This window comes from Mus musculus, chromosome 3 (assembly GCF_000001635.26).
Source record: "Mus musculus strain C57BL/6J chromosome 3, GRCm38.p6 C57BL/6J".
Classification (NCBI taxonomy): Eukaryota; Metazoa; Chordata; class Mammalia; order Rodentia; family Muridae; genus Mus; species Mus musculus.
The window spans coordinates 45,246,584-45,534,941 of NC_000069.6; the positions used below are offsets into that span (position 1 = coordinate 45,246,584).

At 36.8% G+C, this 288,358-nt stretch overlaps 1 protein-coding gene and 2 long non-coding RNA genes across 6 annotated transcripts; 1 reads left to right on the forward strand and 2 right to left on the reverse strand.

Moving 5' to 3' along the window:
- Positions 1-33,855: 33,855 nt before the first annotated feature.
- On the reverse strand, positions 33,856-131,677 carry 2610316D01Rik (RIKEN cDNA 2610316D01 gene). Its single transcript, NR_045172.1, has 9 exons — positions 131,559-131,677; positions 119,722-119,765; positions 118,047-118,168; positions 117,117-117,204; positions 81,188-81,275; positions 80,483-80,579; positions 35,412-35,581; positions 34,727-34,825; positions 33,856-33,950 (listed from the first exon to the last, which is right to left on the reverse strand). It is a non-coding gene; the product is annotated as an RIKEN cDNA 2610316D01 gene (long non-coding RNA).
- A 137-nt stretch (positions 131,678-131,814) lies between these two features.
- Positions 131,815-187,996, forward strand: Pcdh10 (protocadherin 10). Of its 4 annotated transcripts, none has more exons than NM_001098170.1 (5): positions 131,815-135,300; positions 136,948-137,006; positions 137,517-137,623; positions 145,986-146,291; positions 185,891-187,996. In NM_001098170.1, exons 1-5 carry the CDS (start codon positions 132,670-132,672, stop codon positions 185,959-185,961), a joined length of 3,174 nt encoding a protein of 1,057 aa, NP_001091640.1. In that variant the 5' UTR covers positions 131,815-132,669; the 3' UTR covers positions 185,962-187,996. The 4 variants fall into 4 exon arrangements, with proteins under 4 accessions (NP_001091640.1, NP_001091641.1, NP_001091642.1 ...); NM_001098171.1 differs by lacking the exon at positions 185,891-187,996 and adding an exon at positions 172,824-177,128; NM_001098172.1 differs by lacking the exon at positions 185,891-187,996 and adding an exon at positions 152,740-153,015.
- Positions 170,001-192,726, reverse strand: 1700027H10Rik (RIKEN cDNA 1700027H10 gene). Its single transcript, NR_040594.1, has 4 exons — positions 192,672-192,726; positions 184,252-184,425; positions 172,861-173,014; positions 170,001-170,200 (listed from the first exon to the last, which is right to left on the reverse strand). It is a non-coding gene; the product is annotated as an RIKEN cDNA 1700027H10 gene (long non-coding RNA).
- Positions 192,727-288,358: the final 95,632 nt, after the last annotated feature.

Here is a 288,358-nt window from a genome sequence, read left to right on the forward strand (position 1 = left end):
GACAATTATCTGACCAAAAAGAAGGAAGGTTAAAACCATGGCTTGAAGTTTGAGTGTAAAGCCCATCAGGACAAGAAGGCATTGTGATGACAGTAGCTTTACCTGCATTTGTTGGAACATGAGGCAGTAGTGCGTGTCACATTTGTAGTCAGGAAGCAGAGTGAGGTAGGTGGATGTGGGTTTTGTTTACTTTATTCCTTTTTTTTTCTGGCATTCACTATGTGACCCCACCCAAAGGGATGGCAGTGCTGGAATTCAAGATGAGTTTTCTTTTCTCATTTAAACTTCTATAGAAAGCCCCAGAGACACACCCAGAATGTGTCCCTTTATAGAGACCTAAATAATAGAGATCCTAAATCTATTCAAGTCACCAGGCAAGGTCAACTTCCATATATGGGTGAAGTAAAAGCAAACACTGTTATACCATCATCCAGACTAAATAACTGAGACATACATCTTCTGAAACTAATATTTCTTGCTCCTTTTTTTTCCCCAAACTAAGCTCTGAGCATCCTAAAGCTGAAGCAAACCAAAGACTGAGCATCTATTGAGAAAGTGCCATATCCGGGGATCCATAGGATCTATCCATAATCGGCTTCCAAACGCTGACACCATTGCACACACTAGCAAGATTTTGCTGAAAGGACTCAGATATAGCTGTCTCTTGTGAGACTATGCTGGGGCCTAGCAAACACAGAAGTGGATGCTCACAGTCAGCTATTGGATGGATCACAGGGCCCCCAATGGAGGAGCTAGAGAAAGTAACCAAGGAGCTGAAGGGAACTGCAACCCTATAGGTGGAACAACAATATAAACTAACCAGTACCCCCCCAGAGATCGTGTCTCTAGCTGCATATGTATCAGAAGATGGCCTAGTTGGCCATCAGTGGAAAGAGAGGCCCATTGGTCGTGCAAACTATATGCCTCAGTACAGGGGAACGCCAGGGCCAAGAAGTGGGAGTGGGTGGGTGGGGGAGTGGGTGGGAGGAGCGTGTGGAGGACTTTTGGAATAGCATTTGAAATGTAAATGAAATAAATACCTAATTTTAAAAAAAGACAAAATAAAAGAAAATATGCTAATTATCCAATTGAAAATCCTTGGTGCTGGAGAAACAACATGGACTAAGTATGCAGTCTTCATTTTTCTGGCATTTAATACACATAGCACCAAGCATTTTTACGTGGCAAGTTCTCAGCAAATAATTATGTCATATATAATTAATAATAGGATACAGGGAACTCATATCAAATAAAATGCAGTACACAAGTTCTCAGCCTGGAAATCACCCTAAGTCATTTCATGGGCATGAGAACTCAGAAGACACAAGGAGTAAAAGAGTCAAAAAACAAGAAAAGAAAGAAGACGTCTCTTGATGTCTCTGCTTAAGAGGTTAGATACTTGCTCTCATCATTTTGTTGGGTGTTTCATTCTTACAGAGAACTAAAAGATAGAAAGATATTGCTTCTATAGCTAGAAGCTCTAGAGGAAAGTAGATCAGCCAATGTCTTTCAGGGAACATAAACCACTTCTGAGTAACCAAGGATCTTCTATCATTTAAAGAAAAAAATAAACTGATTTTTTTTCTTTCAGAACAATGTTGTTTTAAGTTTGGGATACGAAAACATCTAAATGGATAAACTCCCTGATTTTAAGAAACATGAAGATTGAACATAGAAAAGGAATAAAACTATAGTTGTAATTCCATAAAAATTTTGAATATAATAAAGATGTAAGTCTTTTCATCACCTGGAGGTTAATAAAAGTGATGTGGATGAAAATGTAGGGACTGGACTAAGACAAGGATGGGATAGGTAAGGGCATCCAAACACAATTAAAGGTCCATGCAAATGTCATGAATCAAAAGGATGAAAAGCACATGGACCAGAGTGCCATTGTCCATGAACCTAAATGAAGCGCATGGGATATGATCACTCTAATAAAGATTATCCTGGCAATCTCATTCACTCTGTTTCAACAGATGCTGAACTAAAGAACTAAAGGCGGGCATGAAGATGAAAATGCATGCAGAATAAAAGGCATGATTCAATGCATATGCACAGGCTAGAAAAGCAATGTTAACAGAAATGAGTGAGTGGCTGAGCAATGATTTCAGTGGCCACCCATGAGGAAGAACCCACTTAAAGAAATATCCATGAAAATCACTAAACAGAAAATTGAGCTTTATGTAATGAGGGGCCATGAGGTTTCCTAAGGGGTAAACACAAGGAATAATTATAATGTGAAAGAGAGATCGAAAAGGAGATACAAATATACTACAAGTTAGATGAGGAGAAGTTACAAGAGATGACAGCAGAAGATAGCAGGGCTGTGTGTGTGCTATAACAGGAGAAATTGAGAAAGAATAACAGAGAGAAATGTTATCTTTGGGGCCAGAATCCCTCATGGGCAGAAAAGAAGACAAGATTCAAAAAGGGAAATGTACATTGTGCAAAAATTGAGACTCAAAGAAAGTCTAGTAAAATGTAGACAAGTTTGAAAGTCATGGTGACAAAATGTAACAAGGAACATTAATTTTATTTTAAGTAAGACTGATTTATAAATATCATTGATAACAAAATTCATTTTAAGCCTGATGATAGTTTCTTGTTCCTATTAAAATATCAAATGATGATTTGTAAATTCAATATACAAGAAAAATTTAAAACATAATTAGTTTTCACTGAACATAGTTTATCCTCTCTTCTTATATTGGATGTATCTCATGAGATGGGGGTGGATTTCAGCAGAGAATTTAACAACAGGAATTATATACACAGTTAACTCTTGGATTGGAGTGTATATCAAGACAGTGGGATTTCCATACATTTAACAGTTGGAAGAAACATCTGTCAAACAATTTGACTAAGAAGTAGTATGTACAGATTATTGGGACCCTAGAAAGGCCACATATAGTTGCTTTCCAGTCCCCTGTGTAGAAGTTTTACAAGCCAGTATCACAACATGAAGGTAAGTGACAAAAAGTAACAAAGACTGTAATGAATAACAACTGTTAAAATGAAGAACAGTTAGTTGCTGGATGACCTGACAGAAATATAATTGTAGTAGTATTAAGAAAACCTGTTTATACCTTCTTTTTAAAAGGTGGTTTAAGTTTGGGGGTTTGGGCCAGGATTTCTCTGTGTAGCTCTGGTTATCCTGGAACTCCCTCCATAAATCAGGATGGCCTTGAATTCAGACATCTACATGATTCTCTCTCTCCAGAGTGATAGTAGGACTCTGCCCATGTCCTGTGCACATATGTTATGACTGTTAGCTTGGTGATTTTGTGGGAATTCTAGCGATGTGATTGGGTACATCCCTGACTCTTTTACCTGTTGCATCTCATCTCTTCCTATTGGGTTGCTGTGTCCAGCCTTGCTAGGAGGGCTTTGATCTTGTCACATTGTATCTTCTTTTGTCCTGATTCGCTGTCATCTCTTGGTGCTCTCCCCTTTCTAAAGAGGACATTGAGAAGGGATGGGTTTGGGGGAGAGTAGAGATTTGGGGAGAGCTAGGAGGAGTAGAAGGAAGAGAAACTATATGTGGGATGTATGATAGAAGAATATATTTTCAATAAAATTAAAAATGGTTTCATAACATACAAAATATGCATGAGTGGCCCCTTCAGGACCCATATTTCCCACTGTTAGGAATTTCAGCTCGAGTTTCCCTCTTAGATCATCTGTAGTTTCCCCCTATCCCAGGTTGCTCGCATGTCCTAGAGATTACCCCCCAGCCCCAGCACATCTCCCATCACTCTTCTCCGCTCTCTCTACATTTGGTCCCCACCTTGCCTGCTCCCCTCCATATTCCCTCTTCTACCCAGTTCTGTCCTGATATTTATTTTGTTTTCCCTTCTAAGAAACATTCAATTATCATCCCTGTGCTTGTTATTTGGCTTCTTTGGGTCTGTTGATTATAGCATGGTTATCCTGTACTTTATGGATAATATCCACTTATAAGTGAGTACATACCATGTATACCTTTTTGGGTCTGGGTTACTTTACTCAGGACAATTTTTATTTCCACCTATTAACCTGAAAAATTCTTGATGTCCTTATTTTTAATTAGGTTATTTCAATTATCAGTGTCTAACATCTTGAGTTCTTTACTTATTTTAATATTAGCCCTCTGGCAGATGGATGGCTAGTGAAGATCTTTTCCCCAATCCATAGGCTAGTTCCAATCTGTCAGTTAGTCCTAATGATAGTGTCTGTTGACTTACAGAAGCTTTTCTCTTTCATATGGTCCCATTTATTCTTGACCTTAATGCCTGAGATATTGGTGTTCTGTTTAGTAAGTTGTCTTTAGTAAATGGCTTCTCCTCCTCCTCCTCCTCCTCCTCCTCCACCACCACCTTCTTTTTCCTTGTGGTCCCTTTTAAACATAAAGCCCAGGAAACCTAAGTCCCACCTATCTCTCTTCTGCCCACCTATTGGCTGTTGGCATCTCTACTTGTTTCCCTATCAGAAATAACTTGGGGTCAAGTTTTTTGAAGCTACTCTTGTGTCTGGGACAACTAGGTCTTAGGGGCCTGTACTTAGCATTACAACAGATAGTAAAAGACCAAACCACAACAAACACCCAGAGAGAGACTTCCCTTCTAAGGGAAATGGGGAGAGAGAGGATTTATATGAAGGGAGTACTTGAGGAAAGGAAAGGCTGATACTGGGTTGTAACGTGAATAAATAAATAAATTTAATAAAAATATACATGAGCCGATCATAGTGGCACACGTCTTTAATCCCAGAACTCGGGAGGCAGAGGCGTGCGGATTTCTAAGTTCGAGGCCAGCCTGGTCTACAAAGTGAGTTCCAGGACAGCCAGGGCTATACAGAGAAACCCTGTCTCGAAAAACTAAATATTTATGTATGTATATATATGAGTGAATTTCTGTGTAATATATTGTAAAAATAACAAAGCACTATTAAATAACAAATACAATGCACTCAAGAAGTCTGTATTTCAAATGCTATGCTTGATTGAATCCTATATTTCAACACCATTGACATATGAGAGTTATCTACCTTTATTGTCAAAAGACAGAATTTCCAGGTCAAAGAAATTCAATTTTTCATTAAGCATGAATAAATAATAAAAGTTACATTAATGGCAATTATTTCTTAACAAGAATTACAATATGTATTCATTTACCCTGAAATAATTGGAAAATTGAGTTTTTTGGTTAATTGAACATCTTTGCTAATTGACATTTGTCAAATATATTATACATGGATTAGCAACATTCAAAGAACTAGAATAAAATTGCATGCACTTGACAAGTTAATTATAACCTAAGTATCATCCTACGTAGATGACCTGATTCACCAATTTTTACAAATGTTCAGATATTACACAATATCATTGATTCAAATGAATCAATAGTAATTATGCTTGTATGATATGTAGGAGCAAAAGGTAAAAGTAATAAAGCAAAATTATTATTGACTCTTGGACATAGCCTGAACTATAATTTAAGTAAAATTAAGGCAAGTTGTAGAATTTTTGATAGTGATGATGGTGTCTGGGATTAATGGTGAGTTCTCCTATTGCTAATGAGTAAAATAATGTGTACCTATGTAGCATAATTCATTTCTAAGACAATTATTACCTCCTCTAATCACCACTGTATTTGTATTTCTTTTTTACATTTTAGTTATTTGTTAATAATCAGGGTTAAATAATGAAAAACAGAAATGTTTCATTTGTGTTCAGGAAAATGTATAACAGCAAACTGACCCAAAGGAGATCTCACTTTTATTTATTTTTATTAATTGTTATCAACTTGTCCACAGAGTTTGAGCACTCTTTAGTACAGGGTGAGCATATATTTTTTAAAAATATTAAACTTGTATACTGGCTGAAAATTATAGGGTCTCGATGTTGAAAATGTCAGAATATGGCTTCTCCCAAAAGCATTTACCTTCTTTGGTCTCAGTTTGCTGTGGTTAAATGTGATCCAATATTTACTCAGTTGAAAATTTTAGGAAAAAAGAAAAACACGAGTGTTGGGCCCTGTTGAAGTCCTCCTTTGTCCGGAGGACTTCCTTTGCCAGCAGGCCTTCTCCTTTTCTAAATTTTGTCTGGGGAACCCAAAACCCCACCCTCTACCTGCAGAATCTTGCGTTCATGAGATTATAAATTCAACTTTCTCTTTTCCTCTTTCTCCCCTTCCTCTCTCCCTTGATGAAAACCTGCTTGCCCAACAAGTACCTAGGATTTCTAAAATGCCTCTCCATGCAAAAGAGTTATTCATAGAACATTAAAATTCTAGCCAATGATTTCCATTTAAGCTGAAAACTCCTCACTCTCCGAAGTCTATATATACCCTTGGTTCACCCCAAGTAAAGGTATGTGTACAAGTTATGATCATCTTAGGGAGCTGTTTCATTGAAGATCCTCAGAGTGGGCCTTCTCCCAAACCCTACCCTCTCAACCCCAGCATTCACTCCAGTAGGATGGGGATACTGCAGGACTCTACCCATTCAGGACTCCCCTTCATCCTTCTTCCAGCTTAGTGTGCACCAAAGTCTGGATATTCTGAGAGGGAAGAAACAGGGAACAAGGAACCAACAACAGAATCCCAAAATGCATACCTCACATAAGTTTAAAATTGAACATTATGTAGAGTGATGAAATCACATTATCCCATCTGAATAACAGATAATACTTTTATTTTTAATTTGAAATTTGTTTTTATTTGAGTGTGTGTGTGTGTGTATGTGCGTGTAGTTTTTATGTCAGGTGTGTATGGTTACTAGAAAAGGCTAAAAGAAGCACTGGAGCCTCTGCAGCTAGAGTTACAGACTACTCTGAGAAAATGGATATGGGTACTGGAAACCAAATTCTGGTCCTCTGACAAATACTCCTAACTGCTGAGCTACTCCTACAGTCAATAAAACCTTTGCACTTCCCAGTATCCATGCAGTATACTGTGTCCATGCCTCCTTCCAGAACCCTGGGGAAGACAGTGAACATTTTTCACATTTTGTGAACATTTTTTTCCTCACACACAAGCGCAAATTGTATCAAATACATTGTTACATTTATTCTGTGTTGTTATTGGTAGTTTTAAATCTCTTTGACTAATTTACAACTTAAACTGTATTTATAAAGAGTAAGTGCACAGTATCTTGTAGTATGCCTAGGGTAAAGTTCTATTTAACATGAATTATCTACTAATTCTTGTAATGCCTCACTTATGGAGATTAGGTTCAAATAGTCCTATAGAGATGGAGAAAATTCAAATTCATTGTTATGGCATGGACCCATTTTTTTTTCACTTTACAAATGAAATTTCTTGAGAAATCACTACTACTGATGAATGAAAATGTCTCACCTTTTAGTATCATTAGAAAAGACAGGCCACTAACAGCAAACTGTCACACACCATAGTCTCCTAAGCAAAGGCAGGCGACAGAAAGGAGAATATCGTCCCTATAAAGTGTTCATACTTGTTATTAGCTAAGGAAACATTCCACTAATAAGGTTCAAACTAGTATGGATGATGCTGGCTACTTCCCGAGTAAATTCTAGACTTTTACATAATGGTAACCATATTATATTATTATTATTTTTAGGGCTTTCACTTAGCAAATTTACTTGGAGATTACCACACATCAACTACCATTAAACCTGAGAAAATGTAATTTAGTTATATTGATCAGCGACAGTTTGCTACAGGACCTTAGGACAAGTCTTTTTATTTGCTAGTTTATTGACCGAGGTAAGGAAAACTAATGTTAACCATGCTTAATAGTGTAGGATGGATTTCACTGTATTATACTTTTCCTACATTTCCTTGACAACTAAGAGCTCTTGAACTATTTACATATGTTATCAATATTTTTATTTCATATTTTGAATTTTTCTGTCCAAGTTTTTCCCCAAGTTGGAAACTGATTGGCTAACTGATTTTTTTTTTTTAATTCTTCATATATTGTGCTTACTTGTTAAACAAGTTCTATCCACTTTTTAGGTTGTCTCTTTGTTCTCAGGGGTGTCCCTTTCCTGAACACAGTTTTCCAAAGTTATGTTCTCTCATTTTACAAATCTTAGGATCATTTCCTGGTAGTCTCTCAGGGAAGCCTTATCCATGCCTGTATCTTGAAGGGCTTGCCCTGGAATGTTCCTCTGGCTGCTTCAGAACTTCAGATATTGGGTAAATTTGATCTATTGGAAAGGTTTTTATGCAAAGTGAGAAACAAGAACCCAGATTTTCTCCATTTATTAATACCTGGAATTCCTAACATTGTTATTAAAGATACTGCCTTTTTGTCAACAAGGATATTGACAGTTTTATGAAAAATCAGGTGACCATGACAACACAGTTTCTAGTTCCTCTATTTTATTTGTCTGTACTTTTTCCAATTACATCTCTGTGGTTTTGTGATGTGGCTCTGTCATATGTTAAATCCATAGTAGATATGACTCCAGCATTGTTCTTTACAACTCTGATGACATACACAACCATGTGTTTAATGGGAGATTCCATTCTGTCTGTGTGCTGGTCCTGATAGCATGTTGTTGATACTATCATGTGTTTTTTTAAAGGAGTCTGTGTATTTAATTTGTTTCGTTAATTATTTTGAACATATCAAACCTTTTTTTTAATCCATTGAGTGAAATGAAACTAAGCACATTGTTTGATCTTTTTAAATGAAATTGTAGCTTCTGATTCCCAGCACCATTGGTGGTCAATGACGTTGGGTTCCAGAGGTTTGGCCACCTCTGACCTTGGGCTCTGTGTTATCAGAAGCCACAGTCATTCTTAGAGGAGAGGAATCCCTGACAGATTCTAAGTGCATTTTGCTTCTTTCTTATCAGTCTCCAAGCTAATTCCATATTGAACAATTATTTCCCTTATAATGCGATGAAACACCTTAGGTGCAGGCAAATTAGACCAGTCCTCCTCCTGACTACTTCCTCCCATCAAACCGGAAGAATCATCACTTTTCCAAGATCTCCAGCTGAACTTTAGAGGCAGAAGAAAGGTGTTTGTGCTTGTGAGTTGGACTATCAACCTCTTTACAGCACAAAAACCTACTTCCCTTCTGGACTGAGCCTCAGCGTCTTCCCCCAGTCTGATGCTGTGGCTGAAGTTGTGTGATGCTCTCTCCCATTTGCTGCATCACACTTCTGCTGGTCCTCATTTTCCATCTGTCCGTTCAGTAACTTCTGATGTTCTTCACTCTCCAACTTCTCAGAGGGGAAGAGTTTCTATTTCTCGTTATTCTGACTCTCTGTAGGTCATGAGATACCCAGAGGCTTCTAATCCATCGTTTTATCCATGCCATCATGAACTGCTGATTAAAAATGCTAATTCAAACTTTTCTGTGCATATTACTAAATTTTGAAGAGACTAGAGACAACATTTACCTTACTAGGTTATCATTAAACCTGATATTTAATCCCAAACTGCTGAAATAGTTCAGAGGTAGTTGAACCACATCTTTCTTCCCATTATGGATTCAAATACTGGATTGTACATGGCATTTACTGACATAACATCTTCATTCCTGATAGGCATAAGATGATACCTGCAGCTCAAACTGTTGCTAGTTCTCCAACTAATCCCTCCACAATACATTCATCACTATACTCCTAGAAGACCCTTGCACTCAATGGAAGTTTGCTATAGCACTTTCCTTTTCTATTAAAGAAGCTTCATGGCCATCAAAAATTAAAACTACAAAGTCAGATCAAAATTTTTAATGCCTTTAGTGGTACCTACGTTTAACATCCCAAGCACTGTTAGAATAGCACAAAAATGTAATCATTTATTTATTCTCCAGTAATCAGAATACTTCAGAGGCAGAGCTTAGGCATTTTAACACAAAGCATGCAGGGGTTTGTGTTTCATAGCTGCCTCATGCATGCGATTGCAGTGCAAAGTAAAATACCCAGGAGTCCGCCCTTATGGATCCAGAGCTCACACAAGCCCTGCTTTGATCCTTTCCACTCTTGGGATAACTTCTGGCAGAGCATCCCTGTCCTGCCCCAGCTCTAATCCTTTCTCCCACCACCACCAACGCAATCTTATTTAAAAAATTAATTGTGTCTTTTATCTTTTCTGCTTAAAATTCTTCAAAAGGCTCATATGGTACATGGATAAAACTTAAACTGAACTTGCGACAAAATTTAAATTCTTTTCCAGGCTCTACAATGTCTCTGAGTAATCTTCTCCTTCAACACTATCTGCCTGTTCCTTTGCAATCGTCAGGCTGGTCCTCGTTTCCTAAGATGCATTTGCCTCTTTCTTTGTTCCTACAATTCCCTCCTATTAAAATACTCATCTCTGTATTTCAGCTTAGCTTCACTTCAGCTTTGTGGCTATCATTAAAATTAGGCTTTTCCCTACCCTGTTCTTTTTATCTGAACATTAATTTTCTTCAGAGCCCATATCCTTTGGGTAGAATTATTTTTTATATAAATTTCAAATTTTTATTCTATGAAACAACTATAATATAAAAACTAAATTGTTATCATCATCATCATCATCATCATCATCATCATCATCATCATCATATTGCTATTGTCTAAGCACTGTATATTCAGGTGGGGAAAACTATTCCATCAAGAAGTAGAGCAGCATCTATAAATGCCCATTACCTCAGCTAGAGGACCTAAAGTCAGCTCCTAATGCCCATGTTGTAATGTCAGCTCCAGGGGATCTGACGTCCTATTCTGCCCTCTATGGGCACTGGCACACATAAGATATTCACTCAAATAGACAGTAAATGAACATGCGGGTAAATAAATATAAATAAACTCTTTTAAAGACATGTCTACCAAATGCAGGCATTTATTAAATATTTTCTAAACATAGTACCCAATTATTTTGATAAATTAAAACATACAGTGTAGAAAACATGTTCATAATTATGTTCCCTAATATAAAATCAATTCCATTTCCAGAATTCATTCCTTGGCGTATAGTTGTAAATACACAGTTGAGAAGTCTATATAATTGTTTTGCAATCATATACAACATTTCCAAATCAGTGGTTTACATGTTATTATTTTTTTTATTGATTTAAGGTTTACCATTAATTTTATTTTTAAATTTATTTTATTATTTATTTATGTGTGTGCTCATTCAGTAGACTATGTATTCCCCAAAGCAGAAGAGAGCCATGAAAATCCTGAAGCTAAGCTTAAAGGCAGGTATCAACTACCTGAGATAGGGCCCAGGAGCAGGTCTCTGGTTTTCAAGAAAATCATTTCCTCTTACCCACAGAGCCATCTCTCCAACCCCTACATTTAATTTCATTATTTTTTCTAATATATCAACACACCCGATGGACATTCTGCTCCAAATATGCCACTCAGAAGGACATTAACTACTTTTTCTTTATCAGAACTGAGCCAGCGCTCTCAACCCAACTAAAGACTGACACTGAAAATTTTCACATTGGTACTCTTCAGAGCCTTGTAGGTTTAGGGTATAATGCATCCTGATGTAGTAGTAGGATGCATGTTCAATGTTTTAGGTCATGTTTAGTTTCAAATAGTCCTTGTGACTAAATTATTTCTCATCCAGACCATGAGGTATGCTAATCAGATGTTAGTTATCACTCTGCTAGGAAGTCATCATTTTTTTCCACGCTGCAATGTAATGAATGATAAAAAATAAATCTTGAGTTGAAATTATTTTTACCCGTAGGTATTAGCTATTGGTTAACACTTTATATGGTTTGTTTACATGAATGTCATAAACAATACACTATTAAAAATGTATTATAACTCTTATACAAGGAATATTATGCATATTTATTCTTAATCAGTTTAAGATTCTTCTTAATTACAAGTATTTTTCTTATTTTTCCTCTCTTTTAATTTTTTTTAAATCCCAACCATAGTTTCCCCTCCCACCTCTCCTATTCCCTCCCCAGATCTTTAGCCCCTTGCTCCTCTGTTTTCCTTCAGAAAAGGGCAAGCCTCCCATGGCTATCAACCAAACAAGGCAAATCAAGTTGCAGGAAGACTAGGCACCTCCCTTCACATTAAGGCTGGACAAAGCTACCTAGTATGAGCAAAAGGGTCCCAAAAGCAGGTAAAAGTGTCAGAGACAGTTCCTGATCTCAGTGTTAAATGTTCCACAAGAAATCCAGGATACACAACTATAAAATATATGCAGAGGGCATAAGTCAGTCCCATGCAGGCTCCTTGGTTGTCATTTAAATCTCTATGGGCCTCTATATGCCAAGGTTAGTTGATTTGGTGGTTTTTGTTTGTTTGTTTATTTGTTTGTTCTTTCTGGTATTCTTTGACCTTTCTTTTTCTTTTGTTCTCTTATTCTTTTCCTTTTTTTTTTAAAAGTTGTGTTTGTTTTTTTACATTTATTTTTTTACACTCCATATTTTATCCCCCCCCCTCCTGTTTACACTCCCACTGCTCCACATTCCATACCTCCTCCCCATCCCCCTGTCTCCACGTGGATCCCCCCACCCCACCTGACCTCTAAACTCCCTGGGGCCTCCAGTCTCTTGATAGTTAGGTGCATCATCTCTAAATGAATACAGACCTGGCAGTCCTCTACTCTATGTGTGTTGGGGGCCTCATATTAGGTGGTGTATGCTGTCTATTTGGTGGTCCAATGTTTGAGAGATCTTGCGGGTCCAGATGAATTGAGACTGCTGGTCCTCCTATAGGGTACCCCTTCTCCTCAATCTTGTTTCAGCCTCCCCTAATTCAACAACAGGGGTCAGCTGCTTCTGTCCATTGGTTGGGTGCAAATATCTGTATCTGACTCTTTCAGTTGCTTGTTGAGTCTTCCCGAGTGCGGTCATGCTAGGTCCCTTTTTGTGAGCGCTCCATAGCCTCAGTAATAGTGTCAGACCTTGGGACCTCCCCTTGAGCTGTATCCCACTTTGGGCCTGTTACTGGACCTTCTTTTCCTCAGGCTCCTCCCCATTTCCATCCCTGTAATTCTTTTAGACTGGAATAATTATGGGTCAGTGTTGTGACTGTGGGATGGCAACGCCATTCCTCACTTGATATTCTGTATTCCTGCTGAAAGTGGGCTCTATAAGTTCCCTCTCCCTACTGTAGGGCATTTCATCTAAGGTCCCTCCCATTGAGTACTGGGAGTCTCTCACCTCTCATGTCTCTGGTGCATTCTGGTGCCCCGCCCCCCCCCCGGCCTCCCCCCCCCCCCAACCTCCTATCTCCTGAGAATGCCTGTTTCCATTCTTTCTGCTGGCCCTCAGGGCTTCAGTCCTTTTTCCCTTACGCAATACCAAATCAGGTTCCCCTCCCCCCCATTCTCTCCACCCTGTCCACTTGTCCTCCCAGGTCCCTCCCTCCCTCCCCACTTGTGATTACTTTCTTCTCTCTCCCAAGTGGAACTGAGGCATCCTCACTTGGGCACATCAGCTTTGTGTCTCTGGACTATTTTGCCTCTGGGTGCTGACCATGTAGACATTGTCATGTCCTGTGGCATGAGTCTCAAGCTAGTTCAGTCATTGGTTGACAACTCTCACAATTTCTCCAGTACCTTTACCACAGTACATCTTGTAGACAGGACTAATTGTAAGGTTTGTGATTGGGTTGATGTCCCAATACCACCACTGGAAGTCTTGCCTGCTTAAAGGACATAGACAATTGAGGCTCTTATCCCCTGCTGCTAGGAGTCCTAGCTAGGGTCACCCTCATAGATCACCTAGAAGTTTCCATTGTACTAGGATTTTACCTTCCCACAGAGATGCTGCTCTGTTAATTTGTCTTTCTGAATACTCTCTTCCTCCATCCTTCTGCCACCTGATCCCTCCTGTTCCCATCTCTCTGACCAGGGCTATTCTGCTTTCTGTTGTAGGAGGACTCCTGTGTCTCCCCTTGAGTCTTCCTTGTTACTTAGCTTCTCTGTGTGTGTGTATCATAGCATGATTATCCTTTACTTTGCAGCTAATATCCACTTATAATTGAGGATATGCAATGTTTTCTAGGTTACCTCACTCAGGATGAATTTTTTTCTATCATACTCATTTGCCAGTGAATTTTATGATATTCCTTTTTTAAATAGCTGAGTAATAACTTCATTGTGTAAATGAAGTATTTTTTTTTATCCATTCTTCAATTGAGGGACATCTCGGTCGTTTCCAGTTTTGGCCTATTACTATGAAGTTGCTATGAACATATTTGAGCAACTGTTCTCATGGTATGATGGAGTATCCTTTCAATACATGTGCTATGGTATCTGCTTAGATTCAGCATAATTCAAACACCAGGTCAATGTAGATGACAAATTTTGACTATAATCAAGCCACTATTGATAGATCAGGGCTGTGAACAAACTTTGGAGCTAAACTGCAGCCCCAAAGGGACTTTGTACAGCAAATTTAAAGCATACAGTCATAAACAAGGGGGAGCTGTACCACTGTCCAATCATAGTTTGAAATAAGCTATTGAGCAATAGATTTTTCAACAATCGGGATAGGAGCTGGCTCCTGGGCCTGGGAACTAAACTTGGTTTGACCCTGCCAGCAAGATGAAGAAGTTGTCCTTGAGCTGGACTCAGACAACTGTCTCCTTACAACATAAGATGGTCAGCTTTTGGGAAGCCCACAGCTCTTCCAAAGCCTGGGATCCTAAACTCTGTTTCTCCTTCTGGTTAAATTTAAACAAAATGGCAGTATTTAAAACAGGTTTCTTTTACTGCATGGAACTTATATAGCTGCACTACTTCTTGCCTTTTCTATACTTTGATTGTTACACACACACACACACACACAATCTACTGAGCCCATTTAGTGTTGCTTAAATTTAAATGTGTTTAGTGTTGACCAATTAAGATTGAACACCTTATAAATCAAATTATACCTATATAAAATCGATTCCCGCTTGGTCCGGGACCCGCCGAACTTAGGAAATTAGTCTGAACAGGTGAGAGGGTGCGCCAGAGAACCTGACAGCCTCTGGAACAGGCAGAAGCACAGAGGGGCTGAGGCAGCACCCTGTGTGGGCCGGGGACAGCCGGCCACCTTCCGGACCAGAGGACAGGTGCCCACCCGGCTGGGGAGGCGGCCTAAGCCACAGCAGCAGCGGTCGCCATCTTGGTCCGGGACCCGCCGAACTTAGGAAATTAGTCTGAACAGGTGAGAGGGTGCGCCAGAGAACCTGACAGCTTCTGGAACAGGCAGAAGCACAGAGGCGCTGAGGTAGCACCCTGTGTGGGCCGGGGACAGCCTGCCACCTTCCGGACCGGAGGACAGGTGCCCGCCCGGCTGGGGAGGCGACCTAAGCCACAGCAGCAGCGGTCGCCATCTTGGTCCGGGACCCGCCGAACTTAGGGAATTAGTCTGAACAGGTGAGAGGGTGCGCCAGAGAACCTGACAGCTTCTGGAACAGGCGGAAGCACAGAGGCGCTGAGGCAGCACCCTTTGTGGGCCGGGGACAGCCAGCCACCGTCCGGACCGGAGGACAGGTGCCCGTCCGGCTGGGGAGGCGGCCTAAGCCACAGCAGCAGCGGTCGCCATCTTGGTCCGAGACCCGCCGAACTTAGGAAATTAGTCTGAACAGGTGAGAGGGTGCGCCAGAGAACCTGACAGCTTCTGGAACAGGCAGAAGCACAGAGGCGCTGAGGCAGCACCCTGTGTGGGCCGGGGACAGCCGGCCACCTTCCGGACCGGAGGACAGGTGCCCACCCGGCAGGGGAGGCGGCCTAAGCCACAGCAGCAGCGGTCGCCATCTTGGTCCCGGGACTCCAAGGAACTTAGGAATTTAGTCTGCTTAGGTGAGAGTCTGTACCACCTGGGAACTGCCAAAGCAACACAGTGTCTGAGAAAGGTCCTGTTTTGGGCCTTCTTCTTCGGCCAGGAGGAGGTCCAAATACAAGATATCTGCGCACCTTCCCTGTAAGAGAGCTTGCCAGCAGAGAGTGCTCTGAGCACTGAAACTCAGAGGAGAGAATCTGTCTCCCAGGTCTGCTGATAGACGGTAACAGAATCACCAGAAGAACAATCTCTAAACAGAGTCAACTATAACTACTAACTCCAGAGATTACCAGATGGCGAAAGGTAAACGGAGGAATCTTACTAACAGGAACCAAGACCACTCACCATCACCAGAACCCAGCACACCCATTTCGCCCAGTCCAGGGAACCCCAACACACCTGAGAACCTAGACCTAGATTTAAAAGCATATCTCATGATGATGGTAGAGGACATCAAGAAGGACTTTAATAAATCACTTAAAGAAATACAGGAGAACACTGCTAAAGAGTTACAAGTCCTTAAAGAAAAACAGGAAAACACAATCAAACAGGTAGAAGTCCTTACAGAAAAAGAGGAAAAAACATACAAACAGGTGATGGAAATGAACAAAACCATACTAGACCTAAAAAGGGAAGTAGACACAATAAAGAAAACTCAAAGCGAGGCAACACTAGAGATAGAAACCCTAGGAAAGAAATCTGGAACCATAGATTTGAGCATCAGCAACAGAATACAAGAGATGGAAGAGAGAATCTCAGGTGCAGAAGATTCCATAGAGAACATCGGCACAACAATCAAAGAAAATGGAAAATGCAAAAAGATCCTAACTCAAAATATCCAGGAAATCCAGGACACAATAAGAAGACCAAACGTACGGATAATAGGAGTGGATGAGAATGAAGATTTTCAACTCAAAGGTCCAGCAAACATCTTCAACAAAATTATTGAAGAAAACTTCCCAAATCTAAAGAATGAGATGCATATGAACATACAAGAAGCCTACAGAACTCCAAATAGACTGGACCAGAAAAGAAATTCCTCCCGACACATAATAATCAGAACATCAAATGCACTAAATAAAGATAGAATACTAAAAGCAGTAAGGGAAAAAGGTCAAGTAACATATAAAGGCAAGCCTATCAGAATTACACCAGATTTTTCACCAGAGACTATGAAAGCCAGAAGAGCCTGGACAGATGTTATACAGACACTAAGAGAACACAAACTGCAGCCCAGGCTACTATACCCAGCCAAACTCTCAATTATCATAGAGGGAGAAACCAAAGTATTCCACGACAAAACCAAATTCACGCATTATCTCTCCACGAATCCAGCCCTTCAAAGGATAATAACAGAAAAAAACCAATACAAGAACGGGAACAACGCCCTAGAAAAAACAAGAAGGTAATCCCTCAACAAACCTAAAAGAAGACAGCCACAAGAACAGAATGCCACCTTTAACAACTAAAATAACAGGAAGCAACAATTACTTTTCCTTAATATCTCTTAACATCAATGGTCTCAACTCGCCAATAAAAAGACATAGACTAACAAACTGGCTACACAAACAAGACCCAACATTTTGCTGCTTACAGGAAACTCATCTCAGAGAAAAAGATAGACACTACCTCAGAATGAAAGGCTGGAAAACAATTTTCCAAGCAAATGGTATGAAGAAACAAGCAGGAGTAGCCATCCTAATATCTGATAAGATTGACTTCCAACCCAAAGTCATCAAAAAAGACAAGGAGGGACACTTCATTCTCATCAAAGGTAAAATCCTCCAAGAGGAACTCTCAATTCTGAATATCTATGCTCCAAATACAAGAGCAGCCACATTCACTAAAGAAACTTTAGTAAAGCTCAAAGCACACATTGCACCTCACACAATAATAGTGGGAGACTTCAACACACCACTTTCACCAATGGACAGATCATGGAAACAGAAACTAAACAGGGACACACTGAAACTAACAGAAGTGATGAAACAAATGGATCTGACAGATATCTACAGAACATTTTACCCTAAAACAAAAGGATATACCTTCTTCTCAGCACCTCATGGTACCTTCTCCAAAATTGACCACATAATAGGTCACAAATCAGGCCTCAACAGATTCAAAAATATTGAAATTGTCCCATGTATCCTATCAGATCACCATGCACTAAGGCTGATCTTCAATAACAAAATAAATAACAGAAAGCCAACATTCACATGGAAACTGAACAACACTCTTCTCAATGATACCTTGGTCAAGGAAGGAATAAAGAAAGAAATTAAAGACTTTTTAGAGTTTAATGAAAATGAAGCCACAACGTACCCAAACCTTTGGGACACAATGAAAGCATTTCTAAGAGGGAAACTCATAGCTATGAGTGCCTTCAAGAAAAAACGGGAGAGAGCACATACTAGCAGCTTGACAACACATCTAAAAGCTCTAGAAAAAAAGGAAGCAAATTCACCCAAGAGGAGTAGACGGCAGGAAATAATCAAACTCAGGGGTGAAATCAACCAAGTGGAAACAAGAAGAACTATTCAAAGAATTAACCAAACGAGGAGTTGGTTCTTTGAGAAAATCAACAAGATAGATAAACCCTTAGCTAGACTCACTAAAGGGCACAGGGACAAAATCCTAATTAACAAAATCAGAAATGAAAAGGGAGACATAACAACAGATCCTGAAGAAATCCAAAACACCATCAGATCCTTCTACAAAAGGCTATACTCAACAAAACTGGAAAACCTGGACGAAATGGACAAATTTCTGGACAGATACCAGGTACCAAAGTTGAATCAGGATCAAGTTGACCTTCTAAACAGTCCCATATCCCCTAAAGAAATAGAAGCAGTTATTAATAGTCTCCCAGCCAAAAAAAGCCCAGGACCAGACGGGTTTAGTGCAGAGTTCTATCAGACCTTCAAAGAAGATCTAACTCCAGTTCTGCACAAACTTTTTCACAAGATAGAAGTAGAAGGTATTCTACCCAACTCATTTTATGAAGCCACTATTACTCTGATACCTAAACCACAGAAAGATCCAACAAAGATAGAGAACTTCAGACCAATTTCTCTTATGAACATCGATGCAAAAATCCTTAATAAAATTCTCGCTAACCGAATCCAAGAACACATTAAAGCAATCATCCATCCTGACCAAGTAGGTTTTATTCCAGGGATGCAGGGATGGTTTAATATACGAAAATCCATCAATGTAATCCATTATATAAACAAACTCAAAGACAAAAACCACATGATCATCTCGTTAGATGCAGAAAAAGCATTTGACAAGATCCAACACCCATTCATGATAAAAGTTCTGGAAAGATCAGGAATTCAAGGCCAATACCTAAACATGATAAAAGCAATCTACAGCAAACCAGTAGCCAACATCAAAGTAAATGGAGAGAAGCTGGAAGCAATCCCACTAAAATCAGGGACTAGACAAGGCTGCCCACTTTCTCCCTACCTTTTCAACATAGTACTTGAAGTATTAGCCAGAGCAATTCGACAACAAAAGGAGATCAAGGGGATACAAATTGGAAAAGAGGAAGTCAAAATATCACTTTTTGCAGATGATATGATAGTATATATAAGTGACCCTAAAAATTCCAACAGAGAACTCCTAAACCTGATAAACAGCTTCGGTGAAGTAGCTGGATATAAAATTAACTCAAACAAGTCAATGGCCTTTCTCTACACAAAGAATAAACAGGCTGAGAAAGAAATTAGGGAAACAACACCCTTCTCAATAGCCACAAATAATATAAAATATCTCGGCGTGACTCTAACGAAGGAAGTGAAAGATCTGTATGATAAAAACTTCAAGTCCCTGAAGAAAGAAATTAAAGAAGATCTCAGAAGATGGAAAGATCTCCCATGCTCATGGATTGGCAGGACCAACATTGTAAAAATGGCTATCTTGCCAAAAGCAATCTACAGATTCAATGCAATCCCCATTAAAATTCCAACTCAATTCTTCAACGAATTAGAAGGAGCAATTTGCAAATTCATCTGGAATAACAAAAAACCGAGGATAGCAAAAACTCTTCTCATTGATAAAAGAACCTCTGGTGGAATCACCATGCCTGACCTAAAGCTTTACTACAGAGCAATTGTGATAAAAACTGCATGGTACTGGTATAGAGACAGACAAGTGGACCAATGGAATAGAATTGAAGACCCAGAAATGAACCCACACACCTATGGTCACTTGATCTTCGACAAGGGAGCCAAAACCATCCAGTGGAAGAAAGACAGCATTTTCAACAATTGGTGCTGGCACAACTGGTTGTTATCATGTAGAAGAATGCGAATCGATCCATACTTATCTCCTTGTACTAAGGTCAAATCTAAGTGGATCAAGGAACTTCACATAAAACCAGAGACACTGAAACTTATAGAGGAGAAAGTGGGGAAAAGCCTTGAAGATATGGGCACAGGGGAAAAATTCCTGAACAGAACAGCAATGGCTTGTGCTGTAAGATCGAGAATTGACAAATGGGACCTAATGAAACTCCAAAGTTTCTGCAAGGCAAAAGACACTGTCTATAAGACAAAAAGACCACCAACAGACTGGGAAAGGATCTTTACCTATCCTAAATCAGATAGGGGACTAATATCCAACATATATAAAGAACTCAAGAAGGTGGACCTCAGAAAATCAAATAACCCCCTTAAAAAATGGGGCTCAGAACTGAACAAAGAATTCTCACCTGAGGAATACCGAATGGCAGAGAAGCACCTGAAAAAATGTTCAACATCCTTAATCATCAGGGAAATGCAAATCAAAACAACCCTGAGATTCCACCTCACACCAGTCAGAATGGCTAAGATCAAAAATTCAGGTGACAGCAGATGCTGGCGAGGATGTGGAGAAAGAGGAACACTCCTCCATTGTTGGTGGGATTGCAGGCTTGTACAACCACTCTGGAAATCAGTCTGGCGGTTCCTCAGAAAATTGGACATAGTACTACCGGAGGATCCAGCAATACCTCTCCTGGGCATATATCCAGAAGAAGCCCCAACTGGTAAGAAGGACACATGCTCCACTATGTTCATAGCAGCCTTATTTATAATAGCCAGAAACTGGAAAGAACCCAGATGCCCCTCAACAGAGGAATGGATACAGAAAATGTGGTACATCTACACAATGGAGTACTACTCAGCTATTAAAAAGAATGAATTTATGAAATTCCTAGCCAAATGGATGGACCTGGAGAGCATCATCCTGAGTGAGGTAACACAATCACAAAGGAACTCACACAATATGTACTCACTGATAAGTGGATACTAGCCCAAAACCTAGGATACCCATGATATAAGATACAATTTCCTAAACACATGAAACTCAAGGAAAATGAAGACTGAAGTGTGGACACTATGCCCCTCCTTAGAAGTGGGAACAAAACACCCATGGAAGGAGTTACAGAAACAAAGTTTGGAGCTGAGATGAAAGGATGGACCATGTAGAGACTGCAATATCCAGGGATCCACCCCATAATCAGCATCCAAACGCTGACACCATTGCATATACTAGCAAGATTTTATCGAAAGGACCCAGATGTAGCTGTCTCTTGTGAGACTATGCCGGGGCCTAGCAAACACAGAAGTGGATGCTCACAGTCAGCTAATGGATGGATCACAGGGCTCCCAATGGAGGAGCTAGAGAAAGTACCCAAGGAGCTAAAGGGATCTTCAACCCTATAGGTGGAACAACATTATGAACTAACCAGTACCCCTGAGCTCTTGACTCTAGCTGCATATGTATCAAAAGATGGCCTAGTCGGCCATCACTGGAAAGAGAGGCCCATTGGACACGCAGACTTTGTGTGCCCCGGTACAGGGGAACGCCAGGGCCAAAGGGGGGGAGTGGGTGGGTAGGGGAGTGGGGGTGGGTGGGTAAGGGGGACTTTTGGTATAGCATTGGAAATGTAAATGAGCTAAATACCTAATAAAAAATGGAAAAAAAAAAATCGATTCCCTCTCTCAGAAGTCATTGACTGTCTCATGTTCTTCATTTACTGATGTGTCCTTATGAAATTGTGCACATTAACATTGGAATGTCAACTGGTTTGGCCACATGCAGGCACAATATTATTGAAATTTTATATGTGCAGCATCTACTTCATGTCTTGAAGACATTATTTTACAATATGCATCCCAGTCATATAGTCATATTGTTCTCTTCATATTTATTTCTTGACCACATCTTCTGAGACAGTCCCTGACTCTTAGGGATCTTTTAAGACAATTCACTTTCTCTTAATATTATAGTATATTATAATATTAGACTGTACATTCTTTTTTTTTGAAGGCATGTTTGGAAAGTAATGAAGATGAGAGCCCAGGCCTTTGCAGGCTTTAGCAGTAGGCTATAACCCTCAGCTACCAGCAATACAATTCAGCTACCAATGAACAACTCTATTTCTATTTCTTAAGTATATCAAAAGAATGCAAGACAGATAAAGAAAAAAACCAAATACAAGAATCAGACAAAAACACAAAGGGGGAATCGTATAATAACTAGAAAGCAGTTATTATCAGATTAAAAATAAGATATTTCTACTACCTGTAGCAAAATATCTAACATAAATTTAAATAAAGAAGTTTATCAGTGGGATAGTAGTTATAACTTGGGAAAAGGGACTCTTTATATATAGAGAATATAAATTAGCAAATTATATTCTAAATATAAAATAAATAATTATAATATACCAGGGTTAAAATGTACTAATATATAAATATCAATTGTCTTATAAATTAATTATTAATTATAATATAAAATTAATAATATATTAATTTAAAAGTTATATAACTTTTATATTCCATAAATTATATATATATCAGGATGTGTTCTTGGAAAGCCCTTCCCTGGTTGTGTCCTTGCATCCTACCTCTCAGGGTTATCGCTTTAGGCAGCACTATACAAAACAAGAATAATGTGTTTAGTTTTTCGTTATTGAGGCAGGAATTTGCAGGAAAAGGTCAGGCTTCATTTATTTTGGAAACTACAGCTGAAACAGCTGGACAGGCTAGCCACATTTTACTTTTCTTGGTGTAGAATAGGTTTCTGCCTTTCTACCACATACTATGTGAATTATAAAGAGAATTATGGTACTAGGGCAAAGTGTAACTTCTGTACATACAACTATGCTAACACTTTCTCTTATACATAATCTTTTGTTTGTTTCTTACATTGAATGAGATTTTTGAGTCACAAAGTGTTGTTTTAAAGTAACAAACCCCCAAATGTTTGATTTACCAAATGAAGACTCAGGAGCTAGACAGTGTGTTAAAACCTGATTGCTCTGAGAGACAGAGAAAGAACCCAGCTGCCCTTGCTACTCCATTAACATTCCAGAAAGAAGGAACTCCTTCTCCTTCTCTTTGGTATCATAAATGTCCTTCATCTCTACTTATGTCCCTCCTTTCTGCCTATGTTCACTCCCTGACAATTGGTTGGTTACTCTGCCTCTTGATTTATCATTGACTTTACTTATCTCTTGTTTATAGAAAGCTCTTTTCTTATGTGTGTATTAGGGCTGAACACATACCACAAATACTTATTTATAGTAAACAGAAAGCTCTGGGGTTAAAGGGCTTTGCTATCGCTGAACCACAGGACAACAAAATTTTTCCAGTTCACAATCTTGTGGTTCCTATTGTGATCAAAAAAATCCTACAAATTGAGTTCTTCCAATTTTTAATGCAATAGAAAACACACTATGCACATAATTACAGAGGAAAATTTACAGAAACTTATTAACAAAATTTGAAGTTTAGGTATCACGGATAAGTATTACTTATGAACTGTATATTATTATTAAAATAAGTTACAAGTGGCACAACTTGTCAAAATGCAGATAACACTTGATGGTAGGATGGTCTGCATCATCGGTACATTTGCATACAACATGACCCCTCTGCATAAGGCTCTGATTCATAGGATTTGGAAAATAGAAATGAGGTCGAGTATTACAGCACATTCATTTTTATTCTGAGGGAAATTCTTATCCTATCCCTTGGGGAAGAAAATACTCAAGACGTAGCAGACTGCAAATGAAGACAGATTCAGCTAATACCAGTGGTTCTCAATCTCCTTATTGCTGTGACCCTTTAGTTCCTCGTGTCCTGGTGACCTCTAACCATAAAATTCTTCATTGCTTTTTCATAACTTAAGTATTGCTACTTTAATGAGTCATAATGTAAATATCTATGTTTTCTGATGTTCTTAGGTGACAACTGTGAAAGGGTCATTCAACCCCAAAGAAGTTGCAACTACAAGGTGAGAGCTACTGCCTTCTAGGTTGAATGAAACATTCCTAAGATAGTTGATCTCATATGTAACAAAGTTTAAAAGTAACAGGAAAAAATAACCTGAAATGCAAAATGTATCAGATTTATAGATGGAGAAAAATAAGAGTAGAACTAATATCCAAATGATACTTTTAAGACATTACTGATGAATCACAGAAAAAATATCCACCATTATATTCAAATATCATAAAGTGTAAACTCTATCTGAGATTTACCCCTGTAGTGTGTGAGCCTCTGTACAACACCAATGGGATTTTGCAGAGTCCTGAAGCAGGTTTACTCTACTTTTTAGGAGAAAGAGCCATATCACACCAGAGGCTCTAAAAGAGCCTCTTAATCAAACATTCGTCAATATTTTATTCTACTATGTTTACAGTTACTGTGTCGTTATTCCTTCCATGAAAATATTGACAACAGTCGTGATCACGGCAGTTTTTGCTTAAAATAAAATGTTAGGTGGAAATCTGACACACTTGGGTAAAGCACAAGGCTGGGGGTGCTTCATTTAAATCCCCAAACCCATGTAAAGCTAGGTACTGCACACTGCTCTAATCCTCAATGGTTCTCTGTGACAGATGAATTCCAGGAGCTAGTGAGTTAGCTAAATTGGTGTGTGCAGGCAAGATAACAGAAAAAACTTGCAGAAAGTGATGACCAACACCTTAGGTTGCCCCAACCTCCTCATATTTGCCAAGTCTCCACTTTGACCACTACTCCTAGTTCACTTTCCACCCTAGACCCTGTCTTTCTCTCTCCCCCACAGTTCTTATGAAGGTTGGATAAGGCAATTCAACAGGAGGAAAGCGTCCCAAGGGCAGGCAAAAAGTCAGAAACATACCTCCTCCTTCTTACAGGAGATCCACAAAATCCCCGGATAAATAGCTACAATGCATGCAGAGGCTAGCCCAGACCAATGCAGACTCCCTGATTTCTGCATGACTCTCTGTGAGCTGCTATGAGCTTTGCTTAGTTGATTATACAGGCCCTGCTGTCCTGGTATCCTCCATTCTTCTAGCTTCTAAAATCCCTTCCTTCCCTCTTCTGTGGGGTTCCTGGATATCTGCAGGAAAAAGCTGATGGAAACCTCCACCTTAGCCTCTTTCTCAGCATAATGTTCGGGTGTGGGTTTCCGATCTGCTGCTGGAAGGAGCCACTTTGATTATGACTGAGCACTGATCAGTCATAACGGAGGAATATCATTAGAAATAATTTCGTTGCCTTTTTTTTTTTTTTTTTTTTTTGCAGTTGTGATTGGTTCGATGCTATGTCTCCAAGCTATCCAGTTTACAGTTCCTGGTCATCCATCCAGTGTAAGTCATGTGTCTTGTGGAGTGGTCCTCAAGCTAGACCAGTCATTGGTTGGCCACTATACACACCCTGAGCCACCCTTTCCCCAGCACATCTTGCAGGTAGGACTGTTTGTAGGTTAAAGGTTTGGGTCTGGGTTGGTGTCCCAGTCCCACCACTGGAAGTCTTGCCAGGATGCAGAAGATGGCCTTTTCAGGTTCCATACCCCTAATACTAGCAGTTCTTGCTAAGGTCACTTTTATAGGTTCCAGAAAGTTTCCACTATATTAAGTTTCTCTAAGTACCTCCAATTCCAGTCATCTCTCTCCATTCTCTCCCCCTCCATCCTGCCATCCCTGACCTGATCCTTACTGTTAACATCCCCACCTGTCCCTAGACTAGATGCAATATCTATTCTATTTCCCCTTCCCAGGAATCCTTCCCAGGGATCACTCCTAGAGTCCTTCTTGGTAATGATTTTGATAGAGAATATTGACAAGTGCTAAAATGTCCTTACCTTCATGGACATATAAGTCCACATGCCAAGAAAAATGTCTCATTTATTTAAAAAAGATGTTTAATTTTAAGAATTTTTTATACGTATTACAATTTTTAAAGCATTGTCAAGAAAAAGCCAGGATATATTATGGATAAATTTGTGATATTAAAATAGTATTTCCATTTATGAGCTTTAAACCACTGGACACAACTGTGGTTGTCCCTTAGTGATACAGCGCTTGCCAAGCAAATCCTTGGATTAATATCAATAACCACATGTCACTGAAATCACACAATTGCTATCACTCGGTTACATACCTAGTTATATATTGGTATGATTGAGGTCATTATGGAAGGATCCCTTCCTTATAACCAGGAGCTTTTAAAATTAATTACTGAAACCACAGAATTTTGATTATGGGTGGAAAGAAAAATATGCAATGTATGCTCCTGGGTGGAGAAATGGCATTTTGCAGTGCTGGAAGGTCATTAACAGACAGCTAATCACTATAAGATGAATGTCTAGCTGAAGTCTCTCTGATATCAAACAAGGGCATACTATTGTCCCTCCATAAGAAATCTAATGGACATGTTCATAAAAATGCTTTTTTGTAAAGAGCTATCTGCTCCTAGGGCATTAGAATTGTAGTAGTCTAAAGTATGGATTGGCACAATGAAAACCCATCGACTGTTGTCTGTGTTCACCCTTGAGAATGTTTTCTGCTCTCCTCTGCTCTCCTCTGCTCTTCTCTGCTCTCCCCTCCCCTCCCCTCACCTCCCCTCCCCTCCCCTCCCCTCCCCTTCTCTCCTTTCCCCTCCTCTCCTCTGCTGGTCCTCACTTTGTGTGGAGTCTAACTTCTCTCCTCAGAGTTCTTGAAGACTGAAGAGCAAGTGAATTCCAGAAAAGATCTTGATTACAACTCAAAGCATCTGTGTCACATATCTGGGGACTTATGTGTCATCTAAAAGTTCACTTGTTGATATTATTGTTAAATTCAATGGCAAAATTTCAGCTCGAGGGTTAGACCATTTTCAACTCTTTATTTAACTTTAATATTTTTGATGCTGAAGAGCTTGCTATGTTGCAGTACATGCCACACACTTTCTCAGCTATGAACTACAGATGCAGCCCAATTTTCACTTATGTAAAATCTAAAAGCTCTGATTTATTACTAACTCTATTAGCTGTATTCGTAAAGTTTTACATGATGAATTTAATTATTTTGATAAACATACTGAATTGGCATATGTTGGTCTATTTATTTAAGAGGTTAATCATTCCCATTTTTAGTTTCTTACCCCAAGTTTTGCTTTAACAAGTGCAAACATTATAAAAAATATAAACATTAATAAGTGCAAATATTATAAATATATTCTATACTGTGATTCTATAATCTAAATACATGTAACATAATTTATTTATTGCCAGCAAAAAGTTCTTTTATTTAAAATAAATGTAATAGTCAGTGCCATACCCAAATATTTTCCAAATTATTTAACATCTATTTGCATATATATTAATATATCTGTCTTCCTGTAAAATAAATAATCCTGTTAGGGAAAATGCATATTAATTATAAACTAGAAACTAAAATGAATTTCATAATCTATGGTCTAGTCTTCTTCATGCAGAACATATATGCACACATTGCATAGCTATTTGATATAAAATATGTGATTTATGAAAAGAAAAAGGAATAAAATGTGTTGTAATTTTTTTTACTGATTATTTAAACTTTCAAAATAAAAAAGGCAGCTATGCTTCACATCCTGTATTTTTCTTATAAAAAGAAAAATCAGGATGCAATCTCCTTTTTAACTTAATATTATACCAATTTATGAAAATTTGGTGATATATGTATATTACGACTTCAACACCTTCCAGGAAAAAAAAACAAAAAACAAAACAAAACAAAACAAAAACAAAAAGAGTGACCCACTAGAAAACAGGTTTAAAGCAAAGGCCAGGATCAAGGGGTGAGAGTTTGGGGAGCTAAGGTAAAAATTGAGGGATAGTTTGGTTAAGATTCTACCTTCATGAGTAATTCTCTGATTTTAGTCCACCCACCAAGAACACCATTAGCACACACTGAACATATCTGTGTAATGGAGAGACCATCTATCATTTTAATGACAGGTAGGAGAAATGCATTTTCTGCTAAAACAAGAACCATGGTCTACATTACTCAGATTTGATTCAGAAGAGCAGCAATCTCTATTTGTGTAGAAAGTTGGCCTGAGCATTTGGAAACTTTTCAGCACAGTTGGCTGTGAGTAACAGATAACTCAAAATAATAGTGCATTAGCCAAGATTGGAGTCTATTGCTTTCGCACATAAACATTTTAGGGAAGAAAAGTCAGGTCCATAATGGAGGGTTTGCTCTGCATAATCCTTGGAAGCTGAGAGTTCTTCTCCACTGCTGCTTATGCACTTCCAAAGTCCATCCTGAGGATGATGTCATCGTGAAAGATGGCTTTGTAGGTTGCAGATACTGGCTTAACAGTCACGATAGAAGATAAGAGATGGATGAGAATGAACAGGAGCTATTTCATTTTCAAGAAGGTTTGCAAAAACTAGACATTTTCTGATGCCATATCCATCCCATAGGTGATCCTTGTCTGGAAAAGCTGTTTTAAGGATAACAATATGTTAATTTGTCTATTCTACCAATGAAAGGGGGAGAAGGAACATAGGGAAAAAGAACATTTGCATGCACACAATATTATAAAATATTCTGGCATACAGACCAAAACCACACATATCAAAATTATATTGAAATAATATTTAATACCAGAAGGTATCCTGTAATAAATAAGGAATTAAGAAAACAATGTTGAGACAGCATAAAATTGTCTTATACAGATATAAATGGCTGAAATGTTTTGATACTGTACAGTATATTTTTAAATCTTTTTGGAAGTGTGTTATGAAACCACAGAAGCTCAACAAAAAGTCACTAAGAACTCTGTTCTATGGCAGAGTCAACTGGACCCAACAGTCATTACCTGTGTCTCTTTAGGAAATTACTTTAACTTCTCTATGTTCCTGTCATCTGATGTGCAAGAGTAACGTTGCATTGTTAGTAGAATTAGATGACTTAACATACATAAAGACCTTAAAATTATTAGGCCTTATGTTGGAAGTTAATCACATATTTATTTTTAAATGTTAAGTTATCATTGGCTATCATGTTAGCATATTATTTCCAGTATGTTAATAAATGCATAGGAACCTTACTCTGAACTGTAGAACATATCATAGGAAAGAAGCCGAAAGGGCTGGGACTGTAGCTTAGTTGGAAGAACACTTTTATGTAACTACAAAGCATAACAAAAAGCATATCATCTTATTCAGTTAGGTTATTCCTAAGCAGAATCAATTTGGAAGCTGACTTGTGAATGACTATAAGTGGCTATGGAAAGATGATACCCAGAAAATAATCAGTCGTCACATAACAAAAAAATGTTTGCATACAAGACCAGCATGTTTAGGATTCTGTTTAATAAGAATTCAATTCCATTTAAGAGAGAGTGGGACTAAGCAATGATGTCCTCTATTATGAACAATAAAAGGCCTGAAGAATTGCAGAATATAAAAATGAGGCTCTATAAAGGTAAGAGTCACTGCTTCAATTCCACATCACATATCCACTTAATTTTTCTACATTAGCAATCAAAAGAAAAATTACAATAATCCTGAAGACTTATATAATTAGTCACAATATTCTAATGATACTGAAAACTGAACAAATGAACTCAATGTGGTCTTTGTTCAAGTTATAACTACCTATCAAGACTATTTTCCCTCCGTTGTGGCTCAGTTAGAGTAACATTATGTCTTTAAAATCACATTCTGACCTCAGACCTATTACAAGGTGAAATAGAGGATTTTAACTGAAATGCACACAGCTGCAAATAAACTTGGAGGACTGCCAGTGAGTTGCTAGGAAAAAGTGCCTACCAGTATATGTAAAGAAAAAATGAGGAACAGACCTAGCCACATCTCTCCATAACCAGGGAAATACATTATAAGATAAATTTTCATTCTGTGTCTCTTTAGGAAATTCAGAAAAGCTCAGTTCTTTAGGGTGGTTACAGATTGTCTTTCAAAGGAATTCAAGAACACAACCATCGGACCATTGTAGAACTAACTACCTTGCACTGACAGCCCTGAGGCAGCCCCGAATGCATGTGGCTTTACTAGCTGAGTAAAATCCTCTCACGTTTCTGGATAGACATTTCTTTCTTGATGCATAAATGAGAAAAACACCCTAATTTACCTACTTAAAATACAATAAAAGCTTTTCATGAACTAGTTGCCTCAAGCTAGAAAGCTGTGAAATTTTGAAGATCTAATGCCAAGGTAGCTGCTATAGTCTCAGTTACTGGGTGGTACTGGTATTTTGAGCAAATAATTGGATAACACTTTATTTCCTTCTTTAAAAAAAGGGGGGGTGAAGATTTTGCAGTGACATTCCCAGTGTCAGCAGTGACTTCAACAACAGTTACGTAAAACGTTAAGATGCCGTCAGGAAGCCCCATTTCACAGTTCCGAAAACTGTTAGTGGATGTGTGGGTGTGTGGGTGTGGAAAATAGTCTGTTTATTGTCACAGAGTTTGTAATAGAATGTGAAAGAGAAGCAGTCCCAGAATATCATTCTGTAGGCAGTGGGCAACCTAGTGATTTCGTGAAAACACCCTTGAGAAAGGCTTCTTTGTGCCTCTATTTTAGGGAAAAAAAAAACTTCTAATGTATATATATATATACATATATATACACGTGTGTGTGTGTGTGTGTGTGCTTTTATATCAACTGCTGTCTTCCTGTGCCTAGCAAATAAAGATATTAGCACACAGTATTTAGCTCAACTGGCTTGAACATGTGCACTATTCTACCATGGGTTTATGGCAAACCACACTAGGAAAAAGAAAAAAACAGAGTGAGTGGCCTAATATGTTCTAGAATTAAAAATCAATATGTTAAATTGTCTGTGCTTATTGTTTTTTATATTTCGATTCATCTTCTCCTAAAATGTTTATGGAAAATGATGTTGTGTTACTTTATTAGTATTAAAGCAAAGACACATTGTACATAAAATGTTTCCATAACAGATTTCCATTGTATTTACAGAGAGAGAATTCTGAGAACAGTTCTATACAAATTTGTTGGATGTTGTTTTCCATTTTCAACTAATTATACAGATTCTGTCACAAGTTAACAAATAGTTTGAATAATTATCTTTTTTAAGAATATCATACTGTAAATAGAGCCATACATAGAAAATGAATGCCTTGAAGAGACATACTTCGGTAAGATTAAGAAGAGTTTTAAGCTCCAAAACTAGACTTTCTAACCCAAAGCAACCCCTCTGTAACTTGTTCTTCAACTCCTACAGACCCAGGAAATGGGTGCCATGTTGAAGAAAAGTTTACTCTGAGACCAGCTAGATATCTGTTAATGTGGTTTAAAAAAGGAATGATGGTGTTGATATGCTCCTTCCAAGTGTCCCCTGCATGAGTGCCAATAAAAACTGAACAATGTTTTTGAAATCTCATTAAGTAATGGAGAATTTAGAAGAACTTAGCATCCACAAAGCTCAAAAGGAAAACAGAAAGAAAACAAAAACCGTGAATAAAACCAAGTTCTTCCCTGAAGCCACGAAGTGGTAGGAAGAACTGAGGTGCAGTCTTGGACATTTACAGAGGCTGAGTAGGGCACACACCCACAAGGAGTGAGTCTGAGCACAGAGAATAGACCTGGAGGAAAATATAGTTGAGAACATGATGCAAGATCAATGAAATGGATCTAAAATTAAATGTGAAAGTTAAAAATATAACTATTCCAGAAAAGAGGTTATCAGAACATGTCAATAAATAAAGCCATTATACCATTCTGAGGGAAGCTGGAAGTTCAAAGCATACCTCTCAGCTCAGCACTGGATGGATAGAGGCAAGAAGATTTCATGAGTATGAAAATGCCTGGCCTGCATAATATGAGTGTGTTATAAAAATAATGAAGAAGAGAAATATATAGCTATAGTATAAATAATTTAAAATCAGATTTATGAACTTTTTTTTTTCTGTCCACAAATGTTATACACTAAGGCTTAACCGATATCTGTAAACAATTCCCAGGCTATATCTGTAACGAAAGGTTGTATACAATGAAAAAGAAATTATTAGTAAAAGAAAAGTAATTACAATTTAAAAACCTCGATCAAATACTTCAGAGAAAAGTGACTCTTTGGAAAAGAAATTGAAAGATCCTTGAAGTTTGCACATACGAGAGAAGGCATTGGAAGCCACCATGAAATTCTGGATCACATCCCCTACTCAACCTGAAGTAAACACATTCCACAAGGAATACCTGCACCACAACATACTCCTCTGAGCTGTGGAAAACACTGGAAGGCCTCTGTTAGTTGTAAGTAAAAGTATAGTCCTTGCATATTAATCAGTCGGCATTTGTGACTTTTTTCAAATGAACTGAAAATGTCTAGGTATAAATTATGTACACAATTGCTGATTCATCTTTATTCATTTAACAAAAAATGAAAAGAAGAGGAGAGGAGAGGAGAGGAGAGGAGAGGAGAGGAGAGGAGAGGAGAGGAGAGGAGAGGAGAGGAGAGGAGAGGAGGAAGGGGAAGGGGAAGGGGAAGGGGAAGGGGAAGGGGAAGGGGAAGGGGAAGGGGAAGGGGAAGGGGAAGGGGAAGGGGAAGGGGAAGGGGAAGAAGGGGAAGGGGAAGGGGAAGGGGAAGGGAAAGGGAAAGGGAAAGGGAAAGGGAAAGGGAAAGGAAAAGAAAGGGAAAGGGAAAGGGAAAAGGAAAAGGAAAAGGAAAAGGAAAAGGAAAAGGAAAAGGAAAAGGAAAAGGAAAAGGAAAGGGAAGAAAAGAAAATCTGGGAAAATGTACCTAAACAAAGGAGTAGATAAATAGACTCTATTACGCTATTTTTTCTGAAAAAATATTATCAAAATGAACAGGATTAATTCAGAAACCAAACAAATCAATGTAAAAATGTATGTGAAATAGCAATAAGCAAGCACAAAAGAAAACTAGACTTTTATGTTTTCTTTTGTTTAATGCCATGCATGACGATGGAGACTTGAATTCAGGACAGTGGCTGACTCTCTGAACTTGCTGCAGAAGGAACTTGACAGTAGAAAGCAGTGGTTCTCTAGGATGACTTAAAAACTTTTACAACATGATTTTGGAGTTTGTCCCATGATAAATTTTGTTTTCACTAGAAGTCAATCATAGGACAAAAACCCTAAAGCTGAATGGAACTCATCATATGACCAAGAAATATCATTCACTGGCATTTGCCTAAGTGAATTAGAAACAACTGAAAGCATACCATAGCTTATTCCTCTTCCATTAAAACCTGGAACTGAACCAATAACTTTTAGGATGTAAGCTGTGTAACATCAGAGTAATTGAACACTACTAAGTGATCCATAAAAATAGTCTATTGATTCATACTGTAGGGTGGATAAATCTTAAATGCTCTGTTAAGGGAAAGAAGTCAGCTCCCAAAGGCTGTATAAGGTGTGAGTTCATTTACATGCTATTTTGGAACTAACTAAATAACATAAATTAGTGGTTCTCTAGGACGGGGTTGGGAGACCTGCAGACAAGAAACACCTGGAGGGAGAAAGGTTGGCCCTGTGCAACACATGCCCTGGTGAAGCATTGCCAAACCTACAACCTTACTGAAATACAAATTTAAAGATAAAAACAAAGCAAACAAAACCCAAAACCACAATGTTGGGAGAATGAGATTCAGAATATATAACATTAAATTATATTTATTTTATAATGAAGCTATAGTAAGAGAGTAAAGTTGCTTTCCTACCTAAACAATTTTGGCCAAGTGTTTTCAAGACAAAAATAAAATGATCCATACAAATACTACTGAATGCTACTTAGAAAATGAGATCATTCACATAGAAAGAGATTAACAAATATAGCATTTTATGGATAAATGTATTAAATTCTTTTCAGTTGCTGTAATAAAACACCATGACTAATATAATTTATAAAAGAAAACATTTAATTGAGTATGTAGTTTCAGAAGTTTAGAATCCATAATGACAGAACAAAAGCAGGGAAATCTCTGAGCTCACATATTGACCTAGAAGAAAAAGAGGGAGAGAGGCACATTAGGAATGGCACCAGTCTTTTAAAACCTCAAAGCTGGCCACCAGTGACTTACCTCTTCCAACAAGGCCTCACCTCCTAATCCTTCCCAAAGAGTTCTAATGGAGCATCAAGTATTCAAATATATAAGTCAATGTGAGGAGCATTCTTTCTCAAGCCACCACAGTGCATATATGTATCTTCACCATCTTTTTGTTTGCGTGGAAATAGAAGTAATGAAATCCAAGGGTGTACCAATATTATGTTAATACTTTCTAAGAACCAACTTTCAAAAGAAGGGACAAGGGCTCCTTGGAGATACAACTGATAGTTGATCCCAAGCCTGGTACATATACAGAATACGATAAGCCTGAAGCTCATGGGAGTTTAAAATATGCTAACAACAGAAAACAAACACATGGGAACATTTCAAAATTAAACAGGAGAAAATCAGCCTTAGCTCTGACCTAGTGAAAATCAGCTAAATAATGATGGTATTAGTTTAACATTGTAGATCAATTCCATGGTAATTTGAACAAACAACAAACGGATGCATGGGTAAGAATAAATCCTCTTTTAGAAAAATGTGAAATTAGTACAGAAAGTAGTAACTGTCCTTACACTAACACAGTATGCCAGCAAACTTTAAACTTGGTTGATAAAGTTTAGGTAAGATAGAATATTTGTAGTATCTCCGTGTAGATTCCCTTATTTATTAAACACCAAGGAAAAGAGCAGTCTTATCAGGGGACGACTGTGAGGTCAACATACCCAAGAGGCAAAGGTGAACATCATCAGTTGAAATCCATGCTGTCATCAGACTGTGGTATGAAACAAAAACCTCATGTATTCTCCCGCAGATCATATTAACTGTTAAGAGAGAACATATCAAATAACCAAAACTGCAGGACAGACAACCAAATCCTGGGCGGAACTCTTCTGCTTCCAATTAAAACAAACAAACAAACAAAACAAACAAAGAAAAAAAAACAGGACTGAGTACGCCTTGTTGTTGAATGTATCAGAAAAATGAAGAGTAATATGAGTCCCTGACCTGAAGCTTTGAATGTATCAAGAAGATATTCTTGGAAAATGAAGCTTGAAATCCAAATTAAACGTATAGCATTGTTCAGAACAATGTATCAGTATTTTTTCCTCAATATTGATTAATGTGCCATGACTAAAGAAAATGTTATAGTGAAGATTCAACAAAAAATATACAGAAATTATCTGCACTATTTTTGCAGTTTGAAAAAATCATCAAACAAAACAAACAAAATTAAAATTTTAAAAATTAATTTAAAACACGAATCATTCTACAGGCTTAGACATGAGAAAAGTTCATGAGAGTATGTGGATTTTAAAGGTGTCACAAGCCATATTTCAGCTCATTTGCAAGCCTGAAACTCTTTGTATTTCTGACCATGAAAATTTTGACTTCTTGGGCATTACTTACGTTTCTTAAGCATTCTGATTTTTATTCCAGGTGTGTCTTTAGACCCCAGTGTGACTCGAAAGGTTGGCACAGACATCCAGGACAACAAATGCTGTTGGCTGATGGTTCAGTGTCTACTATGAGCCACTCCTCAACAGCTCCAAATCTTAGAGAATTATGGGCAGATGAACCTAGAAATCGTGATACAGGTGAAAGCACAGTATGAGGCACTGGACTGTCTGCTTCAAATATGAGGAAGACAGTTACAACACCCTCAAGAGTCTCATAGAGCAATGCTCTGTGTCCTTTCCCCCATCCATCTTCTTGCAACTAGCAAACAAGATCCACAAGCAGAGAAAGTGACTTCGAAATTATAGAGGCTGGGAGGGAGGGAATCTCAATAAATTATTGTTCAACAACAAAAGAATTAGTAAAGATTAATTGAAAGCAGTTTGCTCTTCTGAGGTTTTACATTTGGGGAATGAGAAGTCTGGTCTGTGAAGACAAGTTTTGAATACTGTAGAAAAGTATGCTGTTTTCTCTATTTGATGACCATGGACCCTAAAGAGCAGATACTACTCCTGATCCTGTGTGAGACTCTGACATTGGCACATTTTCCCTTCCCCAAATGTTCTTCTCTGGTTTATGCTAGTTTCCTCACCTGGCATGTTCTGTTTTCTGTTTTAATACACCAAAGATAACCTCTAAAATCACATCTTCACAGGTTAGTCCTCTGTTGATTTGACAAACATTGTTCTACAACAGCACTGGCCTCTGACTTCCAGCCATTCAACTTATGATTTCCAGCATATAAGCTTAATCTTCCTTCCATGTGAAAGTCCAAAATTTGTCCCTAGGATGTAAGATTAGGAAACATCCACTGCCATGGCCACTATTTGCACCCATATGCTCTGTTGTATATGTAGACTCAATGTTTATTTATGTAGTAATAGGTAGTAAGTCCCAATAGTAACACTTTTTCTGTCTTCTTGTGTTTTTTCTTCTTGCCTATAATGTTCAGGTCCTCTGGTCTTTTGTTTTGTGGCTCAAACATCACAACATCTTAGTGCACAGTATCCTAATTTAGATATATTCTCTCATGGCCTGACTTTATTAAGACTTCTTTCACTTAACTTACAAGACATTATTTACATTGATAAAGATTTGAAGGTGATGTCAGTAATAGGTAGGGGCCTTTGTTTTACTACTATGGCCATAAACCTTAATATAAATTAGGTGCTAAGTACATGTCATCAAATTATATCCTGTTCCATTTACAGGTACTTGTACTGTGTTTCTAATTGTTAAATATTTTATTTCAGACATCATTAGTGGGCAAATAAAACTATCATGTTTGTTGTAATTCAAGAGGCCTATGAAATAACATGATTATCTTTTTTAATTAAAAGGCAATGGTGTGTGCATTTAATTATTTTGGTTAATCAAAAAAAATTCTTAGAAATGTGGATGTGTTCAACAGTTCAGTGCCTTTACTGTTTCAAACTTCATTATGAGATGAAGTCACTGACTTCTAAATGTAGTTGGAGTGATTATTTTATTTATCTATAATTGCTTTATACTGTAATTATATGTTCTCCCTCAGTGATCAAGAATGTTACATGTGAATTTATACTCAAACAAATATATTTTGGTGCAATATCTCATTATCATCACCATCATAAGTGGACAATTACAGCTACTAAAGCTACTAATTATTTGGCAATTGATGTATCATAAGCACTCTGCTAAGTACTTTTACATATTGTCTCAAATGTCTATTTTTCAAACTGCAAACTGATGTATTAGACTTTATTCCTTCCTTTTATTAATAAATAAACAGATTCTAAAGGGAAAGTTTAGGGTCAACTGTGGTCTAACTATGTTCCACAGAATATTAAGCTTTAAATTTTAACAGGAACAATGTCTGTCTTCATTAACAAACAACCATGTCTACAATGTCTAACAGAAGCAGAACTTTGGAAATTTTAAGTTGTGCCATATAGTAAATTAGATTTCATGCAATCACATTCGTTTCATCGTCATTGACAATTTTCAACATATTTTGACAATGTTCCCTCATCATAAGACCATCACCACTATACACTTAGGAAAACACAAACTCAGAAGCAAAGCTTCAGGTTGCAAATCATGTCTTATCCCATTAGGAGACAGTGATGTATCTTCTACTATCTTCTTGCTGCTTCTGCTGCTTCTGCTTCTGCTTCTGCTTCTGCTTCTGCTTCTGCTTCTGCTTCTGCTTCTGCTTCTGCTTCTGCTTCTGCTTCTGCTTCTGCTTCTGCTTCTGCTTCTGCTTCTTCTTCTTCTTCTTCTTCTTCTTCTTCTTCTTCTTCTTCTTCTTCTTCTTCTCCTTCTCCTTCTCCTCCTCCTCCTCCTCCTCCTCCATCCTCCTCCTCCTTCTTCATTCACCCTCTTCCTCCTCCTTCTTCTTGCCCTTCTCCTCCTCTTCCTCCTTCTCCTCTTTTTCCTCCTCCCCCTCCTTCCTCCTTTTTTCTTCTTAGATTCCTTTATTTATTTTACATATATGAGTGCTCTATCTGCATGTACACCTGAATGCCACAGGAGGACTTTTGATCACATTATAGGTGGTTGTGAGCCACCAAGTAGTTGCTGGGAATTGAAACTCAGGACCTCTGTGATAGCAGCCAGTGCTCCTAACGGCTGAGCCATCTCTCCAGCCTCATCTTGCTTCTTTAAAAAACAAATGCACTTCAACCAATTCGCATATATATGTATTTTCATCTTCCAGAAAATTCTCTATTTTAATGCAATTTTTTTCTAAAAACAGAAATGGCTTTGTTCATGTAATTTCTCTAATGAATACAATATCAGTTTGCCACACCTGTGATCTTTTCTCCTGAGTCTTTTCAGCTACCTTCTTCATAAAAATTTTCTTAATGTATGCATTAGGCTTTCTATAGAATGTTACACCTATCTCTAATGACATCAGATATTGACTTTGTATAAATTATAGGTTATAGAATTGTACTTCACAATATAAATCTATTTACAAAAATCATAAATTCTTTTCATAATTTATAGACTGCTTTGAGTTATAAATGAAAGAATGACATATCTGTCTTTTCTTTTATATTATGGTTTTACATACAAATCATTTATTTAATGTTATAAATTTGTAATTCAAAGATGATTCCCTGAGTTAGGCAAGATGGGGAACAGTTGGCTATTGCTATCATGAAGAAATTTTGTTATCATGAAAAAGTCTGTGGAGATTGCTCAGCCAGTAAGGTACCTTCCATGTATACAGAAGAACCTTAGGTTTGATCCCTAATACCCACACAAAAGAGTCTTTTATTTCCAGGCAGCTTTAATATTTTATTTATTTTATTAAATGTTAATTTTTATAAGATATTTTCTTCATTTACATTTCAAATGTTATCCCCTTTCCCAGTTTCCTCTCTGAAAGTCCCCTATACCCCCCACACACACCCTGCTCCCCAACCTACTCACTTCTGCTTCCTGGCCCTAGCATTCCCCTGTACTGGGGCATATAACCTTTGTAAGATCAAGGGCCTCTCTTCCCATTGATGGCCAACTAGGCCATCCTCTGCTCCATATGCAACTAGAGACACAAGCTCTGGGGGGTACTGTTTAGTTCATATTGTTGTTCCTCCAATAGGGTTGTAAAAGAGTCTTAACACACATAAAAGAGCCTCTAACCCAAAGACAAAGGCAGAGGGAGCAGGAGGGAGATCTTATCTCCTTGGCCAGCATGTCCAGACAAGCAGCTAGCACTAGGAACAGGGAGGATTCCTTTCTCAAAACATAAGGTAGAAAGTGCTAGAATATGATATCCAATGTCAACTGGTTCTTTATTTGTATTCACAAACAGGTGCAGGTACACATGCACAGATGTGTACATAAACACATATACACAAACACACGAACAAATGCTACTATATATTTTAATAGTATAATCTTTAAACTTCAAACTTTGAATTTTTTAAGGTCTAATAATATTTTGAAATGCATTGAAATATAAATATGTAAACCTTGAAATTAAATCATAATACTAACATGGATCTAAGTATAATTTGGTATTTAATCAACATTTTATGAGCAATTTGTTTTTTATGTATTTTATCTGAATTCTTTTTTATTGAAAATAGGTCACTTTCATCAATATACTCTGATGATGGTTCCTCTCTCTCATCCTCTCTTAGTGTCTCTTCACTTCCCCTTTCCTCCAGATTCATACTCTTTCAATCTCTCCTTAGGAAAAAAGTTTATCTAAGGAATAATGATAAATAAAGTAAAATAAAACCATTAATAATAGAAATAATAAACAGAAGAAAATGAACCATAGGAAAGTTATGAGAAACACATATAGATGTAGAGGCACATACATTAATACACTAAAGAACACAAAACTAGATCCCTTAATATTTGTACAAAAGACCTTAAAGATGAAGAAGAGGAGGAGGAGAAGGAGGAGGAGAAGTAAGAAGAGGAGGAGGAGGAGAAGTAAGAAGAAGAAGAAGAATGGATTGATGAAGAAGGAGGAGGAGGAGAAGGAGAAGAAAAGAAGAAGAAGGAGGAGGACGACGACGACGAGAGCGAGGAGGACAAGGAGGACAAGAATGAGGAGGAAGAGGACAAGGAGGAGGAAGAGCTACTCTGATAGGACATTACACCATTATAAGATGAATAATTTCAAGATATTGGTGAATAAATTTTGTGTCAGGCATCACTGAAAAAGTAGATATATTAGTCCAAGAAAATGTTAAATTCCTTTACTTATTCATTTATTTGAATTTTTAAGCATTCTAACTAAGTGAATTTAGGCATGAATTCATTTTCCATGATAATGCCTTTTGTGGACATGTTTCCATGTTGATCTTTTTCAACCCCATCCTCTCCTTTATTCCACACCCTCCCCCATCTTACTATTCATCTTCATCTCTTCAATCTCTCCACTATCATACCACACACAGGATGTGTTCTGTACTCCCATAATACGAAGGATCCATAAATGATAGCAAATATTCAATACTGTTTTTTTTTTCTTGAGGCTGACATGTAGCTTTCTATAATTATCTCTAGTTCTATTTATTCCCTTGTACTGGCTAGTTTTGTGTCAACTTGACACAGCTGGAGTTATCACAGAGAAAGGAGCTTCAGTTGAGGAAATGCCTACATGAGATCCAGCTGTAAGCATTTTCTCAATTAGTGATCAAGGGGGAAAGGCCCCTTGTGGGTGGGGCCATCCCTGGGCTGGTAATCTTGGGTTCTATAAGAGAGCAAGATGAGCAAGCCAGGGGAAGCAAGCCAGTAAAAAACATCCCTCCATGGCCTCTGCATCAGCTCCTGCTTTCTTACCTGCTTGAGTTCCAGTCCTGACTTCCTTGGTGATGAACAGCAGTATGAAAGTGCAAGCTGAATAAACTCTTTCCTCTCCAACTTGCTTCTTGGTCATGATGTTTGTGCAGGAATAGAAACGCTAAGTCAAAAGTGATTCAAATTTATGGCTGCATGAACATACATTGTTTATACGTTTTCTTTCTCAATCCATTGGTAAAGGTACACAATACCTGTTCCACACATGCAGAGGTGAATAGTGTCACAATAAACAGATGTGAAAGCATTTCTATGATATTTTGACTACAGCATCGCAGATTCCTATCCAGGTTAAGCTGGATCTATGGTGGTTATTTATTTTAGAATTCTAAGAAAATTCAGTGCTAATTTCCACAGAACCTGGACTTATTTACATTTTCTGCAATAGAAAGGTGGTTTTTGTTTGTTTGTTTGTTTTTGTTTTCTTTTTCTTTCTGTAAAGGATCCTCACAGATATTGTTTGTTACTTGATTTCTTAGTGGTAGTCTCTGTGGTTTGCATGGAACAGAATCTCGCAATGCTTCTGTTCCTTGATAGTTATGGATTTGAACATTTTTCAGGGTGAGTGATCATTTTTCCTTTATCTTTTGAGAACTGTCTACTAGTTTGACTATCTTGTGGTTATCTTGATTGCATCAACTGATATGTGAAAAAACCTATTTTAATTCTGCACAGGACCATTTCCTTGAGGGCATCATTTTGTATAAAAACTTGAAAAATCAAGCCAAGATCATGCTTGCATTCACTGCCTCTCTGCTTCCAGAGTTAGGAAAGCAATGCAACCAAGCCTTGAGGCTTCTGCCACCTTGATTTTTAGAGCATGTTAATTATCCCCTTGAGATATGAGCTAGAATAAATCCATTTTCTCCTCACATACCATTTTCTGATCACTATATCATAGCAACAAAAATTAGCGAAAACAGCCATATTATGAGTAATTTTGCTGATTTCATTTTATTCTTTTTGTACTAGTCTATAGGGACTTGTTCATCTTAGTTTAAGTTATTGGTTATAATGTTTTGTTTTGTTTTTTCTGTGCATCTTGTTGGTACTAGCTTTTCTAAATATACTTCAGTGTCAGAGTCCCTAACGTGGTCATTCCAACACTATCTGCTGTTATATATGTATTTTTATTATCACAAAGAGGCTCCACCTGCTCCAGAGGTTTGCTGTGGAGTAGTACTTTCTTTGTTTTCAGGATTGGTTTTGTTTTGTAAACTGTGATGCCTACTCTTGGTTATCAGTTTAACAAGAGTGCTTTTCTTTCAAGAAAGCAAGAAGTCTGCACACAGGGCTCAGCCACTTACACAAATGACAATGACTCCAGACAAAGATGTGCAAGCATTTTATAGGGAACTAGGGGTATTTTAGTTAGGGCTAGGTAATCTAAAACATAATTGGTGGGTTCTGGGGATATTTCATGGATTGATTTCTGACCAGCTTGGGTCCCTGTGGTCAGTGGACTGCATTCCTGTGTCATAAATGTTTAATCCCTGGATGAGCTATCCAAACCATATAAGACTGTTCAGCACAGATGGCCCATCCTGAGATAAGATATTTTCCCACCTTGTGGTTATATCTAGGATGTTCTTTGGATGGGAGGTTTTATGGCCTTATTCCTAGAATTTTTGGTCTGCTCCTAGACCTGGAGACTTATGGCCTAGTTCCTGGGACTGATGACTTGAGGGAGGTTTATGATGGGTACATGGAATGGATGCCTTTCCTTTTGAAGTCAGGCCCGGACCTAAAATGGAGTTTATGTCATCCTGTTAGTGATCATATCAAATACATTTACCTAGTTATGAAGCCAAATCACGTCTTATTAGGTGTTTGCTATTAATAACATGATCTTTCAATTCTAATTAGATAGGTTCTAAAATGGCAAAGGTATAGGAGGTTGTATCTTAGTGACCTGCCAAGGTTTTCCATAAATAATTAAACCATGAGACAGACCTAGTATGAACAAGCTTTATTGGTGGGAGAGAAAAGTGACCTGGAAAAGGGGTAGAGAAAGGGGGACAAAGAAGGACAGAAATAGAGAGGAGAGAGAAATAGGGGAATAGGGGAAGAGACAGGTGGTGAACCCATGGGGAAGAGTGAGCATGAATAGCAGATGGGGAGATGGAGAGAGAGATGGAGAAAGAGATAGACATAGATGGAGAAAGAGAGAAAAAGAGAAACAAAGAGAGACAGACAGACAGAGACCGAAAGAGAGAGAGCTGAGTGACCAAATAATTTCTTCTTATACACCAGCTTGGATCACAGCTGGCAGGTGTAGACCTAAGCATTTACTAGGTAACTGTTGGGAGGAGCCTAGAGGAATTGGCAATAGGTTCAAAATCTATATCTATTATATTTAATCTTTTGAATTTTAACATACTTTTCAGATCACTGCCTTCAGATCAAATAGCCATAGAAACCTTTGTGCTGAAGTAATTGGGAATATTAGGAAGATTATGTGAGAGGTGTTTGGGACATAGCCTGGTACATAATTAGTCATCAAAGTGCAATAGTCTTTACTGTGATGCTCTTTTTTTCTGTTCATACCTGTCTTGGCTACAAAAAAATTGCTCATAATCTTAAAACAGAAGTTTGTGACAACAGAAACCCAGAGATCTCTCAGTGTAGAAAAGTAAAAGATTGATTTATATGAATTAGAAACACTCAGAGTTCTGTCTGGTGGCTCAAGGAAGCAACTCCTCCTACCAGTGATGAGAAAAATTTGATTTTTTTGTGCCACACAACTAGTATGTCTGGGCTTTATCCAAGTGTACATTTTATCCAATCAACTAGAACTATCATAAGAGCTCTTCCAGGAAAAAGAGAAGCCACTCTCACCTGTTTCTCATAGGAAAGATACTCTAGGAGACATTATAATGCTGGGTATGCAATCAGTCAAATCTTTCCGGAATGTGCATGTCCAAACTGAAGAACAGGGGCAGGAGACATAGTTTATTCAATAAGAATGAAGACATGTATTTAACCCTCAAGAACCCATGTAATTAAAAGTGACAGATTCTTCTGCTTCAAATGCTGAGGAGACAGAGAATAGTGGCTCTCTGGAATTAGTGAGGCAGCTAGTCTACTCTAACTTGTAAGGTCTAGGACAATGAAGACGCTTGTCTTAAAATTCAAGGTACATTGTACCTGAGGAATAACAGTAAGGTTGTGCTCTGCTCTACACACACACACACACACACACACACACACACACACACACACACACTCACACAGACACACACATTTACACAGACACACATATATTCACACAGACATGCATACATTCACACAGACACACATACATGAACTTACACTCACACAGACACACACACACATGCAAACACATACAGATAAACACATGGTGATGCACAATGCACTTATACACATATAAACATGCACGCACCTGCATAAAAATCATCCAGAATCAGATCCCATTTGTGGTGGGATGAATAGAAATGAGCTTCATAGGCTCACAGATTTGTAGTACTATTAGGAAGTGTGGTCTTGTTGGAGGAAGTGTATCACTGGGGGTGGGCTTTGATATTTCAAAAGTTCATGCCAGGCTCAGTGTCTCTTTCTTTCCATTGCCTGCCAACCCAGATGTAGAATGCTCAGCTCCTTCTCCAGCCCCATCTGCCTGCGTGTACCTCTGAACCTGAAATCCTGCTCCAATAAAATATTTTTCTTTATAAGAGTTGCCTTGGTCTTCACATCAATGGAAAACCTAAGACACCATTATTATTAGTTTTATCTTGTTACTGAAAGAAAGAATCATAACTTACTTTATATGTACCAAGTTCTACAGTGCTGTTCCCTGCAAACATTTCTATTTATCATTTTTAACGTTACAACTACTCAATTTTTATTTTACGAGTAATTTGTGTCCATATTTCAGGACATAATTCCATAATCTATCCTCTTTTTCAATTCTAGACATTAAAATATAGTCAAATTAACATTGATGACATAATTTATACTAGACTAACCATAATCTCTTTGCAGAAACTAAGTTTTAATTAGTTTGATCAATTAAGCACTAGTACTAAAGTAAAAAGATTATGTAGAATAGAGGTATAATTATTAAGAAAAAACATGCAGACCAGGCCTTGAATATTGTTGAGTATATAAAACCAGCTAGACATTTTTCAGACTTGATCTTGCTCAACAGAGCAAGTATGAATGAAACTTAAATTTGGTCATTTCTAGTAAATTCCCAAAGTTAAACAAACTTAAACTTTTATCTACTTACAAGCAACCAAGTAATGTTGTTAAGGCATAGAACAAGGTAAAATGAAATTGGAAAGATTGTAACCATGACCAAAGAATTTGTATTTCTTTCCTGTTCTCTCTAAAAATGCTTGCCTCTAACACTGAATCATCAGAGCATTACTGACCTTATTGTGCAGTGTTCCCCATTACATGGGTGGCTATAGTTGTTCTTTTAATTGTTATATTAAAACAAAATCTGATCCTGCCGAGTAAGAACATGAATTTCAACCCTTACCTGAGAGGAAATATGGAGTCAGGATTGTAGCTGATGGAAAAATTAGTTTATCTGATGCTATTTCATCCTGTGTCTACTCTCTGGGTATGTTGGATGCTTGTGTTCTACATATCAATGCTGGGAGATCTTTGAACACATGAAAACACAAACATAGGTCTTAAGTGGGCTGATGAGGATACATCCTTTCACCTAGTCTGGGGCAAGAAACCCTCTTCTCAAAACAAGTGTCTGTGACTCTGTGCTATTTCATGTTCCCTGTAAGAAATCCCAATTTAAAAATGTTCTATGGAATAAAACTTCAGTGTTTTGGCAAGACCATTGACTTCTAAACTGATATCATATTGCTAAAAATATAGGATATGAGTCTCCATATTTATAAGTGTATTATTACTATCTATAGAAAAAGAACATTTAATACAGAGTGAGACTGGACTATCAGTTCACTGGTTGAGAGTTTGTATAGCTCCTGCAGAGGGCCTGAATTCAATTGCCAGGAACAGCCATCTTGGGAAACTCATGGGCCTCAGTAACTCCAGCAGGAAATCCAATGTCCTCTTCTGGCCTACATGGATGACATTTTAATCCACATTCATGTGTTCCTACCCAAACACAGACACACACATAAAAGTAATTAAAAATAAAATGAAATTATATATTTCTAGAGTACATTTAATAAAATTAAAAAGATTTTTTTGGTTTTATGGCTTCTAATATTTATGGCTTCATAGCTTATGAAGAATGATGACTATAAAATTCAAAAGGATTGAGAGCATTAATAATATATTTTAACTAAGCTAATCAAAAATATAAAATTAAATTTATATCAGAGTATGTAGAAAAATTTGGCTTGAAATGGTGCTTCTTATTTTATAGCCTATATTAATGATGACATTCTAATTTTAAACTAAAATATTAGCTTAGATAAAATGTTCACAGTCAACCTTAAAGTAATAAAATTCTTTCTTAAAGAACAAAATGTACCTAATTTAATTTCATATTTAAGATAGGAAGCCTTCAAGTCATAAAACTAATTTTATGAGGAACTTCCTCAGTGCACATATGTAACTCACACTGGTAAGTAGAGTGCAAGGTAGGTTTTAGAAATGTTTACCTTATAGATTAACATACTATAAGAAGCCAAAATGACTATTAGGATCAAATTTAACAACAACAACAGCAGCAGCAGCAAAATGATTATAAAAAGAGAGTTTTCAGCCTTCAAAAATGCATTAATCAAGAACTAGTCAGAGCAGAAAGTCTTGTCTTTGTTTTTGTTGTTTTGTTTTGGTTTGGTTTTTTGTTTGTTTTATTTTGTTTTGCTCTAAGATATGCCATTTATTGAACTCTATTTCATGGAGACTTGAATTTGGTAGCTGAATGGCATGCATATCTTTACAGTAGTATGCCTTTTCTAAAGAGTAATCATGTTTTAAAAGATACTTTCACACTTATTTATCATGCACCCCGATCACTCTCACCTCACCCGACTCCCTTTCACCATGAATTTCCCTCTCACCTTCATGTACACCATTTTGGTTTGAGACACACTGAGTTCAGGCAGACCGACTGTGTGCCTATGGGTTTGGATCTATTATTAGATCCAGTAATATTGGTAGGATCAGCAGCCCCTAAGGAACTAAAGGTGATGATTATCCCTCTCCAAACCTATTAGTAGCCCATTGATCAGAGGCAAAAGGATAAGGCATCATAAGCCTCTCTCCTTTTCTTGACTAATTTTTGACGGGCCCAGGATAGGCGACTAGAATTGAAGTGACAAAATAGTACAATTGATGCAATGAGTATAGACAATGACATTTAATGACAAGGCCATGGCTCATGAACATTTCTCATCTTCTCAGATGGAAGGGTAATAATGTTTTGTTTAGGGTGGGGCCAACAACCATCACCTGTTCTCTGGATCTGAAGCACATTTCAGACTCTTCCCTCCACACATACACACCCCACGCACCCACACCATCAGTTATAACAATGACTTCTATGTAAGAAAGGCTTCTATGATTCATTCAGGAAACAGCCTTTATATGTCAGTATAAGAATAGAATTTTATCAAAACTCTAGGATTATTTCCTATTTTCCTATAGGCCAGCTCCTTCTTTTTTCTCCCAGATTTCTTCTTCAGTATGTTAGCTTGCAAAACTCAGACTAGGAAGGAAAAAGAATGGCTTCCTCTGTGCACTGAATACAAAACTCCAGGTTTATTTTTCTTCACCTAAAAGGCTGTCTGTATATTGCCATTCTGAAGGTCCAGTGTTGTTCAGATATGCAGAAGCCAATGCAGATTTAACAAAAGATGTTTAAAGTATGCCAGTCGTGGTATGACCCACAGTTCATCATTGCTCAGATTTCATAGTTTAAGAAATCACTGAACATGAAATCCATAAGAAGTAAACTGCTCATTATTAAGAAAAATATTTACTTCTTATTGACTCTGTGAATTTCATGTCATACACTCATCCCCCTCCCTCCATCTCTCTTTCCCTTCATATTTGCCCTCTGCCCCAAAAGAAAACAAAAAAATATGATAAATAATGAATGTTAACTAATTAGAATAACAACAACAATGACATCGATGATGAAAACAACAGAAATCTCTCCATGGAGGCTGTGGTTTGTCACAGAGTATCGCACAGTATACTGTTTTTTAAAAAAAAAAAAATTGTTGTTTTATTTATTTACATTTCAAATGTTCTCTCCATTCCTGGTTTCCCCTCTGCAAACCCCCTATCCCATCCCCTTCCCCACTGCTTCTGTGAGGGTGCATACTCACATACCCACCCATTCTTGCCTCACCGCCCTAGCATTTCCCTACACTGGGGCATTGAGCCTCCATAGGACCAAGGGTCTCCCCTCCCATTGATGCCACATAAGGCCATCCTCTGCTACATATATACCCTTTTGTCCAAACAGCTTTACTTGCAAATGATTGCTGCAATGTGTCATTGTCTGGTTTGAGGTCTCTGGCTTGAATGCTTTTGTTTGTTTAGGGTTTGTTGTTGTTTGGTTTTTTGTTTGTTTTCACTGCACAACATCAGTTATCCAAAGTACAACATACAATTTCTAAAAGACATTGAAGTAGTAGTGTTTCACCAAGGTGATCAGCAGCAATGATGCACCTATGAGCCTCTTCTGTGACTTTTAGTTGTTCATGGATCAAAAGCAGTTGCAAACTGTAGCAGTGGGGCTAGTTGTCAGGATCCCCATCATACAGCCAGTATAAGTATCATTACACTTTCACTTAGATGAGGACTCAAGAGGCCTCTTCTTGTTACAGTTTTGGTGCCACATCATATACTGTTCCCAGCACAAATCCCTTCTTCTCAGAAAACCAACCTTTCAATTTGTTTTTTGTTTTATTTTGTTTTGTTTTGTTTTGTTTTGGCACCAGATCTTTCCAGAGAGCAGGAGACTGAAAATAAGAGTTACAGAACGAGTGAGGGGAAAAGAAAGAGTGTAGGAGAAAGAGATGACTTGACTTCTGAAGCAAGTCCCGACTTAAAGGTAGATGTCTCACATTTGTTCTTAATAGTCCTACAATGAAGTAAAGCATGATAGACAACTGGGTGAATGACCTGTGCTTTGGCCCATATAATCTTGAGTTATAAATGACTGAGTGGTGAACACTTGTTCTATATTATCCATGTTCTGTGTTTAATAGTCAGCACCATAAAAATAACCAACTTGTAACTTAAGTTAGATAATGTATATAAAATATATCTGAAATATAACAGGCTAACAAGCTAGCTAAGTTAATTAAATGTTTTTTTTAATTTTTCCAGATCCAGCTATGTACAAAGTCTGCATAAATTATTGCTTCCATAAATATAAGCAAATCCCTTTGAACTAAATTATAGCATTGATGCTACAAATCCATTTGATTTCTTAGAGTCATAAATATAAAGTCATGTTTTCCACCACCTAAGTAATAATTTTCTTACTTTGTAATTACCATGGGTGGAGTTTTCTTTTTTGTTAGGATAAAACCACATCAATACAATGTATAAGGAAAATTTTCCTCTAAACAACTGTGTTGGTATTAATTACTTTTGACAGTAATAGTACAACATTTTTGCTAAAACATGAAATCAGACTTAGCTTAAAGTAACTCTGAAATTACTTTCATTAGTTTCATATTACATATCCATAATTTAATATCATTTTCAGAAATTCCCTTGCCTTTTATATATTTCTGAATATATTCTAATAAATAATTATTTAAGTTTAAGAATAGAGAGAGAAAATACATATTTCCTATTAACCATTTTCTTCTATTTTATTAAATATTCTCTTTACTTACATTTCAAATGTTATCCCCTTTCCTGGTTTCCCCTCAGAAACCCCCTATCCCCTCACCCTGCTTCCCAACCCACCCAATCCTGCTTCCTGGCCCTGGCATTCCTCTATACTGGGGCATAGAAACTTCAAAGGGCCGAGGGCCTCTCCTCCCATTGATGATCAACTAGGTCATCCTCTGCTACATATGCAGCTGGAGCTATGAGTCCCAACATGTACTCTTTGGTTGGTGGTTTGGTCCCTAGGAGCGTACTGGATAGTTCAAATTGTTCTTCCTCCTATGGGGCTGTTAACCTCATCAGCTCCTTGGGTCCTTTCTCTAGCTCCTTTATTGGGCACCTTGTGCTCAGTCCAATGGTAGGCTGTGAGCATCCACCTTAATATTTGTTAGGTATTGATAAAGCCTCTCAGGAGACAGCTATAACAGGCTCCAGTCAGCAATCACTTTTGGCATCCACAAAAGTGTCTGGGTTTGGTGATTGTTTATGGGATGGATCCCCAGGTGGGACAGTCTCTGGACTGTCATTCTTTCAGTCTCTGCTCCACACTTTGTTTCTGTTAACTCCTTCCATGGTTATTTTTTCCCCGCCCCCCCCCCCTTTTTTTTTTTTTTTTGCTTTTTTGAGACAGGATTTCTTTGTGTAGCCTTGGCTGTCCTGGAACTCACTCTGTAGAGCAGGCTGGCATCTATCTCAGAAACCAGCCTGCCTCTGCCTTCCAAGTGCTGAGATTAAAGGCGTGGGCTACCATGCCCGGCTTTGTTCCCCCTTCTAAGAGGGATCAAAGTATCCACACTTTGGTCTCCCTTCTATATGTTTCTGAATATATTCTAATAAATAATTATTTAAGTTTAGGAATAGAGAGAGGAAATACATATTTCATGTTAACCATTTTCTTGCTTTCAAAAAAGTTCAGCATGAAAAGCAAACCTCGAAAATATTAAAATATCTAAGAATTTTATTCATTAGTTAATGCTTCAAAATTAATAGATAACTGCCAAAAGTTCTCAATTAAAACAATGAATTGTATAATCACTGACATTTATAATACTTATTTCCATTTTTATTATTCCAGCACATTTTAAAAGAATGCTCATTAGTTTTATGAGTGTTTTGGTTTCTTTTCTGTCACTGTGATAAGACACTAACCAAAGAAATTCATAAAAGAAAGCACTTTGATCAAGGTGAAGGTCTTATGTAAATCAAAACACTTCCTCTGAGTTTTAACCAAGAAGTCATTTCAGAGTGTTGATCACTCAGTCTGACACTCCCTGCTAAGTCACATGGACAGATGATTATAGCTGTTCAGTCAACGCACAAATCACATCACTGCCAAACTTCCCACCTCCAGACACGGAGCACTGACCTTCGGGCAGCTGCTGGTGCAAGGGCAGAGCCACGCATGTGTCTGTGTCTCAACTCCTCAATGGTAATTCTAATTGACGGCAGTGATGCCCGCTGGTGACAGTTGAAGAAACCTGACAGCTGCAGGCCCTGTTGTTGCGGGCAAAAAGCCACCGTTGAAGAGATCTTAGATGAGTCTATTAAGTCGTTTTACTAGCTCAGCTGGTCAAGTTCCTTTAGCTCACTTGGCACGAGCACGGGCCTGAGAACACTAAATCAGCTTTAAAAGAACTTTCCTGTCATTCGAATTGTCTATGTGTACTGCACTAAAACTAAGTCTCTTTTATAAACGGAACTATACCCTCTGGGCTGCAATAGTTGAGTCACAAGAGTATTTTTTTTCTCTGTGTGTGCTTGTTAATTTTTCTTTTCTATTACTTAGCCCCATTTGCCCTCCTATACAGAGTACACAAAAATCTTAATAACTCAAGATTAGCTAACATAAATTATATAGATGAACAATCTAATATAATGTGTACTTAGCTTTTCAGTGCTGTCAAAGACAAAACTGTAAATTATTCATGGATGGGTTGGAGAGATGCTTCCATGATTAACAGCATGAATTGCTCTTGCAGGGACCATGGGTTTGCTTCCCAGCATACACATTGTGACTCACAACTACCTTCAGGAAATCTGATTCCTCCTCCTGCTCCTCCATAGGTACTTATGCACATGTGGGACACATACAGACATATGCATATATATCTTGAAATCTGTCCAAGTGTAAATATACATGCATAAAAATAAATGTAACTTAAAGATACAGATCCAGCCACATGGAGAGGCTAGGACAGGATGATTACTCTAAATCTGAGGCTATCCTGGGCTACACATGGAGGAAAAGGAGCAGGAGAGAGAAAGAGGGAGTAAGGGAAGGGAGAGTAAGGGGAGGGCTAACATCACAACCCCCAGGCAATCCAATGAGGGCCTTTTAGTGCTGCATCTTGTCAAACTATTCTATCAATATGTGAAGCAGCTCATGCAACTGGGTCTCAGACAATTAGTAGAATACGAAAAGTTCATCACTATCAAATTAACCTAACATTCAGAGTCAACTACTCAAAGTGATTATGACCTTCACGCTGTTGTGGGCTGGACTTCACCTATGTATACATTTCTTCATCTAGTGATACTCAATGCTCCTTCAAAGGCAGGCACAAAAACAAATCTAAACTGAAGTCCCTAAGTCCTTATTTTAATACAAACAGTTGACAGGGGCACAAAATATCAAGTTCTATAACAAAGCAAATGTGCAATTAAAGCAAGTTAATCGACTTTTTCTCCTACTTTGAATACTTGTCAGAATAGGTTGTATGTTAACTGCCTTTTATACATTCAGGTCCTTAAATGTAGGACAGCCTAAGTGTTGGGTCACTAATAATTCATTGCTAAATGAAGAAATGGAGACCAAATGACATTTAATTGTGGCAAACCATTCTTACCATTTCTGAACTTAATTGGAAAGGAAAATTGACAAAATTAAATTTGGATGGTGCATTGAGACCAACAGAAATAAAATAGCTTATCTAGCTTCACAAGGCTGCCCTTATAAGTGAATTTAATTGCTTGTTGTATCTAATTAGAAAGCCTCTAAATAGCATAAAGATTATTAAATTTTCTTCATTCATCATACTTTAATATTGTCAAAGTGTTATAAACCACAAGTACTTTTCCAACATACTCCTATTTAAGTGATACTTTTTCATTAAAATATTCCTTGTTAATTTTTACCAATGGTATGAATTCCTTTTTCATATCAAATTTGTTATCTAGCGAATCTTGAAAGTAAGGCACTGGTAAGAGTTCTTTTCCACGGGGAAAGCAGAGAAGCCACTGAAGACATTGATAGAGCTTGATAAAATGATAACTCAAATCCCTTTAAGGTCTATAACTTCATAGGATAGCATCCTAATGAATCAAATTGTCCTTCCCTGTGTCTTTTTCGTTTGTTTGTTCTAGACAATAATTCCAAAGATGTCTGCATGACTCTTTATTTTGGATACTTTTGTTGTTGCTGTGACTAAATATCTGATAGGAAACAAACTTAGAGAGTACAGATTATTTGGCTTACAGTTCAGAGGAATTCGGTTCAAACTGGGCAGGAAACATAAATGCCGGAAAAAAACTTGTCTGGTGCTCAGGAAGAAAACATAGAAGAGTGAAAGGCTCACTCTCTCTGCTTCATCCCCACTTTTGTCAATCCAAGGTCCCAGCTTATGTGGTAATATGATGACGTTAATAGTATGTCATGCTCCCTCATGTAAGCCTCTTGGGAAACACTGTCTTTAAAGCACCCAAAGGTATACCAAACCAGTGTCCTAGGTGTTTCTTATTTCGTCAAGTACATTTCCTCAAGCACTCTGTAGATGCCAGGGAGTGTAAGTGATGTGAGTATGGCAGTGATGTCAAATGGAAAGTTGTTATAAAGTACGGGGAGCTTAGACTGTGTTTAGAGGCACCAATTCTCTCCCAAACACTGTGTCAGCTCCACAAACCTGGTGTATTTGTGATGGAGATCAACAAGCAGAAGATGCTAGCAGATCATGACATGAGTTTCAAGACCATTTTGTTTGTGACTCTAACTGCTAAACTGCCTAATTACTAAAATTTGAACGTTCAAAATAATTTTTAATTATATTTGGTTTAAAGGAGCAATTAAGATCCAGAAAGGAATACAGGCAATAAATAAAATAAAATGCCAAAATTATATGTGCAGAGAATTCCCACGTGTATTTGGATCATGGCTATGGCTTGAACCTCATATGCCTATAGTTTGCTTAGTATTATAATTGACTGCAGTGGATCTCAATAGAAAAACCTCAACAAACATTTTATGCTTATTTTTCCCTGTCCCATGTTCTCAGTTAGAGGTTTGTGTTGCCCATACAGACTGAAATTCATAAATCCTGTGATTCAGCTTCCCATGTTACTTCAACTACAAGTTTTTTCCAATCTACCCTGATAGCATTTTACTCTAAATAACAAAAGTATATAAATAAATATAGTAAGACAGCAAATTATTTATTTAGTGTAAATGGCAAGAGTTAGCAATTATAAAGAAATTTAGTTGTAATACTATAGTCCACACTCACACCAAAACAAAAGGTCAGCATTTAGAATGATCTCACCTTTCTGTGAGTTCACAGTGACATCCAGAACTCAAGGACACTAGCCATTTACTGGAACACATTTTTAAAAATAGAACTTCAGAAAGGTCTGTTGTCTTAGTTATTCTTTTGCTGTGAAGAGACACCATGGCCAAGACAACATTTAATTGGGACTTCCTTACAGCTTCAGAGGGTTATTGTCTTGGCATCTGCTACCAGAATTTACTGTATGGATAAAATTGATGGTTAGCATGGCTGCATGCACTCTGTTACTGTTGCTGCAGCCATGCTCCCTGACATCAGAGCCCAGCCTCTCCCTCCTCCAACACACAAGAACCCAATCTTCTACAACTATCAAATGTGTAAATACCAGATTGTTACTGCCAAGACATCTAGAATCCTGGACTGAACAACTACCATTTTCTCATACAACCATTATTGAACTACCCAGCTTGGATTGTGTAAACCAATTTAATAAGTCTTATTGACATGTGGATTAATTGACACATGCAAATTACCTACTCTATTTACTTTCTAATACCCTAATCTATGCAACTCTGCTCTAAAATACTCTAATTACAGCAAGAATGTTGAGTTTCATGGTAATGCACTGTTGGTAAATAAGTAATAATTCTGTAGTTTATCTTAAATTGGGCATTCATTTGCCCATTGAGAAACTTGAGTTTTTACATTAGGAAACTATTAAGTGATACATGTAAAAAAGGCCATTTCAGAGACACAGAAAACAAGTTACCCAAGATGAACAGATCAAACAAGATTGCCCTTAAAACTACCTCATAAGTGTTCAGCACATTAACTGATACACAAAAGATGATCATTTTTCCATTTCTTTTCTGGGATGGAGTATGGAGTTGTACCCAAAATTTCTTCTCCTTTCCTTTTGTCTAAAAGTATATATATATATATATATATAAAAGACTGTTATAATCTGATTTAACATGTAAATTTTATAGTTTAACATAAAATTTCTTTTAATTTTCTACTAGTAAGAAAGTGAACTAGTCTATGAACTATTTTATTTGATGTAGTTTTAACATTAATACATAATGATTATGTCTGCTTACAAATGTAAGAAACAGAGTAACCCTCTGAGAAACTACACTGAATAAGTATTCTAAGAAAATAGTTAAATGAAAATTCTAATTATGAAGAACCAGCTCCTGCAAAAAAAAAAAAATAATAAAAGGGTCAGCATGAACACATCCACCTGTATGTCTATGATGGCTATTATTGGTTGCCAACTTGACTACATTTAGAATGAACTATAATGGAAAAATAGAAGGGACCACTGAGGTAGGAAGACACATTTTAATCTGGGCCACACCATCTCTGGAGTTTAAAAAAAGACAAGGAAGAAAAGAAGCATTTTTCTCTTAGCCTTCTTACTCGTGCCTTGTTAACAAGTCCATTCCTTTGCTGGCATTAGTGACTACTGTTGTGGGTTTCTTTCATCTACTGAAGACCAACTGAAACATCCAGCTTCCTGGACCATGACACTTCTGGATTCTTGGATGTTCTATTCATCGCAACCGATGCTAGATTAGTTGGACAATAGCCTGTAAGTTACTGGAATAAATCTCTTTTCTATATTGCTATATCTATCTGTATATATGAATTTATATGCTCTCTCTCTATGTATGTATGTATATGTATATATGTATGTATATATATATATATGTATATGTATATATGTATGTATATATCAGACAATTAGCCAACGCTGCTTTTTATTTTCAGTGAGGGCTGGCAAGGACTATCAGGAAGCATGGTGGCTGGTGTTCCCTAAGCAACGCATTCTGAATCGAATTAACATAAAGAAATTGGACTTTATAACGTTCTTATAGCAAATGATTTTAAAATTGGTCATTAAAAAGTTGATAATTGAGATTAATTGATGTTTAATACTTTTAACTTATCATTTTAGCAATATAATATTATTTAATTTTTCTAACTTTGCACTTGAGGGAGAATGGTCACATGTTTAAACATAATTAAGAGACTCAGCTATGAAATGTAAACATTGGTTAATTAAGCATCTTCATTATCATTGACAGATGTATCTCAATAGTAATGATAAAAAAGGAAAGAGTTATTTGGCTTTGATTCATGAAAGTTGAGCTGGAATGAAATAATTATTTTCCAGGTGTGACAGCAGGCTGAGCTATCCACACTGAAGTTTAATTCTTTATTGAAGTGCTGTGTATGTCAACCTATAAATGAGTCCAACTTAGAAAATGCTCAAGTCACTAAATGAACAATAACTGAACAGTATGTATGATGAACATATACAGCAAAACAAACTTTGAGAGATGAATCCAGAAGTAGCTTTCTGGGCGTCAGTGTGTCAGGAGGCATCCTACATTGACAAGTCTTTTCAAGACACTTAAATGCCAGAATCAGATTCCATCCATTTCAAAAAACCACAAAGACTGCTGAGAAAGGAGTCTATGTTTCTAACAGGGAACAGCATTGAAAACTAGAGATGATATTTTTTTCAGCTCCTTGCAAGAATAGCCAAATACAGAAAGGAGAGTTGATGAGTCAAAGAGCACACACAGCCTGAAAAAACCTCAAGATAGGGGAGAAGAATTGTCACATGCAGTGCATGGACGCATCATGTAGCAAGGAGTTCCCACTATAAAAAGTATGATCTAACTTAAAGACTATATACAAAGCCATAGGGTTGGGGGAAGGACTCATATCAGGAAGCAATACCTCACAGGTACTATCAGTATCTTTTTTACTTAATGTCAAAATAACTTAAAGTACACTTTAAAGAATACACTTGTGAAGGAAGGAAGGTAATTTTTTTTTGGTATGGTAAGTAATGTTGAGCCTAGAACTTGGATGGAAATGTTTAAATGGAGAGACAATAGAGGACAGAATGTCTGGTAGTTGAAGAATCAATCAAACTGGATGAGGAATGCATATACACTAAGGATGATCAAAGATGCAACTAACAAGATGGTTCATTTAGGAAAAGGAAGAGAAAAAACTGCAAAGAATAGAACTTCAGTGCCAGGCAAATACAGAAGTGGATGCTCACAGTCATCCACTGGATGGAGCACAGAGTCCCCAATGAAGGAGCTAGAGAAAGTACCCAAGGAGCTGAAGGGGTTTGCAGCCCCATAGGAGGAACAGCAATATGAAGTAACCAGTTCCCCCAGAGCTCCTTGGGACTAAACCACCAATCAAAGAAAACACATGTTGGGACTTGTGGCTCCAACTGCATATGTAGCAGAGGATGGCCTAGTCAGTCATCAATGGGAGGAGAAATCCTAGGTCCTGTGAAGGTTCTATGCCCCAGTATAGGGGAATGCCTGTGCCAGGAATGGGATTGGGTGAGTTGGGGAGCAGGGGGATGGGATAGGGGATTTTTGAGGGGAAATTGGGAAAGGGGATAACATTTGAAATGCAATTAAAAATATCTAATTAAAAAAAACTGTTAAAAAAAGAAAAAAAAGAAATTTATAAGACCATGTTTGCTGACTTTGGCCATAATCAAATAAGTTTTGGTCAAAGAGATATAAGCTGAGATGGTTTTACATTAATCTCACAGAGGGAAAAATTTAAATGCCACTAGCTTTTTTAAACACTGCTGTGTTCCGTCCTCTAGCAGAATCATGTACTATTCTTCAACCTATATTGCAGAAATCAAATTTATCTGGAATTCAAGCCAGTTTAGTAGAAACGTACCCCACCTACAACCTCGAGGTAACATAAACAAGAAATGTGAGCCAAAAGCGTCTGTCCATTGGTTGGGTGCAAATATCTGCATCTGACTCTTGCAGTTGCTTGTTGGGTCTTTCAGAGCACAGTCATGCTAGGTCCCTTTTTGTGAGCCCTCCATAGACTCAGGAATAGTCTCAGGCCTTGGGACCTCCCCTTGATCTGGATCCCACTTTGGGCCTTTCCCTTGACCTTTTTATCCTCAGGTTTCCCTCCATTTCCATCCCTGCAGTTCTTTCAGACAGGAACATTTATAGATCAGAGTTTTGACTGAGGGGTGCCCCCACCACCACTTGATGCCCTGACTTCCTGCTGGAGGTGGGCTCTTTAAGTTCCCTCTCCCTACTGTAGGGCATATCATCCAAGGTGGCTCCCTTTGAGTCCTGAGAGTCTCTCACCTCCTAGGTCTCTCTTACATTCTGGAGGGCACCCCCACCCCAACTTTCTGCCTCCTGAGGTTGCCTATTTCCATTCTTTCTGCTGGTCCTCAGGGCTTCAGTCCTTCTCCCTCACCCAATATCAGATTAGGTTTCCCTTTCCCCACCCCAGTCCACTTCCCCTCTCAAGTCCCTCCTTCCCTCTTCCCTGTGATTGTTTTCTTCTCCCTCCCAAGTGGGACTGAGGCGTCCCCACTTGGGCCTTTCAGCTTGTTGACCGTTCTGAGTTCTCTGGACTGTATCTTGGGTATTCTGTACTTTTGGGAGGGACTAATATCCACTTATTACTGAGTATATACTTTGCATTTCTTTTTGGGTCTGAGTTACCTCATTCAGGATGGTATTTTCTAGCTCCATCCATTTGCCTGCAAAACTCAAGATGACATGCTCTACGTTTTCCCTCCTCCTTCACCTTCTAGAGCTGCCCACCCCAAGCCATTCTTCTCTCTTCAGAAAAGAGAGGCCTCCTATGGATAGCAGCCAGCCTTGGCATATCAAGTTACAGTAAAACTAAGCATATCTCCTCATATTTAGGCTAGGCAGTAGTGGGAAAGGATATCAAAGGCTGGAAACAGAGTCAGAGACACCCTGCTCCTGCCACTAGGAGTCCCACAACTGGTTATGTATGTGCAGAGGGCCTAGATCAGTCCCACTGGCAGTTGGCAGTTCAGTCTCTGCGAGCCCCTACAGACCCAGGTGAGCTGATTCTGTAGGTTTTCTTGTGGAGTCTTTGACTCCACTAACTCCTTCGATCCTTCCCCTCTTCTGCAGGATTCCCCAAGCTCTACTTGAAAGTAAGATTATTTTTGATTTTAAACCAAGAATAGTCAGGGATCAGTGTAGCTACAGCACTTCAGAGCACCTGGCTTGCCTTCCATGAATTATGTCTGTCAAATGATGCCGTTTGCCAATCTTACTTTATTGCACCGTTCTTATCATCTTTGGAGAATATTGGCATCTTCGCATTGCTTTGTTAATTTGGAAAAAAGTGAACTAAAACACCTGTTAGGAATGTGTTTGCTTCCACTGTGTTACGGACATAGAGTGTTAAGTTTTTCAGTCTTTATGACATACCAGTTGTCCTTTTACTTTAGTCAATTGCAGACTTCAGAATGCAGTGAATAATTTCCTGTGTGAGTTCACAGAAACTGTTCCTAAACAGTTCCTTTGTGTCTCCTTTTTAAGTATGTTAACCTCGTCTTTTACATGAATTAGTTTCATCTTTTTTCAAGTTTCTGAACCTCTGAGATTAATGAAGCAGTCAAAGAATGAAGGACTCATGAGAAGATAATCTTGTCAAAAATATCTTCCATAGGATTTACAGAGGCAAAGCTTGGAGCTGAGACAAAAGGATGGACCATCTAGAGACTGCCATATCCAGGGATCCATCCCATAATCAGCCTCCAAACGTTGACACCATTGCATACACTAGCAAGGTTTTGCTGAAAGGACGCTGATATAGCTGTCTCTTGTGAGACTATGCCGGGGCCTAACAAACACAGAAGTGGATGCTCACAGTCAGTTATTGGATGGATCACAGGGCCCCCAATGGAGGCACTAGAGAAAGTACCCAAGGAGCTAAAGGGATCTGCAAACCTATAGGTGGAACAACATTATGAACTAACCAGTACACCTGAGCTCTTGACTCTAGCTGCATATGTATCAAAAGATGGCCTAGTCAGCCATCACTGGAAAGAGAGGCCCATTGGACTTGCAAACTTTATATGCCCCAGTACAGAATGCCAGGGCCAAAAAGTGGGAGTGGGTGGGTAGGGGCGTGGTGGGGGGAGGGTATGGGAGACTTCTGGGATAGCATTGGAAATGTAATATTGTAAATACCCTGGTTAACAGAATTTTTGACATTGTCTATGCTTTGTTTTTGCTCTGAAAGTTAGAAATATATGTGAATGTATATTTATACCAAAAACAATGAATCAAGCATGGCAAAACAAAGACAGAATTCAACAGTCATTAACTTATCAAGCAGAAAACAATAATTTTGATTTCTGTGGTTTGTGTTTATCTAGTACAGCCAACATAATAATCATTAAATAAAAGGTTAGATGGCATTTCTCTACCACGCCAGTGCAATGGTGTTTGTATAGGGTATAGGAAGCTATTGACAATACAAGACAAAGATCAGAAAATTATTTTTCAGAAAGTCAAGAGATGACTTTTCTTACACAACATGAGCTACATTTAGGTTTCAGAAATAAGAAATAGAAAATAAATCACCTGGAAGACTGTCCAATTCTTCAGCTTGTCATTGGTTTGAATAACCAATCAGTGTTTGAGCACAGAGACAGAAAATAACAAAGCATCAAAATTACAGAAGCAGGAAAGACAAGTAATGAAGGTTCAGGCATCATCTGCTCTCATGGTTCCTCTGATTAGTTGGTCAGATACATTAGCCTCTTAGAGCAGGGAAATCCAGCAGATACTAATGGTCACAGTAGGGTTGCAAATTCTCCAGGAATAATTCATCGTCATGGGGAATCACCTTAAGGGTATTTTCTCTTATAATTCCATCTATAGCCCCTTATGAGGAATTTAAATGCTTTGTGGTTTCAAATATTTTAGTATTTATTAATGAGTAATTATTATCATTTCAAATGAGTAATAGTACATAACTATAATTTTAGAGACAAGCTTCATACTTGTCTCAGAGAGGTAACAAAATGGAAATAGAAACAAATTAATGAAGTCCAGATACATATACATGAATGTAGCTTTCTTCATTTTGAGAGGAAGGGACAAACTGTATTTCTTCACCTTGAAGATGATGACTGTCTCATTTCTGTTAATAGAAAAAGTAGAAGGTGGCAGAGCTATAATAAACAACTCAGTTGAAAGATGAAATCTGAAATTCTAACAATTGTATGTTCTGGAACACTCAAAGTTATGAATCCTGACCCATAAAGAAATAAAATTAATTCAGTGCTTACTAATCATTGTATCATACATATTGTTTTATCTAATCTCTTTGAAAATTCTTTTAAAGGATACAGAATTTTCAGCTAGTGAAACTAAGGATTCAGATGTCTATAGAAATTATGCAAAATTGTACACCATGCCAAAGAACTTTCTTTTTTTTAATCCTACGTTTATTTTTACGCTTACACATCTTATGGAGAAGGTCAACAACTCTTCTGAGTAAATATTTCTCCAATAATATTTGGCATTTCATATGTCTGTGTATTCTCTAAAGCAAATCATGTGCCCTTTTTAAGTCCCATCCCCCCCTACAAGATGTAGATATTTCTAATATTCTACATCCAAAGTTAAACAATAAACATGGAAATATTTTATGAATCTTAAATTCATATAAATAATAAATGTGGATATAAAGAAAATTGGCTGCATAGTTGTATTTATTTCTTTTTCTGAGATAGGGTTTCTTTGTGTAGACTTGCCTATAGTGGAACTAGCTCTGTAGACCAGATTTTATATTAGCATGAGTAAATATTTATAGTTTAAGTGGAATAGCTAAAACTCCGTTTAAATAACCTGCAAAACAGTTCTCCATAGAAATGGGTAAAAGTCAGGGACAAAGTTAAAAACAACACTATATATGATTTCATGGATATATAACAAGCAGAGGACCAAGAAAACTGCTGTGAGATTGTGTCTTCTGGGCATTGCAGGGATCCTGTACCGTGAACTCCCAATAGCTAACTTCAAAAAGGAACATCTTAGGGAGCTTCTCATGTTTTAATGGTCAGCTGTAAATCCATATTCATCCAGGCACCACTAACAAGACACAGTGAGTTGTGTATATATATATATATATATATATATATATATATATATATATATATATATATATATATATATATATATGTATCTAATAAAAGAGGCCATAAATCTGAGAGGTGGAATGTAGATGATATGACACATGGAGCAGAAGGATATTGATATCAATGAATACAATCAAAATGCATTATATTCATATAAAAATTAAATTTGTAAAAGATTCTATAAATATATGTTTGGCTCTTTAAGTGAAATTTTCAGTAATGTATACAATATACTTCAAATTTACATATATTATAGCATACTATTATAAGAAAATAATTAAATTTATGCATTACCAAAATTAACAGTGTTTGCTATTAACTATATTTAATGACCTCATTCAAATAAATTTCATATTTATAGTTAAGATATCAAATTAAAGTTTTATTGCTCTATTTGAGATACAGTTTGTCTAATGGAGCCAACATTGTAAAGCCTCCTTTCAGAGTAACAAAAACTCATAATGGTTGTTATGGAGAGAATGGGTGAAGTTGAGGGCAGCAAACATTTATAGTGAATGAATCCACACATTAATAATTTAGATTGACAGTAAGGAATTAGTCTTTGTTTTGCTATTTATACAGACTAGAATTCTTAAAGAATTTATTTTATACCATAAGCAATTAATTATATATTAATGAATACTTGCTAAGAAATGAAAGTATCATAAACCACAGAGAATTCAAAATATCATTATCAGACATTCAGAAAATATTAGAAATTTTTATTTTAATGATAGCCGATTTGAAAAGTATTTCTATACAAAACAGAAAGTTCTGGATAAAATGATTTTATATGTGTTTCTGAAAAAAATAGCAGTGGTCAAGAAAGATAATGGAGTGTGGGTAAATAAATGTTATATAAAAGTAATGAGGTTTGGAGATACCATCTGGAATCATAAAACCTGAGTGCTAAAGCTGTTTCATGGGAAGGTTTGGGGTTGTTATAAATGGTACTTCATAGGACCATAGATAAACAAACACAATGCTAATCTGAGACTGAGTTAATACCTGGGAATAAGTATAAAAACAATACAATTTCAGCACAGAAAAGCAGACTATAACAGAATATCCTAAGGCTACCTTCATGGATGCTTAAGTGATAAAGAATATCTTAAGACCAAATTGAAGGCTGTACTTACAGTACTGTAAGAAGAAATTTAATTTTAGAGGAACTAATCTTGTAGCAGTCTTGAGAGCCTAACAACATGGAGGACAATTCCTCAAAAAAAAAAAAAAAAAAAAAAAAAAAAAAAGAATAACTAGTTATCCAGTTTAAATGGTCCACCTTGATCCTTTGGCCTTAGGAGGAGGAATCCGATATACAAATGTATCATCAAGGCTCCCTGTGCTGGGGTCCATGCACATACTGGCAGCACTAGGTATTTTATTAAAACAGTAAAATGAAGAGCATATAAAATTGGGAGGGAATCGTGAGGTAGAGGATGGGAGTGGATATGGAGCAGAAAGAATGGAAGATGAGAGCAGATTTAGTACTTAACTTTTTTAAACGTATAAATTAAATTAGAGAGTTGTTCAGTTTCCATGTGTAGATGGGTTTTCTGTTGTTTTGCTGCCTTAGTCTGTGGTGATCTGATAGGATGCAAGAGATTATTTCAATCTTCTTGTATGTGTTGAGTCTTGTTTTTTGTCCAGTTTTATGGTCAATTTTGGAGAAGGTACCATGAGGTGAATTATAGTGTTTTAGGGTGAAATGTTCTATAGATATTTGTTAAATCCATTTTGTCCATAACTTCTGTTAATTTCACTGTGTCTCTGTTACTTTCTGTTTCCATGATCTGGGCACTGGTAAGAGTGGAGTGTTGAAGTCTCCCACTATTATTGTGTGAGGTTCAATGTGTGCTTTGAGCTTTAGTAATGTTTCTTTTACAAATGTAGGTTTCCTTTCATTTGGGGCATAGACGTTCAAAATTGAGAGTTAATCTTGATAGATTTTTCCTTTAACGAGTATGAAGTGTTCATTGTTATAATTGTAGCAAAGATAAACTCACAAATAAAATGACAAGAGCATATAGAAAAATCTACTACTTGAGTTAGATGGCTTGATTAATTAGATAACTTTTTGTACGTGTATTGCAAATGCAAATACACTCTAAATCAACGCAAGTTAATTGTATTTCTGTGGCTACATATATAAGGAAAAGTAAAAATGAAAAGCAATAACCTATGTTAAGAAGAAAGTGTCCTTAAAATTCAGCCAAATGGGAATTTTGGAAAGTCTACATACAAGCACACAATTTTCAAAATGATGATAGTGTTAGATTACAAAGAAATGAAACAATGCTGTGGCAAACCCACACTGGAGACTATGGGAGACATTGAAATGTGAGAAAAACTCAAAGTCTACATGAGGAATTCTGTGAATAACTTTCTGTGAATGAATAGGATAGGTTAGTCAAAGCCAGCACCAAGATTCAATGTGGCCTTGGCATTCAGGTGTTGGATATTAATCATCAATGAAGAATTGTTGAAATGTAATTTACTTTATATATATTAAGTATGCATGATAAAATAGTAATGATAAACAGTTACTTCTTTATTACAAAATGTCTATTTTCTTTCTTACAGGGTACCATTTATATTGATAGAGCCACACTGATGGTATATATGGCTTTAGAAACAATAGTGAGAAAAATGTATTTCATAAAAAGAAACTGGGTAAGGTGCATGCAGTGATTTATTAACTGTGAACCCTGAAATCTTCAGGGTGTAAGTAAGTTATAGAAGCTAATTAACAAGACTGAAATTTCTGACTGTTTTTTAAAGCACTTGATGGAAAACTTCTATGAAATATAATCAGCACAAACATGTGGATGGGGCGGTGGGTGGATGGATGGATGGAGACCTGAGTGGGAATGATTCTGAATCTTACATTGGTGATAACTGGAGGATTTACTATAAATTATGTGAGTGATTGTCACATGAACATACACATTTAAAATAAATAATTTACCTAATATTGTTACTACCTAATATTTTGATTCCATTCATTTTCTCCACCACTGAAGGAATCACAGGTACAACACATAGCCAAGGTTTATTGTAAGCAAGACAGCATAGCAACAACAACAACAATTGAAACTCAAACAGGACATGATCTGAAAACCAGAGTCCATTTGAATTCCTGGAGAGTCGAGGTTTTATGTTTGGAGTGTAAGAAAACTCTCTTTCTTTTCTCTGGATTAGTTGTTGTGGCTGTCTTGGTGGATTGGTTGATTCAGACAAATGCAGAGTTTACTAAGTCCTGCCAAGATTAGAACAGCAGGAACACTGAAAAATCCAAGCAGCATTTTCTCATAGGCTAAGGAAGACCTGATAAGTCTTTGTCTCAGGAAAAAAGAACCCAGAAGTCAACCATCTAATTGTGACTTGGAAAGCAGCTTTGTCTACCTATGACATCTTTTCTCATCAATCATCCTGTTAACTCACTAATTGATTCTCTATCATCAATACCAGCTAGGCAGCAACAGAGCATTAAACTTTTGATTCTTAAATAGTAGGTTATTCTAGATATAGCTTTGCTTTCCAAAAAATCACTACACAAACACACACACACACACACACACACACACACACACACACACGCATGCCTATGAAGATATGGAGAAAAACACAAGTGAGTTATATGAAGGACAGAATTATGAAATTAAGGTTCATATTATTACATATATAGCAACCCCAGAAGTATATTACATGATACAAAAAGCACAAGTTCACAGAACATGAAATTTTACTGTTATATATCTAGGAATTGGGGTTGAATCAGTATTAAATGATAAATCAAAATAAATATAAGCAGCTCCCAAAATATAAAAGTATGACAAACTAATCTAATTGTAACATAAGATGCAATATTTGTAGATCATGAATTTGTAATTTATGTAAGATTTTAAGGAAGCAGTTGCCATATCTTATCAAATACACACTAGAAGGCTGTCTATGTCTGAGGTTTTTGTATTCAATTTGAACAAATATGTATACTGTAACACTTGAGAAAATCAATTTTGTCTTGCATAAAGTAAATTTCAATGACTCAATATTATACTAAATATACTTCATAAACATAGTGCAACTATTTAGTAAGCAGAAATTTAATGACACAAACACTTTTAAATTCCTCATCTACAATCCAAAGAAATACTTAAGAATTCTAATTAAATGGATCAATACTTTGAAAAATGCATGTAAATTTAGATACAGAAAGAAACTTATATGATGTGCTTATATTAATTTATGAAAGCTAGGCATGGTGGTGGATGCCTTTAATGGTAGTAGTCAATAGGCAGAGACAGATGGATCTCTGTAAGTTTGAGGTCCACCTGGGCTACATAGCAAGTTCTAGGTAAACAACAACTACACAGTGTGCCCTCTCTCAAAATAGAAAAATGAATGAATGAATAAATAAATAAGTAAAAACAACATCTTAAAAGTTTAAAGATAGAAAATCAAGAACTTAAAAACACATGTAATATAACTAAAACAATTAATAAGAATAAACATGAGAATGTTATTTGATAAAATTTAAAATAATAATAGACTAAATAATAAGTAGACTAAAATAATAATATGTAGACTATTTTAGAAATTAAAAATGATACAGTGAAAAGATTCAAAAATACAAAGTTTAATTTCACTCAAAACTGACAATTTCCAACAAATTTAATCAAAAACTTAAAAAAATTATATTTTATTTCCAATTAAAATACAAATAGACCTATGGGTATAACCAATATTCAGATATTCAATAGTGTAAAAATTATTGAAGAAATTGTATTAAAAAAACAGAAAATTCTTTGAGTAAGCATAAGACTTATGAATGAATGAAGGCTAGGCAGTAGTGGCAGAAACAAATGTCCATTTGTGAGATGGTGTATCTTTATCTTTGTATGCAGAGGCTAAAAGTCAAAGACATACAGATATAGAGCAGACTGTTGGTTAGCTGAAGCTGGGGCCAGTCTGAAAGGATGCTAGTTAAAATATACTTAATTACCACTAAACAGAATACATGCACTCAGTAAGTCTGTTCAACAGTCTGAGGTTTAGCATGGTCATATCGGTTAAATGAAAACATGTTCTTGAAAATTTCAGAAAGAGGATCTTAAAAAATCATACCACAGCAAAAATGACATATATAGTAATGCATTCATTAATTAGCTATGTCTGCACCAAACACAATGTAGATGTTCATAATAAGCAATATCCCCACATTTACCCATCAATATCAAAAGAGACAATGTAACAGTGTTTAAATTGACTCTTCAAAGCATGTACAAAATTCAAACACCAAAACAATTCATCCCTGACAAAGAGAAACTATTAATAGAAAATTGTACATAGAATGCTCTCTTAAAAAAACAAGCAAACAAAAAAAGTATGCTGTGGTTTGAAAATATGTATAAGTAGAAATTTTACCTTCTTAACATATGCAACAAAAGTCAATAGTCTTGCAGGCTGTGTAAGTAACTTTACAAAAAAATGAAATATGTGGGATTATGTAGGTCCATACCTAATGTGTGTGCATATGTGAAAAAAATTTAATGAGAATTTTCTTTATTTCAGAATCAATGATAATTTTCTAGTACATGATAAAATACATTATTTAATTATGTTCCTTTTACTGTAAATAACATATTGAAGACCTGCACTTTCTACACTACTGCTTAAAGCTATAAGAATAATTTTCTCCTTTCATTATTTAAATATTCATTAATACTGCCTGTAGAATAAGTAGATATAAAACATGACAGTGACAATTAAATTTATCCTGTACATTATAACAATCATTGCCAACAGTGAAATCATGCTACATAAAAGTGCAATGTCAAAGCATTTAATAGAGAAAAATTACTGGATTTAAAACAGTTGGCATGTGAAAATGCTGTTTAACACTTTTCTTCTGAGGAAAATGAATCGTTTCTATTTCAGGTGATGAAAAGGCAGGGACACTTGTCTTCTGATTAAAATTTAATAACCCCGTTTAGATTTAAAACTTCTCTTTCTAAATAGACTTAAAAGAAATAAGTGGTTTATAGCAACTAACACTATGACTAGGAAATTTATGCTTACATTACAGTGTGTAATTTAAAGGATAAAATGTACATATGGATACATGTATATACACATGTACATATGCACAGATTTAATGAAGAAAAAAAGGTACTGGTCAAACTTTTAACTTCTCTCTAATTTTAACTTTAATATTCTACTATAGCAATAATCACCACCACAACAAAAACAGCTTCAGTTAATGGCACTATTAACTCAAGAACCTAAAACAGCAGCTACATTAATTATATTCATTATACTTAATTGAACATAATCATCAAACCTAACAATTCTTTGTACACTAATTAATAAAACAGCATGCATTCTGTTATATATATATATATATATATATATATATATTCCTTTTGGCAAATCTTCATGAACTGCAATTTAGTATGGAAGGAAGATATTAAGTTAAATTTTAATATATTAAATTCAACTAGCCTTGGTGTCATATTTTTTGTGTTGCTAACTTGAGAATATGGTAATAGGCTTTCTCAGATGACTTTGAAGGTCTTTAGTTTTCTATCACGACTTAGAGGGTCCCCAATGAAGGAGCTAGAGAAAGGACCCAAGGAGCTGAAGGGGTTTTCAGCCCTATAGGAGGAAAAACAATATGAACTAACCAGTATCCCCAGAGCTCCCTGGGACTAAACCACCAATCAAAGAAAACACATGGTGGGATTCTTGTCTCTAGCTGCATATGTAGCAGAGGATGGCCTAGTCAGTCATCAATAGGAGGAGAGGCCCTTGGCCTTGAGAAGGTTCTATGCCCCAGTGTAGGAGAATGGCAGGGCCACGGAGCAGGAGTGGGTGGGTTGGAGAGCAGGGCAAGGGGAAAGAGGATAGGGGATTTTCAGATTGGAAACTAGGAAAGGGGATACTGAGAAGTCACAATTTGATGCATAAACAAGAAGTAGAAATAATTAATTAAGCTTGTTATGGACTTTTGAAACCCCAACACCCACCCCCAGTAATACACTTCCTCTAATAATGCCATACAACCTATCCTTCCCAATCAATTCCACCAACTGCGGACCAAGAATTAAAACACAGGAGTCTGTGGAGGACATTCTCATTATGACCACTGTCCATATATAAAAATTCATCCACTTTTATTGTCTAATTGCTCTGGCTCCAGGTCTGTCTGCCTGTTGCTATGAACTTCATTATGATTGTCATGGATTTACCTTCTGAACTGTAAGATACAATAAACTGTTTTGTTTTGTTTTGTTTTGTTTTACTTTGATTCAGTTCTGGTGTCTTATCGTAGAACAAAAATGTAATAAGACATGTATCATTATTGCTGCTTCAGTAAGCTAGAAATGCTAGTACATGGTACCTTCCCATGGTGCAAAATTAACACCAGTACATAAATTTCACCTCTATTAGAAAGAGCCTGATATAGCTGTCTCCTGAGAGGTTTTACAGTGCCTGACAAATACAGAGGTGGATGTCCACACTCTACCATTGGACTGAACACAGGGTCCCCAATGAGGGAGCTAGAGAAAGGACCCAAGGATCTGAAGGGGTTTGCAACCCAATAGAAGGAACAACAATATGAACTAACTCTACCCCCAGAGATCCCAGGGACTAAACCACTAATCAAAGAGTACACATGGTGGGACTCATGGCTCCAGCTGCATATGTAGCAGAGGATGACCTTGTCAGTCAACATTGGGAGGAAAGGCACTTGGTCCTGTGAAGTCTCTATACCCCAGTCAGTATAAGGAATGCCAGGACCAGAAAGTGGGAATGGGTACGTAGGTAAGCAGGGGGAAGGGGCAGGGAATGGAAAGGGGATAACATTTGGAATGTAAATAAAGTATCTAATAAAATATATATAAATAAACAAATATATAAAACTATATCATATAGAAATGAAGAAAGTTAACTACAATAATGTATTGAGAGAGATTTTGGGTTAGGCTCATTGACTGTGTAATTTGTAAAGTAAGTTTCAGAAATGCTTGTGTTTAGAGAAGGATTTAGAATTAGAGAATTTAGATAGAAAAAATGATAAAATATCATTTCTATGTAAGTTTTAGGGTTTTTTTTTTTTTGTTTATATAAGGCGTTTCTAGGTCTTAAATACAGGGTAAGAAAAGGTGCAGTTGTGATCACATTAAGATCTGAGTTGAGGTTTTATAGTATGGAAACTAGAATCACAAACACCTTCAATTTTATGAGTTCAACTTTTTTTCTGTATAGCAGAGGGTTATAGTCAACTTATTTGGTTGACTAGAGAATTATATTAACTCTTCTCTATGGTTTGCAGTTGGCAACTTCTGTATTGTGAGCAATGTGATATTTTACTTGTATACTGAGACATAAACCATGGGTTCTTTGGAGCAAAGGTTTGTAAAAAAAATGATGATAGTCTGTTCCAAGTGTGAAAAAGTGAATTAAGCTGATAAGCCTTAAGTATTTAATTGGAAGAAATACTGAGTTCCAGCAGAGCATGGGAACAGTAATAAATTTGGTGGTTTGATTGACCCTCAAAGGTTCATATATTTGAATACTTGGTTCTGGTTTGGAGTAACAATTTGGGAAGATCAGAGCAACTTTAAAAGGTGGAGCAACAAACACTTCAGGAAGCCTTTGAGAATATGTAGTATTGTACATCAACTCCAGTTGGCTTCCTTGACTTGTGGGTGAAGATGTGAAGCTTTTTGCCCCAGTTGCCTGCTTTGCTCACCTGCTGTCATAGCCTTCCTGTCATGGTCTCTCTCTCTCCTCTCTCTCCTCTCTCTCCTCTCTCTCCTCTCTCCTCTCTCCTCTCTCTCCTCTCTCCTCTCTCTCCTCTCTCCTCTCTCTTCTCTCTCTCTCCTCTCTCTCTCCTCTCTCTCTCCTCTTCTCTCTCTCTCTCTCTCTCTCTCTCTCTCTCTCTCTCTCTCCCCTCCCCCCTTTTTTTTCTCCATGTCTCTTTCAAGTTCAGCCTAAATAAACTATTTCTTTGTTTAGTTAGCCATTTTCTTGGAGTTTTATGATAGCAAAAAATTTCATAAATAAGTGATGCATAGAAAAGAGATCTCAAAAAGGAGATGCTGAGTTAAGAAAATAGGAAAGAGGGATAGTTTAGAGAGAGAGAGAGAGAGAGAGAGAGAGAGAGAGAGAGAGAGAGAGATATTGAGAAGGAAACCCACAAATAGTTGGACAAGAAAGGAATCGACCATGTCAGGAATATTTAAGGATCTTGGCAGTCACTATTGACCTTCCAGGAATGGTTACATTGGCAAAGAGATCTTGGAGGTGGGACATAGGGAGCCAAGACTTTGGATTGTAGAGACATGGCTGAAGAAAATGCTTTCTTAACTCTAAGACAAATCTGAGTACCTAGAAGGTTGAATGTTGGTGATAGTTATGTGTTTGTCAAATGAGGTGGCTATGGAATCACTGTAGAAGTAGCAACTTCTTTTTTATTTTTTAGATATTTTCTTTATTTACATTTCAAATATTATCCCCTTCTTGGCTAACATCCACTTATCAGTGAGTGCATACCATGTATGTTCTTTTGTGGTTGGGTTACCTCACTGAAGATAATATTTTATAGTTCTATTCATTTGCCTAAGAATTTCATGAATTCATTGTTTTAAATAGCTGAGTACTACTTTGTGAATCCATTCCTCTGTTGAAGGACATCTGGTTTTGTTTTGTTTTTTTGTTTTGTTTTTGTTTGTTTGTTTTTTTCCAGCTTCTGGCTATTATAAATAAGGCTGCAATGAACATAGTGGAGCATGTGCCCTTATTACATGTTGGAGAATCTTCTGGGTATATGCCCAGGAGAGGGTTTTCTGGGTGCTATGTACAATTTTCTGAGGAAGTGGGTGTGGGTGGGTTGGTGAGCAGGGGGAAGGTGGGGGGGAGGGTATTTTCGGAGGGGTAACCAGAAAAGGGGACAACATTTGAAATGTAAATAAAGTAAATATCTAAAAAAAACCAAACAAAACAAAAAACAAACAAACAAAAAACAAAGGAAAAAGAAAAGGAATGCATCCACCAAGTGCTGTGGAATTCAGATCGGAATTTATTGTATCTGGAGGCTATATATTGAAGGGGCTAAAAACGTTGGCTTCCCTTTCTTTTCATACCCACCCCTACATGATATAGTGCAGAGTTGATTGTTCCAGTCCCATTGGAGCAAGAGAATTAAGAGAAACAACTTCACTCTCAGCCTGCTTCCATGGAGCACATCACCAAGCTATTCTACTTTTCTAAACTACTGCTAACTCTGTAAATTCCAGGTCCAGGTGTGCTCCTAGAGACCCAGGCCCAAGCTTTTCCCCAAATAAGATCAGTGCACATTGATCAGGCTCTAGGTCCACTGTCTGGACTCAAAGATCAGATCTTCATGCCAAACCCAGGTACAAAACTCATTTAATGCTGAGCCTTGTACCATGAAAGCCTGGCTGAGAATACCTGATCAAGAATCCTCATGAGTCCTACAAGTGGGATTGTTCAGAATCTCTAGATGAGATGTTTACATTTGTTGAGAAACCAGTTCATAATCACATGTAAACAAAATAAAATTTTCAACAAATAAAGAAGAAAACCTTGGAACATTCAGCAAGAAAATGTATTAAATCCTGTCAATGTCAGGAACCTCAATGGTACTGGAGAATATTTTACTGGGTTAAAAGAACTAGAAACAGAAAGAAAAATATGGCATGTTCTCATTTTGAGGTAAAGATTTAAAATGAGCCCATACCGGTTCAATAGTGACCCCTGGAGGCAAGTAAGGGTATTGAGGACAGTGGAAAGATGTTGAAGAACGGATGCTTGGTGGTAGGACCACCAAGTTCTAGGCTGCTAGAGCTTAGTACAGTAATAATAATTTACAACACTGTTAACAACAAAAATAATAGGAAGCAACAATTACTTTTCTTTAATATCTCTTAATATCAATGGACTGAACTCCCCAATAAAAAGACATAGATTAACAGACTGGCTACACAAACAGGACCCAACATTTTGCTGCTTACAGAAACCCATCTCAGGGAAAAAGACAGACACTACCTCAGAATGAAAGGCTGGAAAACAATTTTCCAAGCAAATGGTAGGAAGAAACAAGCTGGAGTAGCCATTCTAATATCTAATAAAATCGACTTCCAACCCAAAGTTATCAAAAAAGGAAAGGAGGGGAACTTCATAATCATCAAAGGTAAAATCTTCCAAGAGGAACTCTCAATTCTGAATATCTATGCTCCAAATACAAGGGCAGCCACATTCATTAAAGAAACTTTAGTAAAGCTCAAAGCACACATTGCACCTCACACAGTAATAGTGGGAGACTTCAAAACACCACTTTCACCAATGGACAGATCATGGAAACAGAAACTAAACAGGGACACAGTAAAACTAACAGAAGTTATGAAACAAATGGATCTGACAGATATCTACAGAACATTTTATCCTAAAACAAAAGGATATACCTTCTTCTCAGCACCTCATGGTACCTTCTCCAAAATTGACGACATAATTGGTCACAAAACAAGCCTCAACAGATACAAAAATATTGAAATTGTCCCATGCATCCTATCAGACCACCATGGATTAAGGCTGATCTTCAATAACAAAATAAATAATAGAAAGCCAACATTCACATGGAAACTGAACAACACTCTTCTCAATGATACCTTGGTCAAGGAAGGAATAAAGAAAGAAATTAAGGACTTTTTAGAGTTGAATGAAAATGAAGCCACAACATACCCAAACTTATGGGACAGAATGAAAGCATTTCTAAGAGGAATACACATGGCTCTGAGTGCATCCAAAGAGAAACTAGAGAGAGGACACACTAGCAGCTTGACAACACACCTAAAAGCTCTAGAACAAAAGGAAGAAAATTCACCCAAGAGCAGTAGACAGCTGGAAATAATCAAACTCAGGGGTGAAATCAACCAAATGGAAACAAGAACTATTCAAAGAATCAACCAAACGAGGAGCTGGTTCTTTGAGAAAATCAACAAGATAGATAAAACCTTAGCCAGACTTACTGGAGGGCACAGGGACAGCATCCTAATTAACAAAATCAGAAATGAAAAGGGAGACATAACAACAGATCCTGAAGAAATCCAAAACACAATCAGATCCTTCTACAAAAGGCTATACTCAACCAAACTGGAGAACCTGGATGAAATGGACAAGTTTCTAGACAGATACCAGGTACCAATGTTAAATCAAGATCAGGTTAATGATCTAAACAGTCCCATATCCCCTAAAGAAATAGAAGCAGTCATTAATAGTCTCCCAACCAATAAAAGCCCAGGACCAGATCGGTTTAGTACAGAGTTCTATCAGACTGGGATTAGATCTTTCAAAGAAGATCAAATCCCAGTTCTTCACAAACTATTCCACAAAATAGAAGCAGAAGGTACTCTACCCAACTCATCTATGAAGCCACAATTACTCTGATACCTAAACCACAAAAAGACCCACAAAAGATAGAGAACTTCAGACCAATTTCCCTTATGAATATCGATGCAAAAACCCTGAAAAAAGTTCTCGCTAACCGAATCCAAGAACACATCAAAAAATTCATCCATCCTGACCAAGTAGATTTCATCCCAGGGATGCAGGGATGGTTCGATATAAGGAAATCCATCAACGTAATCCAGTATATAAACAAACTCAAAAACAAAAACCACATGATCATCTCGTTAGATGCGGAGAAAGCATTTGACGAAATCCAACACCCATTCATTATAAAAGTCTTGGAAAGATCAGGAATTCAAGTCCCATACTTAAACATGATAAATGCAATCTACAGCAAACCAGTAACCAACATCAAAGTAGATGGTGGGAAGCTGGAAGCAATCCCACTAAAATCAGGGGCTAGACAAGGCTACCCATTTTCTCCCTACATATTCAACATTGTACTTGAAGTCCTAGCCAGAGCAATTTGACAACAAAAGGAGATCAAGGAGATACAAATTGGAAAGGAAATAGTGAAAATATCACTTTTTGCAGATGATATGATAGTATATATAAGGGAGCCTAAAAATTCCACCAGGGAACTCCTAAGCCTGATAAACAGCCTCAATGAAGCAGCTGGATATAAAATTAACTCAAACAAGTCAATGGCCTTTCTGTACACAAAGGGTAAACAGGCTGAGAAAGAAATTAGGGAAATAACACCCATTTCAATAGTCACAAATAATATAAAATTCTTTGGTGTGACTCTAACTAAGGAAGTGAAAGATCTGTATGATAAGAATTTCAAGTCTCTGAAGAAAGAAATTAAAGAACAAATCAGAAGAAGGAAAGATCTCCCATGCTCATGGATTGGCAGGATCAATATAGTAAAAATGGCTATCATGCCAAAAGCAATCTACAGATTCAATATAATCCCCATCAAAATTCCAATTCAATTCTTTAACGAATTAGAAAGGGCAATCTAATCATCTGCAAATTCATCTGGAATAACAAAAAACCTAGGATAGCAAAAACTCTTCTCAAGGATAAAAGAACCTCTGGTGGAATCACCTTGCTTGACCTAAAGCTGTACTACAGACCAATTGTGATAAAAAGCTGCATGGTACTGGTATAGAGACAGACAAGTAGACCAACGGAATAGAATTGAAGATCCAGAAATGAACCCACACACCTATGGTCACTTAATCTTTGACAAGGGAGCAAAAACTATCCAGTGGAAAACAGACAGCATTTTCAACAAATGGTGCTGGCACACTGGCATTTATCATGTAGAAGAATGCGAATCGATCCATTCCTATCTCCTTGTACTAAGGTCAAATCTAAGTTGATTAAGGAACTCCACATAAAACCAGAGACACTGAAACTTATAGAGGAGAAAGTAGGGAAAAGCCTCCAAGATATGGGTACAGGGGAAAAATTCCTGAATAGAACAGCAATGGCTTGTGCTGTAAGATTGAGAATCGATAAATGGGACCTCATGAAACTGCAAAGCTTCTGTAAGGCAAAAGATACCATCAATAAGACAAAAAGGCCACCAACAGATTGGGAAAGAATCTTTACCAATCCTAAATCAGATAGGGGACTAATATCCAATATATATAAAGAACACAAGAAGGTGGACTCTAGAAAATCAAATAAACCCATTAAAAATGGGGCTAAGAGCTAAACAAAGAATTCTCACCTGAGGAATACTGAATGGCTGAGAAGCACCTGAAAAAATGTTCAACATCCTTAATCATCAGGGAAATGTAAATCAAAACAACCCTGAGATTCCACCCCACACCAGTCAGAATGGCTAAGATCAAAAATTCAGGTGACAGCAGATGCTGGCGAGGATGTGGAGAAAGAGGAACACTCCTGCATTTTTGGTGGGATTGCAAGCTTATACAATCACTCTGAAAATCAGTCTGGTGGTTCCTCAGAAAATTGAACAGAGTACTACAGGAGGATCCCGCAATACCTCTCCTGGGCATATATCCAGAAGATGTTCCAACTGGTAAGAAGGACACATGCTCCACTATGTTCATAGCAGCCTTATTTATAATAGCCAGAAGCTGGAAAGAACCCAGAAGCCTCTCAACAGAGGAATGGATACAGAAAATGTGGTTCATTTACACAATGGAGTACTACTCAGCTATTAAAAAGAATGAATTTATGAAATTCCTAGGCAAATGGATGGACCTGGAGGGCATCATCCTGAGTGAGGTAACACATTCACAAAGGAACTCACACAATATGTACTCACTGATAAGTGGATATTAGCCCAGAAACCTAGAATACCCAAGATATAAGATACAATTTGCTAAACGCATAAAACTCAAGAAGAACGAAGACTAAAATGTGGACACTTTGCCCCTTCTTAGAATTGGGAACAAAACACCCATGGAAGGAGTTACAGAGACACAGTTTGGAGCTGAAACAAAAGGACGAACCATCTAGAGAATGCCATATCCGGGGATCCATCCTATAATCAGCCTCCCAATGGAGGCCCTGTGAAAGTAACCAAGGAGCTAAAGGGATCTACAACCCTATGGGTAGAACAACAATATGAACTACCCAGCCCCCCCGCCCCCCCCCCCCCCGAGCTCGTGTCTCTAGCTGCATATGTATCCGAAGATGGCCTAGGCGACCATCAGTGGAAAGAGAGGCCCATTGGTCATGCAAACTTTATCTGCCTCTGTACAGGGGAACACCAGGACCAAGAAGTGGGAGTGGGTGGGTGGGAGAGCAGGTGGGGGACTTTTGGGATAGCATTTGAAATGTAAATGAAATAAATACCTAATAAAAATTAAATAAAATAATTTACAACACTTGGTAAATTTGAACTCTCCATACATAAAAGATAAATTTTCAAGGCTATGTAGTCAATAGGATTTGGTAATGCAAAGTACACATGTAAATCAGTACATATTTTATTTTTCAATTGCTGTCTACATTTCTTTTGTATGAAACACGCTTAGAGATTTCCAAGAGCAATGCTAACTGAACAGTGAGAGCCAGATCTACTGGCTATACTTTTTCATCACTGGAATTACAGTTATAAACTACAATATAATAAATATTGTATTGTAGTACAAAAAATACAATATATGTAGCTTTGCTTTTTTTTTTTTTTTTTTTTTTTTTTTTTTTTTTTTTTTTTTTTTGCTTAAGTTCTGAGGATGGAACTCTGGTCCTCATGGTTATGCAGCAAACACTTCACCAGCTGAGCATCCCCAGCCCAAGGCTTGTCCGGGGAATTCATGATTAAGTATAGAATTTCAGCACTTGATATATTCTAGGTACTTTGACTGGAAAGCGTGCAGCATCATAGGAAGTTCTCAAATCATTTAAAACTGGAAAAGACCCTGAGAAGGGGCCATGTGAGACACAATCTGAAACCTGAGTATCATTTAAGGTGCAGAAAAAATGGCAGCAACAGACAGAATATCTGTAATGAAGACAATAGTTTTCTTGTTCTAGGAACTACAGGGATAATTTAGAGGGACAGTTTAGAATTATTAAAGAGGAAAACAAAGGAGACAATGATCTCAGGCCAAATGATTTAGGACTCCTTAGGCCATCTTAATGATCTGGAGTTTTATGATGCAAAGTCTTTGAATCATTTTGATTCAAGAGGAATGAAAAGATCAGTTTGCACTTCTCAAAGATCACTTGAGTTGGACCCCATAAATTGTTTGGAAATTATGTATGGATTTGAGATGCCTAGTTATTAAGTTACTGCAATGGTCAAGATAAGTTATGTATGTTGGCATTGATGATACAAAAATTGGAATGTGTTCAGAGACATCCTTGAAGGAGCACAAAATATATTTGGTGGTCAGTTGGAAGAAAGTTTGACACAGGCAAAATAAAAAGCAATTAAGAAGTTATTTTCCCTTGTAAATCGTGATGGACATCATACAGGATGAAGGTTTTTGTGCAGTAACTTTAAAGAGATGGATCACAGGGGCCCCAATAGAGGAGCTAGAGAAACTACCCAAGGAGCTAAAGGGATCTTCAACCCTATAGGTGGAACAACATTATAAACTAACCAGTACCCCGGAGCTCTTGACTCTAGCTGCATATGTATCAAAAGATGGCCTAGTCAGCCATCACTGGAAAGAGAGGCCCATTGGACTTGCAAACTTTATATGCCCCAGTACAGAATGCCAGGGCCAAAAAGTGGGAGTGGGTGGGTAGGGGCGTGGTGGGGGGAGGGTATGGGAGACTTCTGGGATAGCATTGGAAATGTAATATTGTAAATACCCTGGTTAACAGAATTTTTGACATTGTCTATGCTTTGTTTTTGCTCTGAAAGTTAGAAATATATGTGAATGTATATTTATACCAAAAACAATGAATCAAGCATGGCAAAACAAAGACAGAATTCAACAGTCATTAACTTATCTGTTGCTTCTCTTTGTTTTGGTCTCTTGGAAGCCAAGGTCAGTAAAGAAACAGTGAAGACAAATTTTAGTTTTTTAAAAAATTTACCTCCATTTTCACATGATATATATGGGGAATGTGTGGACTCAGAGGAATAAGCCACTGTCATTTTCCTTGTCTGGATTTTTCGGCTTCTAAGGCTGAGGATAAGATATCTAGTCAATTTGTTATCCGTAGTTTTAACTATTGTAAGGCATCTCCAAACTTTCTAGAGTAATAGCTGAATTTAAACAATTAATATAATTTTGTGTCACATAGCTTTGGGGGACAGAAACCGGATTCACACAATCAACTGTGACGTTGGAGGTTACAGCCCATTCAAACAGCCAGATATAACTACTAGAGAATTTCAGTAAAATTAACTAAGAGCACCACTGCTTCCAAGAGATTCTGTGGCCATTTGAAAGAATCAAGTCCAGGCTTCCATATAATGTATGAATCTCTTTGAAAATGTAACCTAAATGTGATCATATTAGATTGAAGTCTTTAGTCAAAATGCTTAAATAGAGCATCCCTTCTAAATCAGCCTCTCTGCCATGGGGTCTTTATTTGATATCCACATTGCCAATCACTTTATAATTGAAAATATCTGCAAGGGGATTCAGCACACTTGGCAGTGTTTGAGCAGAAGATGCTTACTATATGTGCTGATGGCAGTGTATCTTAGAAGAATAAACGCTATATGTACACATGCCTATATTATCAGGTGCTGTATTAGAACAATAGCCTGGTCATTCTCCATGACTTGGTCACATTGTGTAGGTTCTAAATATTTACAGTTAGTACTTTAGGATTTTTTTTCCCAGTGATGAAGGTTGTTCTGAAGTTCTAACTTGGAATTCACCATCTGTTGAAGTTAAAAGGCCATTTCATATGATTTCACAGAAACCCATACAAAGTACATAGAATTTCTCCCTAGATGTTATATGTTACTCCCAAATGACTAGAAATACAGTGTAATCATAAAGTAGCTTAGACACTGTATTAGATAAGAAATAGTGACATAGAAGAAAGTCTTGTATGTTTAGTACAAATACAAACTTTTTCCTAAATATTTTATCTATATTTTGCTGAATATGCAAATATAGGGAAAAAGACACATGGGTCAATTCTCCTTCTAGGTTAAATCACACCTAAAATATTGTAGGACTGGAAAAACTCATACCGATAAGCCTCTGGATCCAATATTGATATCTGAAATCGTGGAAATTTTTTACCCTGCTCTGATCTCAAAAACCACCAGAGAAGGGGGTGCTCCAAACTGAGAAAACAGACAACTTTTATTTAAAACAACTCTCTTTTTGACCCTCAAACCTTCATTGTTAAATTCTATATAGAGAAAACAACGATGATTTTATACAATATAGTATTCATATACAACTACAATATACCCACAATAGAAAGAGAATTGAGTGGAAGCTAAAACGCACTGAGAATTGTGGCTAGCTCCACGTATAGAACCATAGGTAAAAGCTACTCACCTGAACCAAAGTGCTGGATCCACAAGCGATAAGAGACTTCATGCTATCTTATCAAAATGATGAGGATTGTGTGTGGACTAGCGTGAGAAGGACAATCCTGTGAGACATAAATATTTGCTGAAATGATTTCCAAGAACACTTTCATTCCCAAATTCTCACAGTTGATACTAAAGAGAAGATGATATTCTAGGTAGAGATGCAAGTCCTTAGACATAATACAAGAGAATGCTTTATAACAATGCCTACATTTCTTATCAGAGCTGTGGTATAAATGGAAGAAATGCACTTTCCAATCGGCATCCTCTAAGTACGCTGTGTCACTTAAAGAAAACAAACCAAACCAAACCTGAGATTAATTAAAATATCAGGAAATAATCCCCTCTCCCATGTTTTTTTTTTTTTTTAACAAAAACACATGTCTGTATATTACTGGGATATGCTATTCAAGGTATATGAAACACAATCTATTTTAAAAGAAGCTCTCCAGGAAGCCTCAAAGGGTGCTTTGAGCCACAAGGGGTCAAAAGCAATCATGAAATAGAGACAAAAAGAAGCAAAAGTCAGTAGAGAAACTTAACATTTCTTTATCATACAACTTATATCACAGTTTCAAATGATATTTACTAATGATGAATAATATGAATTCCACATACAAATCATTTGAGAACAAAGGGAATTGTATTTATTTTTCCATCTGTATCTTACCATTTCGTTGTCTTGTTGCTCTAGGTAAACCTTCCAGTATACTCTTAGGTAGAAGCTTGGAAGGAAGAGGTACTTTCTTCTTTCTGGTCTTAAGGAACAAAATACAGGGATTTATTAAATTTGATGAATGCTCTAAGATTTGTTTTTAATGTTTCTGATCCAGGTATGGATATAGCCTCTATCCCAAGTTTCTTGAGAGATTCTGTAGTGAATATATGTTGAATTTGTCTATAATTTTTGTCTTGTATGAACATAAGTACTTAAACGTTCTTAAATCTTGAGTGATGAAGTAGTATTGATTTTCTGAAATTATTCCTACTTGATTATGGCATAAAATTTTCTTTGTATATAGACACATTTTCAGTATTTTAAAAAGGCTATCATTAAATAATAATGATTATGGTATAAATAAATAAAGACCTACTACCATTACTTTTACATATACTGAATAATTATTCATACATATTTATAGCCATTACATATGACATTTTGGAAATATACAATTAATCAAGTTTATAGTCAACATAAAAGTATGGTTTTCTTCTCATTAACATAATAAGTCAGATTTCTTCTGTAGCAAATTTTAATTCCAATCCAGGGTTTCTATTCCACCTTTGATCATTCTTTCCCATCCTAAAGACACATAACATTTATTGTTTACAATAAGCCTTAAAAACACAAGAGCTGGGCGTATGCTATTAGAATCTACTTTCCTATCAATGACTCCAAGTAATTATTTATTATGTTTCCTTTGGGCTGTTCTTAACTCCAATTGGATAGCCTGCAGGGCCCTGTTTTCTTGAATCCTAACCCATGGTGTCTTTCTCTTCTCTTCACCCTTTTCTCCCTTTGTGGTTTATCTAGGACCCTACACCCCACCTATGTCTCTTATGACCAGATATTGGCTGCCAGCATCTTTGTTTACCAATCAGAAATAACTTGTGGGGGGCAAGGTCACATAAAGTTGCTTGGGTCTACCTGAGGACTCTCCTGTCTCGGGGCCAACCAGGTCTTGAAAGTTAGCACCTAGCATCGTAAAACATATCAACAGACCAAACCTCAACAGACTTCTATTTTCTTGGTCTTAAAATAAAGGCTGAATGAAAATTCCACTCTTAAAGGATTGAAAATATGAAAAAGAAAACTATAGGAAGAAATTGTTTAACATCAATAATATCCTAACATAAGAAAATATTACTTAAAAAATAAGACTATGCCCAGGCGTGGTGGTACACACCTTTAATCCCAGCACTCGGGAGGCAGAGGCAGGCGGATTTCTGAGTTTGAAGCCAGCCTGATCTACAAAGTGAGTTTAGCCAGGGTCTAACATACAGAGAAACCCTGTCTCAGGAAAAAAAAAAGACTATCATTATAAAAAATGATTTTAAATATCTTCATTTATCTAGTATCTCAGGATATCATTAAATATAAATTTTAGAGCTACCATTTAAATACATAGTGTTACATACCTTCCTTTTTGTGATTTTTAAAGTATATACAAATCTAGAATTTAATAGCACTGAGCAGATCTAGATGGAATTTGATTTCATGACATTAAAATATAAGGAACAAGTCAATTTTTCCTTAAAAGCAACAATTATGTAGTATCGTAATACATTAATGAAACGGTAAGTTAAAAATGGCTACAATATTTTGGGCCATTTGTCCTCAAAATACATGATCTATTTCCCTTTCTGTTGAGTCTAGTCTCAGTGTACAACTTTTCTTACCAATATAATACACAGTTTGATACTAACAATGAATGAATAAAGAAGAGTCGTAAAAGATTTGCATTTCTTGCTGGCTTGTGTTAAGGATGTTTCCACTAGACATATATAAGAACATCTGCAACCCTATAGGCGGAACAACATTATGAACTAACCAGTACCCCGGAGCTCTTGACTCTAGCTGCATATGTATCAAAAGATGGCCTAGTCGGCCATCACTGGAAAGAGAGGCCCATTGGACACGCAAACTTTATATGCCCCAGTACAGGGGAACGCCAGGGCCAAAAAGGGGGAGTGGGTGGGTAGGGGATTGGGGGTGGGTGGGTATGGGGGACTTTTGGTATAGCATTGGAAATGTAAATGAGCTAAATACCTAATAAAATGGAAAAAAATAAAAAATAAAAAAATAAAATAAAATCAAGCAGGGATGCTATCTGGAGGATGCCTCAATTGCTTGTGTTGGCAGTGCCATCTATGAATCGAGTCAACAAAAGCTAGCCAATAACTACTACCCATGTTGAAAGAGCCACTTTAGGTGTCTCTGTCTAGTTAAGCAACTTTATATGCCCCAGTACAGGAGAATGCCAGGGCCAAAAAGGGGGAGTGGGTGGGTAGGGGAGTGGGGGTGGGTGGGTATGGGGGACTTTTGGGATAGCATTAGAAATGAAAATGAGGAAAATAACTAATAAAAAATTAAAAAAAAAAAGAAAAAAGAAGAAGCTTCCCAACCGTGGTCCCCATTGGTACCACATGAAGAAGCTCAAACCTGCTTCGTCTAGTTAATACTCTAAACACATTCAGACTCAGAGAGGAAATAGATATGTTGCTGTTTAAAACTCCTTAAGTTCAGGGCTGGTTTTCAATAAAGAAGGAAAAGTAGAAACAGAGGGGGAAACTTCATTTTGATTGTAAGTGGATAGTGACTCTGGACTACTACTGCTTTTGATCCTTTGTCTGATAGAAGGTCCATGACCTTTAACAATTTACAATTCACCCTTTGTCCCAGAGTCTTGGTTTCTATAGAAATGACTTCATGGAGTGGTTGTGGGAATTGAACAGTGCTTGCTATGCTTTTTCTTGGAAACTGGAGCTGAGGAAAAGTTCAATGAATGGAGCTGTTGTAGTATTGGTGCTCTTGAGAGAGTTGTTAAATTGCTCTGTGTTTATATTTCATGAAGCTTTAGTCTGCAGAGGGCTTGGGGTGTTGAACAGTAAATGGAGGTGAATAAACCGCTTAAGGCCAGAGCTAGCCCTGTGAATACATTTTAAAGGATAGACTAGAGCTAGCCCAAGAGCAATAAATACATTTTAAAGAATAGTATCTATGTAATAGTAATTTTTTTGGAAAATAAAGTAGTTTTTAACAGAGTAACATTTGAACAATTTTTTTTACAAATTATTTTTTTGTACAAAATATTTAACATCTGCCTATCTTTCAGAAAGGTTTAAAGTAATATGTTTATCATTATGTTCTTATGCAGCTAGAATACCTAAAATTAGTTACCTGTTCTTGAAAACAGTGCAATTGCAATTAATATTGCTGTTTGCCTAGTAAAAATTATTGATTAACCCATTTACCATAAAACTGAAGTAACTTCATCCAAGAAACACTACATCAATCACAGAAGTCATAGATGTGTCTCAATCATATTTCATTATATGCCTCGTTTTGGTCTTCATTACTGAACTTAGAGTTTAGCTTCTGATAAGAACTCTCATTTGTACCAGACAGCCTTAAAGATGCTTCCCCACTTAATTATATGTTACAAATTTCCTGATGGTATTCTCAAGCCAGCTCGCAATTTGACTTCTTATTCTGAATGGCTTTTCAATGCCCTTAAGGGAAAATTAACTCTGGATTGATAGTGATAGTCAGTATCTATTTATGTTATCCTAACAATAAGTATTTTTATCTTTATGTTGGACCAATTACATCTCCTAAACTACCAATTTCACTTGCCAGAAGTCAAAGTCTTAATTTCCTCAGCATTGACTCTTCCTAACTCAGCAGGATATGTCTCCTCTCGCAAGCCTCTGTCATAGACTGATTTTGTTTAAGAGAGAACCGCAGTCATTCTGACATGCAGCCCGATGTCTGCTATTCCTGCCACTGCTTCTTATTAATGGGTACATAACATCAAGTGGGCATATTGCTTGATCGTATCCCTGCAGATGAGAGGTCTCTTATTCTTGACTAGTTTTTTTTTTATTTTTTTTTTTTTTAGGATTTGTGACATCAATATAAGGCAAACATTCCCAACTTAATGGAAAAGAACCAAAATGAAATTAATTAGGAAAAAAATGCATACCTGAAAAGAAATAAATATGTTGAAATTACAGACCGTTTCCTAGAGTTAATATTTCATTCATTATATAAAGTATATTGGATATGTAGCAATTTTTTTAAGTTCCGTAAGTTTACTAAAACATAAAAACACACAACCAAACAACCAAACAAAAACCAACCCAAACCAAAGCAACCAACCATCCAAACAAACAAACACAAAAATGTCAAGGGAAGTGGCTGCTGGGCCTGAGCACGGGGATCCCTGTTCATGGCACCAGACATGGCTACAAGGTCTGCCAGGATTGTTGTTGCTACAAGGTTGGGGGACGGTGATTGTCCTGTTGGAGAAGGCACGGTCATCTGAGTCAGGCCCCTTACTTCTGGATTATGCTCAGTTTTGATATGTTCTGGATCTTGTCTAACAGGCCAGAGATAAAGGCCATGGTGGGTTTTTAACAGTCAGCTAATAGCTCTTTGACTCTAGCAAGCCAGGTATTCTTACTTTTCTTGCCCAAGTGTTCATTCTCCTCTCTCTCAAGCTCTGGGATTTCCTCTTCCTGGCAGAAGACACTCCCACCAGAGTGTTCTGAGATCTCATCCTCCAGGTTTAGGTGCTTCCTGAGTGCCTAGCTATCTTGCCTGTCCGCAGTCACCCTCTCCAGTGGTGTTTCTTTGTAAAATTTAGTTTAGCAAGGACCTTAACTGCCTCTAAAACATCATATCTGAGCACTTAGGATTCTGATTTGTTCATTCTTTCTCCACCACTCCTTAGTGACAGCAATCCACCACTCCTACCTCCATCAAAAATAAAACAAAACAGAACAAACAAACAAATAAAAAATATGCTAGACAGGTTTACACAGACCTCTCCAGGCCTTCAGTCTTTCTTTCTTTCTTTCTTTCTTTCTTTCTTTCTTTCTTTCTTTCTTTCTTTCTTTCTTTCTTTCTTCCTTTCTTCCTTTCTTTCTTCCTTTCTTTCTTTCTTTCTTTCTTTCTTTCTTTCTTTCTTTCTTTCTTTCTTTCCTTCTTTCTGGTTTTTTTTTGGGGGGGTGGGGGCGTTGGTTTTGGATTTTTTAAATTTATTTATTTATTTATTTATTTATTTTGAGACAGGGTTTCTCTATTTTTTTAAATTTTATTTATTTATTTATTTATTTATTTATTTATTTATTTATTTATTTTGAGACAGGGTTTCTCTGTATAGCCCTGGCTATCCTTGCGTGTACATTGCAACAATCTTATCAGCTCATGAGGTAGGAAATAGAATGAGCAAATAGGAAAGGATCTGCTCTCAAAATCTCACTTCATAGCATGTCACAGAAGACCAAGAACCCTCAGTTATCTCCTACCACCAGAAGTTTGTACTACCTTGACCTTTGGGGACAAGACTCATGAGTCATAAGGAATACTCAAACCTACATAGTTCATTTCCCGATGCTGTGATAAAATACCATCCAGAAGCCAGTAGGGAAGTGATAGGTTTATTTAGCTCATGATTCCAGGTTACAGGGTAGGCAAGGTGGCAGCAACTCAAAAGAATCTAGTCTTGTCACCCACACCACAAAAAGCGGAGAGCAGTCATTCCAGCAGCTAGCTAGATTTCTTGTTTTTATTCACTCCAGAACTCTAAGAACAAATCAGAACTAAACAAAACAAGCAGAGACACAGGCATGAGCAAAGAAATCCCATAAGAACACATACATGGACATCACAATATATAAGCAAAAGGAACGGTAAGGTTAAAAATGAAACAAACAGACAAAGCATTATGAGACAAAAACAAAGCTGTAACTCCAAACATACCATTGATTTTTCTTGTATTGGCCATATCTTTAAAAGTAATTCAGTGTGGAAATATTATTATTATGTGATTAGGGCCATTCCTGTACTGTCTAAAGAATTGCTAACTAGTCAGTATCTGATTGAGAAATACATTTTTAAGGGGCAATATAAATATTTTTCAGAACATTATTGCAGTGAAAAGACAATGGGTATTCAAACTTAATTCAGAGTACTTTAATTAGTTCTAAAATGAGAACAAGTTTATAATTACTAACATGGCATGACTGTGAAGCAATCATCAGCCAATAAGATATATTATAAAAATGCATAATTGAAAAGCAATAACACATCATATTTAATCACATTTAGTAATATATCAGCTATGATTACTGCTTTTGTTTATTCATATCTGGCTGCAATACATAAATCCAATTAAGGTCAAGAAGGTCCCTTTCTTCTTTTGATCTTTTGTATGAATTTTATAGAGCCATGGGCATGGAGCCGTTTGTCCATCTTCTGATGTTTCCTTCAATTTCTATCTTAAGTGTCTTAAAGTTTTTGTTTTACAAGACTTTCACTGACTTGGCTAGAGTTCTTTCAAGTTTGTTGTTGGTAGTGGTGGGTTGGTTGGTTGGTTGGTTGGTTTTTTTAGGCTATTCTAAAAAATTCTCTTTCTCTGACTTAAGGAAACTGTTAGACCATCCTATGTTAATCTTGAATCCTGCTACTTTGTTGAAAGTGTATGTTATCATTACAAGGTTTTTCAACCTTGGAGTGTGTGTGTGTGTGTGTGTGTGTGTGTGTATCAAATGAAGATACTTTCTTTGATTTCTTCCTTTCTAATTATCACTCCCTTGAACCCTTTCACATTGTCTTACTTCTCTAGCTAAGATGGAAATTATTATACTAAATAATGTAAAGGCTCTCCACCAATAGTCTGAGTTACTTTTTCATTGTTTTTAATATTGTGATGACCAGCATTTCTTCTTTATCCTAACTTAGAACATGCTACTGCATGTATGATTGAATATATAATTTAGAACTCAAGGGAACCACTTAACTTTTAAATCATTACAGACATGTTGAACAATCCATAGATCCTATCCAGTAACTGAGTTTTTGTTTTTTGTTTTTGTTTTTGTTTTTGTTTTTTGTCCATCCAATGTGTGTGCATGCCTGTGCATGTGCACACACACACCCAAAGGGCTTGAATTTTAATAACAAGAGCACTACTTGTCAATGAGCTACTTACAAATTACCCTGAAAGGAAGTAAATGACTCCGAGGACTAGTAGTCACTACAAATGTAAATAAAACTCAAAATGAAGCTTTTGTAATCTGAATGTCTCTATAAAGTTAATCATGACCATTTTCCTCTTTACAACTCTATCCCCATATTTAATCAAAATAATGTAGCTGATAGATGTCCTCCATAGAAGTAAAACAAGGTGATGAACCACAATCAAGTTGTTCCTAACAAACCTAATAAATGAAGAATTAGGAGAGTTAGAAAGATACAGACAGAATAGTATTATTGCAGAGAGACTAAGTCTTGGGGTATTGCCTGTTTGTTTTTACAAGTTTGAATATTGTTAAAATTTCAGAATTATTTCAAACTGTTTGATACACAAATACACAACCTAATGTATTGGTCCTTCCAAGCACAATAATGCAACTTACAAACTCTGTTGGATCTGAATTTAATTACTAATTTTATCCAATTCAGAATCTAAATTGAAACAAGCCCTGACTCTGATTACATACTGATGCAAATTAGCTTGCCACAATTATGAGAAAATATATGCTAATCTATAGGCACAGACTGATGTACTGAACATACTACTTTAATGAGTTTTGTATGAAATAATAAATAGTTAATATTATGACCAGAAAAATTTCTGGTATGTTTCCTCAAATTTCTACAAAAGTATCCATGAAAATTGAGAGACATCAAATGAAAATTTCCTTTTCAAATAACAGCATTGCTGCTGTATGATTATATTAACTATAATACCTAATATTAAAAAAATTATTTTAAAAGATTGATGCTGGTTAATTCCAATTTTATCAGTAGCTCTCTTCTTGAAGTTGGAAGCCAGTGGTTGTTATCACTCTTGACATTTGCATTGCCAACAAACTACAAATTTTTTTAAATAGAAATAACAACAACAATAACTAAAAAAGGTATGCCAAACTTGAAGAGGAATTGAGGGTTTTTAAAACACATCACTATCTTCACACTACTGAAATATATCAAGATAGTTAAATATAGATTAGGAAAAAATCCCCAGTTTTATAAAATAGGTGGATAGTTTAATGAACACTACTCTACATCTTCTGAATATAATATTTATGTACTGAAAAACTCTGTTAACCAGCAGATTGGTTTTCCCTCTGATGGGTTGAGTGGTATTTCTTCAAACCATAGTAAATGTATTTGTGTATTTAAGGATGTCAGAAAACAGCTACTTGACAATATTAATAGAGTAGAAAATTCTTGACACAGAAGCTTCCCTGTCAAGGACCTAGGATGCCAACATTCTAATTTGCTTGTTATCCATGGCCAGTGACACAAGTTAAGCATAGGCACAGAAGTAGAGAAGTCTCAAACGTTCAGTAATATTCAACAGCATAACAAATCTTGGAATGTAAGCACTCATGCTAAGGAGAGGGGATACAGCCCTTCACCATGGCTATGGCCACCTAAAAATGAAAAGCATATTTACGTCAAGTCAAGAGAAAAAATATTGCTAAAACATCCCCAAGTTAACCACGTGTACTAATACAAATAGTGCTAATTATAATCTGAAAAATAACTGTTCTTAAAAAAGATACAAAATAATGAATTCAGAGACAGTAGAGAAATGGAATTTGTTTTTGGAAATTTTAACTTATTTCCTGAACTGAAATGTTAATTCTGAATTTCTGAGACTAGAAAATGAATAAGGAGAATTCCATGATACAATCCATATATTATATATTGGAACAAGTAGGAACTTCTCTTCCTTCAAGCTATACAATAATTAACTCTGTGTTTTGAATTCTGTATATAGAAATATAAAGAAAAATAACTAGTTCTAGGGTACTGAGTCAAACTTAGTACCTATGACATACTGTATATATACAGTAGCAGTTAATACTAAAGAAGCTGCAGTTGATTCAAATACATTAGTGTGCATATACTGGACTTTGGATTGCATGGGTTTTTTTTTTCAGCACTAAGAAATGAAACTTTTTATGAACAATTCTAGGTTTAAAGTAGAGTTATTATTCCTCTCAGTGCCTTACTAAAGAACATGCATTGATATTCAGTGAACATTCCTAGTTTATTAAAATCTTGTTTAGTATATTAAAATCCTTAGAGAAGGGCATCAATATTTTATCTATGGTCTTCAGTCCTTGAGTTCTATAACTCAAATCATAAAGAACAGGAAAGCTCATACTCTTTTAAAAAAAATAGAATTAAGACACAGTAAGTGTAATGCTACTTAAAATACTTTAACCATACTTCTTAGCCTCCTAGATGAAACATTTATAGAGGTCAGACATACTCTATGATGATCACTATTCTTGGTACTTGAACCTCATTACATTAAGGTTTTGCTATTTAGAATTGAGGAAAGGAGTGAATCCCCGTAGGTATGCATCTGGACTTGTGAATGGGGTTCTGTAGAGAGCAAAGAAAGCTCTGAGTACTGAAGGTCTGAGTGAATGTGCATTGTTGGCATAGGCTTGGCCATGTCAAGGACTCTAATGCCTCAGTCCTAAGGGAGTGGCAGTCTTACCAGGGTAAGAGAAATAGAGAGAAATAGAAAAGCTTTTCCTTGAGAGTGCCAATATGTATGCTTATGAATAATGATTAGTGGATACAAAAGACTGCAAGCACAGTGTCCTCCTTCAGGATCTTTACCGTTTAAGACTGCTTACCTGCAGACACCTTCTACCCAGAGTAGCTAATCTGTAGAAGTATCTTTAATTGTCATGAGTAACTGTCATCTCCCAGGCTTACTGTCTCTGTTTGCTAATCTAGGCCTAGTTCTAGAAGCTTTTAGCCTCTATACAATCTTACCTAACCTAGCCCTAGAATGTTTTGACTTATTGCTGAATAAGTTCACCCTTTATTCTCCTTTCTTGCCTCTGGCTGGCCTATTCAACTCAGCTGTTCTGGCTCAAACTCCTCTCCAAGCTGACTTATTCAAGTCTAGCTTTTCTCTTAGCCTTGGAATTGCTGTGCTTGGCCTCAAATTAACTCAAGCACTCCTTAATACTCTTCTGGCTCCTTATTCTCTTGCTCATTCTGTCTTTACATGTGTCAATTTGTTCTCTCTACCATCCTTTTCTTTAAATTCTCCCAGGTCAAACAGTGTCCTTCTCCCTCTGCTGTTCCCCTCTTCCTCTCAACTCTACTGTCCTGCTCGCCACAAACTTTACTGTATTCCTTCTGTAGTCTTTGCCCTGTACAGTCTAAAACTCCCATAAGTGGTTTCCCTTTCTTCTCTCTTCTCCTGAGAGTTGGGTATAATCTTTTTTTGTTCAAATTTTTCTCTGATTCGTAATTTTTCTGCCACTGAGTTAGAGATCACTTTCCAATATGGGTGTTTTCTTCTACGAACTAACTTTTCCTTCACTGTTTGGGATGAAAGGTGAATACTAAGGCTATGTCTGTATTTCAGCCAGGGGGATTAAAGGCGTGTGCTAACAACTGAGCCACATCCTAATGAGAAACAAGTTCACATATCCTATAATAGTAACCCTTGCTCCTGTGCACTGTATATAAATATACTGAGGTTCTGTCTTGCCTATGTAACCAACTGCAACTGAGCCTGGCTTTAACGTGTGTCTGAATGTCTATCCTGTCAATATCTAGCCAGGGTTCCAAGACCCAAGCCATTCATTATGAGGAAGAGTTAAAATGCAACACAAAGTAAAACATGTGTGGCCAGTGCATATATGACTGGATATTTTAGTACAACTCAGTGTTATGGTTTTTCTTTTTCTCTCAGATCTGTACTTTCTACTGCATTTCCAAGAAGACAGAAATATTTCCTACACTCCAAGAACTCAGAATAGTACTAATGCAAGAAATAAATTGAAAAAAAAAAAGCTTACCAGTAATTTGAATTTTGTAAATCTTACTTTTCAGGAAAATGGCTTTTGCAGTAAAATTACTTGGAAATTTGGAAAGCAGGAAACATGTTGAAAAATGCTCTTAAATCAGTTTTCCCCACATAGATAGAGGAGGCCTAAATCTATTAACACAATCAGTGACAGGAGAAAGGTCTTCTAAAACTGACTGTGGACAGGTATATTACTATGTCCAGTAATAATTACTATGTCCCTAGCACTCAAGTTGGTATAAGAGCAGGTGACAAACGCCCAACAAGTACAGCAGCAGACATTAGAAATATCAGGAAGAACATCAGCAGACAAGAGCACTCATCAGAAAGTCATACCCCATTGCTAGAGCAATAAGAATTCTCCCAAACTCTGGAAAGAAATCAGCATCAGGGAAGAATGCCTAATAAGGTAGACATGTGTTTTCCAGTGAATTTGAATATCTAAAGCTTACAGTAAAAATAACTTTCGTTCAAAGAGAATAGAGTACTATTTTGTAGACATCTTGCCTTGCAGGTCGTAATTAATATCTGTTTGGCTGTGAAAAAAACAAAATTATGTGTGAAGCACATCAGAGGGAAAATAAACGAGTGACTAATGTGTCACAGGGAAGGTGACATTTGAGTCAATGTTTAAAGATAAATAACAGCAAACACGGCAGCAGGAGGAACATTGCAAAGCTGGAGGTAACACTAATATAATTATTTGGCCTGAATTTTATCAGCAGTTCACCAGTGTAGTGCAGAAATATGGAAATTCCCAGGCAACTGTAGATGCAAAGCTGAGAAGTACATGCAAAAACATTGGAGCGGAAGGTCAATGGTACCCAACTGCCAAGGGACCAAAAGCATGGTCAAAATAGTTCTATGGTTTTTGTTTTCTGTCAGAAAGACCATGATATTAAAGTCTTATTGATTTTTTTAGAATACATGTTTCTTTGCCTATTTTTAGTTTTTCTATCAAAAGAACTTAACAGAATGTTTCAGAGCTACATTATAGAATCCCTCCTTCTCTCGAGTCAACTGTACAACATTGTCTGAAATCGAAAACAGCATCAGTTGTGAGACTTTCCAATTGTGAAATTGGTATGACTTTTCATGATATTCATGCAAACCTTCCGTAAATAAAGGTTGAAGATGTTTATTTTGATTTCTATTTTGTTAGATTCTGTAAGAAAAAGAGACACAAAACAGAAACATCTTAAGGATGTTCTCAGTCAGATTTGGTAATTTGAAGTAGTTTGAGAGCTAAAGGGTGAGAACTCACACTGGATTTAATAAGGTCTAAGTGTACAGGCTCCATGTTTTGTAATCCTTAAATAAGTCCCATGAAAAAGTACAGAACATGAACAACTAATCATAACCCACAAGAGTTAAGAGGGGCTTCATAGAGAGTTGAAATAGATTTGAAATAAGAGGCTGTGGCTAATCGTATGTTTTGTTAGCATTTGTGAATCTCTGAGTTTGATTACAAGTATCACACAAAACTTGGGATGTACATGCAGGAATATCAGGATAAAGTCATACTTGGTTACGTATTAAACTGGAAGGCAATCCACACTAGCAATCTTGTCTCAATAAGTAACAATAAATAAAAAATATATAAATATAAATGTAAAATGGAGCCTATATGGCATAAGCAATATTATTTCTAAGACCTATAAAATAATAAAGTGATTAGGAGCATTAGCAGTTTATCACAGTATTATTATATTTTGTTTTAATTTGTTTTAGTTTACTTTTCGACTTACTGCTAGTAACCTTGTTGAATAAGAAGTCAACATGCAAGTACTACTTTATGGGTAAATGTTAGGTTGGGTGTCATAAGGCATTCATATAAGCAACAAAGCATCTAGTATTTAGTGTCCAGAAATGTAATTGCGTCAAATTAAGATGAGCAAAAACAAACAAACAAACAAACACATTAGCATAATTACCCTATTCTCAACAATTTGGGAAAATCAAATATAAAGACAAATGATGTTTATATGTTTCATATCATTATAATATTCATATAATTGCTCAGTCAACTGAAAATTTTACAATGAATAACACTAAATTTGGAGATGATAGTAACTGCTGATAATGTTTATTACATAAGGGATTGGTTACTTTTCTCAAGGATGAAACCAAATATCAGGTAACAATTTACATTGGGAAGATGTAACCTGTATATAATGGATAACAAGTCATGGTACTAGAGCAGTTCTTGGCAGTGGCAGCAAGAGCTATGGACCAAGAAGCAGAGATGTAAGTGTGGATAAGTCAGACTATAAACCATAAGTACCTTATGTCTAGTGATACATGTTCAATTAGATCCTACCTCTTAAAGATTTCTTAATCCCCTCAAATAATTCCCTTTTGGAGACCAAGTACTCAAATACATGAACCTGAGGAGCACGGATTACATTTTGCATTCAAATCCTAACACTGTAGCCTTAGCCCTATAGTTTCATGGACATCTCTTAAAGCAAAAATCCATACAATTTAACAGTTTCAACACATTTTAATCTATGAAGTCTCTTCTAATATTCAAGACAATATGTTATGTGTGGTCTTCCATAAAATCAAAACAACAAGCTTACATACAATAGCATGAGGCATTTATTCGCTTTCCTAAAGGGACAAATGTAGTGAAGCTATAGAGCAGAAAAATCATATATGAACAATATTTAACCCCAGAAGGATGCAGACTAAACCTTGAAACCCCGTGTCCAACATACAGAGTTGCTGGTGACATCTTCTGGGCTCTAAAAGACTTGTGTGGCCCTACCTCTCCAATACTGACACTTCTAACACATTTGACCTCTCACTTGAATTAGTTGAATATGCCATAGAAAACACTGTCTTTCCAAAAAGACGTGCATGTGCATTAAAATCAAAGTAAACCTCTGCATTCACAGGTTACAAAGGGAATAATATGACACATTTATTGCCAGTTGAACCTAACGTGTGCCTGTGCCATTTATTATCATTCTAACAGAGTTTCAATTAGAATGAATTTTACAACATACCATAGGGAGAAATTTTCTTTAGCTACTGTTCATAAAATACAAAGAAGCATAGAAAATATGGAGTTTCCCTTTTAAAACTTATTTTAATTTCAGCATGTTTCTTATTTGCTTTGTATTTGTCTGTATTCAGTGACATGCTTCTCTCCATATAAGAACTTAATAATAATGTATCCCTAAAGTTCAATATCAGAAAACATAAAAGTTTGCAACAATCATCTAACAATCTCTCAGTTCTTTTAATGTCTATGAAAGACTCTTCGGTTGACAGGAGACAGTTTTGAGTATTAAAGAACCTTGTAGAGCCATCTCGGGAATAGAGACTCCCTGCAGATGAAAGGCAGGTATGGGCATGAAAGCCATGAATACATATTCAATTTAAAGCAAATTAGGTATATAAAATATACTACACAACGTAACATGATATTATGATTTTCTAAGGCATGTAGGCAGTGGGAATTTTCTTCTTTGTAACTGTGAATCACTACCTTTTTTATAAATATATCATATCACAAACCTTGAATGACACAGAAAATTCTGAAAACTGTTACAAAATTCTGTTCTAAGGAGTTATTACATGTTTCTTTTCTGACACATACACTGACTTTAAACTGTGATTGGCAGGCAGCCTAGAAGAGACTGTAAGTTATCAACTACAAATAATTTCTTTTCTGCCATAATAGAAGTGCCATTTGTAACAAAGTCTCCTTACACTGTAGACTCTCTTACCACTAGACAAGAGAAATAGGTAACTATTTAACTTAGTGTACATCTGAATTAGTTGAAGTGTTTGAAGCAAAAGGAGGGTGTGTCACTCCAAACCTGTACTTTTGTGTTCACAATCTCTTATCTTCCTGGGATATTGTTCACTTGGTATTTCTAGCTTAGATTTTGGGAAAATGTATATATGCGTGTGTGTAAACTACTTTTAATACTTGTATGTGTGGGCTTCTTGCTATAGCCACTATCAAAATCTAATCCATTTGAGAGAAACAGTTTCTCATCCTTACATTAGTTTCTCTCAAAACAACTAAGCAGAGTTAAGACATATTTCTTTCAAAGTACCACGCACCGATTCTCAAGTGATTATGGAATTAAGAATTGGATTTGAAAACAAAAAATTGCTCCTAAGATCTCAAGTCACACACATCAATAAATTATTGCCAGAATAGAAACCTTAAGGCAGCATAGGCACTGCTAGTAGCTAATACTGTGCTAAACACAGGATTGTGATTTACCATAGATCAATTTGCACAATAATTAACTAAATCTAAATCTAGTTCTAGCTTCCTCTCCTCTTCCCACAGCTCTCCCTTTACTTTCAACATTAGATAGTATTGGCTTTATGCATGTTCTGTCTGCCTCTAACCCCCTTCTTTAATTGCTGGCCAAGTTGGTAAATATTCATATGTCCATGGCAAAGTCATCAAGAAATAAAATCCCTCATTTTCTTAAGCAAATCATAGCCATCCTAAGTGCCTTTAATGGCTGGGGATATAAAGACAACCTTTTAACATACATTGAATGGAATGGAGGATTATCTGGTATGGGAGACTTGTTTTGATATTATTTCATTCTAAAAAGAAGTAACTAATCTAGAGATATCAAAAATTGATAGGCAGTTGATAATCATGATAGGCTTTTGAATTAAAAAAAAACCTATACTACGACTGTATAATGAGCAATACTTATTACATTTTTAAAATCTAAATTCCTTGACTGTTAATTCAGTCACTTCACCTAGAGTCATAGCAATCATCGTTATAATTTATAAAAATCTTGGCACAGTGAAGCCTTTCGGAATAGTGACAAAGTCATCACAAGAAAAACATCAGTGGAATGTTACATACAAGCTTAGCTCACTTACGAGCAAAGGTGCAAAACACATGCTTAGAATGTTTACAAATCTGGGGATGTAAAAATAAAAAGGATAATATCCAATGACTACGTTAGATTTGTACCAGAAAGTACAAGCTGTCTTAACATTAGCCATCCAATCTTCATATTTTCATCTGAAGATTGTAAGAGGGAAAATACCACATAGACATGCTTATGCGGATAGATAAAATCTGTTAAAAAATGAAAATTAATTACAAAAATGTTAGAAAGTGCTAGGGAAATTCTTAAAAAATAAAGTACCTATGTAGCTATATTATAAACACTATGCCTAATTTGAAAGTGTTCCCTCTGAGACCCAGAGCGAGGAATGGTGTCTAGAATTGCTTCTAATGGACAATGATATAATAGGTCATCCATATAACAAGGGTATATAGTATGACTCTATAGGTTCTAATAAAAGCAACAAGAACATAGTCAAAGGAAATACCTAAGAGTTTGCTGTTAAAATATTTGTATTGGCAAAAATTTAACAATGTTGTAAGACATAGAAAAAAATCAGTTGAATTTCATATATCTCTAATAAGTCACCAAAATTATTTTGAGTATCATTAAAAATACTGTCATATTTTTACTAGTATATCACAAACTATGACAAATTGGGCAGGATTTTATTGAGTGGTCTCACAGAACCACACAAATGTTATGTGGAGTAAATATGGAGTAGAAAAAACAATACTGTAGAGATCAAATATGTAAGCTCATTTCATTTAGTCATAAGCTAAACATTTAGCACTGTGGTACCATGTGACCATTTAACCCACACTTTTATATGGATATCAATGTGTGATTTTTTTAAAATATTCATGCACATAGATATTAGAATATTAGGTTTCAATAATTAAGATAGCCTGACCCTGAGACAAGGACAGACAGTGCCCCAAGAATCAGAGAGCTATGCATATGTGGATATGTTAAATGAAAATTTGAGTGAAGATTCATATTGAAATAATTACAGGAATGATCAAATTTCTCAAGAAGTAGAAAAAAGTAAGTAGAAAAGTTTTGTGTAGGTACATGTAAAACTAAATTATTATGTAACAATCACACTATATAAAAAGGAACACGGGAGGATATTAGACATACATAGTAAAACCCTGATGGGAGTAAGTCGTATGAGAGTAACATACAATGAAATTTCCCTGGAACAATGGCTATGTAGTCCAGGCTAGCCTCAAATCTGCAATAATCTTGTTATTAAAGCAATCCCCCAAAGCTCTGAGTTTAATTTTTAATGGACTTCCACAATAGAAGAATATGTTAGTACTTTGAGAAAAAGAGAAAAATCTAAATATAATAGAAAAATCACTAAAACATAAATGAGTCTTTTGGTCTTTAATCGTTAAAGGCAATACAGACAAAATAAGCCATTATCACAGGATATAGAAGAAAGATAATGCCAACATGTGATACTGGAAAGGAATCTGGCCATGCACACACAACACGGACAGAAAAAGACAAGGAAAATAGACTCGAATAGGCACTTGATGAAAGACAGAATACAAGTGGCTAGAACACAAGATCAATCTTACTGGCAAACAAGGGTCTCCAGAATGGAATCTTAGTGTCAGGTTATAGCCACCAATATTTCAGCAAAAGGAGGAGCTAGAAATACAAGCTTGTTCTGTTTGTGTTGGCCCCCAGGGATGCTGTAACTGCTGTGTAATGTGCATAGATCTTTAAAGGTCTTCAGATGTATGTAGTTGTCCCCAAATTCCACTGGCGCACACATACAATGGTAAAATATCAGTGAGAGTATTAAAAAAAAAAAGGTGTGTAGAGAAAACTGTATTGTGGTATTACTGCTGCTATCAAACTACTTTGTTTTCCAAAGCCAACCAAACAAATTGTTGTGATATCACTGTACAAGAAAGTAAAATACAGCATCAAAAAGGAAAAGAAAAAAACCAAACCTAAAGCCTTACTCAAAGTACTAACACACAAGACCATTCAGACCACAAATTCTATGAGTCCAAACAGATCAAACTGAACTAATTGAAGGTTATGTACTAATTCATTTTTCTGTGTAAGAAAATTCTTACTAACAAATCTAAATTTAAATAAAGTCTTCTCATGTTGGAGAATATTTAAAAATTCTGGCACTGGTAAACTCAGAAGCAGAGCCAAGCAGGTACTGCTCATCATAGGCGCCTTCTGGCTCCTTTGATCTCTGATTGTCAGCACCAGATCCAAGGCCCATAGTCTTGAATTTGGAATCTCCATACTTGGAGCACTTCCCTTCCTTAATCTATTGTCCACCTCTGGGAAGGGACACCTACCCCACACCACTGGGAACTGTAGCAACATACAGATAGGTTTTGTTGTTTTTGAATCTCAAAGAAATTGCTATTTAAAAATAAAACAAAAGTTACTCTGGAAATCGCCTTCAGGGCACTTCAAACCTTTCTTTCAACTGAGAAGAAAAAGGTTTCCTAAAGTAGATTTTCTTTTTCTTGTCTTGTTTCAATGAGATCTTACACAAAATAAACATGGAAAGAGAAAAAATATTAAAAGCTATGTTTTACTTTTGTTAGCTTAAAAAATATCAAACACAACTGGGCTCTCTCTCTCTCTCTCTCTCTCTCTCTCTCTCTCTCTCTCTCTCTCTCTCTCTCTCTCCTTCTCTCTCCTCTCTGGTTTCTCCTGTCAATTTTTCTCTAAAAATGTTTCCAAAAAAGTGTACATAAAGTTATTCTGCTTCTGAACATTGAAAAGTGAAATACTTATATTTTATGTGGTACTTTGACAATTACATAGTCCATATGATTTCCTTGATAGTTAAGGAAAATAAATATATCCTAATCCATACTCAGAGGTGAAGAAGATTATAGTAGCATAAAATTGAATTTATTTGATTTTACATAGTGTGCTTGTGGCTCAGTAAGCAGGAGTCTCACCAATTAGAGGATGCAGGCTTTGCTCCTACAACAAAGCATATACACACAGTCTTGAATTATTTTATCTTTTGCTCTTCAACACAATTAGATGCTGTATTTGGACATCTAAGTTTTCTTATTTTTCCTATAGCTTTATTTGTTGTCTTCCAAACCCCTCACTCTTTTTTTCATTTTTATCTTTATTTCTCACAAAAAGTATCTGGAAGAAAAAAAAAAAGCACATTGCAACAAAACATAGATTAAAGCATCCATTTTCTCTTTTGTAAGTAAAATTACTATTCTTTTGAAGAAAAATTACTTTAGTACATATGATTTTTATCTCCTAACATAATCCAGGTCTTGCCTATAAAATTTATGATAGGAGAATTTGTTCTAAAACGTATGCTTAATTTTGGCATTCTGTTAGTAAATTCTTTTTTGAGTATATCATCTTTCCCCTCTTTCTTTTATGTCACCGCAGCCCCTTGTGGTAATATGATTGAACCCAGATCTCCCATATGCTAGGCAAGCAATTTATCTCTGGCACATATCCCTAATCCAGTTTTGTTTTACTTTTGTTTTGTTTTTTTTTTTCCTTTGGGGGATGAATAGACCCTAATACTTGGCAGAAAACAAGTTACTAGGCTGAGAGTAGTGGATGCTTTTAACTGTAGGTAAGAGTAACCCTGGGTTGTTTTCCTGAAATAAGAAGCACTGTGTGGTTTCTTAATGAAAGACTGCTTTACTAGGTGGGTGTACTAGCCTTTGCACTCACACATTGTTTTCAGTAAATATTGAACAATGCATTATGCTGTATCTACACCTATAATAAATAGTTTACAGGCAGTTTTGGAAATATTTGCTACAATTTAGCCCCAAAGATTAAGCAAATTAAATACTGTTCATAAACAAAAACTTACTGGTAACCACAGCATGTCTTAAACGCTGTGGAAATCAGTTTGCTCGTTCCAAAAGAAATGTAGTGTAATATTCATGTGAAACGAGGGGCTCCTTATAGACAGGATGAGTAACAGGAAGTTCTATTATCTTATAACAATAAGAAAATTGTCTAAAAAATTATATAACATAGCATATAATTTTAGATACTTTTGAAGTGATTGCAGTTGAAGTGTTCCATTTATGTTTTCAAAACTATTAAACAATGATGTGCTTTCTGACTTTTCTGTGGGTTGACAATACAGCAACTGCAAAACAGTCACCCCATTACACTGTAATTCGTGTATAATATCCCATGAACTTGCACCTACAAAGAACAAAGTGTGAGGTCCTATTGGGTATAAGTCTTAAAATGCTTTTAGAAATTACACTAAGTCACCTACGTTATTACCGAAATTTTCCTGAAATTTCTATAAAGAAACAAATTTGTGGGGTATCCATGACTTTATGTCAATCAAGACCATGCACAAGAGGTAAACGCCTGCGCTTCCTGTGACATGCACATATACTGTGTGTTTGGCTACTAATGATAAAGATGTACAATGTTTGGAAAGTCAAGTGAAAGTGCCACTCTATACACATGTGGGAATCTTTGCAGACTCATGTTCCCTGCAAGTGTTCCCTAGAAGGGGAGTACTAAACACCACCACCACCATTTCAAGGATGCCAAAATAAAAAAGAAAATTAAAAGTTATAAAACTCCTAAAAGAGACAAGACTCTTCTATATCTATGTCAGGTATCAGGAAAAGGCTCTATAAAAGAGAGTAGCGACAGCAGCAGCGGTCGCCATCTTGGTCCGGGACCCGCCGAACTTAGGAAATTAGTCTGAACAGGTGAGAGGGTGCGCCAGAGAACCTGACAGCTTCTGGAACAGGCAGAAGCACAGAGGCGCTGAGGCAGCACCCTGTGTGGGCCGGGGACAGCCGGCCACCTTCCGGACCGGAGGACAGGTGCCCACCCGGCTGGGGAGGCGGCCTAAGCCACAGCAGCAGCGGTCGCCATCTTGGTCCCGGGACTCCAAGGAACTTAGGAATTTAGTCTGCTTAGGTGAGAGTCTGTACCACCTGGGAACTGCCAAAGCAACACACTGTCTGAGAAAGGTCCTGTTTTGGGCCTTCTTCTTCGGCCAGGAGGAGGTCCAAATACAAGATATCTGCGCACCTTCCCTGTAAGAGAGCTTGCCAGCAGAGAGTGCTCTGAGCACTGAAACTCAGAGGAGAGAATCTGTCTCCCAGGTCTGCTGATAGACGGTAACAGAATCACCAGAAGAACAATCTCTAAACAGAGTCAACTATAACTACTAACTCCAGAGATTACCAGATGGCGAAAGGTAAACGGAGGAATCTTACTAACAGGAACCAAGACCACTCACCATCACCAGAACCCAGCACACCCACTTCGCCCAGTCCAGGGAACCCCAACACACCTGAGAACCTAGACCTAGATTTAAAAGCATATCTCATGATGATGGTAGAGGACATCAAGAAGGACTTTAATAAATCACTTAAAGAAATACAGGAGAACACTGCTAAAGAGTTACAAGTCCTTAAAGAAAAACAGGAAAACACAATCAAACAGGTAGAAGTCCTTACAGAAAAAGAGGAAAAAACATACAAACAGGTGATGGAAATGAACAAAACCATACTAGACCTAAAAAGGGAAGTAGACACAATAAAGAAAACTCAAAGCGAGGCAACACTAGAGATAGAAACCCTAGGAAAGAAATCTGGAACCATAGATTTGAGCATCAGCAACAGAATACAAGAGATGGAAGAGAGAATCTCAGGTGCAGAAGATTCCATAGAGAACATCGGCACAACAATCAAAGAAAATGGAAAATGCAAAAAGATCCTAACTCAAAATATCCAGGAAATCCAGGACACAATAAGAAGACCAAACGTACGGATAATAGGAGTGGATGAGAATGAAGATTTTCAACTCAAAGGTCCAGCAAACATCTTCAACAAAATTATTGAAGAAAACTTCCCAAATCTAAAGAATGAGATGCATATGAACATACAAGAAGCCTACAGAACTCCAAATAGACTGGACCAGAAAAGAAATTCCTCCCGACACATAATAATCAGAACATCAAATGCACTAAATAAAGATAGAATACTAAAAGCAGTAAGGGAAAAAGGTCAAGTAACATATAAAGGCAAGCCTATCAGAATTACACCAGATTTTTCACCAGAGACTATGAAAGCCAGAAGAGCCTGGACAGATGTTATACAGACACTAAGAGAACACAAACTGCAGCCCAGGCTACTATACCCAGCCAAACTCTCAATTATCATAGAGGGAGAAACCAAAGTATTCCACGACAAAACCAAATTCACGCATTATCTCTCCACGAATCCAGCCCTTCAAAGGATAATAACAGAAAAAAACCAATACAAGAACGGGAACAACGCCCTAGAAAAAACAAGAAGGTAATCCCTCAACAAACCTAAAAGAAGACAGCCACAAGAACAGAATGCCACCTTTAACAACTAAAATAACAGGAAGCAACAATTACTTTTCCTTAATATCTCTTAACATCAATGGTCTCAACTCGCCAATAAAAAGACATAGACTAACAAACTGGCTACACAAACAAGACCCAACATTTTGCTGCTTACAGGAAACTCATCTCAGAGAAAAAGATAGACACTACCTCAGAATGAAAGGCTGGAAAACAATTTTCCAAGCAAATGGTATGAAGAAACAAGCAGGAGTAGCCATCCTAATATCTGATAAGATTGACTTCCAACCCAAAGTCATCAAAAAAGACAAGGAGGGACACTTCATTCTCATCAAAGGTAAAATCCTCCAAGAGGAACTCTCAATTCTGAATATCTATGCTCCAAATACAAGAGCAGCCACATTCACTAAAGAAACTTTAGTAAAGCTCAAAGCACACATTGCGCCTCACACAATAATAGTGGGAGACTTCAACACACCACTTTCACCAATGGACAGATCATGGAAACAGAAACTAAACAGGGACACACTGAAACTAACAGAAGTGATGAAACAAATGGATCTGACAGATATCTACAGAACATTTTATCCTAAAACAAAAGGATATACCTTCTTCTCAGCACCTCATGGTACCTTCTCCAAAATTGACCACATAATAGGTCACAAATCAGGCCTCAACAGATTCAAAAATATTGAAATTGTCCCATGTATCCTATCAGATCACCATGCACTAAGGCTGATCTTCAATAACAAAATAAATAACAGAAAGCCAACATTCACATGGAAACTGAACAACACTCTTCTCAATGATACCTTGGTCAAGGAAGGAATAAAGAAAGAAATTAAAGACTTTTTAGAGTTTAATGAAAATGAAGCCACAACGTACCCAAACCTTTGGGACACAATGAAAGCATTTCTAAGAGGGAAACTCATAGCTATGAGTGCCTTCAAGAAAAAACGGGAGAGAGCACATACTAGCAGCTTGACAACACATCTAAAAGCTCTAGAAAAAAAGGAAGCAAATTCACCCAAGAGGAGTAGACGGCAGGAAATAATCAAACTCAGGGGTGAAATCAACCAAGTGGAAACAAGAAGAACTATTCAAAGAATTAACCAAACGAGGAGTTGGTTCTTTGAGAAAATCAACAAGATAGATAAACCCTTAGCTAGACTCACTAAAGGGCACAGGGACAAAATCCTAATTAACAAAATCAGAAATGAAAAGGGAGACATAACAACAGATCCTGAAGAAATCCAAAACACAATCAGATCCTTCTACAAAAGGCTATACTCAACAAAACTGGAAAACCTGGACGAAATGGACAAATTTCTGGACAGATACCAGGTACCAAAGTTGAATCAGGATCAAGTTGACCTTCTAAACAGTCCCATATCCCCTAAAGAAATAGAAGCAGTTATTAATAGTCTCCCAGCCAAAAAAAGCCCAGGACCAGACGGGTTTAGTGCAGAGTTCTATCAGACCTTCAAAGATCTAACTCCAGTTCTGCACAAACTTTTTCACAAGATAGAAGTAGAAGGTATTCTACCCAACTCATTTTATGAAGCCACTATTACTCTGATACCTAAACCACAGAAAGATCCAACAAAGATAGAGAACTTCAGACCAATTTCTCTTATGAACATCGATGCAAAAATTCTTAATAAAATTCTCGCTAACCGAATCCAAGAACACATTAAAGCAATCATCCATCCTGACCAAGTAGGTTTTATTCCAGGGATGCAGGGATGGTTTAATATACGAAAATCCATCAATGTAATCCATTATATAAACAAACTCAAAGACAAAAACCACATGATCGTCTCGTTAGATGCAGAAAAAGCATTTGACAAGATCCAACACCCATTCATGATAAAAGTTCTGGAAAGATCAGGAATTCAAGGCCAATACCTAAACATGATAAAAGCAATCTACAGCAAACCAGTAGCCAACATCAAAGTAAATGGAGAGAAGCTGGAAGCAATCCCACTAAAATCAGGGACTAGACAAGGCTGCCCACTTTCTCCCTACCTTTTCAACATAGTACTTGAAGTATTAGCCAGAGCAATTCGACAACAAAAGGAGATCAAGGGGATACAAATTGGAAAAGAGGAAGTCAAAATATCACTTTTTGCAGATGATATGATAGTATATATAAGTGACCCTAAAAATTCCAACAGAGAACTCCTAAACCTGATAAACAGCTTCGGTGAAGTAGCTGGATATAAAATTAACTCAAACAAGTCAATGGCCTTTCTCTACACAAAGAATAAACAGGCTGAGAAAGAAATTAGGGAAACAACACCCTTCTCAATAGCCACAAATAATATAAAATATCTCGGCGTGACTCTAACGAAGGAAGTGAAAGATCTGTATGATAAAAACTTCAAGTCCCTGAAGAAAGAAATTAAAGAAGATCTCAGAAGATGGAAAGATCTCCCATGCTCATGGATTGGCAGGACCAACATTGTAAAAATGGCTATCTTGCCAAAAGCAATCTACAGATTCAATGCAATCCCCATTAAAATTCCAACTCAATTCTTCAACGAATTAGAAGGAGCAATTTGCAAATTCATCTGGAATAACAAAAAACCGAGGATAGCAAAAACTCTTCTCAAGGATAAAAGAACCTCTGGTGGAATCACCATGCCTGACCTAAAGCTTTACTACAGAGCAATTGTGATAAAAACTGCATGGTACTGGTATAGAGACAGACAAGTGGACCAATGGAATAGAATTGAAGACCCAGAAATGAACCCACACACCTATGGTCACTTGATCTTCGACAAGGGAGCCAAAACCATCCAGTGGAAGAAAGACAGCATTTTCAACAATTGGTGCTGGCACAACTGGTTGTTATCATGTAGAAGAATGCGAATCGATCCATACTTATCTCCTTGTACTAAGGTCAAATCTAAGTGGATCAAGGAACTTCACATAAAACCAGAGACACTGAAACTTATAGAGGAGAAAGTGGGGAAAAGCCTTGAAGATATGGGCACAGGGGAAAAATTCCTGAACAGAACAGCAATGGCTTGTGCTGTAAGATCGAGAATTGACAAATGGGACCTAATGAAACTCCAAAGTTTCTGCAAGGCAAAAGACACTGTCTATAAGACAAAAAGACCACCAACAGACTGGGAAAGGATCTTTACCTATCCTAAATCAGATAGGGGACTAATATCCAACATATATAAAGAACTCAAGAAGGTGGACCTCAGAAAATCAAATAACCCCCTTAAAAAATGGGGCTCAGAACTGAACAAAGAATTCTCACCTGAGGAATACCGAATGGCAGAGAAGCACCTGAAAAAATGTTCAACATCCTTAATCATCAGGGAAATGCAAATCAAAACAACCCTGAGATTCCACCTCACACCAGTGAGAATGGCTAAGATCAAAAATTCAGGTGACAGCAGATGCTGGCGAGGATGTGGAGAAAGAGGAACACTCCTCCATTGTTGGTGGGATTGCAGGCTTGTACAACCACTCTGGAAATCAGTCTGGCGGTTCCTCAGAAAATTGGACATAGTACTACCGGAGGATCCAGCAATACCTCTCCTGGGCATATATCCAGAAGAAGCCCCAACTGGTAAGAAGGACACATGCTCCACTATGTTCATAGCAGCCTTATTTATAATAGCCAGAAACTGGAAAGAACCCAGATGCCCCTCAACAGAGGAATGGATACAGAAAATGTGGTACATCTACACAATGGAGTACTACTCAGCTATTAAAAAGAATGAATTTATGAAATTCCTAGCCAAATGGATGGACCTGGAGAGCATCATCCTGAGTGAGGTAACACAATCACAAAGGAACTCACACAATATGTACTCACTGATAAGTGGATACTAGCCCAAAACCTAGGATACCCACGATATAAGATACAATTTCCTAAACACATGAAACTCAAGAAAAATGAAGACTGAAGTGTGGACACTATGCCCCTCCTTAGAAATGGGAACAAAACACCCATGGAAGGAGTTACAGAAACAAAGTATGGAGCTGAGATGAAAGGATGGACCATGTAGAGACTGCCATATCCAGGGATCCACCCCATAATCAGCTTCCAAATGCTGACACCATTGCATACACTAGCAAGATTTTACTGAAAGGACCCAGATGTAGCTGTCTCTTGTGAGACTATGCCGGGGCCTAGCAAACACAGAAGTGGATGCTCACAGTCAGCTAATGGATGGATCACAGGGCTCCCAATGGAGGAGCTAGAGAAAGTACCCAAGGAGCTAAAGGGATCTTCAACCCTATAGGTGGAACAACATTATGAACTAACCAGTACCCCTGAGCTCTTGACTCTAGCTGCATATGTATCAAAAGATGGCCTAGTCGGCCATCACTGGAAAGAGAGGCCCATTGGACACGCAGACTTTTTGTGCCCCGGTACAGGGGAACGCCAGGGCCAAAGGGGGGGAGTGGGTGGGTAGGGGATTGGGGGTGGGTGGGTAAGGGGGACTTTTGGTATAGCATTGGAAATGTAAATGAGCTAAATACCTAATAAAAAAAAAATGAAAAAAAAAAAAATAAAAAATAAAAGAGAGTAGCATGTAGAAACCAGAGTTCTAACAATTTTGTTTCCATTCTTTTACATCATTATTTAAACCTAGTCAAATACCATACATTCTTATCATCCTTGTCTTTCAAAGCAGGGTGAAGAAGGGATGGTTAATGGCCATCTCTGCCTTCAAATCTAGGCTTCCAATTGCCTTCTGGAAAGAAATCAACAGTCTCGAGCTGTGGAAGAGCTGCTGCCTCATGGTGTCATGACCTTTATTAATGGCTTTCCCATAATCCTGAGAGTGGCAGAGCACTGAGCAAATGGCTTCCCCCTCCCCTGAATGACTCATTCCTCATGTCATATAGGGATCTGACGAAGCACCCTCTCCCCTCATCATAATGGCTACATCCAATTTCTTCATCTAACTGCCCAGCCTATATTCTCTGTGCATTACCAATTTCACTCTTCTCCCAGGAGCTCCTAGCTTCCAGATATTTAATAAAACGTATTGAATATTTTGTGAGTTTTTCATTCTCATTGGCATTAGATAGACTCCTTGGTGACAGCATCTTTTTCTTTGCCTGATGCTACTTTTAACTCAGATGATGTTTGAAATAAAAACTACCTAGTATGTAAGGTAGAAATTAATGTTTGTTTGTTGAGTTACTGATGCTTTCAACAACAAGTCAACCCATTAGACTGGGTCAATGAGGTAAGATTATACTGGAGAAAAAATGTAAAGTAACTAACTAGTCAGAGTCAGGCATGGATGTCATACAGGACCTTCTAACATAATAACTATTTCTGTGTCAGCACTGCCCAATTAGGTAGTCATGAGCCATGAATGGCTTTTGTGGATATGATATTCTGGTGCTAAGGCTAAAGAACTAATTCATGGTGTTTACATTTCTATTGAAATGTATATAGCTGCATTTGGCTAGTGATTACTGTTGCAAACTCTCCCAAAGAAATGTGACACTTACTCTAAAACTAACAGGGGGGCTTCATATAACAATGTGATAACATAAAAAATGACACTGAAATCTGTCTTGGGACATGCTGAACTCGAGAGAAATTATAAAGCAAGGGAAGCCAAAAACTTGTAAAACTCTGAACGCAATACACCAAAGACCTAAATTCAGGCAATGTCAGTTCGGGTGATCGGGAAAACAGTAATCAGGACACATTAAGAACCAAACTTAACAGAAATTTTCAAATTGTTATAAAATAAATATTTCTCTCTCAGTCTTGTAGACAGCCACCTGGACAAGCAAACATCTATAGGAGGGAATACATTTTTATTCTGAGTTCACTTTCAAACAGTGAGCCCCTATGTATTACAACACAGGAGACAGTTCTCTGACATTGGCAACTCTTTTTATGTGGTTGGCAGATTTCAATGAGTCTGGGCATGAATAAACCCTGGCTACAACACCAGATAAAAAGCTCATGAACTTCCGCCTTTAAAGATGAGGAAGAAAAATAACTGTCAGATGTAAAAAAGCCAAAGAGTGATTTAATAGTTAGCCAAGAAAGAAAGTTTGACACCCCTCCCCATTTGAACTATTAAATTCTTAATACAACAAAGTTGTATAATGGAACAGTTAGAAAGTAGAAGCAAATAAAATTTATTGGCAGAAAAGGGCTTTTTATTTTCCCATTGGTACTTAAAAGCGAGAGGAAATATATACTGTGTTTAGGTTCTATTATAAGCATATTAAAGCCAAACATGTAGCTATAGATCCCAAAAGAGAGCTTGCAGGGCCTATGCTTTCAATGAAAGTGTCTATAGCTCAAGTAGTTAAACTCCATATGGACATCTGCTAATGATTTCCAAGGAGACCCAAGGCAAATTGAAAAGCATGAGTTTTAAAATAAATGCATTCTTTGGGACTTTTGTTTATGAATATAAACAATGTGTTCTAGTCACAATCATTCCTTCCACTACCATCCTTTGTCTTTGTCCCATCAAAATGAACCTCACTTCCTTCTTCCCGCCCAGTGCCCATTGGACTCCAAGTATTTTTTATCTGTTTGTTTTACTTCTGGTTTTGCCTTGTTACCCACTTGGTTTGAGCAAGGCCACTCTTGCAGTCTGGTGGTTGTTCATGAGAATATCTTCCAGGGGATATTCAGTCCCAGTTGGTGGTGCTGTTTGGAAAAATTAGTTGGTTCATCCTTGCTAAAGGAAGTGTATCACTGTGAGTAGACATTCTCTGCCGGGTTAGTTTGTCTACTTGTTAGCTGTCTCTTGTGAGGTTATGCTAGTGCCTGGCAAATACAGAAGTGGATGCTCACAGTCATCTATTGGATGGAACACAGAGTCCCCAATGGAGGAGCTAGAGAAAATACCCAAGAAGCTGAAGGGGTCTGCAACTCTATTGATGGAACAACAATATGAAATAATCAGTACCCCCCAGAGCTCATGTCTCTAGATGCATATGTAATAGAAGATGGCCTAGTTGGCCATCAGTGGAAAGAGAGGTCCCTTGGTCTTGCAAACTTTTTATGCCCCAGTGCAGGGGAACTCCAGGGCCAAGAAGTGGAAGTGGGTGGGTAGGGGAGCAGGGCAGGGGGAGGGTATAGGGGACTTTCAGGATAGCATTTGAAATGTAAATGAAGAAAATATCTAATAATAAAAAAAAAAGAAAAAAAAAAGATGTGAGATTTATTGGTCCTGACTCATGTTTCCTGATTCTGCCAACATTGATGCTGCTAACTGTTATGTTTCCCCACCTTGATTGACTCTTAGCCTCTGGAATAAACCCAGCAAACTCTTTCTCCCCTATAGGTTGCTTTTGGTCAAACTCTTTTATCACAGCAATAGAAAAGTAGCTAAAACCCTTGGGCTTGAGTATGAAGCTACACATGGAACATGGGAAGTTCACCAGTAGCTTTATCCATCACTGGACACAATGACTATTTCTTTAATAGCAACCCTCAACTACCGTTAGCTATGCCAAGAAGGTCTTGGCAGGGCTTGGCAGGGCTCCAGAAGCCTCTTCCTCACCTATGGCTCAATGTTTACTGACTAGCCTTGTGTGGCTATTATGAGGGCAACCTGAGCTGTTGTGGGTTCACGTATAGGGTAGCCATGTCAGCTTCAAACTCAGCATGGAAAGCATGTTTTTTAAAGGAACTCCCACCATCCTGTAAAACGATACAGATTTATTGGGGGTTTCAGCTCTGTCATCTAATAAAGTATTTTATGAAACTCCATGTGATTTTGACTGCAAATATAAGAATGACTAAAAATTCACCAAATGAAAAATAATTTTAAGAAAGGAAGCCATGGGTCTAGGTACATGTGTAAGATGGCTTATTATTTAATGGTTAATAACAGTCAGACAAGTTGTTTTCTTTTTAACAACATAATTTTTTACTATAATATTTGTTGTGTTTCAGACCTGGAACAAGAGTCTGAGGTACATATTTTGCATCAGACCAAATCAGACCAGGCCTCAAAGTTCTCCCACCATCCCTCAGTCCTTACCTGGTGTACCTGCCCCAACCCTGAACTTTTCAGCCCACAGGCTAGGTTTCCCTTCCCTCAAAGACTCTATATAATCCAGACATTTTTGATCTGATCTTTCTTCTTTTCCCATTTTCCTTTTCTCTGCATAAAGATGCTATCTCTCTATCCCCCTCTTTCTCTTCCCCTCTTCTCCATCTCCCTTGGAATGGAAACTTCCTTGGCTTCCTTCCTTGAGGACAGTGAACTCACCAGACTGAGAGAGAAACTACCCAATAAACCTGCCTCTCTGTCTGTCTGTCTATATATATATATATATATATATATATATATATATATATATATATGTATATGTATATGTATATGTATATGTATATACATATATATATATCTGGCTTGAATTGGCTCATTTTACTTGCAAAGAAACAACACCAATATTCAGTTATTATATAGAATTAAAATTTCTCAAGAAATATTTAAGTATTAATTCTTCAATTATCTTCTATTTGGTGGAATGACTTTATTATAATTAACTCATAAATAAAATCATTGCACAGCCAGATTAAAGTCACCAACCAAACACTGGACCATTCGCAAACACCATGAATCTTAGTGAATTTCTACACAGTTTGAATGCATTGTCTTTCTGAAGGCACAGAGCTTCATTTCCAGGTTTTAACACTTATGTTATCTATTACATTTTATTCATTTATCCACCACAATCAAACATCAGCCAAAAAAAAAGAAAAAAAAAAAAACTATGAAGACACAGTTGAAACCAGAAAAGCAACAACAAACAACAACACAAAAGAGTTTTGTGTTCTCCTTCATGAGTTTTATGTCCTTTTCCATATCCTGTCCTTACCCGTAACTTAATACATTTCCCAAGTAACCTTGATAATACATTACACCTACAGTTACATAGGTTTACATAATACATGTATATATATTATGAGGATAGGATCCTACAATACAATGAGGAAGGGGAAATATATGAGTGTTTTTGGTTTTATTTCTTTGCTTGCTTGCTTGCTTTTTGAGTTTAGGTGATACAATTTTCAAGTCCATCTAAAAATCAACTAAATAATATATCATTTGTAGACCTATTGTTTGGTGGTTGTTTTTTGGTGTGTTTATTTGTTTGTTTGGTCAGTTGTTGTGGTTTATGTGAGCCAAGATCTCACTGTGTAGCTCTGGCTGGCCTGAAAGTTGACTTGTCTACGAGGCTGGCCTTTAACTCACCCAGATCTGTCTGCCTCTGCTTCTAGAATCCTGGAATTACAGGTGTGTGCCACACACACACACACACACACACACACACACACACACACACACACACACATGTATATATACACATTCATAATTTTAAAAATAGCTAGGTAATAGGTTTTAAGGACATAAGGAGATGCATGTCAGATGCCAATCACCATGTTGGAAAGAGAAGTTTAGGGAAGGCAAAGTTGGAAATGGTTTCTGACAAGATAGGCTGTAGGTTCATTTTTAGTATTAACTAGCAGTTTGTAATACAGGACTAGATTCATAAGAGATATCTGATCCAAATCTATGTAAGCAATCAGATTAGCTTAGCTATACTGAACAGAAAAACCCTAAGAGTGTTTAAAAAAGACAGAAATCTATTTGATGCTAATGAAAACCTTTAGGCAGGTAGGTGCACATATGCTCTGCCACATCACTCAGGATCTGTCCAGAAGTCCTCTTTATCATCATGGGATGTGGAATTTCTTCAATGAGGTTACAAATATTTTTTATAAAATGCACCACAATAACTGTGCTCAATAGAAAAAAATGAAAGAAAAAAGAAATCACACTCCTTAAATCTTAAAGAGAATTCAGCAACCTCTAATATAATCTGTTTACCTCTCTTTGGCAAGAATTTAGTTGTATCCCATCAAGTGACAAATGAGCCTTGGCAATGAGTTGTTTTTCTTTTTGGTAACATGCAAAGCTAAAAATCAACTTTCTGCTCTTAGATCAAAAATAAGGAGGTGGAAATAGAATATTTGCTTGCAAGTTAGAAGTTAAGTCACTGGCACGTAATTTTGTTTTGAAGAGTGGATACAAATGAACCAGAACAGGTGTGCTATAGGCCTTGGTTTTAAATTGGAATTTTGGGATGACTAGTATATGCAAATGAGGAACCAAAAAGATGTACTTATTAGTCATTCAAGAAGTTTGGATGAAAGATGAGACAGGACAGCATCTTAGATGTTTCTGGATTGTGAGAGAGGAAGGTGAACACATAAGGTAGTAAGAGACAGAGAGCATGTTGAGGCATATAACCAATTAATATGTATCAAGGCGCCTTAGCATTTCTGGTAGGGCAAGGCTTATGTAAATGTGAAACCCTTAAGGGAAGCCAACTGGAGCACAGGAAATCAAATGAGCTGTACCCCAACATGGGATTACAAGTTATCCAGTTTGGCAAATTCAAAGCAGTCTCTGGAAAATCTAGCTAATGAATACATGTGTCGTTTTCTATACAATAACTACTCAAGCTATTTCTACCTCCGAGTCTCAGTATGATGCGACTTGTAGGGACTGTACCTGGTGAGCAATAGTAGTTGCTATTTATTAGCTTTCTTTCAGCAAAAGACTGGTCCAGCATTTGGCTTCACAATACCGCTGGTTATTCCAGTCTGCTTTGCTAAACCCCCTAAAAGTTCAATCTAATGTACAGGATTTAAAGGAGAAAGAGTCATTCCTTTAACAAGCAATTAAAAACAAGATTTTTAAATCTACTGATATCTAAAAGGAGATTTGAGTTTCAGAAAAATCCTTAGCTACTTTAAAAGTTAGGTTAACAGTCATTTCTGCAAACATAACAGTTACCTCTCTGAGGTGTGTCTGAAATCAGCTTTGCCCCAGGTGGAGTAGAAAGGGTGATCAACTGGCAGCCTACGTTATGAGGGTTTCTGTGGTGTCAACATGTTACATCCATATTTTCAATAAGATATGATTTCACACCGAAACCTCAACCAAAGAGAAATGTAAATGAGTAAGAAAAACCTCCTGAATAGATTAGCTAAAGGCAAGCTCCTCATTCTCCGCACAACAAAGGATGCTTCTGAGGATACAAATAGGCGAATTAAATAGGTAACACCCATGATTCTTAATTACTCTCATTTCTCCCCCCAAGCCCCCAAGACACTATTATATGAAATGTAACAACCTTTGTTCAAAAAATAATATGTATGCTTCCAAATTTATGTGATTAAGTTAAGATATAAGCATAATATTTATAGGTAAATGTGTATATGATAATTTCAAATACATTGTAAATAGACATGAAAACAATTTAAACATGACTCTTCAAAGATTTTGAAGGATTAAATGTTAATTCATTCATCACATCAATAAATAATAAATCATTCCTTATTGTAAAATGACTGGAGCCAACAAGATGACTATGTAGGTAAAAATGCTTGCTGCTCAAGACTGATAATCTGAGTTTATTCCCCAGAATGCGTGGAAGAGAACCAACTTCCATCCTACTACTTCCACATTTACACCATGGCAAGAGAGCTTGTTCCTCAACACACACACACACACACACACACACACACACACACACACACACAGACACACACACGTATATATACACATTCATAATTTAAAAAATAGCTAGGTCATAGGCTTTAAGGACATAAGGAGATGCATGTCAGATGCCAATCACCATACTAAAAAAACAAATTTTCAGCAATTCAGATATGGCAGTGGTGTATGTTTGATATTATATGGATTTTTTAAAGAAAAATTCATACAATATATTTTTATCATGTCTTCCCCTCCTCAAAGACTTTCTTTATCTCTCTCATTACCCAAACTTATTCTCTTTTCTCTTTTCTTTTTAAAATGCAAACAAAACCACCAAGAAATATGCACACACAAACGAGTGAAACACAAAAATGGGAACAAAAACATATAAACAAAAGATTAATTAAGACATAAAAGCTCTCATGCAAATCAAAAGTGGTCAAAAGCCTCCAAAACTGCAGAAGGGCGATGGTGGCACACGCCTTTAATCCCAGCACTTGGGAGGCACAGGCAGGCAGATTTCTGAGTTCAAGGCCAGCCTGGTCTACAAAGTGAGTGCCAGGACAGCCAGGGCTACACAGAGAAACCCTGTCTCAAAAAAAAACCTGAGGTCCCATTTGTCTATTGTGGATCATAGAGCATAAGCCATTGGTGTTCTGTTCAGGAAAATTCCCATTGTGCCCTTATCTTCGAGGCTTTTCCCCACTTTCTCTTCTATAAGTTTCAGTGTATCTGGTTTTCTGTGGACGTCCTTGATCCACTTGGACATGAACATTGTGCAAGGAGACAGGAGTGTGTCTATTTGTACTCTTCTGCATGCAGACCACCAGTTGAACCAGTACTATTTGTTGAAAATGCTGTCTTTTTTTCCACTGAATGGTTTTAGCTCCTTTGTCAAAGATCAAGTGACCATAGGTATGTGGGTTCATTTCTGGGTCTTCAATTATAGCCTATGACCTACCTGCCTGTCTCTGTACGAATACTATATAGTTTTTATCACTATTGCTCTGTAATACAGCTTGAGGTCAGGGATGCTGGTTCCCCCAGAAGTCCTATTATTGTTGAGAATAGTTTTTGCTATCCTTAGTTCTTTGTTATTCCAAATGAATTTGCAAATTTCCCTTTCTAACTCTGTGAAGAATTGTGTTGGAATTTTGATAGGGATTACATTGAATCTGTAGATTGCTTTCAGCAAATGACCATTTTTACTATATTAATCCTGCCAATCCAGGAGCACAGGAGATCTTTCCATCTTCTAAGATCTTCAATTTCTTTCTTCAGAGACTTGAAGTTCTTGTCAGACAGATCTTTCTCTTGTATGGTTAGAGTCACACCAAGATATTTTCTATTGTTTGTGACGATTTGTTGGGTGCCATTGCCCTAATTTCTTTCTCAGCCTGTTAATCCTTTGTGTAGAGAAAGGCCACTGATTTGTTTGAGTTAATTTTATGTCCTGGTATTTTGCTGAAGTTGTTTATCAGATTTAAGAGTTCTCTGGCTGAATGTTTGGGGTCATTTGAGTATATTATCCTATCATCTGCAAAGAGTGATATATTGACTTTTTCCTTTTCAATTTGTATCATTTTGACCTCCTTTTGTTGTTTAATAGCTCTGGCTAGGACATCGAGTACTATATTTAATTGGTTGGGAAAGAGTGGGCAGCCTTGTCTAGTCTCTGATTTTAGTGGGATTGTTTCAAGTTTCTCTCCATTTAGTTTGAAGTTTACTACTGGTTTGCTCTATATTGCTCTTACTATGTTTAGGTATTGGCCTTGAATTCCTGATCTTTCCAAGACTTTTGTCAAGAAAGGGTATTTGATTTTGTCAAATGCTTTCTCAGCATTTCTAGTGAGAGGATCATGTGTTTTCTTTTTCTTTGAGTTGTTTATAGGATACTTTTCAATAAGAGAAATTGGCCACTAACAGATTGGGAAAAAATCTTTACCAATCCTACATCTGATAGAGCACTTTGTGTATACAAAATATACAAAGAACTCAAGAAGTTAGACTATGGAGAATCAAATAACTGTTTTAAAAAATGGGGAACAGAGCTAAACAATTCTCAACCTAGGAATATGGAATGGCCAAGAAGCACCTAAAGAAATGTTTAACATCAGGGAAATGCAAATCAAAACAAACCTGAGATTCCACCTCACACCAGTCAGAATGGCTAAGATCAAAGATTCAGGTGACAACAGATGTGACAAGAAGATAAATAAAAAGAGTAAAATACATTCAAGAAAACACAAGTAAGAAGAAAGTAAATACTGCTTACTTCTCAGAGATAGCAGTATGCAGTCCTGTGAGGAGTTTTCCAGTCCTCTTCTGTGCACAAGGAAGGGGAACTAGGTAGAAGGACTTCACTGTAAAGGAGAAGGAAGAGAGACATTTCAAATTACTCAGTATAGAAAATGAAGTCTGAAAATCTTCAGGACACATAACCCAACTTTTATGCCTATGTCTCACTCAGTCCTGTCGATGTTTCCTGTCCATCACCCTCCCAGTGGCTTTCCTGACACCTTTGCATATATTCTATGATCTGGAAGGACAGAAGCACCTTGCACTCTTCCAGTGGCTGACCTTAGTCTCTTGGGATATCTCTCCAAGGCTGTCAATCATCATCTCAATGTTTATTCTGTTTCTTTTCATCATATAACTTTATCATCCCAGGCTGTGCGTGAGAATACAGAATACAGGAAGTATGTTTCTACCTTTCAGAGATATCAGAATTTAGGGCAATAAACTAGTAGGGACTGCGCTATTATAAATGACCAACCAAATAAATTCCATTGTAACTTTGAAACGGACAGTGACACAAACTGGATAAGAAACTGTCACTGATGATGTGTGAGTGTTTTAAATTCTCTCTTAGTATTAGGTCTGCTGACTGGTGAAACAGCTTTTCCTGACACATCTACATTCACTTTCGAAAGTATTTAGTAAAGTTTCTAAAATTTTTTTCCAGAAAAAAAAAGCTGGTATTTAAAATGTATATCATTAACACACACAAATTGTGTGACCATTTTTTCCTCCCTCTCCTTCTCTTCATTTTTTTTTGTCTAATGTTATAAGGCAGTGTGTATAATACCATTAAACATATAGTTGCCAACTATAGCTGTGATATGTTGAATTTAAAGTATATTCTTAACTCGTATGAAGCCCCAGGTTAAAAACAAAATCCAACAGAAATGAATAAAGCAGTTACCCAATTGCAAAGATGAATGTCCTCGTGGTGTAACACATCGGACTCTGCCACACACGGTACCACCTACTACTTGCTAAATGGCAACTCCTCCTTCTCAGATAGAAGCAGTTTCACAAAGGCATCTGAACATAACAAAACCCCAAGCAGACAGGGTAAACAGCAGTCACTTACAACTTTACCACCATGATAGTCAGTAGATGTTAAACACCTTAGCTTTATTACTTCTTGTCTATGTAATTCACAGGTATCAAACTAAAAACATTTTACAACTCATTACCTTCCTGGTTTGACATGTCAAAATTGTCTTCGGATTTATGAGTTTGATTTGAAAATGAAGACAGAAATTAAGGTGTTCTTACAGTCAGCAACCTAAGAATCAAACCAGATCTTACACTCCTTGGTATTACTTTATGTTGAGCATAAGAAATACTAAATTGGATTGATCATCTGTAATAACACAATACTGACTAATTACCATCATGGAGTCTGATATTTTTAAGAAAGATTGGTGTAAGCTTGCTGTGCTTATCCCAGACACACACCCTGAGAACTCTGTTTATGGCAAGCTAAACTCAAACTATAGACTTTGAGGAAGAAAAAAGGACTTTTTTTTTTTTGCAGAAAAAATATTTTAATTTGTAACTTCAGTTTTCTCATATTAGCCTAGCTTGATTCTGCCATGCTATTAAAAGAATTATGAATATTTGTGATTCCCAGATTCATAGGATGTTATTGGTGGTACTAATTATTATAAAAATCAATGGGGTTCTTTAAGTAACCAAGTCATATGCTATGGGTGAAACATTATCTTGATCTATGGCAAGACATGAATGTAGCCAGAGATAAACATCTACTTAATCAAATAAAGAAGAAGCAGATCACTATAAAAATTCCATTATTGAGAATTCCAGCCAATAGACAATTTGGTCACAATCACTGACGAATGTCAGAAACATCAAGCACAGTTTTACAAAATGTCTCACCACGCAGGCTGAGACTCCACTAGCTGTTAATGTCCAAGGGAAGCATTTCTGCAATCTCAGCACCCAATTACATATGTGCAAGGAATTGCCACATCACAAAGTTAACTAACCAAAAAAAAAAAAAAAAAAAAAAGGAGAGAAATTCTGTTGACATTTTATTAAAAGACTCAGAATTTCATTGTATTCTTCTGTATTGAGGCCAAAGGGATTTACTGGCAAGGGAGACTGTTCAACATTCTGAGAATTCACTTCTCCTTTTTGTATCTCCCTCTGTCATCAAGTTCTGCAGCAGCAGGTAGGTGAAAGGGTCTATCCAGAGTGATAACCAGGAGAGAACTTCTCTTCATTCAGTGTCTCATATCAGAAACACTCATCATTTTTGTTTTATACATTTCACATATTTTGAGGGATGTGGCTTCATTTGGTTAGGTTTGGGTTCCCTTCTTGCTTTCCAAAGTAGCTGTGAAAAGCAAAAGGTTAACCCTGGATTTAAGAAACATGTCTGATTAAAGAATTCCTGGAATTTAATGAAAATGTTGACACATCATACCCAAACTTATGGGACACAATGATAGCAGTACTAAGAGGAAAATTCATAGCACTAAGTCCCCTGGTAAAGAAACTGGAGCGATCATACACTTGCAACTTTACAGCACACCTGAGAGCTCTAGAACAAAAAGAAGCAAACTCACCCAAGAGGAGTAGACAGCAGGAATCAACCAAAAATAAAAAGCTTCTGTAAGGCAAAGGACATAGTCAATATGACAAATCGGTAACCTACAGATTGAGTTGACTAACCTACCATCTGATGGAGGCCTAATATCCAAAATATATAAATAATTCAAGAAGCTATTCACCAAATAACCCAAACAAACCAATCAAAAAATGGGATATAGAACTAAACCAAGAATTCACAACAGAGGAATCTCAGATGGCTGAGAAGCACCGAAGGAAATGTTCAAAGTTCTTAGTGACCAGAGAAATGCAAACCAAAATGACCCTGAGATTTCCACCTTACACCAATCAGAATGGCTAAGATCAAAACCTCAGGTGACAACACATGTTGGCAAGGATGTGGAGAAAGAGGAACACTCCTTCATTGCTGCTAGGATTGTAAACTGGTACACCCACTTTGGAAATCAATCTGGAGGTTCCTCAGAAAATTGGAAATAGATCTACGTGAAGACCCAACTATACCACTCTTGGGAATATACCCAAAAGATGTCCCACCATGCCGACTTTGCTGTGTGTTACATTACGTTCATAGTGGCCTTATTTGTGATAGTCAGAAGCTGGAAACAACCCATATGTCCCACGACAGAAGAATGGATACAGAAAATGTGATTCATTTACACAATGGAATACTGCTCAGCTATTAAGAGTGAGGACATCCTGAGTTTAGCAGGTAAATGGATGGAACTAGAAAATATCATCCTGAATAAAATAACTCAGTCCCAAAGGGACATACATGGTATATATTCAATAATAAGTGGATATTAGCCAAAAAGCAAGTAAAGAATACCCAAGATAAAATCCACAAAACTCAGAAAGGTCAACAAGCTGAAGGGCCCAAGTGATAATGCCTCAGTCCCACTTGGGAGGGAGAAGAAAGCAACATAAGTGGGGAGGGAGGTAGGTACCTGAGAGGTAAAGGGGACAGAAAAAAAAATATAATTTGGCCTACTGTCTCAGAATATAATCATCAAAATTTGTAAATAGCTTAAAAGCAAAAATAATTGTAATATTTTTAATCAATTTAATTACCTCTTATATGTATTTATCAATTTATTTCAATGATACTTGAATGACATCATTTGCTCTAACCTTTAACTCACTCCAATTCCTGCCATATACTACTACTTCTCTTTCAAATTCAGGGCTCCTTTTTTTTGAATTAATTGTTGCTAGATGCACGTATATGTATAAACATATATTCGTAACTATAACTGGCTCAGTATGTGTACTGTTACTCTCATATATGTTTTCAAAGCTGGCTAAATTATCCTGAATAAACAGCTGGTGTGCTCTTCCCTGGGAAGCCTGTTTCTCCTATTCTAAGCATTTCTGTGTCTTAGTTGCTTATAGTTCTTTCAGGGCTAAGGCCTCATGATTTTTCTTTATATTTCTACTCATATGTGTTAATGCTTTAGCTACACATATGCAAGTATACAATGTGCATGAAGTAGCCCTATAGGCCAGAAAAGAGTGTCAAATCCCCTGGAACTGGAATTCTAGGTGCTTGTGACCTACCACGTACAGCTTGAAACTGAAACAGAGCAAAGAGCCTCAGTGATAGCTAGAAGTGCTCTTGGTGACAACGCGCATTTCCAACTCTCGAATACTGTTAAGTAGCTCCATTACCACAAAATAAAATATTGTGATTATTTATATATAAAAAAGAAACATATCTGATGCACCTAACCTTCAAGAGACTTGAGACCCCAGGGAGTGGGGAAGCCTGGCTGCAGGTATGGGGGGCATCCTCTTGGAGACAGGGTAGAGGAGGAATGGGATGAGGAGCTGTGGGAGGGCAGACCGGGAGGGAGGCAAAGACTGGACTGAAAAAAATAAAAATAATTAAAAAAAATTTAAAAATCTATTAAATACTAAAGAAACGTGTCTGAGATTTTATAATATTTAGTCCTATGAACATTTATTTGTTCCACAGTTAAGTGTTTTAATTGGTGGTCAAACCCATCTGGAATTAATTTGTTCATGTTCTACAAAGTAAAACCTAAGCTTTCCACAATTTTTCTGAACTTCTCTGCTAAAATTAACCAAACTTGGGCAAATGGGAAAGTCTGGATATTTTGTGATTTAGTATGTTTCACAAATCCATTTACTTTACAGTGAAAATGTAGTTTAGCTATAAATCTTCTTTTTTATAAGTACTTTAATACTTATGTTTATTTATCATTTAAGCAGGAGCATTATTCTTACTACCCCAGGCTATCGGTCTATGAACTTTTAGGATAACCTTTTATATTGTGAGTATAAATAGTCAGAACTGAACTACAAAAATAAGAATTTCCAAGTTTCTGCTGGCAATGGTGGTGCAGACATTTGATCCCAGTAGTTGGGAGCTAGAAGCAGCCAGATCTCTGTGAATTCTAGGCTAGGCTAGTGAGTTCCAAGACAGTTAGGGCTACACAAAGAAACCCTGTCTCAAAACACCATGAAATAAACAATTAATTTATTAACTAATTAAAAATAACATCCAAGTAACATAATATCTAAATGATATATGATTGTGGTACTTACAAAATAAAAATGCTGTCATTGTTTATCATACCCACAGGAGTGTAGGTGTGTGTGTGTGTGTGTGTGTGTGTGTGTGTGTGTTTGAATGCCTTTTTGAATTGAAAATGTCTTCTTTCAGAAAAATGAAGAACACTGAGGCTAGAAACTAACATGTAAACTTCTACTTTGCTTAGAATAGACCAAGCAAATTAAATTTTCTTTTAACTTAGCCCTGCCCTGTGTTTGAAAATTATAAAACAAAATAACTGCAGTTCAAGAGGATCCAACACCCTCTTCTGGCTTCCATGAGCACTGCATGTAGGTAAAGAAGAGACACAATAAAAATAATGTTTTTAACAATAGAGAGATCATCTGGTTTTAACACACTTGTGTGGCAGATTTCGTTTTTAGTTTACATGAGGTTTATTAACTCATAAATTATTAACTTTATTATAAATTATTAACTTATAAATCTCCTTACCAAATATGCATTATTTTTAAAAAGCATTGCTAATGTAATTAACTATAATATCCAAAACTATATCTTAATATAAAAAATAGGTGTTAAAAAGTTAAGTATCCAATAATTCAGTTAATTTTTATGCAAGTAAATGCTACTTGGAGTCTATAGGTTTAAACAATACTTCTCTTTCTTTCATACTGTCTAGTTTAATGCTTGTGTGTCTGATTGAATTGGATGCTTCTCTGGGCATTATGTCAGAAAAGGATGTAGTTTTTGGAAAATCAGCAATTATCACTTTGCTATAAAAGTAGCAACAGTTGCCAAACATCCCAAAGACACTCAGGAACAGGATAATAATCTCAGATTTTGTCGGAAACTTAAAACAGAGTTTTGGCTCTTAATCCACAGTGCACCAAAACCAATAATCAGTGTGTGTCGAACAAAAATCCCACCTACTACCCTTGACATTACATTTGGTCATATGGAGAGTAGCATTGTGGGAGGGATTAAACACAAAGAGGCACAGTTGAGGTCTGCTGACCCCATAAACTTAAGGAAGTGGGTCTAAGGTCAGGAGGTCAGGACACTGCCTCAAGTGAAGGACTGCCTGGCTGTGCCCATCACTACAGAAAAGCTTGCTCTTGTCTTCACCTTTACTTCAACGATGCAAAGGGCACTAATTTGACTCGGTTTATTCCTTTCCACTATTGTAAGGCACAACTTCCTTTGAAACCACAAAAGTTGCTCTTCTCAATAAATGCCTTCTAGGTCTATTGTATTTAATTGTTGCTACTCATACAGTGTTGACAGTAACTATGTTTTAATATTTTCCTACTACTGTTGCCCAACTCATTCATACATATGTATAATTTACAAATTATCAGACTGATGGGGGGGGGGTCCATAAGGCATATCTCCATGACTAGCATTAATTACCAGTCTCTCAGAACTGAGCATTTTCATGACAATATCTACAGTCCATACTTTGAGTCTTTTTAGTTATGTCATGTTGTTAAGTAGAACACTATAATGTTCAGTAGCATAGTAGAAAGTGATAAGGCAGATCCCCAAAAGAAAGTCAAACACACCTGCTTTTTAAAGTGGATAAGTAGGCATTTTTTTTCGAGACAGGGTTTCTCTGTGTAGACCAGGCTGGCCTAGAACTTAGAAATCCGCCTGCCTCTGCCTCCCGAGTGCTGGGATTTAAAGGCATGGGCCACCATGCCTAGCAAGTAGTAATTTTTTGAACTAATTTTATTTTACCAGATTATCTTTTCAGACCAAGCTGTTTTTAATATTGAGAATTTTAAATACTACTCAGCAAATGAATTAGACTACAAATGAATATTTTAAAACAGTATGATACTGTAATATTAAAATGTCAACAAATGTAAGCATAAAAAAATAATTTAGTTCAACAATTAACTATCTCCCTATCAAAATGAATGTTTTAATGCGTATACAATCAGGTTCATTGTACAAATGTGAATTAAAGAAGACCTTAAAGTTTTTCATAGGAAAGCAATATAAATGTAAAATAAAGCAATATGATTTTGAAAGGGCTTCTGACTGATTTCCATGGTTTAAAGGTAATATTTTAATTAGCATCGACTTATTCTTTTATTATTTGTATGCAGCCTCCATAGTCCTATGATAATTTCCTGTGAAATGTACACAATGGAAGCCAGTTTGGGTGCCTCTTTAGTGAATAGAAACAAATCCTTGGAGAAACTTATGTCCATTTTTCTCAGGAAATATCAGTGTATGAGATACAAGATTCAATACAACTTTATTTACTAATAGCATACGTTGGGACTCTTCTGTGTGCCTTTACAATTATTTTACGTGTGTCATTTCAGATAAAGACTCACAATCTACATATCATCACATTTTCATAGGAATTTGGGAGGGAAAATATTAAGAGACTTCAAAGAAGTTAAGTAGTTTGGTGAAGTTCAAATGTTTGAAGAATCAAGGGACAGTTTCCGTTCCTAAGGCTCTCATCTTTGTAATGTGCCATATCATCTCCCACAACAGATCAAAGGGCATCAGAACTGAAATGTATAACTCAGTACAAAATTTACACTGTTCATATTCTAACTTTCTGAGTATATTTCTACAGAAAACATGATTCCTTTTTCCTTGTTATTTCATACCAAGAAAATTACTGGAAATGTCACATACCATGACTGCATCATGAAAACACTCTTTCTTTGATTACACTTTTCTTTTCAAATTTATGATTGATATTTTATTTTCCTGGATCAAATAAATTTTGAAATTTTACAATAAACAAATTGAAATTTTTCTTTATAAATGTTTTTAAAGCATAAAAATTACTGCAAAATAAAACAAGAATGTCTTTTTACAAAATATATTTGCATTTTCAAATTAAAGACTAGTCTAAAAATATATATTTAAGTTAATACCAGGATTTGTATCCTATAAAGCTGGTCTATCTCTTGTTTTCCTTTTCTTTTAATGTATGATGAACTGAGGGAGCAAAAGAAAAATCCATCTCCAAGGCCATTGGTCAACCTGATAATTTTCAATAACAAATGAACCAGAGATGGCTTCTTTTGGGAATATTTTGCCTCATCAATTTCTATTTTTTCCTTAAAATATATGATCATCATGTCAGCCATATCTCACAAGAAGAAACTAGAGCTACTTATAATCCCTTACTTTTATAAGAAAATATATTCACATTTGATTCAGTGATACATTTTATTAAACGCCTCTTTGGATTCCTCATAACTAAATTCAGTGACGTGTAAGCTGTTTTTCACTAGGGTAGGACTAGAACTGAAATCAGTTCAACACATGAATGCATGCATAAGTAAATTCAAAACGCTTAAAAAAAAAAAGTAAGAAAAATTCACCATGAATTCCACTCATCCAGATGGGCTTCGGGAATACCATGGGGTTGGCTAGGCATGTGGACATATGACTTTGATACATGCCCCTGGAAGGCAGAGGCAGATGGCATTACAATATAACCTGGTCCACGTAGTGAGTTTCAGGCTACTCTGGACAACATAGTGAGACCATACCTCAAAATTCAAAATAAATTTCAGATATCATGTGATAGTAAAATGAGCCTGGGCAGAAATATCAAAAGACCTGGATTTGAAAGGTGGTTTCATGAGTTCTTTAGTCATCCTCTTTGGCCTTGTCTAAAGTGGAGGGGTGGTTACAGCTCTGAAATCTGGGAAGTGAAAATAAATATCTGTACTTTTCAAAAAAAGTAATTAGTTGCATTCATCTTAATATCCACAACAATCCAGTGAAATCAAGCACTGTAGAATATAGTCCATTGCTAACCCATTTAAATAGGATAGTGCAGGGAAAAAGTTTCTTTAAATAATGAATTTCACTAACAAGTCAGTGAGACTGAGGGATCTTTTTATTGAAGTATTAGATTCACTCTCTGTTGTGATTTATTGCTGTAATTATAATTATTAATGCAATTCTGAAGCCACTTTGGATATTATTTCCATACAGCCCTTGTCTAAGATTATTTTCAAATGATTCAGAACAGAGCTGTATGGTTTATAACCTCAATCACAATTTGAGTCATCTTATTCTCTATCTGTAAGATCAAGGGACTTCCCCTAAGAAAACAATTTATGCTTCCTTAGCAAGAGCTGGGACCAAGCTGGATTTCTATCTGTGTCAAATGAGAACTCAGGCCACTGGGGAAGAGAGAGGCGGAGCTCTTTCTGAATTTCTTTCTTGCTCATATAAACTTAATCAAGACTTGCAATTAATTTTTGAAATTGTTCTGTATCGACCCCAGTGTTTGAAGCTTCATTTTCTGCCTCTGGGTCCCATCAGTAAAATGCACACATCTCCCTGTTAGTGGCGCAGCTGGCTTTTAAAATCTGATGCCTTGTACTTCTTATTTACAATCCTAATCACATCATTGATTTCAGTAATCTTTTAGTAAGAGTGGTTGTTAATGTTGTGGAAGGCAGAAGGTGGGATTCAGTGTTTTCTTTTTTGTTGTTTTTATTGTTTCTTTTTCTTTTCTCTCCTTTATTTAAAGCATGCTGGCGATTCAGATGAATCTTACTGTACCTCTAGAGGTCTCTGTCTGCTCAGCAGTTTGCTTTGGTTAAGTATACAGCCCAGCAAAGGCACTGCCTTCACTTACAATGGCATGTGACACCAAGAAAGACCCACTTGAAAGTCACAGAGTTAAATGAAAATGCTTTGAGTCATTGCTAATCACATCTCAGATGGAACAAAATATTTTAAGTTTGCAAAATCAAAATACTATTACCATATAAAAGTTTATATGATTCTTAAAATCATTGGAGGCAGCTCATGGGGTATGTTTTGCTCACAAAGAGTTGCAGGACAATTTCATTAGCTCACATATGTTTCCAATGCACTAAAGAATTTTTATCATAAAAAAATAGGATAAAGAAAATATGGAGAGGCCAAGAGACATTTTAAAGAAATCAGACTTTTCAATATCCAGCACAATGGGAGAAAGGGGCAAGATGAGGTAATGAATTTGATTTTTTTTTTCCAGAAAAAGAGACAAAAGGCAATGAAAACTGCCAAAGTAAGAGCTGTTGCTTCCCTTTTGAAAGATGATGATACAGCGCAAATGTTCAAAAGGTTGTTTCCTTCTTCTAATAACAATGTGTAAGGATATGGCAAAAATGTTTGTTTGATATTTATTAGTTCCCCATCCTCAAATCAAGGGGAAGTATACATCCCTATGTCTTTAGCAACAGTATCCAAAGACTTTGGCTAATTTAAAAATATCCCTGATCAATTTCTCTTCTAGTAAAGAGAGTATGGTATGTGAACTGAAAATGTATTATTAGAAAATGATATCTGGAGCATTAGGATGTATAATTCATGTGACTTTCATTTGCTCGGACCATTGTAAAAATCCATAAATCATTTTCTTGCTCATGTATTGCTTAAGTGCAATTTGTCATTTTGCATTAGAGGCTTGCTTCGGCCCATCCAGTGCTTTTAATTCACTGTTTAGAGTTTAACAAAATACTGGCCCTGTAGGATGAATGAAAAGACACTGCAATGTGAAGCCATGCCAATACTTACTAGCTTAAACAAGATACAGTCGTACATTTCTACTTTGAGTATCAAGACAGTAGAACTTAGTACACAATCTGGGATGTCCAGCCCCAAGAATAAGATTCCCTGGTTTGTTCTCTATTTGCTTCAGAGCCTTAGACAGTTACTAGTCACTCAAATGTCTATAGCAGCATACAATACCAATTGTTTCCAAATGCTCTAATCCATACTCTCCCTTTTGCTGTAAATATGCTTTAAGAGCTGTCACTGTGTTTGTGAGCTTAGTTCCAAAGATTTGCTTGCTTTCCTATTAAGCTGTATTTATCTAGAGTGTGTGTATGGACCTAGTTCTTGGCTATCTGTAAAACCTGTAGCTACACTGTTGACACTATGAGTTGGGAGTAAAAGTGGCCCAGGCAGGAACCCATCCAATTCAATCCTGGTCCTACCTAATGTTTCTAGCCTTCCTTACTGGTGCAATTGGAAGTATTCCTTCCAATTCCTAGAAAAAAAAATGGCAAAACATCAGATTCACTTTTTCTCAAAGTTCTGAGCACAGTGCAATAATAAGAGGATTTTAAAACAGATTGCTTTGCAGTCATATTAAATCACGGCAAACATTCGTTTATCCAAAAGCTAGTTAACAAACCTGTCTCTCCTGCCCTCTCCAGTAAGAGGTGGCAGACAAGAAAGCCACCCTATTATTTAGTTTCCATGCTCTTGGAGATCCTTGGTGCCTTCTTACTTCTGTTCTGCCTCACTTAGAAACAAACAAACAAAAAAAGCTACCACATTCACATATAACCCGAGATTTTCATGAAAGCTGATTTTTATCTCTTTACAAATGATTAAACACCTTTCTCGCCCCTATCCAGGAATGCAGTTTGTTAGGGAACAGAGTGCTGGTGCTCCTTGGGCTCAGAGGATGGGGGAGGCAGATTGCAGGCTCCTGTTTGCTTCTCCCACAGCTGTAAGGCAGAGCCCAGGGACAAAGCCCGCCGCACTTCAAAGAAGCCGCTTCCTCCCCCCCAGATTACCTGGTCTATAACTGTGACTTCACTAAACACTAGGATTCAAAGAAGGGTAAACAAGGAAAGATTATGAAAAGGTGGAGGGGAAAGTATTTGCCTAATTGCGACTAAGACAGAAAACATACATGTTTAGCTCAAAAGACATTTTTGAAAGAAAAATTTAAGTACTGTTTTTGAGCTCAAGATCACAGGATTGGTTTCTTTCAAAGACCTTATTATAATGCCCACCTGCAAATGTTGGGTGCGAGCAAACTGCCCATGCAATCCTCCTTGGCTTGAGTTTTCTCAGGGAGGGCAGAGGGCCTGGGTCGCTTTTATTTGGCTAGGAGGACTCCATTGTCACCCCTATAGTCCAGGGGATGGCACCTCAGAGACCAAAAAAGTCAGCGAGGCAGGACCAGTGGAGAAGCCTGGCTTTGCTTTGATGGCCTGGACTCTGGCCTCCGTGACCTGCAGAATGCAGCAGAGCCCCCAGCAGGCAAACCCTACAAAGGCAGAAGGCGGGCTCCACAGCAAAATCATTTCACTTGCCCTATGCCGCTTTCGCCGCTAGGAGACGCCTGCAACCCACGTTTCTGGAAATGGTCCCCATTCAAACACAGCTGCCACCATTTAAAAAAAAAAAAAAAAAAAAAAAAAAAAAAAAGCGGCTCAAGTGTTACAGTGGATGCACTGATTATTTACAGGGAAATCTCAGGGAAATCTGGCCATCTCTTCACGTTCTCATCTCCACCTCGGCAAGCTCGCCGGCGTTCTGCAAACGCCCTAAGTCAGCTCGAACTTCAAGCTCCTTTCCGAGACACAAACCTCCGCCAGCACATCTGCACTGTCATTCCGCAGCGTGTCTCTCACACGAAAACATGCAGACACACAAGTGTTCCGTCCGTACAAATAAACACATTAAAGCATTACCATCGTGTTTGGATTTTTTTTTAAAGGCCCAGGGTTTCGGATGAGTCAGCTTGGGGTGCTAGAAAAATTGCATTTTAATGTTGTAGCTCTGAAGGGAGGGGGAGGGGCGGGAAGCACAGATGGCCACAGTGTATTAATATTCGGATACACTCTGAGCCCCTTTTCATTGATCCACAGGTCCTTTTTCTGCTCTGCCGCTTCATTCTCCGCCGCAGACGTGACGCTAAAATCATTTTAAACTGTAGCGGTTTGGTTTTGGCGGATGGTCAATTCAATGCAGCTGGAAAAGGCTTAGCCATGTTTGCTGGCTCCTTTTCCACCTACCCTCTTAAAGGTAGAACCCATCTCTCCGCAAGAGGCAAGTGGTAGGGGTAGGGGAACAGGCCGTTAAACACGGACTCTCCCGAGTGGTCCGAGCACGCCTCGCTGTCAATCACGCGTGGGGACGCGCACTCCTAATTTCTTTCCAGAAGGCACTGTAGCGTACCTTGCGGGCGGGGTGGGGGGTGGGAGGGGAGGGCAGTATAGGGGGAGGGGTGGTACCATTCCTTCCCTTCGGTTGCTGTAGCGTTACTCCTGGGTCATTCATTACCGGGAAGCCTCTAGGGAGTCATTCTAGTCTTTGGCTTAAACGGCTCCTCCGGAAAATAAACAACCTATTCCTTGCGGGCAGCACGTTGATAAGTATTAAAACGTATTCTTCGATATTTATCCTTGAAGGACAGGCATTCAGCGGGCTCTCCCAGCAGCGGAGAGTTCGTTCCCGCCGCCTTATAACTTCCCGGGAACTGGGCGTGTGGATACCCGTGGCTAGTCAGGCGCGCGGCTCAGAATCCCCGGACTGCTCCCCAGGGATTCGCACCGAACTCAGCTTGTGGCCAGCCAGCGAGGACGAGGGCCAGCACCAGGAATGTGCAAACGTGCCGGTGGATTCCCGCAGCGGTGCACACTCTATCCCCCGTGTGCGTGTGCACCGCCCCGCCCGCCCTCGCGGCCACCCCACGGTCATTCTCCAGAGAGCTGTCTTCGGGCTGGGCATGTACCTTCTTCCCACACCCCCTCTAGTTATGGAGGCAGGGATGGATCACCAAGGGTAAAAGAAAAATAAATAATTAAAACAGAAATCAGGCAAAAGAAGAAAAGAAAAGAAAAGCCCGCGCTCGCCACTGCTGCCTGGCGCGGGGCCAGGCGAGGCGCAGGGATATTGCTAGCGCCTCGCTGTGATGGGTGGTGCTGGATCCGGTGCCCTAGAGTGGGTTTAACGATGGCGGGCTCCCATGCATAAACTACAAAGAAGCCCCCAGTCCTTGACTGGGGTACTCACAGTTCGAAGCAATGTCCCCAAACGAGTTAATTTAGTAACCAAGCATTTTGTGGGTAGACATTAGATGGGTAGACGTTCAACCATCTGCCCGTCTATAGGAGCTGTCGCCCCAAGTCCCTTGGTCTGAATCCCTCCGCTTTAGGGGGAATTCACCTCCGCACTCCCTTTGCAGCCTGGTCTATCCTCCCCACACCTCCCCTTCTGACCCTCTAGCTTTGATTGACACATGCCATTTTATGCCGGCATTTAAATTGTCCGCGCGCATCTCTGCCAGAGTCCCTTGCTTTGGTAACCCCTACATGACTACCGGCCCCGGGGCAACTTTCCCCTCTTCTTGGTGATTTCTTTCCACGATCAGCAGGAGGGAAAACACCTTAAAGGAAAAAAAGAATGTTAGCGTCACTGGAAACCCCGCTCCTTGGAGAGGCTACCGCAGCTGTTGCTATTATGTTTTCGTATTTGCTGATGCAAACAGGGGAACCTCTCTTATTCCCTGCCCATTACCTGCGGCTGGGGACTGGGAACTTTCCGCGGCAGAGTCCCCTGCAAGCGCCTCGGGACCTGCGGGCTGTTCTTGCTCTCACACTCACACTCACTCCCGCAGCCAAAGCGAGCGTTCTGCCCCGCCCCTCCTGGCTGCCGCGTGACGTAACTACTTGACGGCCACTTTAGCCAACGAACAGTCGCTCGGTGGGTGGTGCTCCTCGGCGATTGGTTGGCAGAATGAGGGCGCTGCGCAAAAACAGAGAAGCGGAGCGCTCGGAGCTCAGAAACTGCCAGCCGAGATCACAAGCATTGGGGCTGAAGCAGGAGGCAGGATGGACTGAGAGGAGAAGAGGCAGGTTAGAGGGAGAGAGGCTTGCAAAGGAAACAGCAGAAAAGAAATAGCTGGTTGTGTTCACGCAAAGCCAGAGCCAGTGAAGTTGAGAATAGACACAAGACTATGAAAGCCAAGAGATGCAAAGAGAGACAGAGGGAAGAAAATGACAAGAGGAACGTCCATCCGGAGAAATGAAGAGAATGAAAGTTTTATGCTGCAGAACGGCTCCGTGTTTTTCCAGCAAAAATTTTTCTCGCTGTCTTTAACCCCGCTCGCGTTTGCCAGCCGTTGATATCAAGAGGCATGTTCAGTGGTGCCGGCAGCATCTCCTCTACCTTCTTTTCCTCTTCATCTTCCTCCTTCTCCTCTTCTTCCTCCTCCACATTCTCCTCCCATCAGCAGGAAGACAAACCTAGGACAGTCTTGAAATATCGAAATTTCCTCCTTGGGATTTGCCAGCGCCGCGTTGCGCCAACACTGTCGGAATAAAGGAGGCTGACTATTGTATGATCGTTATTTTATTAATTGGTCAGTGGGAAGATTACGGCTGAGCATAGGGGACATCTGTCACCCTTTCTGCGCTAAGATTGAAAAATGAGGCTCGATTTGGAGACGCTCTAAAATGAAGCAAAAGGAATCAAAATTTTAATACAGCCACAGGAGCCCCCCCCCCACGCAGCACACTTTTATTTATATTTTTTAGATTATTATTATTCTTTTTGTGGTGGTGGTTGGGGGGCGGTGATCGGGGTGGCTGGCTGGCTACAGGGGAGCTGCTTCCTTTTCCTTTTGGAAATGATTGTGCTGTTATTCTTTGCCTTGCTCTGGATGGTGGACGGAGTCTTTTCCCAGCTTCATTATACTGTGCAGGAAGAGCAGGAACATGGCACTTTCGTGGGGAATATCGCTGAAGACCTGGGCTTGGACATTACAAAACTTTCAGCTCGCAGGTTTCAGACGGTGGCCAACTCACGGACCCCTTACTTGGACCTCAATCTGGAGACCGGGGTTCTGTACGTAAACGAGAAGATAGATCGCGAGCAAATCTGTAAGCAGAGCCCCTCTTGTGTCCTGCACCTGGAGGTCTTTCTGGAGAACCCGCTGGAGCTGTTCCGAGTGGAGATCGAAGTGCTGGACATCAATGACAACCCTCCCTCCTTCCCAGAGCCCGACCTGACAGTGGAGATCTCAGAGAGCGCCACGCCAGGCACCCGCTTTCCCTTGGAGAGCGCCTTCGACCCAGACGTGGGGACCAACTCCTTGCGAGACTACGAGATAACCCCAAATAGCTACTTCTCGCTAGACGTACAGACCCAGGGAGATGGCAACCGATTCGCCGAACTGGTCCTGGAGAAGCCACTGGACCGAGAACAGCAAGCGGTGCACCGCTACGTGCTGACCGCGGTGGACGGGGGAGGAGGGGGAGGAGGAGGGGAAGGAGGGGGAGGCGGTGGGGGAGCCGGCCTGCCCCCCCAGCAGCAGCGTACTGGCACGGCCTTGCTCACCATCCGAGTGCTCGACTCCAACGACAATGTGCCCGCTTTTGACCAACCCGTCTACACAGTTTCCCTACCAGAGAATTCTCCCCCTGGCACGCTAGTGATCCAGCTTAATGCCACCGACCCTGATGAAGGCCAGAATGGCGAGGTCGTGTACTCGTTCAGTAGTCACATTTCACCCAGGGCTCGGGAGCTCTTCGGACTGTCGCCGCGCACCGGCCGGCTGGAGGTGAGCGGCGAGCTGGACTATGAAGAGAGCCCAGTGTATCAGGTGTATGTCCAAGCCAAGGACTTGGGTCCCAATGCTGTGCCTGCGCACTGCAAGGTTCTGGTGAGAGTGCTGGATGCCAACGACAACGCACCAGAGATCAGCTTCAGCACAGTGAAAGAGGCGGTGAGCGAGGGTGCGGCCCCTGGCACGGTGGTGGCTCTGTTCAGCGTGACCGATCGGGACTCAGAGGAGAACGGGCAGGTGCAGTGTGAGCTTCTGGGAGACGTGCCGTTCCGCCTCAAGTCTTCCTTCAAGAATTACTACACTATCGTGACCGAAGCCCCCTTGGACCGAGAGGCTGGGGACTCCTACACCCTGACCGTGGTGGCCCGCGACCGGGGCGAGCCTGCACTCTCCACCAGTAAGTCGATCCAGGTTCAAGTGTCAGATGTGAATGACAATGCGCCGCGCTTCAGCCAGCCGGTCTACGACGTGTATGTGACAGAAAACAATGTGCCGGGTGCCTACATTTACGCGGTGAGCGCCACGGACCGCGACGAAGGGGCCAATGCAAAATTAACCTACTCTATCCTAGAGTGCCAGATCCAAGGAATGAGTGTCTTCACCTACGTGTCCATCAACTCAGACAACGGCTACTTGTACGCCCTGAGATCCTTCGACTATGAGCAGATCAAGGACTTCAGCTTTCAAGTAGAAGCCCGGGACGCCGGCAGTCCCCAGGCGCTGGCCGGCAATGCCACGGTCAACATCTTGATAGTGGATCAGAACGACAACGCCCCCGCCATCGTGGCGCCCCTTCCGGGGCGCAACGGGACTCCAGCCCGCGAGGTGCTGCCGCGCTCTGCCGAACCCGGCTACCTGCTCACTCGTGTGGCCGCAGTGGACGCGGACGACGGCGAGAACGCCAGGCTCACCTACAGCATAGTGCGGGGCAACGAAATGAACCTCTTTCGACTGGACTGGCGCACCGGAGAGCTCCGCACCGCGCGCCGGGTCCCAGCCAAGCGCGACCCCCAGCGGCCTTATGAGCTGGTGATCGAGGTGCGCGACCACGGGCAGCCGCCCCTGTCCTCCACAGCCACCCTGGTGGTTCAGCTGGTGGATGGAGCGGTGGAGCCACAGGGCGGGGGCGGGGACCGAGGCGGAGGGTCTGGGGAACACCTGCGTCCCAGCCGCTCTGGCGGCGGGGAAACTTCACTGGACCTCACACTTATCCTTATCATCGCCCTGGGCTCGGTGTCCTTCATCTTCCTGCTGGCCATGATCGTGTTGGCCGTGCGCTGTCAGAAAGAGAAAAAACTCAACATCTACACGTGTCTCGCGAGCGATTGCTGCCTCTGCTGCTGCTGCTGCGGCAATGGGAGCTCCACCTGCTGCGGCCGCCAAGCCCGGGCGCGCAAGAAGAAACTCAGCAAGTCAGATATCATGTTGGTGCAGAGCGCCAACGTCCCTAGCAACCCGGCCCAGGTGCCGGTAGAGGAGTCCGGAGGCTTCGGTTCCCATCACCACAATCAGAACTATTGCTATCAGGTCTGCCTCACCCCGGAGTCCGCCAAGACCGACCTGATGTTCCTGAAGCCCTGCAGCCCTTCCCGGAGTACAGATGCTGAGCACAATCCCTGCGGAGCCATCGTCACCGGGTACAGCGACCAGCAACCAGACATCATTTCCAACGGAAGCATTTTGTCCAACGAGGTAAGGCTGAAGGGAAAGAAGCACCATCTCTCATCTCCTCCATCAGAAAGCCTCCTTTAGCCCGGCCCTGCATCTCTTCTGGTGCACTGTGTATTTTCAGGTGTTAGCGTGTTTGTGTGGCTGAGGGAAGGGGAGGATTGGGGGTCACCTTTTATCACCTCTTGGTGTGTAACCTAACTTCTGTGTTCTGTGTTCTGACTGCACTCCACCCCTTTGATTTTATTTTCATTCCCCCCTCCCAGCACCCCCCCCCCCCTTTGCTTCTTTGCAACCTTGGAGCTTCCTCCTCCCTCTTCTACATTTATGGTCCTGCCTTCTTTGAAATCTGGGGAATATATGAGAAAAAGCTTGGCGGGAGAGAGAAGTGTGGGGGAGGGGCCAATCACTGACAAAGGTCTTTTTCTCTTTGCATCTGTCCCAGGCATTAATAAAGTTGCTTCCATTTTGGTTTGTTTATCACTGTTTTCAGTCGCGTGTACCAGTAAGCAATAGATTGTTTAACTTTATATGGTTGCCTAAATTGGATTGCATGTTTAGTGATCAGTTCCTTCTCTGAAAAAAAAAGAAAAAACAAAAAAAACAAACAAAAAAAAAAACACAACCACCAAGTCAATTCTGCTCTGGACAGCTTTAACACAAGCTCTTGAAGCCGAATGCCCACACAGTGTGAATTTGAATGAAGTTCCTCTGGCACAGAATCCTGTAAGAGTAAACTAACTGAAAGCTTGAACAACTGTCTTAAATATATCATTCAATAATAATTACTTCCTTGCCACTTTTAGTTTAGTTTTTTTGTTGGTTTTTTTGTTTTTGTTTTGTAGGAATTGCCTACTGTTGGCTTCTTTCTTCAGCAAAGAATTTGGCTTGTCAATTTCAATTTCTTTTTAAAAGGTAGAGACATAGTGGAAAGTTGGAGGGTGGGGAGTGGGGAGAGCCTTGTAAAGCAAAGTTTGGACTGGGAAGGTGTGTGGGCCTTGGGGAGCTTGCAGAGGGCCTCTGGAGGGAAAATGGAGCAGTGTTATGACAGTCACTCTTGGCATCTCCTTATTTTGAGTCTAAGATATAACTGATTGACTTTCACGAATATTTGTATAGCTCACTTGTATCCTAAGTAACTTTGAAAAATAAACAACAAAATAATTTGAGAAAATATCCAAACTTTTTCTTATTGAGCGTGCTGTTTTTTCTTGTGTCCATCCGTATCCACTTAAACACTCCGTAGACTATTGAAAGACAAGATGCAGACTATGATTAGAGTAATTTTATGGTAGACGCAACAGTTTATTAAACCTAGGTATAAGGGTTTTGTTTGTTTTGGTTTTGTTTTTTTTTTTTTTTTTTTTTTGCATTCTCCTTTTAAATAAGACACATTTTCTCTGGGCCAGCAAGTCTGCTTTGTTTTGCTTTGCTTTGAAAGAAAAAAACATATCACCTGTATCAAAGAAATCTAGATTCAAATGTCTCTACATGTTTCTCTTGTTCCTAGCCAGCAATCACCAGGCTGTGACCCTATGAAAACCTTAAAATTCCTTAAGCACAATATATACATGTGCTTAAATCCAACATTCTGAGTTCTTATTCTCAGAAGCAGGATGGTCGTTGTTCTCTCTGAATTTTAGTGCTCTTTATTTATTTATTTTTTCCTAGAATAAACACCAGCGAGCAGAGCTCAGCTATCTAGTTGACAGACCTCGCCGAGTTAACAGGTATGAACTATTTTCAATCCTTAGTTTTGTGTGTGAAAAGTTTCCTACCAAGTATAAGGAGGAAGTAGATGTGTGTTGTTTCATATGAAAAGATGCAATGCATAAAGCATTTTAAACTGAGGCAGGCACAACTACTCTACATAATTCATTTATCTCTATAAGATTAGCTATACAATGTTGTTCATTTATGTAAAAATTATAAAATACTTTTCCAGCTTCTATGACTTATTCACACTGATGTTCATATATATCTTATTTTTAAAAAGACATAGGCATGTTCTTATCTCCAGTCATAGAATAATGTGTAAACTTCACATGTTTCATGTTGCAATTGACTGTGAAGGCTCCGTTTTTAGGGAGTTATTAAGTGGTAAAAATGAGCTTCATATGGAAATCCAAGAGTCTGCAGCACACATTAGTGACCATGTGGTGGCAGAAGAATGTTTTCTGTGTTTGTTCACCTTTTTTTTTTTTCCTTTAATTCTAACATTCTCCTTTTTATGTTTCTAGTTCTGCATTCCAGGAAGCTGACATAGTAAGCTCTAAGGACAGTGGTCATGGAGACAGTGAACAGGGAGACAGTGATCATGATGTCACCAACCGTGGCCAGTCAGCTGGTAAGTGTTAATCTAATACCCATTATATAGCTGTTTATTTAAATACCTCTCCAATGGATGATGAGTTAGGTGATGGTCTGTCTTCCATTGGTCACTGTGCTCCAAAGAAGGTTGTAAAAATTGTTACATCTTTTGAAGTGTTGAGGTTAGAACTGTACTCTAGAATCTAAACACCATGCATTCTAGAGAAAGGTATTTTGCATACAAAGTATCACTGGAGAAGGGGATGATGTTAAAAGTCACAAATGGGTTTTAGTTTGCAGTCCAGGTGTCTGTGGGCTTCATAACATTAGTAATAGACATTTGATAATTAGTGTTGTCTAGGCATCTTTGATCTCCTCCTATTTTGAAAAGAATCAAAATCTGAGCTCAAGCATTGGTTTATGTGTGCTAACTAATGGCCAAAGGTGGCAGTTATAGTACAATGGAACTTTTATATTACATTTTACTTCAAATTTCAAATATGAGTTTGTTCTTTAAGTGTGTGTAAGATCTAATACTAATTACCAATACTAAAAGAACCTATAAGAAATAAACTATGTACCTTAAGATGAAATAAAATTATTTGATTTTTTTTCTACTCCCATTTGGATTTCACCCATGAAAGATGTTTGCTGAATTCTTTCTTCTTAATGCTGTGTTTATTTGAAACAGGAAGGAATGGGAAACCCTGGGAAATTCTTGAAACATCTGAAAAATGTCACCAGTGGGTTACCTCTGGGTGACACTTATTTCTCTTGAGATTTGACCTTGATTTACTCCATAAAGTGATGGAGTTTTAATATTTGAGGTACTATTAGTCATTGAGAGTATTCATTCCTTGACACACTTGGTAGCCCTGGGAATGGTGCAGAGGCACTGTGTCAAAGGGCAGAGCACACCCAGTAGGGCCTGGCAGCAGGGATTGCTACAAGCCTCTCAGTTGGCTAATGTGTGCTCTATCTGTGGCTGCTTAGTCTTGGGAAACCCAGGCAGGAGGAAAGGGAAAAAGAGGCTGCTCAAGGGTCTCTTTATATTGCTGCAAGTCATTAATATGCAGACCTAATGAGACTTGAGAACTGCCAAGAATCCCCGGAGGTCCCTGCCCCTTGCGGGCCTTCACGCTAAGTGAACAGAGCATCTATTTAGTGTCTGGGGTCCTGACAACAAACCAGATCTTGCCAGCAGTTTATATGTGAGTACAAAGTCCCTTTCATGTTTGCCCTATATGTGGTATATGATTTATTGTTATCATTTTAAAACTGTACATTTAGAACTATCGGTTTCTATTTTCCACAAGTTTCTAATTTAACCCCAGCCTCTTACAACAAAAGGTTTGGCATAAGAAAACTGCTACATCTTTCCTTGCATATATTTTATTTCTTTCCCACCCACTCCCTTTTGTGGTTTTCTTTCTTTTTCTTTAAGTAGCACCCGAGTCCCAGTGAGCATTTTAGTGAGCCTAGTCACTTAGAAATACAAAATGAGCCTAATAATCTATGCAAAGGAAAAGGAATGAATAAAAGTTCTCAAGAAAGGCTAGATTTGTTACACAGACATTCCTGGTAGCCTGTCTTCATGAGAGCTATCTTATTTCACAGCACAGTGTTGCTATTTTGTTAATGATTCTTTCAAAGAATTTAGGATCTTAGAGACTTTTAAGGATCATTAAAATGCTAAAATGTGTTCTGCAGCACGTTTTAAATAGGCAAGGCAATGTTTGGCTTTCATCATCTAAGTGCTGAACTTTTTGCCCCCATATCTAAGTTGTTAAATGTGTAAAAGTGATATAGAATTGCCACTCCATTTATGCAGCTTAGTGGTAAGACGGGTAGATACAATGCACTGGGCACAGTAATTGCTGTTTTGCAGTTGTTAGAAAGCACTTACAGTGAGAAGTAATTGCACCTTGGTGTTGAATTGATCAGTTGTAATATGCTTAATTTTATAGTAAGAAGTATTCTGGGTCTTTTGAAAGTAAAAATCTGAATGCATAAAATTAAAATGTCTTTTAGTAAGTGATGTTTTGCCACCCATATTAATGTTTTGTAGTATAAACCTCACAGTGAGTAGGAGGAGTATTTCAGAAGTCATGGTTGTTTTAAAAAATGTCATTTATTTCTTTGTAAAGACAACTTATGGTGATCTTCCAAATTTGCAAAATTAGCTAATTAAGCAAATCTCACTACATATGTTAGGTGAAAATGTAAAATGAATGGAGTGAAAGTGGAAAGACTAAAGATCCCTAATTCTCCCCTGAGCCTGTGTCTCTTCCCAGTGCACAATGAGGCCTACTGTTTCACCTGTTCAATTTTTCTAACTTTTTTTTTTTTTACTTCTTCAATCTTTTCTATGATAACCTTACCTTATACTTACTTATCTGCATATGAAATACTTCCTTTACTGAGTTGTTTCCATTTTGTGTCCTTTACTGTTCATCTTCTTGCTTTTCTGCTATCTAACCCTGCAGCAGTCCCAAACCTTCACAGAAAGGCTGCTGACAAGAAGGCAGCTGCAGAGAGTCACATGAGCTTTCTCAGTTGGCCACTGCACCTGGCTCCCTGCACAAAATGATTGGGCTTGACCACTGCTCTGTGGCACTTTGCTTTCTATAGCCTTGTCAAGGTGCTTTCCGTTTTTTTCAGTGCACTATTGATGTATCGGTTAGATATGGCAGAGGTCCAGGAAGATGTGGTGAAAGCCATCACAAGTGGCAAAACTGATGAGCCACAGCTAAAGGGCAAAAAAGTAGATTTTAAAAAATGTCCAAGCTTCTTTAGTAACTCAGGATATTAAAGCATTTAATTTTCTATCTCAGAATAAGGATCTTAGTTATATGATTTTAAACATTACTAATATCATTGAGGTATATTTACGCAAATCTACTTTGTTGTAAGAAACTGATCTTCATTAAATGTCTATGCTATGAAAAAACTATAAGTTATAAATTTATTTTGATACCTGTCTCTTTCTAAAGATATGCTAGAAGGAGAATCCTAGGTAATTTAGTCACTTTTAACAACTAAAAATTGCCAGCTTTGTCTTACACGTTTTTGTTGCTGTTGTTGTTGTTGAAAAATAAGATATTTATCCATCATGCATGGCAAACTATTAAATATAAATTTATAAATAAAATAGCTAAAATGATCAGTATTTTAAAGATAATAGGCAAAGCATATCATGTATTATGTTAAACCATTGGACGATAACAGCATCTGCCAGAGAAATCTTAATTTTCATGAACTAGAGATCTTTTCTTAATTTCAGTAACATTTCAGATGTTGGCAAATAAAGATTTGACTTATAAATAAAGGGAATTCACTTCAGTTGTTTACAAATATTTGTTCAAGCTTCTGACGAATCTATGAGATATATTCTGATAACGTAAGGAGACTTATAATTGGAAAATATATAGAAGTCAATATACTGAAAGAAAGTGAACAACGCTGTAGGCATTTTGAGCGGTGATAAGATGAAATAGAATTTTGATGTGCATTTTTTTATTTACTAATGTTAATTGTAATGATAAATATCTGGCCCTGGCCTATTCTTATAACTATAGTTAATATCTCTGAAATACTTTGAGATACTTAGAAAGATGGCTAGAAATTTTCTCAAAAAATGAATTTTGTTTTCTTTAAATTTGTTTTGTCACACATACTGAAGGTTGATTAGAAGCAGTATCGTTTTGAAAGGAGCACATATTAAATACACTTCTAATTCCCTGAAGCAGGACCACCTACTGCTACTGAGTAAAATATAAATATGTGTGTCTTAAAATGTACCTGAGTCTATCTTTTTAAAACAGGCAGTCCCTCATATCAGCTGTCATTGCAAAATAGCTTATTCCTGAGGCCTGGAAAGAAATGATTGGAAATAACGATTGCAAGTGAAATTACATATTTTAAGACATTTAGTGTTTGTCCTCAATAGTATTTGAATACTGAATAATAAACAAATGCCAAGTAGTATTATAAAAACGTGTCCTGTGTTTTTCTTGTCTGTACACATAAAATAGGTTTATTCGTAAATGCATTCATTCCACAGAGAAAATAGTAAGTTAAACTTACTAAATTTTGGGCCTTCGATCTGAGTCCTGAGAACTAGTAAGAACAATGTCGATGCTTCTGATTTACATCACAGGTCCTGGAATCGGCTCTCTGTGAAATGGTCACGTTTTGACAAAAAGTTAAATGCATTTCTATGTATTTGGTAATTAAAGTTACAGGGTCAATGTGACTAATGATAAATGATAAGAGAACGCTGTTAGTCATCTAACAGCTCCCCTGTGTGAGGACCCTTAATGGGATACATTCATTTCATTCGCAAACTATTTATCTAAATGACAAATGAAAATGTCCATTTTCTATTAATTTCTCTGTTGCTTATTTGAAGTTTATTGATTATTATGTGGTTTTCATTTTCATTTCTATGTCTGATTTTTTTTTCCTCACGAGAAATAGATCCACTCATTTTACTGATAAAACTGGTGAAATACTCAGGCCTTATTCGAGAGACCTCACTTCCATTCCAGCTATGTATAAGGATATATAATATTGCCCAAAACATCCTACACCACTGCTTCATACATTTATTTAAAACATTGCCTAACAATTTTCTCACTTACTAAGTGAAAACTTATTCAATGTTCCTTAATTTATTGAAATCTTTCAATATTCCTTAATTTTTGTCAAGAACATGAGTGGTGTACATTTTATACATTCTCAGTTCATACAAATTTTTATATATTCTGAGGAAATTTTAACCAGCCTGTAGTAATTAGCAGATTACTCGTAGATTACTACTAGTTTTTTTCTACTACTAATTAGTAGGAAAAAAAATCACCTATTTGCAAGATAAAGAAATATATACAACTCAATATACAATTATATATAAAAGTAATTTTTGCCAAATGCTTTCTTGTATCATTGAGAAATATTACTGACATTAGTTTGTTACTAAGGTAACAATAACTTGAATTACAATGAATACTTGGACATGAATACATAAAATATGATAAATGATTAAAGAACATTGTTATTCATCTAACAGCTCCCCCAAGTGAGGACCCTTAATGGGATACATTTTTTCTTTCATTCGCAAACTATTTATCTAAATGAAAAGTGAAAAAGTCTATTTTCATACGTTTGAATGTATTTGCCCATTTAAAATTATATGTACCAGTTATATTCAGAAAATGTTATTAATTGGAAAATGTTACATTAGTACCTATCTTTCCATGATTGAATATAACAATTGAAATTAACTTTTTGAACTTAAAGATCTATCAATTATTCAATTTATCTTGAACTTTTATTTTCTCTTGTATGTTACAACTGAATACAGTTTCCCCCTCTCTCCACTTCTCCTAATCCTTCACACCATCTCCCTTCTCCACAGTTCTAGCTCTGTTAAAAAAAAAAAAAAAAGACAAAGACCTTCCAGGAATATCCGCCCAACATGGCCTACCAAGATATATCCTACTAAGCACACAGCGTCATATTAAGGCTGAATGAGGCAACCCAAATAGGAGGAAAAGGCTCCCAATGTAGGCAAAAGAGTTAGCTATCCCCCAAATCGCAATGTCAGGAGTCCCAGAAGAACACTAACCTAACGACATTAACATCTTTGCAGAGGACCTAGCTCAGACCCATATAGGGTTTGTAAGCTTCAGTCTCTGAAAGCCCCTATGAGCCATACTTAGTTGATTCTGTGCACCATGCACAGGAAGGATCCAATTTAGTTTGAAAATAATTATACATAATTATTTTTCTCTCAAGTGTGACTTTTGTGATACAAAAGAGCCTTCTTTTTTCCCACCACTATATTATATTAAATATAAGCCTTGTTCCTGGGATGCTGCCTGTATATCATATAAACATGTAACACGGATGTTTTTCTTTTTAACGTGCCTATCTTCTTGCAAAAATAGGATGTGTATAGAGTATAGGAAAACATCTCCTGGATTTTCATTGTGTTCCAAGTCAGACTTTTGTAATCTCAGTTTCAGCATTTAAACTCAAGAGATTACCCACCAATAGTTCATTTTCAGGCGTGTGAATAACAATCACTAATAGGCTGTTAAAATCTAAGTATATAAAATGAAAAGTCATTATTTAGTGAGATTTATATATAGTAAATAACTTGGTGTTGTTTCCTCAAAAATATTTTTTTTAGTTAATGGGCTTTAAGTCTAAAACAATTGTAGAAATTATACAAGTTTCATTATTTTGAAATATTTATTATCTTGTCTAAGTATTTTCAAGTACACTTGCATGTAAATCAATGTGTAATACAATACTTCAGTTGAAACACTAAAACCTACTTTGAGAGCTCAGAGAATTCTAGATACTTGTGAAATTAAGAATAAAAGGTACTCATTAAATAAATATTCTATGTTAATTTTAAAATCTGAGTTTTTCATGCATTTCAAAGACTTTATGATATAAATTAATCACACTTTAGATATTTGAAATTAATCAAAATTATACTTGCCAGATGTCTCAGTAGGAAAAAGTCCTTGCAGCTAAATCACATGAACTGATGAGTTTTGTCCTTATTAATTACATCATGGAAGGAGAGAAACCTTCTATACAAGTAGTTCTCTGACCTGTCCATGTGCCTTGGCACATATACTCACATAAACATTCTCTCTCTCTCTCTCTCTCTCTCTCTCTCTCTCTCTCTCTCTCTCTCTCTCTCTCTCTCTCTGTCTCTGTCTCTCTCTATCTCTCCTGCTCCCCCCCCCTCTCTCTCACACACTAATAAGAAAATTGATATAGTTTTAATACACCAGAAAATTTTATCAGAATTTAAAGCATTCCATAAATGCACTAGTATGCTTCAAATATCATTGGAATGATCCTTTTGTTTAAAGTTCTTTTCTGTGTTGTGCTACCCATCAAATGTGTATCAGGCTTGGCATGGTGGAACTGGACTGCTGCCTCAGTATTTGGGAAACTAAGGCAAAACAATTAAGAGCTTCAAGCCATCCTAGACTACTTAGGAAGTCAGCCTGGGCTGTATGGCAAAGCCCTGACTCAATGATCAGAACAATTGAGACAAAATGGTATTAGGTACTATTCCACAGCTCTCAAAACTTCTTGGACTAGTGAGATAACTGAGTCAGGCAAGTGCTTGATTTTGAAGCCTGAGGATTAGAGTTTAAGCTCCCAAGTACATACCATGTACTTGGCCATGGATGTGCTTGCATGCACTTGCAGTCCCAGAAATGGGAAGGTGGAGACAGGCAGAACCCTAGAGGTCATTCTCAGACAGAAGAGCTTAATTGGCAAGGTCCAGGTCAGAGACAGACTCTGAAAAACTCCACACGACCCCTCCCCCCAAAATCTCTTATAACCCCAAACAAAACACAGTGGATACCATCTGATCATCTGATCTGCAACCACATTCACATTTGGACACACACACACACACACACACACACACACACACACACACACACCACAGTTCTTGTATGTGATTCAAGATCTTGTCCACAATCAGGTAAAATTTAACAGTCTTCTCAGTTTAAAGAGGGTGGCAAAATTTGTGACAACATTTTCAATCTTGCTACATAAGTTGACTTATTGTTGACTGGGACAACTATTTATGTACAGAGGAACACTAAGGAATATGTCGATATTATTTGTAGCCAATTCCCACTGCATTTCGTTACCTTGGCTACACTAATTATAGTCATTTGTTTGGGGGTTGTGCAAGGTGGTAAATAATAAGCACTTTATAGGCATATGGATTGCCAGCGTTCCAGAGGCAGATACCTTTAGGAACCTACTTCTCAGGAAACTAAGATCCATACTTGCCCTACTTGTAGAATGTTCAGAAATCTTTTCATTGGTTGTTTGTCAATTTCGGCTGTATTTCCGTTAAAGTTCAAATCCAAAATCTGTAGTCTACTAACTGTCGCCAGTGCTTGGCATATGTTCTCTATGGCGGGAGGAACAATAACTAACACGCTAGTAAGGAACTATAGATCAAGATGCCTTAGTAGCTGGAATTTCTATAGTATCAGACCCACAGAAGAGTTTTCAAATATTCCTTTTCTACTCACTATTTCCTCAACTTTTAAGATGTTGACAGCCAGCATTTTTTTTAACCCCTCCAGTTTTCTGATTCGAGAATCTTTGCCACAGAGTCTCATCTTTTAGATTTGCAGATCCCTTTTTGTTCTTTTAAATTCTGTTTTAAATCACAGAGGGAATACTACTAAGAATTTTTGGTTTCCATCAGATTAAAAGGAAACGTATTTGGTCAAATGTCTTCATCTATCACTACTGCATTACCTGACATTTCCCCGACCGTCGAATACATCTGGAGTTCCTCGTCTTTTCCCTTTTCCTTTCTACGATTTCTCTTCTCTCAGGTATGGATCTTTTCTCCAACTGCACCGAGGAATGTAAAGCACTGGGCCACTCTGACCGATGCTGGATGCCTTCTTTTGTCCCTTCGGATGGACGCCAGGCTGCAGATTACCGCAGCAACCTGCATGTCCCCGGCATGGACTCTGTTCCAGACACCGAGGTCTTTGAACCTCCAGAAGTCCAGCCTGGGGCAGAGCGCTCCTTCTCCACTTTCGGCAAAGAGAAGGCCCTGCATGGCACCCTGGAGAGGAAGGAGTTGGACGGATTGCTGTCTAATACACGAGCGCCTTACAAACCACCATATTTGAGTAAGTATCACACAGAAGCCTGCATATTTCCTCTTAAGAAGTGAAGTTCCACATTCTATTTTCTGAAAACAGTTTGAGTAATTAAAAGAATTTGATGAAGATTATTTTTAGGTTTATGCAGTAATCTAGGATGGAAAGCTGAACAGTTAGCAGGAAGATGGGCTCTGATGTTATTAGGGCTCTATTAACAATAAAATACATGCTTGGCTTTATAGAGAAAATATTTTCAGATCTTCTTTATCTAGAGTGTAGCAGCCTTGCTCACTTGATTTCTGTGGATGACTAACCAAAGGTAGAGGACCCGTGTCTTGAATTCATCAGTGGAGTCCTTTTGGGAATTCAAGGGATTGTGGGGATCAAGCTGAGGGATTTGTGCGTGCCAGGCAAGCTTTGTACTTCTGAGTTATGTCTCCTGGCTTAGGCTCATGTTTCCTAATGATATCGGCTGGTATCATCAACTAATCGCGATTTTATCTGACTATGTTAAACACTTTAGACCAAGTTTAGAAAGCAGTGTAGACTTCATGTTGAGTTTTCACTACAGATATTAGTGGTTTGCTGGTAAGGACTCAAGTTCATTATCAGAGCTAGAGGTACTGTGTGGCAGAGGCAATGGTGATCTTGTAGCACTGAGACTACAAACAATATTAGTACAATATTAAAACTGCATTTTCTAAGTGGATTATCATATACAGTAATTACTACCCATAAAAATGCTTGGAGGTTATAAGATAGGTTTCCTTGAAGATCTTAGTAATAAAATTATCCCATTTAATATCTGCTCCATGACATCATTTCCTTTTATGTAATGGATGAATACTATTTATAATTCAATCTTGGTTAAGCCATGCAAGTAATAATTAATAGATGTAAAACTCATGGCAACTCAATCAAAAATTGAAATCTGCCTGGTCTTGAAAAATCATTTATTTCATCTTCTAGTATCAAGAAAAATGTTCATTGCAACATAACCTAGAATCAATTAATGAGAAATACTGGAGATATATAATTTCTATTGGGAGTGGTAAAACAGGAAGGATTAAAAACTTGAAAAAACCCTCAAACTAAACACACACACACACACACTTAACCCTTAAGACTATGTAGTGCAAAACCACATAATAAATCCATGAGGCCATAGCTTTTTATATCAGACAATAGGAATAGGCGGGGCTCTCATCAGATTCACAGTGGTGGCAGTAGTGAATATTCTGTGTTTTATGAAAGATTGTATTCAGATTCTCAACTTACATAGGAACACTACTGACTCCATGGGAGATTCTTCTTTAGTATTTCAGAGCCTGTTAATTATGCCTTTCGTGAATCACTGATATTTGAATAGCCTCCATTTTATTTATACTATACAAAGCATAAATGCATACATTATTGAGAGTCTAAGATCCAAATTTAAACACATTCACACATTCTAGCTAATTCAAAGTGAGCAAAAATCAGAGTTTATAAAGGAGGACCATGGTGCATTTTTCTCAAATTGAATAGTAGATTTGAAACTTTTTTGCTCCTAAAAAAAAAAAAAAAAAAAAAAAAAAAAACACGTTCCTAAAACAATATGAGAATTCCCTCATTGTTTTTAGCAAATCTAAGAATATATATTATAGAAAACCTTTATTAGAAATTTCAATAGGAAAAATATCAAAGAATATATGATTCTAAGTAATCAGAGTTTATACTTTTAAATAAATGGTAATATTTTCTCTAAGGAAATTTTGTCAGGTAAATACACTCAACTGATAACAGAAAAGCAAATTTCCTTTTATAATAGTAATGAGTATAATACTTGGCAAATTAATTTATATATAAAATTATTACATGTAAGAAAGTATTAACTGACTAGTTTTTATTTTAAAAATGATCATAGCAATCACTATTATCTTATTTCATAAGAATGCATTATACTCATTTAGAAGCCTTAATTCAGGGACCATTGATTTTATTAGTATGTGTGTTAACATAATCAAATAAGAAATATATTATCATATCAGATAAATTTGAATTCATTGGCATATTTAGTCTCTAACCATAGTCTATATTTTTCACTATCCATTTTAGCCCATTGATACTATCTTAAATCCTCAGTGTTTGGATTGAAATGTGGCCCAAGTAGAGAATAAACACAGAGAAGTTAATTGTATTTACAATATACTTAATTCACCCTGGACTTTGTCTAAATTTCTTCTTTTAAAAATTAATAATATTTTAGAGATTTATGATATATTAGACTCAGAAAAATATCCTTAAATTTATATCTTGATTCTAACTTAATAGATTGGTCAATTGTGTCCTTAGCTGAATAGTAGATGCTTTATATCCAAGCTGTTCCTGACCATCCCCTGTCACATGGCAAGAGAATTTACCACTGTGTCATGTATCATCAGCAATGGAAATATTCTCATCTTCTAAATGAAAAACCACATGGCTCATGTGATTAAAAAAGCTAAAAATTGACACTAATTACTTGCTTTTAATCAGAATGTTTAGGAAATTATTGAGGTTGCTGTTTTACTTTTGTTAACTATGCATTTAGTTTTATGATGAGTGTAATGCACATTTGATGTTTAGGGAAGTAACTATATATTTAGTAATTTTTGAAAGTTTCCAAAAATGTCTCATGAGGTAACTGTAATTTATATAACAACGACGAGAAAGGGCAAGATGGATAAAGGTACACATTAGGTCCTTGTAACTTCTGGGTGCTACATATCAGGTGTTTTTTTTTTATTTTTAAAACTCTATACTAACGTTTGAAGAAAAAGAAAGTACAAGGTGCTTGCATACATTTGAAATGGTTTCCACTTTGAAGTGGCCATCTTAAAAAGCCAAACCTTCTTTCTTAAGAAATGGATAGTTTTTTAATAACAGACACTTTATTTAAAGCAATTACATCTTTCAAATGAAACAATGTATTATTTGAAACATTTTAGCCAGTATCAGAAAACCAGAAACAGAAATACATTACCACAGAGAAGAAGACATAGATGAGTGTGGAAATTGCTTGCTTTGCAAGCAGGCCAGCCCGAGTACAGACTGTCAAAACCCAAATATAATGCAGGCGTGGAAGGAACACTGACTGAATGGTGAGGCTGAGAAGACCATGGCCCTGGACTTGCTGACTAGCCAGTCTAGGTGAACTGCTGAGTTCCGGGTGCCTATCTCGGAAAGACTAAATAAATTAAAATAAAATAAAATAAAATAAAATAAAATAAGGAATTAATGTAAAAACAATAAGGTATGCAAATGATGGAGGAAGACACAATGTCACCATGTTCTGGTTTGCACGTGAGCCTGCAAATACACTCCACTAGTATGTCCACGTGTATGCATGTGCGCGAGTGCACACACACACACACACACACACACAAACACACACACGCAGTTAAAAATTAGCTTGAGGAATTCAGTTGTTACAATATGTGTTACTTACCTAAGTGACAAAATCCTGAATAATTAAAACAATTCTAAGATATAGTTGGATCCACTCCTGCATATATTTATTGTTACATTTTTCTCTTAAGATTTTTTTTGTCAGTGAATCGGTGTGGTACAATTTAGACAGCAGGGGCAAGGCAGTAATAAATGCATAAGAATAAACAAAGAAAATTTCCAATGATTTTTTTAAAATATATGTTCATTTATGTCCTCTTTCACTCAAGCTTCCTTCCATAAATTGTGATATAGATTTTTGAAATGCTCAACATATTGAATGAAGTAATTCAACTTCACAGATGCAATGGTCTCGAAAACTTCTTAAACTCATGGAGTTTTCTAGACTTAACAGTTTAGATCAGTGGTTCTCAACCTTCAAACTGCTGGGACCCTCCAATACTGTTCCTTATGTTGTGGCAACTCCTGACCATAAAATTTTTTTTTGTTCTTACTTCATAACTGTAATTTTTTTGCAAATCATAATGTAAATATATGTGTTTTCTGGTGGTTTTAGGTAACCCCTGTGAAAAGGTCCTTTGACCCAACAGGATTTCAACTCACAGTTGTGAACAATTTGTTTAGAGGGAATGACTAATGCAAACTTACTCTAGTCCATTTGGCTTTGACATTAGAAGCATCTAGACTAATCCTTTCACAGCAAAAAAAAAATCACCTTTCTTTCTCTCTCTCTTTCTTTCTTTCTTTCTTTCTTTCTTTCTTTCTTTCTTTCTTTCTTTTTTTATTAGCTTGTGAGTTCTTTTAAAATTCTGGAGCTCACTTATACCACAACTAAAGATATGAAAAATTAAAACACTGCATCGAGATTATTGTTAACAGTGTACCTACATATCTTCTTAGTAAATCCAGTTTTGTTAAAAAAAGATCTTTTTGGCATCTCTTTCTGAGCACTTCAAGCCTAGAGCTGATGGGAAGCGAGGAACATGCTTTGTTTAGTAACATCTTTCCCAATGTCTTCATTATCTCAGTGTGCCTTCTGTGAGTTTTCGTAATTTGCTGAACTCAATAGTGTGTTGAGAGCATATACAGAATGTAAAATAAAATGGCTTTTCTTACTGATCCTCATTAGTAGCATCTTTCTATCCCTCGGGTGGTGCTATCTTTGGGATAGCTCTGTTCCTTTAATGCCATAAGTATAGCAGTGCATCCAGTGTTAAATCTACACATTAACTAATTTTTTTATTAAAGCCTTTTAAAAAGGCATTTCTGTCATGTAGTTGCAACCATAAGTAAATGAGTGAAAACCTTCTAAGTATTTTGTTTCCTTTCCTGAAAACTGCCCTTTTGTATGTTCTCCTTTTTTTTCCAAGTTCTCTTACTTATTAGCCAAGTATTTCTGAAAGGATTTTTGCTAATCTCTTGGTTTGTTTTGTTTTTCTCACACCCAGATCCAATTTACTTAAAATTTCAATTTATCCCTTTTTGACAAATCCGTGGTCATCTGCTCACTCCAGTGGTGCTATTGTTTTTCTGAATTCCTTGACTCAAGGATTATGAAAAAAATCTCCTGTAAACAAAGAGCTTACTCACTTTAACAGGAAGCAAATTGCAGCACATACCCAGATGCAAATCCAGTCCATATCTCTCCGTGTCTACTGCTAGAAATTGAAGTTCACTGGATCCCTGTTATATTCTGCATCTGTGGAAAACATTAATCTATTCCCAGTTTCCATCATTAGTTCACTTAACTGAAGACAGTAGCTGCCTAGAGCTTGCTCCTGGTATATCCTAACTAATAGGATTTAAAGTTATGAGAGCTCTTCTGAGAGGCAGCTGTGAAGCACAGTGTGTGGATGTTTAATATGCTCACATCCATCACTGCCGGTGCTGTCTTAGACATCATGTTTTCCAGAGCCAACCTTACGTCTTTGTACGTCTTTACATTTAGATGATGTCAAAAATAGTGTCTGTCCAAGAAAACTCTGGACTCTTTGCTAAAGAACGTTTATAGCTACCTTTAGTCAATGTACTTGCCTTCTTTATAACTATGCAATAGTTAAAATATAAGTTAAATATGTCTTTAAATTCAACAGACCTTATTTTGATAATCTTGTGAATGGTTTACCAACACCATCAATTCTGAGAACAAACTTATGTAATTATTATTAAAGATAATTTGTAGCTTCCCAGCAATTACAAATGTTGCTGAAATTTGCTTCTGTCCTATAATTTTTCCCCTGATACAATTATTCTTTTGACATATACATATACAGCATGAAGCAATGATATTATGTATTAAACCAACCACTTATGAACTGTAAAGAATTGATACCTCTTAAGTATGTGAATTTCATATATGCTAATATTATTCATTCACACATCTGGGCATAAACAGAATTTCTGCTCTTTTAAAGCAGAAATTTACCTTTATAGCTTAAAATTTTAGATTAGTTTAATCCCTTATCTAGATGGTATATGTAGGGAATTTTAGAGGGAAGTATAATTTGAACTAATTTTAGACATTGAAATACACTAAATCATGGCATTTAAATTGTAATTTATCTTTCAATGTTTTCAGAGTTTAAATTTCTTTTGATTTGTTCTTATATAACACATTACATCCGAAGGATATGGAAAAGTGATCCTAAACTATTAGGATTTCAATTACTCGCATTACTTACTTTGTAGGATTTCTTCCAGAGTCTTGTTTATGAGTACATTATATGTTATTCTCAATCATTCATTTTCTATGAAGTTAATAAGTACACAGGTTCTTCTAGATTTAATCTATTTCTTTATTTAACTTCTGTATTTTTTCAGGGATATTTATTGAGGCCATTTATAATTATCGTTTTGAGCATATGTACACGGTAGTTAAACTGTTGTCATTTAAGAATATAAGGAGGAGGGAACAGACCAAGTTAGCTATTCTTTTACATAATATTTCATTTGCTGTGAGACTTTGTGTAACCAAGGGAAATGTATTTCCTGCACACTTTCACTTTTAGCATATTAACATTTTTGTATAACTCATTTTATATTGCAGATCATTTCCACCCTCTTTCTTGTTTTGCACATTGGAAGTAAACCCATTTAAGCATTTGTCCATCTTAAGAGTCTAACAAAAGAAGATTACCAATTAAACCATAAGTAGAATTGTTAAATGAAAAGGAACGCCTACATATGGAATTATTTTCCCTGCTGCATCACACTGAGGATTTCTGAACCAACATATGAATACTTTAAGTTATAAATATCTTGTAGATAATCCTGGAATATGCAAATTGATTTGCCTATAAATATAATTAAACAATATTCAATACTCAGTGTCCTAGACTCTTTTTGGCTGAGTGTGTCTTTTAAATTCCTTTATTTAATTAATTAATTAATTTATTTTTTGTAGAGTTGAAGTCATTTAGATAATGTAGCTTGAAAGTTGATGTAAGACTGTTATACTGATTGTTTAAGGTTAAATAATCTTATAAAACTGGGCCTGACATGTATTCTACTACTCAATATTCTGAGGCAAGGTCTGGGCCAAGCTAGTCTGTAAAGAGTGTACAAACCAAGCCTCGATGACTGCCTCAAAACAGAAATTAAAAGGAGTTGTGGCATAGAGCTCAGTGGTAGAATAGTTGCTTAAAATTTGCAAAACTTCATGATAGGAGCAGTTTCTAGCATAATAAAATTAGTCGTATAGATAAATAAGTAGATGTATAAAAACAAGTGAATAGAGTCTAAAGTCAGCTTGATAAGAGTTACGTTGGTGCTACATAGAGAATAAAAAGCACTTGAAGCCTGAGGCTCCCTAAGACGACCCAGTCCCTGAAAAAAAAATCTAGGTCACTTTAGGTGGCAAGAACATACAAGTTTGAAAGCACTGAGTCTCAGAATGTTATGATTTATAAAAGATATAGATAAAACAAAAATGCGTTACAAATGGAGGTTTAAGCTCTGATCCTAGAGTCGATCCATCACATAACATTCAATACATACATCATGTGTTACATAGCAATGCACTTACACATATGATTTATTTCAGAGACACAGTTTTAAACTATCTGAAGGGATTATGCTGACTGTAATCTTGACAGTTTCTGTGTCAAATGCAGCATTTTGATCATTCAAATGGACATTCAAAATGATCAATTATAGCTTTAAGTCATTGACGTCAACAACTAATCATAACCAGACATCTATGCTCTCTTTTCAAGACTAAATTTTGTGACACATCCACTCACATAGAAGCATCGTCCACCTACACTACACACTCACACAGAAGTCTTATATTTTGTGAAATTTCATTTTTAATTACTTCTACAAGCTAGCAAGGGTAGAACTGGCTGATGTCATATTTGACAGAGGAATACATTTGATCAGCTCCTCTCTCATTTGCAGCCACTAACAGGACACGTTGCTAGACAAGAAACTGATAGGCGATGCTGATAGTTTTAGTCTGTCCATTTGCTATTTAAGTTCAGTCTTATTTGTTTTTTAAGCAACAGTTCAGAATGCCCAAGAATAACAGCAAACTAACTATGACAATGTAGGCAAACTGCATTTCTATTTTCAGTCTTGTGTTTTGCAACAAGGCAGTTAGTTAATTTAGTTAGTACAGCCTTTCTTTTTAATGTTGATATTTGCCCAAGACGTACATTAGGTTGTCATAAGTCTTGTGTTGAGTACTTAAATGTTACATGTTTTATACACTGGAAAACTAAAGTTAACTTCAGCTTATCAGTACCTATTTTAAGTTTCATGTATATGTTAGTGGCTATATTTGGGATGAAAGTTAGATACTACTTTATTCTACAGAACCATATGTATAAGACAACGTTTTGCTTTGTAGCTTAGGTTAGTGCCTAATTCATGTTCTTCCCACTTCAGTAACCTCATACTGAAATGACAGGCCTGTTTCACCAGATAGAATCTACAAAGTTGTGTTTGTTTTTACAGATGGCCATGGAGTATATTTCAAGTTGACCTCTAACTCACAACTCCCCCGCACCTCCCCCCTCAAAGAGAACCCTTTCTTCTGAAAAAAAAAACAAAAAAACAAAAAAAACCTCTTTTTTATAAATATTTTGTCATGGTACTTATAAACATTTTATAGTTCACTGTGGGCAAAATCATCTATGTATAGAAGTAATGTATAAGAAGTAAAATCAATTACAGATGTGTTTGCACCCTGATTCTTTTCTGATCTCTAAGCAAAGATGCAACTGTGTTGCTTTTTGAAGTACCATTCATCATAAGACCAGGAGTCCATTATGACATAAATAAACTAAATAGATATAACAAAGACATCTTGATGGTATAGACTATCGAATTTTTACGCTAAAAGTGTTTCACAGGAAGGCTTGTGGGAGACAGTCCACAAATGTGAGACTTAAACGTGATCGTCTTTCAGTTGCTGTATATCTTAAGTCTAAAAAATTATGTGGAAAATGGTAAGGTGATCTGAAATGAATGCAGAACTCTAACGGTGCAACTTTGAGATTTATTACATATAAATTTATATTATAAATTATACATGAAATGATTATGTTCAAGGTAAACATAAGTATTTGTCTATTTGTTATTGATTTAACTCAGTCTTTCTAGTAAAAGCAGTGGTCAGAAATCTATTATGTAACAGCCATTGTCTTCTATTAAGTTATATTTTACATCTGTTTAGCCATATCAAAGTATAAAGAAATTATATACTAAATATTCTGCTTTCCATCAAGTCTTGGCTGAATTTATTTTATTCAAAAATACAATATAACTTTTTCTTCACTCAAACATTTAAAAGTAAATTCAGAGACCTTGTTGTGTATATTTAATCACAAGACTGTTAAAAGATAATTTTCTTTCAAGACAAACACAAGACTAATAAATACATGTTGACCAAAAATTAGATACTGCCTAATTCCATAATAACACATTTAGAAATGTTTTGTAAACACTATATCCTTTAAAACAACAGCTTTTCATTATTGATTTTCTAGTTGCTCATCAAATTCCCATTAGTTGCTTCAACATTACATATATTTACAAGTAATTTGCTTATTTTTGTTTAAATATGCTTTAAAAGACAAAATATATTATTATTTTAATCAAAGTGTCATGTATATTTTGAATGGAAAATTCATAAATACATAAATGAAGAATTTTCCTCAAGATGAGGATCCCCCTATGTAATTAGTACCCAAACATCTCTTGGTATTATGTCCAGGTTCCAAAACAGGGAATCATCCCACGACCTCTCCAAGTCCCTACCACTACATGTTCAGAACTGTTTCAGTCTCAAATGACAGATTATTCTATTTGTGTTCAAAAGCTTCTGTTATTGAAACAAATGAAATAAATGGAGTATGAAATTCTTCTAAAATGTATTAGCAAGTCATTGTTCTGATAACACTGAAAAACTCATCAGTAAATCTTATTATCTATTAATGTATACAAAAAGTACAATTTTGCAAGGAGGTATTTTTGAGTATCTAGTATATTGCAGCTCTCTGTATTTTTAGTATATCAGATGCTAGGCTCTTTGTATATTTTTATTGACTAAAATATAATATACTGCTGATTTAGTAGATTTATAAGAAACAGAGAATTGAATATGTCAACATACAGATTGTAATGAATGAGAAGTAAAATCGAGATACTAGATCTTTGAGAACACATTAGAGAATTATCAAAGTTTTGACAAATTTTTAAAAAGGTTTATTTATGTGTATGGGTGCTCTATTTGCATGCATACTTGCATGAGAGAAGAGACCATCAGATCCCATTATAGCTGGTTGTGAGCTACTAGGTAGTTGCTGGGAATTGAATTCAGGACTTCTGGAAGAGCAGCCAGAGCTCTTAGCTGATGAGCCATTTCTCCAGCTCCTTTTCATATTGTTTCAAGGAACTTACAATTAAGGAATGAACATGATAAAAATCAGCACATCTGAAGAGGGCAGAAAAAAAATCAGGGAATGGCAGATAGAGAAGGAAAGAGGAGAAATAACATTATAAATGTTAACTATTTAAACACACACAGCAGTGATCACTTCCTCTGTCTTCAAGGGGACAGAGAAGAAAGAAAGCTTTCAGACTCTTGAATGCTAAAGTAAAATTCTGTAGGCAAAACCCTGGCTGGAACACTGGTGTTTGCTCCTGAGGGAGGGAGAAGCAGTTCACAGGAAAAGCTTTACAAACTATAGACATATGTAGATGCCATCTGTGATTTGACAGAATCTCACTTTCCAGGCCCTTGATGCTGCTTTTTCCTACAAAATGTAATTCTCTAGCTGAGTCCAGCAAGTGAGCGAAAAGGTTCAGCTGCCCAGAGGAGAAGCTTTGAGAAAACCGTATTTTATTTTTCTCTTTTTCTGTGGTGGACTTCTTAGGTTTCTTTCTTTAGAATTTTAAAGAAGGAAAACAATGGAGTTTCTTGAGGCCTCTGTCTTCTTTACCTGATGATTTATAATTGATAGTAAGACATATAGAAAAAAAAAAGCAGTAAAATTGTTATAATTTAAGAAAAAGCTTTGGGGAGTTGCCTAGAATTCAAACAAGTATTCATGTATAAACTACTATGCATATATGGAGGAAAAAGATTGGGTATGTTAATATGATGCTGCAGACCACTTAAGAGGTCACATCTTAGTACAAATCTCTAACCAGTGAGTAGACATTTAACATGTCTGATTTCCGGGTATTATTATTATTGAGTTAATTTATTATTGTTATTATTTTCAATTTTTTTGAAACATGATTTCTCTGTATAGTCCTGCTGTCTTGGAGCTCACTCTGTAGACCAGTCTGGCCTCAGAGTCAGAGGTCCGCCTGCCACTGCCTCCCAAGTGCTGGAACTAAAGGATTGCACCACTAATACCTGGCTTAATTTACTTTTTTCTTTTACACGAGAATTTTTCACATTTCATGCTTTGTTATCCTCCGCTGGATTAAATAAGAAGGAAGATCTCTCTTGGTATTGTGTAACTAGACCACAATTAAATACAATTAACTACAGCACTTTTGGTAATTGTCATAATCAAGTCAAACATATGATAAACTTTACCTTATAGTGATCATGCTTTCCTTACTATGTTGACAGTGGGCAGACCATAAATGGCATATTTAATTTTTATATTTTGGGTTAGCACTTTAGAGAATAAATTAAATGGTTGCTTTAACCTAATGATACAGAAACTTAAATCAATCATGTGTCTTAGAAATATGAAGTGAAAGACAAAATCATCAAAGTGCTACAAGGAAGGGGTCAGTGGGCATCTATCCAGGGTATAGGATCAAGCTAGCGAAATTCAGGCTACAATAAATAATGTTGCAATCAAATTTATGAACATTTTTGTGTGTGACAATATATAATCATAATATAAATACTTAATTTCCTATCAACAGAAGGGTTGTTTGGTAGTAGACAAGATGAAATAAACTTTGTTGATTAGTAGAGTGAACCCCAATTTTTAACAACTTGAATCAAACTAAGGAATTGGGTGATCTATGCCTTTTCATCTAATAGAATGGTATGAATATATTTATAGAGTTATAACAACACTCACTGAACTTACAGCATTTTTCTAAAGTAAGGCTTATCTTGCTGAATTTTTGTAGAAAATACCTGGCAATCAATAGTTTAATTGTCTTCTCTCATTATTAAAATTGTTAAAGGTTAATAATCTGCTCTTTGAATATTTCAATTATTTATTTTGTAATGATACAGTGATTTCATTTGTAGTGATTATATTTTGATAATGAGCGTTGAAGGTATCTAATATGGGAATTATACTCTCTTTAAATTAAAACTTAGATTATATTCCTCTAGCTTTAATTGTAAATCATTTTTTAAACTAACATGAAGATATCTCACTAATTTTCTAATTTTAAAGGACCATCAGTGAGTGGTATTATTATTTATTTACTGTTATTTATAATTTTATATTATTAGTAGTAAACCTCATAATAGTGTAAATTTATGGAAAAATAAGTAAAAAAGTCAAAGAGGGAGAAGGAGAAGAAGATAGAGAGGAGAGTAGATGGTACTGAGAAAGAGAGAGAGTCAGAGAGAGACAGAAAGGCAGAGAGACAGAGCGACAGAGAGACAGAGAGAGTGCTAACCAGTACTTTGAGCTACTCTGCAAATTATTGAGAGCAGCACAACCCATTTTTTTAAAGGTTAGATTTGAATGTTGCTATATTTTAGGGATTTTGTTCTTTATTTTACTTGGTGTAGAATCACATTACATCAGTCTCTCAAGCCTCGACTGGTGTATAAGGTATATAAGAAAAAGATACCTCAATAATTTACCGCAGTTATGCAAGTAAATAAAAATAATCAATAACTTTTTTGAAAATATTTCTAATGTACTAAATAAATAAATTGTAATTTTCTTGGGAAATCTCCAGAGGAAAATCAAAACTCGTATCAAAACTCTGGCTGAAATCATAAGGGGACACAGGTGTGTTTACTGACTCATGATCCTGCATAGCAGATCTCATCCCCGTACAATGGGGATGAGTTGCCCTACCCAGCACATCACAATGGTCAGATAGAGTCAGGTTCCTGTCCCTCATTCAGTCATTCTAGGCAGTTTAGAAGCAGAAGCACAGTGTGGTCCTCACATTTGTTCTTGATAGGCCTCATGAAAACACCCTGCCTTTGTATTAGAAATAAACCTTATGGCCAATGGTGCTTCAAGCTGTCTATCTGTATGCATACAAAAAACCCTGAAAAATAACATATAGTCTTGCCACTTGGCGAGTGGGTGTTGTGACCAGATTTCATTAATTTTATCACTTTTGATTTTATTCTAATTTGGAACACTGGATCCAAATTTGTAAGTTTTTCATAGTCTACTCACAGTAATCATTGTTATCTTATCTGTGCCTAGGGTGGTTTCTCAAGGGTGGTCTTGATGCATTCCCTCATGCCCCTGATGACATAGTGAGATAAAGACCTCAGCTTTTGTGGACAGACAAGTTGAGGTTGACTCAGCCAGTAACTATATGATCTCCAAAATGTTAGCTTTCCTGTAACTCTTTCTTATCTGAAACACAGATTCTCACAAGCTCATTGTGGAGATTAAATTATTTAGCATATTTAAAGCAGAGTGGTCTAAAGGAAGTACTCATTAAATATTGAAAGCCACCTACCATGTATATTCAGTTAAAACAGGAACAACAGCATCAGCCAGAGTATGGACAAAATTAAAATCCCCGAGCTTAAATAGAACTAATTATGCCCTCTCTCACTCAGAGAGAAAAATCAGACACCAAGTGTTCTTTTCACAATAAATCACTATTTTGGTCTGCAGTTAATGTGTTCTTTCAGAGAGCACACGTGTTCAAAGTACAGTATTCCCATTCCCCCCCTTATCCATTAAGATATTACAGATTCAAATGTCTAACATGCAGCACATATTAAGCTTCATTCATATCATGATGGTGCTAGTTATAGGCCGGAATTACAAGTCTGAAATCTCACTGCCCTTTTATTTTACTCAACTTGTGTGTTTATAAAGAGGGAAGACACTTGATTATGTAAAATAAACAGTGACACAGAATCATTTTGTATATAGGCTTCATGATTATAGAAAAGAGATAATTTACATTTCACAGCCAAAATTAAAAGGAAATAAAAGAATTAGATCAATGTCTAATACCTCATCTATATGTTGGCAACTGTGATTGATCATTAGTGAAAGTTGTGACTATTAGCAGGATATTGTTACCCCAAATATAATTGTGAGAAATTATATGGATGCTCGGAATCTTCACGGAATGCAAATGGCTGTCCCTCATGGAAATTCATACACTTCTGTGAGGTGGAGGAGAGATGTTTGTGTCTACTTAGCCCAGGGTCCAAACACATGAAAGACAAGGGATAGTACCAGCTTGGTATCTGTACTTTGTACTGTTGTCTCTCTAAGTCAGACAAATGATCAAATGGTGGGAGAAGCCCATTTACAATACCCCCAAACAGCTGTGCAGAATTTACCTTCTGTAACAGGCTTTTAATGGAGTCTTTGTGAACATTCTCATTATTTTAGATTCTGTGTGCTTTCTCTCTTTACATTTCTATATCTGCTTTACAGATGTATATGAACTTGTTTGACAAATAACTAAACTCCCCAAGAGAAATATATGTTTATCTTTATGTCTGTCTATCTATCTATCTATCTATCTATCTATCTATCTATCTATCTATCTATCTATCTATATCTTTCTACATAAATATCATTTTTTTCTGAGTAACCAAAGACCTAAATACTAAGGTCCATTGCCCAATCTCTACTCAAGAATCATAGAATTCTTATACCTACTTCACATTCATACCTCATGTTGATAAATAAATTATATTTTATATTAACTTTCAGCATTTAATAGTGTATTTTCCAATGATAGGAATATAAAATGCTAAGACATATTTACATTTTTGCATTTAGTTAGCTTATGAGTTTTATTGCTGTAGTGTATGGATTTAAGTGTGTTTTTCTCTTCACAATTTTTTCCAATCTATGATATTTTAATTTCCTCATGATATAAAATAAAGAAAAGATGGATACTTTATTAGAATGATTTTTGTGAATGCTTCCTTATAAAGCAGTCGATGAAGGTGTTATATACTACAGTTATGGTATATTATCCAGGTGAGTTTCCTGATGGAGACCAAGGACATTCTAGGTGTTGGTAACTATGTGAGTAAAAGTAAGAATTCGATGAGCAAGTATCATATATTTTAAAGTGAATGTCATAGAATGCTAAACCTACAAATTAAATCTCAAGGCTTAGTACAACTTTGTTTTGTCTAAGTTACAGAAGGCTATGTTTTAGGTCAATTAAAGGTGTTTTAAATAGTACTAGCAGAAAGAAATAACAACTTCTAAGAGCTTATTATGATTCTAGTTCATTTTTTAATATACTTATCAAACTTGAATACATCTAAATCTCATTATCAGATGCAGACATTCTTACTGTCACCACATTAGAAATTATTAAATAAGAATCATCTTCTGTAGTAGCTTAACAGTTGCTTCCTCAAGGCTGAAGGAGAACCTCACTTTAGATCTGTGATCATTCAACTTCACTCTGAATGTCTGCAATTCACATTGGAATTGTAGGCCTATGAAACAGCACAATTCAGGAGGCTGATGCAGGCACTGTGCATTGTTTTAATGCTGCGTGTTTGACTGGTGCTGCTGTGTGTTGTGGCTCTTAAAGACCGCACAATGGTTCCAGTGGAGAATGAACATGAAGGACAGGCTTAGTGCAACGTTACCCAGACAACGTAGGAGAGAATAGATAAATGCTGCAACTGTAGAAAGTAGTTACCAAAGTGATTTCTCTTGTCCTGCGACTGGATGTCTGAGAGGTTTGCATCATGATAAACAATAATAAACAATGTACTGATGAGGTCAATTTTGATGAGAAAACTGACAACAGAGGTGTTGGTTGTGGGACAATGACAGAATGTTTGACTAGCATGCATAAAGCATGGATTTAAGCCCCAGCACCCACAAGGAGAGAGGAAGATAAAGGAAAACTAAGGGGGTAAGAAGAAAGAAAGCATGGATCACAGGGCTCCCAATGGAGGAGTTAGAGAAAGTACCCAAGGAGCTAAAGGGATCTGCAACCCTATAAGTGGAACAACATTATGATCTAACCAGTACCCCGGAGCTCTTGACTCTAGCTGCATATGTATCAAAAGATGGCCTAGTCGGCCATCACTGGAAAGAGAGGCCCATTGGACACACAAACTGTATATGCCCCAGTACAGGGGAACGCCAGGGCCAAAAGAAATGGGAATGAGTGAGTAGGGAAGTGGGGGGGAGGGTATGGGGGACTTTTGGGATAGCATTGGAAATGTAATTGAGGAAAATATGTAATAAAAATAAATAAAAAATGAAGAAGAAAGAAAGCAAGGAAGGGAGGGAAGAGGGAAGGAAGAAAGAAAGGAGCAAAGTGGGAAGTTTGAAGAATGGACGCTTTTATTGCTTTAGGGGTGCCATAGGAAAAGATTATTATTGAAAGGGTCAAGTTAAGTCTGAGGGAGTTGTTGTTGCTGTTGTGTGTATATTAATGTTAGCATGAATATATATATATATATATATATATATATATATATATATATAAATTAAGTATAAATTAAGAGTTTAGGATATGGAAAAATATGCATGGCCAGTTTGTGAAACTACTAGTAGACTATGCTATGTGGTTATTGTCACCTCAGAGATGTTTTTTCAAAGGTTACCGTCTTAATCTCCTAGCAGAGATGGATGAAATGCTATGGTCACAATAGTCCTTTTAACTTCAATAAATGTCATGAATCACAGACTAACTTCTCAGAGCAAGACTTACACATGTCTCTCTGTAAAAGAATAAGCCTAGAAGCAATATTTCGTGAGAAAAAAAAAGACTCCATCTCAGTTATAGAGTGAATTTAATATTAGTCTGTGATTATTATCTGCCTTATTTTTTCCAAGTTAAAACTTATAGGGAAAATATACTGGGTTGTGTTCCGTGAATTCCTAGCTTCATCACAGCTGACATTACCTCAGGCTTGTGATACTGAGATAGCAGGATGGAATTTCTTCCTGAGAATCACACCTCACTCCCCCACTCCTTCCACAATTATCCTCAGAGGTGAGCTGGCTGCATGAGAGCTGGGCAGCCATTTTCCCTGCAGCATGTTTTACTGATTTTTGAAAAATCAGTAATGAAAGGCATTGCTATTTCCAAATAAGTCAAGTAGAATCCTAGGGTTCTCTGTTGCATTCTGAGACAATGGCAGACTCCTTCAAACCCAGGATTTTCTGCCTAGCTCACTGGAATCAAGAAACAGCTCTCTAATTTTCCCTCTATTTCAAGTGTTATTCTAATATGTTCTACTCTAATGTACTTATTAAACACTTTTAGGGGATGCTATGTTAATGATGCCAATCGCATCATATGTCACCAGCTTTTAGTCCTTTTATAGTTCAGGTATGACTCACTTTGCTTTGCATCCTTTAATGATCCTTACCCTCTTGATCCACCATTTGTCTCAAGATCTTGGATGTGCAATCATTCTGTTCTACTTCCAGATGAGTGTTTTTATGTGTGCATTCTTCCCGTTCCACAGTGGCAGGGCTGCTTCCTGCCTGTGAAGCAAGACAAACTCACATTTCCTGTAAACGTTCCAGACAGACATACATAATTTTCCCTTAATGCCTTATAGATTCTTATGCACAAGAATATTATATTTAAAACAATCTGTAAAATCATTTTGCCCTTTTTTTGGTACATGTTTTAGAATATAATCCTTGGGCCTATGTCCAGAGTTACATTTTAAGCTGCCAGACACCCACAAGGTTTGTAAAATTAATCTGTTATTCACCCTGCATCCTGGAAGGGAGAGGTTTCACTCTTTGAAGTTGTTCTGCCCATCTTCTCTGACACCACTGGATAAAGTAATCATAGTAGAATCTCCATGTTAAAAAGCAAACAATTGAAAACAACAAAATACAGCACAATTTCTGCTTCTGAATATTTCTGCTTTTATTTCGGTGTTCAAAATATCTGTAATTTCATATTTGTTCTTGTCCTTGTTGTACTTCTTTTAACTCATTTCTTCTGAGACAGTACATTGTCTCCTTAAATCTCATACTTTCACAATGTCCAAATGCTAATTTCACAAATCTACTTACTTTCCACTGTCACCAGCATATCCTTTTCATACATGCTCACTATTAAGACATATGAACTAAATGTACATGTGAACAAAATGGGGGCGGGCACTGGGAACTAGGATTAAAGTTAGAAAGGTTGTAGATGATGACTGGAAAACTGATTGAAGTAATTAACTTGATTTTCTTTTGGTGTCTTAGATCGTAGATTTTAATATAAACATCTTTAAGAGTCTAGAGCTGTGTGTGTGTTTGTGTGTGTGTGTGTGTGTGTGTGTGTGTGTGTGTGTGTGTGTGTGTGAGCTTTATGATCCTGTAGATGTGAGGGTATGTGGGTACAAGTGATGCTGATACCAGGTGTCTTCCTCTATTGTTCTACACTGCATTATTATTGTTGTTATTGTTATTGTTGTTGTTATTGAGAGAAATGTCTCTCAATGAACCTGGAGTTCTGTTTGGCTAGGTTGGTGGGCAGTGAGTTTCAGATCTGCCTGTCTCTGCTCACGAGGTTATAGATGTATACTACTATGTTCTGCTTTTGGAATCAAATTGGGGTTTTATTGCTAGAGTCTCAAACATTTTTGCTGACTCATCCATCTCTCTCCTCTTCTGTGGAGAATGCTTAACACAACTTTTTTTTTGTTTAATTTTTTAGATTTTTCTTTCTTTATGCAAAATAGCAATGAATGGATATTCTTTGTCGGTTCCTAATATTATACAGTAATTAGCAAGTACACAATTTTATGGAATATTGTTGATTTCTACACTTGCTAATTTTAATAAAAATAAAGGTATTTTATATGAGAATATACAGTATCAATACATTTAGCAAGAATCTCTTTTTGGGACCAAGAATGGTTAATCATTGAAATTCTGAACATTTTCTTGAATTTGTTTTGTCTTTCATTGATTCTAGGTGCATAATACAACTTTTTAATTTCCCACAAATCTGTTATTTATAATAACTAAAATAAACCTGAAGTGAATACACACTTTAATGTTATAGAAGAAAACTGAAGACTTAGGGTCTAAACTTGGTATCAAATTACATTATAACTAAAATTAACTCTAGTTTTTAATAAGAATGCTAGAACATTACTTCAGTAATTAGGATTTTAAACCTTTCAAGATGTTTGATTTCCAGAATACCAGTTTTCAAATCTCTTATTATTTGATGAGAGATTATATTCAAAGGACATAAGGCATATGGCTTGGTGAATATACGATATAACTGAAACTAATGTTTATATTTTGAATTACATTTCAGAAAGGGTGAGTGAAAACTATGCTTCTTATGCAAAGAGAACATTTGCTAACTATGTATGCTATATTTCATATGACCACACATCACTCAAAAGCTGAGATGAAAGTTTAAACATTATTAATATATAAGCATAATTTTATGGCTGTATATATATTAGTGATAATCATGAGCCATTGACTATAAATTTAAATTTTGAATAATTGAATTTTGTATCTTTTCTATTTTTGTTACATAGTATCTCAATATTGATTTGTGTAGACATGTAGAAAACTTCTCAAATAAACCAGCATTACAAAGTATGTTTCTAGCTTTTATGGTTACTAATGACATCTAGGCTATAATCAAGCAGATGCCTTGAGGTAAAAATTGTGAGACTGTCTAACAGATCAATATATCACACCACAATATTGTACAGAATATGTATATATTAACAAATTATTTTTTGTCTAATTGGAGATGTAGTTCTTACTGGGAACTCTCTACTTTATCTACCAATGCTAATGATGAATATTAAATCCCGCAGTGTTGAGGTTCCTAACCTGTTTTATGTAGCAATATTACTACTACATTCGTCTGTGCTTAGTTTCCAGGGTTTCTGTATTCTCATTTCTGCTCTGAGCCTGCCCAGATGTTATTAGCTTGCTACATACGAAATAGAGAGCTAATCAAACATTAGAGGGAACTAAGTCATCAAGTACATTAAGTACCATTGATAAGCACACAGATACTAAGTCGTTTGTGTTGACTGGCTTTTTAAAATCCTGCTCGGTTACACTGCATTTAGATTTGTATTTACTAATCCAATTATTTTTATGGCTTGATGTTTCCAGATTGTGCTTCAGTGGTTGTCAAGACTTACCCCTGCTTAAGAAAGGAATTCATTGGTAATAAGCAGATACATGAGTAAATTAAGCCACCCAATTAAAATGTTAAATACTCATGTATTTTGGTATTGTATGATAATAAGTTTATGCTTGGTTTTCATATAAACAAGCAATCACATGGGTCTTGAAGAACTGAAATGAATGGCATGTAAAAATGATGTTTGACATACAAAGCTCTCTGTATCGGTAGTATCCTCGTGTACAAAGTGATGACCAAACTTACTCTGAAATTGTTCATGCTTTCTGCTGTGAATAAGGATGATAATTTAAACCTTACAAGTAGGTAACTCATCCTCGATGCTTTGAAGAAACCACTTGAAGCTTAAGTGTTAAAAGGCAGTAAATATTATTAGGCTCATTTTAAACAACCATTTATTTTTGAAGAAATATGAGGTTATTCTTTTTTTTAAATTTTAGTTGTAGTAAAAGCATTTGTCAGTCTGAATGAGCTAATACCTTGAGCTTATGAGCAGGAAGGTGTACTGGGTAAATTGTCTTCAGAAGTTGCAAAAATTTATGTTTAAGTGTAAATTGTGTTTTTAAATAGCTCTGAACAAAACATTCCACATGTGAGCATATTATGATATGTTAAAAAGCCCATGTTGATTGTCACTGAGAGAAATATACACTTCTGTTTTGTAAAGTATATACTGAGTTAGGGCCAGAATGATCGAAACTCTAAATTTAACTTTAAAAGAATTTATTTATTTATTTATTTATTTATTTATGTATTTATTTCCTGTATGTGAGTACACTGTCACTATCTTCAGACACATCAGAAGAGGGCATCGGATTCCCATTACAGATGGTTGTGAGCCACCATGTGGTTGCTTGGAATTGAACTCAGGATCTCTGGAAGAGCAGTCAGTACTCTTAACCACTAAGCCATCTCTTCAGACACTCAAAATTTAACTTAAACTAATGGAATGAATTTTTGGCTTAGTTTATTTTTCAGAAAGCCTGCTACAATATCCATCAGGTACGGAGAAGTACCATAGTCCAATATCCCTTTTGCAAAATCTAGCTTGAAATGCATATTTTTCATACATGCCGAGTTGTTTATTCTTTTTATGAATATTTTATTTTAGTATAATACTTTACTTCAAAACATATCTTTTCATAGTATTTCTAGATGGGATGCTCATAAATGAGTGTTGTGTGTTGTTAGGAACCTTGTTTAAGTAAAGCTGAAGGTATTATCAAAATATGTTAATTAAGGCACTATCACTAGTTTTTGTCATAACACATTGCCAATGTGTTATGTTAATATTAGAGGTAAATGACATGGTTGCTGTAAATCACACAGATGGTATTTGCACATGAAATAAGTATACACTTGGTATTTCCTGCCCATGTGTCCTCCTCCTGAGGGGGTTCTCTGGTATGAAGTGATCTGTCCTATGGCGGAGTTCTCAGTTCTTCATGTAAAATTGTGTGACTGTAATTATTGGTGATGAGACTACACTGATGGATAATGAAACACCTGTCCTTAAAGGTGTTATCTTTTCATAGTGATAGCATATAAAATACACACTAAGCAAACTGAATTGTGAAATCTCCAGGCAATAAATTCAAGAGTTCTTATAGGCTGTAATTTTACATGAATTTGAAGCTATCCTATTGATTATAAAATAAATTCCTTCACTGATCACACTTTGCTATGTGAGAAAATTGGGCCCAGGTTCCCCTTTAATCTCTCTCTTTAAATTATATATGGTACTTATGATGGCAGACCTGGGAGCACCTTGGTATTAATGGCTGATTCTAGGCAGAGTTCAAAAAAGAAAGAGAAGCTACTATGAATTTTCTTGGCTTAGAAATGATTCTTTATACACTTTCATTAATGTACATTTCTGCTTCATGAAACTATATTTTACAGTTTTCTTATCTCTTAAAATATCCATGGACTTATATTTTGGTTTAATAAGTATTAAATGTAAAGGATGCATTGAGCATTATGCACATCAAAATAGTCAACTAAAGATATACATTTTTCTTACATTAATAGTCTAGACGAATGCCTCAGGATTCATTTCAAAGATTTTTCTTTCCAAAAAATGGAGACTTTACATATATTTGGTAGCAATGTTGTCTCCAACCACATTCCTGTTTCCCATCTACTACTTGATCATTTATTGCTGTCATGTTATAATAGGTTATAAAGGTTATAGACTTGATAAAAGGATAAAGCATACCTGGAAAGGAGATCAAGTTGACATTGCAATTTAAATGTAAACTCAACTTTATACTGCATCAAAGTGTTGTCACTAGTCACAAAAATAATACACTATATTAAGAAAAGGCTTTGTTTTTAACAATAGACCTTAAGCTCATGTAGTTGTTTCACACACACATGCACACACACACAGCCACACGACTACAAATCAATTTGCATTCTTCTATAAGGTGATAGAGGGCAATGCACAATATGTAAAATATGAATGTGTGCAGATGGGAAGATACAAGAGAAATGAAGTAGTTACCATCCATTAGCATTTGAACCCTACTGTTCTTCATTTTCCAACAAAGGGTTAAAACACATGGTTAAAAGGTCCTTAGAAAAATTATCAAAGAAATTCCTCATAAGTAGTTCAAAAATAAGGCAAGAAAGTTAAAGGAACTGATTATTCAACTGGACAAATCTCTAAAGGAAACTTACCTTTAAACCATCTTTAAGTTTATGATAAGCTTTTACAGAGAGAACAGAGGGCAGGTGTATGAGACTCCCACAGGGGGTAATGAGCTCAGAATCTCACAGGCTAGATTTGCTTTATGTATGGAGAGTGTCCTGACTGTGAGGCTCATTAAACATTTCAATGAGCTCTGAGTAGGTGACTGATCTCAGCCCCTAGAAAAGTTTCACTGCAGCAGGGTCTCAGTCATGGGAGATATTTGAAGGTTACTTTTTTTTCCTCCCTGCAGAAACAGATTAGGCGGCTTAACAAGTATAATTTACTTCTCTAGCGTTCTTTGTTTTATAGTAGAATAAGGCATATGATACATTTGTGTCTCTAGTAATATGAGTGTTGAAATATGACTAGTTGGCATATCAATTATCATGTCAATGTATGTCATACTTAGTTATGTTAGGCAACTAACTGTATGGCACAAGTACTCTGTTATGGTAATTTTGCAATTATACAAAAGCATGCATGTGACAGTCATTCTTCTTCAGCCACTACTTAATCAGTTTAGTAAACATGCTAATTAATCTAAATGTTTAAATTTTCCTCATAATTTAAAATTTTGCTTTGCAAACTATGAAAGGCAATAGGATTACAGAGCATAAAATAATAGACAGTTACGCAATTCATTAAAAACTACTTGATAAGTTCTAACAGTAGATATTTGAATATTTCTTCTCCAGAATACTTTTTCATCTCTACTTCAAATGTCAAGATAAGTGTGAAAAATGAAATGTTTCTGTGACTCACCAAGAAAAATAAAAATGCATTTAAAAAATAGAGTGTGAAAGAAGCACAAACAGTTCCTTCATTCTTTTGATCACAGCAAAGAGAGAGCCTTTATCCAATGTCAGGCAACTGATTCATTGCACATACTGATGTACAGCTTTTAAAAATACATTTGAGAAATGAAAACCTAAAAGAGAAGTTCTCCAAGGATGCTTTGATCATGCTGTGTATATACAGAAGGACGTCAGGGAACTAAGAACGTCAGTGTGTGTGCTGAATTCTTCCCACCCTGAAATAACACCAAGAAAAGAGTTATAATAATTTTGACACTGGTAGGGCCACTGTCACGAGCTTTGACTATGGATTGCTACTGCTTTCCTTAAAATACTGTCTGCATAACAGTATTGTCTTAATCAATACACATTGCCCTTAAATTATGATATCCAAGGTTAAACTCAGTTCTTAAAAATGTGGAAAATAAAAAATATCTGTGTTCTTAAAAAAATGTGGAAAATAAAGTGGTGTGGCTACATCTTTGGGAACAGTTGAGTTTTTCCCATGTCCTCTTTACTCTTACTGGTCCTTAAAGATTTGTATGTTTCAATCAATGAGTAGGCAAGAGGGGCTAAAATTAATTTTTTAAAAAAGGAAATATACAGACAACAGTTGAAGCAGAGGGATGATTTCAATAAAAGGAATGTTCGGTGAAACTCAAAGAAGCCATTAAAACACATCTCTTGAGCTTAGTTTCTATTTGTAGTTTTTTAACTTATGTATGCTATTCCTATAACTTTGAACCATATGAATAGTATATATATTTTGTAGTTTGAACAAAATTTATCTATCCCAGTGATTTTCTCACCAGTAGTATTTTAACCTAATAATAAACATTTGCCCATCAACTAACTTCTGTACTAACTCAATAAGCCCTTTTTCCTTACAATAAATTAGGTTGTATGTTGAGAATAATAGTAGCATCGAGTTACTGGGATCCTTTTGTCTTTAAATTCCTGGACTAAAATGTCTTTAAGCAAGGAAGGAAGGAAGGAAGGAAGGAAGGAAGGAAGGAAGGAAGGAAGGAAGGAAGGAAAGAAGGAAGGAAGGAAGGAGGGAAGAAAGGAAAGGAGACAACTGAAGTGGAAATCATCTTATTTTGAAAACTTAATAACATTCTTCAAGTTAGAATATGTTTCTGGGACAGGTGGGAAGGTAATTGATCTTGCCAGCATTCTTGGTAATTCTCTGCATCACACATTATTATGCCCAGTTCATACAAGCAGTGATTCTGGTCACTGGAATGATCTGCTCAATTCATTTGGTAAATTGAATTTCTCTGGCTGTACACAACTAACCTGCTAAATATTTTTTTATTTCTTACTTTTACAAACAAACCATACCGTAACTACTTAAGTTACCATGTACCTGTACGACAGAACAGGAATTTAAAGCCAAGAATAACAAAAATGAGATTTAAATTTATTAAAAGAGCTATTTCTATTTGCTTGGAGAAAACTCTGTGACATTATGACTACACACAACAGTAGCTACTTTCTGGTCCAGTGTTACATGTACTGCATTGTATCATGAGATGCAGGGAAACACTGCATTAAAAAAAAAAAAAAACTAAATCACTTTTGGTAACTTCCATAATTGTTACTATGCAGTACGTACATATCCTCACATTGAATCTAATTTCTGTTCACAGGACTGTCTGCTATTTACAGTTCCAGCGGGCATGTGTGCAGGCTGTGAAAACATGCAGCCTGCTTCACTGATCAGAAACTGAGTTTGAGGAAGAATATATATGAGTATCAGGGTAAAGGAACTGAAAAGATAGACCATTTACTTGAAAGTAGTAGAAATACCAGCATCAAACATCAACAATAAACCCATCAACGTATTAACTTTTGTTTAAAAAAAAAAAAAAGAAGTCTCACTGGACTAAAGTTATCCCATTATATTACATACTGAAATCCTTAGTTTCTATTGAAATATATGTATTCTTGATTTGAATTTTAATTGAATTATATAATATTTGGTATATCTTTATATCTAAGTTTTTTTTCAGATTAGATGCTGAGTTAAGCGATATAATTCCTGTTCTGTTTTTTTTTTTAAGGTAAAATATTCTTAAAACTATGTAAAGGTTAAAAAATATCTTTAACACTACTACTAAGTAATCTATATAATGAAATTCAGGTGCTTTTTTTTATACACATATTTTATAGGACTGGAAACATGACATAATATATTTTCCCTTATTTTGCTATTAGACTTCTTCTGAGAAAAGCTGATTTCTTATTACGTATAAAGATGCTTAAAATGACATCCCATGAAAATATTTTAGATAATTCTATCAACACATCTATTATATAATGTTAAAAATGAGATAAATAAAACTACAGAATGTGAGTCATCTTTGAATTTTTGAAAACAATCAATATTTTTCTAGTTTGAGATTAAACCATGCATAATTTTGAAGTTTACCAAAGTAAATTTAGTTATAAAATTATTTATAGTTTTTTAAAACACTTGTTCTAATGGTATAATGTTTATACATTTATTTTTTTCTAAACTTTGATTATATAGTCACAAACAGTGAAGCAGGAATTGTTCTATAGATAATTTAAAAATTAAGTTTTGTATAAATTTGTCATCGCTACGTTAATTATGTAGTTCCCATTCAGAATGGATTTCTTAAATGTAAAAAGTGTAAATTTCAGAATGCCGAAGATCTGAACTGCAGTGACTACTAGACACTGGGATGTTTCTGCAGCTTTGTGACACGATATGGGTCCAACCCAGGGTTTCCCTGAGTTTCCTCTTGTCTGATTTCGTGTGCAGAAATGTGCAGTTCTAAACTCCAAACGTCAACCACTTTTTCTTAGAGTATTTTTCTTTCTTTTTCACAGCGCGGAAAAGGATATGCTAGTCAATTCTGCAGCTTACCCGAAGCAGTATGATTTGCACAGAGTCGACCAACAAAAGCATCAACTTTTCAACTTCATTATCTTGGCCATCCAGTTAGTTGTGTGTAGCTGAGTGTTAGATTTCCAGCGGAGTCATCGTGGCCACGTGTAGGACCTAATTGCTCTCAGCAGGCCTGAGAAATGAGTTGAAATGTGCAGACTGTAGAAACTCCATAGGCAACCGGTGTTGCCTCTCCGATCAGTGTGTGCCTGTTTACAGCACTATCTATCCTTCTCTCTCCAAATGTCACTGAGCCCTTTAGATGTTTATATTCACCATGAGAAGCCAGTCATCAAGATAAAAGAAATTTGTGCATTATAAATGCAATATCACTGTTTTAAACTTGACTGTTTTATATTATTTTTGTGTGACCAAGTGTTCCCCAAACTATCCCAACTTTACAAGAGAGATGTGACTATGTTCTTTTCATCTGTGGGCTATTAAAATAAATGTTGTATCCTAAAGACCCACAAAATATCAAAGACATTCTGTAGTTTATACACCGTGTTGCAAAGTGTTTACTGTACTATTTCAAAGCTTCTAAATAAATATAAAATATATATTATATTATATAATTTTCCTAAGATGTGATACAAATTAGTTGGTTTTTAAATGGATTCATACAGCCCTCACCATACAATAAACAGAAGGCAATTCAGGGTCCCTAAGATTAACTGAGAAATACTATCAATAGTTTGTCCTAATTTTCATACCTTGCTCAATCCTGTATTCTTCTTTCTTTAAAAGAAAGTGAAGTACTAAGCTGCAAAATTTTGTCAAGAACTCATTGTGAATTTTCAATGCCAAAGATGTAGCTGTTAATATTGTCAGGCGGAGCACAGAAGATGTAGTTTCAAAACATCGAGCAGTCTACATGATTCCGATTCTATTTCCACGGCTTCTGAATTTAGCATCACTTAAAGCTTTTATAAAGAAACTATAAATTCACATGTATTTGTTGTTAGGAAAAAAACTGGGTGTCTGTACATTTTGTGGTGTAAAATATGTAACTGAAGATTACTATTTTAAGACGTTCTCATCATATAATTCATAGCATTTTATTTTACATAGTTTTACATAGTTTTGTGACTCTTAAGTAAACATGAATAAAAATCTATAACTCTATATATGAATATATAGAGGTATATAAGATAATTATCTGAGCTGGTATGTATTAACAATAAAAATATTTTAAAAGTCTCTAAATTTAAAAAACGTTAAATAAATTTGGAGATAGAAACATGATACATTACTGTTTCAATATTATATGTGAAATTTTTATAGCTTAAATGTAGTCAGTGTTTTATTAATGAGAATATTCTTCATTGGTCAGCATTGAAAAATTAATTTTGTCTTATACTTTCATGTCAACAAGGTTAATTATTAAATTCAGAAAGACATATTTTCCTTTAGTTCACATATTTTTTATGCTGTTGTCTGTTGCTTGTTGAAACAGGGGATGGATAAGAATCAGAGGATGTATGAGAGATTCATCCAAGCAATTCATGGAATAAATGTAACTGCCCTATAAAAAAGACTCCAAAATGATATCAAGATATTTACCAAGCCCAAATTATAGACTCATTTTGAAGTGATAACCTTTATTTTCATCGGGTTATATTCTCGCTGTTAGTTTGAGCGACAGAATGAAAGAGAATAGACTAACATGTGACACTTAACAAATGAGCTCCATCTAATTTCATATGACTTAAAACTGATTTTAAATTAAGATTGATCATTAAAATACATACATGCAGTCATTAGCCCTTCTCATATTAGTTTAGAGTTATATTTAGTGTCATTCTTTTGATACTACCAAATTACATAATAGTGTATTATAACGCCAATTAGCTTATAGCAACATAATGTCAACATCATTGTGTCTCCGAGGGACCATTTGAAAAAGAAACCAGTTGATCATGTGTGTTTCCAAAGCACAGAAACTCTTGGGCACCACAGCAGTCCTTTTTCACGTGTATGGCATATTATGTGATTGACTATTTTAGTAAGAAGATGTTATATATGATTTAACTGAGAAAAGGTTTGTTTTTTCTAATTACTTCTAAATCAAGAAAAAATTTTTTTCAATCACTGAGTACTAAAATCATTTTTGCTTCAATGTACAGCCCTGGCTTAACAACCACGTTCATCTTTCATTCTCACCTCACAAGCAATGGTTGTACTAATTCATTTAAATTAAAATGTTTTTTTTAAATCTTTCAGATCATATGCAATATACATTAGACATCCTTTTCTGATAGATAGTTATGTGCTAGCAATTTTTATATATCATACCAACTCTCTAGAGTAATCTGGACTGTAATTTTAAATTATATCATCATTCTACCAAAACATACACAATTTGACAAACCAAATTATTAAAACACACAACATTAAATGCTAGTATCATTCATCAGTTATTGCATGCAGGATAAATTAGAAGTGACAATGGAGATACAGTTTCAGTAAATTGGGTAAAATATTATGTTTCAATAAGAATGCCTATTTTAAAAAGCAGTGAAATGAGAGCGATGAAATACTACAGGTAGCTTCAGCAACACATCACGGAGAGGCAGTGTAATTTTCACATTCAATCTGACTGTTTCCATATTCAGTCTGCTAATATTGTGTACATGCTCAAGGAAACGATAGTATTAGACAATGTTTCATCCATAATACACTTCCAATAAAAAGTGGAATTTACTCCTTATTTAGTCTCATTAGTTTTAGAGCAGTAAAACTCAAAAAATTTTCCTGTGGAAAGAGTGTTGTACGTTTTTAATGGTATGTCAAATGACAATTTTTAGGAATATTTCATCACATGTAAAGTTATAATTTTAATCTGTGAGCCTAATTTTGTAAAATCACCTTAAGTCAAGTCTATAAATATTGCATCATAATGGAATCAAAGATATAACAATGTCCATGATATAAATGTGTCACCCTTTTTAGGAAACATGTATTTTTAATTTTAGGAAAATATTAAATGCAATGCCTTTATCCAACATTGTGACTTAGAAATTCTATAGAGGATATAAATATTTTCATTATTCATTCTCTTTTGTTTCTAGTTTGCACTATAATTTGTCCTCAGATGCTCTGAAATGTTGAATTCCTTTTGCTTTTCCATGAAATGGAAGAAAAATATTCCTAGCAGTACTTGACATATAGGCTCTCAGAAGTAGGCATTGATATTACTGTAGAATCTTGCAGAGTTGTGTATGGAGTTCGGTTGATCAAACTGAATGTGATGAATGTTTGCCAAGTTAAATAAGGAACTTATGGTATTGAAAGATAATGAGATTGTTTTTGTCATTATTTTTAATTTTATCCTTCACAACAATGTGTAGCATAAATACCCACAGAACTACAAAACCTTTAATATTGGTACACTCAATGATTTTGCGGGAATCATATTTTCTCATACTGGCAATTTTGTGTGTGTGTTCTTAATCCTTCCTCAAGTCTAATTTTGTAGTGGTAAAGGCTTTGCATTAACATCCTTTTTATGTTCCTTTTTTAAACAAGGAATACCAGAAAATTGCTAAATTCAATATTTTTTACACCCTGAAGTAGTAAAGTTATTTTGTATATTGTTAGTACTTCAAGAAATATCCCCCTGAGAAGTTGGACAAAACCCTTATGCAGTCATCTGTGAAACTGTTCAGTAGAGAATATTTTCTGCAAACACTTGGCTTAGATTTTAGATCTTAGCATTCTGTCAGAATGCTGGTAGCTGTGTGCCGCCAGAGTATAGCAGGCAATAATATGACTTTGATTCTAATACTTTTAGTGTGCATGCATGTGTTTCTAATCACTGTTATTTTTCAAGTATTTGTAAAATTAGAAAAAAAAATCTTTTCTGGAAAACTCGTCCGATGCTTAGTTTGAAGTTTTTCTCCCCAGATGTTTTTTGAGGAGTGTGAAAATACTGCATTCTGGATGCAGAAAATATTACATTTTCACATGCAACTTAAAAAATTCTGGAAGATAGAACTCTCACTTCCCAAACATCTGTATGTCCTTGAGCTGAATGTGAGCAGCGAGCTTCAGTTCTGTGGACATGTCTGATACAATTATCTGTGAGTGAAAACAGGGTATTCTAACACATGAGTTTCAGTCTTAATTGCAGTGTTGTTACTGTGAATGCTATAATCATACATAAGTAAAATGTGTGTAAATGTAATATATTATTTTATACTGCTGTATACATACAAAATAAATAAAACTAGGATACATATCACACCATCTTTCCATGCATGGATCTTCCACTGACGTCACGGGAGCTTTGAATAAAATCACCAGTGGTTAACGTGGCCCTATGTATAGAAATGGCGGATGCTGACAGAGTAATTTCAGTAAATTTAGTCTTAATATCACAGGTCGAAGGGATATCTGCTCAAAAATGTGTATCACTTGAAATAGCATATGGGAAACTTTGAAGAATTTTTTGTGTTTACAGATTGAATGTCCGCATTCAATTCCACGTGAATCTCAGGATTACCCCCAACAAATCTTTTAAGTCAACATTTTTCCAATTAGTGCTGGATTATTTTAACTTAAAACTTTTAAAGTAATATCACAAATGTTAACACATAAATAAATTGCACATAAAATGTGAGTGTTTGCAAACGATAAGGTAAACACTCTCTAAAATGAGAAAAACCATCACTTCATAATCAATGTTCATGGGAAACACAAGAAAAAAAGTCAAGTCTGTGTCATTTTCAGAAAAGAGACTATGAATGACAGGAGAGGAGCATCTTATATAATGTCAAAATCATCTATAGAAACTTTGTTTTCAAGGAGCCAAAGATAGAAACAATGTACTTTTTATTCTCCTGTGTGATCAGTACAAGTACTTTTCATTAGTTCAACCTGCACACACTCAAATTAAAAGCTTCATCTTATCAGACAGCAAAGAAAGGGCTAGGCATTTGTTTGTCTTTGAACTTCTTTTCTATAGAAAGGATGAACTGAGATGATAATTCTCCATAAAAAGTAATAATTATGCTTTGCCTATATTCCTTCTTATCACTGTTGTCATTCTTTCTGACAACCATAGCAACAGTTTTTAAATAAAATTAAATACATCATAAAGGTAAAACAAAATTCTACTTACTCACCTAGTTTTGGCCATCACAAGTTATAAGGATTTTTATATTCTTTCACAAAAATTCTAATTTGAATAAGAATGCAAACAAATGAAAAGAAAATGTATAATGGTGAAACGATGGAAATTAAGTGATTGAAATAGTCAATGAATGCTGAGAATGACTTAGAATAGATATTAACCTGAAAAATATATAAAGCACAATAATCACATTAAGAAAATAGAACTAGAACAGTATCAAAGAACATCCTTCATATATAAGAAAATACTTTACTTTTAAAAATTACACACACACACACACACACACGCGCGCGCGCGCGCGTGTGTGTGTGTGTGTGTGTGTGTGTGTGTGTGTGTGTGTGAAATGGGGTACCCTGTGAAACACCATTTTTCTGATGATCATTCCCCAAAATGTTTGCAACATATTGAATGATATGATCTCTGTTTCTAATTTAAACAATTTCATGTGGCAGAAAGTGAAGGAAGATATTTTGAAAAGTTGCTTCACTGTGATAATAACTGTGCAATCTAGATAAGTATTGCTAATTATAGGACTTTTTCTGAGAATTAACTGAGCTCCTTTTGGTTAACTATAGGTACATTGTTACGATTAGCATCCGTTTATTATTATCATTTCAATCACTTTATCACCATCATTGATTTTAAACACTGAAGAACACAATCTATACATGAAAAACATCCCAGCCTACTGGAGAGTTGTAGTTAAGCAAAGATCATTTCAAATCCTGAAGGTGAGTCTACACTTCTTTGAGTCCCCATTCACCAGCTCTGTCACTCCGTTTGCATGCAGAATGCAGAGCAGGAAATAAACTCATCCCTACCAGAGGACAGCTTCCTCAGCAACTCTAACAGAATAATTTATTTCTATGATTGAAAAATGCAGAAATCTGAATGTGCCATAACTACACCTTTGATGCCAATGGCCTTTCTGAATATTTGTTGGGAGTACTGTACATTTGATGGGATCTTTCTTGCACATAAGTATCATTTTTACATGTCTTCTGTTCACTTTGAAAATTACTTGAGGCAGCCTTCAGGATGTGCTCAGTGCAATCGGACTGTTTAATGGTTCTAATTGGAGGTCTCTGCCTGGTGAGAGAGAGCTCGCTTCCTTAGTGTTACCCTTTGATGTTTAAAACATTTCTAGAATTATCTTATTCTTTTGAATTTAGTAAATTCCTTTATATTCCCCAATTAAAAGAATGCAATCCATACCAATCAGTAATCAAATTGATGCTTTCAAAGGAGCATTTCCATTTTAAAGGATTTATTAATTCATGTGGAAATTTAAGTGGGATCATCCTGTGGATGGTGATAAGTGTGTGATATTTCGTCCTTTTATTTTCCTTGGATGATTATTCTAGAATTCCTTAACTAGACTTTGGAGACAAAGGACCCTGTCTTCACATGGCACTCAGGTTAAGTGAAGGAGAATCCTTGTTCTTTTCTTTCACTTCCCGTTTGAAAGTAACTTTTCCCTGTACTACAAGAGGCAGGACAAAGACAGACAGAGGCATTCATGTGGGGGAATACAGAAGCCAGAAAGTAAGCTCTGTTCTCAAGTGAAATTGTATTTCTCCCTTTTTTAAAAAAATTGATTTTTATCTTATTTATACATATGCATGTGTGTTTTGTGTGAAAATACACCATGTTTTTTCCAGTTCCTGAGAAGACCAGAAGAGGGCTTTGGATTGCATGGAGCTGTAGTTACAGGCAGTTGTGATTTTCTTTTTTATGTGGATGTTGGTAACCAAATTTAAATAACAAGTATTCTTAGCCTCTGAGCCATCTTTCTAGTCCAGTGAAAGATTCTATCTTCATATTTTAAAAATACAATCAACAATGTAACAAATAGCTAAATTTAAATATCTCCATCATTCCATTTCTCTTAAAAGTGTAGGTAATTGGTGATGTAGGGGGATTTTTAGCAAGCACAGAGTTATTCTTTTGAACCTCAAATTACAAATGTATTCAATAGTTTTTCCCTATAACTAACTACACTGCCCTAGGGTTTTGACACCATGAAATAACTCAAAGACTGATGATTTCTTTTGATATTATTTGAAAACTACTATCACTTATAAAAGTACCTACAAGAACTATAGGAAGATAGCAGACATTACAACATACCAAGTAACTTCAAATCAGAAAGGAGTGTGTGTGTGTGTGTGTGTGGTGTGTGTGTGTGTGTGTGTGTGTGTGTGTGTGTGTGTGTGTGTGTGTGTGAAAAGAGATAGAGAAAGCATTTATTGACTCATTAAGAGCAACATGAAGTTCCCTTGGTCTTGGCTTCTTCTAGGCTTTTCTGGGTCTGGAGGGGGTGGGTCTCTGTTTGTTTCAGGAAGCTCAATTTACCTGAGAATGATGCTCAGCAGGGCCTGCTACTTACACACTCTTAGGGAGCATGGAACCCTTTGAATCTTTTCAGTTTAGGGAAATCCCTGAAGTTATTTTGAATTGCATACTACCTGGGCTTAAGAAGCATCCTTGAAAGATTCAGTGTTTTACCTTCACTTTACAGCAGTTCTCACCTTGCCTGATGCTGTGACCCTTTATACAGGTCCTCATGCTGTGGTGATCCCTAATCATAAAATTCCTTCCTTGCTGCTACACAGTTGCACTTTTGTTACTGTTTTGAATTGCAAAGTAAAATCTGGTGTACATTCTTGTGGGGGTTGTGACCCCCAAGTTGAGAACCACACCCTTAGACCATCCTGTTATTTTACTTCCTTGTAAATATACTGTGCCTCAGTGAGCTATTCTCTAAACTAGAAGGTTTTAATATTGGCCATAGCCTCTATGCATGCCAGCTTAATGTAGTTCAATTGATTTAATGAAATACACACACAAAAAAATAAAAAAAGAAGAAGAGGTGGAGAGGATTCTTGAAATTGCCAAGCATTCATGACATTAGTTAGTTAAGAAGCGCTAACCTCAGATTAGAGGAACAGGTAAGACATTTACCTAATTTTGGATAGACAGAGGAGAAAGGCAGAAAGAAGTCACATGTGAGCAGGCACTAAACAGCACACTGAGTGTCACTGAGATTACATCCAGGAACAGAAAATCAGATGAGCAAGACATTGTTGTCAATTCTACTTGTGAGCAAGAAGAAACAGTTTTGCCCAGTCCTATCTGATGGAAACAAACAAAACAAAACAACACAACAACAACAACTTATTTGGCTAGGTTCTAGTCATCAAGAGTAGGTAATAATGACACAGTTCTGTTGAAAGTCCCCTGAACATGCCAGTTATGGAGTCTCACAACTCTTATTTCACAGTAAGATCTTTAAAACTTTGACGTGATTTTATAATTTGAAGATAAGCTGAGATTTCTAAAAAGCAGCAATGCCTGAATAGGATGGAACATAGATACATGACCAAGTGGAAGGAGACATAGGTTGATACCCACTTTTGAAAAACATGCATTTGATGAGTGTTCTCTGGCAGTGACAACAAAGAAAACTGTAAGATGTGTGTCACTAGTTTAGGCAATGTAAACCACAAGGAGTGGGGATTTATATGACTATAACTCTAACAAAGTAGGATTTGCCTTTCACTCTGAAGCTTGAGTGGACCTACCCTAAAGAAGTCATAATTTATCCCATTTAAACGGACTGTCTAGAAACTAGAGGAACATGAAATTTGATTGGGGCTCTACTCAAGAGCTCAACATTGTTGAGTCAAAGGGGATGGCTCAGTCTGTAAGTACCTGTGACACATTCCCAGCACTAAGACAGGAGAAAGGGTGCACATCTATAGTCCCAACACCGTGTAAGAAATTACAGAATACTCCCTAGGGCTAACTGGCCAGCAAGGTTAACTAAATTTAGAAGTTATAGATTCAGTCAGAGCCTTTGTCACAAAAAAATGTAAGTTGGAAAAAGATAGAAGACAATCCATGCTGACTTACAGTGCCTACATTCACACATGTGCACATAGACCTGCCCACACCACTTAGTCACAAATACAACTTAGCATAGTCTATTTTGAGAAATTAAATAAATGTCATTGTCACTCTCAAAAATACATGTTTGAAAAGTGTTTCATATGGTATGGATAGTGATATCCATCATCTTGTATTATTGAATTGTGGCCGAACCAATAGCAAGCTGTTCACTGTAATCATATCCAAGCCCAGATATTATTTTTACAGGAATCAAATACAGCTTCCAGGTGCATAACAGGCCTGCTGTTGTGAGGTACATGAGACTGAAACAAGGAAGACATCTTTATTTGAAAACATGGCTGAATGGCCTGGGGATATAGGTCAGTCAGAAGTGAATGATAGGTATGCATACTGCCCAGGGTGAGGTCGCTAGTCCTCACACATAGACTCAATCACATCTTAGGAAAATGTAGTCATGGGAGAAGCTGGAGAACAGTTGTCCATAGTCCATCTTGTCTGTAACATTACTTAAGAATGGTCTATCCACACATGTGATTGGCATTTCTAGACATGTAAGGCTAGGCTTTGGGTTTAGACTTCTGCTACCTGTCCTAGAATTTCTGTGGCTAACACTTTGAACTCTCAGTATATCACTTGGAGAAGTCAGGGCAAGAACTCAAAGCAGAATTCGATGGCAAAAGCATGGAAGAATGATGCTTGCTTGATTACACACTCACCTTGGCTAGCTTAACCCAGCAACACCTCCTTAAGAGTAGTGCCTCGACAATGGGCTTTGCCACTTTTTTATCAATAACAATAAAGACAGTTCCCACAGACACACCCATGGTCCAATCTGATATAGGCAATACCTCAACTGAGATTCTCTTCTCATGTAACTCTTAGCTTTTTTGATAGTTAATGGTAACTAGGATAAAATTTTTTGGAAGTGAGAAGAACCATTTGAGTCAGATAGCATGAAGACAGAGCTACTAAGCTGCCCTGAACAATCAGTCATCAGGCTATCTGAGAACTGGTGCTACCTGCCATGATTAATTCTCCATTCTTAGATTGTTTGAGAAGGGTCAAAATGCTGTTTTCCAGAACATAAAGTTTTGATAAATCATGACTTTCTAAAGGTCCTCTAACATCTTTGTAAATGTATGGAATAATCACTTTATTATCAATTTGTGAAAGCTCATAATATAATTTGAGGTATATCTATTTAAATTTATGTTAAAGGCCTGTGGTAAATTCTCTGAACCATCAAATGAGCCTTTCTTTTGGAATTTAAAGAATTTCTTCAATTATTATTTATTTTTGTTTACTTTCCTTCATCACAGGTACCTTATCACTTAAGGTACTTTCTCTACTAACTGCTGCTTTTTTTTTTTTTTAAACTTAGTTTCAAAGTCTGTTTTCTAAGAAAATATTAGTTTTGTTTATTAAGTATTTATCTTCTAATCTTTTTAATATTTCTATCTTCTAAGATCTTTACCAGTCAATCTCCCTTTGGGCTTAACAATTTATTGTTACATTTATAATATTAATTTTAAGAAGTTTTCTTTTATATTCCTCAAGACAGTCATTTCAACTCTTTTCCTACATTTTATATTGTTCTCCATTCACTTGAATGGCTGAGATGAGAGACATGTTAATCAATAGTCTCTCTTTCTTGGAATTGATATAAAAAGATTACATAAATTGAGGAACGCAATGGTACAAATTTTCCTGGCACAAATTAAGACTTTCCAACGTCATTTCAATAAGATAGAATAAAAATGCATCACTATCATTACAACAAAATTTGAACTCAATGTATGGATGAAAGACACCTCAAGGAGTAGTGTCTATTTCTTAGAACTATGGTAAAAATGCTATATAAATAAAGGCAGCACAATGGTACAGGTTTTCCTTCCACATATAAGATTTACAATATAATTCCAAGCAGAAAGATAGAAATGCATCAATTGATTATCTTTATAATAAAATTTGAATGGTAAACTGTTGGTGAGAAGTGTTTATTGGTTATATAGTTATTTAGAGTCATTTAGACAAATCATTTAATTAGAGAATCTATGTTACAGTCTTTAGGTATATTTTTCCTTGTTAGCTGTTCAAAAGAAATATTTTTCGTATCTTCTGCCTAAAGGCATACATAATCCTGGGTACTTGGACTCTGAAAGTTAATCAGGAAACGAAACTTAGAAGACTAAAATCTTAGACTTTTCTAGTATGAAGACCAGACATTAAACTCTGCCTGCTGTCTTCCAATCTAAACACTGTCTGTGTTAACTTCCAAGAGGACAAACCTCAATTCTAGCTAGAGTGAATACTGTATCAAATACCTGTGCAGGTAGATAGGGGCATCTGTGCATCTAATGACTTCTTGATGGCATTTTAAAATCCTGCTTGTGGCTTAGTTTCACTCTTGTTCCTCAGCTAATTTGCTGGATCACTTTTTGAGGCTTTAGAATTTTCTGTGGAATTAATTTTCGATTTTTCTCCCACTCCTGTTGTCACTGAAAAATAAATGTTGTCAATATTATGATGTCAGGCACACCCCATGGTGCTTAAACATTCCCCAAATGTAAGAAATGCTTTTTCACACTTCTTTTATTGCTTCTAGTATGTTGACTTTTTTCCACTAAAAACCTTTAAGAGGAAGAAAAATTAGTATAAAACTTGACCTCTTCTCTTTCTTTAATGAGAAGCTTGAAAATGAAGTTTCCACGTAGGGAGCAAACCCATGTGGTACTCATAGAAGACCATCAGAGGATAATCATGGCTTTGAGGGTTATAACTACATAGCTAGAAAATCTTACATGTAAAATCCCTATTAATGTAATTTGATTATTACTATGTCTCTGCTGGAAAGAGTTAATATGTTTGAGGACGAATCATATTTTGAATTAATGATCAGAACTGCAAATGTAATCAATGTATTTTTTTTCATAATAAAGCAACCACAAAAATCACACCAAATACCATTCATTTGCTTAAATGTCACTTTTAGAATAATTTTTTTCTTTTTTTTTTTTCTTCAAAAACTTTACCCTTATTGAATGTGCATTGGGCTTGTGGACCTCCAATATACATGATGTACATTGTTGTTTGTTCTATCTAGCTCCAGTAACTATTTAGAGAATTCTTTTTAAGGTTATGTTTCCACATGAAGAGTCAGTTTTTAAAAAATAGCATAAAATAGCATTATTTTCTTTTATTACATTGGTTTATTTGCCATTTTGTTTTAATTTGATTAGGACCTGAATTAGTGCCTAAATAGTATCAGGAAACTAGCAAGCTTCAGCACTGGAGGTCAATTTAATTACACTGTGCATGACAGAAACTAGGCCATGTGGGTATTGCCTTTGCCACCAGCAATTGACACCTGCGTGTTAATGAGCTGGTAATTAAGAATTGGCACATGCAGACACAGTTTACTGTTTGGGACTAGGATAACCATATGCTGCTCAAGTTTTCTGCTAAGCACTTTGTTAGGTTTAGAATCACACAATTATATTTGTGAGGTTTCTTAAATGCTAATTCTCCCTTTGAGGGGAGCCTCAAAGGATATTTTTTTTTTAAATCATATCACTTTTTCACTTTTAAGTGTAAAAATCTTTCTGAATTAAAAAAGTTTAATTTGAAAAGCAATATCCTTGAAAACATAGCTGAGGAGTTTGTTTAAAAACTATACGTTCCTTCAGTTTGAAAATCTTCATAGGACTTCTATCTTAAAAGCTCATTTGCATTTTTAAAAGGCTATAAATGACGTTGCATGAACATAGGAGTGAAGGGAGACAGACTCTGTCATTCAACGCATTCTCCTGAATGGGGGTGCAATATAAGAAACTCCTTTTGAGAAATCCCCATGGGAGAGAGCGGGCAGGGGACTCCCCTGTGAAGTCAGGGTAGAACAGCATCCAAGGTTTCCTTTCTGAGAAGCCCGTGTACACTGTTTTCTTGTTTCTGTTCTGTTTGCAGAAATGCTGTGGATGCAGCTGCGTGGAGAGGCTCATTTAACGAAAGATGGAGGCAAGCAAACAACCACATGACTGAGCTCAGAAGCCGATTCTCAACTTGAGCTTTCCGAGGAGACTGCGCCCGCCCCAGCCAACAGCTAGACTGCAAATCTGAGAGACTTCAGCCAGGCACTAACTGAGCTGCACTAATTCCAAACCACACAAACTGTGAGATAAATATGGCAGGATTATGCTGCTCTCTTCTTGGGAGTCTCCTTTAGCAACCCTAGATAGCTAATACAATAGATAATTGAGAAACTCATTGTCTGCTATAGTAATATGAGCGTTGACTTCTCTCATGTGATGTGGCTATTTTTCCAAACAACATATATGATGTGCACTTGCCGTGTTTCTTTGCTTTGCTCTTCAACTGTCACTTCAATTTTACTCCTTATCACTTTACACACACACACACACACACACACACACACACACACACCACAATCCCCCACCACTTTCTGGATTAATATATTGGCATAAAAAATAAAAATGTTCTCATCTAATGAAATATGCATTAACTCTGGTGACTTTCAGTTGTGGGAATTACTTCTAATTTTCTTCTTTGAAAGCCCTCACTTTTCTATAAAACCCTCTGTAGGACATATAGCCTTTTATATGCAGATTGGTATAATTACACTTTGAAATATCTTTGAATTCCCTGTAGCTTAAACTGAGAACATGAGAGGCTAAATGTTATATTGAACTGAAGGATATAAAGGTGCGTGTACATCAATCCAAAATGAGATATAGAAACGAACCTCTCTACACAGCACTGCCCGTTCTAACAGATGTTGAAGAATCTTTAACTGCAGAGACTGTCGTTCCTAACAGTCTAATCCTACCAGGGAATGGCTTTATCCGTTCATATTTGTTATTCTTTTAGTACTAAAGTGTGAATGGCTGTGATATGAAACAAGAGATCCAGTGTAACAAGAGCGTTACCACTTTCCAGAACAATCCATCATAAAACGGAGTGTTGTAAGGAAGGAATTATCTCCCCAAACTGTCATGCCAGAGGGGAATAGAAAAGTCACATGGCAACAGTGAACCTTTCCAGATCTCAACCACAAACAAAGGGTTCTCTTCCACTGGGAGATGTTCAGGCCCAGTACAGATACAGCCAGAGTATGTAGATGGCTGTAGAGATGGGTTAGCAATTTAGAACACTTAATGCTACTGCAGAAGACTGGAATTCAGTTCCCAGGGGACACGGAAGGTACAACTATTCCTAGTTCAAAGTTCAAGGAATCACAGACACAGAAATTTAAATAAATGTAGTTTTTACTAAGAGTATTTAAAGTACCTTCATTCTTTATTGCCAACAACGGGAAGTAAGAAAAGCTAGTGTGTCTGTGTGAAGTCAAAACTTGCCATCAACATTTAACTTATTAAGAACAGATTCCATGCAACTAAATTTATTTCAAGAGTGTTTGCTGTTAACTTTTAATTTTCTGTAATTATCCTGCTTTCAGTTAAATGGATCTCAAAATTAGTCTTTTCAAACTAGGTGTACATTTTTAAAAAAAATCCTCTTTTTAATGTAAAAAGCATGCCTTCTCACAAAATTATATTTTATATAAATTAAAAGGAAAAAAAGACCCAAAATGGTTAACCAAAGAAAAATTTAGGTTTAAGGCAAAATTCCCTAAATTCTGGCGTTCTGCAGAATGAAGAGATACTAATTAGTTACAATTGAAATTGTAAACTATTATGAATTGTAAAAAATTATGAATACTCAGAAACCAATGCCAATTCATAGAGAACTGTGGAGGCCATGGAATGTAATGGTCATGTTTGCAATCCAGACTAGGGAGCTTCCCCATTTTTGACATCATTTAAAACCTGACACTTATTAATTTTCAAAATATGGAATGAGGGAAACGATAACAACTTAAGCTGTGTATGTGAAGAAAACATAATTGCCAATTTGCTTTGAATCTTTCATTTTAAAAACACAACATTTTTTTAAATCTTTCTCTTTTTTTCTTTTTTAATTAATCATTCCATTTATGTCCCATAAGTTTGGTTATGTTGTACCTTCATTTTCATTAAATTATAAAAAGTCTTTAATTTCTTTCTTTATGTTTTCCTTGACCAAGTTATCATTGAGTAGAGCGTTGTTCAGCATCCATGTATATGTGAGCTTTCTGGTATCTTTGTTGCTATTGAAGACCAGCCTTAATCTGATAGGAGGCATTGGGTCTGAGGATGTTCAACACCCCAGTGTAGGGGAATACCAGGGCAGGAGGATGGGAGTGGGTGGGTGGTTGAGCACTCTCATAGAGGCAGGCGAAAGGGGAATGAGATAGGGGGTTTCCAAAGGGGAGATCTGGAAAGGGGAAAACATTTGAAATGAAATAAATAAAATATCCAAGAAAAAAAAAATCATTCCATTTGTTTATATCTCAAATTATATTCCACTTCCTGGTTACCCCTCCACAAACCCCCATCTCACATCTGCCCTCTACTCCCTCCTCTTTGTCTCTATGATGGTGTTCCCACCCATCTTCTTCTGCCCCACTGCTCCAGCAACCCCCTATACACTCCTAGGTTGATGACCTAGTCTCTGAGAGCACTGTGTGGTCTGACCAGCCAATGTTGTTTTTCCTATGGGGTTGCAATGCCCCTCCGCTCCTACAGTTCTACCATCAGGGTCCCTGAGCTCAGTCTGATGATTGGCTCAAAGCATCCACATCTCATTCTTTTTTTTTTTTTCTTCTTCTTCAAGATTTATTTATTTTTGTATAATGAGCACGCTGTTTCTGACACACCAAGAGAGGGCACTGGATCCAATTATACATGTTGTGAGCACCATGTGGATTCTGGGAATTGAATTCACGACCTCTGGAAGAGTAGCCAGTGTTCTGAATCGCTGAGCCATCTCTCTACCCCCAAAATACAACATTCTAAAATGTGTTTTTTCCCTGGGACAAATGATGAAAATTTGAAAATTCAGATGTTTCAGGAATGTTCTACCAAATTAATGCATGTAAAGCATTAGAACCACCATTGATAACCAACTGAACAAGTAGGAAATAGACAATGTATAAAGATGCTAGGATTGCCTAATTACTCCCAATACTGCTTGAAAAACATGTGTCCTTCCCTGTCCTAAAAAAAAAAAAATGTCTGGCTAATGCAGAGACTCAGATCAGTTCTGATATCTAAATCTGATCATATATAAACTTCTATGTGGAATGATAATCTAGAAAACAATTTTTATTATGTAGGTGGAGAACCATGTTATTTTCTGAGACTGGAACCTTCCATGAATTCATTAGGATCCTTGTTGAATGAACATTCTGTCTATAAATAGTGACATGAAACCAAACCAAAAAGAAAACCTAACCCCTCACCCAATTGGTTTACAGTTGTTGTGTGGTGAAGAATCATTTCTTTTAAATCTTCTGATAAGTACAATAATTGATGGAAATTTGTTAAAATATGAGAAAAACCCAAATCTCTTCTGTGGGTTTTTCTGTGACTACAGAGTATAAGACAAACCAAGCAAAGCCTGTCTGATTGGTTGTTAAACCCAACTAATAATGAGGCTATTGAGAAAGCAAGTACTCTATGAATGGTACCTCTGGGACAAGCACTCTGCTCTTTGCCACATCTCTTACATGAAAGAGATCTCATTCACACATCAACACAAGACAAGCTGAGACATGTATACGTATTCCTTAATGATAAGACCAGTGACCACTGGGGCTACGAATCTACTCATAACCTGTGTGCACCTGTCACTTTAAACTGAGGTTTCTCAGTTTAAAGATGAAGACAGAATGCAGCACTTAACCAACTAACGTTTCATTGGCTCATTCTGAAAACCGATATTCTATCTTTTGTAAAATAAAAACTCTTTTAGAGGCTGAAATCTCAACACTATTACTGTAGAGAATTGTGATTTAATTAGAACTTATAGTGCAACTAATAGGAATGATGGGAAGAATAAAAGTTAAATTAAATTATATATTGTAACCTTTATTATATTCATGATAGAAAGTCCTTCAATATTGAGTTCTTTTGTTATAGGTAGATTCCTACTTTTTGTCAAAATGTAGGATTCTAATAAGATGGTTTAGAAAGATATGTAGCTATTTTTTTGTAGTGAATAGTATAGTTAATATGTAGCTTTTTACAATAGTATTCTGAATGAACACAATCTTTCCTGGAAGGGAAAAGGAGGCTCATGACTCAGGAAGTTCAAGAAACTTACAGGGACCAGAAAGCTAAGAAAGGGTCAGGACTCACAAGGTTATTTCTAAAGGTTATGAAAGCATCAATAAATTGATCAGGAAAGGAGGTTCTCCAAAGTATTTTCTGGCGCAAACTGGGTAGGAAGCTGCAGGAATATAACCTCCTCATTTGGTTGTGGTGTGGGCATTTCCATGATGTACAACCTTGGAATCATCCATCTTCCTGTAAGTAACTCTAATAAATGCCTTGGTTTACTAAACTATACTCCAGTGGAATCACCTCTTTGGATAGTTTTCAACACCCTGTATGGAGTGAACAGATACTTACTCCATTGCAGGAAAAGTTAATAGTAGAATATACAGCAATAAAATGAAAGGTGGAGATCTTGTTTAAACCTCACAACATAACTCCCTTCCTCTAATGGGATGGGAAGAAAGTGGAGGAGAAAATATAGGAAACTTCATTTTCAAAGGACATTGTATGTTGTATCAGTTCCTGAGAGATTTACAACTCTTTATCATGTTAACAGTCTCTTAGGAGTTTTTCGTTAAAAACAATCTTATTTAACAGTGTTTTAGCCTTATGTTTAAAGCATATATTTGAAACTGACCATAGCAATGTTTTCATATAAAATTAGCATACCAAAATGAGAGTTATGAAATACATACTTTACGAAATGTTGATTTACCATTCTACTTACTTCATAGCTAAAGACAATTGGACCCTAAGGACTGTGGCTTAAAGTTGTGTGACAAAATAGCAGCTGATGTGCAAGAAGGCAGCAAATGGCAAATTTTATACATGTCAGACCTAGGGCATGGAATCTTTATATAGCCCAGGTTAAGATCTTTATTCTCATTATAAAAACAAACAAACAAACAAACAAAAAACCAAAAAGCATTTCAAACAATATAGAACATTTCCTTCTCACCCCTAATTCCATACCCACTCATTGTTTTGTTTAATTCATTATAACTTTGTAAAATAACAAATTGTGTGTGGGCTGGGCAGTTAGCTCAGTGAATAAAGTGCTTGTTGTGCAAATGTGGGGATCTGTAGAGACTGGAGTGCTTATCCTTAGAATCCACATCAAAAAGTAGGTTCCTGTGGAAGGAACTAGTTATCTTAGAGCTTGGAAGGCACCTACAGATGACCCTAAAAGTAAGCTGGCTACTTGACTACCTAGATTTGGCAACTCATAAGTTCAGTAAGACAAAGCCTCATCAAATAAAGGATATCCAAGCCAAGAAGGGTTGCATACAATTTTCACTGAGGGCTAGAGGTTTGTGGATTTCTGTGTAGTCCAATCTGGTCTACAGAGCAAGACATGACAACCAGGGATATGTAGAGATCTGTGAAAGAAAGAAAGAAAAAGAGAAAGAAAGAAAGAAAGAAAGAAAGAAAGAAAGAAAGAAAGAAAGAAAGAAAGAAGGAAGGAAAGGAGAGACGGAGGGAAGGAAGGAAGGAAGGAAGGAAGGAAGGAAGGAAGGAAGGAAGGAAGGAAGATGGAACCCAAGGTTGACTTTAGGCCTCTAAGCACTTGATCACTTGTATTGTGTATCTATCCATTCACACATGAACACACACAGACACACACACACTTAAAAGTAACAAATTGTGCTTTGACTGTCATTTGTTTTTTTCCTTCTCTTCCTCTCTTCCTCCTTCTTTTTTTTTATTTATTTATTTTTTTGTTATTTCTGACTAGTACTTGAATTACCCTCATTGGATTATTCATTGGTTACTATGATAGTATTGATCAATGTAATATACTGATTACTATTATAACCCATAATTATTATTCATGGTTAGTATATATAATATTTATATTGTATTTGACACATATGTCAAATGATATAATTTTTTGTAGTACATTAAGTATGCTTAGGAGAATTTTAAAAGAGGTGAGAAGATTTATCAAAAGGAGGCATCCATTATCTCTCCTGAGATTTGCAACCACCGTTTTAGTGGATTTTTGCTGTTGCTGGCAAAGAAGAACTAATCTCTTTGAGGTATCACGTTACAAAAATGCAAACATTGGGTAAGTACAGAAGGCAAACTGCCTCTGTTCTATGAGAAATAGTTTTAATGATGACACGGATTTGAAATCCAAACCTGTGAGTTTGAGTCATGTGTCCCTCACTGTTGGTATCAACTTTTAACTTAGAATCATCTGGAAAATGAGTGACAATTGAGGAATATTCTAGACAAAGTTGTCTGTGAGTATTTCTGTAGGATTGTCTTGACTGTTAGTTGATTTAGCCCCTTGTTGGCAGCAGAATTCCTTAGCAGAGATCCTAAACTCTGCAAGATAGGAGAAATCTAGCTGAGAGAAACAAGCAAGCAGCCTGGTCCAGTTGTTTCTCTCTGCTCTTAACTGTGATATCATATAACTAGCTACTTGAGTGTGTGCCTTTCCTTCCCCACTTGATAGAATATTGTAGGACCATGAAAAGCAGCTTGTTTTCTGGTCAAGCTAGATTTAAACCCTGGAAACCCAGCAGGTGTTTCTACAAGGGACAGAGGCCTGTTTGCCATCCTACCAGACACAAGGCTTACGATGCTCCAGCTCCATAATTCTGTTACCATCAGTCATGTAGGGCAAACCGCCCCCTCCCCACCCAAGCCCCTGGTATTCTGTCTGGACTCCACCCCCACAGTAACCTGGCAACAGCTAGGCAAGCTCCTCCCCACAGTTATTTGGCAATAGCCAGATAGGCACAGCCCACTATAAAAGGGGTTGTTTGTCCCCTCCTCCCTCTCTTACTCTCTTGTTCTTACTCTCTTACTCTTGCCTCTTGCTCCCTTGCCCCCTTTCTCTCCACATTCCTTTTCCCCCATCTCTCCACATGGCCATGGCCAGCCTCTACTTCCATACTCTCTCCCTCTCTTTGCCTTTCTACAATAAATGTCTTAAAACCATTTGCCCCTTTTCATCGGGATCCACAGTGCTGGAGCAACGGTGCAGGTCTTCCTCTAAGGAGCCCCTCTTTGCCAGAAGGTCTCCCAGCCCTTCCAGTCACAGCTGTCAGCCAAACCAAGCCAAGCCCACCACCAGAGCAAGCTTAGGACTCTCCTCCCCATGGGAACCTGTCAGAGTTCCCCCCTCCTGCTCTTTTCCCTTAGGTCCTGGGCCAGAGCCCACCTGTGGGCCCCTATTCTGTTCCCTGCTCTTCTGTGGCATACAGAAGCATCAGGGATATCCAAGAGCCCGAGAACCTGTCATCCTCGGTCTCGGTGCAGGTCCTGGGACCCTGAACCAATTCCAGTAGTTCCCCGGAGACCTCAGACTGTGCTTCCCCACACCCAAAGCAGGGTGCTGTGGCTTCTCACAGCCTGACACCCACCTGGCGCCTGTGTGGGGTCCACACAGTCAGACTTCCTTCATACAGCCTCGCTTAGGAGCCCGAACCCTGGGACAGACATGGGACTCCATTTTAACCCACAGAATATAACCTGGAATTTAAGATGAATACACCCTTTCTTTCACTATGTTAATTTTTTTTTTGGTTTTTGTTTGCTTGTTTATTTGTTTAGGATATTTTATTTCAGCAAAAGTAATGAAACTAGGACACTGGATCACAAACATCAGTATGTTAACCATCACACCTAAAACATTACTGGAAAACTGTGCACATCTCTTTTTACAGGGTAACTTAATAAGTATTCACAAACATTCTTAGTGCTCATCAAATACTCAGAAATTGCATGTGTCAAGAAGTCAAATAACACAATAATTTCTACAGATTAATGATTCTTGTAATTTCTTGTAATTGTAAAATAAAATAATTTTTATTTTATTTTCTTTTGAAATCATTTTGTACAATGATAAAAAGACAAGCAGGTAGACTTTTGATTCATTCTGAATGGCTTAATAGTAAGTGATTAAAGAAGAGAATCCATATTGACTCCAATATTAAGTATATTAAAGCATCTTAAAGTCCCAATTAAATACACAGTTGTATTCCTTTTTTTTTTTCAGAAAAAAAAGTAGAGGTAACCTTTACCTATTAAAGTCCATGTTTAATATAACATCTGAATATGTTTCTATGAATGAGTAAGATGTCTTTGGATTATTCAGTACTCATATCTCTGAAGACCTGAAGTGTTCATACTGACTTTTCTACTTTTTCTCAGCTATCAACAATATAATTTTGACTGTTTACAGAACAGATTTCCTGTATGTGGTTGTAAAAGAAACACATTTGTTGCATTATGCTTATAGAAAAATAAACAACATACTTCAAAACTTCATCTTATAAACTGAAACTTAGTAAAGAAATCACTTGTAAATCAATGAGTATCATTAATAATAGTTTTAACCCTATTTTGTAAAACTGGTGGAAATAAAATTGAGGTTCTTTTAGATTCAATTCCCTAGTCTTGTCCCTAGCACTGGAACTGAACATTAGTTGCAGTCTTCTCTCCCCACAGCCCACATCTCTTATGGATCCCCTAAACTATCCCTTCCTCACCTCTATCCTGTATTGCTCACTGTTGCCCAGCCCCTAACTCCACCAGGCACACCCTATTGAAAATAAAGAAATCTGCCACAAACAAACAAACAAAAAAACCAAACAGGTATGCTGCCCATTGACCTCTCTTTCTGTTTCCCCCAGACCCAATTTCCCAGTTCACATTCAGCTCTGTACGAGAACAAACTTAGAATCCTCCGTACGCCTATCGCCTGTGGGTCCCATAGACTTTCCCCTTCTAACCTTCATCCCTCCACATGTTGCTTTGTCCCAGATCCCAACTTCATCACACAAACCCTGGTGACCCAAGTACCGATCCTCCGTGGGTAACAAGTAGGTTTAAATCAGACCCACCTACCTCTTATTGCTCATGATATCCAATCTCCCAGCTCTGTAGCAGAAAACATGCTATTGTTTCCCTTTCCTGTCTGTCCGTATCCCCAGTAATTCACACAGATTTTCTTCTCCAATTTTCCTTTCCCCAACTCATTTCAATATCAGAGCCCCTAACACCAGCATGCATTCCTTATGAACATACAACCTGAGAAGGGCAAGGAAACAGGAAACAGAAACCAAGGAGAAAGGTGCCCACTCAACAATGGCAAATCCAGAAATCAGCACCTAGATGTTTAATCATCCCAAACCCAGATTCTGATATGTCAGCATGAAAAACACAATTAACAACAGCCAGGGGAATATGTCCCCGCTAGCACTCGGACATCCTACTACAGAAAGCCCTGAATATTCCAACATAGCAGAAACACAAGAAAATAGACGTTAAAACAGACTTTATGAATAGTGGTCTTTAAAGAAGAAATGAATAAATCCTTTAAAGAAATCCAGAAAAACACATTATGAGACTATAAGTAAAATTATTCAAGAGTTGAAATTGGAAATAAGATCAATAAAGTAAACCCAAACCAAGGGGTCATGGAAATGAACATTTAGATATTTAGATTCAAACAGGAACTAAAGAGGCAAGCTTCATTAAAAGAAAAAAAAAAAAAAACCAGAAACAGAAAAGAGAATCTCAGGTATTGAAGACATGATATAAGAAATTGATTCAATTAAAATAATGTTAAATCTACAAAATCTCCTGACAGAAAACATCTGGGAAATCTGGGACACTATGAAAAGAATAAATACAAACATAATAAATGTAAAGGAAGAAGGATCCTAGCTCAAAAGCCCAAAAATATTTCACACAAAATCATAGAAGAAAAATCTCCTAAACTAAAGAAAAAAATGCCTATAAAGGTACAAAAAGCATATGGAACACCAAATGTATTAGACCAGAAAATAAAGAACCCTTACTTCATAATAATCAAAAGCTAAACCAACAGGACAAGGAAAAAAGTTAAAAGCAGCAAGGGAAAATGACCAGTAGCATATAGAGGAAGAACATTCAGAGTTGTACTTGACATCTCAATGAAGACTCTAAAAGCCAGAAGGGCCTGAACAGATGTGCTACAGCATTTAAGAGACCAGAGATGCCAACCCAGATAAGTGAATGAGCAAGAGGTCTGATCACCATAGATAAGATATTCCATGATAGTGACAAAATTAAACACTATGTATCTACAAAGTGAACTGAAAGTGAACTGTACGGAAAGTGCTAGAAAGAAAACTCCAACCTAGGACGGTTAACTACACCTATGAAAACATAGGGAATAAATAATCTCAGAGCAGCAAAATCAAAAGAAGGCATTCTGCCCACCCACCCTCTGCCCCCACCCACCCCAAACACATTCATACAAATGGCAGCACCACCAACAAACACAACAAAAATAACAGGAATCAAGAATCCTAGGTCATTAATATATGCCAGTATCAGTGGTCTCAGTGACCCTATAAAAAGACACAGAGTAGCAGAATGAATGTAAAAACAGGAACCCTCCTTCTATTGTGTTCAAGAATTACACTTCAAAATCAAGGATAGATTTTACCTCTGAGTGAAGGGTTAGGCAAAAATATATAAGAGAAATGAACCTAAGAAGCAAGCTGGGGTAGCCATTTTAATATCTAATGAAATAGTCTTCAAACCAAAACTAATCAAAGAGATGGGAAACAATACAGCATACTCATCTAAGGAAAAGTCCATCAGGTTGACATTTCATTATTTACTTTCTATGCCTCAAACACAAGGGCACCCGAGTTTGTAAAAGAAACACTCCTACAGTTTATAGCACATATTGGCCTTCATACTCTGATAGTGGGAAACTTCAATATTCCATTCGTCACCAATAGACAGATCTTCCAGACAAGAACTAAACAGAGAAATGCTGAAGCTAACAGATGGTATAACCAAATGTACCTAACAAATATTTACAAAATATTTTATCCAAATGTAAAAGAATATACCTTCCTCTTTCTTACTTATCTCAATACCAACATGGCAGAAATAGTAGAAAGCTTATGAACTAATGGAAACTGAGGAATTCATTACTGGATAAAAAAAAAATGATTCAATACAGCAATAAAGAAATGAAGAAAAGAGTTTCTGGAATTGAATAAAAATGAATACACTGCGTACAAATTTATGGGACACACACAAAAAAAATGGTGCTAAGAGGAAAGTTCAAATACTAAGAGACTACACAAAAAGAAAAATGAAAAACAGAAAATAAAATAGGAAAGAAAGATCTAACAAATTAACAGCACACCTGAAAGCTCTACAACAAAAGATGTAATCATATTCAAGAGGAAGACAAGACAAGAAATCAATTCAGGGCTGCAATTGATAGAATAGAAACAAAGAGCAAAACAAAGAATCAATAAAATGAAGAATTGGTCCTTTGAAGAAATCAACTAAATAGATAAACCATTTTTCAACTACCTAAAGGCAGAGAGAGAATATCTAAAGTAATAAAATCAGAAAGGAAAAGGAGGCATATCATAGACATAGAGAAAATCATGAGAATCACTTTATTATATTTTGTTTTGTCATGTTTGGTTTTTATCTCTTAGAAGCCTGTTGTGTTCTTTTGATAGAAAGAGAGTAGATGCAAAGGAGAGCAGAGGTGGGGAGGAATTGGAAGAAGTAGAAGGTGGAGAAACTATAATCAGCCTACAGTGTAAGAGAAAAGAACCTATTTTCATTAAAAGAAGAGAAGCATACCGAAATAAAAGGACACAAGTTTAAATGACTTTTTATCACCATATTCAAACAAAATATCTTTCATTCATTTGAAAAGTTTTAGTATTTTAAATAAAATAAAATAAATAAACCATAAGCTTTATCTTTATTTCAGTATACTTTTAATTCTACTGCTTCTCAAAGAAACAAAGAGGTTTCTAAGACATACAAAATTAATTTCAGGAAATTTATAGCATGCTACTATAGCCCATAGAGGTTACTTTGAATGTGTGTATGTGTGTGTGTGTGTGTGTGTGTGTGTGTTTATGTACTCATATATATATATGAGTACATAAACACATATAATATATATGTGTTTATATATATATATAAATTCTAACATGTATATATAAATTCTAACATGTATATATAAGTTCTAACATGTAGATGACACTTATATACTCATATGTTTGTTATTGAATAGGAGTTCTACTGAGTCATTTAGGTAAAGAATCAAGGTTAAAAAATGCACAAAGAATATCTATTTTCCTTCAAAAATAATGTGAAAAATAACTCTCTGTTTAAAAACAAATTATTAGTAATCAATTTACAGGCAAACAAGACCAGTAAGAACTCGAGGGCACTGATAAATTGTGGTCATTACTGACTGTTAATTGAAAGTAGATTCAAACAAACAAACAAACAAAATCTTTATGGAGAGAAGCAAATATCTTTATGTGTACCCTGTAGAAAAGGTCCTCTTGGGATTTTTTTTTTTTTTTGTAGTTGTTGTTGGCTTTTTTTTTCTTCATATTTTACTTTTTTCAAGAAAGCATATAAGTATGTTGAATATAATTTATTGATTAATATTTAAAGTCTATAATAATATAATCATAAAATTATATTTAAAATATACAAATCTCTTGTTGACATTTTCTTTTTACTTAAAGTTTATCTTATCTCTTGTCAAGAAGTTTAAGCATTATTTGTTAAATTTGTTTAATTCTTCTTTTCTACATATCTATGTAGAAGAGTGTTTTCTACAATGCAACACATACATATGTTTCCCTTACCTTATTTTTCTATTGCTGTGATAAAATGCCCCAAGAAAAGCTACTTATTGGAGACTGAGTTTATGCTTGCCCACAGCTTCTGGGTGTAGCCAATCTGTCTGCCAATTCAAGATGACAGGAAGGTAAGTCATTGTGAAAAAGGATACATAACCAAGAAGCAGAGGAAGGAATGTATGGATTCTGCTCAGCTCTTGTTGTCCACTGGTATAGTCTAGGATTCCAGAGAGAAAATGGTATGCCACACAGTGACATACATTTCCACATCAATTAAATAATCAAGATAATCTCTTCTCAGGTAGTCCTAGACCATTCACACTTTTTCAAGCCTAAAACAAAGGTCTGTTTCATCCAAAGTTCAGGGAATTCATTTGCAATACATGAAAATGGAAAGTTTTTGTCATGTATTACTCAGGAATCTTTCACTAGCATGAAAAAAATAACAGAACACATAGCTTCAGAGATTTGAAGATGTACGTAGCCAACTGATTTAGTGTATTTAAGAATGCAGAGGACAAGCTTACTTCCTTAGTTCCATGGCTAATCTATGCATCCATGTTTTTAATTACATTTCTTCTCACTAGCCCCTTGGCACCTTGCTTCCTCAATTTGCCCTTTGTCTCTTTCATCCTTTCCAAGGCTCATGTTTCCTCAGAGCATAATTGTATTCAATATATCCTAAGTAAAAAACTTATTCCTCCGTATTATCAAGGTTCACTATCTTTGGAGTCCTCCCACTTGACATAATGTGTCTCAACTCAAGCTCTTGGGTGTCTTTTCATTTATAACTTTTATCTCAACCCAAATCTCAAGGTATCTGAAAATTAAAAACTGTAACTTGGGTTCTTCCTCATCATCTCCTGCTTGCTTGGGAGTCTTCGGCACCACATAAGTGTTTTTATAGTCACATAGACTTAGCAAACTCATAAATCAAGTTCTTAGAGCCAATGTTAGGGGCTCTGAGGCTTCACTTCCACCTCAAATGACATAGCGTCTCCACTGCATGGCAAGCATGATTTTCATGAGCTGGAATAACTCCCTGCATGAAAATAACATACTTTCTTTAAATTGGCAACACAAAGCCCCTTCTTGGGCAGAGCATGGCATACTGTCCTTCTTTTTTCATTTCCTTTCCGCATAGCATCAAATGATATTTTGAAACATCTTCACTTTCAGAAACTAGTTGAGTGCCACTGTCTTGATGGATTAAATCCCAACTCTCCCTGTTCAGCTTTACCTCTGAGTTCTTCTGCTTCCCTTTTATGTCAAAAATTATTAGACTTGGAACCGTGGAGTTTTTCCTCAACCCAACCCATGAATCTCATATTATTTCATATGGAATATCTTCTGGCAGCTTTACATCTGGAGAAGTGGTATTTTCCTTCACTTTTCCATGGCTCATGTGCTGGTTCTTTATGCTTCTAAAGATGAATTCACAAATAATTTGATATTTATGGTGTTTGTTATCTGGAGCCATCTTGAAACCTAATCCATCATTCATAGTGATGAGGAAGACGAAATGGTTGCATTTGTTTGAGATGTGCTCAAAGTATGGGAGAAAGCTGGGTAGAGTATTTAGCTCTTAATTATAGGGAATATATTTAGCAGAGATTACAAGATATAAATGAAACTCAAGTTTCAGTTGACAATCTCTGTGATACTTGAGAAGTAGTAAATTGAAAGCTTTAACCAAAGGTGTTTGATAAAGACTTGATTTCACATTGTTCAATTGTGTTTAGATATATAGAGGCAGTATTATTTTAATTTAATTGTCTATTTTACTTATTCATGTTACATCCCACTCACTGCCCCCACCCTGGTCACCCCCTCCCACAATCCTTGCCCTACCCCTCCCCTATCTTCTGACTGGATGGGCCCCCCCTTCCTGGGTATTTCTTCTATCGTGGCACTGCAAGTCTCTGCAAGGCTAGGTGCTTCCTCTCCCACTTAAAGCCAGACAAGGCAGCCCTGCTTGAAGAACATATCCCACAGACAGACTACAGCTTTTGGGATAGCTCTGCTCCAGTTGTTCAGCAACCACATGAAGGTTCAGCTACACTTCTGCCACATACGAGCAGTGAGGCTGAGGTCTAGCCTGTGTATGTTTTTGGGTGGTGGTTCAGAATCTTAGAGCCCCAAGGATCCAGGATAGTTGACTCTGATGGTCTTCCTGTGGAGTTCCCGCCCTCTTCATGCTGCAATCCTTCCTCCTATTCTTCCTTAAGAGTCCCCAAGCTCCATCTACTGTTTGGGTGTGGGTGTCTATATCTGTCTGAGTCATCTGCTGGGTGGAGCCTCTCAGACGATGACATGCTACTGCCAGCAAACATAACAGTATCATTAATACTGTTAGAGATTTGTGAAAAAGCAACATCTTGATGAATTAAGATTACTATAACAAAACTTAGATGAGTAAAAATCTCTATAAGAAGATTTTATTTTGATGTTAGATTATGAGTCCTATTATATGTATAAGTTGTGCTCTACATGAAACCTAGACTTCATGAACCATTCAAAGAGATGGAATTTTGAGAATTCTTTTCAATGTTCATATGAATAAGGAGGAAGAGATTTTGTATTCCCAGAGCTGAGCCTGACAGCAATGTTTTCAATATCAGAAACTATAAAGATTCGTTTTCTTTTATTTTTTTTTTCATCCCAGGAGTTTTGTGCCTCTGCCAGTGTTCAGATGCTTTAGATTAATATAAGTTGAAGGATTTGTGAATGAAGCTGCTCAATTCAGGCTGATGCTCTACATTAATCCTAGAAGTAGGGCAATTTTTTTTTCCTGGCATGCTGAAAAGCAGAGACAAATTGACTTTGGAGCAGAATGGATATATAGACAGGTTTCCAAGTCTTTGTAATTGTGTGTTCATAGTGTGGCTTAATTATCTTTAATGAAATGATGTGAGCTCTTCCAATAACTAACAAACCTGTGGAGAAAATTTATAGGCCCACAATAGATATTTCTGAAGTTTACTAGGTTTTTAATTGTTTTTTATATTTTAATGTTTAGAAGGAACAAATCACCAAATCTTTGTCTTTTTTTTTTTTTCTTGTGGGATCTACAATATCAATGTAAAAAAATTAACTCTGCCTTGGCAGTTCTCCATGCTTTGACAGAGTGTACTTTTGTAAACACAATTGTTTAAGTTAGTTAAGGAGATAATTCTAGCTCCAAGCAACACAGTCTGGAAATAATTTCATTTGTATGCATTATTATTGTTATGAGGTATATTTTATGGATTTTTTGTCTTAATGCAAAGGAGAAAATTTTAATTAGTCCAGCATTAGTTGGAAAGGTGAAAGATTCTCATTTGCTCATCTGATGGACATGATGTTTGGGAAATTGTGAAGTCACACCTTGGGGAAGCCTTAGTGAAAACAAGGGACACAGTTTGGCAGTAGAACAAATGCCTGACATGTTCAAACTCCGGCTCAAACTGCCAGAAACTTAGAGGATTGGACCAATGGAAAAAAAAAAGCTTAAACCTTAAACAATGGCACTGGAAAAAAATTTCCTGATCACGAAATATTTTCTTTGTTTTTGATAAACTATGTTCATTGTTCACCTTTGAATCTTGTGTATCAGCTACTCTTGGATTTTTTTATGTATATTATGCATATTTTTACATACAATAATGTGTATCTGCTGTATCTTATCACAAAATTGTTCTGTGAACCAACTTTATAAAGGACAATGAGGCAGTACCTGTGAGACTTCTGCTTGTGTGTCAGTGTTAACCATGCATTCCCACAGGAGTCTATACATTAGAACGGACATGTTCAGTTCTGAATAACAAACTTTTGCTCTAAAGGCCTCACATCCTACCAGTTCCGGGAGGCTTGCCCTTGATTGTGAAGAACTAAGACTTGCTATCTTCAACTTTTATGAAAATTTCACATTTCTTTCCTGTTAGATGAAATGAAATTTTGTTTTACTGCCTAGGGTCAAACGTAGGAAAGACACTCTTGAAAACTTCCAAAGGCAACTCACATTCCTTCCTAAGGTCACCAACTCTCCCCTGTGCTTTGTGCTCTTCTTGAAGTCATGAATGGGGTTTGAGAGTTGAAATCTTACTTGAGGTAGAACTTCAGATACAAGATGAAAGTAACAATGTTGGGTGACCAGCACACTACAATGAGGAGGATCTGTAATGAATGCTGTCTGGTATCTTAACATTCCCAGAAATTCTGGCTTGTGGATTTCTCAGTAATTACCTATATTGAAACAGGATTATTTTAAAGATTTTTTATTAAGTAATTTGCACTGAGATTAATTCTTACAAGAAAACTCTTGGTCATGGGAGGGAGGGAGGAAGGGAGGGAGGGAGGGAGGGAGGGAGGGAGAGAGAGAGAGAGAGAGAGAGAGAGAGAGAGAGAGAGAGAGAGAGAGAGAGAGAGAGAGAAAGGGGATATCACCTGACTTTGGGTTTTTAAGCTCATAGAATCCATTATAGAGAATAAAGAGGCCCACAGAGTCTTGACGATGAGAAATTTAGTTGAGAGCAGTCCAAATCCACAGGAACAAAAACCACAGGTACCAGTTCAGTGATGAAAGGTACAAGATTATTTTGTGTTGCTTTACATCGTCAATGTTCATCCCTCTCGTCTTAAGTGTTAAAGGCATTGATCACAGTGGGTAGGATGAATGGCAGGTGGAAGGATGACTAGCAGGTGGTAGGTCCTGATGTGGGGTTGAGCTGAAATGATTGCGGATGTAACTCAGTGGTAGAGCCCTTGCCTGTTATTGGGAAGTCTGGTGACTAACCTCTAGCACCATCAAAAAGGTGTTTTATATTTTTTAATTGTCTTCTTTTTATTTATTTTTCTCTCATATATTACATCAGGACTGCAGTTTCCCTTCCCTCTTCCTCTCAAAGTCCCTTCCCTGGAGCTTACAGGCTGAAGAAGGTCCCTGGGAATGTACTCTTCAGAATCATATCTTGCTCTGTCCTTTCCTGCTGTCTCTGCTGCCTATTGTGTGGTAAGTGTCTTAGTTAGGGTTTTAACCATGAGTAAGGCAACTCTTATAAGGACAGGAGTTAATTGGGGTTGGTTTACAGGGTCAGAGATTCAGTCCTTTATCATTGAGGCAGAAACATGGCAGTGTCCCACTAGTCATGTGCAGGAGAAGCTAAGAGTTCATCTTATTCTAGGAGAAGACTGGCTTCCAGGCAGCTAGGACAAGGGTCTTAAAGCCCATGCACACAGTGACACACCTACTATAAGATGGCCACACCTTCTAATGTGTCACTCCCTGGACCAAGCATATACAAGCCATCACAAGTAGTTTTGCCCTACCATAAAAACAGGAGCAGCACAGTCAAGCAGTCCTAGGCTGACAGTCCTGAGATCCTTAACCAAAATGAATCTAAATTGTTTCCTAGGTATTTTCCCTCAGTTGGGAACTTTTCCTGCCACCATTATCAAATATAAACTTCTAGGTACAGAAAACCAGCACCACAATGACAACAGAAAAATATTGTTATGTGAGACAGAAAGAGATGTTTAAATTGTGTCTTCTGTGTAAGGAGAATAGCACACTCTGTAATTCCAGTTTATGTATGTACATATGGTCTCTATATGTATACAGATACATGTAGAACCTCCCTTCTCCACAGTGAAGTTTATGGGCCTATCAGATGTGTGCTAAATTCTATGGAGTGAATTGTCTTAACCTTATAATTTGTTTTAGGTTTACTGTGAGTTCTACTGTAGAAAAATTGTGTTTCAGTCTTAAAATTGAGTTAAAATGAACTAGTTAACATTTTGTGACACTAATATGGGTAAAAAGCCTCCTATTTTCTTCTTCCATCAAAATAAATTAAGCATAATTAGTTATTTATTCACACAATTAAAGTTTTAAAGACATTAAAATCAGTGATTCATTTAATGATTAAGTACACATGAGCTCAAAAGATGGTCAGCTAGCAAAAGCTACATATTAAAGGAATCTCTACCTGAGTATGATCCTTAGGACCAACAGACTTCTACATTGGAGAAAGACTGCCAAACTTTGACCCCTGACCTTCACAAGTGCATGAGATAAGTTTATGAAACTCACAATAATGATAAATTAAATTAAAAAGATATTTTTAGTGTTTCTACTTTGAAGACACACCCAGAGATACACAGACATCATAAAAATGTACAATTCTTAAATTCTTATATAAAAGAAAAACAATCATTTCCTAGCAAGTCCATTGTAGCTATAATCATGTTACCTATATATACTTTAATGGATTTTGTGACTGAATATACACTGGTGCCTATTAGTGTATGTTTAATGCCAGAAATCATATGTTGAGATGTTAAAACACGGCACAGCAAAGGATCCAGTCTAAAATTCTATTTATGTCAAGTTCAAAGCAGACAAAATAGCACAGGGCATTAGAAGTGAAGACATAATCATTCTTCAATGAATAGTATGGGAAGGTAGATGAGAGACTTAGCTGCTGACAAGTCAATTCATTCATCTGGGTACCAATTATGAAAGAGAACTTATATGCAATGTCTACTATTATAATACATGCAATTTTATGTATGTATTTTAAATTTCAGGGAAAAGTTAATGAAACTGTAAAGGGAAGAATTCTGTCCAAGGAATATATAAAGAGGTTAGCCTTTCTATGTAGCCATTTCCCCTGAATTGAAGCAGATTTGCATTATATTTGCAAGAAAACAAAACATATAAGACTCAGAAAGCTCATGAAATTTAAAATATCCAAACACATTCACCTTCAAAAGTATATAAGCAGCAACAGTTGCTAAAGGGTGTGTTTACTTTGCTCAGCTTTTTAAAGTTGTTCTGCATGTCTTAGCTATGTTTTTTTAAGTCATTTTAATAAACTCATTGACTCACTTAGGCAGACTTTGCTGGGATTATTTCTTCAGTCTGTTATCAGAGCTCTATCTGTGATGAACAGATTATTTGCTCATGCCTACCTAGCAAAATTCATGATATTCTTAGAAATGCTGGTTTCTTGTCACTGTTTTGTTTAAATTACATATAATCTTTTGACAAGAAGAAGCCAAGAAAAAGTTTAAAAACCTGTAACAGAAGCAAATATCACTTAGAAGGTCCAAATAGTTCAGGTTTTGTGTGTGCAATGGATGGTATGTTGACTGGCACTTGAATGAATCTGGAATCATTTGAGAGATATACATGTGCCTGTGTGTATAGCAGGAGGAAACCCACCAACTATGTGTAGGACACCCCAATAGGCAGCTCACATATATTGGGTATGAAGACAATATGTGTAGTGCTGCTACTGTAGTCCACTGCTGGTCCTGCTCTTCAGGATCTGGGTTTCAAAGTCCAGAAAAATATGGATTCAATACTACAAAGTTTATAGGAATCTTCCACATTTTCAGCATTGGGTTAGGAGTGTAGAGTCTTCCTATTTCATGAGGTAAACAGTTACCACAGTTTTTGCCACCCCAACCTGCAGGCAGACATGGTTGGAATATTGGCAGCTATCACATAGGACAATCTCATAACCCCCTTCTAATATATGCATATACATATACACACACATACATGCATAATGCACATATATGTAAATAATATTCTATTAGTGCAGTCCTTTAAATATTCACAATATACTTTGCATAACCTTCCCATAAAAAACTGCTTTACTCAACGTTGGGATTGCAAATATTGGGAGACAACTAAGAAACTTCAAACTATTCTGTAAGCAAAAATAAATTCAACATCTAAGGCATGCTGAATCTGAATTTTTTTCTTGACAATCTTCTCCATTCTTTTCATTGTGGTGTGTAAATCCAGCGTTCTTACATACAACATGGGCACATTTTCTGCACTCATTTCAATGGCAGTGCCAGTATGCTTTGCCCAAAATGTCTGAGCTCAATCTGAAACTGCTGAATGGTATGAATTGCAGGGCTTTTACTGCATGTACAAACATTTCTGATGTTGCAGGAAGATGAGGGTTTAATTAAAACAATAAAGATGAAATATTTTCCTACCATCATTTATTAACATGCAAGTACCAAATTAGTATGCATTTGAATTGAATGATATTACGATTCATGGGTTTTAGAAATTGTAGCTTGAATTGCTGACTTAAATTTCATAAAATTCATTCAATATGTGTTTGCTTGAAATTAGTATAACTTTTCTACAGTTTCTGAAATGGCATTAATTATAATGCCATTTTGTTCCAGGTCTTTGTGTTCTTAGCTTGGACAGTTATGAAATCTAGATATTGATCAATTCTGTTAAGCACTAAGGATGTTTTACCTCTTGAAGATCAAATTTTCGCCAGAATATAATTCTTTATGTAAATGTAAGCAAGTATATTCGTCTCATTAGTATCCATATTTGTTCTCATCAAATGTAATTTTATTGAAAATATATTCTTCTTTCATACAATAGATCCCAAGAACAGTTTTCCCCTACTCTAGTCCTCCCAGATCTTCCTATCTCTCCTCCATATCCACAACCAGTCCATTTTCTCTTCTGAAAATAGCAGACATCTGAGACACAGCGGCCAAATATCACAAAACAAGATACAGTAAGACAAGGGCAACATCACTCCTATCAAAGCTAGACTAGGAGACTAGGTAACCCAATATGAAAACTTCTCATTGGTAAACATATATTTTGTGCATATATATATATATATATATATACATATATATATATATATATATATAAAACGTCATGTAAAAAATGTTTAGGTAAAGATGTTTAATGAGTGTAACATTTTAAGAACAGAGAGAGGCCAATGAATAACTGGTCCAGTTTGAGAGCTATGCCAGAAGAGAAGCCAGACCTCTGACACTGCCTGGATGGCCAGGACCCTACATAGCCTAGAGAGCTACAATAGAACCAAACAGGACTAGAAAAAACATCAGTGAAATGATTCCTAATGACATTCTGTTATACTCATAGATTGGTTCCTAGTCTTCAGAGATGTTTCACTCAGAAATTGATGGAAATGAATGCATAGGCTCACAGCTAAACATTCTGAAGCAAGGTAGAAAAAGTTGTAGGAACAAGAAGAGGTCAAGAATGCCACATGAAAGGCCACAGAATCAACTAATCTGGACTCATAGAGGCTCACAAATACTGAACTGCCAATAAGGGAGCCTGCACGGGACTGACCTAGGCCCTCTACAAACATATTACAGTTGTGTAGCATGGTCTTTGTGGAACACCTAATATTTAGAGAAGGGCTATCACTAACTCTGTTGCCTTCTTTTGGGAACCTTTCTTCCTACTGGGTTGCCTTGTCTGACCTTAATACGAGAGGAGGCTCTTAGTCTTACTGCAACTTGATATTCCATAGCTGGTTGATATCCATTGGAGGCCTCCTCCATTCTGCAGAAAAACAGAATGGATAGGGAAGTGATAAAGAAAGGAGTTGGGGGAAGGGACTAAGACAAGGAGGGAGGAAAAACTGAGGCTGGGCTGTAAAAATAAATGAACAAAAACAAAGCAAAACAAAAGTCTCCAAACAGAATGGGATGCCATCGATTAAAACAAAAACAACAACAGAAAACAAAACAGTGGTAGTCAGGAAAGCCCTCCATCAGCCACTGTATTGCATTGAGTAAAAACCGCACTTATTCAGAAAGGAAATGCTTCTCAGAGAAGGATGAGAGCATCTCTCCTCAACTCAATAGTATCTACTAGCAGTTTGTCAATTTTAAAGGAATTGAACATTGGAATTTGAGAGTGAAGATGTGCTTTGTGGAAGAGCAACAAGCCCTGGGAGTTATTTTGTATTTTCTTTGCACCAGGAAAGCATATTTAGGTGTATTCTTGAGTTTTGCATTTTATAAATATTTTGCTTGAAGTCATTCAAGTATCAGGAGCCATACATATCCAGCTTTCTAGTTATATATAGACTCTTCCTCATATTTTTCAGACTAGCAACATGTTCGCTATTGGTTGTTACAATGTGTCTTCCTTTTATGACTTTGTTTTGGATAAAAGAGAAAATTATATATACAAAAGGATATTAATAGGAAACATTCATGTGTACTATAACTGTCATAGTTCTCTAACAATATGGCTGTTATTAAACCTTGAATGGATTTTGGGATTTTATGTCTAACAGTTTATATTCCTAATTTAAATTATTCTATTGCCAAACATATACCATCTATGGCTGTCAATCCCTGTCTAAAGAACAATTCTTTTCTGATTTTCTTGAATCTGTAGTTATAACCTCTTTAACATACCTGCTCTGCGTAGTTTTAGGTCAACCTGACAAAAGCTATAATCATTTCAGTAATCATCTGAGAGCAGGGACCCACAAAGCAAGCATGGCCAGAGCAAAAGGGAGAAGGAAAATGGGGGGAGAAAAAAATTCTTTTATAAGATTAGGTTGCAGGCAATCTTATAAAGCATTTTCATAACCAGTTATTGATATGGGAGGTCTCATACCATTGTGGGTTGATGGGATCTATAAGAAGGCAAGGTGAACAAGCTATTATTTGCAAGCCAGTAAGGAGCTTGCTTCATGGTCTCTGCATCAGTTCCTGCTTCCAGGTTTTTGCCATGTTCCAGTTCCAGTCCTGACTTCTTTCGATGAGGAACTGTTAGCTAAACAAACTCCTTCTTTCCCAACTTGCTTTTGGATATGGTGCTTCACTGTAGCCACAGAAACCCTAGCTGAGACAGGTTGGTACAAGAAGTAGGGTATGGAGGTCACAGAACTGATCATGTTGTTTGTTTTAGGGGAGAATTGTAGAAGGGCCTTGGAACTTTGTGCAAAATAAAATGAGTGTTCAATGTTTGATGAGATGTTCAGTAGGAGTTTGGGAGGTAAGAATGTTGGGGGCAATGTAGAAGATGGAGGCTTCTTGTAAAGTTTCAGGAGGAAGTTTAAAGACTCTATTGGGAACATTTGTTATTTTGAATTAAGCTTCTGTCGTTCTGGTTAGCTTGGGCTGATGAATCAGCTGTGAGAAACAAGGTATCAAAACTGCGAAAATGAAACTTTTGTTTTATGGGAAAATTCTATGCTGATTGGCTGGAGTTGAGAAACCAAAAGTGATTGAGAAGAGACCAACATTGTTGAGGTAAAATCTTTTGGAAAGTGTTTTCTGAGAGTACACAGATGCTGTGGTACAGAGTCAACCAATGTACCTTGGACTGGCAGCCAAACTTGGTATTGTAAGGGTCACTCAATGGTACTTATTTTGAAGGCATGAAGGGGTCATGGAAAACAACCAAGGCTTGGAACTGGGGGCGGGGGTTGGGGGGGTGGGAGAAGAGGCTATTGAGGAAGGTGCAGACTCAGGGTCATTAAGGTCCCAAGACTTAAGCATCATGCAGAGAAGATGAGGATTGGAATCATGAAGTGGGCCTATGAAGGGTTATTGGTGAAAGCAAAGAGTCCAGTAGAATTAGAAGACACTAGCATTTTTGGAGATGCTAGTAACATGGGATGACAACCAGGAACAGCAATAGCAGTGAAGTGGAGCCAGCTGGAGCCTTGAAGACAAGCTGTGTGTTACAGAGGAAAGAGCCAGAGAAGTGACTCAAAGTCCTTGGAGGAGCCCAGAAGATTGGGAGTAAATTCCAGACATTGAACATTTAGTTATTTATACTGTTATAATTTAATTTTGTTTTCGTTGAATGACTATACTTTGGTTTTAACCTCTTGAAATCAGAAAACATTTATTTTTATTTTTTTCTGAAGACCACAATTGAGATGTTGTTTTAAAGACTTTGGATTTTTAAAAGAGAATCCTATTTTAAAGAGACTGAACTTCCACTTGGCCTAGTAGGCCATCAATGGGAGAAGAGGCCCTTGGTGTTGCGAAGAATATATGCCCAGTACAGGGAAATGCCAGGGCCAGGAAGGCAGGAGTGAGTGGGTTGGAAGGCAAGGCAAGGGAGGGAGGGTATAGGGGACTTTCGAGATAACATTTGGAATATAAATGAAGGAAATATCTAATAAAAAAAAAGAGACTGAACTTTTACTGTGAGTTTGTAAAGACTGGGATTTTAAAAGTTATTTATATTTTTAATGTGAAATGTTGTGAATGAATGAGAAATGAAAGGTTGTGGCTGGGCCTGATGCATTGGTCTTTTAAGTTGACAATGGTCATTTGTGCTAGATAGTTGTATGTTAAGTTCACACAAGTTGTAATCAGCTAGAGAAGGGAATCTCAATTAAGAAAATAAGGTCAGGTTTTCGGCAGGACTCTAAAGCAAAATCTTAAATTAATGATTGATAGGGAAAGGGTCAGCTCATGGTGGTTGGGGCCATCCCTCAACTGGTGGTTCTGGGTTCTAAGAGAAAGCAGAATGAAGAAGCCATTAAGAGCAACCTAATACGTAGTATGCCTGCATGGCTTCTGCATGAACTCCTGTGCCCAGATGCTTGCTGTTCCTTTCAGAGATGAACAGTGATGTGAAAGTGTAAACCAAATAAACCCCCCATTTTCCAAGTTACTTTGCTTTTTGCTCATGGTGTTTCACTGCAGCAACAAAAAAATCTTAGGCAGCCCTCTTTCCTATTCATCTATTCAATGTCAAAGTTTTTTTCTGAAACTTTCTTTTTTCTTTTTTTAATTAGATACTTTCTTTACATTTCAAAAGTTATCCCCTTTCCTGGTTTCCCCTCCAAAACTCCCCTATCCTATCCCACCCCCCTACTCACCAACCCACCCACTCCCAATTCCCTACACTGAGGCATCAAGCCCTCTCAGGACCAAGGGCCTCTCCTCCCATTGATGTACAACAAGCCCATCCTCTGCTATATATGCAGCTGGAGCCATGGGTCCCTCCATGTGTACTCTTCAATCTTTGATCTAGAAGAAGACCCCATCTGCCCTAGTGTTCTCAGCTATATATTTTTCTTTACATATTATATTTAGTATATGACTGATTATTATTGTATATATGTGTGATTGTATATATTTATATATTCTAAGTATGCCATATACCCCTGAGCTGCTGTTATAAGCATTTGTGAAGCACCTGTCATGGGTACTTGGATCCACATTCACACCTGCTGGAAGAAAAGCAGGTGGTCATAATTGCTGAGTCATTTCTCTAGTCTGTCTACCAAAATTTTTCCTAAGTTCCAATCTCTGAGTAGCTACTACCAAGAGATAATAATTACACATGATTCATCAAAGTTTAATAGGCATCTTATAAATAATGCAGACAAGGCCAATTTTATTGCCCTGTTAAAAGTGTATCAGCTTCTCCTACACTTTCATGAAAGTGTTTATCCTGTTCTGTTAGTGAGATATATTTGTAATTTTCGTTTCCTGTCTCTTTAAAGTGATTGAAGTTACCTTCACTTTATTCAACTTTCAACGCAATATTTTTCCAGCCACTCTTAAAAACAGAAAAAAAGTAAAGACTACTTACATCTGTTGTTTATTTTTTTGAGGAAAGCAAAAGCTGTCCCAGAAGAGTGCCCAGTAAAATTTGTACTTATTTTTTTATCTTCACAAAAGGGAAACATATTTGTTCGAATGAAAAAGGGATTTGAAAATCACATCCTATTATTAATATATTTGGTTTGTAGTAAAAATAATCTCTCCCAAATACCACTAAGACGAGGAGCCAGGTGAATATTGACATATTGCCTGGCAACATGTAGTGAATGTCAATGTGTAGTGGTGAGAAGGTAAGTTGTATCAAGCATTTAAAGACAGGCAACTCTAAGTACAAACATATGAGGTGGAACGGGCCTCTAGAACCTAAAATATGGGTAGGCTACTGTGGTATGGTAGGTGTATGAGTTGTGGTTGATGGTGGCTCAGAGTCATAAAGCTTGAATTACCACATGTAGCTTCTACATAGAATCGTTAATCCTTCAAACAGAGGTAACACATTGTACAAATATCATCAAACATCTTGCTAAGACCTGAGCTATTAATAAATTGATTTCTTTAATAAATAATGCATAACAGTTTAAATGACTAACTCAAAATGCCTTTTGAAAATACATTAAAATGTAAGCAGAAGAAAACATGTTAGTAGATCAATAAATTCATTTCTGGGTAGAATTCCAACTAAAATTGTTAACTTCCTAATATTATTTGAAACCGTAAGTGTTAACTTCCTATGATGGGTTGGGAAGTTGTCTAGTATATCAGGGATCAAACCCCAGCTCTGGTCCATGGTAAGAGAATATTTGTCATTGAACTAAACTCTTACATTTAATTTTGAGAAAAGATTTCATAAAAGTGTCCAGAGTGACCCCAAATTCAAGTAACCTGTCTTCATCTTCTTAAAAATTATGTTTATAAGATGCAAAACCATTTCCATCTGTTCTGTTTATGTGTCAATTTCTTCCATTCATCATTGCTTTCACATATTTCTATTTTGTGAAATAAATCCCATGGAAAAATGTTGCTATATTGGCCTTAATTGTCAAGTAATTGAATAAGTGTTTCACTTAATTTTCAAAAGTTTAGTTCTGATCATAATAGATGTTTTGCAGCTGTGATAACTCAGAAATGATATTTTTCAATTAATTTGATTTTTCAAAGCTATGAGTTTTCATTTTAAAAAATTTGGTATTGAAATTTGGGTAAATTGACTGTTTTAACCAAAGTGTTAATGAATCATTAGCTTTAATTTTTTTATGTCATGCAATTTCCATCATATTGAATGATGAAAAGATTAACCTCATTTTTAAAAGAAAATGTTCACATTCAAGAGCACTGAACCACATAACAGGTACTAGAGCTTACTTTTTCCCAATTGTTACTTAGAAGTACTTTCACATATAAGGTTCAAAGAAAATATTAGACAGAATTCGCCTCATAGTCATAATGGAAGACTACTTTAAAAATATTTAAAATATACCACAGTCGATTAAATGAAAATATTACCATATGTTACAAGATTCAACTTTTAAAACTTGTCAATGTTAAAATTTGTGAATCACTAATTTTTTCCATATGCTGTTTTAATTCATTGAGACAAAACTATCTGAAAGATACATATAGAAATTTATATTCATATACTCACACACAAAGATAACTGCATTATATATATATATGTATATGTATGTGCATATATATAGTAATATATGCATATATTTTGTGCTGTCTCTAATGCAAAGATTCCAGCATATGTTTGTATGATTAATAATACATGTTCATGAAGCATGGAGTGAGCTTTGAAAGTCCATGCACCTCACATAGTGCTGCAGGATTCTGGAAGCCCCATTTTGCTGCTATCTTTCCCTGTCCCCATGCATAATCATTCTATAATCTAGTGTTAGAAGCAGAGTGTTGATGTGTTCTTTACTCAAATATATTTTCATTATTTTTGAAGTCATGAAAACATTTCTATTTTTATTGAGCTAGCTGACAACACCTTTTCCCATTATTTTATTTTTAGCTTGCTAAGTTTAAACTTGACTGTATGCCACCTGAATTTCAAAGGAAAATAAACAGACCATTCTACTTCCTTTTGCCATCAGCCAAAGGAATAGTTACTTTGACTAGAGTACAATACAATCAATATTGTCTAAATTTACATCCAAGTGATCATCCTTGAAGATATTGTTTTCCTTCTTGGGAACATAAAAATGTTCATCATAAATTTGGCTTGGACGAGCTCCCTCAATTCACTCTAAGGATGTCACTCTCTTAAAGTCCATTTTAATGAGAGAACATAAAATAATAAATGACATACCATTAGTTATAGAGGGTCAATTGTATTTTCCTAAAATACATTACTCAAGTACTCAAAGTCTAGATAGATGATTTTATGTATAGCTAAGCAGACCAATTTTTGTCTGTATTATACTAATGGAATCAATAAATATGTATAGTAAACCAGTGTTCTCAAGATAATTTACATGGAATCATTTTCTCTGGTGACAAAAAACACATTGACATTTCTGTTATTTATGTATTCAAATATTCTAATCTTCCAAATTATAGAGATTATTATACTTAATAAACATGACTCAATAATACCTGTGCTTATGGAGCCTTCATCTGTAGAATCATTCAAGATGAAAAATTCTCTTTAATTGTTCCACAACTTTCAAAATCTCAAGCCTGCCTCCACAGGTACAAGTGGAGGGAAGTTAAGGTGACCTGGCATATCCACTTACCAACTGGCCATAAAATCTTCCTAGTTTCTGAAATTTGTTGTAAAGGTTGGGGGGGCAGTACAGGGGGAGGGAATAGGGGATTTTCAGGATAGCATTTTAAATGAAAATGAATAACATAATATAATAAAAAAACGTGTTTCTCTCCATTTAGTTTGACGTTGGCTACTGGTTTGCTTTATATTGCTTTTATTATGTTTAGGTATGGGCCTTGAATTTCTCATCTTTCCAAGACTGTTATCATGAATGAGTAGAAGTGGATGCTCACAGTCATCTATTGGATGGAACACAGGGCCCCCAATGAAGGAGCTAAAGAAAGTACCCAAGGAGCTAAAGGGGTCTGCAACCCTATAGGAGGAACAACAATATGAAATAACCAGTATACCCCCATAGCTTGTGTCTCTAGTTGCATATGTAGCAGAGGATGGCCTAGTAGGCCATCAATGGAAGGAGAGGCCCTTGGTCTTGGGAAGGGGAATGCCAGGTCCAGGAAGCAGGAGTGGGTGGGTTGGAAAGCAGGGCAGGGGGAGGGTATAGGGCACTTTCAGGATAGCATTTGAAGTGAAAATGAAGAAAATATCTAATAAAAAGTTTGAAAGAAAAAAAAAAACAAAAGCAACAACAGCAACACCCAAAACAGTGAATATTTAGTATTCTTAAAATAAAACCTGCACAAATATTTTACTAATGACATTATTTTCTCCAGTTATACTGGGGTACCTGTCATAGATCTAGCACAAAAGAATATATTTCATCAGATTTTCATTGAAACACACCTTGGTCTCTGTTGGGCAATGGGCTGTACACAGGGAGTCTGGTCTCCAGTTGAGCTGAGATCTGAACCCCAGAGTGGTGATAATTCACCTACATGGCACAGTAGGCGTTCCTGAATATCTCTTGGACATCTGGCTCCTGTCGAAGTTACCACCCCCCACAGCCCCCACAGGAGAAGTGTGGCTAGTAGTCATGTAGACAATGTCCCAAGCTTCTGACCTTCAGGTTATACTCCTCCCAGTTACATAGCAACACCATAGATAACAGCCCACCATAAGAGGGGCTGCTTGGCCCCACTTCACTCTCTTGCTTTGACCTCTCCTCTAGCTCACCTCTCTTCTCTCCTCTCTCCTCTTACTCTCTTTTTCTTACTCTCTAGCCTTTCTCTCTCTCTTTCCTCCTTCTCTCCTTTTGGCCATGACACTGGTCTCTCTCTCTCTCTCTCTCTCTCTCTCTCTCTCTCTCTCTCTCTCTCTCCACCTTCTCTCCTTTCTCCCTGCTTTTCTACAATAAAGCTCTAAAGTCATAGACTCTGTTCATCAAGGCCCACTGTGCTGGATGATGGGATAGGCTTTCCTTTAATGAGCCATTTCTAATCAGCCCTCTCTCCCAGAACCCTAGGGTCAAAGGTGTCGCCCCAGGGCCCCTGATCAGGGGCTGCCCCTTGTCCACCCCTGCCAAGTGGGTTCAGTGGCTTAGATGCTTACCCAGGGCCGAGTGGACAGTGTCTGGCAGCCCTCCCGGGTCTGCCCAGAGCATAGGAGGAACTCTGGCCGGATGTGGGCTCCTTCCCTCACCCTATTTCCCCTAAACTCCTTTAGTTCCAACATGTCTCAATGTCTTAACTTCTAAGAGATTCTTTTAAGTGGGACAGTTCGCTAAAAGTCTTTCTAGAGTAGTGGTTTTAAACCTTCCCAGTATTGCAACCCTTTAATATAGTCCCTCATGTTGTACTGAGCCCCCAACCATAAAATCATTTCTTTTTGCTACTTCACAACTGTAATTTTGCTACAATTCTGAGTTATAATGTAAGTGTCTGGAATTCCCCATGGTCTTAGATGACCCCTGTGAAAGGGTCATACAAACTCCATATGAGTTGGGGCCCACAGGTTCAGAACTGCTTTCTAGGATGACTTATAGAATTGTATTGCTTTATGTTCCAGAGACTAGAGATCTCTGCTTTCCTTAATCTCTTGTTGCTGTGCTGAGACTTTGAAAGCACTCAATTGCCATTCCTCAAATTCTTTCTCTTGAAGTACATTGCTCAAAATTCTGTGCAGCATCCTAATAAAAACTCTGAACATATTTGTTCATGACAGAGGACAATGGCTTCCCTTGTTTCCTTCACCTAAGTTAATTCCATGAAATTTCATATTAAGTTTTAAAATTACTTATTTTCAATTTACAATTGTACCTTTTTTTTTTTCCTGATTTGTCTCCTCTCAGAGCACTTCTCTCTGTGTGTTCATGGGATGCCATCCACTTCTGTGTTTCTCTACATGTTCTTCACACAAACTTTTCTCTCTCCATCTAGTTTTTCCTTTGAGTCTGTCCATGTGGTATTACCTGTATGTTAGAGTCCATACCACTTCTTCAATTACATTATTGTCCAGAGCTGTATATTCTACTTGATGTTCTCATTGGAGATTCCCAACCTGTACCCAATTCCCAATTGCTACCAGAGAGTCCCTCTACTCAAGGAATGTACTAGTTACAGTTTCTCAGGTTACAATAATCCTATCACAGGTTGCTTTTTCACACTCTAAATACAGTACAGCATTCAGCCAATCATGTCTCCCATCAGAATGGGTGAATATAAATTCTTCCTGTGCCAGCCTTACTTCTTATCTGAACTTTAATAGTCTTCTTTAACTTTTCTCCACCATTTTGCCCTCTCTAGATGAGTGATAACATCTTTCATTATGTTTCATACGTGGACTTGAATGCTGGCTTTTTGTGTTCCTGGTTTTTGTTTGTTTGTTTGTTTTATAGACAGTATGTTTCTAGGAAGCCCAAACTGTCTTGAATTTTTATACATTGTAAATTGACTTCTTCCTTGGAACCTTCTTGCTTCAGCTTTCAAGCTAAGCATACAGAGGTAGTACTATTATACTTGGCTAACCTTCCATATTTCGAAGCTATTTTTTACACTTAGTGTACTTGACTCAGTTCAGGAAGATAATTTAGATCACTCACATAATTTTCTTTTCCTCTTTTTCCCATGCTATTCTCTTTAATTCTTCTGTCACTTATTCCAAGTTAGCTTTAATATCTGACTATGATTTTTAATCAGATGAAAATCACCTTGTATTCTAGATTTTATGGGAAATACTACCAAAATTTAACATTTCCACGAAGATGTTGAAATACCATGTGTGTATTTCCAATAAATTTGCTGTTGTCTTGAATCCAGCAGGCTTGCTGTCATTTCTGCAGTATAACTAAGCTCTAGCAATGGACTAGAAGAAAGACATTGCCAGTTTTGAAAAAGATCTTTACTACTTAGCCAGTACTTGTAGGTATGAGAAGCAGGATAGAGCCTCAATAAATATTTGCCAAAGATAAGTGAAATAATGAATAAATGGATAAATATATGTATATATTTATCATAGATATATTCTATTTTAGTAAAAATCAAAGTAATCATATTTAGTATCATAATATAAACTTTTTCATTATCCTAGAAATTGTTTTGCAGTATATAAATATTAAAATTTACATAAAACACTTCAATTTAAGGGGATTTCAGTAAGTGAAATGTTTAGAAATGCTGTTTATTTTTTCATTATCTCTCACATGGAGCAAGATTGAAAGAAAATTAATAATGAATGAGTTAATTAAAAGACTGCTTGAGCAGTAAACATAAATAATAGGAGAAATAAATGCTTCATTAATTTATTTACTCGGCACAGATGAGTCGACTGTGTGTGATCATTCAGGCACTATTAGATTGGAGACTCCAGCAGGGACAATATAGCTTCCACATTTCCCTCCCCAGGCTTTGTTTGAATTTGTCTTTTAAAATCAAATTGCTTATTCCCAATTTTCACTTGGTGATCTGATACCACATTCAAAGTTTGTACACACATCCTGCATCTTTCAACTGTGTTTTTAATCCTCAACACATATTGCTACCAGAGAATTTCTCAATTCAAATAATGTACCAATTACAGTTTCTCAGGTTACAATAATTCTATCACAAGTTGTTTCTTCACACTCTAAATACAGTATAGTAGTCAGCCAATTGTGTCTCCCATCAGAATGGGTCAATATAAATTCTTCCTGTCCCAGCCTTACTTCTTATCTGAACTTTAATAGTCTTCTTTAACTTTTCTCCACCATTTTTTCCTTATAAAAATTTCAATTTTCCATATAGAGATGGAAGGTCTGTTTTGAAATGTAGTCTGGATAATCTCTCTCCCTTCAAATCATTCTTTTCCTAGATCCATTTTTAACTCCCATTGGTTTTTCATTACATCCAATTAAAAGCCACTTTATCCAGCTGTAAACTTGTGCTTCAATGTGACCTTTGTTAAGTGTTTCCCCATCTGAGTACCTGTCTAGTCCAGCACTGCTCAACTTTAGAGATTGTGTTGCTTTCTCGGCAACTGCATTTTTCTACACTAAACAGTCTTTCTTAGAGTATCAGCATCAAAGACTCTGGAAGGCCAATCCTCAGCCACTTGTGGATTTATCTTGCATCTTCTCTTTTCCTTGCAAGGCTCTTTACATATCTACTTTCCTTTTGTGATGGAAGTCTCCAACATACCCTTTAAGTCTCTTTCATCCAACCTTTTATTAATTATTTTCTTAACATTGATCACAATTTGTTAGTATATTTATATTTTCTTTACAGGCTGAGTGTCTATAGCTGCCCAGTATGTTATGAGTTATATAAAAGCAAGATCCTGACTTATTCATGATTTATCTTTTATCTTCTAAACACAGATGGAAATACTCTTACAATGTTAAAATATTTTGAAAACATTTTTTCCTTCTTGCAAAAGACACTCTGATATTTGTAGTTAAGAATAAGTTAACATTCTTTTCTTCATATTAAAATTGTTGCAACACTGGGCCATTTATATATCTGTAATCCTCATTCTTTAGAGTCTGAGACAGAAACATTGATTGAAAGTCTGATTGGGCTTTGTCTTAAAAATGATTTTATCATTGTGAACCTGTATCTCCAGGACATATTTGGAAACTACTGACCGTGAACCTTAAAGGTGTGGAGCAGGTGTTGCTGAATGCCATGTAGGATCCTAGTTCTCCAGAAAATAACAAAGAAGATGTCTAGAAAGGGTGTCAGTACAATATTAATTTATAAAAGGGCGACTAGATTAATACCAGCGACAAGGGAGATTACAAAAAAAAAGTGCTTCAACAAAGTTTGAGTTTTTCTGGATTCAAGAATGAATGCAATCCCTCAGTTCTCCAATATCAGTATTCTGGAATGTGATAGTGTGCTTAACACCTGGCTAGAACTTTCCATTAAAAAAATCTAAATTTCAGGTTATGGAGATAGAGAAACACCCCTCCATTTCTGGTGGGATTGCAAGCTGGTACAACTACTCTGGAAATCATTCTTGCAGTTCCTCAAAAAACTTGATATAATACTACCTGAGGGCCCACCTATACCACTACTGGGCATATACCCAGAAGATGTTCCAACATGTAATAAGGACACATGCTTCACTATGTTCATAGCAGCCATATTTATAATAGCCAGAAGCTAGAAACAACCCAGGTGCTCCAGTGTACAGGAATGTTAGGGCAGTGAGGCAGGAGTGGGTAAGTGGGTGGGGGAGGACCCTCATATTAGCAGGGTAATGAGATTGGGACAGGGGGTTTGCAGAGGGGAAACCAGGAAAGGGAATAACATGTGAAATATAAAGAAATACAATATCCAATTAAAAAATCCAAATTTCAATATTGTTCCCTACACAATCTCTAACCCTATTATAATTTTGGTCACCTTTTTAATGGGTGAACTCTAATCTGCTAGCAATGCTATGATATTTAGAAAATCAAGAAAAAAAAGATTATTTATCTTATCATAGAGGTATTTTAATTGTTTTCTGATTAAGAATAAATTATTTTGTTTGACAATAAATTCCTTAACTTACTGCATTCAGTTTTGCTCATTAGTAAAATAACGTTTCTTAGGAAAAACCCGTCAACATCATTGCTGATATCTCCATATCATTCTCTAAATTTGTGTTATAATAACATATTTTATGCTGCATGATACTTATAATATTCTAATAAGTTTGTGGTATGTTACTGGAAGATCATAGTAATTTGGTTAACATTTCTTAGATTTATAGTAACTATAATTTCCTGTATATTAATGAGTTTGATTTTATTTCAGACATTAGTCATTTATGTAAAAATTGACTCTCAAAAGCTTCTGTGAACAACATAAATAAAAACCTAATGCATTCAGTGACTAGCTGAAATTCTAAGTTACCATTTGCTCCTTTTAGTATGAGTATTCTTGTTAACTTTCTTATAATCCATGATGAAAAATTAAAACAGAAAAATATATCTTTTAAAGTAAATAATGAAAACAAACATCATTTAACTTCCTGTTTTATAGGATGTGTAATTTCTCTTTCTAGCTGTTAGTAATGATTCTGGCTCTGTTTAAATATCTTTGTCTCTTCACATCCCTTCTCTTTTATATCATATGCCAACTTTGTCTTATTTCTTTTAGATTCTTTCTGTCTCAGCAACTTTGCCCACGGTGGATAAACATTTCTTTAACCCAGACTTGGAATGTAGGTGATGGTTCAAAGTTTCCCACTGAACAAAACTGAAGACAATAACACTAGGTCATCGGATATATGCCATCCCCAGGAAGTAGATATAGGCTGTTTTCAAAACAGAGGGAACATATAGAGAAACAAAGAAAGCCAAAATGCTTCTTCAACTCTGTAATTGAGTAAAGCATTCAAGAAATATAAAAGGTCTTGTCTCCCAGTATTCTCTTCCTCCTCCTTCCTCTATAGGGATCACTTCCAAATATATGATCATACCGGAAAACAGCTCTGGATGGAATACCAACTTGCATTTAGTACACACCTTTAATCCCAAATACTGACTTCTAACTGAGGGCCAGACAAGTGATGAATCAGAGAAAGATTTGACAGAATTAGTCAGAGATAGGATACACTCAACTTTCATAATGACCTACAGGAAAGAGAGGCTACTTAAAAAGCAGCGAGGGCGAGAGAGTTCAGTTCAATTTAGTTCAGTTCAGTTCAATTCAATTCAGTTTGGAGCAGTTCAGTTTGTGGAGTTCAGATGAAGTCTTTCTAAGCAGATCAATCCAATCATAAGCCAAGAAAAGTCAATTTGAGTCAGTCAGTTTGGAAAGAAGTTTGAGCCAGAGCAGATGAGTGAACTAGCCAGCCAGAGGTCAGAAAGAGCAAAAAGGGTGATATTATTCCACAGCAAGTCTCAGAGGCTGAAACATTTGAGGTCTAGTTTAGAAGGTGGAGGCTGGAAGCTGAAACCTTAAAGGTCTGGGCTTGTAGAAGATCAGATTGTATGAAGGCTAGAACTTTCCAGGCTAAGACATAGGGATAGTTATATAGAGCTCTGAGCTCAGCCCTAGCCATATATTTTAAAAGCTTTTGAATGGCTTTTATCTAATCATTTCACCTGAGGAAATGAATAAAAGCAACATTTACTGTTCAAATGGGACCTCATGAAACTGCAAAGCTTCTGCAAGGCAAAAGACACCGTCAATAAGACAAAAGACCACCAACAGATTGGGAAAGTATCTTTACCTATCTTAAATCAGATAGGGGACTAATATCCAATATATAAAAAGAACTCAAGAGGGTGGACTCCAGAAAATCAAGTAACCCCCTTAAAAGATGGGGCTCAGAGCTAAACAAAGAATTCTTACCCTAGGAATACCGATTGGCTGAGAAGCACCTGAAAAATTGTTCAACATCCTTAATCATCAGAGAAATGCAAATCAAAAAAACCCTGAGATTCAATCTCACATCAGTCAGAATGGCTAAGATCAAAAATTCAGGTGACAGCTGATGCTGGCAAGGATGTGGAGAAAGGAACACTCCTCCATTGTTGGTGGGATTGCAAGCTTGTACAACCAGTCTGGAAATCAGTCTGGTGGTTCCTCAGAAAATTGGACATAGTACTATCAGAGGATCCTGCAATATCTCTCCTGGGCATATATCCAGAAGATGTCCCAACTGGTAAGAAGGACACATGCTCCACTATGTTAATAGCAGCCTTATTTATAATAGCCAGAAGCTGGAAAGAACCCAGATGCCCCTCAACAGAGGAATGGATACAAAAAATGTGATACATTTACACAATGGAGTTCTACTCAGCTATTAAAAAGAATGAATTTGTGAAATTCCTAGGCAAATGGTTGGACCTGAAGGGCATCATCCTGAGTGAGGTAACACAATCACAAAAGAACTCAAATGATATGTACTCACTGATAAGTGGATATTAGCCCAGAAACTTAGTATAGATAGATATAAGGTACAATTTGCAAAACACATGAAACTGAAGAAGAACGAAGACCAAAGTGTGGACACTTTGCCCCTTCTTAGAATTGGAAACAATCACCCATGGAAGGAGTTACAGAGACAAAGTTTGGAGCTGAGACAAAAGGATGGACCATCCAGAGACTGCCATATCCAGGGATCCATCCCATAATTAGCCTCCAAACGATGACACCATTGCATACACTAGCAAGCGTTTGTTGCAAGGACCATGATATAGCTCTCTCTTGTGAGACTAGGCCGGGGCCTAGCAAACACAGATGTGGATGCTCACAGTCAATTATTGGATGGATCACAGGGCCCCCAATGGAGGAGCTAGAGAAAGTATCCAAGGAGCTAAAGAGATCTGCAACCCTGTAGGTGCAACATTATGAACTAACCAGTATCCCGGAGCTCTTGACTCTAGCTGCATATGTATCAAAAGATGCCCTAGTTGGCCATCACTGGAAAGAGAGGCCCACTGGACAGGCAAACTTTATATGCCCCAGTACAGGGGAACGCCAGGGCCAAAAAATGGGAATGGGTGAGTAGGGGAGTGTGTGGGGGGGAGGGTGTGGGGGAGTTTTGAGGTAGCATTGGAAATGTAATTGAGGAAAATACATAATAAAAAAAAAGCAACATTTACATATCTCTACCCATCCCAACTCCACCCACAAAATCTATTCTATTTTCCCATCCTAGGGAGATTCATTCACCAGCCCCAACCCCTTTTTTTCTTAGCCAGTCTGAGTCTGTAGATTGTAGCATGATTATTCTTTAATATACAGATTATATCCACTTTGTTGTTGTTGTTTTTTTCGAGACAAGGTTTCTCTGTGTAGCCCTGGCTGTCCTGGAAATCGCTATGTAGACCAGGCTGGCCTCAAACTCAGAAATTCGCCTGCCTTTGCTCCCAAGTGCTGGGATTAAAGTTGTGCGCCACCACACCCGGCTGATAATATCCACTTATAAGTAAGTACATACAATGTTTATCTTTCTGGGTATGTGTCTCACTAAGGATTATTTTGTTTTCTAGTTCTATCCATTTGGCTGAAATTTTCACTATGTATCTTTGTAAAAAACAAACAAACAAACATCCAGGTGCATAATACTCCTTTGTCTTTATGTACCATATATTCTTTATCCATTCTTCAGCTGAGTGACTTTTAGTTTTTTGTTTGTTTGTTTGTTTGTTTGTTTGTTTGTTTTCTAGACTCTGGCAATTGAGGTCTAGTTTAGAAGTTGGAAGCTGGAAGCTGAAACCTTAATTAAAGTTGCTATGAACATAGTTGAACAAATGTTCTTGTGGTAGGATGGAGCATTCTGTGGGTATATGCCCAGGAGTGGTATTGGGTCTTGAGATAGATCAATTTTCAATTTTCTGAGGAGCCACCATATTGATTTCTAAAGTGGTTGTATAAATTTGTACTCCCATCCGCATTGGAGAAGTGCTCCCTCCTTGTTCCACATCTTAGCCATCATGGGCTGTCAGTTATGTGTTTGATGTTAGACATTCTGACAGGTAAAAGATGATGTATCAGAGTTGTTTTGAATTGTGTTTTCCAGATGGCTAAGGATGTTGAACATTTCTTTAAGTGCTTCTCAGCCATTTTAGACTGCTCTGTGTCTCTGCTTAGAGCTAAATCCCATTTTTAATTAAATTAGTTGGTTTTTTTGAGTCTACTTTTTTGAGTTTTTCATGTATTTTTAAAATTAACCCTCTTCCAGGTGTAGGGTTGGTGAAGATTGTTTCTCTTTCTGTAGGCTGTGGTTTTTGTTTGTTTGTTTGTTTGTTTTTGTAATTTTAATGGTGTCCTTTGCTGTTCAGAAGCTTCCCATTTTCTGAAGTTCCATTTAATAACTGTTGATCTTAGCGCCTATACTAAGGACATTCTGTACAGGAAGTTATGTCCTGGACATTCAAGGCTTTTCACCCACTTGGCCTTCAGTTTTGTATGGGGTGATAGAAGTAGATCTGTTTGCATTCTGCTGACATCCAATTAGACCAGCACCATTTGTTCATGATGCTTTTTCCTTTTTCCACTCTATATTTTTTGTTTTCTCTTTTATGCTTTTAGACAGTCTAGCATGGCTTCTTCTGAGAGGCTCCAGACAGCAGCTGACTAATACAGATAGATGCAGAGACCCACAGCCAAATAGCTGATGGAGATTGGGAACTTTTAATGAACAACAGGAGAAAGGACTGTGGCCTTTAAGGGGATAGGAACTTCACAAGAAGACCAACAGAATCAACTAACCTGGATCCTTGGGATTCTCAGAGACTGAACTACCAACCAAAGAACATACACAGGTTGGTGAGGCCATTCTGCACATATTTAGCAGATGTGCAGATTGGTCTTCATGTAGGCTCCGAACAACTGGAGTGGGTCCTATCCCAAAAGCTGTTGCCTAACAGTGGGATATGTTCTTCTAGCTTGGCTTCCTTGTCTGGCCTAAGTGGGAGAGGATGAGTCTAGCCTCACAAAGACTTGATATGCCAGGATGAGGGGGATATTCAGGTGGCCCCAAACCTCTCGAAAAAGGGAGGGAATATAGGGGCAAGGATTATGAGAGGAGGTAGATGACTGGCAAGGTGGCAGTGAGAGGAATATAAAGAAAATAAGTAAAATAATAATAATAATAATACCAGATGTTCATAGGCAAGTCTTCTTCTATAACCATGTAGGTCTTCCCATGAAGGGACTGGGACACCAACCCAGCCACAAAACCTTTGACCTACAAGTTGTCTTACCTGCAAAATGTGCTGTGGTAAATGAGTCACAGAACTCGTGGGAGTAGCCAACAACTAACTTGTTTAACTTGAACCTTGTGCCATGAGAGTGAATCCAATCTTGACACAGTCTCGAAGGCCACAATCAGAGGCAGGGTAGCCCAGAGACTTAGGATAGAACCAAAGAGGACTGGAAAAAAATAAATGCAATAATTTCTAATGATATTCTACTATATTGGCCAGAGCCTAACATAATTTTTATTAGAGAAGTTTTGTCTAAGAACTTATAGGAGAAGATGGAGAGAGACACAGCCAAACATTAGTGGAGGTTGGGAATCATTTGGAAGAGGGAGAGGAAGGATTTTAGTAGCAAGAGGAGTGGAGGACAGCACAGAAACATTGCCCACAGAATCAACTATGCACGACTCATAGAGGCTTACAGAGATGAAGGAACAATCAGGATGTCTTCATGGGTCTAACTTAGGGCCACTGAAAATATATTATAATTGGGTAGTTTGGTATTATTGTGGTTCTTTCAACAATGAATACCTCTGATTCCTTTGCTTTCTTTTCAGACCCTTTTCCTCCTACATTGTTTGCCGTATCCATTCCTGATATGAGGGTTTATACTTAGTCTTATTGTAACTTATTATGTTTATGCTATATTTAGTTGATATCCCTGGGAGCCCTGCTTTTTCTAAGAAAAATGGAGGAGGAGTGGATCTGAGGGAGAAAGAATATAAGTGGGACTGGGAGGAGAGGAGGGAGAGAACTGGGGTGGGAAATTTATATGTGAGCGAGAAATAACCAACTAAATAAAATAAAATATGGAGGCAATGTGAAATGTGGAATGTTGTGCCAAGTTCTTCAAGGGCTACAGAATACACCATCTAATGACTTTTAAGTTGTTCAGTATCTGTGTCTTTTTTTTAAACAAATTCTTTATTAGATATTTTCTTCATTTACATTTCAAATGCTATCCTGAATTAAAACATGAATACGTATGTTTTTAGAATAGGTATGTGATTTAGCACTTTTCTCATATTTTATATCTAATTGTCTCAAACAATAAGAAAGGGTAGGAGGGAAGAACAATGAGTGTTTGAGAGTAAGTACATTTCTTTTTTTTTTTTTGTAAAATTATTCAATATTTTCTGTCTTTAATAGCTTAGCTACAAGGTGTCCATTAGCTCCCTTATTCTGAAAAAAAAAAAAACCTAACCCTGATAATGCTCATTATGAAAGTTAACTAACTTAGTGTTAATATCAACTGTGAAATTGTCTGTACCGTGCTCTTGGATTCTGAGAAAGGTGTGAAGGTCTTCTCCTGTAGATATTCAACAGAGTGCGACACTGATGAGTGTCATTTATTATTACCATCGTGCAATAGATTGCAAGGACATTACCATTTGTGAGTTAATGCTCCAACGGATATTTGTATCTATGAGGCAGTGGTTTCATTTTCAGAACGAACAGCATGCTTTGTGAAGCTAATTCACATGTGTATTTTAAGTTTCAAATGGAGCATGATATTATGATAATTTCATTAAGAAATCTATTCATTTAGAGAATCATTCAGTGGAAAAATACAATAATATATCTAGAGAAAATGAATTTCCTAAATTAGTTAACAACCAACAATATATTTACTATATTGAAGTATCACATAACAGAAATATATGTTTTTCAGCTTGTATTTTTCATGTTAACATTTTTTGTTCCATGTTTGGTGATTATGACCAATTGTTCATAATTATTTTATCCCAGCACTTCATGCAATTGTTTTCTTTTATCTTGCATAGAGTGAGAGAGAAAACTTTGGTTGTCTTAGTCATGTTGGCTAGTTCTCATTTTATTTCTTCTGTATATTCTATTTTATTTATTTTATTTTATCTTATTTTATATTTCTTGTTTTGCTTGCAGATATGTCTGTGCACCATGGGCTTTCCCAGTTCCCAAAGAGTTATCTCCAGAACTGACATTAAAGGTGACTGTTAGCCATCATGTGTGTGTGTGAAATGAAGCCTGAATCTTCTGGAAGAGCAGCCAGGACTCTTAACTGCTCTGCCATCTCTCAAACCCTTTTTAAGTTTTCTCCCTTTTTTTTTCTTTTGGAAATTCTTAAATAATAGTACTTTAAAGGAATAATATTTATTCTGCTGATATTCAAATACTTATTGATATTGAAATACTTGATTTCATAAATTCTACCAAAGTATAAAGGAATAAATGGATCTGTCACAACATCAGCTACTACACGTGATCTAAATCTTATTTATCATGATGATCTGCTAAAACTCTTACAGAACACACAAATACGTTGTAATTTTTAAAAACTGGCACTTGAACACAAATAAATTCTTAGCATATTTCCTTCATATGCAAATCCAGTTTTAAAGTGTCAGTGTTTAGACACATGGCACAGCACAGGAGTAAATCTTCTGATCATCAGTGATGAATATACATTACAACTCGAGAGCACCACAGCTATAAACCCATGGGAAAAAGACACCTCTTGAGTTGTGGGAAATATACTGTTGTGGGAAACAGTCTTATAGACATGTGTAGAACACTCTTATATATATTACTTTTTCTTCATTTTTTTTTGTCAACATCTGATTTTGCTAGGGTGACATGTATGCCCAATCCTATAGTCTTGATTATTCTAAGTATTGTAAATTTCTGAATTTTCCTTAATAGTGATGCTCAAGTTGGTAATTGGCTGTTACAATGTTTTATTTCCTAATGTTCTTTGGTCAAAATATGCTATATAGGAAACCCATAGGAAAACCAACAGTATCAACTAACCTGGCCCCCTAGGGGATCTTAGAGACTGAGCCACCAACCAAAAACCATACACAGACTACATGGAGGCAGCTGGCATGTATGTAGCAGAGAGCTGTCTTGCTTGGACTCAGTGGGAGAGGATGTACCTAATCCTCTAGAGACTTGATGCACCAGGGTAAAGGAAGACCCAAGGCGGTCCCCACGCATACAGAGAAGGGAAAGGGAATGAGGGGAAGGACTGTGGAAAGGGGAAATTAGGAAGGGTCAGCATTTGGGATGTGAATAAATGAAGGAATAAATAAATAAATTGATAAGTAAATCAATTTTGAATATACTGTATTATAGGAATTCAACTTAAATAGATAATGAAATAAGTTACCTATAGGCATATGAGAATTTAAGTTTTTCATAATTTGCTATCTATATTTACCAGGTTCTTTAGCTAATCTCTGTGTGTGTGGATGTGAGTATATGTGTATGTGTGTGTGTGTGTGTGTGTGTGTATGTGTGTGTATGTGTGTGTGTGTATGTGTGTGTGTGTATGTGTGTGTGTACTGTATGTTTGTGTTTTAGGACTAGAGACTGAACCCAGGTCTTCAGATATACTAGGTAATATTTTTCATAATCCCCTTGGTAGCTGTAGTTCTATTAAGTTTTTCTAAATACTTTGTATATTTTCTATATCTATGTCATTTACAACAATGACAACTTGAAAAACTCAGGAAAGAACAGGCATTGTGTTATATTTTTTTAAAATCTAAAAAAGTCCAGAGCTTGTGTCTCTAGCTGCATATGTAGCAGAAGATGGCCTAGTCGGCCATCATGGAGAAGAGAGGCCCCTTGGTCTTGCAAACTTTATATGCCTCAGTACAGAGAAACACCAGGGCCAAGAAGTGGGGTGGGTGGGTAGGGGGTAGGGTGGGATATGGGGGACTTTTGGGATAGCGTTGGAAATGTAAATGAAGAAAATACCTAATTAAAAAAAAAGTCTACAGCTCTTTACAAATCATGGATCATAGGATTCTCCTCTCTCCTCTTTGCTAGAGAAGCAGCACATGGTACACTCACAGGGACAGTATGAATTTCACACTGCTTCTTAGAGAATACTTCACAGAGCATCATGGTGACCTTCAAGTCCACAAACCTATCCCCATTTCTTTTGCAGTTTTTCTGCTCTACATGTCAGTGTCAGTGGAAGCCAGTTCATCACGAACATATTCACCAAGTTCACTAAACAGATATTGTGTTTTCTTTGTATTTTACTTTATTTTTATTGCAAACATTTTATGCAGTGTATTTTGATTATGATTTCCTTAAATCCTCCCAGATCCTCTCTCAATTCCCAATACACGTAAGTTTACTTCTTTCTCTCTTTAAAAAAGAAACAAGTAGGCAAACAAAAAGTTGAATGACCCAGAATTTAATTTAAGAAAAAAAAAAGAGAGAAAAAACCACAAGGTGATCCATATGCAGACACACACAAACACACACACACACACATACACAAACATATAAACACACAAACAAACACCCTGATTCTCAGATCACCCATAGATGTTGTCTTATACCCATCGGATTGCCTAAGATCAACCAACAAGCAACAGCTCACACTGTCCATGATGGGGAACAATGGGAACATTCATCCATTGCTAGTGAGACTGCAAAGTTGTCCAGCCACTATGTGAATCAGTGTGACCATTCCTTAGAAAGGTGGAAATCGATGTGCCTAAAATCCAGTACATTAGTCTTCTGTATATACACAAAATTCATTTCATTCTATCACAGAGACATCTTTCTCAAACGTTTTCATTGTTGTTGAATTCATAGAAATTGGAAACAACCTACATTTCCTAATGGGAGAATAAATAAAGAAAATGTGGTACTTTTAACAATAGGGTTTTATTTGACTGTTAAAAAATAAAAATCACAAAATTTCTATATAAATGGATGGAACAAGAAAAAATATCTTGAGTTAGGTATTCTACACCCAGAAAGAGAAAATAAGGTTTGTATTTCTTATATGTGGATATTAATAGTTAAGTCGATGCTAAATAAGTTACAGTTCATATAACCAAGGAAGTTAGTTATAAAGTAAGAGACTAGAGGGGGCAGATAGGCATAGAGAATAAAAATAGAATAGATAATGGATGTGGGTGCTGGAATGGGAGGATCAAGTGGGATGAGGGAAAGAATAAAAGGAGAGAAAGAGCTAAATGAAGCACTATTTGATATCTAATATGGAAGCCTAATATTTAGGAGACACCTAAAATATACACATATATGAAGGTGAGTTCAATTAAATCATAAAATAAAGCTGAAGACAGCATTCCAGCTGGCCAACTCTTATTACCAAGTAAGCTTCCTATATCAGGACTGGGTTACATCTAATTGAGTTGTTGGCCAAAAGGGTTTCATATGAATCGCCACATAGTGCAGGCTTTTGCTAAAACTTAAAGTTGTTCAGCATAAACTGTCAGCAAGATATCATTACTGAAGACAACCCCTACATGATTTATTGTATAGGGAGAAATTGAGATGGTGCCTACAGAGAGTCTTCATTCCTAGGAGCTGTCATCTTTGGTACAGGAAAGTCTTCTGAACACTACCAAAGGAGAAATGTAAACACCAACAATGGTACAAACTCTTTGATCTACAAAACTGTCTAGACTTCTCAATATGTTGGTGCAATCTTTTGTGATCAAAACAAAACAAAACAATATCTGACTTGATTTAAGACTTACTCCACTAATGTAACTCTAGTTGCTTGGACCAAATACAGGAGACTAGATAGGTACCTAGGTTAAAACTGAATACTGCCTGTTTTTAACAAACATACAAAAAAATGTAACAATAAATAACTCCTATTGACATTGTGCTAAACTCATAGACCATTGCCTTGTTCAGCCATCCTCAGAGAAGCTTCCTCCTGCAGCAATTGGGAAGAAATACAGAGAACCATGGTCAGAAATTATGCAGATAATGAGAGGCTTTCTGACACTCAGGCCTGAATGGGATGTCTCCATAAAATCCCTCTTTCAAGGATCATCGCACTCAGTGGAAGAGGAAGCAGAAAGGATTTAAAGCTAGAAAAAAAATGGGGCAAGAAAACAGGACCTCAACAAGAGCAACAAGAACACAGCTCATATGAAATTATATTCAAGTTAAAACACCATGCACAGCAGCTGCCTCAGACCATATATATAGAGAGACCATGTATATATAGTCTGATAATATAAACTGTAATATATATTACAGTACAGTGTGTTTATGGGATTCCTGAGTATGGAAATAAGTTTCTAATCCGTTTAGCTTTTCTCAGGCTCGTTTTCGTCTGTTTGCCTGTTTTCCAGTATAGATATCTTAGTTTTTTATTTTATCTTATTTTAAGTTATTTTATTATGTTTTTTTATTACTATCTTTTATATGCCTGTTTCCTAAGGAAATACAGAAATGGAGTCAATCTGGATGGGAGTGGAGGTGTAGAGGAGCCGCAAGGACTAAAGGAAGGAGAAACTGTATCAGATAATGTTATATGAGGGAGAAAAGCTATCTTCAATCAAAGTAAAATAAAACGTGCACACTAATAAATTTCTTAATGTACTTTTTTCTGTGAAAGTTTATTATCAAAGATTTATAATAATTTATACAATTATTTAATAATAATGTACACAATTTTCTTTTACTTTCAATGGTTGTAGGAACTAAAGTCAGGATCTCACAAACTCAATAAAAAATATTATGTCTTAGTTGACCTTCAGCCCAAATTACTTCAAATCCACTATATTAAAAGAAGATAAATGTAACATTAGTACATATAAAAATTAACATTGTATATTATGAAATTGTTATTAGAAAATTAGCCAAGTCTGAAACTTTCACCAATATTTTGCCATGAAATATGTTTCATCTAAGTAACCTTTTAAATATTTTCAAAATTTTTTGTAGATAGTATATTGCTTTGGATAGTACTTCTAAGTAATAAATAGATTTAGAAGAATCCTTCAATGATATAGGTGACTAGTGGCTAGATCTAGTAGGTTTCAAGATTTATGTGATCCTTACATACTAATAACTAAATATGTGATAAAAACCAAATATTTTTGCCATTGCTGTCCTCTCTTTAATGAGTATAATTATTTTATTTTACTGAACTGACTTTTAACTCACATTCAAAAAAAAAATAAAAGAGTGGAATGATGATATGCAGTTTTAGAAGTTTTTTTTTTTATAGACATCCGAGCTTGAAATTTTAGTTCAGAGTCAGTACATTAATAGCATAAATATTGAGCTATGATCACATGTAAGGTGATCACCAGGTATTGGTTGTATTCAGGATATAGAATATTCATTGTAAAGGATTCTTATCAGTCATCTTTTCTACAATAGTTTATCCATTACATTTTACTTTTGTTCTGATATAATGTATAAGATAAAGAAGTTATGGGACATAAATGCTGTATCAACTTAGAATTGCAATGTTTTTCCATTCAAATAATAAAGACATTCAGTCAACAGTGGCTGAAGTATATCACTGGGATTCCTCATAGTGCAGTGGCATACAGGAAAACAGCAGTGTCCCATGTCTCAAAAAAAAATCCAACCTCCAAACACTGTCATTACTCAAGGACCAAGGGTTCAAATATATGGGCCTATTGGAAGTAGGTTATAACAAAGATCTTTTAATATACAACATATGGAATCAGTTTGTGAGTTTGGGCAACTGATTATGTGAATTGAAATCATATCTTAAAATACCAGGAAATAACAAAGCTACATTCTCAAATGTCAAGACCTCTGAAAAGCCACTCAGTTTTATCTTGTTATCTAGTTAAGATACGACAAGATTTCAGGGACAGAGCAAAACTATTATATTCTTGAGTGACAACCAACCAGTTTACTTTAGTTTCAATTTTAAAAAAGATTCATTTTGGTTTCTTAAATATACATATTAAACTGAATAGAAAATTGGTATATATGAAAGTGGGAGGCATATGGAAGAAATTGAGGAATGGGAAAAACCTGGTAAAACACATAATATGAAAAGCCTTTTCAATAAATTAACTTTTACAAAGATTATTTTATTTTTCCTACAAGTATGCTTTTCTTTTTTTTCTTTTATTATTATTATTCTTTAGTCTTTTTTTTTTATAGTCCAGTCACTATCCCCCTCCCTGCCTGCCCTCCTACTGTTCCTCATCCATTCCTCCTTTCTTGTCATCAAGAGGATACCCCCCACCACTCTGACCCCACCAATCTCTCCTCTCCCTAGGGCCTTGTCTGTTGAGGGTTAGCTGCATCTTCTCTCACCCAGGCCAGACCAGGCAGTCCTCTGATATATATGCACCAGAGACCTCATATCACCTGGTGTATACTGTCTGGTTGGTGGCTCAATGTCTGAAAGATCTTGGGGGTTCAGGTTGAGACTGCTGGTCCTCCTATGGTGTTGCCTACCTCCTCAGCTTCTTCTAGCCTTTCCCTCATTCAACTACAGGGCGTCCCTGGCTTCTGTCTGTTTGTTGGTTATAAATATCTACATCTGACTCATTTGGCTGCTGGTTGGGTCTCTCAGATAGCAGCCATGCTAGGCTCCTCTGTAAGCACACCACAGCATCATTAATAGTGTTAGGCCTTGGAGCCTCCCCTTGAGCTTTTCTTTTCTTCTTTTATTTTTATTAGATATTACATTTCAAATGTTATCCTCTTTTCTAGTTTCCTCCTCGAAAATCCCCTATCTCCTCCTCCCTGCTCCTGCTCCCCAACCTACCCGTTCCTCCTTCCTGGCCCTGACATTATCTTATACTGGGGCATAGCACCTTCACAAGACCAAGGGCCTCTCTTCCCATTGATGATCGACTAGGCCATTCTCTGCTACATATGCAGCTAGAGACATGATACAGCTGTCTCCTGAGAGGCTCTGCCAGTGCCTGGCAAATACAAAAGTGGATGCTCATGGTCATCCATTGGACAGAACACAGGGTCCCCAATAAAGGAGCTAGAGAAAGTACCCAAAGAGCTGAAAGGGTTTGCAGGCCCATAGGAGGAACAACAATATGAATTACCCCAGAGCTCCCTGAGACTAAACCACCAATCAAAGAAAACACATGGTGGGACCCCTTGTGCTTTTCTATGTGGTGGTATGTATATGTGAGGGCAGGGCCAATGTATCTGTTATTTCAGGAGGTTGTGAACCACCCTGGTAGTATGTTGGGAACATTGCTCTGGTAGTCTACAGGACCAGTACATTCTCTTAGCTGCTGAGCTATCTTCTAAGTCCAGTACATTTTTTTGATTTATCATTATTTATAGTAACAATCAAAATATCATCAACTGTAAAGCCTGCTTTCTATAGTAAGCCATAAAAGGGGTGGGGGAAGATGATTGTGCTGAAAGTTTGAACTTAAGTAATCTTCAACCTTTATATTAGGCCTTAAACTCACCCTGCTTGTTTCCAGAAGGATAGAGTACCACATTATAATGTGGAACAGATAATTCTATTTTACTGTGGCGATAGATTCTTCATCTTCCAAGGCTACAGATAAATGTGCCTTTCCCTGGTTTTCCCTGTATCAGACAACACCCTCTTCTTACAGTTAGTCGCCAGCCACAGTGCATGATCACCTTAGAGAAGTAAACATACTCTGACATTGATTTTGTTGGCAGATGAGAAGTTTTATTGGAGAAAATAGAGAAGAAAATGTAGGTGTGTTGAGTTTTTTGTTTGTTTGTTTGTTTTTGTTTGTTTAATTCAAACAGGGGGCAGAATGCTCTAGTTAGGAAGCGCATTCTAAGGAACTGCACTGTCTACTCTAAACTGGTCTAGAATTGATATAGTATTTGTCATGGTGAGTATTGTAGCATTTAAAGTCATGTAGGAGATACGGACATAGTCACCTTGGACATACCTGTGAGGGCATTTTGAGGAACATACATCCTGCATTTGTGCTGTGACATCTGTGAGTTGAAGGCTCAGAAGAGAGGACCATTGGACAGGCAAACTTTATATGCCCCAGTACAGGGGAATACCAGGGCCAAAAAATGGAAATGGGTGGATAGGGAAGTGGGGGGGGGGAGGGTATGGGGGACTTTTGGGATAGAATTCTAAATGTAATTGAGGAAAATACATAATATATATATATATATATAAAAGGAAGAATCCAGACACTTACCAGTATTCATCTCTTTGTTTCCAGACTATAAGAACAAAGAAATTGGCCCCTTCTAGCTTCTGCCACTATATCTCCTCTATTGAGAATAATAGAAGTTCACAGTGAAGCAAAATAGACAGACAGACAGACAGACAAACAGACAGGCAGGCAGGCAGGCAGGCAGGCAGATAAGGAAAATAAAGCTTCCATTAGCAAGCTGTTTTGTCAAATGTCTATTCACAAAAATGAGGAAACTAAGTAATGCATCATTCTTCTGGTTACACAAAGGTAAAATATTCACAGTGAAAAACATATGCGTGTGGATACCATACATGAATCATTTGCCTGGAAAGCTAGGTGTTGTTAGTTCACACTTACTTTTGTTTGTGGAGGATCAAGAATGGAGATTACAGAAATATTTGCTTCTTTATTATCTATAAGTTTATAGGAATCATATTGTACTAGAATTTTAAAAGATTTATTTATTTATTTATTTATTTATTTATTTATTTATTTATTTATTTATTTATTTATTTATTTATGCACACTTCCCTTGTCATCAGACACCAGAAGAGGGCATCAGATCCCATTATAGATGGTTGTGAGCCACCATGTGGTGCTGGGAATTGAACTCAGGAGCTCTGGAAGAGCAGTCAGTGTTCTTACCCTCTGAACCATCTCTCTAGCACCTTGTCTTAGAACTTTTAAATTGTATGGATATATTTTGAGGATTTTGTGTAGGTAACATACCATTACATTTTTGTAGCACAGTGCAGTTTGAGATAGGTGATACGGAAAAAAACAAAAGTAACTCAGACTGCTACAGATATGACTTAAGAAGGAAGGAGGATACAGTGCTTCATCACTGAGATTCTACAGTAGGAGAGAATGCATATATGCTATTAAAGGATCCAATAAAATACATGATTGATTAGATAGATGGAGGAGGGAAATGTAAACAGCAATACAAGAACCTCCCACTTCCATTTTTCTTTTACTTACTTGGATGATTTGAGACCTTTGATTTTGAAAATATTACAGAAATTTCATTTAAAACCATTTGATTAGATAGATAATAGAGGATCAATAGTAAATAATTTTCCAGCACTACATTATATATGCTTATCTCATGGGTAAGTTTAAGGTGTGTGTCATAATGAAGGAAGCTTCATACTTAATACTACTGTAGAAGCTTTGATTCTTGACAATTCTGTTTGTTTTTTTTTTTCTTTCTCCTATGTCTATAGTGGCAACTCTGCCTTTCTTTTCAAATGGGCATGACTATTTATATCTTCAACACAATGCCTGCAAAAGCTTTCAGTAAGAAAAAAAAAAGTAATAGAGGGGTAAAATAATGTGTATTTGTGAAAATCAGACATTATTTAATTTTTGCTTTCAGACTGCATCGCTTTATATTATAATGGAGTGTTGTCCAGTCCTTGAAAGGAGCCTTTTGTAAGAAACACAATTTCCATTGTAACTATGTATACATAAATACACATATAGGGACACAAAATAAACATAATGGAAGCACAATTCACATAAAGCAATTCTGTGTTGTACTGTGTGACACGCTAGCATTTACTGAAGCCTTTTTTTTTTATTTTATGCTCTTATATTGGCTCAAAGATGGAAGCACGTCTGTCAAACTTGCAGTTTAAAAAACATGAATTTAATAAATGACACAAAAAGGCCAAAGTGGATTTATAACCTGTTCATGTGCTTCTGTAATCAGGCACAATTGTTCATCTGGGGGACAGACAAAGTGTTGTTCTCTGCAAGAAGCTATTTTTTCCTCTTTTTTTCTTTCAATAAGCATATTCTTGTCTCTCTCAGTATAATGGTACACTGTATCTTAATTACTTTGTGGGTAATGAATAGTGCATTTTAGTGAGGTTTAATGAGATTCCCTTTTAAGCAATAAACAAATATTATGTAAAAAATATTTGTATTTCCTCTAGAGTAACAACAGCAAAAAATATGTTCTGGATAAAGTTGCCAGCAGAGAAGGCAATTTTGTGTCGTTATTTTAGAATCTGCAAACAATAGCCCTCCCATTATCCTTTGCAGCCTCTTTAGTCAACCTATTAAACTTTTAATGGTGTTTGATCATATTAAAAATCCAATTGTAAATCTGAGGATGGATTTTCATATTAATTTATATGTGACATTTAGGAGATTAGGAAAGTAGTGCCAGCTCTCAAGCGAGTTAGAAAAAAAAAATAGTCTGGGAAATATTTGTATTGACCTTAGCAGTACTTAAAGCCAACATGGTCTTTCATATATCTGATCAGCCTAAAATATGAAATATGCTAAAATATAAAATGTTTTCATAACAGTTGCAATAGTTCTTCGTAAGGACTGCATTCAAAGCAGTCTCAATTACCTGAACAGTACTACATTGTTTCTTATAATCATATTTCATAAATTATGACATATGTTAAATGTTATATTGACCAAGAGGAAATAGTCTTATAAGAAAGTAAAAACTTTCAGAAAGAAACAGCATGATTTTAATGAGTTATTGATGAATGGCTGGAGGACAGGAGAAAAGCATTTATATACTGTAGCTAGTTTAAAGACAGGTGACCTTTTAAAAGATTAGTTAACCTTTCAACAATTTTGGAGAGTTACTGTTTTGAAAGAAAAAGGTCAGAGTAGATCTCAAAATGCAGCTATTGTCTTCCCCGTGTTTGTTGCCATGCCTTTAATTCATAGTAAATTAATTCAAAGTGTAGCTTCTGCACAGAAGTTGACTTTTTAAAGGAGGCAAATAGTGTTTTCAATTATTTTCAGAAATTAAATATGAGTAAGCAAAATATAAAAGATCAATGTTTTAACAGATTTGTAAACTTTAACTTTACCCCCAATTGTGGTGAGACTGTTAATAAAAAATGTAGTTAGCTTAAAAATGAATGATGCAAGATGCCATTGTGGCTCAGTGGGTAAAAATACTTATTACCGAGTTAGATGACCTGAGTTTCAGCTCCAGGACCTACAGTGTTGAAAAAAAAAAAAAAAAAAAAAAAGAATTGACTCTTTCAAATTGTCTTCTGGCCTCCACGTGCACACCATGGCAAAAGCACACACAAACATGCCCACATCACAAATACCTCTTACACACAGAGAGAAGCATGCTTTTAAAAAGGAGGATAGGTCATGGTTATCTATTTTCTTTAAGGAAATCTAATGTGAGTTTTGTTAAGCCATCTTTCCCTGAATACTCCATCTGTTTAAACATTGTAATTCTCTTCTAACTTCTTGCTATCCTCTACTCAGTGTCTAAATCAATACTAGAGGGGGAAATTAGGGTATATTTAGCAAACACTAATGCAAACTAGCATTTCAGAACCAAATCGAAAATTTTCTGGAGGAATAACTGAAACTCTTATACTATTTATAGATTTCAGAAAGCCATGAGAAGCAAAGAATTGTTACTTTAACCTACATGGACTTTCTTCTTTGTAGATTTCTATATACATATTTTAGGATGCATACGATATTACCTTCTTGACCTAGACACTTCTGAAACAACCACCCTCTGGTTTGGAAATAAAGAAAATGTGTTTCCCTGAGAGATCTGATATTTCCAGAGAGGTCAGGCCAGTGTTCTCTTACCTGGGTGTATAACTTAGTTGTTGATGTTTTATTCATATTCAACTATGAAACAAATATAAATAATACAGTGCTCAGACTTAAAGCACAACAGAACCAAATGAAAAAATTATACAGTAGGCACTGCTATCTGATCAGAATGAACTAATACTATTTTGAAGATGAAGCTTTATACAATGACAGGTGTTTCACCCATTCAAAGACCTGTTTGTATTTTCATAGTAAATTTCACTTCATGTGGTAATTATACTTCGCCGCTTTATACCTCTTCACATTGGTTTGTCTTCCAAATGAAAGAAGCTTGGATAGTGTTTGAATTGTGCAGTCATTCATTAAAAAGCAGGTATAATGATGAAAATTGTATTTAGATGAAAGAATATTAATTAATTAATTAAGTTATTCTCTAATCCCTTTTTACAGTCCAGTCTGCGTACCCCCTTGTCTATCCCCAAGTGCTCCCCATCCCATATCTCCTCCCCACCAGTCTCCATGAGGATGTCCCTATCACCCAACCTTATCCTACTAGACCTCCCCACCCCCTGGGGCCTCAAATTTCTTAAGGATTAGGTACCTCTGTTCTTACTGAGGCCAAACCAGGAAGTCATCTGCTCTATATGTGTTTGGGGCTTCATATAAGCTGGTGTATGCTGCCTGGTTGGTGGCTTAATGTCTGAGAGATCTCTGGGGTCCAGGTCAGCTGAGACTGCTGGTCTTCCCATGGGGTTGCCTTCCTCCTCAGCTTCTTCCAGCCTTTCCCCAATTCACCCACAGGGGCCCTGGCTTCTGTCCATTGGTTGGGTGTTAGTATCTGCATCTGAATCTTTCAGCTACTTGTTGGATCTCTCAGAAGACAGCCATGCTAGGACCCTCTCTGCAAGCAGACCACAGCATCAGTACCAGTGTCAGGCCTTGGGGCCTCTCCTTGAGCTTGATCCCAATTTGGACTAGTTACTGGACCTCCTTTCTCTCAGGCTCTTCTCCATGTTTGTCTCTGCAGTTCTTTAGAAAATAATTTTAATAAATCAGAAATAATTATTTCCAATATCTTGTCTGAATTGTTGTCTTTTGAGTACACAGGTGAATTTTACAATGCCCACAATTCTTGTGGGTATTCAGTCCTGTAATTGTCATATTTGAGGGCAAATTCAATGTATTAGAAAGGCACAGCTCCTGGTGTGGTAAACCAGTTTTCTCAGTTTTCTCTTCTATTTTTTCTGAGTGTGAGAACTCTGCTTTGGGACTGATACTAACTGCTATTGCTTCTATATTTAAATACCATTTTGTACAGCTGGGTCAAAGGCAAGATGAAGTAAAATGAGAATCCACAGTCACCATCTTTGAACTTCTTACACTATTTGTGAATAGTTTAATTTGTTCTAACTTTATTTTTTAACATTTCTGTTTGTAGTTAATAATATTTTAAGTAACTTTTGTGATGAGTTCAATTAGTTTTAACTCTATTTCTTGAACATTTTTATTTGTACCTTGTAATATTTTAGTCATTCTCTGGTTCCTGCAAAGAATACAAAGGAAAGTGTAGCTCTTTTTAAAGAAATTGAATAAACATGCTGTTTTGGCATTGCTTTATAAGTTTGTTAGATGCTGTGAGAAATATCAGGTGCATTGCTGGTTCCTTTTCTCCCTTGCTTTCATTCTCTTTCCTACTACTATTTTAATACTCCTATACAATCGCCTGTGCTTGTATCTGTCAGGAGGAGAGCTGAAGAAAGTTTCCACTTAGTTATTGGGTGAGCACCCAGTGCTTCCCTCTGCCAGATGCAGTTTCAATCATGAAGACTGCGGGTTCTTCATACATCCCAGCTGTGTCTTGCACCTTGAGGCAGGGTTAGGACCTCTACTCATAATCCTCTGTAGCAAAGTTATCTTTCTTTTGTATGCCAGTACTATGCATCACACATAGACTTTATCCATGCTAATAAATTGAGAAATATTTCTGCTCTTACCTACCTACATCATAGTACTGTTTGATCTGTACTTAGCTGTTTTGGCTTCAAATGGGAATGTCTATTTAGTGGCCTCTCTCAGAATTCCAAAGTAGATTGGAATTTGGTCTCTTGACTTTCCCATCCAAAATAACACAGTTTCTAAAACTTATTTTTCATGTCAAATAGCACCCAAAAGTTATTGTCTGGTTATTCAATTCTGTCAGTCTTTCTCTCCATTTCTTTCTGTCTTCTTTCAGGAGTAGATATGGTGCATTTTAATTCTCCTTTCTATGAAGTACAGAAATTCTGTATACCAACCAAGCTAGCCCTTTTCCTACCCTGGTTACATTCGTGCTTCTAATTTCTTCCAATAATGACTGTGAATAGAAATTACAGGGAAAGCTTGAGATATAGCAAAATCATAGCTAAATATGTGTGAATAGTTTAATTTTATTATCAAATTGCCTACAATTCGTTAAAGAAAATCACAAACAATTGAGAAAAAAGTTTTATTAGTGATAATAATGCTAATTATAAATTCAATCTCACTTTGCTAAGAAAAAAATTATCTGTATAATTGCTGACCACTTCTCACTGTGACTTTGATTTGCCTACTGCTTTACTTACTGTTGGAATTAAAATTTATCAGTCACATAGTTTGCAAAGATACCACTTCAAATACCAATGGAAAATATTATCAACTATATAAAACTATTGCTCAGATGAGAAGTGAATTTTATAAATTAGGATGTATACTACCATCGAAACAATATGGAATGAGTTTTGCGGTATCTGTATATGCACCAAGGAAAAAAACAAGGAAAGATCTTTAAAGAACATATGCCAAGCAAAGCATATCCTTGCACCCTGTCCCTGACAGAAAACATGCTGCAGACAGACAGGAAAGTATAGTGAATTAAACTTCACTTTAGCAGAATAGCTTGAGGCTCCTGGTGGACATATCTGAGAAATAAAAGTTTCAGAGGAATTTAATATTAGATGCAGTCATTAATTTTAATTCAGGAAACGCTGTATATGCCCATGCCTTGTGTCTAGAGCAAAGACAGAAAAAGGGTCGCAATTCTTCTACTCTCATAGGCATCTGCTCTGAAAAGAAGCCTTCTTCCAAGAGCCTACTAAACTAGGGTTTGTCCATAGCCTAAGTCACCCAATAGCAGAGATGTAATTCATGACTGTATAGTCTTCCTGCATCTGAAATGGCAAGAGGAAGCTCTAGAGTACTTGTGAGGTCAAAGCTCACCAAAAATGGATTCCTATTACTCTAGAATTATCACTTTTCTCTCTCCTAAACCCTAACAATAGACCTCTAGATCTTAAGTATACAGAAAGACAACAATCGATATACATGGGATAAAGAAAATATAGAAGAAATGATCATTTTTACTTAATTTTGAAGCCTGTTTTTATCTTCTTTTACTAGAGACTGAATATAGTGCCCCAGTCACACATTCTACCAGTTAACTTCATCCATAGCCCCAAACCTTGAATCTGTAAAGCAGAAGAAAAAGGGGTAATTCACTTCATAGGGCCACAATAATTATTCTTAAGCCTGAACTAAAGAATTCCTATTAGTGATGGAGGATATTCCATGGCCAAACTAGGTTTTTGCATACATCAGGAAGTGCAGATAATGACATGGCTGATATGGATTAGCCAGTGTAACCAAGCCTGAAAGTAGTTAGATCACCATTTCTTTATTGCACACGGTGTTCAAGCCAATTTTGGGAAGGATATTATAAATGAATTTTCATAAATTGAAGATCTTGTCTCTTCTATGATTATATATATATATATATATATATATATATATATATATATATATATTTATATGTGTGTGTGTGTGTGTGTGTGTGAAAATAGTTCAAACAAAATATTGATTTTATATAAAGAAATATTGAAAAGAAAAAGGGAACTGTAGAATTTCAACTACGCATACATCTATCTGTATTTATCTATTTCTATGTGCTTATTTCTGTGTAATTATCTATTCCTGTCATTTCTATCTTTCCCAACCACCTCTTTCTTTTTATCTCTACCACCCTCTATACTTTTATTCTCTCTTTCCTACTCAACTTCTAGCATTTTAGCAGTTTAGAAGGTGGTACAAGGCAGACATTTAGAAACTCTGTTCAATGTTAACAGCATCATTGGTAGGGCAAATTTCCATATAATAACTGTGCCTGTCCCTAAAAATAGGCCGGCTAGATCAGTCTGTACTGAAGACTTCATTGAACGTTCATTCAGTCTTGGACAAATCACGATGTACATGTGCTGTCAGTACCTAAACAGGAAGCCAGTACTCATTAAAGTTCTGAGCAGGTAAGGCCATTCATAGCAAAAAAGAGAAGCCAAATGACCAAAAAATTGCAAGTTAGAGAAAACAACATTTAGAAGGAGAGATAAGATTTAGTATAAAATATCCTTAACATATTTGAATATAATTGAAGACAGCTCCAACAGTATATGAATTGGTTTTGTATAAAGAAATATTGTAAAGGAAAGGGGAACTGTGGAATTTCAAAACACAGTTGAAGCAACTCAGTAGGATAATAAGAAAAAGGAAAAAAAAAAAAAAAAAGGCAAGTCCCAGAAGGGTCAAAGGAAAAGCCAAAAAAAAAAAAAAAAAAAAAAAAAAAAAAACACACACAGAAACAGAGAAAAAAGAGATGGGCATTTAAGGATCAGTTTAGGAGATTCAATAATCAGAAAGGGATAGGTAAAAAAGAGAAAGATCAGGACACCATCAAAGACCTCACTGAGGACACTTGTCAGAACATATAGATGTGAGCTTCTTGATAGAAAGAGCTCCATGAATTCTCTCCAAACTTGATGAAAAAAAAAAAAGGTCATATTGATATGCTAATCCAGGACTTCTGTAATTCCATTAGCTATAGGAAGGGTCAAAAAATAAGAATGGAAATGACCTTTCAAATTCCGTTCTAAAAGATAGAAGGAACAAAGCTCTCACATCCTAAGAATGTTAGAACATTCTGTCTATAAAGCGAAAAGCTTAGATTTGGATAAAATGTGCATAAACTAAGACATGTAAGTCCTCCACAATTCTCCCTAATCATCGTCCCTTTACTCCCTTCTAACTCATATTTCTAACTTATATTCTTTCTCCTCTTTTCTTCCTTCCTCTTCTTCTTACCCCAGATCTCATTCTTGGTTTCCATTTCCCTCACCAATTTTTTTCTTTCTTTTCTTTCTTTCTTCTTTCCTTCCTTCCTTCCTTCCTTCCTTCCTTCCTTCCTTCCTTCCTTCCTCCTTCCTTCCTTCCTTCCTTCCTTCCTTCCTTCTTTTCCTTTTCCTTCCTTCCATCTTTCCTTCCTTCCTTCCTTGCTTCTTTCCTTCCTTCCTTCCTTCCTTCCTTCCTTCCTTCCTTCCTTCCTTCCTTCCTTCCTTCCTTATTCTTCTTTTTTTTTTCCGGATAGGGGTCAGGGTCTGAGCTATATGGTGCAGGCTGGCATTGATTCTTTTCCAGTGCTGGGATTATGCATCCTCTCAACAAGCTTCCTTTCCCCCTTGTTTGTTTCCTGTAAACTACACTGGTTTCTTTTCCAAATGAATAGAGCTATTCAAGCAAGATGGTTACAATCCGGGAAGACACTAAGACAGTGGTTGCACATGGGCATGGATGCAGGAACCCATCTTAGACCTGGTTAGATGGGTTTAATATTAAGTTCTACAACAATGTTCTATTCATTTGGTATGCTTAGTTTAGTTCCCAAGTGCCCTCCAAAGGCCTCTGTGAAGGTGTTGCTGAGAGTTAAGATAATCTTTCAGGAATGGAACTTAGAGAGAAAACTTGTAAGATTACAGTGGGACCTCAGCCTTTCTCTCTTTGTTTTCGACTTTCTCTTCCTATGATGTGAACAGTTTTAATATATGTATGTGCTTGTTGCTACATGATATGCTGTTACAGGCCTCAAGCAATAGGGCCAACTAATCTTTGTTTGAAATACTCCAAACTGTTAGCCCAAATAAACCTGCTTCATTAAATTGATGATCTCAGGCATTTACAATGGTAGTAAAAAGCTTCAAAACATGTAATTCTTAACATTGATTTTAAATATAAGGGAAACTTTAGAAGTGAGTTATTGATAATATATTCACATATATTAAAATATTAATGTTTAAAGTGATATTTAAACAAAGAGTGGATTTTTAAAAAGTTTTCTTACACGTGTGAGATACACATACATATTGGTACAGATGTATGTATGTGTGCATGCACACATATGTTCATGTGGGTGCACATGTGCACAGGGGCCATAGAAAGTCATGAGGTCTGATGCTTTGTGACTTCTGCTCTTCTCCCTTGAGAGAGAGCCTTTCACTCATCAGGAGCAGTTCCAAAAAATATTATTACCTTCCTGGCTTAATTCAAGGCCAGAAATATGTTTGTGAAGCACTGAGCCCATATTGGCAACCTTCTATATTCCTTCATTCTCTTCAACTACAAGGAGCTCTCTAACTGTGATCAACTCCCATATCAATGCCAGAAAACAAAGAACCAAAATATAATTTCTCACTATTAGGAAAAAAGAGTTCAGAAAGGAGATAGAGGAGGGCATGGCTGCTATGAATAACTTTATGAAGAGGCATTAATGAATTCTACTTAATCTTAGGTCACTTTGCATGAGAATAGCCTTAGTTCATCTTTCAATAGATTGTTGTCATCAAGAATCTTTAGGAAATACCTCTCATGAAAATGTCACAGGTTTTCTAGTGGCTTGATACATTACATCTATTCATAGCCTATGCACTAATTCAAGTTCTGATTTTCTTACTCTTGGGTAGCTCCTTAAGTGTGTTCTCCTTCAAATCACCTTTGCCCTCTTGATTTCTAGTTAGTCTTGAGTAGCTTCTGAAAGCTTCTATAGCTTTCTTTTTTCAATTTGTTTTGATTGTTTTGCTGACACAGCTCACTGCTCACAATTAGCTTTTTTTTTTCTTTTTTTCTTTTTCTTTTACTTTTTTGGTTCCTGGAGAACCACATGGTTGGGATGAGAGCTTTTGTTGTTGATCTTAGAATTCTGTCTTAGATTTAAACACTGGCTTAGAGATATACTTATCCAGGCACAAACATTGCAATCAGAGAAATTAAATGAGCACTTGAGTCTTGAACGTTTTAGCTCGAGTTCTCACTTACCATCACACAGCAAGAATATGCAGAGGTCTGTCTTCCCCAGATCCAGCCACAGATGAGAGATATGTGAATCTGTTAGAGGAACCATATGGTAGACAAAGGAATTTGGAGTAGGAAAAAGGCAAGGGTTCAAAAGAAAACATGGACAAAATAGGGTGAGGGGAGATGGGGAAGAGACTGAACTCCAGAGAAGACAAGGTATCCTCTGAAATTTTCTGTAACGTTTTATCTGACTATTTTTCAAGATAGATTTTGTATTTGAATAAATTTTTCATTCACTCCTCGTATCTTTGGAATTTATATCAATATTCTCATAAGTTCTATTTTTATGTGACACATCACATGTCTTTTTATGAGAGATTTATGTGCTAGTTTTCTTTTCAGATTGAATTCACAATTTAGTCACAAAGAATTACTGAGCCCCACTCTCCAATGCTTTTCACCTTCATACAGATTCAATATTTATTATGTGAATAAATTATTCATCTTAAACCACTGACCTAGCAATAACAGTTTGAAAAGAAGTTGTAATGGGAATGTTTCTGGAAACTTTATCTCCACTTTTGTAAGTTATAACCTATGTTAATATTTTCTCACTGTTGCTTTCAATTGCTTTGACTCATATATTCAGAGTCTAACTTCATCTAAATTTTCTATTAGAAAGATAATTTAGCTTATGTATTTATACAAACTATTATCACGTACTCTGAGACTTTCAAATTAAGAATTCTTCTGCCATAATGAATCATCCAGTCAATTATCTACTAACACAAGGATATTGTTGAATTATAAAAATTGTGGAATAAATGAACAAGTTTATTAGATGGTTTAGTATTTTGTCAGTTCTGTTCAGTTAAATACTTGACTTAAAATGGTAGATTCAAACAATGTTAGTGTAGTAATACCCAAGAAAAGATTACAAACAGATTGCTTCTATTTTCTCTTTGTTGTGTGAGCTTTCACTTAGGAGAAGAAGAGAAGCCTACTTATTGCAGCTAGGTCACCAAGGCAAAAAGGAAGGATGTCACTCAATTTTAGCTTGCTCATCCAATGAGTTTAAATTTGGATTACTTACAGAGGTATCCTTGGTAAGTGGGGTTATGTACAGGAACAGGGACAATGTATGAGCAGCTATATCACTGAAGTAAATAAAGCCAAACCAAACCAAACCAAACCAAACCAAACCAAACCAAACCAAACCAACCAACTAACCAACCAAAAAAAACTCCAACTCTATCCCATTGCCCCAGCAATGGTTAACTGTCTAAAGATTTGAAGCTTTGTGAAGCTGCTCCTCCTTCTACAGTAGGTTCATTCTTGTGCAAGCCATATGAAGGTAATCCCAGGTGCTCCAAATTCAAGGCAACCAAAGCCACACCCTCGGAGTGTGCCCACTATAATAGTAAACCAATATATTTTTCTTGAAAATTTTCAAATTATTTTTAGAAATTTTAAAGCAATCAACAAAAATCGAGGTGACAGTTTGATTAAGAAATTGGTCTGTAGTTTCATGGTTAGTGGATAAAGCAGGAATTTAATGCTTCAATTGAGAAAATTAGTAGTCACAGAAGAATCAGTTTGTAAATAGTTGAAATAATCAGGTGAAGTAGGAGCCCAGTACAGAATGGCAGCCCCAGACATGAAGATGAATTTGAAATTCATACAGTGACACTGTGTTATCACAGTTAAGATAATAGAGATATCATGAAATCAAAATTTATATGTAAAGTATTGAGACCTTTTTATGACAACAGGAAGCACAAGACTTGAACTCTATCTAGGAACACAGCAAGATTAAATCCAAGATGAACATTTTATATAACATAAGACATAATTTAAGAATACATAGAATAAAGTTCAATGCCCAGGTCAAGAAAGCACAGTAGTGTTTAGCATTGTCTATATAAAATATTGCATTATATATTTTATCTTCTTCGATATTTAATATTTGCCTTGGTTTAATTGTCAAGTGGCAAATGCAGAGCCTTTAATCAATCCATGTTAGGCAGGCATACGAAAAATAAATAAATAAATGTATAATACACTATGACTGGGAAAATAAATTACCAAGCTAGTCACTCAAACTAAAGTTCTATGTTTGAATGGATATAGCAAGCTCTTACTTTGTACTTCCTATCTTGGAGTGAAACAAATATAGACACATTGCAAAAAGATGTGACTAGTCACAGACTGCTGGGGTTGGAGGGGCCAAATAAAACAATGAGTCTGTCTACTGCCCAGAACTAGAACCTGTGTGTATTTTGAAAAAGAGTAGGCATTTATTTCATTCTGAATATAAGACTTGATGCATAGCAAGTACCCTCCTGGTTATAATCTGGATGTTTTATCTTAAAATAAAATAAAATAATTTAGTGAAGTTTTATATCTAAAAAGGAAATACACAAATTGCAAATGCCTTAAGCCACTTCAGTCCTTTGTCTAACTCCTCTATTGGGGACCCTTGCTCAGACCAAAGGTTGGCTACATGCACACATATCTGTATTGGTCAGTCTCTGGCAAAGCCTTTCAGGGGACAGCTATACCAGGCCCCTGTCAGCAAGCGCTTCTTGGCATCAGCAATAGTGTCAGGCTTTGATGTCTACAGATGGGATGGATTCCTAGGTGAGGCAGTCTCTGGATGGCAGGCCATCCAGAGAAAATATTTTTAATAAGCTTATGTTGACTACTGAATCGATTATGAAAATGTAGAAATTAGGAGGAGATAATAAGGAGAGAAAGCCTGAATTCTTAGGATTTCAGTGGACTTTTCTGGATGGTGAAAGCACGATTCCATCAATATTTCTAATGAATTATTAGATTTCATATTGCTTGCTTACTATAATCCATATATAATATAAAATATGGCATATATTATATAAAATGTCAATACTTCATCATTATACAGACATCCATGTAATAAATAATTTAAAAGTTTTGTTTTGCTCACTTTTGTATTAGTAGCTGCACACTCAAATATATTCACAAGTCAGAAACTTTGTATAAACTGTAGTGGCATACATACTAATTTATTTTACAGTGATCTCATTAGTCTGTGTTCAAGAGAATCTAATTATTAAATTGTTAAAAAGCTCCTCATGAAATACTACACATTTCATAGCAGGTAGCTTCTTTAGGCTTTGTAGATAGCATCTTAATGAGTGTATATACATACACATACACATACATATACATCAATGTATATATATGTACATACATATATATGTGTGTATATATGTGTGTATATATATACATATATAATACACACACACACACACACACACACACACACACATATATATATATATTAGTGATAGAATCAGAACATTATGGTAGTCAAACTTTCCACTCTAGATATTAAACAATATTTTATTATATTAGATAGACTTATGAATTGAGATTTTTTGCTTATTACTACAAATATGGTAAATTGAGGATCTTCTATAATATCACTATACCAGGTACAGGTTGCTGCTGTTTGAGTTGTTAGTATAGGGTGGTCATAGACACCTCTGCACAAACATCACAGAATAATACCTTTACACATGTTACCCCACCCCCCCCAGAGATTGATCACAAGAAAATATTGCTGAAGAAACCACACAGTTGAGTCAAAAACCATGGAGAATTAAGCTGATAATGATCTGGAAGCTTTTTTCCTACTATGTAGCTGTGCCACTTGGAAGGTGCTATGTCTATTACTGGAAGAGAAAAGTAATCAAGAGTCTTACCAGCTGTGAATCCTCAAAACTATATTAATACTCTCACTGGTAAGACATGCCTACTGGTGCCAAGATAACATGTAGATAACAGGAGCAATGTACTACTGTTTTATTGGATCATATCTACAAATGCCATTCAACTCTGGAACTCTAAACTAGGCTATAAACCCATGACTGACTTGGCTTTGGCCCTAGAGGAGATCCTAATACTATCATTATGCTAAATGGTTATAGTATTCAATCGACTCCTAATAAGTTATTGATATATCCATCATTTAGTGCATCTCTCAATCATCATCAGAGAAATGTGTTTGCAGTAGATGAGAATTAACACAGAGATCCACAGTTAGTCAAAATGGAGGGAATAAAAATTATAAAATGTTCTTATTTAAAGGGAGCACCTATATCCCACCCACTCCTGCTAAGGCTCAGACAAGACTGTAAGGGACAGGAAGATTTCTTCAGCAAAACAATATTTGCTGGACATTATGGTACAGTGTCCATGATTATAGAACATGATCTTCATAAGATCAAGAAAACCGCCATCCAGCCTGCGACAGCACTGGGGCACCTTGGGCATGGAGTTGGCTGAAACCCCCAAGGTCCCCTAGAGAACTCTCCACTCAATCTTAGGACCACCAGTGAGTGGAACACAACTTCTGTTCCAATCCAATCGCACGGGACCTGAGACAGCATTAGGGAAGCAGGAAACCGGGCCTGACCAGGGTCACAAGTCCCTTCTGGTCTGCACCAGCACCGGGTCACCTTGGGCACTTGTTAGGAGCGGTTGTGGTGGCAGTCCCAAAGGCGCCAGGGACTGTAGCTAAGTCGTATGACTTGCACCTGACTTCCTCATATAAGCCACAAACATCTTGAGAGCTGCGCAGGTGCACCAGGATACCAGCGAATCCAGTTTGATGGAGATATGCCCCTGCTGCCCTGATTAGCTGAAGCTGCATGCCTGGTGAGGCGGCATGGCCTGCTGTTCGTGGATGAGAGTATAAAAGGAGTGAGAGGCCCAGGGTTCGGGGGGAGATATAAACAAGAAGAATCAGGACTGAATAAACTGCTGTTAGAAGGGGAGATATAAACAAGAAGAATCAGGACTGAATAAACTGCTGTTAGAAGGACTGGTGGTCATGTCATTCTTGCTGGTCGAGAGCGGACGCGACAGGCACTGAGTCTGCAGACACCCCCAAGGTCCCCTAGAGGACTCTCCACACTATCTTAGAACTACCAGTGAGTGGAACACAACTTCTGTTCCAATCCAATCGCACAGGATGTGAAACAGCATTAGAGAAGCAGGAAACCGGCCTGACCAGGGTCATAAGTCCCTTCTGATCAGCACCAGCACTTGGTCACCTGGGTGCAGAGTCAGCGGACACCCCCAAGGTCCCTAGAGAACAGCTTCTGAGACAGACTCTGTTTTGGGCTCCAGACATCCGGGCACCTTCTCTGCCAGAGGAGAGGTGTCTGCCCTGCAGGGAGGGCTTTGCTGGAGCACCTGGGGGAGCCATCTTGGTTCCCAAATCCCTCCGAGACTAGTCTGTGCAGGTGAGAGTGTGAACTACAGAAGCTAACAGCTTCTGTGACAGGCCAAAGCAACACAGCTTCTGGGACAGGTCTTGTTTCAGGCCTTCATCTTCTGCCAGGAGGGAGGGCCAACCATCAGATATCTGTGCACCTTCCCTGTAAGAGGAGAGCTTGCCTGCAGAGAGAGCTCTGAGCACTGAAACTCAGAGGAGAGAGCTAGTCTCCCAGGACTGCTGATAGAGGCTAACAGAATCTCGAAAGGGACAATCTCTAGCCAGAGACAACTATAACAACTATCTCCAGAGATTACCAGGTGGTGAAAGGCAAATGTAAGAATCTTACACAGAAACCAAGACCACTCAACATCATCAGAACACAGCACTCCCACCTCACCCAGTCCTGGGACACCTGAAAAGCTAGACCCAGATTTAAAAGCATATCTCATGATGATGGTAGAGGACATCAAGAAGGACTTTAATAACTCACTTAAAGAAATACAGGAGAACACTGCTAAACAGGTAGAAGAATTTAAAGAGGAAGCACAAAAATTCTTTAAAGAATTGCAGGAAAACACAACCAAACAGGTCATGGAATTGAATAAAACCATACAAGACCTAAAAAGGTAAGTAGACACAATAAAGAAAACCCAAGTGAGGCAACGCTGGAGATGGAAACCCTAGGAAAGAAATCTGGAACCATAGATGCAAGCATCAGCAACAGAATACAAGAGATGGAAGAGAGAATCTCAGGTGCAAAAGATTCCATAGAGAACATTCACACAACAATCAAGGAAAATACAAAATGCAAAAAGATCCTAACTCAAAACATCTAGGAAATCCAGGACACAATGAGAAGACCAAACCTACAGATAATAGGAGTAGATGAGAATGAATATTTTCAACTTAAAGGGCAACAAATATCTTCAACAAAATTATGGAAGAAAACTTCCCAAACCTAAAGAAAGAGATGCCCACGAACATACAAGAAGCCTACAGAACTCCAAATAGACTGGACCAGAAAAGAAATTCCTCCCCGCACATAATAATCAGAACACAAATGCACTAAATAAAGATAGAATATTAAAAGCAGTAAGTGAAAAGGGTTAAGTAACATATAAAGGCAGGCCTATCAGAATTAGACCAGATTTTTCACCAGAGACTATGAAAGCCAGAAGATCCTGGTGGATGTTATACAGACATTAAGAGAACACAAATGCCAGCTCAGGCTACTATACCCAGCCAAACTTTCAATTACCATAGATGGAGAAACCAAAGTATTCCATGACAAAACCAAATTCACACATTATCTTTCCAGGAATCCAGTCCTTCAAAGGATAATAACAGAAAAACAACCAATACAAGGACAGAAAACATGCCCTAGAAAAAGCAAGAAAGTAATCCTTCAACAAAACTAAAAGAAGACAGCCACAAGAACAGAATGCCAACTCTAACAACAAAAATAATAAGAAGCAACAATTACTTTTACTTAATATCTCTTAATATCAATGGACTCAATTCCCCAATAAAAAGACATAGACTAACAGACTGGCTACACAAACAGGACCCAACATTTTGCTGCTTACAGGAAACCCATCCCAGGGAAAAAGACAGATACTACCTCAGAATGAAAGGCTGGAAAACAATTTTCCAAGCAAATGGTCTGAAGAAACAAGATGGTGCAGCCATTTAATATCAAATAAAATTGACTTCTAACCCAAAGTTATCAAAAAAAATACAAGGAGGGGCACTTCATACTCATCAAAGGTAAAATCTTCCAAGAGGAACTCTCAATTCTGAATATCTATGCTCCAAATACAAGAGCAGCTGGATTCATTAAAGAAACTTTAGTAAATCTCAAAGCACACATTGCACCTCACATAATAATAGTGGGAGACTTCAACACACCACTTTCATCAATGGATAGATCGTTCAAACAGAAGCTAAACAGGAACACAGTGAACCTAACAGAAGTTATGAAACAAATGGATTTAACAGATATCTACAGAACATTTTATCCTAAAACAAAAGGATATTCTTTCTTCTCAGCACCTCATGTTACCTTCTCCAAAATTGACTATATACTTGGTCACAAAATAGGCCTCAACAGATACAAAAATATTGAAATTGTCCCATGCATCCTATCAGATCATCCTTATCCATGGAATAAGGCTGATCTTCAAAAACAACATAAAAATTAGAAAGCCAACATTTTGTGGAAACTGAACAACACTCTTCTCAATGATATATTGGTCAAAGAAGGAATAAAGAAAGAAATTAAAGACTTTTTAGAGTTTAATGAAAATGAAGCCACAGTATACACGAACTTATGGGACACAATGAAATCATTTCTAAGAAGAAAACTCATAGCTCTACATGCCTCCAAAAAAAAAAAAAAAAAAAAAAACTAGGGAGAGCACACAAACAGCTTGACAACACACCTAAAACCTATAGAACAAAAGGAAGCAAATTCACCTAAGAGGAGTAGACTGCAGGCAATAATCAAACTCAGGGGCGAAATCAACTAAGTGGAAATAAGAAGAACTATTCAAAGAGCAGCCAAACAATGAGCTGGTTCTTTGAAAAAATCAACAAGATAGATAAACCCTTAGCCAGATTCACTAGAGGGCACAGGGTCAGCATCCTAATTAACAAAATCAGAAATGAAAAGGGAGACATAACAAGAGATCCTGAAGCAATACAAAACACCATCAGACCCTTCTACAAAAGGCTATACTCAACAAAACTGGAAAACCTGGATGAAATGGACAAATTTCTAGACAGATACCAGGTAAAGTTAAATCAGGATCAGGGTAATGATCTAAACAGTCCTATATCCCCTAAAGAAATAGAAGCAGTCATTAATTGTCTCCCAAACAAACAAAAAAAAGCCCAGGACCAGATGGGTTTAGTGCAGAGTTCTATCAGACCTTCAAAGAAGATCTAATCCCAGTTCTTCACAAGCTATTCCACAAAATAGAAGCAGAAGGTACTCTACCCAATTCATTCTATGAAGCCACAATTACTCTGATACCTAAACAACAGGAAGAACCAACAAAGGAAGAGACCTTCAGACCAATTTCCCTTATGAATATCGATGCAAAAATCCTCAATAAAGTTCTTGCTAACCGAATCCAAGAACATATCAAAACAATCATCCATCCTGACCAAGTAGGTTTCATTCCAGGGATGCAGGGATAGATTAATATATGGAAATCCATCAACGTAATCCACTATATAAACAAACTCAAAGATAAAACCACATGATCATCTCCTTAGATGTGGAGAAAGCATTTGATAAAATCCAACACCCATTCATGATAAAAGTCTTGGAAAGATCAGGAATTCAAGGCCCATACCTTAACATGATAAAAGCAATCTACAGCAAACCAGTAGCCAACATCAAAGTAAATGGTGAGAAGCTGGAAGCAATCCCACTAAAATCAGGGACTAGACAAGGCTGCCCACTTTCTCCCTACCTATTCAACATTGTATTTGAAGTCCTAGCCAGAGCAATTCGACAACAAAAGGAGATCAAGGGAATAAAAATTGGAAAGGAAGAAGTCAAAATATCATGTTTTGCAGATAATATGATAGTATATATAAGTGACCCTAAAAATTCCACCAGAGAACTCCTAAACCTCATAAACAGCTTCAGTGAAATAGCTGGATATAAAATTAAATCAAACAAATCAATGGCCTTTCTGTACACAAAGGATAAACAGGCTGAGAAAGAAATTAGGGAAACAACACCCTTCTCAATAGTCATAAAAAATATAAAATACCTTGGCGTAACTCCAACTAAGGAAGTGAAAGATCTGTATGATAACTTCAAGTCTCTGAAAAGAGAAATTAAAGAAGATCTCAGAAGATGGAAAGATCTTCCATGCTCATGGATTGGCAGGATCAATATAGTAAAAATGGCTATCTTGCCAAAAGCAATCTACAGATTCAATGCAATCCCCATCAAAATTCCAACTCAATTCTTCAACGAATTATTAAGGGCAATCTGCAAATTCATCTGGAATAACAAAAAACCTAGGATAGCAAAATCTCTTCTTAAGGATAAAAGCACCTCTGGGGGAATCAACATGCCTGACCTAAAGCTGTACTACAGAGCAATTGTGATAAAAACTGCATGGTACTGGTATAGTGACAGACAAGTAGACCAATGGAACAGAATTGAAGACCCAGAGATGAACCCACACATCTATGGTCACTTGATCTTTGACAAGGGAGCTAAAACCATCCAGTGGAAAAAAATTAGCATTTTCAACAAATATTGCTGGCACAACTGGTTGTTATCATGTAGAAGAATGTGAATTGATCCATACCTATCTCCTTGTACTAAGGATGAATGAAGATTCCACCCACCTTTAAGCCATAAGGGACAGAGTGAAATCTTTGTCCTATTTGTAAATGGTTGTTCTAGTCTGGCTTCCTTGCTCATACGTGGTCTGGGCAGTTGCAAGTCTAGAATTTATGCTCTCTTTCCATTTTTGACAGTGCATATTTTAAGATAGATATTTAGTATATTCCTACAGTTTTTAATATTGTGCTCTTATGTATATCCACACAAAATCAGAGTTCCCAAATACTTGCCCGGAGGAAGGGTCACTTGACTACAATTTCTTAAATGGTAAATTCCCAGCTGTTTAATATATTTAAATTATCTTTTGTCTGTTTTGTACTCTATCTGGTATGCCATACTTGAGATAATAGGTTAGTCTTGTGTACATGTCTTTGTGTGTGTGTGTGTGTGTGTGTGTTATGAGAAACAAGATATCCATAGATTTAAAATAATACTAAATATACTTGCAATGAAAAGATCCTAGTTTCTTGTAATTTATCATCACTATGACCATTTTTCTTTTGAGATTTTGATATTTAAAATGCTTTGTGTTCCATCCATAGAAAGTACAATGAACATTTATTATAATATTAAAGTGAAACACAAGAAAATTGAAGTCCTGTCTGCTCTTAAACACTGTGATATATATCTTACCACTAACCTAACCTAAAGAATTAAACACTAAAGTTCTGTAGTAACACTGCCACTATCATTCGTTTAAGATATTTTAAATAATTTGGTATTTCCACCAATGAAATTAACAACCTCTTATTGATTAATTAATTAAAAACAGTACTGATATTGTCAATATACTTGCCAAGTGTATATTGCCTTAGTATACTTTTACATTTCCTTATTGAAATCATGCAAACTTAAGGAAAATTTAAAATTTATTGGGTGTTATATTTATGGCCTTTAAAATATTCCATCAGTGTTCACTGAAATTTATTTTAAATCAGTTCGTCTGATCAAACACATTTCCTAAGATCTAGTGTTTTGTGTGTGTATGTGTGTGTGTGTGTGTGTAGTTGTGTATAAAGAAAGGTACAGTGAAAAGCCTAATTAGTGTTCTTGCCTTCTTTATCAAACATGAGAAGAAAAGTGATCAAAACCTTCTAATGGTCAGAAGCAGGCAAGTTTGGGGCATTATCTTTCATCTTGAATAAGTCTTTGCTGCATTATTTCTGAGGATCAGTTTGCTGGCCTAGTTTGAGAGAGGTTCAAATATTTTAAATTTAAAAAGAGATTACATAATGATATTTTTAAAGCTGCATTTCATGCATGCATTTTTTATTATCTTAGTATATAAAATGACTTCAAAATTAGGGTAAGTAAATTCTCCAAAAAATATTTCAAAGGATATAATCCTAAATTAATTGTTTAATTTAGCAAAACAAGTAAATCTCTGCCAAGTCATTACTATGCTAGGTTATGTAGTTTTTATGTTTTCTCTTAAAAATGATTAAATAGTACTTTCATGTATTCATTGATTGTTTGATTGATTGATGCATATGTATATGTCCCCTTGCCATGACAAATGTAAGGAGATTGGAGTGAAATTTTCAGGCCTCACTTTCATTATGTGGGTACAGGGAATTCACTTCACACCATGTGGTCTGCAAGCTAACACCTGTATGTGCTAATCTATTTCAATATTGCCCATATTTAATAAAAATATAATAATAATTTTTAAATGGAAATCAGTCTGTTGAGTATAAATGCACATTAACCTAAGCTAATATAAACCTTAAATAAAATATGTTCTTACATTAGCCTAATATAATGTCAAATTGACCCATGATAGAGTTATCTGAAAGAAGGGAACCTCAATTGAGAAAAATGCCTCAAGAATTCTGGCTTTACATCCGTTCATGATAAAAGATTTGGAAATATCAGGATTCAAGGCCCATAAATAAACATAATAAAAGCAATCTACAGCAAACCAGTAGCCAACATCAAAGTAAATGGTGAGAAGCTGGAAGCAATCCCACTAAAATCAGGGGCTAGACAAGGCTGCCCACTTTCTCCCTACATATTCAACATTGTACTTGAAGTCCTAGCCAGAGCAGTTCAACAACAAAAGGAGATTAAGGGGATACAAGTGGGAAAGGAAGAAGTCAAAATATCATGTTTTGCAGATGATATGATAGTATATATAAGTGACCCTAAAAATTCCACCAGAGAACTCCTAAACCTGATAAACAGCTTCAGTGAAGTAGCTGGACATAAATTAACTCAAACAAGTCAATGGCCTTTCTCTACACAAAGAATAAACAGGCTGAGAAAGAAATTAGGGAAACAACACACTTCACAGTAGTCACAATAATATAAAATACCTTGGCGTGACTTTAACTAAGGAAGTGAAAGATCTGTATGATAAGAATTTCAAGTCTCTGAAGAAAGAAAATAAGAAGATCTCAGAAGATGGAAAGATCTCCCATGCTCATGGATTGGCATAGCAAAAATGGCTATCTTGCCAAAAGCAATCTACAGATTCAATGCAATCCCCATCAAAATTCCAACTCAATTCTTCAACGAATTAGAAAGGTCAATCTGCAAATTCATCTGGAATAACAAAAAACCTAGGATAGCAAAAACTCTTCTCAAGGATAAAAAAAACCTCTGGTGGAATCACCATGCCTGACCTAAATCTTTACTACATTGCAATTGTGATTAAAAACTGCATGGTACTGGTATAGTGACAGACAAGTGGACCAATGGAATAGAATCGAAGACCCAGAAATGAACCCACACACCTCTGGTCACTTGATCTTTGACAAGGGAGCTAAAACCATCCAGTGGAAAAAAGACAGCATTTTCAACAAATGGTGCTGACTCAACTGGCTGTTATCATGTAGAAGAATGTGTATCGATCCATTCCTATCTCCTAAGGTCAAATTTAAGTGGATCAAGGAACTCCACATAAAACCAGAGACAGTAAAACTTATAGAGGAGAAAGTGGGGGAAAGCCTCGAAGATATGGTCACAGGGGAAAATTCCTGAATAGAACAGCAATGGCTTGTGCTGTAAGATTGAGAATTGACAAATGGGACCTCATAAAATTGCAAAGCTTCTGTAAGGCAAAAGGCACCTTCAATAAGACTAATAGGCAAACAACAGATTGGGAAAGGATCTTTACCTATCCTAAATCAGATAGGAGACTAATATTCAATATATACAAAGAACTCAAGAAGGTGGACTCCAGAAAATCAAATAACCCCATTAAAAATGGAGCTCAGAGTTAAGCAAAGAATTCTCACCTGAGGAATACCGAATGGCTGAGAAGCACCTGAAAAAAATGGTCAGCATCCTTAATCATCAGGGAAATGCAATTCAAATCAACTCTGAGATTCTGCCTCACATGAGTCAGAATTGCTAAGATCAAAAATCCAGGTGATAGCAGATGCTGGTGAGGATGTGGAGAAAGAGGAAAATTCCTTCATTGTTGGTGGGATTGCAAGCTTGTACAACCACTCTGGAAATCAATCTGGCGGTTCCTCAGAAAATTGGACATTGTACTATCAGAGAATCCCACAATACCTCTCCTGGGCATATATCCAGTTCCAACTGGTAAGAAGAACACATGCTCCACTATGTTCATAGCAGCCTTATTTATAATAGCCAGAAGCTGGAAAGAACCCAGATGCCCCTCAACAGAGGAATGGATACAGAAAATGTGGTACATTTACACAATGGAGTACTACTCAGCTATTAAAAAGAATGAATTTATGAAATTCTTAGGCAAATGGATGGACCTGCAGGGCATCATCCTGACTGAGGTAACCCAATTACAAAAGAACTCATACTATATGTACTCATTTATAAGTGGATATTAGCCCAGAAACTTAGAATAACCAAGATATAAGATAATATGCAAAACACATGAAACTCAAGAAGAAGGAAATCCAAAGTGTGGACACTTTCCCCCTTCTTAGAATTGGGAATGAAACACCCATGGAAGGAGTTACAAAGTTTGGAGCTGAGATGAAAGGATGGACCATCTAGAGACTGCCATACCCGGGGATCCATCCCATAATCAGCCTCCAAACACTGACACCATTGCATACACTAGCAAGATTTTGCTTAAAGGACCCTGATATAGCTGTCTCTTGTGAGACTAGGCTGGGGCCTAGCAAACACAGAAGTTGATGCTCACAGTCAGCTTTTGGATGGATCACAGGGCCCCCAATGGAGGCGCTAGAGAAAGTACCCAAGGAGGCAAAGGGATCTGCAACCCTATAGGTGGAACAACAATATGAACTAACCAGTACCCCCCCGGAGCTCGTGTCTCTAGCTGCATATGTATCAGAAGATGGCCTAGTGGGCCATCAGAGGAAAGAGAGGCCCATGGTCTTGCAAACTTTATATGCCTCAGTAGAGTGGAATGCCAGGGCCAAGAAGTGGGAGTGGGTGGGTTTTGGAGTGGGGGGTATGGGGATAGCATTTGAAATTTGAAATGTATATAAAGAAAATATCTAATAAAAAATAAGGAAAGAAGAAAAAGAAATTCATTCTCTCTCTCACTCTCTTTATAGCACATTTTTTATTGGATATTTTATTTACATTTCAAATGTTATCCTCTTTCCTGACCCCCTCCCACTGTAACCCCCTATTCCATCCCCTCTCCCCCTGCTTTAAGAAGGTGTTTGCTTCCATGTCCTTGCATTCCCCTACACTGGGCCATCCTTCAAGGCTTCACAGGACCAAGGGCCTCACCTCTCATTCATTCCTGACAAGGCCATCCTCTGCTACATATACAAATGGAGACAAAGGTGGCTCCATGTGTCCTCCTTGGTTGGTCTTAATCTGTGATTTATAGTGGGAGAAGTAGCCCGTGGTCTGGAGTTCTATATGAAAGCATTTTGAACAAGTCATTGGGAGAAAGCCAGTGAGAAACAGCTTTCCGTGGCCTCTGAATGAGCTCCCTGGTCTATTTGATCTCTTGCTTTGACTTTCCTTGTTGATGCACTGACACCTTGAAGTATATGTCAAATAAATCCTTTCCCCTCATGTTGCTTACAACATGAATTTACTTACAAGCTGTGACTGGTCCATTAATATGTTACATCGAAAGTTTCCTTTAGCTTGTTTTGATTTTCTTTTCTTTCTTTTTTTTTTTTTTTTTTCTCAAGTGAAGGGTATGTATGTAGGGTCATGTTTGTTGGAAAGTGGGGAGCAACTGAGTAGAGGTAGGGGAAGGAATATGGTCATTGTACATTGTTTGAAGAAATAATTATAATAGTCAAACAAAACCTTTTCCATTCACAACTATATAATTTTTAATTGGCATTCATATAATAATACATTTCCAAATAGTTACAGCGTGCATATAACTCTTAATAAATCATTTTTCACAACCACCAGGATACATTTATAACAACAATCAGCTGAGGCACTTATAAATACATGAATGAATAAATATATGTTTTATGCATACACAGTGGGGCTGTATTCTGCCATCTACAATAATAGAGGTATGTCAATTGTAAGAAAATGAATGTTAAGTGTATCGGGCTAGACTCATAGAGATAAATAGCACATAGCTTTTTTCACATGTGAAAATGTAAGAGGAATGCATAGTAGAGGGGCTTATAAATGACAGGGGACCAAGGAATAGGAGAGCTAATGGGGCAAAATGAAAGGCAAAGTGACTTCAGCCAAGGAAACACCCTCCAACTCCACTAGGCATTCCCTGGAAACCTGACTGTTAAGCTTGCCAGAGAAACAAGTAGGGCAGTGAAGCAGGTAGATAAACTTCAGATCTTCACTCTGTCTCCTCTCCTGGAAACACAATCTCTAGGTCTCATCCTTAGCTCTGTAGCAACTATATACTCTTGCCTTTCTCCACTTTGCCAGAGTTCTGAGAAGACTAACCAAATCTTGGTAGAATACTTTGCTTTCCTCTCACCTATGAACACCTCAGCTCCCCCTCTCTTGCACCATCCCCATTACTAAGGGTCAGGTCTCAAGACCTAGAATCACATTTTACCTGTAATCCTCAGGAGCCATACCAGGAAGGAGAAGAATCCCTATACAGGCAAAATACAGATACCACACCCTCCTGAGAACCAGAGAAGGCAACAGAAATCAAGGAACAAAACACCCACCCAACAAAGACAGTTCCAGCTATAAGCTCCTAGAATTACATCTAAGCTAAACCCAGAGGCCTAATCACCAGTATAAAAACACTATCAATAAAATGTGGGATAATGTGTTTTCTCTAAAGGTCTGGAACTGGACAATAGTAGGCCTTGAGATTTACATGACAGCTGAAGCTCAAATCAAGGACCTTAAAACAGACCTCAAGAATATGATAGGAGTCACAAAGAGGAAATGAATAAAATCCTTTAAATCTATGAATACTAAACCTGAAACCAACTCTATGAAAACTAAATTTAAATCTAAATAAACACTGGAAGGAAATGGATAAAACACTTTGGGTGTTGAAACTGAAAAAAGAACCAACAAAGAAAACCAAAATGAGGAACACCTGGAAAAGAATAATTTAGAATCTCAGAGGCAGCCTTACCAACAGAATACAAGAGATACAAAAGGACATCTCAGGCATTAAGGAAACAATAGAAAAAATGGATACCTCAGTCAAATAAAATGTTTAATATAAAAATCCTAACACAAACATTCAGGAATTCTGGGACACCATGAAAAGATAGAATCTAAGAATAATAGGGATAGAAGAGAGAGAAGGAAACTAGCTCAAATGCATAGAACCTATGCTCAAAAATAAATCATAAAAGAATATTTCCCTAACCTAGAGAAGGAGGTCCCTAGCACAAAACATGAAGCATATAGAACACCAAATAGATTGTACTAGAAATGAAATTCCCCTTAAGACATAATAATCAGAACACTAAATGTCTTATTAGTCAGGGTTTCTATTCCTGCACAAACATCATGAGCAAGAAGCAAATTGGGGAGGAAAGGGTTTATTCAGCTTACACTTCCATACTGCTGTTCATCACTGAAGGAAGTCAGAATTGGAACTCAAGCAGGTCAGGAAGCAGGAGCTGATGCAGAGGTCATGGAGGGATTTTCTTTACTGGCTTGCTTCCCCTGGCTTGTTCAGCCTGCTCTCTTATAGAACCCAAGACTACCAGCCCAGAGATGGTCCCACCCACAAGGGGCCTTTCCGCCTTGATCACTAATTGAGAAAATGCCTTACAGTTGGATCTTATGGAGGCATTTCCCCAACTGAAGCTCCTTTCTCTGTGATATCTCCAGCTGTGTTAAGGTGACACAAAAATAGCCAGTACATTTGACCCCTTGTCAACTTGACACACAAACACATCACTGGTAAGCCTCAACCCTTAGTTTCTTATTCATCCCCAAGATCTAAATAACTTTAAAAGTCCCACAGTCTTTACAAATTCTTAAAATTTCAATCTCTCTTAATATCCAAAGTCTTTACAATAAAAAGTCTCTTAACTGTGGACTTCACTACAAAAACTTCCTTCAAGAAGGAAAAATATCAGGGCACAGTTCTCCAAACATCCAATATCTGGGATCCAAGTCACGATCTTCTGGGCTCCTCCAAGGGCTTGGGTCACTTCTCCAGCCATGCCCTTTGTAGCACACGCAACTTCCTCTAGGCTCCAGATAACCTATACTCCACTGCTGCTGCTCTTGGTGGTAACACTGCATGACCCCTTTAGTCCTTGGCCATCAATTGCAACTGAGGCTGCACCTTCATCAATGGCCTTCCATGACCTCTCACAGTGCCGAGCCTCAGCTGCTCTGAGTGACCCCTTCATGCCTTCAAAACCAGTACCACCTGGGTGATTTTTAGACATTTTAGACATTACCAAGTCCGGCCACAGCACAAGGTACAACGTTGGCTATCTCTGGAACACAGCCTCTGTGCTCTCAAAAAAACAAAAACAAAAACAAAAACCAAAAAACAAACAAACAAAAACCCACTTCCCAGAAGATGTCAAATCAATGATGCTGGTCTCTTCTTAATCAGTGCTAATTTCTTAGCTCCAGCTAACCAGCATCAACAGTCCCAGTAATGTTTTCACTCTAGTGGTTCTGGTATCTTGTTAATCACAGCTGATTCTTCAGCCCCAGCTAACCAGAACCACTGAACCTTCCCAATCAAACTAGCAATGGCCCTGAAAAGAGTCTTTAATTTTCCCTCTGAAATTTCACAAGCCAGGCCTCCATCTTCTGCACTGTTCTCAACATTGTCTTCTAAGCTCCTACACAATATCTGACAGAGTTCTTAACAGCGAATGGATCTTCTCGCCCAAAGTTCCAAAGTCCTTCCACAGTTCTCCCCAAAACATGGTCAGGCTGTCACAGGAATACCCCACTATGCTGGTACCAATTTGTCTTAGTCAGGGTTTCTATTCCTGCACAAACATCATGACCAAGAAGCAAGTTGGGGAGGAAAGGGTTTATTCAGCTTACACTTCCATACTGCTGTTCATCACCAAAGGAAGTCAGGACTGGAACTCAAGCAGGTCAGAAAGCAGGAGCTGATGCAGAGGCCATGGAGGGATGTTCTTTACTGGCTTGCTTCCCCTGGCTTGTTCAGCCTGCTCTCTTATAGAACCAAGACTACCAGCCCAGAGATCGTCCTACCCACAAGGGGCCCTTCCCCTTTGATCACTAATTGAGAAAATGCCTTACTGGATCTCATGGAGGCATTTCCTCAACTGAAGCTCCTTTCTCTGTGATAACTCCAGCTGTGTCAAGTTGACACAAAAGTAGCCAGTACACTAAACATATAGAACAAAGAAAGAATATTTAAACCTACAATGGAAAAAGAGCAAATCACAAATAAGAGCTGACATATTCAAATTATACTTAACTCCTCAATCGAGACTCTAAAATACAGAAGGACCAGGAGAGATGGAAATAGGGCCCGTAAAATCAATAGCAACAAATGCACATATGAACTCAAGGAGATCAAGGCAGCTTGCACAGGGGCCTGTACAAGCCTGTGCCTCATGGATTTCTAAGTGTACACAAGCTCCTATTCCTATACCTGTTTACCAGAAGCTATATATAAGTGATAGCCACTTCCAAATTAAATTTTATTTTCTCTAAGTGAGTCTGACTGAGGAAGCTACTCTTATGCTGTGGATTTGGTGTAATGCTACTTATGTTAACTTGGTCTTCAAAATTACATGAGAATCTGCATGTCTACACATAAGACACTGATGGACACTGTACCCAGTTTGTTTTGATTGGTAAAGTTGCTGTACAAGGGAAGGAGGGAGGGAGGGAGGGAGGAAGGGAGGGAGGGATGGAGGGAGGGAGGGATGGAGGGAGGGAGGGGGAGGCATTAGGTGAGGGGCAGGGGGAGAAAGGGAGAGGGAGAGGGAGAGGGAGGGAGGGAGGTAGAGAGGGAGGGAGGGAAGGAGGGAGAGAGGGAGGGAGGGAGGGAGGGAGGGAGGGAGAGAGGGAGGGGAAAGGGAGAGGGATAGGGAGAGGGAAGTAGAGAGAGAGGGAGAGAGGGAGATTGTGGGAGAGAGCAAGCAAGCCACTTTGCCCAGAGAGGAGTAAAGACCAGACCTGAGAGATGCAGACAAAAGAGCATAGCCTTCATGTATGACTTAGGATCATGACCCAGGAGGGCTGAAGATCTGGGTCTGAGATAGCTAAGATGGAATATAGATTTTAGTAAGTGATAAGTCAGGAAAATTGGAGGGGAGGTGGTGGCCATGTAGAAGTTTGGGAGTAGTACAACCATTGAGTTATTTAAAGTATAATATTTTATTATATTAACATATAAGTCTGAATGTATTTGCCTTTCACTCAGGAACCCAGAACACTGGGGCAGGTAGCAAGAAATGTGTAGCTGACAACAGGTCAATTAGAGAACAGATTAATTGGCTACTCCAACACTCTTGTAAGTAAGACACATTCGCCGCTGTGGTAATAAAAATGGACTCAGTAGTAAATAAATTCAAGAGGATCTTCAGGTTTCCTTGACCCATGATGGCATTTTCAGAGCTTTTTAGAATTTAATTTATTTTTCTATTTTAAGTAATATAAATATATATTATATAAATATATTACATATGTATATGTAAATAGCTAGATGATAGATGTAGATAAGAGGATAGATGTTCTTTTAATCTGATAAATTCTTTGTGTATGTATTATAGCTTCAAGTTTTGTGCTTTTATGAAGTTCTTAGACATGTGAAGAAGAAAATATCGGCAGCTGTTTCTCATGCCTTTTCTGACACACCATTTCCTCTGTATGTTTGAAGCCTCCCATTCTGATATGTTAGCTTTTGTTTTATCTCTTAATGTTTTATTTGAATATTATCCATAAAAACCATATTTGTTTCCTAATGATAGGCAGAAAACGAATGGATTCAGATGCTAGGGTCTTGGAGAAGTATGTAGAGGAGGAGAGGGAAAGGAAATTATAAACAGGATATATTGTATGACACAAAATTATATTTCCAAAACTGAAATGAGAGAAGAAAAAAAGAAAAGAAGAGAAGAAAAAGGAAAAGAAAAAATAAAGGAAAAGGAAAAAGAAAAGAAATGCAAATTTTCAAGTTTTTCTCATATGGAAAAAAATAATATACATATAGGTATGCATGTATGTGTGTGTGCATATATATATATGTATATACATATACATACACACGTGTGCTCATGTTCAATAGAGACACTAGAGTAGCAAAAGAATAGTGTAAAGAGAGATGATAGTGAAAATTGAATATGAACATTAGTTACATGTTATAAAAATTCATTATTATTTATGTTAACTAAAACATTTTAAAAAGTTTAAAATCCTGAGAAGATATGCTGCATATATTACTTTTGCAGTGACTATTTTAAATTTCATTTTTAGTGAATTTCCAAAGAACTATTTTCACCAAAATGATACAACAAACATACTGGCAGAAATTACAGAATTAATTAATTAATTAATTAATTAATTAATCATCACACAAGCCAGTTCTCGTGCAAAATAATCATTTTGGTCCCCATCAGAAAGAGATTAAAAAAAAAAAAAGAAGAAGGGCAAAAGAACAGAAAAGACGTAACAAAAGAGGTATGACTGTCAGCAACCTGAAATTAAATCAAGGAGGAGGGATTAGCTCTTAAGAAAACTGGACATAGTACTACCGGAGGATCCAGCAATACCTCTCCTGGGCATATATCCAGAAGATGCCCCAACAGGTAAGAAGGACACATGCTCCACTATGTTCATAGCAGCCTTATTTATAATAGCCAGAAGCTGGAAAGAACCTAGATGCCCCTCAACAGAGGAATGGATACAGAAAATGTGGTACATCTACACAATGGAGTACTACTCAGCTATTAAAAAGAATGAATTTATGAAATTCCTAGCCAAATGGATGGACCTGGAGGGCATCATCCTGAGTGAGGTAACACATTCACAAAGAAACTCACACAATATGTATTCACTGATAAGTGGATATTAGCCCCAAACCTAGGATACCCAAGATATAAGATATAATTTGCTAAACACATGAAACTCAAGGAGAATGAAGACTGAAGTGTGGACACTATGCCCCTCCTTAGATTTGGGAACAAAACACCCATGGAAGGAGTTACAGAGACGGAGTTTGGAGCTGAGATGAAAGGATGGACCATGTAGAGACTGCCATAGCCAGGGATCCACCCCATAATCAGCATCCAAACGCTGACACCATTGCATACACTAACAAGATTTTATTGAAAGGACGCAGATGTAGCTGTCTCTTGTGAGACTATGCCGGGGCCCAGCAAACACAGAAGTGGATGCTCACAGTCAGCTAATGGATGGATCATAGGGCTCCCAATGGAAGAGCTAGAGAAAGTAGCCAAGGAGCTAAAGGGATCTGCAACCCTATAGGTGGAACAACATTATGAGCTAACCAGTACCCCGGAGCTCTTGACTCTAGCTGCATATATATCAAAAGATGGCCTAGTCGGCCATCACTGGAAAGAGAGGCCCATTGGACTTGCAAACTTTATATGCCCCAGTACAGGGGAATACCAGGGCCAAAAAGGGGGAGTGGGTGGGCAGGGGAGTGGGGGTGGGTGGATATGGGGGACTTTTGGTATAGCATTGGAAATGTAAATGAGTTAAATACCTAATAAAAAATGGAAAAAAAAAAGAATATGAAGAAATAATATGAGCAGTCAAAACTTGCAAAGAAACTATTTTTACTTTTTTTTTTGAACACAGTATTGATTGCATTGAATTTCCTGTGTCTAAATACTTTTAAATTGTGTGAGTCTGAAGAAGTTTATTGTTTGACAATTTCATTCATTTATATAAAAATTATAATAACTTTCATTTCCCATCCAGCCCTCTCATAACCCTCTTTTCTCCCTGGTAACCTTCTCTGAAACAATTGCCTGATTCATTCGAGTCTGTTTTTTGAATGTGGCTTACCGAGTTTTATTCACATTGCTTGCAAGGCTTGGGTGTGAGAATATCTACTCAGGGACAACTTACCACTGGACATAATACTGCTGACACTCCTCAATAACATTCATGTCAATTATTCCTCATGGAGTGTTTTCCTTAATTATGATATCATTTCCTGCTGCTCTTTCAGTTCTTCTGTAGAAAACACTCTTAGATTGTTTTTATTTTTAGTTTTATATAAAATTATATCAAATTTATGTGTATTTATAAAAGTGTACACTATTACAAATGTTTGCTTCCCAAACTTCTAGAAATTCAGCTGCTGCAACTAAGCACAATCAACAAAGATGTGCGTCACTATTTTTCCTCACCCCCACAAGCTCCTGCACAAATGGCCCAGAAGAATCAACAACTACCTTCACCTTACACATAATTTACTATAGTTATTTCATTAGAATAAACAATATTATTTTCTGTATGTTTTATATCTGGAGTTGTTTGAGAAATAAAGACTCTGGTTTTCTGTGGATGTTTGCTGTTTTTTGCTCAACAATGTATTTTTTAAATTCATGATTATCTTGAGGGTTCTTTATTCGTCCTGTTTAGCTTCACCCTGTGTGGCTTTATCACAACACTGATCCATCCTATACTTGATGACAGTATGATAGCAGGTCTGAACATACATATGTAATTCCTATAGTATTAAAGCTAAGGGCTGAGTCTATTGGAGAAAAATTTAGGCATATTAATTATTAGTAAGGACCTTTAAAACATTTCTTTAATGTGGTGACATATTGAAACACAAGATGAATTTGAATTGATTTGTTTTCAGTCAGGACTATCCATTGTTTGTTATTGTAAGTGCTGTCATTGCAATCTGAAAGTCATGTCATATCTGCTTTTCAGATATGACTTTCTCATTGTCGTTCATAGGAAACCCATTACTAAATCAGTGTTCCATGTTCTCTTGCTTTTTTTTTTTCATTTTTGACTGGTTTTGTTTAATTTTCAGATTTGTGACAGCTCTCCCTCCCTTCCTTCCTCCCTCCCTCCCTCTCCCCCTCTATCTCCTCTCTTTCTTTTTCTTCTCTCTCTCTCTCTCCTACACGTGGTGTCTTTCTACTTAATTATGGCTGACTTTGAAGTTTGAATGCGCTTCCCTCATCCTCCTCAGTGTTTATGTGGATCCTATACTACCATGCCTGGGTCGTATACATTCTTGACACAATCTGTTCATAAGCATATGAATAACAATCATACATTCTTTTAGGGATTTACTCACTAATGAAAAGTCAACGGAGCTAGTTCAGTATTCCAGTCAATATCCTAAGTTAAGTGGCATAAAAACAGAGTTTTGATATGAGCTCAGGAAGAATTCTGATATCTAAGTAAGGTGGGTTTTCCCAGCATTGAGATGTCTGTGGTCAATGTGAATCTTGAGCATGGAAGAGTGGGATCACCACGATCTTTCCTTTCCTTTCCAGCCTCGAAAGAGGGAAAGACTCAATGGCCCATTCTGACCAGGGAATAAAAGTCAAGCAGTCCTCTCATTTATTACCCACAAGAAATGCTGAAACAAATTCAAAGAGGAATTATTCTCAGTAAGAGACAGCTGAAGCTCTATTACTGAAAATAAATGTACAGAATATTGTTGCAGCCATGCCTCAACAAAAAAATATACTCTTTTGAAATAAGATTTATTTTGTGTATAAATGGTTTGTTTTATAACTTCAATTTATACCCATTTTTTACATTTATTACTTAAGAGGGACTTTTATACATGGATATAATGTATTTTGATCCCATTAATTCCTCATTACACTCCTCTCTTTTTGTATACCTTCATTTGACATGTTCATGACGACTTTATATACTTGATAATTATTCTGCAACCCACAATGACCAATTAAAGTTGCTTAGACTAGCTGAATATGTGGGACTGTCCTATGGAGCATAGCTGACCTGCAAAAAAAAACCCACCTGCCTAAAAAGAAAATGAACTTCCCTTCAACTTTATCACCCATCATTTTTACCACTTCTTTCTGTTTTTAATTAAAAGGCACGATGTCAACAATAGTTACTTCTTCCTCTTTTTACAGTATCTTAATTCTCTAATCCCATTTCTATTTGACAGTTTGACTCAGCAATTACTGCTTAGGATTGCATTTGTCAAGTCTGGAACATTTACATGCTTCTTTGCTCAATGTCTTAGGAATTACTTAAGATTGCTCTTAAGCCATGGCCATGACTCCATCATTGCCTTAGGCATTCTGTGAGGCCTGATTTGTATTCTATATCTGAATATTAACAGCTTAACTCTTTAGCAAATGAATTATACTCTTTGAAGTGATTCTTCTCATAGCTGGATCTCTTCACGTTAGTAGATTTGGAATCATGAGTGATTTGTAGATGCTATCTGCAGGGATCCATTAATGTTGGATACTTAGAGAAAATTTCCCTATTTTTATGAGACAAAATATGGATAATATCAATGCTATTTTACTTTGTTTTTAAGAGCATGGTTCCTTATGCTAAACTTACATTTTAAACTCAATGCTGAAGTCTTATTAGGTGAAGTCAGAATAGTTAAATTTTCTCAGTACTATAGCTTAAATGGATTGCGTAAGATCTTCAACTTATTCCCTAGTGTACTGGCTAGTTTTGTGTCAATTTGACACAGCTGGAGTTATCACTGAGAAAGGAGCTTTAGCTGGGGAAGTGCCTCCATGAGATCCAACTGTGGGGCATTTTCTCTATTAGTGATCAAGGGGGAAGACCCTTTGTGGGTGGAACGATCTCTGGGCTGGTAGTCTTGGGTTCTATAAGAGAGCAGGCTGAGCAAGCCAGGGGAAGCAAGCCAGTAAAGAACATCCCTCCATGGCCTCTGCATCAGCTCCTGCTTTCTGACCTGCTTGAGTTCCAGTCCTGACTTCCTTTGGTGATGAACAGCAGTATGGAAGTGTAAGCTGAATAAAGCCTTTCCTCCCCAACTTGCTTCTTGGTCATGATGTTTGTGCAGAAATAGAAACCTTGACTAAGACACCTAGGTTACCATTGGCAGGAGAATTGACCCCTGTGAGGTAATACAGTTGGTCATCTGGGACCTGCCATGAAGGGTACTTTAATTGTATTAGCAAGTCAGAAGATTCATCATAAGTAAGGAAGATATGTTATTAAGGTGAATTTGGTACCTTGTTTATTTTTTTATTAGATATTTTCTTCATTTACATTTCAAATGCTGTTGTGAAAGTCTCCTATGACCTCCCCCTACTCTGCTCCTCAACCCACCCACTCCTGCTTCCTGACCTTGGCATTCCCTTGTACTGGGGCATATAATCTTCACAAGACCAAGGACCTCTCCTCCAATGATGGCCGACTAGGTCATCTTCTGCTACATATGCAACTAGAGACATGAGCTCTGGGGGTACTGTTTATTTCACATTGTTGTTCCTCCTACAGGGTTGCAGACCCCTTCAGCTCCTTGGGTACTTTCTCTAGCTCCTCCATTGGAAGCCCTGTGTTCCATCCAAGAGATGACTGTGACACAAACCCTTAAATAAAGGTTGCTTGAACCTTCCAAAATGGAATAATACTTCAAGAAATTCTTCAACAGGCATGAACCACCAGAGGATTTTTCTGCTTTTAGAAACATAAGGTACACATATTGCTGTTGTTTACAAATTTTCAAACCACTGAACACAGCTTTTCTTTACATGAATCAGGATTAGTCTCAAAAATTCAAAATTAGTTGATATTAGAAAGGGAATTTTTACTCATGAATTTCTTGGTATAGTTTACAATTTTATTTTATTTTTTTAACTTATGTGTATGAGGTTGTGTGCATGAGTCTAGTGCCTACAGTGGCCAGAGAATGCCATGAGATGCTGGGGAGGTACAGGTGGTTGTAAACTGACAGGTATGGTTGCTGGGAACAGAAACCAAGTACTGTGGAAGTACAGCAAGCCCTGTTGAGTCATCTCTCTGCCTCTTTTGTAATATATATATATATATATATATACTATGTACTCATACTGTCTCTAGGGGATTAAAACAGCATGGATCTATAAATGCTGCTAGCAGCCCTACAAGAAATTCTTTCATATAAAACTAGTTTTGTGCATAATATTTAGTCATGTATTAAGTGATTTTTAGATTTTTTTTAAACTGAAAAATGTGGCTACACTTTAAATATTTCTGAAGACCATTTGAATGTGTTCCAGTAGGATGAGTCATTATATAATCATAGATTATTTATTAAGAAAGAGGGAATTCAACTGTGGTAGCCCTTGTGTTTGTATTGTGCTGTTTGTATATGCTAGGGTAAGGCACCATTATAACCAAGTATGCTGTACTGACCACAGAAGCCTTCAGGCACAGCTCTGTTATTTCCAGTGATGATAGCTTGTCTTGCAATACCCTACTACTGACCCTCTCATAATAGATTCATAAATATTGCCTTGAGAGCTATCTGAAGATTTTGAGTTCCAGGAACAAGGCTGGGCACTTTTGATGGCAGACACTGTATCAGGAAATAGTTTACCCTCCCTCCCTCACAAACCCATTGCCCTTTTGCACTCAAGGCAGTACTAATCCTTCTGGTCTGACATTTGTTTGCAGGAATTCACTAAACTCTCTTCCTTCTGGAAAATTTTTAGTCGGTATGATCAACAGAAATGCTGAACATGAATTTTGTGTACAGAAGAAAAATCAGTAATGATACGGGTAATTGAAATAAATTTAATGTTTTACTTGCATACTGTGAGGGCACTTCCTGCAGGGAGAAAGTTGACTTTTTTCTATGTACCATCAGAATGTAGAATTGTAAAAAACAATAAGTAAAATGATGGATTTTTTGAACATAAAGATATTTATAATAACTAAAGCTCTTCAAGAATAGACTGAATACCTGTGAAAGTGAGGAAGCTCCCTGGAATTCAACACAAAAACAAATTTGGGAATAGAAGTGTCTCTTTCAGACTTGTAAACAAAATTTTAAGACAGTCTAAAAATAGGTAAATTTATAACCCAGGGTCTAAATTCATGAGATGTGATAAATTGCAATACAATCCATTTTGCATCAAAACTCAGCTTGTGGCTTTAAAAGATACCTATGTGCTCTGCTATGAATGTGTCTAAACAACTAAATTTTTGCCATGAGATCAATTGTATTCTCACTAGAAATGCTGGAAAGCTCTTTCTGGTTCACCCCTCATGCAGGGTTTTGCTGTGTTGTATTTGTTTTGAATGTGCTGCACATATGTATATATTTTATATATGCTTCCAAAGCTATAAGAAATTTGAGGTTTTAATTTTAGTGCAGATACATATCTTTTCAAATGTTTTTGACTATGTTTACTGTGTTTAAAAATCTATTTAATATCTTTTACTTATTTATTAAATCTGTTATATCATCTTTATTGATTTATAAGTTTTTACATATATATTGTGAGTAAATTATTTTGTTTATTTTGCAATTTTTTTTGGTTTGGTAACTTATTTTATACCAAAAACATAATAGTTTTTGTGGAAAGTCTTATTATATTTCAAGTAAAAATAATTTATATTTAATGTCCAATGTATCACAATTAGGGGATGTTGTTAAAATCCAGGAAATAAATGTATTCTTCCATATTTCTAATAAAAGGTTTATTATTTTATCATACTTTATACTTAAATTTTCACTTGTTTTTAGTCTTGTGAATGTAATATGCCTGCCTGTTCTTATGTCCATCATATGTATGTATTGTCCATAGATGCTAGAGGAAGGCAATATATCCCCTTGACCCTCAGCTATAATCACCTTTGAACCTACTGGTATGGGTTCTAGGAATGGAGTCTGGCTCTTTTTCTAGAAGATAAGAGTTAGCATCTGCTGAGGGGCCTCCCAAGATTGTTATCTCTCTCTCTCTCTCTCTCTCTCTCTCTCTCTCTCTCTCTCTCTCTCTCTCTCTCTCTGTACACACACACACACACACACACACACACACACACACACACACACATATGGAAAATCACAAAGCCAAACCAACAGTCCTGAACCTATGCATGCTATAAATGGAACTAGTAAATATAGTGCAAAACAGCTAAAGAAAAGGAGGTAAGGAAGAGTTGGGGAAGCATGTAATCTGAATATATGTGTGTAAGTTTTGTATATATATATATATATATATATATATATATATATATATATATATATATATATATGCATGGGGGCCTTGTGTGTATGTATATATGTATACATATACATATTACTGTGTGAATAGATAAATGCTAGAGCATATATATATATATATATATATATATATAGAGAGAGAGAGAGAGAGAGAGAGAGAGATAGCCCAAACACACACACATATGTGTGTGTGTGTGTGTATATATATATATATATATATATATATGTGTGTGTGTGTGTGTGTGTGTGTGTGTGTGTGTGTGTGTGTTTACGTATATATATCTTTAATTGCCAGCCCAATGCTTTCCTTAAAGCTTACTTGTGAAAGCCTTTTGGAAGTATAATATAACATACTTTAGGGGGAAAGAAAATTAAGCATAAACCGAAAATTATATTTGGCAGACACCACTGTTGAACCTATAAATAGAGCTCTTTGGAATATCAAAGCTAACACTAGGTTGTGTTTTATTGCTTGGGTCACATATAAAGATTTTCCAGCTAATTTGAGGTTGTGTGTGCTGATTTCAAAAGAGGAAAGTCAGGGCTTACTTATTTTCTTCTTGGGAGCCTCTCTTTCTCCTGTATTCTGTTGCAAGGGTGGGGGTATTTTTTATAATGGTGTCATAATTTTCACTTACTTCCACTGGAATATAAAAGCAATATTTTTCATGATAAGGTCAAGAAAGAAAGTCTGAACTTCTGATGTATTTTAATATAATAGTTTATCTGGTGAAATTTCTAATCTCTTTAAAGTGTAATTTACCTGTCAATCCCGCATTACACTGGCATACAAATTAATGCCTGTAAAGAAAATATTTAAGTGTAGAAACAGCAGGAGAATCGAAGAAAAGTAGGCAGTCCTCATAAATAGTTGTATTGTATTTTCTAACTGCTGAAAATGCATATTAAGATGCTAAAGATGTCAAACACTTTGGTTTTGAAATATTTACTAAACTATCAGTTGTGGCTCTCCTCACAAGTTGGATGTCAATATCTACTATATGATTCAGAATAGTGTCTGGTAATAAAGAATCTGAGTACAGCTGATTTTTGCAATGACCATGGATTCATCTTCATTTTGAGTTAATGGAGTTATGAACACCCAAATAAAAGTCTAGTGTGACAATCCCCATTTAGTAAGGTTTTTAGCTCTACAGTGAAGTACTGTTCTACATGGTAATATTATAGGTGTGTCTATCCTCCTTTCCAATGACGATATCTGGGAAAGGTACTATGTAAAGGCAAAAGTCATGGTAGTTCAAGGATGTTTTATAACAGTTTCATACAATCTACAACATTTTCTTCTTGAAGTGAATACCCCTAAGATGCAGAATGTTCTGGAATTACAATACTCAATTCCACGTGGACATTCCTTATACATTAGTACAACCAATTTAAGCTTATCCCTAACTTGCTTACAATAAATGAGTCTCAGACTATGTTTATTTTATTTGGCTTTGACAATTACTGGTGGGGGGGGGGAGGTCAACTCTAATCTACAACTGCTGGCATGGTTACCTCCCCAGTGTGCACCCCAGTTACTTGTTCATTCTCCTGGCCATGTGATCCTAGTTCCTCTCCCTTCAGGGCAAATTTCTCCTTTCTTCCTTCTCTCCGTGTTGGAGAGAAGAAGATAAGGATAAATAAAAATGTCCCCGTGTGTTAGAAGTCAAGAACACATGGCCCTGAGTGCTGGGAAATTGGAATTAAGAGCAGCTCAGATGAAAGATAGTAAGTAATAAGACATGGTTATCATGCAACATAGATTTTAATAATATAGAGGACAGATATCTGCCCAGCTCTAGTACTGATTAAGGCTTATTGTAAATATAAAGGTTTGTGTGACTTTTATCTGGGAACTTAATGAACAAAGGCAGTGTAGAAAGCATGGGTTGGGATTAAATAAATTCTACAACAATAACTCCAGAAATAAAAATTTTAATTGTCTCAAGAATTCCTGAAAATTGATGAGGACACTTTATTCTTGTTTTTATATAATCCATGAGGTTTAGTGAGAAATACACTTAAACACTTGAGTGGCCTAGAAGATGATCAGACCACCCGACCTGTCTGAAGGGAAATATGGCAAATTATGGAGCTGCCTTCAAGTTGTGCAAAGAATTCCAGGATTTCAGCTTCAGTGAGCCATCATTTATGCATGGTGATTTATGTGTATCTGTGGTCTTATCTGCTCCTGTATATAATCATTTACCCATAACGCAATAAAGCTCATCTATTCTCCACACTGGACTTCGGATTCATTCTACTTTGTTTTGCAATGGGTTTCCTATCCGGGGTGAACAGACATGTGTTTACAACCCTCTAGCAACAGTTAAACATCATAGAGATTGTTGCTTTTTAGGTCTTGGCTAACAATCAAAAGTATGGCTGGTCCTATTCAGTCATAATTATGCATGGCATTTAAATCCCTGTTGAAGTTCAACAGAGATTAACTAAGGAAAATTATTTGCAATTTAGTTTTTTTTTTTTAAATTTTAAATCTCATCCTGCTGTTAAGAGTTCAAATATAGCAATAATATTTTATATTCAAGAACACACATATTGTTAGGAAGAAAATAGTCATACATGGTGGTTTATGTTACTAGCAGCTGTTAATGGAGTTATTTAACTGTGTGTGTTATCCAGATAAAGTAATTGAAGAATAGGCTAACATCTGCTTGACATCTGAGTTATCAAGACACTGTATATGTTTTACCTCTTTGAGTAGCATTATGCTTGTTATTAAGTCCTATTTATGAACAGCAACTTTCCCCTCACTATGTATTCAATATTCATTCTTCACTGGCTGTCATTTGACTTGTTAGTTTAGGCAGCAACATCTGTGTTTTTACAGGTCAGCACATAAGGAACTCACTGTACCCTTTATGTCTCAACAGGGACTTCATTTCTCCACTGTATAACCAGTAACATTTAGGGAGGTTGAACACACATTCATCCAGTGTGTTATAGTAAGCATTTCTGGAATTGGCTTGCAGCTGAACAATTACACAGAAGCACAGAGAAATGTGACAATGGACATAATCAGTATCTCAAGGCTATAATGTGTTTTTGTATGCATGGTTATGAGTCAGGGTACCATGGAAGAAGGCTAGTCCTGATACTCAAGCCACCTGCCATTACAGACCCATAAAAGAATGCAGAAGCTTTTCAATATGAGCCAGTAAATGGATTGGGTAGCAATTTCATCAAGTTTAGATCTGATTGCTTTAGCTGTTGTCACACTCGTGGCGACAATGTTCCTGTGACTGCCGGTGCTAGAACAATGCTGCTGTGTCCGCTGCAGCAGCCCTTCCATAAAAGAATGAAAAGCTTTGATCAGATGGTTATACAAAGTGCAAGCAGTCAGAAACACATGAACATCTTTCTTCATGCTATATAGTATCAGTGAAACACGCTAAGCCTTGAAAGTCAATGAAACTCATGAAAGTCATACGAAGTTGGCAGCTACTCCACAGAGAATGACTCTCAATATAAAACTTATTTTGGAAAGTAGGAACTTTTATTTTTCTTTGATTACAGAGACCACTTTTAAGGTTTTTGTGTAAGAGCACTGATAAATTCATTGACTTTAAAGAAACTAGTGAATAAATCCATTATTTAACAGTAGTGTTCTTTATATGAAAATTTGTTTGGGATTATAGTCATCTTAATTTACATGAAGTAAGCATATGCCTTTAAATTCATTTTTGAATCAGGAAATAGTCTTGGAGTTATAGTTATAATCATGATTGAACAATGCACAATTGCTGGTACCTTCATAAGGATTCAGAACTAGAAATTATCATTAAATACATTTATGAAAAATATGGAACAATATTTGAGACAATGTTAGTTTCTACTGGGAATACTTTTTGCATGCAAACCATAAATTTACTAGATTGTTGAAAATAATAAAAAATTAGAAAAGATAACATATTGATGTTTTAAAGAAACAAGAAATGAGAAAGGGAGTGGGAGGTGCACTTCTAAATTAAAAAGAAATTTCCTTATCTGCCCTCTTTCCCTGAAATTTATTTTATACATTCCCTCAACTAGGTATAGTTGCCTGGGTACTCCTATATAATCCACATTATAGGAGGGCCTACAACATGATTCAACAGTAGCATTCCTGAACTTATACTGTAGAAATACCTACTTATCTATGCTTATGGCTGCTCTATTCACAATAGCCAGGACAAGGAAACAACCTAGACATCCATCTGCAAATAAACAGATGATTAAATATAGTATATGTATACAATGGATTCCAAGGCAAATGGATGGACCTGGAGGGCATCATCTTGAGTGAGATAACCCAATCCCAAAAGAACTCACACAATATGTAATCACTGATAAGTGAATATTTGCCCAAAAACTTAGAATACCCAAGATATAAGATACAATTTGTGAAACACATGAAATTCAAGAAGAACGAAGACCAAAGTCTGGACAGTTTGCCCCTTCTTAGAATTGGGAACAAAACACCCATGGAAGGAGTTACAGAGACACAGTTTGGAACTGAGATGAAAGGACTACCATATCCGGGAATCCATCCCATAATCAGCTTCCAAATGCTCACACATTGCATACACTAGCAAGATTTTGCTGAAAGGACCCAGATAGAGCTGTCTCTTGTGAGACTGTGCCGGGGCCTAGCAAACACAGAAGTGGATGCTCACAGTCAGCTATTGGATGGATCACAGGGTCCCCAATGGAGGAGCTAGAGAAAGTATCCAAGGAGATAAAGGGATCTGCAATCCTATAGGTGGAACAACATTATGAACTAACCAGTACCCCCTGGAGCTCGTGTCTCTAGCTGCATATGTATCAGAAGATGGCCTAGTCAGCCATCAGTGGAAAGAGAGGCCCATTGGTCATGCATTTTATATGCCTCAGTACAGAGGAATGCCAGGGCCAAGAAGTGGGAGTGGGTGGGTAGGGGCGTGGATGGGGGAGCGTGTGGGGGACTGTTGGGATAGCATTGGGAATGTAAATGAAATAAATATCTAATTAAATAAAAGAAAAAGAAAATTCCCTTGTAAATGTATGGGGGTGGGGCAAGAAACAATCATTCTATGTGAGGAAACCCAGGCTGAGAATCACAAACCTTGCACATTTTGCCTCATTTTTAAATGTAGGCTTAGGATTTTTAGATACCTATTTTTCAAATAGAATATCCATAGAAGCCATGATGTTGCTAAGAAGACATAAGGTATGCCTTTCCGAGAAGATAAGATAGAGCTCATTGGTATAGAAAGTTACAGTGCTAAATTGTGGTAGCAGAAAAGCAGAGTATACAGGAGGAAATAGTGGGAGGATAAATAACACTAAACTCCTTTTTTAAAAGCCATATGAAAACCTACTGCTGCAGAAGCTAGCTTCCATAGGTATATGTTTTATACACACACACACACACATGTATACACACACACACACACACACACACACACACACACACACATATATATATAAAAAACAAAAGCCACAGTTATAGGAATGGGTTACTGTTTTGTGAGTTGTTGGCAGTGAGGTCCAATGTCAACATTACAGATTATTGACTATGCTCTTGGTTACTATGCGGAATGTGACATTGAAATACTAGGGATGAACACATCACATACTTGGGTATGATGAAAACAAACTGGTGCTGGCCCAGAGGCTTTATCCTTCCTGGTTAGATTTTGTGGTGCTATGCAAGGTACTGAAGAAGAAAAGGAATCATTAATTATACTGAGAGGTGAACACTGAATGACCATAATGACAAGACATGTACTCTTGTTGAATACTGGCATGAATGTCATGGGAATATCGGACCATTTTCTGATTATACTTATGTCTTTCTTCACAAGTTGGAATCCTTGTCTACTACTATTATTGGGCCAAGGACCTATGACTAGACCGTTATTTTTCCAATGGAATACCCTAATATTTCTGCGAAATAGGCATATTATTAAAATGACTGCTGATGATTTATTGCATACACACACATCAATGAATCTCTCAATCACCATTAGAAAAGATTCTATTTGCTGCAGATGGTTATTCATACAAAAACTCCCAGCTGGCCAAAGTATAGAGAAAAAATATCCTGCAGAGTATTCTGCCCTAAATGGAGATATTTACCACATTCCCTTCTCCAAAGTCTTAGGGAAGGCCAACAAGAGTTTTAGAGTCAGAAGCAGTAGATAACTACCAGGAAATGGTGTATCCTGGAAACAGTTGGGCAGAAGCACAAATGAATTCACATAGTTATTGACAGCATGCAAAAGACCATTCAAGCTCAAACCAGACATATACCAGTATGGAGGGAAAGGTTGAGCATGAAATCACCTCTAGCCTTAAAGCTGTAGATAACTGTTATCTGTTTTCTCCAAGAGTAGTCATTGGTATATCAGCAAGCTCCAAATTGTTTGGGCAGCACTTTTTCATCTTGAGGGAGAAAAAGGACACAAAGTTGGGTGTATGGAGAAGTGAGGTGGTAGATCTGGGAAGAATTTGGAGAGGGAATAATTATGACCAAAACCTAAAGCACATTGTAAAAAATTCTTAAGGAACCATTAATTTTTAATTGTTGGAATTTGCCTGAAGTATATGATCATCATTTTTGGAATTTCAAGCTTATTGAGTTGTATGTATTTAACATACAGATTTTTCAACATGGTTTTATTTTCTATGAAATGTTATTTGCCTTTTATTGTTGCAGATAATTTGTCTTAAGAATTAGGCAGGGATCATATCCTTTATACAAAAGACAGAAATCATCATCATACTATTTAAAGCAATGATATTTTCATGTTTTAATATAAATGGAAACAATAATTCTCAGAAAGCTAATAAAATTAGCAGAAAGACAGCTATTAAAAAGATGACTTAAAAATAAGCACAAAATTTTGAAAGGAGAAGAGATATTAGCATCAACACACACATATACTGTCATATATGACATTTGATTTTATATCTTTTATTTATTTTGATTTTTGGTTTTTTTTTTTTTTTTTTTTTTCGAGACAGGGTTTCTCTGTATAGCTCTGGCTGTCCTGGAACTCACTTGGTAGATCAGGCTGGCCTCAGAAAATTGGACATAGTACTACTGGAGGATCCCGAAATACCTCTCTTGATTTTTATCTTATAGTCATGGTTTCATATAAATTTACATTGTAAAACTGCATTTATGTTTGGGCAAAATAAAGTATTATCAGGGATAATGATCTGGTTATTCCTGGGATTGTATCTTGGCATCACTGTAACAGAATTTATAGTGTTTATTCAAGCAAACGTGCTCTTTTTATTTAGAAAGTGTTATATATATATATCTTCATCTATCTACCATGAATACCATAAACAGGATAGGTGATTTTAATGCGAAATGCACAACGCTTTAAAAATATCAATAGGATAAATAAGAAAAGACAAGAGTGATATGACATTATCTCACAAAATTCAAGATATCAAATGGTTTTCCATGATTTGTCCTGATTTTTAGATCTTAAGTATTAAAATTTAGTCATTTATAAACAAAAATAAATATTAGTACCTTTTAAAAAAAATCAATGATTTTTTTCTTACAGTTTTTTTATATAGTGTATTACATTGACTGATCTTCATATGATGAAATCAACCATGTGTCTCTGGGATGAAGCTTACTTGATTGTGTTGATAATCTTTATGATGCATTCTTGTACATGTGATAGAATCGATAAAGGAAGTGTGGTATATTTATTTAGTGGAGTATTATGCAGCTGCTAAAAATAAGAACATCATGAACTTTCCAAGTAAATAAAAGGGAAGTAGAAAAATTCATCCTGACCAAGGAAATCCAGATCTGGGAAAACAAACAAAATATGTACTCATTTATGAGTGGAAACTAGCTATAAAGTAAAGGATAATTATGCTACAATTCACAGACCCACGGAGGCTAAATAATAAGGAGGGTTCAAAAGCATGGGAAGAGAAATTAGAATAGATTGCAGGGGTGAACTGGGAATAGCTGGGGGTGGGAAGAGCAGGGATCAGGTAAAGGGAAGGATGGGGGGAGAGAGTACTGTGAGAAATGTCTATAATTGAGGGGCATTTGGGGATGTGGAAGCCTAATGCAGTAGAAACTCCCTGGAATTTATGATGTAGGCCCTAGTGAATCTTCTAGTCCTGGAGTATATGGAGCCTGAACCAGTCATCTTCTGAAATCAGGAAAGGATTCTACTGGTGATACTGAGACATCAACTCAGCCACAAGTCCTCTGAACTACAATGTATCCTGTATGCAAAATGTGCTTGAGTAACAATGGTATAGAATTTGTAGGAGTGGTCAACCAAAGAGTAGTCCAACTTGAGGCCCACTCCACAAGAAGAAACCCATGCAAAACTGCCTGGATGGCAAGGAATGCAAGTGTGGATAGCCCAGAGACCTATAATAGAACTAAGCACAACTATCAACAACAATAATAAAGGCAATTAAATGATTCCTAAAATTATTCTGCTCTACTCATAGATAGGTGCCTAGTTCATTGGTCATTAGCAGAGGCATCATACAGGAACTCATTGTAGCAGATGCAGAGACCCAGAGCAAAGCACTATGCAAAGCAAAGGGAAACCTGTAGAAGAGAGGAAGGAAAAATTCTAGGAACCAGAGAGGGCAAGGACACCCCTATAACATAACCCATAGAATCAACTAAACAGAGCTCATAGGATATATTTACACACACACACACACACACACACACACACACAGAGAGAGAGAGAGAGAGAGAGAGAGAGAGAGAGAGAGAGAGAGAGAGAGAGAGAGAAATATGTATATATATGTATTATATATATATATAGATAGATAGATATATTCATATATACAACCGATATAAATAACTTGCATAGCTTGGTCTTTTTTGGGGACTCTTAACATTGGGAATGGAGGGTGTCTCTGACTCTTTTGTCTGCTCTTGGCACCCTGGTTTTCTTTCTTGGGTCATCCTACCAGCCTTGATATAAGGGTTTGTGCCTAGTATCATTGTAATTTGATATGTTGTCTTTGGTTGATATCCCTGGGAAGCATGCTCTTTTCTAAAGGGAAACAGAGGAGGAGTGGATTTGGGCAGAAAGGAAATGAAGGGGGAACTGGGCAGAATTGAGGGAGGGGAAAATTCAGTCAGAATGTAATGTAGGAAAGGAGAATTATATATATATATATATATATATATATATATATATATATGCATATATATATAATTATTTCATTAATTCTTTGAGATTTTTATACAGTGTTTTGTGAGTATATTTACATCTCTTTCTTAAACTCTATAATCACCCTCTATAACCATCCTACTCTTTTCCTTACTTTCACATTCAACTTTGAATTTTTTTTACATTTTTCTATATCTAGTTTGGTTTGTGTTTCTCAGCTAGTGTGATCAACATACCAGCAGCCACATACAACAAACAAACAAGAATCCTTCTTTTCCCAACAGCTATCAAATACTACTAGCTCCACAGGTAGGTGTGGTATATCATACCTATCTCTAGTAATCAAGGTTCTATTACTGTGAAGAGACACCATGACCATGGCAACTCTTATAAAGGAAAACATTTAATTGGCTTACAGATTTAATGGTTTGGTCTATTATTGTCAGGGCAGAAGCATGGTAGACTGTAGGCAGACAGGGTCCTGGTGAGGGAGCTGAGTGTTCTGCCACCAGATTGGCAGACAACAGGAAGAAACAGTCACTAATCCTGATTCTTAACATGATATAATCAGCTGATGAAACTTCAAATGAAGAATGTTCTTTATCAGATAGGTATGTAGGTGTCTTTGGTGTCCTGCATGCCAATTGATTAAGGAGGATCTAGCTTACTGTTGACAGCATCAGTCCTGGAGTTGTGATTCTGAGTTGTTTATAGAAGCGAGGTGATCAGAAACAGTTTAGTATTAAGCACTCCTCTATGGTCTCTACATGAGTTCCTTCCTTGATTTCCTGCCTTGACTTCCCTCAGTGATGGACTATAACATGATGGCAGACAGTAATATACAGAAAAAATTAACATCTTCCTTCCCATATTGGTTATGGTCAGTATTTTCTCACAACAGAAAACAAATAGAAAGATAGAACTTTTCCTTGGGGATACAAAACAATACCTCAGATCAGGAGCAATGACAGACTAAAGCATGAATAATACTCGTCTAATTTGGAAAATTAATGAATTTCCCTGGGTTACTTACAGGAATATGGATTACTTACAAGAGCAAAACAGACATAGGTGACGGTATACAAAATCTGAGAACATAGAGCAAGCTGCATACCATGCCGGAAACTCACTGTATTGAAAAGAGCTGCTTAGAGGTGGACTTGATCTATACCTCTTCAAAGAAACCAGGCTAGTTTCCACTCCTTTCCAAGCTGCTTTGTTACTCTCTGCTTCATTTCCGGCCATGTTAATTATGTCTGCTTCTTGTTTACAGCTTGACTTGCCTGAGAGTCTCAAAATGACTCTCAGCAATCTTTATAGTTCACGTTGGGGAGAGCCTCCTTAATCTGGTAAATTTCAGGGACTTCCTAGAACTCTTTGTTGCTTTTCTTTTGCTGTTTTAAGACCCTTAAGACCCTTAGCTGCAGAAAAGAATGTTTCAATGAAGAAAGAAACTGCTATGCAACAGAGAAACATCTGGGCTAGAGTTCAGAAGAGAGAAGTTCTTTCCAAATGGCAGCTTCATAAAGGAACTGACACTAAGGCAGCTTCAGGAAAGCCAGATGTGGTTGAAATTTGTTTAACTGATATTTCCCGTCTACACAGAAGATTTACCTAATTGCCTGTCGGTCTAAGTATTCATTTCCTATTACTTTATGTATGTAGATTTATAAATAATATTCAATAGTAATTTAGGAAGTTTTTTGGGGCAAAAAAGAATATACTAGGGATAATACACTTGTAAAAATTCTGAGGATTTTTCGATATATTCTGGCTTTTACTTGATTTATTTTAATTGTTATAGCAAACACACCCATAAAAACAAATAACAACAAAACAATAAACTTAAGCTTTATGTAGAAAAGAGTTTCATTTATTGGGAAAGTACATCTGTGGAGGGTCTGATTTGCGTCACAAAATGGCAGTTGGCATCAACCATACAATGGGAGGAGATGCAAGAAATCACAAGAGAATGGGAAAGCAAAGGATAGAGAGTCTTAGTTTGTTCTCAGTATCAGCCATTCTTTTTATTTATTTATTTATTTTATTACATATTTTCCTCAATTACATTTCCAATGCTATCCCAAAAGTCCCCCATACCCTCCCCCCCCCACTTCCCTACCCACTCATTCCCTTTTTTTTTTTTTTTTTTTTTTTTTTTTGCCCTGGCGTTCCCCTGTACTGGGGCATATACAGTTTGCATGTCCAATGGGCCTCTCTTTCCAGTGATGGCCGACTAGGCCATCTTTTGATACATATGCAGCTAGAGTCAAGAGCTCCGGGGTACTGGTTAGTTCATAATGTTGTTCCACCCATATGGTTGCAGATCCCTTTAGCTCCTTGGGTATTTTCTCTAGCTCCTCCATTGGGAGCCCTGTGATCCATCCAATAGCTGACTGTGAGCATCCACTTCTGTGTTTGCTAGGCCCCGGCATAGTCTCACAAGAGACAGCTACATCTGGGTCATTTCGATAAAATCTTGCTAGTGTATGCAATGGTGTCAGCGTTTGGAAGCTGATTATGGGGTGGATCCCTGGATATGGAAGTCTCTACATGGTCCATCCTTTCGTCTCAGCTCCAAATTTTGTCTCTGTAACTCCTTCCATGGGTGTTTTGTTCCCAATTCTAAGGAGGGGCATAGTGTCCACACTTCAGTCTTCATTTTTCTTGAGTTTCATGTGTTTAGCAAATTGTATCTTATATCTTGGGTATCCTAGGTTTTGGGCTAATATCCACCACTCGAGCACCGGGGTGCCTTGGCAGCGGAGTCTCCCGACACCCACAAGGGCCCACACAGGATTCCCCATGGGATCCTAAGACCTCTGGTGAGTGGAACACAGGGTCTGCCCCAATCCAAGTATTGGCCTTTCTTGCAAGAGCTCAAGATTCTTTCCACCGAGAACGACCAGCTTTTACCTCTTCAGATGCTATCATGACCTGATACCTATCAATCCTACCAATAGACCTCATGTGCTAGAGGAGTTCATCCTCTGATTAAATCATATTTAATCATCTTAGAATCAGCATTCTAAAACATATTAACATCTCAGGGGTGAAGCACATTCCAGCCATGAAAGACATATAAATAAAATGAAAGTAAAATAAAAATGAGGACATGTTCTTTACTTTTCAAACAACATCTGAATGACTACCCATCACTGTTATTTTCAGACCGATTTCCCTTGAGATTCTATTCTCCACATTCATTCAAACTCTTCTTGGCTTATGCAGATAGAATGGCAAAACCAAATCTCCTAAGACTCAGATCTCATCAGGCACAAGTTTATTTGCAAGATTTGCTGCTAATTATCACTCTTTCCCATGGAGCTCAGATCTGGGCAGTGATCCGGAAACAGCTGTTTTATAGAATAGGCGCACACTTCTCAGTCTAATGGACTCCTTGGGCTCTTGCAGCTGTCACTGCAGTTCATTCTAACTCTCCAGAGAATTTCTTATATGGGACTGATGCCTTCTCCTTTCTGTATTCAGGCATTGCTATGATAATCATTCAGGCCTTACTCTTGTGATCTAAAATATGCTTAACATTATCTATCTATCTATCTATCTATCTATCTATCTATCTATCTATCTATCTATCTATCATCTATCTATCTACCTACCTACCTACCTACCTACCTACCTACCTACCTACCTACCATCTTTCTTATCCATATCTATCATCTATCTTTATCATTTATGTTTTCTATCATCTATTTACCTGTCTATCATCTATTATCCCCTTATGTTTAACATATTCAGTTTTTAAAAGTATGTTATTACTTATTCATGAGAAGCATCCAACTATACCTTAGAGTAGAACTAGACCTTCATGAGTATTAGTGGTATTTCCCTCTGATGTCACTTCCTAAAACCTAGGAACACTTCATCTCCTGCTGCATCCTTTCCTCGGGGCTACATGTTACTGATGTAAGTGTTTTGTCTTCTTTTACAGGGACACACTATATATCTTAAAATTGTGAAGAAAATGTAGTTAAGTCAATGAGAATTGTGTAATCATCACTACAACCAGTCAACTTTACCACCTTCTCCATGAATCAAGTGATACATTAACCTAATTAGTAAGACTATTTAAGGGACTTCAGGGACAAGAATATCAGAGCTACATTTTCTATAAACAGTATTCATATTCTGAGAGTAAAAACTAGTAATTATTTTCTCATTTCAGTAATGTTATTCAGAAAAAAGATGAACAATAGCAGAGAAATGAATCAGAGAACAACCATCCTTTATCTCCCTCACATTTATGATTCACTGGTAGAATATTACCTTAGGGAATTTTTGTTTGGGAAAACTATAGGCATGGAAACATAATTTTTTTTATGCCCCTCTCCTGGTCCACCCTCCCACAGTTTCTCATCTCATTCCTTCTCCCCCTGTCTTCAAGAGGATACACACCCTGCCAGGACTTCCCACTACCTGAGGCCTCTAGTCTCTTGAGGGATAGGCATATCTTTTTCCACTGAGGCCAGACCAGTCAGTCCTCTGCTGTACATGGGTGGCTG

Excerpts from the sequence above, each read along its gene's own strand:
- Pcdh10 (NM_001098170.1), top strand. The coding sequence starts at position 132,670 with ATGATTGTGCTGTTATTCTTTGCCTTGCTCTGGATGGTGGACGGAGTC. Across the intron at positions 137,624-145,985 it reads CAACCGTGGCCAGTCAGCTG|GTATGGATCTTTTCTCCAAC; the intron begins GTAAGTGTTAAT and ends CTCTTCTCTCAG. Across the intron at positions 146,292-185,890 it reads TTACAAACCACCATATTTGA|AAATGCTGTGGATGCAGCTG; the intron begins GTAAGTATCACA and ends TTCTGTTTGCAG.